Source organism: Phalacrocorax aristotelis, chromosome 5, assembly GCF_949628215.1.
Source record: "Phalacrocorax aristotelis chromosome 5, bGulAri2.1, whole genome shotgun sequence".
NCBI classification, from domain to species: Eukaryota; Metazoa; Chordata; class Aves; order Suliformes; family Phalacrocoracidae; genus Phalacrocorax; species Phalacrocorax aristotelis.
In genome coordinates this window covers 49030806-49319163 of record NC_134280.1, presented here as the reverse complement: position 1 = coordinate 49319163, position 288358 = coordinate 49030806, and the positions used below count along the sequence as shown (strand labels likewise).

Sequence of the window (288358 nt, the reverse complement as noted above, 5' to 3'; positions counted from 1 at the left end):
TAGACAATAAGAAGAAAGCAGTTCTAGCAGGCACAGCATGAGGCTAAGGGTAGATGCTCTGCATCACAGGAAAAATTCTTCCTGGCCAAGTCAGAGGTGCACTATTGGGGGAGTGCAAGCATGGTTGCTGAGCCTCTGAAATTAATCATTTGGAGACTTCACCTTTTTTCCTCCCCTCCTTTCTCATTGTCCATTTCTAATTCATTTCACAGTATCTGTGTGTGCATCATAGTCTCATCCCAAGACCTTGCTATCCAGCTGTTGTCTGTCTTTGTGAGGGGATGGTAAGATTGTGTGTGTGCTCAAATGAGTGCTTCCACATGCCCCGTTTGGGCTGTGGCAGCTTATAATGAGGTAGATCTTAGTCATCCATCTGTCTCTCATAGAGGATCTTGCATATCTATTCTCTTCTTTTCCAAAAGAAACCGCAGGCAATTAAAATCATCCCAAAGTCCCCCTGGCATCCTGCTTCTAATCTACATTCTCAAGAATGAATCAAAACTGTGAGAGGAAATTGTGTTTCGTCCTATACTTTTTAGAGGCCTGTGGAAGAACATGGAAGAAAAGAAACGAGATATATTTATAAACCAAAAACTCGGAGTACATTCACCTGCTATTCAAGGTCTTGCTTGAGCAGACACACTGATTTAAAGAATAGGAGTGTGCGCGTGTCATGTCCCTTATTCCTCTTTCCTTAATAGAGGCTACAATGCTGTAGCTGCTACTCCAAGTGACTTTAATGTGTTTTTCCTATTTTATCTTACACTTTTGCTGCAGTGTTTTTGTATGCAGTTGTTTTTTGTGTTCAAGCATATATTTTTGTAATTCCTTGCTGGATTAAAAGAGGGAAAATGCAATGAAATAGGTTGCTACTTTAGGCTAATGCAGGTGGGTTTGAAAGGCACTCACCATCCCTGCTGTTGTCGCTGAGTAGGCTCTTACCTCTGCAGGCAACTGAATGTTAACAAAACCTGGCACAGGACTGTCCACCACTTGAGATTGTCCCTCTGAACAAAAAGAAGCTCTGGAAGTTAATTTACCTAGGATCTTTTGCATTGTTGAATAGCCAATGATAGCAGAAAAAGCTAAGGAGGGGTGTTCAGTGACAGGGGCTTTGGACTAGGAGTCCCCTCTCTGGACCCCAGCTAACAATCGCAGACTGTTTTAGCTGCAGAGGCTGAAATGCTGCTGCTTTAGCCCAACTCCTGCCAGAGTTTCATGCTAAAACAACTGCTGAATGGGGCACATTTCTAGTCCACAGCTCTCTGTTTCAGAACAGATAGAAAGGAAACTGCACAAGCCAAAAATAAGCTGCAGTGGCCAACGAGCACATATATGTCCGTCTCAGCCATCCCTGCTCTGCTGACAGTAAAGCCGCAGAGAGCGTGAGACAGCAGCTGAAATTAGAAACCACTTTAGCCAAAAGACAACTCTGCCTTTGGCCTCAAATGCTGTGAAAAGGAAATGTCCCTTTTGTTTATTCCCCTTTCAGGCTTCTTCTCCAGGCTGTTTGGTAGGAGTCAGGTCTCTGAGTGAGGGTCTGTGTGCAATGCTTTAACACAGCAGAGTCCTGATCTCCATCAGGGCCCTTCTGCACAACTGTTGAACCAGCTGTCCTATTTAAAAATACTTGCAGCAGGCTCTTGGGTGAAAAAATAGCATTTCTGTACTTTTATGTAAAGTGACCTTTTGTTTGCAGGGAGTGTGCTTATGTGTGTATTATACATATATACACAGAGGTGTGTAAGTGATGCATGTAATCAAGATTGCATCTCCTCTACCAAGTGAGAAGAAACTTAGCTATTTGTGGGTTTTGAGGTTTTTCCTGATATTGATTGGACAACAAAGCAAGAAGGAATACAGAAGAAACTCAGCTGGCTTCCTTGGTAAATCATGCCTGACGTTGTGATCAGGGAAGGTGACAGAATCCTGAATTTTCCCAAGCAAGTCTGAAACCTCTGGCAAATGAGGAGGCAGATAATAGTACCAATTCTGGGAGTGGAAGAAAGTGATTTTGTTATTGGCTTGTCCTTGAAGATACCTCTCCCAGCAACAGCCCGATGAGTGGCACATGTGTGTTCATTCCAGCCACTTTCCCACTTGTGTGCAAGGTGTAGGATGGCTTTGAGAGCCCCTTGAAGTGTGAATGCGCTGCTTGAACAGCTCTTCGCCTGCTTTCAGACATCCATGTTTTTGCTGCCTCCAACAGGATCGCACTGAAAATGTCCCAGGTTGTTTAATAGAAACAGGGAGCTACTGAACCTCAGACTTCCCTCTTTCCTACAGGGCCACTGGTGCTGCTTGGTTTCGTTGCAAGATAAATAATATATTCTCTTTTTTGAATATTTCTGGTCGTCTTTTTGCTGGTTTTATTTGGTCTGTAGTCATAGTGTGCCAAACATCATGGTGTTTGAACAAAAGCTAGGAAATTAAATGTGTTCAGCAGTGCTACATAAGTATAAAACTGACCCAGCACATAGGGCAGATTTCTGTTAACCCTAATGTCTCCAGTCAAAGGCTTTTATCTGAATGGGTGAGAGGCAGTCTTTTCTCGGACTGCCAGGTGGAAAGCAAACGTTTGTACTGTTGGAAGAAATTGCTCGAGCTTCTTCCTTGCCTCTATGCATGCATCCGTCTGAGAAAGGGCAGCGTGTCTGACAGAATTGAAAAGATTAGTCCTGGATGAGATTTAGCACAAAGCAGTTGGGTAGATTTATTAGGCATAGTCTCTAATGTAAAACTGTCATGTGAGCTTTGGAAGTGTGTGGCTGCTGTGGGAGATTTTGGTATTGTCTGTTACTTCTGCTTTGGGGTTGCCCATCAATTAAGACTGCACACAAGCTGATTGAAATAAGGCTTGCCACTAAACAAATGGGGGGAATTTCCACTCCAGCTGCCTTGGAGGTGATGGCTCCTGAGATGTTTTTCCCAGACTCAAGCTCTTAAGACAAAGGCTTCATTCACAAATGACCAAGTTGGCCTCCTTTTTCCCCAGCTGTGTCCTCCCCCATCAGCATTGCCCTATTCCCTTCTCCCTTCCACCCTGAACCCCTGCCCGCTGGAGGAGCTTGCTGCAGCTCTGTCGCTGCATCCCTGCCCTCACTCCCTTGTATGACACATAAAATGTGGGTTGAGCATTTGTGTTTGTTTTCTTGCTCTCCTCTCCGTCCCCCCTCCCCCACCTCTCAGATGATGGATGGGCTGCAAAATCACAGACACTGTGGGAGATAAATATGCCAAGGAAATTTCATCATGTGCTGCTAGGTGGAGATGACTTGCTGAGATTCCCCGGCAGACCAGTGAGCTGCTCTGCTGCCACTCACCACAACTGCTTGGGACGGGCCTCGGAGATTTCCCACATGACTGCCCATGACCCCGCTTTAGACTCACGTTCTGTCTTGGCGTTCATTATTGCTGCAGTCATGCCTGCAGTAATTGTATGTGCGGAGCACCTGAGTGCCCTGTTTGCAGCACTACCACCACCATCAAAAGATATGGCCGACAATAAAAATCTCCATATTAAAGGAGTGGGAAATGCAATTGAAACAGCAGCATTGTTATAAAACAGAGGATCTCACATATATCCAGATGGTAATTAAAATGCAGGAGGTTTCTGGAAGCAGCTCTGTTTTCTAAACATTAATTTGCTTTGTGTTGAGTGTACTTTCTGCAGCAGTAACAACTATAACTGGTGAATGGAAACACAATTAGCACCCTCTCTGTGCACACATTTAATAGATATGCAATGGTATTGAATACAGTGGGCAGTTTTTTGCAGCAGAAGCATGCTACACAGATACTGGTCTGAACATACATACATGCATGCAATCAATATTTTCTGTGCACCATATGACTGTCCCTTACCCAGAACATAGCGTGGTGTAGCTTCACACGTTCACCCACAGTGGACGAAGTCATCTCTCAGATCTTGAGCTTTTTCGAGCTCCGTGGCTTACTGAGGAGGGGTGAACCACTCACCAGGAGGGCAGAGTCTGAGCTGTGCCACTGACGTGGTTCATGTTGATTGATCTCCTGCCACTTTAGTCCCTTTTGCTGCAAAGTGGAAATGAGGGTACTTGCCCTGTCTGTAGTGCTGTAGTGGAACTTTGCAAACGTGCTTGCAAATCTGCCAAAAGGTGCAGCAAAACTGCAAAGGCAGAGCTGTCTTTGTCCCCCCAGACACCCTGGAGACAGAGCTGACAGGAGAGGCTGTGAAAACTTGGAGGGCACGATAGCAGGATGCCTCAGTCTCTCACCTGGTGTTGTTTGTAGTTCTGAACGGGCTTTACTGACAAGACCAATGTGCCAAGAGAAACTGCCTTGAAGGTTTTCATCGTCACACAGGGACCTAGCTTGTCTTACCTGTAGCTTGCATGACTAAAAGATGGACAAAGTAAGGTGTGTTTTGCAGAACTTGTGATATTTACCATCAAAGTCCCATGTGGATTATTAGGTGCATAGTCATCATACCAGCACTCTGGGTGGCCTTCATCAGCTCTTGGTAGCTGCCCCACGACACACTAAGGGCTGAAAGGTCCCAGACACCTGATCCAGCTCTCACCAACAGGACTTTCTGCAGGGTGGGAGGTGATGCCTGTTCTGAGGCTTAATGGGACATCAGCCTCCAGGGCTGTGTCAGCAGCATGTTTCAATGGCTCTGAAGTCAGGCATCTAAAGAAGCAAATGAACTTGTCATTGCAAATTAGGAATTGATTTCAAGGGTGCAAATTAGGAATTGATTTCAAGGGTACAAACTGCAACTAGACATGTAGCACAAAACGTGTGGGCCAGTTCTCTCTTCAGTAGTTAATTGGTACTCTGTCCTTACTAGCACCTTTCTTGCTTCTGTTAGTTTCCATTTCCTGTCCCCTGCATGTCTTAATTAGGCATGTGTATGCATGTAGATGTGCATGTGTGTTTGCAGCTGAAGAGGAGCCAGGGTGGTATGTGGATTCATACTGGCTGCTGAGGCTAGGACGTGCTTTCTGGGAGGTTCCTGTTGATGCACAGGGTGCCTACAAGTACCTACTTCTCTCCTTTTTTCTTAGTGCTGAATTTTTCCTAGCAGTAATGCAGTATTCTTTATTATCAGCCCATTACCCGCTTTTATTGCTAGTCCTGCTTGTTTATGAGAACAGACTTCTGTCTAATATCATTCTAATATCTGAAGGTCCAGTTGTTCTTTATTTCAGCACATGATGTGTTACTGACTATCGTGATTTGATAGTCCTTGTTCAATGCCCTAGTCTTAAGGGTGTTTTTAAGAAACAGGGGAGAGAAAGAGGAAACTAAGTTCTCATTTTACCTGTATCTTGGAGAAATCACTGGACAGCCAAGGCTATGTGTTTGAAAGCAAAGGGGCTGCTCAGGTTATGAAATTCTCAAACATTAGCTCAGCATGGCTGAACCAGGGCATAGGGAGATGTGTGAACCCATTAATCATCACAGGGCAGCTTCCAGCTCCCTGGCTGTAATTGGTACCTTCTAATATTTACACTGTTTGGAGGGGGTATTGGTAGCTCTGATAAAGGATTTCATTCCCCTCTCACGAGGCCTTGCAGAGACAGCAGAGGTGTGAACTTAATTCAAGGTTGCTGAATGACTTGCAGCTACTGGGGGAAATTATGTTACTCGTCATTGTTTTCCTACTGAACTTGCTGCCTTGGCAGCATCTCGGAGATTTGCATGTGTCTCTTTAAATTTCCTGTTCCTCAAACCACTCTATCTTCACAATTTCCAGTCTTTGCATTTTTATCAAAGATCTCCATGGAAGTAAACAGTCTCGGAGGGCGCATCCTTCCAATATCCCTGTTCTGAGAGGAGGAAGCAGGAGTGGAAGCCTTTCTTAATAAGGGGAGGAGAGGGAGATTGGAAAGTATGCTATTGCCTGTGTAATAGATTGAAAAATCATTCATCTGAACTCAGGTTATGTCTCAAATGATAGACTTTAAAATACGATTATGCTCAAAAGAGCTCCTTTTACTCGCCATGATGTGTCTGTCTAGGGACATGCTTCGGCGCTCACTTGCAAGCAAGCCACACACAGAACTGTGAATTTTCATGCTCCTATTTGCCTCTTTTACCACTTCCCAGATGTCACTCACTGCCTTCTTCCCAGCAGGAAAAAGCAGGGATGTTTGTAGGAGGAGAAGGAGCAAAACAGACTCATCTTCCACTACTTGCAAGGTGACAGTGGCCTACTTAAGCTGTGCCTTCCTGTGGGGTGGCAGGTGAACTGGATTTTCCAGAGGGAGCTTTCTTCCAGCTTCAGCTATCTGCATAACTGCAAATACAATGAAAGAAATTTTCTGGAAACTACCTTCTCCTTTTGTATTTAAAGTGTTGCAAACTCTGTTACCAAGCATATGCAAGACAGTAGAGCAGAATCTGGGCGTTCATGCCAATATATCTGCTTTGATTTATGTAGCATTGATCATCTCTTTATAATAGAGTTAATGTGAGGGTAATCTACCCCCTTCAACAGGGCTTGGTGTTGCATTGCTTTTATATCCAGCTACTTTATCAGTTCAATGTGCAGCCCTTTGTCTACACTGAATATCCTTTGTAGGTCAGCTGCCATGCAGGGAGCCTACATGTGTGCAGTGCTTAATTGGTCTCTCAGCTCTTTCCCATTCTCTACTTTGTTTTGCTTACAGAGCTCATCCTTTCTCTCCCATTTCTCCTTCCCAGAAGAAAGGCAAGACAATGATGACAATGCATTCTCTGCTAATGGACCCTGCTGAGGCAGTGATTTTGGCTGCAAAGGAGACTTTATAGGTATCTTGCACTTCACCTACCAACTTTCCTCAGTGAAAAAAGGAAAAGGATCACGCACTTCTAGTGATTTGACCTTTTTCCTGGGACCTTTACTGAAGCTCTTCCTGCCCTGGCAATCTCTGTAAAACGGTCTGGGCTTGGTTTATACCCTGTGACCCCACAGCATCTCCCACAATGCATAAGACAGTGTGATCAGTTTATGTTGACTTCTCAGAGCAAAGAAAGTAAACATGAAGGTGGTTGGCTGGGGCTTTTGTAAGGTGTTACATTAGCCAGGTTTCCAAACCCTCCTGAGTTGGAAGGGATTTTTGGAAGGGGCTTAATTTCTTCTAAAGATATCATAAATAGAATAGTACAGACTTGATATGACTTCATATGATGAATGAGCAGGGTGTTATTGTTAGAGTCTAGGGATAATTTCCTCACTGTGGTTTAAGCACCTTACCCCCTCTTACTTTCTGTGGTGTTCTTGCCATAATAAATCTAATAGATTTTTTTAAATGATAATAAAGATGATTCATATCCTGGGAAAAGTGCAGCTCAGACCTAGTTGATTAGTCAGATATTTTTAAATCTGTTTGGATTTTCAGTAGTAAAAGGAAAGGCAAACAATAAGATTTCACTTTAGGTTTAATAACAGTGGAAGCTGTGGATGTAGTTCAAACTCTGTAAGGCTTCTGGTGGGAATGTTTCACACAAGACACTTTGTCTCCTTTGAAACGAATGCCACCGAGTAGTAGAATTTATTTTTTAATTATTTTTCCAGGGTCCCTCTGTTTCCAGCATGCTCACAAACACTTCACATAGAGATTTGCTTCTTTGGAATGGCATGAGGGAGGACCAGCAGTGGGGATTTGCTTTCTATGCATGGCATGGTTTGCCTCGTCTGCATGAGCTCTTTCTTGTTCCTAGGATACACTTGCTTGACTTAATTTATGGGCTTGCTTTATTATTTTTTCCCTTTGGCTGAGATCTGTTTTGACTTTCCCACTAAGCTCCTTTCTGAGCAGGGGCAAAACCAACAACACTGAATTTATTTAAGTGGAATTAAAGGGCAGTCCTTGTGCTGAGGCTGGGGCTGAGCTGCTAAAGCATGCTCAGCCTCCTGAGGTGCTAAGGAACCTCATGTTTCATTCAAAAGCCAACTGCACTGAATAGCAGAGAGCCATTTCTAAGGACTGCAGTGGGGCTCTAACACCAGCAGCACAGGATGAAAAATGGGGCTTTATGAGGTGATGAGATATAAATTAAAAAGAGAAAAGGATTGACCAACCACATTACATTAAGGGCCCAGATAGTTTTGTTGCCCCAGAAGCAAGGTCTGGAAGATGATGTAGTCCCTCTGCTCCTGTGGTGTAATAATGACTATTAAAAATGGGTTGAATATTTAATACATATATAAACATTAAGAGCCATTTTCGTTAATAAAAATTAAATTCACCTTGTTCACTAGCATTATGAATTGCAAAGAGGGATCTTACTGTATTGAATCATCAACTGATGGTTCTGGAAAATTCAGCCCTACTTTGTCTCACAGATATTTTTCTTATTCATATGCATGCTGTGTTTTGATTTTCCTTGCTCACTTTTAAAACGAGAAGCAAACTGAAGCATTCATCAGAACTATATTGAAATGCAGAGACTGGACAAGAGAGCACAGAATAAAAATGCATGGCTTTTGTGAGCGTGCCGAGGACGCTAGGCATGTAAGAGGCACATCCACCTCAGCAAAAGAAGGTGTTTCTGACCATATTCAGAGCATCTCTGGTAGCTAGTTCCTCAGTGTGACCCTGATACCAACCCTCATGCAGTAGATTGAAAGCAGTTAGCTGGAGGACAGTCTTTCGGTGTAGTGCCCATTGTTTTGCTGGGTGGAGGGAACTCTCCGTGTATGTGGGACAAGGTCTATTTCTTTTCTCCATGTTTGTTTCCCTAGAAGAGACGAGACAGTGGTAGAGTTTCAAGAAGCTATGTTTTTTTCCACTCTTAACTGGTAGGCTAGACTTACTCTCAAACACAGTTTGAGGAAATTTAATTTTTTATCAAAATTCAGTCTCTCTGCCTGACGCTAAATAAACAAGGCAACAGGTAAGGTGAAACTTCCAGCCCTACCCTTGAAGGACACAGATGGCTGAGGAGATCCAGTAACTCCAGAGAGGCAAAGGTTTAAGATCCCTTCTCATGCCTGTAGGAGGTGGCTGCTAGATCAAAACTGAAGCAGGTTGACTGGGAGTGGCACAAGAGAAAGGTTGTATTTCCCATCCCGTACTATTCCTCCTCTGCAGATTGCAGCAGTTGTTCAGCCCCAGGGGTGGTCCTGCATTTCCAGATGGCACAAGGTTAGCTTAAAAAACTAACAGGGCCTTTATATAAATCATCTCCAGAGTATCCTACTGGTGGTAGAGGTCCCAGAAAACTACTTTCCATAGTGCCTTTACTACAACCATATATGTGGTGGGTTAAAAGTTTCTGACCCTGTCAGATGTTGGCTATGTGCAGCTTGTCTCTTCTTACTAAAAAGGTTAGAAGGGGAATGAGAGGTATAATGTAATACATTATTTGTCTTGTAAGAAAAAAAAATCCAGTGAGGTCTCTAGATTCTTCCCTGCATTCTCTACTTTATGTCTATTTGCTGAAGTCACTGTTGGTCCCAGGATTTTTACAAGTAGTGAGATTGAAAGCACACAAATAAGAAATAAACTAGGTGGAAAAAGAATTACTCTTGTTGTAGTAGGTGGAGGTGATTTAAAAAGATGATGGCTGGATACATTGCTGCTCCCTAAGGAAGACAGCCCATTACTGCATTTGATTTTAGGATACTGAGGATGTAGTGCTGGGCATTTTACTGCCTCCTCATGTGTGCTCCAACTTGAATGCTGGGGGTAATTATTCTTGATCATTAGCTGAAAGGAATTACATTAGAGAACCTAAAGCCAGCTTTCCTGCAAGGCAGTGCCCATACTATAAACCTAGGAGGTATCACAGCTGGCGTGCAGGTATGTCCACACAACAAGGCAGAGTGTGCCTATGACTTTGACATAGGCAGCTGGCCTGGGCAGCAAAAATGAAAATGTAGCATGAGAGGCATTGGCATGGGCTAACAACCAAGGTAAGGACATCGGTTTCCACACACCAGTATTTTGCTGGACCCTTCATCAGTGTGTGCTGTCTTTTTTTAAATTCTCCTCTAGTTAGAGAAAAGCTAGCACAGCTGGTGACATCATGCCACAACCAATCCTTTGCTTTCCTAAAGAGACCTTTCTAGTTGCCCTGACCAGCTGGCAGCTCAGTGAGGTGCTCAGAAATGGGTTGGGCCACACAGATGACACTCTCTTATCATTCCTGAGTTAGTTATCATTCCTGCATACTAGTGCAGAGGAGTTTGTATGGTGGGCCTCTACCAGCTAGACCGTGGACAGACCTTGAGGATGGGATTTTCATGACAAAGCATCTGCTCTTTGAATCAGAAAAGGTAATGGTAATCAGAGGACCGTAGTAGTTCTTTGTTAGGAGCTATTGGCCAGATGAGGCTTAGTTTGGGCTGGGGCTGTTGTCTGGGCATCTTTTGTCATTTTGATTAAAACAATCTTGATTTCTTAATTTAGGAATTTTAGCTGAGGAGCCCTTGTTCTTTCAGTCACAAACTTACTCTTTCCTACAAAAGATTTCTTTTCCCTTCACAGAAAAATTTCTACTCAGTCTCCTTCTGGTAATGAACACCAGAAAAGTGTCTTGAGTGACACATACCTGTGGCAGGAGAAGCAGCTGATGTTTCCTCCCGTTACTGCACTTCGACATATCTTTGGTTTGCCTAGATAATGTGATTTTAAAATTTTTTTCCACATACTTCTCCTTCAAGAATTCACTGCTTGTCACACCTAATGATTTATTCACTCGTCAACCTTTTTTTTAGGTTGACAAATATCCTGCAAAGATAAGGCACTGGCCTTTGAAAATATGGTGCCAGTAATTAAAATGAAGATTGCATTAGAGTAAAAAGTAGAAATATGGGTCTAAAAGCCACACTGGTATTTTTAGTTATGGGAGTAATTGAGGATTTCGGTTTAATAATTCAGTGCAGCTGAGATTAATAAATGCTGTGAGGTAGTAATGGTCTTTCAAGAAGAATGATTTCAGTGGTATAGTTAACAGTTTAATATATTTTTAAAGATGCTGCAGGAATTACTGTCTAATAACTCAGCAGAGTCCTACAATTTCTGAGCCTGTTTTCTAAAAGGAGGAACATGCATCCTGAGTGAGGATTATACAAAGTGAGGGGACCCATCTGAGAAGAAGCCAAAAAGCCTGGAAATTCCAGCCCTAGTGCTTGTTCCCACCATAGTCCGCAGTGAGTCACTTGGCATCGCTATTGGTTTCTGCACAGGCTGTAGGGAGGACCAAAGACCTGCCCAACCATGAGCTCCCACAGAGAAGTGCCTGTTCATGGCACAAGCCCTTCAGGATGGGCCAGAAGGAAATCCTCTGCTTGTTTCTCAAGAGTAAGTTGGTACAAAATGAGGGAGGAAATCATCCATGTATGAAATATCATCGATCGGGTGAAATATGGCAGGCCAGGGAGCAGTCCCACCTACTGTCTCCCACAGCAGGGAGTTGCTAGAGGGAGCTCTCTCCAGGTGCAAAGCTCTGGGGAGGTGCAGTGGTCATGATCACTTTTATCTTCTTTGCTCCATCTCCCAAAAGCTTCAGGATGTTCCAGGCCAGCTTCTCCCCTTATTGAACAGGTTTCAGGGCATCAGAACAGCTTCAGAATTAAAGGGTCACGTGTACCATTAGAGTCCAGTCCTGCAAATCATACTTGCAAACACTGTAAACAGGTGGCTTCCTGCATGTGGCCCCATGGGGTTCATGACCTTGCTGTATCTGCAAGTGCTGTGCCAGAGAGCGTTTTCAGGTTGGACCCCTTAGTTGTCATCTGGTCACACAGGAACTCTCCTAGTGTGGAAGCTGTGAGCTTCATCTGTTTGTTTCTTTGCTTAGTAAAATTATTTGAAAGAAATAGCTCTGCGTAGCTAGGAGAGCCACTTGTCAGCCACTTTGTTGGGTGCCCCTTTAAGCATTACAGATACATTTGATGAGAATTTTTCTCTTTATTATGAAAAGACTAAACCTGATAAATGGTTGTGCCTGCCATTTAAAGTGTGAGGCCAAGCAGTACTGAGTTGTGGCTAGCAGGCAGATTTATAATCTTCTGTTCAGCTACAGAATAGCTCTGCTTTGGTGTTGTCCTCTGAAAACAGGAAAGATGCTACTACCACCCTGCTCCCCTGCAAGGATGCATTCATTCAGGCTTATAAAGCAAACTGGAAATTCAAAGTGCTTGCCAAGGGACACGGACTTGGGAAATTTCCATCAACTGGGTTTTTTCATGGCCTCCAGGAATGTGGTGTGTCATGTTGCCAGATTTAAGGCCTGTGGCATCCCCTTAGTGTCCTTCCGTACTGAGATTTGTTTCTATGTATGTGAAACCAGGCTGTGGTTTCCGGCTCCCCTTGGCTGTTTAGGTGCCTGTATGGTCTGAGCTGCCTCCCTCTTCATGCCAAAATGTCAGTGACTCTCCTCAGGCACAGACCTGAGGGTTCTTGTGTTTCTGTCCTCTGGGCTCAATTTTTCTGCTACTTCTAACTAAATAGCCCTGAATAGCTGTTTGTGGTGTGCAGAAGCAGAACTGAGCAGCCCAGGCAGCTCCTCCATGCCCCGAGCAGGCTGCAGGTGGGGAGTCCACTCACAGCTCTGTGTGGGCTGGTCCTGAGATACTCTCTGCTTCCATGTTCATGTCTCCCCACAAGAGCTGCCTTCCCTGGTAACAGTGAGGCTGTCATCCTGTGTGAAGAGACTCTGAGGATAATAACCATGCCATGCCCAGAAGCTGGCCCTGGACCAGCCATTTTATTCCCCTGAGGAAAGGCAAAACATCTGTCAGCTAGATTCAGTTCAGATCCAGATTCAGCAAGATGCCTTAAGCGTGTGAACAGTCCTCTTGGCTACTTCCCGCTCTAGTGCTGGTGTTGATAGGGTTAAACTCAGCTGCTTTATCTTGTTACACTCAGACACTGGAAAAACCTTATTTCCTGTCTATATGTTAGGTGGGTGAGTTACACTACAGACGTATATTACAGCTGGAATGCATGTGTTGTGTGAAATGTACTGCCCTGACTTTGCAGTGATGATTATACATATGGAAATTATTCAGGCTTTTTCCCATTTGCTTTGCAAGGTTGACTGTATATCTTGCTTATACCTCTAACTTTCTGTTGATAGTGATGGATGAGTGGAGCCAAGCTCTCTGGCCACCCTTTGAAGTCACAGAGTGATCCTACACAAGTGGTCGATTGCTTTGTATATAATATAGAGTTTAACAACTTTCTATACTTCTGTTTCTCATTTCATTTTCTAGGATAGCCTGAAATTATATGGGAAGGTTGGGGGGAGATGGTTATAGTCACTCAGATAGTAAGATCAGTAAACCAGTGATGGGGCAGGAAGGAGAAAAACTGGGTCCTGAATCTTTTAGGGAGACTCTTCCCCTCTCCCCTTGTAGTACCATATTCAGTCACAGGCTGTTGGGTGTACTGTAGCATTTAGTGGCTTTGGTTGTTTTTTAATCATCTGCCTGATTGTAAATTTTTTTTCTCATTAGCTTTAGCTTTGTGATATCATGATGAATTTCAAAGAAAATAATGTTTTCAATCCAGGATCAAACATCTCAGCTTCCTCTAAATGAAAATTTGCCTAACGCTGAAGACTACAATCTAGAAACTCTCTGTAAAACTCAGTAATCAGTAAAGAGGCACCACAGTATTCTTAAGGGGAGTTTCTGGTCTTTTTTACAGTTTAATACTGTCTAGGACACCTGATAAACTGGAAGCAGCAAGTACATTAAATACAGCACAATGGTTTATACAGAACAGGCCAGGGTTTCTGGTTTACTCATTTATCAGTTTAAATCCCATGATATTTCCCGATTGCTACAGCAGGTACCCACAGGCTGCACAGTGCCATCTTAGCCCTTGAGCATTAAGATCACACTGTTTCCATTTTGTTTCTAGACCATGCTGCTTAGGCGTTGGTGCATTAATCAGATTTGGACAGAGTTGTTTTGATTTGACCTGGCCTGCGTGGCACTGCTTGCTGAAATACGGAATAAGCCTGTAGCAGGGAGGCAGGTAACAGCCTCAAGTGAGCACACCCTCCTGTTCTCAGGATCAATGACCGGGTTTTATTGTTAAGGTTATTGCCATTATCACAGGAGCATGGAAACCTCATTAACCCCAACTCAGGTGTGCTGGAGCTATGCAAGCACAGGACAGAGCTGACCACTGCCCATAGGAGTCCTCAGCCTGAGATTCATGCAACAGGGCGCTCTCAGCAGAGCAGCCACAGAACTCCTCTCCAGACTTCTTTGCTGCTGCCTTAGGCTCACAGTATAGACAATACCAGAGGCAAGAGTCTGAAAGAAAAATGGTGATGCCACTTTTAAAATGAAACTCTCTACACCCTCTGATTCACACTTGGCAAAAGTGAACGTGGCCACTGTTCGTGTGCAGTACTTCTGGCCCACAGGTGATACCATACAACTTTGTTTAGGCATACAGATGTTAACCATCCCGCTATACCATTGCAGCCTTCCACATAGGTACATGTGTTTTTCTCTCTCTACCAAAAGGAGTATTTCTCCTAAATATTGCCACTAAAAAAAAAAATCCACCTTAAACTTGCAAACATGCATGGAACAGAAAACACTGCCATGGAGATTTTTACCTCCTCTGTGCGGATATTACAAGCCTCTCTGCTCATTTAGCTTCTGAGACTGTTGATTTGAACTCAAATTCATTTCTGTAAAGACCACAAATCAAGTCCTGCCATAACTAGAGAACATGGTGTGATACCATTATTGCTTACCTCTGAATGAACCTTGAAAAGCAAGGTTATTAATCCAGACATAATTGCCAGTGTCACCAATTAATTGCTCATGAGCAACTGAGGGCCTCTTCCGCTGGCAGCCTGTCAGTCTCAGAAACAGAAATGCAATGTGGCAACCCCCAGGTGGGATGAAAACAGCCTTTCGAGCAAATGTCAATTATTAGCAGTAGGCTGTTCTTTCAAAGTTTTGCTGCATGTCTCTAATTTCACCATGACCAGATGGAGATGCCCTGTGCAGTCTACCTTCCTGGGTACGGCCAGGATCAACCAGTCTTGGCTAAGCTCTACTTCAGCCATATGCTTAAGCAGGTACTTGGAGTAAGGTCTGAGCTTAAGTCCAACTGAATCCAAATTTAGTCAGATACTTAAAGGCTTTATTAAAACTAAAACCAACCCACAATAAATCCCGTCCTTGCTCACTTCTTAATCACACAAGTTGCATGGGAAAGCAATCACATCAAAGCAGCCTCTGGGCTGCTAGAAAATTAATACATGAAGAACACAGTATATTTGTATATTTGTAGAAGGTTTTAAAATATTTTTGCCACTTTTTAGAATGAGGGCTGGCCTTCCTAACCATGAAGTTAATTCCAGCTAATTGGAGTTAATTCCAGCATTGATCTTTATAAGCCCCCATGTCTCCATCTGTACAATGGAACCAAGATCATAAGGGACTTTTTAGGAAAGTGGTTTTACAGTAACCTGTGTTACTCTATCCCAGCTAAAACCATGACACTCTCTGTAAGCTTTCTGGGTTGATTTTGCAGTTAACCTTTTTCCATCCCTCCATCTGTCTAACGCAAATCATTGGTGCCCAAGGCTTACAGAGCGAAGGCCACTTTTGCATAACATGGCAGTTTAGAAACCCTCAGTATGTCGGGTGGCTTCAGTTTAAATGTAGTCCCCAGCTAATTAGTCTGGTAAAGTATCTATATTTGCAAACAAAGAATAACTGTAGTGTTGTCCCTGTGGAGATGAGCAAAGGAATTTGGGGAATGCAAATGTTGATAATTGTAGTTCCCGGGCTATAGTTAGCTGGAGCAGACAGACAGCTGCCCTTAAGCAGACCTTTTTTGGTGCCAAGAGTGTTACACATGGGACAAAAGGCAGTAGATCCAATTGCAGGATGAAAAGCCAGATTCTGATGTCCCACCTAACCTTAACTGAGGAAGGACTGAATAAAATTTACACAGGGCACTTCCCAAAGAAAAACCAGGCAGATTCCCAGGATTCTTAAGTAGATGGAGACCAGGATATTTAATTTCTCTTCTGAGAGGGGGCTGTAATTCTTTCCTTTTTTTCTTCCTCTTTTTTTTTTTTTTTCTTTTTTTAACCTGTCCCTGAGTTGCTATCTAACCAATATCAGTAAGGTAATTCTGTCTGACTGTACAGGTACTCCTGTGTGTGTATTTATGTGTTTTTGGTATCTTGAAGAACTATGTGTTTTTAACCCTTGCCATTCCTCTGGTTTGGAAAGTAAAGATAACCTTGTTTCTCTTTAAAAACAAACACACATCACTATGATCACCACCTCAACCCTGATGATAACTACTGTTCTGGCTTTGGTTTCATTGAACTTTTACTTTATAACATAGATTTTACAAAGCATAGGATGATCTGCATGCCCCAGATGATGAACAGTACTGTGCCACTTCAGTTAGACTGTGTTTTCAGAAGGATATAAAGGACTGAAGTATTAGCAACATCAGCATTATCTTTACTGGACTTACAGATTCTTGAGGGTAAAACAAGCTTTCTCATAGAAATGTCTTTTAAAAAAACTGTGAATCCTGGGGCTCAGTTTTTTGGTTGGCTTTTTTTTTGTGATTTGGTTTTTATTGTAGGGTGTGGTTTGGGGTTTGTTTTTTTTTTTTTTTCTTCATTTTCTGGCTCTGTGTTGAGAACCTGTGTGCTGCTGGTGGCTGCAGGCTGGTCATCCAGAGGTGCCAGCTTTCAGGGTGCTTTGCTCTTTGAACTCACCAGGCATTTTCTCTGACACTAGGGCACTCATCTGCATAGGGAGGCAATGAATGAAGCACACTAGTGGTCAGTCTTAATGACAGAGGTAGAAATGGAGAAATACTGCTTTAATAGACCCAGTAACAAGCTTTCAGTGTGGCTTAAATGCTGCTGCCTCCATCACAGTCAGTCTCACCTGACTTTTGCCCTTGCAGTCTGAGCATAGACAGGGGCCTCTGCAAGAGCAAGAGGTTCATCTCAACCTGATGCTCCCTAATCATCTATTCTATTGGAATACCAAAAAAAAGTATGTTGTACATTGACTTTATACTATCTTTCCTATAGCAGAGGAGGAGGGGATATTGCTCGCACTCCAATGCAGCTGGAGCAACCCCACTGGTATTGATAACATATGAGGAGTTTGCCATGAGCTCAGTGCCCTTGTGAGAAGCTCTGGAGCCTGAACTTGTAGCACTGCAGCATGCACTTGGGCCTCTACTTGTGCTCCCAGGTGCTTGTCTGCCTCCCCTCCTCTCCTTATCCTCCTCACCAAGCTTTGGGTATAACCGCAATAAGAACTGACACTCTCCTGATGGCCCCATCAAATCTCTTGAAGGAACTGGAAGCTGAACGCTGGCCGAGAGGGCTCCCCTGGCTGAGAGCCTTCGCCCACTTCTTTCACTAAGCATTAAATAATGAAATCTTCCAGCAAAACAAAGCAGTTTAAGGATGTATGGCATTCTTTATTTCCTCTTTCCTTAGACGGTATTTCATCAGGCAACTTTCTGGGGAAGTTGATTTAATTGTACAAATGTAAGGTGCTACTCATCACTTGATACATCTCTAGCCTTTATCCATAAAGATGGACTCAAATCAGGGAAATGATAGGAGCAGATGCATGCATGTGGAGTATCCCATTTACCACTACTAGTCAGTGAGCACTGCAATATGGTGGTGCTTCACACACCGGTTCCTGTAGGATTAGCAGGCAGGAGGGTGGCACAGGTGAAGGATGCTGTTGCTCCTTCCTCTGCGTGGTTGCAATTTCAGGTGACTTACTGTGCATTTGCAGTGAACATGAGGATAGTTGTGTTTCTAAGGCTGTGAAATACTTTGCACTGAGAGGCGCAAACATGGCTTGATGAAGAAACATAGTGCTGTGAAAAGATGCCAAAAGCAACCAAGACAACTCTTTACTCAAAAGCAGGGCAGCTGAGCCCTGTTTGTACCCTGGTGTGCCAGAGAGGGAGAGAAGATGAGGCTCAGGCACCAGCTCAGCAGACACCTTCCCACAGTGCCTAGCCTGCCACAGAGAGCAGTATAGGGAGATCACAGACTTCCTGGGGACTCACCTTGCCCTGATGTCAACCCCTGCTGTATATCAGGAGGCAGGGATGGTTTTGCTTCCCAGCTCATCGCAGCACGACGACTTCTGTCCCAAGCAGACCAATGGGTCAGCTGGGGCAGCACCCTGCCAGCAGCACCCGCAGCTCCGGTTGCTTTGAAGGAAGACGCAGCTTCCTAAACGGGACGTTTCTCTCGGTGCTGGCTTGTGGTCAGCTTGAAGCCCTGAAGCCTGAGAGCTGATGAACCTTGTAATCTTGTCCCAGCTGGCAGAGCTGCAGATAACTGTTCTGAATCACCTCAATGCCGGATCTTTGTTTAAAACTTGCCTGCATGCTTTACCTCCCTAATAGCTGATGGCTCTCACAGGTCACAGAAATCATCTGCTGCAGCAATACACAACCTGCGTCTCTAGTGCCTCTCATGCAGCCTGGCAGTAGCTCCTCTCACATCTGCTTTTTGCGAGGCAGGAGGAGAGCTGATTGCAGGAGGCTGCGGGGGAGAAGACTGCCAGGCAGAGGAGTCACACTTGCCTCTGCTTCTGTTACAGCCAAGTAGGAAGAGAAACATGCTCCTTCCCATCAGGCAGCTGGAGAAAAAAAGAAACCACAGGGGGCCACAAAACCATCACAGGACATCTGCAAATGCCGTGTGCCGCCTCCCGCAGGCCAGGACACAAGCACGTGAGGATAACCCTGTGTGGCAATTTTGCATCGGTTGTTCCGTGGTTTGCTTTCACATGAGAGGAATTAAATGGGAGCTGACACAAGATCAGAGCCAACAGAATTATGTTTTCAAAGGCAAAAAAAAGCCCCGCAGAACATCTCACGGACATGTCCCTTCTCACACAGCTGTCACCCCATGTAGTGCTTTCCCTCCATCAGGCAAGCAAGAGTGCCTGAAAGCAACATTTATGCACCTGAGGCAGCTAGTTTCATTAAGCAAAGCTTTCTTAGACAGTGAGGACCCAGCTGGGGAAAGCTTTTCTTAGGCTAGGATTTTTCAGGTCCTTTATTTCTCTTTAAAGTTTTATTTAAAAAAAAAAATCAGAGTTTTTATTTCTCTTTAGAGCCTTTTCAGTTTAAAATAAGCCTTTCAGCATGAAGCAAGAAGCAGACCAGACCAATAGCTGATCAAGAAAACCAGAGGAATGTGCTCTCCCAGCATATACCCATTACAGGTATGTGACTGTTTCTTTTGGAGAGATCTGTAAACCAAGCCCTGGACAGGGTTTTCTAAGGGCTGGGGATCATTTACTTCTACAGCTTACAAAACTGGCAAAGATAAAAGTGGGGATTATCCATTGCTCTGAAGGATTGATATAGAAAAAGTAAAAACAAATACACTCTCTCAGAAGGAATTTTTGCTTTCTGTAGCCTTAACTGCTTATCAGGGTAAGAAATAAAAAGTAATAGAGAAAGCTGACCACTCCTCTCCCAGCATCCATATTTCTACAAGCCAACATCAAGAAAACTGGTATAAACACCTGCCTTTAATAGTTGGCTCACAAGTACCTTAATTAGTCCTCCAGGCATGTGCTCTTCTGCCTGAATTTGTGGCCGAGGGAAGAGGATGCACCTCTTTACCTGACCTTTCAGTTCCAGTCACCTAATGCATAAGCACTTCTGTGCTACAGGTGTTTAGTTTTGAACATAATGCTCCCTTGCATCTGTAGCATTGTGCCTGTGTTAGAGCAGCCTCTCATCACATCTCTCAAAGTCTTTACTAAATGTAACTTTATCTGCTGTTGAGGGGTTAAACTGTAATATAGTCTAGTGACTGTACAACCAGTGGTGAGAGAAGAAGTAGAGCCTGACTGGGCTGCTGCTTTTGCTCAGTATCTGCCTTCCAGGGCACATTCAAACTGCACCTAAAGGATGCCAGGCACCTCTGGAAGCTCTCCAAAGGCAGACAGCAGCCTGTGTCACAACTGCAATTCAGCAAAAGCCAGGGTGCACAGCATGAACGTCTCCTTGGTGAATAAATTCACAATGTTTCAGCTTTTCCCAAGACTAAATAAAAGTTTAATAATTGCTTCTCTAAGGCTAAGAAAGAGGAGGGCCTGAGAGGGGAGCAGGTTAAGGCAATATTAAATAGCAGGTCCTTGGAAAGTTGAAATGAGATTTGGAGCCACAACAAAAAAGACATGGTGATGCTACAGGTGTCTGAAGGAAAAACTTTAGTCTTCAACATCAGCACTTAGTTGCTACCATGCTCCTGGGTTACCTAACACAGGCTTTTACATTTCAGCTGGGAGACTTTCTAAGAGGCCAGTTGTTTGCAGATGGACGTACTCCAAGCATTAATGTCCTGAGCTGCTGCAAGCTGAGCTCTTGTGTGAGGCCCATGGTGCTGTGGGTAGGTCTGCAGGGCAAACGTTTGGCGGGGCTGTCTGCAAAACAGAGGAGCTGTGCTGGTGGTGCTATTCCTCTTTTCTGTCTAATGCTGCTGTTATAGTCCCTTTCCTGGGCAGGACTGAATTGAGATGAGCTTCCTCCGCCACTTCAGGAGGTCTGACCTGCCCACCTGTAAGATGAATGCTGCAAACAGCAAATTGTGGGACATTTCAGTGCAGTTGCTGAAGCTTTGTGTACAGCTTTGTGCTCTCTGTTTTGGGTCACGCTGTGCATTTCTGGACATACCAAGATGTTATGTTCAAAGCTGCTACCATTATTTTTGAGGTTGTAGTCCAAAACGTGGTTTTGGGGTTGGTTTTGTTTCATTGTTTGTTTTCTCCCTACAAAGCGGTCTATCCATGAATATTTATCTCCAATGGACCCACAGAGAAAGAGATCCTCATTTCAGGCAGGCAGCCCATGTGGATGGGGTAATGTGTTTCAGCTCCAGGACAGGAATTCGGGGTCTTAGCAGCTGGTTGAGTGCCTAAACCAGTGTAAACCACCTGCTGAAGCTGGGGGGAGCAGGACTGCGATCCTGCTTGGGATCACACACATGCCCAGATCCTGCTGTTCCCAGAGTTGCCAAGTATTTAATCCTCTGTGGGCTGACACTTGAAAAGATTGTATTTGACCTCCTCTGAATCAGAAATGCTCCCGGCGGGGTACAACGGAAAGAAATTCAAGTTCAAAGAAACACAGGAATGTGGTTTGCTGGACTTGGGATTGGACTGCATGGATTTATAAGGATGTATCCCACCCTGCTATTTGATCATTACCACATTGCAATGAGTGGTGAGAAGTCACCTCTTCCTTCTGCAGCATTGTGGGGCTCCCAGCAGAGCGTCAGGAGGTTCTACAGACAACAGCAAAAGAGATCTCGGCCTTTTCAGCCTGGACCCAAAAGGGCTTAAATGCAAATATTGCTGCTTTAAAACTTTAAATTCCCTTACACTTTGGGAAAGTCCAAATTTGAATGTTTTTCTTCAAGCCCTTGATGGTGCTCCAGTGGTCTGAGTAAGCTTAAAGAAAAAAAGTCAGGATTAAAAAAGCAGCGGTACTGAGCAGACCTTGTACGCAGTAGGTGGCTTCGTCTTCTCTGTACAGCCAAATGTCAGAACTGCAGGCAAAAATATTTATCTCTGTACAGTACATGAAAAGGACATGAGGAGTCACAGCTTCTCCTTGCTGCTTCTCTATTCAGCAGCTCTGGGGAGGGTAAACTCCCTCTATGAACAGATACCCCAGCTCGGGCCATTGAGAGAGAGTCTCCCCTCAGAATATTATCTCCCTGCTGCAAAATTGCGTTGTTAACTAATACCAGCTGAGATCTTTCCATGGGGAAGTAAATAAATAAAGGCCTTCCCCCGACCCCCCCGACCCCCAACTTGTTGCAGAAAAACCACCCACGATGTGTTTGAGGGGAAAAAAAAAGAAATAAGCTCCCTGATGTGCAAATCCAAAGAAACTGAAAATTATTAATTCCTCTCTGTTGAGGTATATTGCAAACAAGGGCTTTGTCTTCCAGCTTTAGAAAAGGCAGTGTCTTTCTTTAGAGCAGGTCTAGCTCCTTGTGGCAGAGGGGTTATAGCAAGGAACAAGGGGGTGAAAGTGAAGCAGCCTGGCTGTGGGGGGCCCCCCTAGCCTGTCCCCTTCTGCATCAGAGGAAGAGGCGGGGGATGCTGCTGCGGTTCAGGCAGGGCTGAGGGGCTGCCAGAGCCACCTGCTCACATGCCCAAGGAGTGCCACGGCTGGGAGGGCAAGGGTGAACAACCGGCACCACCGCAGCTCTGTCCACTGCGCGCAGCCTTGCCCTGGTACTAATGTGAATTTATAGTCTAAACCAGCTCTAAAGCCCTGTTTAATATTAGCAGCTGAGTCCTGCAGGGCACCACTGTGTGTGGCCCTGGAGAGATACACCAGCAGATGGTTCCTGTCCCCGAGAGCCATGTGGCAAAGAGGCAAAGCATCCCAGAGGATGCAAAAAATTCCTCTGTATTTCTACATGAAGCATGAAGCAGCAGCTTCTGCATGAAACAGCAGCCACTGCAAACATGTCAGAAATAAATCCTCTGCCTCCACCAGCAAGGAGACGGGGAGCACAGCCATGTGCAGGGGCATGCTGTGAGGAAGCAGCCGCGCTGTTGCCCTGTGCCTGGGTCTTGCTGCGGTCAGTTTGGGTACACAGCAGCTGGGAAGCATTCGGGTTTAGTGCTCGTGCCTCAGGCCTGGATGTGGTCCTGGTGGTTTCCCAGACTCCACTGTGACCTCTTTGCTGGTGACTGTGGAGAGGCTGGGTTCCCACCACGTGTAGGGAACTGGCAAGGGAGCCAAGACATGGTGCTTGAGCTTTGAGAGCCCACACCACATGTGAACCACAGAGGACATTCTTCCCCACATTGCTGCCTGCCATCACAATGGCATCTCCTCCATCAGTCTTGCTGGCATGACTCTGAGAAAAGGGCAAGGCAGAAAGTGTAGCTGAGCACTTACCCTACCCAGTAAAAAAAACAAGCAATTCTTTGGACCCCTCCAGGGCTGAAGAAACAACTGATATGTGAGGTGTGCTAATTCATCCTGATGGACCTTTAGTGGGAGGCAAGAAAAGTATCAAGGCCCTTCACAGCAAGGAGAGCTGGCTGCCTGCTTGGCTGAAAGCAGGGAAGAGAAGTGATGGATGCTGCTGTTCCTGCTGAGGGAGGTATGGCCATGCAGGAGTGCTAAAAGCACTGGGAGAGCAGGGAGGTGGAACTGGCCAGGGTCAGGCGAGGGTAGCTGTACCGATGCTCAGCTCCCTCTGGTACGGTGGGACTCCTTTAATTTCTAAAGTTGCAGCCATTAGTCGCCAAACCTGAGGGCATCTCACCTCTGATACCGATTTCCTACTGTGGCCACTGATCCAGGCCATAATCACTTTGTTTTTTCCCGGGGCCAGGCAAGAAGTAGACTGGAAATGAGTCAAGAGCTGGGGTCAAATGAGGAAAAAGTATGATCCCCCAAGGTAAAACATTTCTCAGTTAATGAAGTGTGAACCCAAATGGCATGGAGGGGATGAGGACCAGCAAGCCACCGACCAGTAAATTAAACCTCCAAGTACTCTGAAATATAACGAGGCCACAGCCGTCCTGGCTGGGAGCCACAGTGTAGGGCAGAGGGGCCAGCTCGGTGCGGTTAGATAATCGGAGGCATCAGGGTTGCACATCAGCCCGTTTCTTGTGTTCCCATGCTCCTGTTAATTTCGCTCCCATTTTAAGAAGAGGTGAGGCAGGAGACAAGGTGGCACAGATGTTTTTTCCTGCTGGGAATCACAGTGCCACTCTAGTTTGTCATAAGTAGTGTCACAGGGCTGGGGGGGACGAGTTCCCAAATTTGCAAAAGGTGATGAACAAGCCTGAGGAGGGGAGTCAGAAAGCTATTTCCTTGGGCTTTTTTTTAATGTGACTTGGCCCCTGGAGAGCTGGGGACCAATGCCTAACAGTTGATTTTTTGCTGTGTCCTGAGAAAGAGGCAGGAAGACTGTCTGAATCGCCAGGGTGGACTTGGGTGACAATTTTGTTGTTGCCACAAGTGTCACCTTGGGTTAGACCCATGTCTGTATTTGGACTTCCCCACTAACGTGGTTAATCCACTGAGATACTGGCCTGCTCCCACCTCCTGTCTAGGCTTTGTACTGCTCCAGTGGCTTTCCCAGCATTTCTGGGGGAGTGAGGTTCAGTGTGCCCTGGGGTAATACTGCCTGTGACTTCTGCTGCCCCTGGGGTGGGGAGAGCCATGGTACTACTCACAGCTTAAGGGGATTATGTGGTTCAGCAAAATGAGGGTGAGCAATGGGGAGTAATGAGGTTACCAAGGAGCTACCAAGGCATATGTACAGCAAAAACCATGTTCCTGCTGGCTGGGAGCAAAGCAGGGGTGAAAGGAAGGCCCTGCCAAGCTAAACCCTGCCTCCTGCAGGCAGAAGGGCTGTGCAGTACAAGCCATCATACAGGCCGCTGTCAGTTTATGAGAGGGCAGGAGAAGTCATTGGCAACCCTAAAGGATGCAAACTCTTCCCATGCCCCGCTGTTCTGGATCTTGTGGGAACATCAGCAGAGAGGGAAATAATACATAAGGCAACTGACAGCTCCCACAGAAAAGACAATAAATAAATTTCCAAGTAAAAAGTATATGTCCATGGTTTCTTCCCATCTGCAGAGCAGAAACGACAAGACAAATAGGGCCTAGTTTTCACAGGTGCTGGGCACCTATGAATCCCACTAGCTTTAGCAGGTGCTCGGTTCCTCTGGAAAACAGAAACCAGGTCATAAATCTCTCTCCCTCTACCTGTGTCATCTTCAAACTTTTTAATAAAAACTCTGCCTTCTATTGTTTCTGTGGTCTGGAAATTAATTTTCATTAGTACAGTTTAAGGCTCTGATGTTCACATCCTTTTGTCCTCCAGGTACGTGGTGTGATCAGAAATCTGGAGCAGACCATATCCCTGCTACCTTAAGGGAAAAAAAAAAAAAGCCATTTCTGGAATTCACTTTGCAAGAGTTGTGAGCCTCGTTAAGCTCAGCACTGCTGCAGCTTCCCTGTGGTGGCTAGTGGTATTTCTGGCAAGATGGCTATGTAATTGTATGATTGTATTAGATCCATGCCACTACAACTGCTAAAGCACAGCCCTGTGAATAAATTAGTAGAGGGAAGAGGGCAAGTGACATGAGATTGGTTTTCAGTTTGTGAACCTGGACGGATATTTTCCCAACATTTTATATCCATAGCCATCTCTTTCTCTGTCTCTTTTTCCTCTTGTTCTTTCTGTATATGCGTGTATGTAATCACCAGCTCTTTTGCGTTTCTTGGCTCCTTCATCTTCTCCTTTGCCTGTCAACACCTACCAGACAGAGGGCTCTCCTCTCACTTCTTTCTCTCCACTGCTAAGTAACCATGAGTAACCACTGCCATGGATCGCGCTCTGCCCAGTGTGCTGTTCCCTGAGCCGTGTGTGGTCCATTTGGTATGTAGCCCTTAGTCTCTTGCATCTGCTCAAAAGCAGTTGGTGAGCAAAGAGCCCATCAGCACACACTGGGCTGCTGTGGCTGCATCTGTTTCTTGCCTGCTTTTCTGTGTATCATGGGAGGTTTTCTTATTTGCATGTTCTCTACTTCCAGGCATGCTACCTGTGCACAGACACACACATTCAAATGAAAGACAGTCATGTTTAATGCATTTGCTACATCTTCATCTGAAATCCAGAAAAAAAAATAATCTTGAGAGTAAACACTCCCTTGGTGTATATTGCAGCTTGTCTAGATACAGCTTTCTTCAACAGCTTTTCCCTGTCACTTTGTGCTGCCATCTTACATCACTACTGCGCTGCTCTGTGCCCTTGTAAAAGGGCACCACGTCAGGGATGGAGCTACTGTTATTCATTAACATCTAATATTTTTTGTCATTGGTCACATCCGCAGTGTGGCAGGGAAAAATACACAAGACTTCAGCATGGAGAGGAAAAAGAGATTTTCCCCATTATTTTTCTGGTCTGCTTCACTGCCTGGGAAGCAGAAAAGAATGGGCAAGACTGCTTCTTCCAAGGCAAGGTCTGAACCACACAAATGTTGGATGGATCAGATTCACAGAGGATGCATTAGTATTTTCACCACCTTCCAGGATCAAGTCCACATGTTGCACTAAACCATATGGACTCATGCATGGCGGTCTGATATGTACAATCACATGCTTCTTTCAGTCCCTCTGTCAAATGCAGTCTGACCTGTGCTCATGTGGACAGCATTGCTTGGACCATGGATGTCTCCATCCACCAGGCACAGACTCTGACAGCTAACAAGGGCGAAAGTGGAACTGAAGGTACATAGCTCTGTTAGTTTCTGTCTGACAAGGCTGTTGAAAAATACCTAGATTTGAGCAATAGCTTAAGGTGTCACCTGTTCATGTAAATTTTCTAAAATGCTTACAGGATAACAAGCACCTTACCCCGTGGTTTATAGGTAACAGTACATAACCCCCCAGAGAGAATACCATCGTTTTCAAAAGCTACATGTTAATAAGTTTACATGGGAAGTGTATGAAGGAGGATTTTAAAATGCACTTATCCATAGTTGTGGGAAACTGGCTTTGGTGGTCCATCAAGCCCATTCTGTAATACTCCTACTAATCTTCAAGATACTTACCTTGTAGCCAGTAAATGTCCCAGCAGCCTGTGAAAGATGGAGAAGCAGAATGTTATGGTTGCCTGTGCCTGTACCCAGTGGGTAGGTGGCTCTTATGGGGACTTCGAGTAAGGCTCCGGGCTATGTTTTCCTGTTAGGCTTTACTGCAAATTAAATAACCACACAGACAGAAATTGTTAAAAATACCTCTAAAGCAGACTACATTTTTTTCTTTTTCTTAATAACTAAAATGACTGAAAATGAGCAAAATGCAATCCTTGAGCTAGGGACACAACCCAAGTGAATTCAGCCAAGTCATTAATTGGCAGCAGTATGAAATGAAGTCAACAGCTGATCAAATCATCAAACAAGCACAGACAAGATTTGAGTAATGAAGCCACACAACATATGGCGAATTTTATGAAACAATGAGCACTGCCCCTCCTTACTCATTATGCTTGTCACTTGCCCACACATACTTTCTTTCCTTTTGCCTTCCTTAAAATCTTTGTCTTTTTTGCTAGGAAATAAGTGGAGAAGTAAAGATAACTTTGTTTATTCTGATCCAGCAAAGATCACCCGTTGATGGTGGATCTGTACGGTGTGAAACCAGCTGAGGAAATACTGAGAGCATGCAAAATGAGAATGGTTGCAGTTTATTCTTGTTATTATAAACAACCTGATAGCTTTACTGATAAAGTATGATAAGCCTATTTCACAAGACAGAGGGTCAGAGCTTTTTGGAGAAGCACGAGAGGAAATCAAGGGAAACTCTATGTCTCCTTTCCTTGAGAGCTTAGGGAAGGTCCTGACCACAACTGGCTGTTTGACTTTTGCCTTGGCCTAGCTGCAGCCCCTGAGCTGCCCTGATGCAGCCAGGGCTATGTGGGCTCTGTTAGGTGGTGAAGGAGAGGCAGCAAAAGTCAAGCTGAAACCCAAAAAAGAATATGGAAAAGGGAGCTGAAGCCCTGAAAATCTGATTGCTGTACCTGTTGCAGTTTGACTTGAGGTGTTCGGTGTGGGAATATAACGACACATCTCAGTTATTAAGCTAAATAAAGTAGGTGTCTGTGTAGAGGTAGAGAACAGCTGGATGCATACAACATTTATCCGATATGTCCTCAGTCACTCTCAAATTCTTATTGGCCTAACAACAACTTGCTACCATAAGATCTACTTTTTCCACTGAAAACTATTAACTGTCTACACATAATCTTTCTTCCCTCATTCAGATGATCAGATCTGCTCTCTGTTTGTGTGTGTGTGTGAGAGAAAGCACACTCAAGGATTTAAGATTGATGGGGAAATCCAGAAACATAACATTTTAGATGCCATATATTCACTATTGTACTACCTGTGTAGTTTGCAGACTCTTGCTGTCACAATGAAGAACAGGCTCGCAAAGGCCCCTTGGCAGTCCTAGTGCCACAGAGGTTCTTTACTCCTTCCAATTTGCATGTCCTATTTGCTCAACGTGTCTTATTTATTACCAGTTTCAGTCTTGCATGGTCAACCTACCTTATGGACTGTGCAGTGCAAAGCAGGAGAGAAAACTTAATGAAGGCAAGTCAGATGGCACAGGATATTCCTCCAGGCTTGTTCTGGGTGAGGGAGAGATGTTAGGTGCAATTTTGCATCCTCTGCAGATAGGCTAACAACGCACCAACTGGTATTGCTTGCTGAAGAACTGGGCTGACGGCACTTTACCCAAAGAGGCAGCTTTTATTTATAGTAGGAGAAGATTGCCCAGATACTGAGACTTTAGCGGCTTCAAGTGCCTCGTGCAGCAACAGGATAAAGCAATGAAATTCAGATGAGAAGACAGCTCATGGAAGCTTCATGGGGAAGCAGCATTGCTGCACTGAGCCAGGATTGGCATCAGTGAAAGCTCTTGCTGTTAGTTCCCCGCTCCGCAGCGTGCAGTGAACTCACAGCTCTAGACTGCTTACGGTGACCATATGTCAGTGCAGAAAGCATTTCACCACCGTGCTTGCTGTTAATTAGGTTCAGTGATGCAAAGAAGCCAGCAACTAAGTGGCAGCAGACTCTTCAGCCTGCAGGGACACTCACATGCCCCAGGGCAGTTGGCCACCTACCTCGAGGCTGCTCCCTCCCAGGCTCTTAACACCGTTTCCTGAGGTGGCCCTGGCAGATCTCTCCACCGTCAAAGGAGTTCAAGATAACTAACATGGAGCTGCAGTTTGCTTCCTAGTTGTGCAAATGAGAATTCTCCTTTCCAGAAAACCTTGTTTTCTATTTTCTGATTCAAAGGAGGTTTGATTCCTTTCCAACAGGTACCAGATTCCTCAATATGTATATTGGCAGTTATTGGGCATACTGGGGAGGTGGAGCTTCAGGACAGAAAGGAAAGCATCTTCCCAAGAAAGTCTGCAGCAGCAATGTAATGGAGAAAATTTTGGTCCAGAAGCAGAAATTAAAAATGCCCCTAGTGGAAATGTGTCTTGGGAACATTAATTCCCAATGGCTGTGGCCCCAATGAACTCAGTAGTGACCAGGTGACCTTGATGAGGCAAAATGGGAAGCCTCTAGCCTGAGTGCTGCCAATAAACAGAGTACAGCTGCATGGTGCGGTGTTTCAGGCAGTTTGGACACAGGATCAACCAGCACTTGAGCTGAAAAGTGTTTTGGCATTGAGCCTGTCAGATCAACAGACAAGTACGGTGAGCACACCTCCTCCCTGACTTGCCTGTATGGCTCTGGCCCCTCACTTTTGCACTGTATGGGGTCTGGGCTGCCATCAGGCATCTCAAAACCCACCTCTGTGGGTGTGTGTGTATGTGTGTGTGCGTAAACCCCTGGGAGCACAAGGGCTTGAGCTGGGGAAAGACAGATGCACCAGAGGAAGTCAGGAAGGTTTTAGTGTGCAAGCATGGAGCTTCTCGAGTCTGGATGAATAGGGTGGCTTTTGTGGAGAGAACGTTACCTCTGCCTCCTTGCTGCCACTTCTTGGCAATACTGGTTTTGCTAATACAGTGAAGGACACAGCTGGCCAAACATACAACTAATCCTGTGCTACTTTGTGGGGATCCTGAGCACTTTGCCCTGTGCTGCTGTATATCCCCCTTGTGCCCTGCGGTGCTGCCCTGGCTGCCAGCGCTCTCTTGGGGCTTCCCAAAGTTCAGTCTCTGGGCAGTGAAAGGGTGGGTTGATCCATCACTTATTTCCAGTGTTTGTCATTGCTGAGTCACTGTGCTGTGAAAATATGAAAAAGCCAGGTCCCCGCTGACCACAGGGCAGCAAACTCAAGGGTCAAAGGCATAGCAACAAAACTAAATAAAACAAATGAACAAAAAAGGTAATACTGCACCAGAGGCAATGCAACAAGACATTTTCAGGAAATTGCTGGTTTGAAGAAGTTTCAAAACATGCTGGAGACTTCATCTCTTAGGTCACTGACTCAAAGACAACTGAAAACTTGTAGAGATCCAAAGCCATTGCTACTGCACAACAGTCTGTTATAGACAGTAAATCAGCTATAATCCCACTTCCCATTGTTTGGGTACCCCTTGCCACCGACTGTGCCCATGTTGAAGACAGTGACTTTCTGGCACAGTGGGTGAGTGCTGCTGTCTCCCCAGCTGTGGCTGCCCTGGGGCACAGCTCAGGCTTTCCATGGGTGAACAGTCACTTTTGGGGGCCCTGTGTCTCTAGGTGTGCTGTACCCATGGTACTCAGTGGCTTTAAATAGCGTTCTGGTTGTTTGGTACCACTCAAAATTAACACCTGAAGGCGAGTTAAAGAAAGGCTGTGCTGAAATCTGCAGGGCTCATATGGTGCAGCTCACAACTTCACATGGCTGTCGAGGCTCGCAGAAGGCAGAGAAGCCATAGTGCAAGTGAGCAACCCAGCACAGCATACCATCTGGCCCTACCTTTCCTGACTTTGGGCTGGATTCTCATCTCCAGTGACATGGTAGCAGTTCCCTTTTCCTTATAGAAGTCCCTTAGTGTTTCCATTTGTCTTCACTAAAATCACAGTCTGGCTCTAGGTTTTTATTCTGTTTTGACACCTTTGCTTCCAAATAGAAGGACCATAAATTTCTCCTCACCATTTTTGCAGAGGGCACATAACAAGAGCACCACGGCCTTTGGAGGTTCTCCTGTTAAAAAGAAAAGTGAGGTCATGGTGTGTTAAAAAAGATCCCCAGGGAAGCCTTTGCCACTATCAGCATTTGAAAGATGATCAGCTGCTAGATAAATCTCCCATAAAATATCACTTTGTCCTCTTAGGCCAAAGTAGGTTGGTCAAAGGTGGTCATAAGGGTTTGCAAAATGTCCCTTCAGGTTTACAGGCTAACCATTCAAGAATATGAGGTAGAAAGTAGTGGCAGTGGTGATTTTAAAAGTTGTGCTGGCCCAAAAGCTCAGCCACATCGATGTGCCCACCCAGCATTTGCTGAGGATGCACTGTGCAACAAAAGGGATCAACATGTCCCCAGCTGCCCTCAGTGACTGCATGCCCAGTGTGTCACATCCTTGGGGCAGGGGCAGCAGTGCTGGTAGAAGCTTGCCAGAGACAAGGAACATCTCCAGCCAAAGGAACTTCAAAAATGAAGTTAATGATTTGGTTTAGGTGCATCTCACGTCCTTGCCCAACTGCCAATCCCTGCCCTACTGCCTGAAGTAATGCTATTTTCCTTAGTGTCTTTTTCCACCTGAAGAAGAGGCTGTGCTTGTGGGGATGAAATGTGTAAAAGTGATTTGGTTAATCAGTGCGGCTGAGGCATCATGCTTAGATCAGAGAGGGAATAAGCAGGTAACAGGAAGAAACAATCATCAAGCGCTGCTTCTTATAATTGGGCATCAGGGCTAATGCAGTATCTTTCTCTACCCGTGTATGATCATTGCATTTACATTTGTTGCCTGAAGATACAACCAATTTCAGGACACATTTATAAGCTGATGACGCCTGCCCCCTCGGGTGGGTACAGGGCATTTCCTCTGCTGCGAGAAGGCAGCCAGCTTTTTCCAGCAGCATGTACACTGCACGCCGGGCAGGGGCTTAGCCAGGCTCTGGCTGTCTGCAGGGGCAGGTACCAAGGGGCAGGTGGGGTGAGGAAGGTCCTCAGCCTGATGGGCAGGTGGGCAGCACCAGGAGGGTAACCCTCTCATCTTCCTGGGGTTTATTTCCAACATGTGTTTAAGGCAGGATTAAAGGCACAGTTGCATTACTGAGTACAACATGTGCTCAAGTCCATCTGCTGTGGGGGAAGCCCACTATGATGGCCCCTCTGTGCAGGTGCTGCTGCTGTTTCTGTGGTGTGGAAAGAAAACAGCTGGAGTACCTGCCTGCCTGCCTGGGGTTTATTTGAGCAAAATCATCTTTCAGACTCGGCCACAGCCTTTCTGTGTGACCCTGGAAGCTTGCTTGGCCCCTTGAACGCTACCCAGATATTGATGGATAGGATGCTCATGTGAGGTGAGCTGAGCAGCACTGCCAATGGATGAGCTCTTGCGAGGCCAAGTAATCCCCTCACCAAGAAAAGGGCTTTTCTTCTGTTCTGTAGAAAATCAGCTAGAAAACATCTTGCAAGAAAATTGTTTCCTTGATATATGTGGGACAGACTCTTGCCATTTTTGAGTCTGCTAGGATCTGGTGAGAAGTGGCTCAGGAAAAAAGCAGAGCATCTCTTATTTGTGTCGGCCCAGTACTAACTGTTCTTTGTTCTTCCCCCTCTGCTCCTTACCCCACTGCACAGGTGTCCTGTGCTTGGGCTGCAAAGGAGAAAAACATTTGTTTTTCTTCTTGCTGTAATTGTGCTTTCCAAGTGTTTGTGTATAGCTGAAGGGCAACATGCACCTGCTTGTACAAACTTTAAATAGGCCCATTTGCTCTCACTGTTTAAGTGAGAGATCCAAGCAATGTCAAATGTGGGCATCTGTTGCTCAAAGGAAATAGTGGTGTCAACTTGTCATACTTTGCTCCTGCTCCTGCATCATGTGAGTGAAGCGGCAACCCGTGCACAGCTGGAATTCTTGCCAACAGAAGAGCAACATCCAGCAGGTGAAATCCACACAGTGACTCATTTGGGTTTTGAAATTGGACTCTTACAGGACTCCAGTGTTGTGTGACCTTTTGCTAGGCTGCCAGACAGAGGTGTATTTTTCTTTTGTATGAAAACAAACAAAAAAATCATCTGACTTCAAAGGATTCATTGTCAAAATGCTTTCCATCTGTGCCATATTCTTTTTGTTATTTGCTTTTGTCTTCTGTTCCCAAGTGGTTAATAAAGACATGTATCCTTCTTGGACTATTTCTTTACTGTAGAGAGGCTGAAAATGCAGATTTGTTTTTATCTATTTTGTCTATCTATGTTATCTATCTATTTTATTGTCCTATGTCCTGAATCGCTGCTGTCAGAGCTGGAAGCAGCTTACAAGAGCAGCCAATAGATATCCCATCTGATGCTAAGTTCCTCCTCTAAGGGCAGTCCTTGTGTTTTAATCAATATGATATATAGGAGCTTCCATTCCTTCCCTTGCTACTGCTCATTTCTGTGTTATTCACAAATCCTAGAGTTATCTGGAAACCCTGAAGATTTTGATTGTGTGAATAGTTTTGGCAATCCAAGGAGGTCTAATTCTAGTTGCAATTAATGTGTATTAAGACACATACATACAGATTTGTTTCATGGTTTGCTTTTGGACTGTGGACAGGCTGGGCTGCTCTGCCACTGCATGGCTGCTGATGAATGGTTTATATCCTTTGAGTGTTATCTCAAACAGTGAAGTTCAACATTTCCTGATTCCATAGAAACCAGTAGGTTATCTTGCAGTTTATGGAGATGCTGGGTGAGCATCTAAATATCCTTGCCTCAAGGCTCTTGTTAGTTCAAGGGCTTGTGCAATGTGTTGTATTAGCTTAGAGCCTCTCTCTTTAAAGAAACAGAAGTAAGAACAACAAAAACAGAAGTAAGGGGCAGGGTGAAAGGGAGAAATCAAAAATCTCCAGAAAGGCCTGTGGGTCAGAAAGAGGCATGTGAACTTATAGGTCTGGTCCAGAAGACCAGAAAATTCAGTGGGCTTTGGCTCAAGTGCTGCAGGTAGGGCAAGCTGTATGGCCTGTGCTCCAGTGAGGGAAACAAGGCTTTTGTCTCCAGGCTAATTGGGCTGCCATCATTAGCAACACAAATACCACTTTTGTGACAGCAAATCCAAAGTATGAGGGCCCTCCAAATGATGCTGCATACAAGACCATGGAAGAGACCAGAGCCATATTTGCTGCCAGATGGCTCCTAGTCTGGAGATCTTCCAGTGGGCTGCCATGGGTGGCAGGTTGTTACAGTCCTACTTGCCAATGGCCTCTTCCTTGCTGGGCCAAGAGAGGTTTCTTAATTCAAGAGAAGGGGCTGTACCAGGACTACCCATGGGTATGTTTCTTAAAAAATAACAAAGGTGGACTGTCATCAAAGAGAGCCCAGTCCATACTGAAATCTTAAAAGCCAGCAGAAGGACAATGTCAGTGTAAGGATTTCTGCAGCTTCATATCCAGACCATAGGCCCTACTTTCTAGCTCAATGAGCAACATGGAAGATAAGGGTGTTATATCTCCATTGAAAAGATTGATGTCAAGTGTGAGGATTAGTTCTCTGCAGTGCAAGAGATTAAGTTTGGATTTTGCAAGCTTTCCCATTATCAGCTTTCTCCCTAGACAATCCCCAGGGGCATGTACCACCCTCCCTGGCCAACATTGAATCTTAGGGAGTGTCTCTCATTCAGCTGTATTTCCTTTTGCTCCAACTCCATATTAAAGCAACTATTGCACTGAGACTGTGCTTCACTGCAGATTTACTGGGCCTCTCCCACACACCTCCAGGGATAAAACCTACCTTCTGTATAAGAAAGGGAAAAGAAACTAGTTTTCTCCTGCTAGGCAGAGGGCATGGCCACAAGTCCTATCCCTAATCCAGCTGTACCAGCCGGAGCTGGTACCTCCTCCTCCACCTATAGCCACCACCATTCACCAGCTCTCCTGGTAAAACCACTTCATGTGAGCACTCCCAGCCCTGCTCCAGGCAAAACCAACCAGAATAACTCACAGCAGCTACTTACATTGTTAAAACTAATCCAGGACATTTTGCCTGAAGTGGATTAATGGGTGCTCTGACTGGGAAGTCAGGGGAGAAATCAGTTTGTCATCCTCTCTGAGCCTGCTGAAGGAAAGGCTTCTTCTGTATTCAAGCATCTGTACTGCCAAGAGCAAGACACAGGTGTATGCCAGATGGATAGCTGAGGGGAGGTGACAGTGAAGGATGTGCTGACAACCCCAAAATGCAAAGTGCCTATGGCCTGACTTCACCCAGAAGCGTACGCTCCAGCAGCTGCAGCAGTTTTAAATAAGCCTGGGTTCAGGAGGTTCCTCAGTTCTTCTGCTCTTAAGGTAATTTCTGGCAGTGTTTTTTGCCTCATCAGTTCAATAGCCCCACCTTGGGCAAGGCTGAGAGCAAACCTGCCTCTGGCTGGCCAGGGTGCAGGGTGCAAAGCCCACACTGCCAGCATCTCCAAGCATTTCGGCATTGTGCTTAGCTTGGCTCTCCCCTTTGTTCTGGGTTTGTGTTCCGCTGGCCAAGCAAAGTGCATAGAGGAATACTTCTTCCTATTTGTATTAAATCCTTTGATTTCATGAGGCATAGACCCTGAACTGGAGAAGCTCTACATGTTGGCAAAGCTGCACTTGAAGGAAAACCAGGGCTTTGTTCAGGAATCTCGAGTTGCTTTGATTGTTTGCCTAGCAAGGCTTTGTATCATAATAGGATCAAATACACTTTACAGACAGTCAAACTGAGTCACAGAAGAGAAACAAATGTCTGTCTATACACAAGAATGCACGCCAAGCCAGAGAACATGAATCTCAATGTAGAAAAGGTCAGGCTCCCAAAACAATAAAACAATTTAATTATCTGACACCTTTTCAATAATTATATATTTCTGTGCAAAGTCGGAACCATTTTTACTGTCCTTTAAATTAATGTTTTGGCAAGAGGGAAGCACTTCATGATGTAAGGGCTAGCTCTGATTCTCATTCCTCTCTGTTTCATCCATGTAAGAAATAGCAAGGGAGGAGCACAGTGGCTGCTCCAACTGCTGCCAGGAGGCAGGTCGTGAGAGGGGCACCGCCACAATGGGTCCCTCCTGCCACCCTCACCCCAATGTCTTCAGCAAAGTCCTGTGGCTTTCCCCCTAAAACCTGAAGGGAGGGAGGGTGATGAGGAAAGTTTGCATCTTTATTTATCACACAGGTTTTAAAACACTGATATTTTTTTAATCTCTGTATTTCCTGCATTGTTATTTCCCATGGCAACTCTACATCAAGTCCAGGCAGTTAGGCTGATGCCAGGCAGCTGGGGGCATTAGTCTCGCTGACCTGTGTCACTTTGCAAATGATGTCACTCTCTTTGCATACTTAGACTGTAGGGCCCCACAGACTTGTAACCTGACCTGGAGCTGCACTGAGACTGTACAGTTCATGCTCTGTCCCCACTGAGTTGGTGATGCAGCAATGAAATCTGAGAGCTGTGAAAAATGCATTTCAAGTTGAATAATCAAGAAAGTGTCAAAGGAAAGGTCCTGTTTTATTATGACCTGTAAAGTACTAGGAAAAGGCCCCATTCATTTTCCCCAGTTTTATTTTTAATAGATTTCTTAATGGGTTGCTGCTGCAGTAAATATATGTGTGTACAAACAGAGTTTAAAAATGATTGTGCCTATACTAATGGCCCCTCACAATACTAAAAAAACAGAGTATGTGCAAATGCAAATATGTCTATATCTTTCTTGTCAGATTTTATTTTGCATTTAAGCCCCATTTAATCTCTAGCAATAACTAACTTCCCCTGGGTTCCTAGCCTTGTCCTTGCTGCCTCTAATACCAGATTGTCAACCCAGTCACAAATAGTTAAAAGCAATATTGCAGGGTGAATATAATCATGGCCAGTAACTGGGCAACTGCCCGCTTAATCTGATTATTGTCCTGTGACGCACTGTAGCCCGTTAACCTTGTTTTGACCAGTATTCTGACACTTGTGGCACAAATGAAGTGTGACATGATTAAATGAGACTGATCAGTTTTGCTCACCAAGACAATACCCAGCAGCTGCTGTGCTCGGGATTTACAATGCAGTGAAAGCTTTGAAGTCCCATAATTTAGCAGTTACGATTGCTTTCCTCTGGCTGGAGGGATTACTGACCTCTCCAAACATGTGTAGTTTGGTGTGGATGCAACAATTTTTCTGTGGTTGTGCCATTTTTCTCTGCAAGGGCCCCAGCCCATCCCCCAGAAGTATGTCCGCAGGGCAGGGGTGGCTTCGATACACACCTGATGCAACCAGCAGATGATAAACTTACCATATGATAGAAAAGCAGAACAGTGTGATGAGAGAGAGAAAAAGAAAACACAGCTCTATAAATGTATTTGATATTCTAACTATATTTTAACATGGGGTTTTGGAGTAGGTTTGGGCCAGATTTTTTAAAAATGGAAGTATTAGTCATGAAATAATCCAAGTACTCTGTGTTAGGTCTGGTGAGGCCACACCTTGAATATTATGTGCAGTATTGGGCCCCTCAGTGCAAGAAGGACATTGAGTTGCTGGACCATGTCCAGAGAAGGGCAACAAAGGTGGTGAAGGGACTGAAGCACAAGTCTTATGAGGAGAGGCTGAGGGAACTGGGGTTGTTTAGGCTGGAGAAAAGGAGGCTGAGGGGAGACCTTATCGCTCTCTACAACTATCTGAAAGGAGGTTGTAGCGAGGTGGGTGTTGGTCTCTTCTCCCAGGTTACTAGCAATAGAATGAGAGGAAATGGCTTCAAGCTGCATCAGGGGAAGTTTAGGTTGGATATTAGGAAAAATGTCTTCACTGAAAGGGTGGTCAGGCATTGGAACAGGCTGCCCAGAGAGGTGGTGGAGTCACCATCCCTGGAAGTGTTTAAAAGCCATGTAGACGAGGCACTTCAAGGCATGGTTTAGGATTCATGGTAGTGTTGGGTTGATGGTTGGACTTGATGATCCTAGAGGTCTTCCCCAACCTTAATGATTCTATGATACTATGATTCTAGGTTTCTTTCTAATGGTGTGAGCTGCATTAGGTGATGATAGCCTTTCTGCTACAAAAGGATCATTTCCCTTACTTGAAGCTTTGTGTATTTTAAGGCCAGAAAGACTGTTGCAATCATCCTAATCTTCTGCATAATGTTTTGGAGCATTTCCCCTGGCCACTGCAGGGCAGTGCCTTTGCTGGAAAGCACGCTGGGTTGCCTGCTGTTGGTGTGGTGTTCTGAGCAGATACAGATACATATATGTCTGGTATGTTAATGTGCTGATGTGCCATTCATAAAGTAAAAAAAAAATAAATCTCTGCTAACCTTGCAAGTCCTCTGTTGTTTACTGGAAAAGGCTAATAGGAAAAAAAGGAAGGAGATACAAAGAAACCATGAAAATAATTACATTGGATGGGATATGAAATCATGGACAATATTTTTCCTCCCTGCTATGGGCATTTATTTTTATTAGTAGAGTACTGCGATAAGGAGACATTGTTCTCCTAATGTAGTCAAAACAAATGTAAAATCCTCAGTCTGGCACTGAGAATGACTGACGCTTGTGCAAGAGGCTGGGCTTGGGCAATCCAGATTACTACTGCCCTGTCTTCTCATGTATAACTTTGCATGTTTCAGTCCACGTAAACAAATCCTAAATTCCCACTCAAGGATGAGGCCTGTCAGATAAACATTCATCTATGAGTCAAAGCCAAATGCATTCAGACTAAAAATGCCTGAAATTAGCAGCATAATATAAGTTTTTCTCATTGACTAGATGAATTAGTAGAGCTTTAGGAGCTACACAAAAGGCTGCATGTGTTCAGGCATAGGATGGCATGGGAGAGGACTGAGACACTGGGCTTGCGTTCGCAGGCTGGGGGAAACACTCTGCTGGAAGGGAGTAGTGCAACTTTCAGCTTCTGGTAATTTTGGGAAACATTTCATGGCCAAACACTCATACGTTCAGGATTACCTAGCAGAAAATTATATGACTGTCAGCAAACTAAATCATTTTGAATGAAGATGAACAAGGCACATAAGCCGAGTCAGAGAACTACTGTTAACTAATCTCTTGTCTGACCTTAACTGCTCTCTAATTACAGTGTCTAGGTCCTGGGTGCCTTAGATAAATGCTTATAATAATATAATGCCTGTTACAGGAGGACTGGCAGTGCTTTTTATGTAGACATGTCAAGTGGAGAAGGGTATTAATTCCTGTGAGACGAAGTGCAGGCAGGTCTCGTGCCTGCCACTGGCTTCTCCTCCCTGCCCACTGCCTGGGGTGATGCTGCCACAGGGCCCAGCAGAACATGGGGGGCCACCCCGGTCCCTGCTTCCCCTCCATCCACCCTTCCCCTCTCCCCATGGTATGGCCACTTTATAAAATGAAGCCTCAGATGGCCCAGGTGTGGAGGGGAGCACTTCATTGCTCCCATGACACGTTATTAGCGAGCACCAGCAGTGCCAGGGGCAGGCAGCGGGCCACAAGTCTGTTTTGCTTGGAAGAAGCCATCCCACATTACGGCATTTTTAATGTATAAGCACAGTACTGCATCCAGCTAACGTGTGCCAGGCTGCTCTGCACTGCCAGCTGCAGGGTGAATGGGGCAGCCTGGGGGACTGGGATCGAGCCTCTAATCTGGGAAATCCAGGTCAAAGCAGTACAAGTCCAATCTTATGGCCCCCCACTGTGACATGAAGCGTTGGCAAGCTACCACCAGACACAAGCTCAGGTTTCTCTGCTGGAAACCCCTTTGGCTGTCCAGCTCTAGGGGAGGAAGCCCTGAACAGGTACTAGAGGCAGGTACTTAGCCTGGGCTAGCAGAATTAGAGCCTGGGGGCCTCCCAGAGCCTGTGCCTGGTGGTCCCTTTCCTTCCCTGGGGAGGGACCGGTCTCTGCCATGTTTGTAGGCTTTGACACTGGGCATCACCTGGCTGCAGCAGGAAGGCAGCTGTCTGCTTCCCCAGAAGCGGAGAGGTCGTCTCATCAGTTAAGGCAAATAGCCAGATGCTGCACCACACCTGCAAACAGATTTGTTATAGCAGCATTGTACAGAGGTCAGAGTTGTGGGTGAGGTCTTCCTCAAGCTGAGCACAGGGCTAGCACATTGGGAAACTCTCATCCAAACAGGTGAAGAATAGAGGGGAAACGATCACAAAGAAGTGCTAAGATTAACTGTTGGCTCACAAAAGGGAGAATGAATGGAATAGGATATCCCCTTGGTCAACTAATGTAACTCATGCTGGGAATGGTTGCCAGCACACCAGTACTCTGCCAGGTCCAAGACTTTCTGTCCTACAGTGTGAAATTATTTTCCCATTTCTGGTGTAAGTCCTTGTTCTCTCTTCTGGATGCAGGTTAAATTGAAAGATGTGTTTTTTATTTTTAATAGCCTTCTTGGTTTTTTTCCAGGTGCCTGCTTTAGTATTTCTCTGATGTTTCCAGTAGGGATAGTCCTCAGTGGTTCCCTGCAACAACACTCATGAAGACAGACTGTTAAATATCAATCACAGATGCAATGAAGAATTCCCTGATATCGCTACCAAAAGGGAGGTGCAGGATGTAAGAGTTAAAGGTGAAAAGCAGTATCAGAGCAGAAGTTTATTCAATCCTACATGCTGCAGGAAAGAATTTTGTTAATGTAGTGTTGCAACCTTTTGAGAGTATCCCTCTTCTGGAAGGATTTCTGGGAAGATTTAAGTGCCTTTGGTAAGTGTTTGCATTTAGGCCATACGTCTCTGGTACGGATGATTTGGAAACTCTAGCTCCTGCTTCAGAACAGTAAGGCAGACCCTCTAAGCATTGGTTTAACTCTTTATCTTTTATTTGGGACAGGACTGATGCAAGTTAACAGTCTGTAATAATATGCTGGACAGAAATTGTCTTGACCTGGTAATTTTAGATTGCCTGATGTTCATAGCTGCTTCTTAGCATTCCTGTTGCCTAGCTTCCTGTTTACTTACCATTTGCTTTAAAGTATCTTAATAGACCTGATGTTGTATCAATTCACTAACCCTTTCTTCCTCTGTACAGAACACAAAAAATTGTGTCCTCTGCCTTAGTGATGAAGACAGGAAATTTGTCATGATGGACTAATGCCTGGCTGACATGGGGCGGGCAGTGGACATTGTCTACCTGGACTTCTCCAAGGCCTTTGATACAGTCCCCCACAGTCTCCTCCTGGAGAAATTAATGCGTTATGGCCTAGACAAGTGGTCTCTGCAGTGGGTGGGGAATTGGCTGACAGGCCACACCCAAAGGGTGGTGGTAAATAGCTCCTTCTCCAAGTGGCAACCTGTCACTAGTGGGGGTCCCCAGGGATTGCTATTGGGCCCAATGTTATTCAATATCTTTATAAGTGATCTGGATAACGGGGTCAAGTGTAACCTGATCAAGTTTGCTGATGACACCAAGTTGAGTGGGGAAGTAGACACTCCAGAAGGGAGAGCTGGTCTGCAGGGAGATCTGGATAGGCTGGAAGAGTGGGCCAACAAGAACCTTATGAAGCTCAACAAGGAAAAGTGTAAGGTCTTGCATCTGGGAAAACATAATCTGGGAGTGCAGCACAGACTGGGATCCACCTGGCTGGAGAGCAGCTCTGTGGAAAGGGACCTGGGGGTCCTGGTGGACAGAAAGCTCAACATGAGCAAACAGTGTGCTGCTGCAGCCAAGAAGGCCAACAGGATGCTGGGCTGCATCAAGAAGGGCATCGCCAGCAGGGATAAAGAAGTCATCATCCTGCTCTACTCAGCACTTGTCAGGCCACACCTGGAGTACTGTGTACAGTTCTGGTCCCCGCTGTACAAAAAGGATGGGGACAGGCTGGAAGGGGTCCAGAGAAGGGCCACCAAGATGATCAAAGGATTGGGAAGCTGCCATACGAGGATAGGCTGGGAGAACTGGGTTTGTTCAGCCTGGAGAACAGGAGGCTCAGAGGGGAGCTCATTACCGTGTACCAGTACTTAAGGGGCAGCTACAAAGAAGATGGAGACTCCCTTTTTACATGGAGTCCCATGGAGAGGACAAGGGGGAATGGACACAAGTTGCTCTTGGGGAGATTCCGATTGGACACGAGAGGGAAATTTTTCACATTGAGGACAGTCAGCTGTTGGAATAATCTCCCAGGGAAGTGGTTGGCTCAGCCACATTGGACACTTTTAAGATACGTCTGGACAGGGTGCTGGGCCATCTTGTCTAGACTGCGCTCTTCCTAGAAAGGTTGGACTAGATGATCCCTGAGGTCCTTTCCAACCTGTGATTCTGTGATTCTGTGATTCTATTGCTAGGATCCCTCTCACTCTTGGGAAAAATACTTTTACAACTTGTTTTGCTCTTTTAGAGTCTCCAACTCTGCTTGCCATAAGATTCTCTTGATTTTGTTTTCCTTCAGTCATCCATTCTCTACACTTTACAATCTTGACTGACTGTATAGGATAGAAACTGACACTCAAATGTGTTCCTAAGCTGGAACTTTTGTCTCATGGAGAAATTAGAGTACAGAGAGCTATCTTTTAAATTACACCTCTCAGCTGGCTTCAGGGCAGCTTAATTTGACTTGCTACATCTCAGTGCTAGTCTCAAGTTAGCCATTAATAAGGTCAAACTTGGAAAAAATTGACTGACTCAGAAATAAAGCTTTGAAATGAGGTTTAATAAAGATAAATTCCATTTTCATGCCATCCCAGCGAGTTCAGCCTCACGGATTTTCAAACAGCTTCACTAGGGCCTGACTTCTGCTGATGTATGCAAGCTCAGGGGAGTACTCCCTGTTTATATCACTATATTTTTACAAGCTAACCCAAAAGAATGCCTATACAGTGCTGCAGTCAACCTTAAGAAGCTTCTAACAATAAACTGGATAAGTAAACACTCAGCCATTATGAAATAACCCAAATCAATCAACCTGGTGGCCATGTAAGTGCAGAATGAGCCCATGCTAAGTATTTGGGCACCATCTCATGCAAAACTGTAAGTGTAATACAAACAGTAATGAAGCTATTTTGTGGGCAATAGCACCAGCTTCTAAAAAATTAACCCATTGGACTTCGGGGATATTTTGTTTTCAGATCCAAATTTGCACTAGTTTTGTATGAAATTCCAGGCCAGTGAAAACTATCTTTTGTTTTCAGTTCAGCTCTGACTCACACCTGGGAGACACTTGTCTCAGAACCAGAACTCATTCAGATCCACATGAGTTCAAGCAGGGCAGTCCTCAGGGATCTGAGTACATGCTGCTCAGTGGGGAAACCCAAACCTTCCTAGTGCAGGATCTTCACTTTCTGCACAACCCTTGTTGTTATGCAGCCACCTGCAAAGAAACAGGGACCACTCCGACTTTCTTCTAGATCTTCTCCTACACCTACTGTTAAACTGGTACCTTTCATCCGGACTTACCTTTTGCTGAGATTTGATTGTAAGCCTACATGATAGACATAGCCTCTCTAGTAGTGATTCTGTGGTGTTTCCCTACATACATGAAGGCTGTAATTTGTCTCTTGAAGTCAGCTGCATAGTTCTTTACCTGATACCTTGCCATCCCCTTGTGTAAATTGAGCTTCATCTTGGTGTCCCACCATGTGTGGACATATGGCTTTGCACAATGCTCTGTTAACTCCGGCTGGAGTATGAGCAAAGATGGCTTCTCCCCTAGTCCGTGAGATGGGAAAGAATATGTCACAAACAAAAGCTGTCCTGTGCTATAACGCAAACCTGCTCCTTTTTTGGACAGACAAAGAGAAGAGTTTTTTCCTGAGGGAGACATGCTGGCCAGTGCTGGTCCAGAGGTATCTGCTGGCTGGAGCATTTCAGGTGCTAGTGGAGCTGCTGGGATTCAAATTCCTATTCTGGTTTGTGGCACTGTTGTTCATTTTGCTGTTGGCCCTGCTGATGCTCCCAGCACTCTCTGGACCTGAAAAGACTTTTGTGCTTCTGGCAGGTGGAACAAATGCCAATGCATGTGTAAGAGAGGTCACGCTGGATTTCCATACAGACAGATTTTCCTTTTTTTTTTTTTTTTAAATGAGATTTCAGGAAAGGGTGGGGAAAGGTGGCTGATAGACCATTGTTATGGAGCTTGTAATTGCTTATACAGCTTTCTGGCCTACCTATTTAACAAAAGTGTGATTAAAGAGAGGCAAAGGGCTGGCTGCTCTCTGCAGCATGGTAGGGAAGGGCAGGGATGCACACAGGGGTGGAGAAGGGCTCTTCTGACATTGCATGCATAATCTCAACTAGGCCATAATAATTTCCTACAGGCTCAGCATCAGTCACATTGTTAGCCTAACAATGAAATTAGATCTTGCCTGTCAGTGACATTTGCTTTCCTATCTGGACCGTCTCTGTACTGCAGTACTTCCTGGATCAATTCATGTGGGACCAACAATGCCAGTTATGTCGATCCAGACGTAGCAGAAAGCTTTTACTGAGCACTCCCTGCAGACCAGGGAAACCATCAAAGTGAGTGTTTCAATATGCCATTGCTCTCTTGTGTAAAATAAGAACAACTCGCTGTTACAACTTGGAGTCTTATTCCCTTCCAACTCACTGGACTGATCACAAACAAACAGTACATACTAAAAAGCTATATGATGCATACCCTTATCTAAAGTCATACTATGTCTGTGTCTATACTGTGTGCAGTCCAGCTGAGACAACTGAGCTGGTGGGCTGATTCGTTCAGCTGTTACTCCTCTTCCTCTCTTAAGCACTAGGAAATAGAGACGCAGTATTTCTGGCCCCTGCATCAGACCTCTGGTCATGCAACCTTGTGCTGTGATCTTATATATTAAGCATGGTTGAGCCAGTGCATTTCCTTGTTAGAAAGCCTCAAGGTGTTCAGAAGTTGTGGCAAGGAAACGAGAGATGCACTTTCCTCAAATCACTGCTGCCAGAGACACTGCACTAACAATGCTGCAAATGCTGATGTTTTCCCTCTTCCCCATGCACCCAAAATGATGTGTCATTAAGGGGTCCTTGCAATAACCAGTAAGTTCTTCGCACTTCTGAAAACTAGAGAAACCTGGACAAGTTCCTGTATGGGTCATAAATTTCTGCTGAGCCTCTTGTGCTTCCTAGGGTGCAAACTTCTTGCTGTACACACTACTGTTGGCTGCACCTCAGGGGTGGGAGAAGTGATTGAGCCCCGGTTTGAGTACCCCCTCTTGCCCCAGGAGGGCTGTAGCTCACAGGGTTCTGGCTCTGGATCCATAAAGAGGATACGCTTCACTCCAGGCACAGCCAGTCTGATGTCTGACTGTAAATGTATGAGCTGTCACACACAGGGGGGGATTCATCTCCTCTTAGCTCCAGGCATTTCCAGTGCAGTTGTTTCCACTGGAGCCAGACATTGTGGGCTTCCCTCACAGTTGATGGAGAGAAATAGGCATTTCTGGGGATGTAGCTCGTCCTGAGGCAGATGTTTAAAAAGTCAGATGAACCCTAGAAAGAAGTGCTGTCTAGGAGGACTTTATCCTTGGACAGCTTGAGGAGCATTAGTCATTGAAAAGACTGAATTTTGGACAAATGCCAAATTCCCGATTACCATTTTGAAACATAACATTTTAAACACACATTTTAATGTAAGCAAACATTCAATTTACCCTTGATAGCAAACACAAAATTACTTAATTCACAGTTTTTCAGATACCAGCCAGGTTCCCAGTTAGGAACTACAACCACCATATAGATGATCTTCTCCTGCCATCTTTTTGCCTTGGATTTCAGGAGGGCTTAGAAGAGATAAGATGGGTTCCTTTCTTCACCTCTTACCTAATCACAAAGTGATTTTGTCGTCAAGACCATTTTAAAGGTCTGATTAAGGACCTCAGGGTTCAATTCCAAAAGAATTAATTTAAGATCTGACACTCAGAAAATTCAGTTTTAGCTTAGGTCTTATTTTCCTATGAAGGTTTTAGGATCCTGGCTAGTCCATTCCCTCCCATCTTGTATTGTTAACGACTTCCTGCTTTTTGTTACGTTTCCTTATATCACAGAATCACAGAATTACAGAATCCCAGGTTGGAAGGGACCTTAGGGATCATCTATTTCAACCTATCTAGGAAGATAGGTTCCTCTACACTGTGTACAGAGGCATCAGTGTGAGATAGCACCAAATATTTTGTGCAAATATAAAAAAAATTAATTCCCACATATGCACATATGTTTCCATGATGTGGATTTTTGTGACCTGGAGCAAAAGAGAGGCACTCTAGTTTTAAAATAGATGTTAAACCAGAGGCATGAGTTAAAGTCTCAGACCTTCAGGTAGCATAGACACTATAGGTGGTTTAACATTTTACTTTAGCTGGGGATTTACACGCATAATGTAGTTTTATGGCATTTTCCCGCAAATTACAGCAAATTTTCATCATCAAGACATATTAGTTTGACTTTTATTATTTATTCGTTAGAACCCCTTTAAGAGACAGCTGGAGCTAAAGTGCTGTGGTCCTGCTAGGAGATATGTATTGATCAGGCCATTCATTTATTGATTATCTACTTCACTGCCAAATAATCCTCTCTGTTTGCTTGTTTTCGTCTACTTTAGATTCTGGAAGCAGCCTGGAAACTTCACACACTGCCCATTACATTAATGGAAATTATTGATATGCTAATTGTCCAGGAGGTGATTAGAAGTCCTGGGGACAACATAAGCCTCTTGCTGTTCTACATGCTGCCTGTGATTACTTATTTTGAAATCATTAGCTGAAAATATATTGACATGTTAGGTAATTAATAAAACTCACATCAAAGAAACAAAATCACTTTTTGAATTAAAAAAAACCTGCAAATGCAATTGATTTCTGTGTCCCTCCAGAAAACACAAGTACTCAGAAGGTAAAGTATAATAAAACTGTGACCTGAGTGGGTGAGGGGTGGGGGGTAAGGAGCTTGTGAACAAGAACTCTGCCTGGCTTTGTAGCTAGAGAACTGTAACTATAGAACTGCCTAATTTATATGTGCATTTATAAATACCTAAAATGGAGGGGATGTAGTATTTTTGAAAGTGCTTTTATTTTGCAATTAAATCTGGTAGTGTGGCCCCTTGCCCCTCCACAGAGTAGGCTTAAAGGGTAAAACAGGCATCAGAACTTTCCAGCATTTCTGATATTGAACTTTGTCCTTTGTATCTGAGTAGTTGGAATTGGGAATTTCCTTGGCTTGGGCAAGGGATGTGGGGATGTGGAATTGTCTAGACAGACTGGGGCAACCACATACATTGGGGGAGGGCTGGGAGTGGGAAAACTGCTCTGAAAATGCTCCAGCTGAAATGTAACATAGCTCAGAGTAAAATGGGGAGAAAGAAAAACCGTTGTGTGCCACCTGAGCAATACAACTCAGGGATGGGATCCTGCACCTTTTGTGTTATCAGGGAAAATGTAGACATCACCTGGTAATACCTGCAATTTTCTGTCATGGTGGGCAGACCAATGAGCTAAGCCCCTTGCCCTGCTGACAGGCTATGCTCTAGGACATGCTGCTAATGCTGTGGCATTACAGCCTCCCTCCATGGCTTTGGCAGTAAGTAGGTAGTAGCTCAAAACCAAGTGCATCCCATTGCTCTAACAGTAGAGCAATCATGCACCACCACTGATACAATTTGTGGTAAGGAAGGGCAGGACAGGATTGAAATTGTGAAACCCAAGGTTTTGCCTGTGGCACAAAAAAGAGGAGAAGAAGGTTTTTTGCCCCCCACATTCCCCCATCCCAAAATCACAACTGAAGGGTAGATAGGAGGCAGATGGAGGAAGTCAAGCAGTGATGAGCCAGAAAGAGTGGACAAGGGTCTAAACACATTCTTAGAGTGTGGGATAATCTCCTGTCCCTGTGGGTCTGTAAGAGGGACCTAGGCAAGGGACATAGAGATTTACTGTGCAATGGAGAAGAGTCTCACATTGCCCAGGGTATGGACAAATTGATCTTGCAAGCCTTTTCCATCTCTGGTTTCCGAGTCCCAGACAAAGAATGCCTTTACAGATGCAGCTCAGGCCAAATGGGAGCTGTGCAGCAGGGAGCTTTTTGCAGATTGTGTGAATTAAAAAATGCAAATGAATAAGCCAGATCTTCAGGGCCTTCCCTTTCCATAGTACTAGGACAGAAAAGCCAGTGGCTATTGTAGAGCAAGGAGTTTCCGCGCATTTTCTAACATGCTGAGCCCACAGACTGGCAGGAGAGGAGAAAGAGGATTTAACACTTAAGCTAGCTTAATTTGTACTAGCAGAACATCCCAGATTGGGTCTGTCATAACATTCTCCTCTGGATACTGATTAAAACCCTTTTTGCACACAGAATATAGAGTAGCTCGAATCTGCAGAGACCAGTCCTAGTATTAACTGTTCGTGTGCCTCAGGCAGCTGTGAGGATTGAGTTCCTGGGAGCACAGAGGCAGGCCGCGGCAGCTGAGCGGATGCCTGAATCCAAGCCTGGTTCTTCTGAAGCTCAAGGAAAGGTGTGTAAGTTTGCCTAGGTGCTTCCTGTTGCTGCAGGCTCTGGAGCCCATGGTATGCAGAGGACAGGGGAGGCTTGTCTCATTCACTCTTTGAGCTCCATCACGGTTCAATTTGCTTTTTTTGAGAAGGCTGCCAATGTAATTGCACATGTCTGAGAACTGTTCCTTACTTTTGATTTGATCGTTGTGTTTTCAGCTGGCATAGGATGAGGACCACATCAGTGCATACAGTTAATAACCCTTTACCCATTAAGATGCTATGAGAGACACATATGTGTGATATGAGGGAATCTGAATGCCTATTATGACTCCTCCTTTGAAAACTGATCTCCAACTCAGTTTTCTAAAGAGAATAGTGTTGCAACAGTCAGGGGAGCTTCAAGCTCGAAGCAGAGCTAAAGATCAAAACATTGCAAAGCCATAACAGAGATCAGTTCTAATGGATAGATGGATACAGGGTGATATGCTAATATACATGTTTAACTTGAGAGATGTTAATGATGATGACAAATTTGTAAATGTATTTGGATCTACATTTATCATTTTGCTGCAATATATTAAAAATGGAATTATTATTATTTTGAATCCAGCTGCTAAGCACAGCTCCAAACTCCCAGGCTTGCTTAGTGACAGTTCAGTCATATAGAAAATATTGTAATATATTATTACAAATTTTTATCCTTAAGTAACACAGACCTGATTTTTCATCCTTATCAATCCTGTCACTGGGCGTGACACATATAAATGACTAGAATTAATATTTTTGAGAGCACCATTTCCAGATTGAAGCCAGCAAACTTAGACTGCATCTAGAGACACTATTGCGTTTTACTCTTTCACTCAAATGAGTGTGAATTCCCTAAAAAAATCAACCTCTAGCTTATAAGAATGATTGTGAAATTAAATATGAGTTGTATACAGAGCTGGTTAGAAACGAGAAATGAAACATCTGAGCTTCAGCTTACAACATGCTGGGCACTGGTACCTCCTAGAGAGGTCAGGTCCTCTTGGAGATGCAAATCCTCTGCAATGTATTTACAAATAACCCTTTGTCCCGCAGAGTAAGAACCAGCAGGTCTGCCAATATGAGATGAAGACACTCCTGTCATCTACAATAGCCTAAAAAGAGCACCCCTTAGGGTAGTAATTGGCAGAGATTAGTTTCAATAAACATCTGGATAATTTTTTTTGCATAGGAAACCTTTTATGTTATTGGTTATCTTTCATCTGGGCATCTCAAAAGTATATGTAACCAAAATAGGGTTAAATCCCACAATCCTGGGGGCAGGTTTGCACTACAAAGATTAAAGACCTGCCCCTTGGCAGCACATTAACCTGGAGAGAGAACTGTGCACCAAAGCCAGATATCCCCACACCTTTTCTTCTACTGTCATCAGACACCCAAACTTTTAATTTTGAAGGCAGTTGCTGAAAGAGCACCTGATTTATGAACAGATTTGCCACAAAGACATTTCTAAGCAGGACAGAATGGATGGAGACAGAAATAGTGTCTCTTTCACACTTAATTCGGCACCCACACAAGACAGTACTCAGGCAGGGCATCCTCAACCTCCTTAGTACTTCCATTACATCTGTCCCTACTTCAGCTTCCCTGAAGCCACCTGCAACCTTCCTGTGGAAGAGTGCAACTACAAGAGCCATGTGGAAGAGTTCAACTACGAGAGCCATGTGGATGCTGCCATCACATGCAGTTTTACTAAATGCTATTTGATGTCAGGAGATTGGGATGCTTAAAAATTAGGGGATTAATGGTTTCATTTCAAGATAGGGCAGGAGGTGAAGCTGCATTTGGAAATTAATATCCCACATCTTTTTAGAGTAGCAAAGGAAGTGCCAGAAACTTTGACTAGAAGCAATTGTGCTGATATAAATGAGCCTTCTCTGACAAGCTTGGCTCTGAAGAAAATTTCCCTTTCTAGCCCTTAGCCATAGTGCACAAAGCTACAATAAGTGGCTTTCTCGTAATGGATCCTGCCAAGACCACGGGCCAATCACAGCTCTTCATCACTCCAGCATAATTTACTATCAAGCTGATAGAAGCAATAAGATAATCTTTTTTCCAGAGTATATTCCTTGTTTGTTCTGATCACTGGCTGGTACCCTGCATTACTGGTAGCCATTCAGAATCTAGCCACATTCTGAGCAACCTGAAATTATTTATTTATCCTTGCAATAGCTTTGTAGTGTAGATGGCCTGTAGCTTCATCAAGAGTCAAAGCATGGGTTGGCAAGAGCGACTTATTTAAGGCCACACTAAACCTGCAACAGAGCTGGGATCACTTCTTGCTTCCAGGTACAAAACCAGAAATCCACTCTGGTGATACAAAGGCAGTTCACACGAGGGTAAAGTGAATCAGAGTGCATATTGTTGACCTGGGGTATGTGGTCCCACTCAGTTATTCATACTTAGACCTCGTTTGCCGGCTAATCTAGTTTGAAGTTAGCTAGTGTTCACACATGCCCACTCAGAATCGACAGTATGCTTACACATAAGATAGCTAGAAAGAGGATTTAATTAGAATACAGGATAGGCTGTGGTGATCAAACACAGGGCTCAGCTATACTTGGTCAGCCCCTTTTTGCTTCATTTTCCCATGTTTTTTCCTCCTTGACTGACCTCAAATCTTCCCTTTCCCCTCCGCTGGTCTTTGCCTTACATATTGTACAGTAAGTCTTGCACGTTCCCAAAATTGCGTCCTTTAATGTGTCATACACCATAAGCAATAAACACCTTTAGTTTGCAAGGCATCTGGGAGACGGTTTCTTGGTTGACTAATCTTGGCAGGCTTCACACAAGGTAACAAGGTCTAATCAGTCTTCTCTGATGTGTTGTGGAGCAGCCAATGCTGTGTGCTCCATTTTCCTTGATGAGGTTACTGAGGTTTCTCTGCCTGCCTTTGTTCTCCCTGCATCTTTGTGTTTACAGGGATTATGCTTTTAATCACATAACCCAACACCCACAAGGTAACGAGGAATCACACTGGACCCTTTATCCTCTGGTGACTAAGAAACTGAGGTGAATAAAATACTTTTACAGCCTGAAATCTTCCCACTTAATCTTTCTGTGAACTAGAAGATCTTGCTTTTTGGTAACTGCCAATGAGGCATCCATCCACCTTGCTTCTCCTCTTAACCCCTACTGCTGCATGTTTGGGGGAGTTGGCTGGAGCCTCTGAGTGGTGAGATGGGTCATGCTGGGTCCTCACACTGGAGGCCCAGGCAGAAAGGGCAGCAGCTGGGGATCAGCTGGAGATCCTGGCAGGTGGAGGAAATTCCCACAACCACATCCCTCAGGGGTGAGAAACCGCTCCTCCATCTCCAATCCCCTTCTGGAAACTAGTTCCCAAGCTGACTTCCACATAGGAATTAGCTATCAGAGGTTAAAATACCATTAGAGAACTAAGAGAAGCTAAATCTAGATGCTCAAATAAAAATCATAATTTAAGCAAAAAATTAAATTCATCCTTCCAAATGGTGTGAAAACCTTATCAATAAATCTCCTCAAGCTCCTCTGACTATATTAAACATGAATTGTAAGAATTCTGCTTGAAACAGTATTTTTGTGCAGATTAGCTGAGCACAGACTTAGAAATCATTTGGCAGCTTTCTACTGTTATAAACTGGCTTTAATTCTCAGCTAAAATACCTTCTGCACTAAGCCTTCCTTTTCAGCTCTTAAATAGATGCTGCAGCTTTTTAGAGAGTTAAACTTTATTCTATACACATGCAGATCTACTTACGTACTTGACACACACACAGGGGAATACTTTACAACCAAAAGGTACCGCTTAATGAACAGGCAGCGATTTTCCCATAAAAGCAGAATGGCTCATGTGCTAACATGGGTTTCTTCACTCCTGGTATACTGAAATACATAGATATATTGGTACCCATTCAGTATAATCGTGTACTGAAAAATAATGTTCCTTAAAACAATCATAGAATCATTAGGGTTGGAAAAGACCTCTAAGATCATCAAGTCAACCATACGAGGAGCAGTTAAAGTCACTTCGTTTGTTCAGCCTAAAGAAGAGGAGGCTGAGGGCAGACCTCATCGCTGTCTACAGCTTTCTCACAAGGTGGGGAAAAGGGGCAGGCACTGATCTCTCCTCTCTGGTGACCAGTGACAGGACCCGAGGGAATGGCAGGAAGATGTGCCAGGGGAGGTTTAGGCTGGATATTCGGAAAAGGTTCTTCACCCAGAGGGTGGTGAAGCACAGGAACAGGCTCCCCAGGGAGGCAGTCAAGGTGCCAAGCCTGATGATATTCAACAAGCACTTGGACAACGCCCTCAGAGACATGGTGTGAATTTGGGGTTGTCCTTGTGCAGGGACAGGAGTCGGACTTGATGATCCTTGTGGTTCCCTTCCAGCTCAGGACATTTTGTGATTCTGTAATTCTAAGTCCAACTGCCAACCCAACATCACCATGCCTCCTAAACCACGTCCCTAAGTGCCACATCTACATGTTTTTTGAACACGAAGGTCTTTGAAAACAAGGCCCCCTCCTCCTCCTGCTGAAGCCAAGTGGGGATTGGGGCCTTGGACTGAAAACGCAGTTTATATTTCCTAAATGCTGGGTTTCAGAGCTTTACAAGGGTATTAAATCCCACGGGCCAGCTCCGACTGACTGCCTTAATGACAATGTCTCATCTTCCAGTTGGGGAAGGTAGATGAGAAGTGCATGCATCAGAAGATGGAAAGGGAGGCTTTTTGAAAGCAGCATACCCCTTCCTCCTTGCAGAGGGGGCAGGGTGAGCATTTCTGTGCCTCATGAAGGTATGGCCCGTCTGCAGGGGCACAGCTCTACCCCAAACCCTTCCAGGCATGGCTGAAGGGCTCCCGCCTGCTGCCGCACGTCCCGCAGAGGGTTTGTGGCACGGCAGGCTGATGCCACCACAGCCCTCCACGCCGGTTATCGGTGCGCGATGAGCAACAGCCCGGCCTCAGCGGCGGCCCCAGGCCTGCCTGGCCGGGGGTGCGGTGGGGTGAGCCGCCGGCGGGGCGGGGCGGTGGCGGGCACCGCCTTCGGGCCCTCCCTCTTGCCCTCCCTTTCCTCCGCCCCGCCACCCCCGGCCGCAGGCTCCGTCGGGACCGGACTGGCGGAGCGGCCCCGAAGTTTGTGGAGCGGCCGGCGCCGGGGCCATGTGGGTGCTGTGGCTGCTGCTGGGCTCGGCGGGTGAGTGCGGGTGGCGGCGGCGGCAGCGGCAGCGGCGGCGTCCCGGGGCGCTGCCCGGGGCGAGGGGGCGTGCTCCGCTCGGCGGAGGAGGGCGCCGGGGCCTCCCTGCCTGCCTCCGCCTCCCCTCGGCGGCTCGCTGCGGGCCGGCCCGGGCGGGGATGCCCACGGCGGGGGCGGGCGTGCCTCTCCCTCCCCTCCCGCCCTCCGTCCCCTCAGGGTGGTCCCGGCGTGCGGGGCCGGCCTCAGGCCGGGGCGCCTGGAGGGGTTCGTGGGGCCGGGGCGGGCGGGAAGGGTCCATGGAGAGCCTTGGTGGTGGTCGGGCGCCCAGCGGCTGAGGAGGGCGTCGAGGGGGCCGCCGGGCCGAAGGGGCCGCCGCCCGCTGGTGCAGCCCAGGCCGGGCCCCCGGCTTCCCCCCGCGGCCTTGGGGCGGAGGAGGCTGCCGCGGGCCCTGGCCGGCCTCCCCGCACCCAGGTGAAGCCCTCGAGTCCCGCCCGGCGCCGCTTGGGGTGCGGAAGGGGGATTTCCTACTTATTATTAATCTTTGTAGAAAGTCTCTCACACCCCCACACACACACCTTCCCGCCCCCCCCAGGTATATGTCTGTCAAAATCGGCGAGTCGATGATGTTTCGTGCAGCTTTGCCGCAGGTGTGAATTATTTCTGCAACATGATCTTAGCGGGCGCTTTTCCAGACAGTGTAAGCAGCCTGGCGGTACGCTGCTGTGTCTGTTTCCAAATCGCGCCCTGGCGATGAAGTGATGACACACAGTGGGTAAAACTCAGATTATCGAGTTCAATTTCTTTTTCTTTTTTTAAGAATATCTGTTGTCATGAAGAACTGATAAGTTTCACAGCTTCCATGATAAAAGCTTGTTTCAAGTTTGGTGCAGGTGGGTAGGAAGGAGGAGAAGCGTAGCGGGAGTTCCACTGTTTTGAAGTTACATCACCACAAACTTCAGCTGTGACATTCCTGCGATGTCTTGTGTAGGTTTGGGTGTCTTTGCAAAACTATTTTGGCAGGTCATTTTTTTGGAAAGCTTGAGGCAAAGCTCAGGTTTGTTTATCGAGATTGCATTGCCTTCTGCCTTATTAATTTCCATTTTACTATAGTATTGTTACTAAAATTTCACCTAATTTTTCATAGCAAGGTAAATACCTTTCTATGTGTCCAATACATTTGTTTGTAATATCACTATTAGATTAGCAGGGAGGGTTCCATGCTACAAGATACTGATCTTTACATATGAAGATCTCCCAGCCACCCCCACCCCATGTTCTTGTTCCACCTTGGCCTGGGGGTAGTGACCGGCAAGACCTATTTCTCATACGGAAGTCAGTATTTCAACTTTTTGACTGCAAACTGCCATTCTTGCATGACAGTTACCCTGCAGTTATTTAGCCAGAGGCTCTGGCTTACTTTGGGGCAGGTTCAGTCAGCTTTCTGAAACCTTTTCTTTTAGTGTGTTCTGTTTTTATTTTGAAGAAAGAAGTATGGAGTCTTTGGGGATTCGCTTTTCAAATGTTGCTTCCCCTGTATATTTTGGCACCCTTGCCAGCTTCCCACAGGGAGAATTAGTTTGTCTCTGCCTGGCCTTCACTTTGTTTTGAATTTTAGTTTTGATAATTCCCGAAAATATTTATTTTCCTATTAAGTCTTTTGAGCACAGATGGGAAACATTGAAACTCTGGGGATCAATTTCAGTTACCAGAAAGTAAGCACTGTATAGTGTCTCTGTCTAAACAGTTGTTCCGTTAGTGTGCAGAAGTAACTGTTGACTTGGATTGTGCCAATGAAGATTTGCAAGGCAAGGTTTGATCTTTTATTTGCATATTTTATTTGCATCTTTATTTTTAATATTTTAGTTGGATCAAATAGTGCTTTTGATCCTGAAAGACCTTATCTGCATGGGAAAGGTTTTATCTTGTTATGATATATAGTGTGAACTTATACCAGGCTGGTTTAATTTTAGTTTGTAACTGCAACTGATAACTGATCAGGAGGAGACTATTGCTCTGAAGCTTTAACCTCTGTTCCACGCACAGGAGCTCCCCAATTCCCTTTCTTTCCTTTTCCAGTCCCTGCCTCATTTCAAGTCTCATCAAGCTCTCGGGTGCATGCACACACATGCACACCCAGTCTCTTTCATCTCTCTGTGCTCTTGCCAGTATAAACAGGTCATGCTCAGCTCTGATCCCCTCCTACTGCCCTGCATGTGCCATGGTCTGACCCAGTTCCCAGCGTATTGCTTTGGCTTAGTGTCAGCCCAGGAGTTCCTGGATGTGGGTTAGGCCCTGCAAGGATTCCATTTACCAGCCTAGACTGTAACAATGGTCTCGGGTTAAGTACGTGTGTCAGTTAGAAAACAGAAGTCTGTTTATCATCTTCCACAGTTTGTATTACTTAAGTTATATAAGCTGAGCTACACAAAGTTACAGTGAGTTTAGGAAAGGATTGCTTCAGAGAATTGCAAGTACATTATAGCTGAATAAACCAATAACGTGTAAACAGTCCCTAAAAGAAAAACTAACTCTTTGTAATCCTGATTACCACTGTGCTGTATCTTCAAGACAAAACTTCTTTTTATTCAGAAAAACCTCAGTCTACTGAATACATTTTGAACATAGATTTATGTAATTTTAATTTCAACCTGTATATGATCCATTAAGGAGAGAAATGATAGCAGGAGTCACAAATATTTAGCTAAATGATTTAGCTTTTAAAAAGTATGGTTACAAGGTGAGTGGAAAAGGAAGAATACTTTTTTTCTGACAACTACAAACCTTCCTGTTTTAGCTGTGAAGTAGGTCTTAAATATGTCAGTCTTCAACTGGCTGGAGAGTCGGAATGCAGTGCACAGCTGGAATTCCTGAGTATGGTCCCCAGGATGTCACAGTTCAGCATAAGGACCTTTCTGATGCATAAGCTGAATGTATAATGTGGATATTATCTCTTAAAACATACTCAGCTTGATCTGTATCAAGGGGAGGCTTCTGAATCTTGTCTCCAGTCTTTTGGTCTAATACTGTTGGAGTTGGGACCATGTTCCACAGACAGCCTAAGCATGCAGGGCCACATGTGTGCTTTCATTGCAATTTGCAACTACATGTCAGAAGCTTGGAAAAAACCAGAACATCCTCCAAATCAAGCAGGGGTAGGAGCTGCTTGAACAGTAATGTTACCACATTAATCTGCATTGTGTAATGTCTGATATCTTAAAACTTCTATGTGCTACTAAGGAAATACTATTTCCTTATATGGGTTTTCATTTGTACAGACATTCAGAGGTATTGCTTTTAGTAGAATTTCTTTGCTGAAAACCTCTATGTACTGTGTGGGAAGAGCACTGCTGAATACCGTTCTGCTCTACTACTGTGTAAGTAGAGAGAGCAAGAAAACCACTTTCTACTTGGAGACTCATGTCTATCCTGTGTATACAGTGCATCTATTTCATATCTGTGGTGCAATCCTTTTAAAACCTCTTAAACTGGGTCTAGTGCTCCATAACCAGTGTTCGTCTCTCTCAGTACACAAGCCAGCTGCAGGCTTGTGTGGCATGTCAGCATGTTAGAGACGGACAAGGATTCTTGCAGTAGCATTGGCAAGTCAAGAAACTTCCAACTTGGCAAAATAATAGGAGAAATAGGTGGCACACAACAAGCATTGGATATTTGCTGAAGATGTAAGTCTGCCAGCAGTTGTGATGAGAACAGCTGGGAACTACTAACCTTAGTGCAAAACTCCACATCCACGCTGGGGAGAATGTTTGGGGTTTCTTGCAGGAGCCAGCACCCACAGAGAGGTTCTCTCAGATCAATTTCTGGTTATTGGGTGTTTGAGGCTGTTGTCAGACTTGACTCTCCAAGTACATTTTTGATGCAGGGACTGAAGTAAGCATATGATGATTTTGTGGGTTTCATGTAAACTTCAGGGATTTTGAATAGCGTCAGGGAAAGGGATGTGTCCTTGGCTAGACTTCTGTGGGTCCCTGTTGCTCCTTGAGTGTGGGGAGTTGCAGAGCCCAGGAGCTTCCAGCCATCCCATCCCACTTGGGGTAACTTTGCCTCAACAGTACCCTGCAGTTGCCAAGGGCTGTGAGGGTGAAAGCACAATTGCAATGCTGCAGTCACATGTTGTGATAGGAAGTAGAGATTGTTAACTATAAAATAGGTAGTAAAAATACACTTTTCATACAAATGTGAAATAAAATGTTACAAGCTTACAATTAGTCAGCAGTGCCTGATACACTGGGAGACTGGCAAGTTCCATACTTCTTTGGAGGATACTATGGTATCCTATGGTGATACTATGTTTATTGTGACAACAGTAACCTGCATCCCACTGCTATTTGTATGCTGATTATCTACCAGATGAGGATTGAAATTGCTCCCTTTGCACTAGATCTGGCAGGTTGTAACAGGTGATGGTTTGTTAGGCAGCAATGATGACAAGAGCTGAGGTTCAATCATCCCTCTGTTTCAGGGCAGTAGTGTAGAAGGCCTGATAGAAAATTAATTTATCACCTGAGGACAGACTTTGTTTTTTTTAAATTTTTCCAACAGGTAGATCTTACCAGAATAGTTTCTGTGATGTATCCTGTCCTGTGGTTGCTTTCTCTGTGTAAGCAGAAATGCACTTGTAGACCAGGCCTGAAAAAATCTGTAGTGTGAGATCTGCTGTGATGATAGCAGTGCCTCTCTGTTTCAGTCTCCAGTCTGTTGTGGAAGCTAATGATGAGTTTTATGAATTGGTAGGAAGCCTTGCAGGCTGTCAGTGTTCAGTTGTCCTACCAGCTGCAGGCTGAAGCTGTGGTTGTCCCACAGTTGGTAGAAGGTACTCTGTGGTAAGTACTTAAACTGGCATTTTCAGGGTTTGAAATTGAAAACATTTTTTTTTATCAGCAGAAAGCTTTTGAAGATGAGGAGGCAGAAGGATCTTATGTCTCAATAGTTGTTCTTGGTTTGGGCGTATTTGTCTTTTCAAGTGTTAAAGCAAAACTCCTCTGCTCTGGCAAGATCTCATAACAGGATATGCTAAGATGCACAATGTAATATTTCAAGTGAAACCAGTTTTAATGATGTATATTAAGGCATCTCTAAAGTGAAACATTGAGAGACTGCCCTTTGCCTGAAATGTAAGTAGATCGTGGCTGGAGGTAATTGTATAGTCAGCCATTAGTATAATCGGTTTATCGTAAATTTACTGACTGCTGAAGAATTTTTGAAGGGGACCTCATGTGTGTGGGGAAAAAAAAAAAAACACCAAACAAACAAAAACACCAAACCATCCCACCCTAATACCAACCAACCACAAAACAACCAACAAAAAACCCAACAACAAAGATGAAAATAAGTAGCTTAAGCAAAGTTAACAAAAAAATAAAACCCAAACTTGATTAGTATCTCTGATAATGAAACTTTGAGTTTCTATGATCAATGGAGGTTTGCATTTGCTGCCGACAGAGTGTGTATCCAGATGCTTGCTTGACACGTAGAAACTTGTTAAACTGCAGTAACTTGAAAATGTGATTGAATGGATTTTTTTTTTTTAATGCAGCCTGTTGTGCTAGTAAAACTGTCAGATTAAAATGCAGTTTAAGCCAAGCCTACGTTGCATGCAGTGTTGGCTATCGGGACAGAAAAGCCCTTTTAAGGGAGAAGATGGTGTAATGCTAATTGGCTTTGGTGTATGTTTTTGCGTTAATTTGCACATGGGAAATGTTGAGGCAGTGAGAAGGTTTCTAAATGGAGCCATTGGTCTCTCTGCTTGTTCTTGGCTGCTCACACAGATATCCACATCCTGACTGCAAAGGAGCTTGTGGAATCAGATACCTAATTTAGATGCATGTTATATAAATATGTCCTCTTTGAAAGTTTGAGAGAAATAATAGGTAGTTCCTATAGTGTGAGAAGTGTGTTGATGGACTAGGGGATCGTGTGGGTGGATAATCAAAGAGGCCCAGGTGAACAAAATCAAAATGGAAGCATCTGCAGGGGGGTGGCTGGTGGTAACTTTCTCTTCTGTGATCCTTAAGCCGCCTTCTTTGCATGGCCTGGACAGCTGTGGACTTGCACACAATTAAAACATATCAAGCAAAGCTGCTTTTTGTGCAGGAGTACATGGTCGTGCAAGTTGCTCTGTCAGTGTGTGACATGTCATGGTGAACGAGGAGCTGAGGTAATTAGTGAAAGGTGATGTGGCCATGAAACTCAGCTAAAATGATCTCTGCACTGTAAGAATGAGCTTTTTAACCCACTGTGTGGATCGTTTAGGATTAGGGGCTGATGAACTCATAGCAGATCAGCAGAGGTCCTTTTACTGTGTCCTCTTACCCAGGAGGTTTCAGTTTTAAAATTGGTTTAATATCTCAGGCTGCCTGTGAGGCTTAATTTATTAAAGGTTGGGAAGTGTGTAAGTTGATTATGGTTGAAGGGTGCTGCTTTTCTATGAAACAGTTTGTTTCAATGGGGCCAAAATTACATTTTTTCCAGTTTTTAGTTCTATATTTTGTATTGGTCTCTTTTTTCTTTAGTAGGGATCCTCATTTGTTCTTTTCTTTTAAATTGAAGGAAAATTCCCAAGTGCCAACACCTTGCTAGGAGTCTCTGGGGTCGGGATGTTACCTTTCATCTGCTTAGACAGAGTATTATTCCAGATGCCTCAAAGGGAATGTGATGGGAGAGATTCCTGGTTCAGGGTTCTTTTATTGAAGATTTTTAGATGGAAACTAATTACATCAGATGAGGTAGCCTATGTCGATCTATTTTAAAACAGCTGGGTTTATTGGATGAAAAATTCAATTTTAAGTAACACTTCCCTGTAAGGATTTATCTGTTTTTGATAAAAGGCAGTAATTTTACTACAGCAAGTAGGTTGTGGTCACATTAAACATTAAGATGTGATTTCTGGCTACTAAGTATCATTCTGTACTCAGATTCCTTCGTTTCTTGGAGTCCTTTCTCTTGCTTTATATATTTTCCACAAATTTATCACTTCAGTTGTTAACAAGCCAGACGATGCTTATAGCTCCGGACAGAGCACAGTTGCCAGGCATATCTGTGTCAGCTGAAGACTTGTACTCTGCTGGGCAAAGCTGTTCAGGGTCTTAGTGCTGCCGGTTCTACTCCAGGTTGTATTGCTGATCAGCAGAATGACTTTGGGCAAGATCTATTTCTTTCCTCACTGTACTCACTTCCCTTTTACCTGTTCAATCAGGTTTTTTTAGACACCCAACTCTCTTTCCATCTATCTTTTATGCTGTTAGTGCTACCCTAATTTTAGTCAAGAGCTATATGCTACAAATAACAGGCATATCCTTCTACAGTTCAAAATAGCTCTGCCTTGAAGTGTCTTGTCTTGCTGGTAGGAGTTGGACGCAAGAGAGTAGATTTTTCCTTTCTCTTCTTTTTGTTGTTATAGTAAAATCATGAAGATGCTTCGAACAGAGGAGTTTCAGGTTTATAAAACTGTGAAACATGATATAGACAGAAAAATTTATATAATTATGAAAATCCATGTATGTGGCAAGTTGCACTTTTGTAAGGCAGGGCAAGAGTTGGCCAGCTTATAATACTGTTGGGTGTCCAGGGTGCTCTTCACAGGTAACCCAATGTGCAGTATTGTATTGAACAAGCTACTAGTGGCTGCTTCACAGGAAACGTGGTCATTGCCTACACATGGCTACAGAAGATAACACTTCACTTGTGTTTTTGAGTTTGGAAGCTGCAAATATAGTGTCGGGACTGGTATTCTGCTGCAAGCATAAGTTATGTCAAGGGCTGTTAAATGTTTCTGCTGGTCTTTCTATAAGTTTATCTAAAATTCTGCAGCTAAAAATAGCCATTATTTCTCAGATTGTGAATCCCTTTCTTGTCAAATTCAGACTTCTTTCGCTTTATTTCTTTGCCCGTATCCTTGTTCTCTTGCTCTGAAGCTGCATACTGAGGACGGAGTCTTACTTGCTTCTTTCCGTACCTGATTTGTCTTTCCTCCCTCATCCTTGCATCTCAGTACCCTTTCCTATTTTTTCCTTTGTGCCTCATGACCTCACCTGAAATTTTACCCATTGGTGCATAGTTCTATCCATGGATTTTCCTCATAATGCCTTTGAATCTGTACTTACGTGCCAGCTTCTTTCTTTTGTATGCTTCTTATACCTGTACGTACATGGTAGGACTGCATGCTTCTGTAGCCAAACCTGCAGCTAGGAATTCTTTCCCTTGCCTCTGTCTATTGCAAGTGCTCTGCACCCTGCTGCTGCCTTTCTTTGGCCGCAGCCTAGTGTCCCAGTTTGTATCGCTATTCTGTAGTGAGAGTGCCTGTACTGTACTTTGTGGTCCACTTCATCTTCCTTCTTGATTTGGATCTTATATTTAATAGAGTATGAAATCACTGGTACAGGCAACTTTGATGCACAGAATGATCTTATGCTGCTGGACTTGTTCTTTTTCTACCTGCCTTTCCCCCTGTCCATTGCCTAGCTGTGTGGTGTGTTAAGGCTAAGGTTCGGGCTATGTGAAACTTCTGCTGTAGCTGAGTTGGGAAGGTGATGTTTGGTTAGAGCAGACTGCTTGAGACTTGGTCTCCCTATGTTCTTGACACGGTTTTACAAGTGAATTGTGCATCTTGACCAAATTACTCAATTTCTTAGGGATCACTTATGAAGTACAGTTAATATTTACTTGATGCACAATGCAAGGTGTGCATTTATAAATGGCTAAAGAATTTGTGAATGTGGGCACTGTTAGACTGATATAAAATATGCTGGAGCAGTTCCTCGTGTTGTTACATATGCAGAGTAGCTCTACTTTGCTTCACCTGCCAAACAAAGCACATCAGTTCTTCATGAATAGATAAATTGATAGAGCCAGCATGTATGACCCTCACAGGAAACACATTGCAGCCAATGAACTTCAAAGGCAAAATAACTCCTACCTTGCTAACCAGTCTCCTGTCAAAGCCACAAGTTGCTCTTGTGGCTAGGGCCAAAACTATGCAATCTTAAGAGCTGGGTGGAACTGTACACTACTAAAAAGAATATATGGTCTAACTGGAACCCGACCTGAAGCACATATATATTTTATCTTGGTGAGAATGGCTGTCTGCCAGAAGAGTCTGGGGCTCTGATGCTGGTCTTGGATGGGTGATCTTGAGGATGGGGGACTAAATCTTCCATGATCTGAATAACAATAAGAAACATGTCTTATCAAGGACTTAGCATCATGTAAAACAGTCTACTGCTTTGCTTGTTCAGGTAACTGGAAAGACACAGATGCTGAGATCAAGATCAGCTCAGGCTGGCAGAACACAAACTGCACTTGTGAAATCCTGGAGTCTGGAAGAACTGTACTTACTGCTCCATCAGTTTTAAAAGATTAAGTCATTAAACTAATTAGGCATAATTCAAAATTGGCTAACAACAACAGTGTGTTTGTGGTGATTGCTGTCTATTCAAACTCAAAAAAGGCTTTTTTTTTTCTTTTAAGACAACCTTTTGAAAGGTGGAAAGAAGGTGGAGAAGGACAAAAAAAATCCATGTGGCTGATGTTAGTCAGATTTCTTAATAAAGTGCTGGCTGAATTTCAAATACCTGATTGTGAGTGAAATAAAAACCTGTCCGGAGTTACAGGTAGAACTGTAAAAAAAAAAAAATAAAATCAAAAGTATTGTGAACTTTCAAATGAAGAGATTTTTCATTTTACCATGTAACCAAGGATCTGCATGTTAAACTTGCCCTTTATTAAATCAAGTCCTGCTGGAAATCTGATTTACATTCTCTAAGAAACTTTTGTTTGCTAGCCCTTTCTTAAAAGGTAAGATCTACCTCCACTTGTTAGGAATTTTCAATCTTGTGAATATACTGGCTTTGAATATCAGCAAGTGTGAAGGTAAGAGAAAAGTGAAGCCCTGTAATATTTTGGCCTATGAGCTCTAAAACCGCAAGCATTTATCCTTTTACAGTCAGATGGAGGGCTTCCTCCTAGATCTGCAAGCAGTACGTAAGTTTCAGGAACCACTTTTTTGCTTCTCTGAAAAAGGAGCCACAATGTGCTATAAACAAATCAGGAGTGTACTTCTGACCAAAGTGATCTAACCTAGAGCATTAACATAGTACCTGGAAGACAAAAAGAACATTAATAGAGTTCCTAAGAATATTTATAAACAATACAAATTGGCAGAACCAGTTATACCCTACCATGTGGAATGGTAGCTTCTAGATTGCAAGTTTGAGGTAGAGTGTTGTCAGCTGGTTTGGGTTTTTTCCCCTATAAGGATTGGTGACAGCATGACACTTTCTTGAAACATTTTTCATTGCAATCTTTCTCTTCCAAAAAAGTCCAAAATAGTTTTAGTGACCTTATTTCATACTTGAATTGTATGTCCATTAAGGGTAAAAGCACAGTAGTCATTTTCCTTCCTCGTTCCAGTTTTTATGAAAATGTAGAAACAAAACATCTTACAGCATAATTTCCTATTTGTACTGTAACTTCAAGTGATTTTCTTTTGAAATACCTGTCCTTTTCAACAATTGAAATATTAGTTGACATTTCATGGAGAACTGATTCAGAGTTCCTGGATGTAGGCTCTTTGGAGGTAACATCTAAAAGTGTTTGCCTCTTAGTTACATCAACAAAGTCCGCCCAAAAGTTGCAGGTACTTGACAACATTGGTTTGCACAGCTGTATCTCTTCCTCAGTCTCACTTTTTAATATAGCATAGAAAGCTTTTGCCAATCTTGTGCAAAACTATGCATTGGAGTTACAGTGGAAAATGCTCAGTGTCTCTTCCTGCAGCAGCTTTGATAACTTTCAAGCTTTCAAAGTTAAAGTCTCTCTAGTTATTAATGACTTCTACATGACTTAGACTTTGGTGTCTAATCAGATTGGGTATCCTTAAAATTTCTAATGGGATGCTTGAAAATCTGCCAATGGACTCTATAGGTTCTCTGATTACTTACTTTAACGGAGCTCTGCCTTGCTATTTGGTTAAGTCTTCAGGGTAGCCTCAGGCTGCTTATTTTCCACTTTCCTTGTGTTATCTTTAGATAAATGTCCACCTTATTGGAGCTTAATGGCTAATTATCTGAGTCAAACGAAATCTGAAAATACAAAAAGTATTCTGATAACTGGCAGGATATTCTTGTCCTAACTGCGGTTGAATCCAGAGTTGCTGGCCTGCTGACTGTCACTGTTCCTTGTAAGTAGTCTCATGGGGAACCGTGTTCAGCCTGTAAAGCACAGTTTAGCTCATTTTTCCCTGCAGTGTTGGTGCTGCTTCATGTGTTTGCTCATCAACAGTTGCAAAATCAGGGAGCCTAGTTTTCTGAATGGATTTTTCCATTTAAGAAGCAATCAATGTAACTTACTTTGGGTCTATATCAAAGAGACCTGTGTAGGCCCGTCAGATCCTGTTTAAGTTAAACCCACATGACTTAACCACCAAGTATTTTAGAAGTCTATCTGTTTTGGACAGGAAACATGTCTGATATGGGATATCTCAAAGGGGCAGTAACTTTTGAGAAATGGGGTACTCTTTCCACCTTTGCCAGTCTGGCCCTTGAAGGTGGGATGAGTTGGGTGTTTGCAGACATGAGCCTTCCAAGCTATTTTGCGCAACCCTATAAGAAAACTAACTTGGCATAGATTTAGTAAACATTCCAGTGTTTACTTCAGTTTGGAAGGACTGTGTTGGCCTCTTGCTTTGGAAAAAATGTGTTGTTGAAATGCTGTAGTAAATATTTTAGTTAGAGAACAGTTTGAGAGAGCTCAACTGTCAAAATTAAACCCTAGGTGTAAGCAGCTGTGCCAGGAGCTAGTCATTGCATGTTTCCAGGGCAAAGTCATTCTGGATACCTTGAAATGTACAGATTCATAATCTGTTTTTAAACAAACTTCCCAAGTTGTTCCCTTCTCCTCCCACAAATCATGTCCCGGCATTAAAGAAAAGTAGGGGGTGGGTATGTATGTGTGCAAGAGGAAAACAAAAATTGACACTGTACCAGGGGTTCTTATTGAGCCCCCATGAGTGTCAATAAGAGGGCAGTTAATGTCTGAATACAAAATTACTTGAATTTTCTAGGTCCAGGCAATCACTTAACTCTATAGAGTCACTGTGTGGACTGAGTGTAGTTGGTAGCTGAGCAGACAGGAGTTTGGGAAGCTGGAGTTTCATCTGTTACAGGGTTGGCCTACCTATATTTTGATCAGAATCCCTGGAATGGGTATTAGCTGCGTACCTGCTCAAAGGTTTTTTGGTTATGACTTTGCCTGTTTACTACTGTGGAATAGATTATTCAAGATACACCCGTGGGCTTTAATATTAATAATTTGCATTTTTTATGATGCTTCTTAAGAAAGCTTATATATTTGGAAAACTACTGATCAGTATATATCTTCAGGTACCCATCTCCTCAGCATCTGAGCAGGACAGAAACATAAATTATGGATGCTTGCAGCATTCCCATGGGATAAGAGAGCATTAATAATCATTAACAGATAAGGAAAATTGAAGCTGAGGAAAGCAGAGTAATATGATCCTATAAGACATCTGTGGCAGGGCTGAACACTGTCTCCGGTCTTCTCAAATTCCACCCAGAAAGCTGCCCTTTCCTGAAAGGGATCCTATCTGCAAGGCTGGACTATGTTGCAAGTACTGATATTAATCTTCCTCCTCCTGAAGCTTACGTTGCCAACATTCCTGTCGGGGACCAGACTAGGAGCTGGCACACTAGCATTAAACCATTGTGTTGTTTAATGCGACATCGTGGTGTTTAACACCAGTTGGATGACATATGGCTGCCAGTTTGCAAAGCTGAATCTGTGTCTGCCTCAACTCTGGCAACTGCTGTTGAGGGTGAAAGCTCTAGGTGTGTGAGCGACTTATGTTTAAGTGCATGGGGACAGTATGTAGGGCTGTCCGGTTGGTAAGCTTGATGAAGAATTGGGAAGGGGTTGGGTAGATAACACAATGTGCAGTGAAAGCACATGTCCTTCTGTTTCTATTTAGCTCTTCATAGTACAAATAGATAATGGCATCAGTGGAAAGCTCAGGTGTGAAGTATGGTAGGATTAGACTGAGTCCTCTTTTCTATATCACTTTTATGCATTAGTGATAGGAGATGTGCTTGTGTGGTGTTACTGACAGCTCTGAGTGGCTGGCAAGAGTGTTGTAAATCCAAGACTGAATTCCTTGGCTTTCTACTGAGCTTCTAGTTGAATTTATTTGCATTGGCAAATAACTTGGCTGACTTGAAGACATGCTATGCACAGACTTAAAGTATCTTGAAATAGTAAGGCTTCAAGACCTTCTTTACTTTCTCAGGGGAAAGTTCTGCCACTGAACATATGTTGTAGATAACATTTTAGAGTGGTCTTACCCTGTCACCCATTTTGCTGCCCTTTACTTTGAGCACAGCCTTCTTTCTTCAACCCCCACCCCCCCCACCTCCACACCCACACCCCACACCCCCCGGAAAAGGTGGTAAGGTGTGGTTACTGAAATGATTGAATTTTGTACATGAACCTCTCATTGTGCCTCTCTGAAGTGGGATTATTTTTACACATGGTAGAGTGGGACACAAATCAAGGTGATGTGTGATCATGTACAAATAGAACTAAGATAACATCTTAGAGATAACAGTGAACCTTTGCAGTGCATAACTTCAGGCAAATTGTTTGCTGTCTGCCTTGTGCCTTACTTAAAATGGAGATACCACTTACCCACCTCAGTATCCTTAGTTTCATAAATGCTGGTAAGTGCTCAGTTCCCCAAAGTGAATGTTATCAATAATTCATTATCACTTAACTGCTGGAGCTGATCTCTGATTGATTTGGTAAGTAGGACACTAGGAAATAGTATGTTTCCCCTGTCAGTTCCACTTCACTGCTTTCTTCAATGTTTCATGGGGGAGTTGTCCACATGCCTTTTCACTCCTCTTTCATGGATGCTTTGCCCTATGGCCACAATAAAACTGGAGCAGCTTACAAAAAGAATGGGGCAAGCAGCATCAGATGGGGTCGTGGATTTCTTTTGGCATCAGCAGCATGTCCAGGGAAGGCTGAACCGCAGACAGGCTTGAGTTGGAGGGCTGAGCCCTGCATGTATGATGCACTGGCACTGCGTGTCACTTATGTTTCCCTTACTCGTTCAGACAGAGAGGCTTCTCCTGGACTGCTGTCTTTTCTTCCTGCTGGTGCTCAAAGTGCTTAAGGGTCTGCTACTTTTGTTTGATGCTGTTGTCTATAAGCTTGGCTGAGAAGGCTGTCTCAGTTGTCCCTTTTATATCCTTACTTTGAATCACGTGTGAGCTATTTCTGATGGTTTTCCATCATAATGGGAATACATAGTTTTGGAGTGGATGACAGTTGTAGTTATATTTTGCTTTCTTTATGTGAGGAATGTACTTTAAATCATATCATCAGAGGTGAGTGTAATTATGCAGGTTCTCCTTCCGGTGTTTCCAGACTGCAAAAGGGTGAGTCCTTCCAGTGTCCCGAGGTGGAGTATGGCAGACTCCTTTTCTGGCAGCAGTTTGGACACTAGAGAGGGAAACTTTAAAATAGATGTCCTGGAAAATATATGGTGCTTGTTTTTATTAGCATAGGATGAACTAAAATACAAATGAGGAAGCAGAGCAGTATCACAGTCTTAGGTACCTAGAAATGAGGGATGGGGAAGGACTGTTGGTTTATCTATACAGTATGTCTAGGGGATAAACTATAAGCATCTTCTACCCACTTTGTTGGATGAAGGTCCAAAGGTAAGTTACTATAACAGGACTTCAATCATAGTATCTTCTGATCACTTTTTTTATAGTTTGGGACATTGTCTTTACCTTGCAGAATCTGAACCATTTTAACACCCCCGCAAGGTTTGGCAGTGCAAAACATTCTCAAAGGCAGTGCTACATCCTAATAAACAGCACACAGTCTGTTGGAGCTTGTCCTTCATCTGAGTCTGGTTTGCCGAGGAGGCATTAGAAGGGGATGTGTTGTAATTTTTTTTGTATTTTTTTTTAAATATAAACATACATAGTTTCCAAATGGAGTCAGTTCTATCTTAAACACATATCAGGAATTATTTTGTTACTATTTTTATAAATTTCTGAGGCTGTGTGTCTGGATTATTTTCCTCTTTCAATGAACTTACATGGATATGTTTCAGTGCATTGACTCTGTTTTAAATTGCTATAGATATCAAAATGAATTGACAACCCTATTCTCAGAAATAAGTCTTTTTGTTCTGAGGTGTTCTGATGTCTTTAAACTTCATTGAAATGACAGGCCTAGAAAGAACGTCACTGTCAATAAGTTGCTTTGTGGGATTCTCTAAATTCTGCTTCATTCTTGTTTCAATATCCAGTTAGCAAACTTCCTTTAAAAAGTGTTGGTTTACAAAAACAATACTGAAAGAAGTTAATCTTTTCAGCCATCTGTACCTTGTTCTGTTCAGTGTCACTCTTAGCTCTCTTCGGAGGAAGAGGAAGAAAATAACTGGATATAAAAGATGCTGTTACTTTGAATAGTTTCCCAGTTTTAATAACTCCTACGTGGAAGTTTTGATGGCTAGGAGATCTTCAGTGGTAATGTACCTGCACAGTACGTTCCTGAATCTGTTCTTTAATCTCTTACGGGAAAACTTATTGTAGACTTCTCTAGGCAGCAAATTGAGAACGGGAAAAAGGTGATTTTAAGGTTTGAGTACAATGGCTTAAACCGTCACTTTCTACAAACAAAATGCTTGATTCTGTGCTCCTTTTCAGCAGTGAGATTCTAACAGCTTCACAGGAGCAACTCCAATGTAAAACTGGTGCAACACAAGGAGGAATCGAGTCTTGGGCTGGTCTATAGCGAATGAGTAATTGGATTTTGGTTTCCAGTAGTACACTGAATTTTGTGCTCTGGTTGGGGGATATATGGAGGGAAGGAAGCTTATTCTGTCTATACAGTTAAAGTTTTACTGTGGCTTTCATCTTGCTGTACAAAATTTTTTGTTCTAACATGATCAAACACTATCACAAAGCATCTGTTGGCATGTGCTTCTTGCTGACAAGGTGTTTCTGAAACACAGAAGGTATGTTGACATACTGGAAAAGTTGTGGTGTCACCAGTCTGTGGCAGTTGCTGTGAATGACATGACAATCTGCTGTGTCTGAGCCTGATGAGAAATGCCATCCAGGTACCCAAGTCTATTGTGTTGGTATCATCTGGCCCTTCCTGAAATGTGTTGTTTACAGGGTTATCTGAAATACACCAAGAAACTCTTAATGGGCACTCAAATGATGACAGTGATGAAGCTGCAAAGTTACCTTGCTGGTAGCAGTCTCTGAAAAAGTATTCCTGCCTTTGGGATGAACTTCTGTAACTGCTGAAGGATACGCTGTTCCATTGGCAGTAGATTTTTAGAGGAAATAAATTAATTTTCCCTAGAGAGCTCACTTCTTTTGCATTGGATTTCTGATTGTATCTTTACAGCTTCAGCTAGTGGAGAGGACTTGTGTTGCCTTTGCCACTTGTTCCTCTTGTGTTGCCCCCTCCTTCTCTTCGGAGTCAGCATATGGCATGTTTTTCATATGATCAGCATCTCCTCTATAACCTTAGTGACTGTGTAAATGGAAAGGAAGCAAGAACTTTCATTGTTAGCTTAAGGATATCTGTGTTTGGGATATTGTATCATAGACGTGCTCACATGTCCTTTGAGTTCACACATGGAATGAACTACTGTTATTTGGTGAGGATTACGTGTAAGTTCAGTTAAGTTTGTGCAGTCATCAGCCATAATGCAGTCAATACTTAAAGTATTCCTGTTAAATTTATTTCTTTGGAAATCTGGAGAATATACAACCATAGTGCGAAAAGAGAGTGGATAACCTAAGTGCTGCTAGCTGAGCTGTATCATCTGCTTTGTGAATGAAACACATGAATATGGTGTTAGGACACTTAGAGCCAGTGTTGTGTTTACCAAGAATGAAGTTGTTTGGTGCTCAAGTCCTGGACAAGCTTTAGCATTGCATTATCTTCTGTATCTTAGTTTTCCCTTTATACTTTCAGCTAGTTCACGTAATATGTGCCAGTGTAAATGGTCAAAAGTAATATTTTTGTGTTAACTTCCTGAATCAGAAATATCCATATACATAACTTGCAGTGAGTAAAGCAACAAATACATAAATCTTTCCCTTCTATGTTATGGACTATATAATGTTTGAATATGTGAAAATTGTGTGGGAGGTTAGGATAACGGGAAATTACCTACAGTAATAACATTCAGTCTTTTTTGAGTGCGTAAACTTTTTAAGTAAAGTGAATTGTATTATTAATTGAGCTTCACACCCTTTTCCTTGTTAAAAGGGACTAAGCCTTGAACAAAAGAGAAGCCCTGTTGCTTAAGTAGAAAGCAAAGACAGTTGAAGTGCTTTCAATATAATGGACAATGACATAGTTCATGTCTCCTGCAACCGCTCCAGTTACATGGCCGTTAACGGTTAAATTATTAATGAAGTATTGCTGAGGTAAGCCACTCCTGACTGTTGGCTATCGTCTTTCCTCTGTGCTAGTTGCCGGGGTCAGAGGAGTCTCGTTCCACATGAAGCAGTGTGATATGCAGGCAGGCTTTCTTCCAGACTTGAAGTGGAGAACATGGCTGAGTTGTTGATGTCTTTCACAAAACTCAGTTTTTCTAGTTCCTGAACGCAAGGAACTTACTTATCCCCTTACGTACTGGCAAAGGAAGGCCTGTCTGGGTGGCACTTGCATGGGGGTCTCTTAAAACAGAACAGCATGTTGTATTGTGTAATGTATGAGGTCACAGGTTATCCAGTGACATTACCTGTCTCTCATGATGGTGCTTATCCTGCGTCCTAGACAGTATGGCTTATTGTCTTCTGCTAATGTGTAATGTCTCCTGCAAACAGGACGGTTGAGGTGTCCTGTTAAATTGCTGTGACAGGGTGTCACTAAGCATTAGTGTTTGTAAAAAGGAAGGAGCCTTTTTTTGGAAGCAAATTGAAGGATAGCAACATTTGTTTATAATAAAAACAAATTTTAAAAAGGTCCCAAATTCATGGTCTGTATGATCTAAGCAGAGGATTCATAATCTTGGCCAAATATTTTTGCCTTTGTAAGAGTGATTTTTATGCTAAAGTACTGATCTTCATTGGGAAGTAGAAAAGAAGGGAAAATTTAGGGAAGAGAATTGTTAAATGAAAGCCCCCTCTTCTTTTGTAGGAGGAAAGACTGCTTTTTTTAATTTCTCTTTTCCATTTACTTTGCATATTGTCTGAAGTATGTGATCTTTTTCTGAAGTGTTTAACTTGGTTTTCCAAAGTTATAGCAGGGTCTGTTACCTGACAGAGCTTTGCACCTCTCCTGTGAGGCCCATTTCTCTGATCCTAATGAACTGGGCTCAGAGAAGAGAGAAAACCTCAGCGTATGGATGATTGCAGTTTACCGGGCTTTCTGTCTGTGAAGGTGGGAGCTGTGACTCTGCAACAATTTGACAGAAGACGATCTGAACAGAATGTGTCAGCTTGTCTTTCAAGAAAAGTTGAAATTATTGCAGTAGCTGGGAATCAAAATTAAAGAAATAAGTCTATGAAGAATCTCAGGTGCCTTTTTAAGGATCTTTATTGTTCCCAAGTGTGTTCAATTCAGATTTCCACAGGAGAAAAATGAGTTTTGAATGTTCAGCAAGATTCCCATTCTCTTAAATACAGGCCTGTGTGCTTGAAGTGAGAGGAAGTGTGGCAGTGGCTCTGGTGCTGAGACACTAAAAATCTTAGTAAGCCTGGAGCAAGTCTGCTTAGGTACTTCGTTAGAAAATCTAAACCCAAATAAGTAGCAGCAAGTATGGGCTGCAAGTAAGAATTAGTCATCCTAACAGCAGTGATGCACAGACATGATTGACTCATGGAAATGCAAAGGCTGGAGACTGCTTTGCTGCTGTTGCACGCTTGTGTTGCGCAGAGCAGGAAAAACCTTGACTAGTGCCTGTATATGTTACACTAGTGGTCTATTTTGATGGCCAGTGTAGCACTATATATACTTACCAGAGCATCCTTTAAAATATCTATTATGTACAGTTTTCATTGCCTTCTGAACTTCTTGTAGTGTGTAGGAAGGACAGAAAAGAAGGTGCAATTGTGTATGTGAGTGGTAGTGGAGAGCCACAGTTAGAGCTAGCCAGTTGCTGATTTCTTGTCAAAGAAATTTGAACATGGTTGTTACAGAGAGAATATGTCCAGGTTGTCCATGTATTCCAAAGATGTCTCTTCCTGCTTGCCTTATCTTACCCAGATTTGATAGCTGCTTGGCAGAAGTCTTGGCATTGCTTGGCACTAGCAATTCTTTGCTCATCGACCTGAAAGAAATGACTGTTGAAACTCGGAAACATGTGGTTTTGAGCTGTACTGCCTTTGTCATTATCCAGTCAATACAGTCCGATTTTTCTTATCTCTCTTTCCAGAGATTGGAGGGAAAAAATAGGCAAGCTTTCATAAAGTGTGATATCTTTCTTTTAATTCTGATTAATCAAATACAGTCTCTCCCAGTAAAAAAGCACGATGTGCGAGACCCGCTATGCTAAATTTACACCCTGCAATTTTCAGACTTCAGTTGCTGCTAAATTGGCAGAGTGACTGGAGCCAAATACACCTGCTTTGCAATTATATCTGCTGGGTTGGTATTTATGGGAATGGCCAACTAGGCCAATGAAATTCAAAATTAACCCTTAATGGCAACATGTTGAAACTGCTGTTTCATTAGTGTATGCGTCAAGGCTCTTGAGGATGTCTGTTATGGCCAGTCTCAGGTGCTACTGCAGGTGATAATGCTTGCTTCCCTAGAACCTTGAAAAAGACTGGCACATCTATGAACTTACTGCATCCTAATTTTCAGTTTGGCTTTTTTGTGAGAACAAATGTGTTCTGCCTTGGAACCAAATAGATATGCACTTTGAGAGTAAAAACATGATTATTGAATATGTAGAAGCCATGTCTTTTGCCTGGGCATCTTGAGTTCTCTGGGTTACTGAGATATTATGGACTACTTGTTTCTGTTGAAAATTTTAATGACATTTCTGAGACCCTCTCTGTTCCTTCTAGTCCTCATCTGTGTAACTCTGTAGGTGGTTCCCCAGCTCATCGGTTTGCTCTGCAGCCCTCCTAGCATTTGCCAGTTTGGCGTGCTCTGTCTGGATGTGTCTTTGCCCTGGCTTCTTCAGAAAGTACACTTTAAGCATACATAAATATGATGGATGCCAGGAGGAGTGTGGTGCTTCAGGAATTTGTTTAACCAGCAAAATGATGCATGGGGTTATAGCAAGGTTTTAGAGATCCCCTGAGTTTTGATTTGGCTCAGTGGAAGAATGCCTAATGCAAAAAATGTTGAATGAAGGCTTAAGAGGCAAGAATGGCTTTGTAATTAACCAGAAGCTTATTTTTGTTAACTCAGAGTTTGTCTAGGGATTAACCCATCTGAGTAAAACGCATCCAGGTTTGGAAACTGCAAGTGGCTCAAGTGAGACACCCAAAACACTTGGATTAGGGGCTAACGTATATAAATGCTTATTCTTTCATAACTAGAGTGTACTGGGAAGCTTATCTTTGAGTCTTTTTGTCTAATGGGCACTGAGTAGGGTGGCATAATTTTTTGTTTTCTTTCGAGGCCAGGAGAAAGTTCTAAAAAGCAGGTGCTACTTCTCTGTGTTGAAAACTGTTCAAGGACTTTAGGAAGTGAAGGAAACAGAATTGGCAGGAATCAAAAGAAACAGCAAAAAATGGGAAAAGGAAGGAAGCTGGTACACCACGTAGGCTAAATCGTGGACCCTTTCTTGTATGGCCCTTTCCACAGACATTGACCACGGTTGCCTCCACTGCTCCTGAGCAAACGTTCATTTTTCTCATGCATGCATCAGAAGTTTTTCTGCTTTTTGCTAAATTTTTCTGTCTTCATTTCAGTATTCTTCAGCCTTCCCTGTGCTGTTACACAAAGCAACTGCTGAAAGAGCCAAAATCCAAGATTGTCTGTATTGCAAACAACCCCCTGATTTTACAGCTAGCTCGAAAGCGGTTTGTAATATATGGTGCGTATGGATGGTATCTTGCTGTGGCAGTATTTGCTGGAAAGAATTGGTGACCAGTCCCCTGCAGAAAGATTGCACAGCCACACTACGCAGCCGCATTAACGTCCCATCTGCACTGTACATGTTTCTCTACAATGGAAAAACATTATTGCTCTCGGCTAGGGCTTCTGTTACAATGAATAATTGAAATAGATAAGGTGAAACTAAACTCCTGTGAAAAGAAAGCCTCTCACTTCCAATATAATCCCTGCCATGTATCTTTCCAACAGCATGTTTCCCATTGACAAAATGTAAATACCATTTATTTTTGTTATTGATTTGCTTACAGAAAGCAGCAGAAATCTAATCTGTGCATCAAATACTGAGTCACTCTGTATAAATTTTTATTACTGTATAAAGCACATCAAAGAGTTCAGTTTGAATGGGAAAAAATCATGCTTTAGGTAGGTGGTTATAAAAGCTGTTATTTTTCGCTTGAAGTGATGATTATCTAGGTCTCTGGTAGTGATTATGGGAAATTCCCAACTTCAAGTAAATAACCGATTGTTGTATACGTCTCTCATTCCTGAGACCCATCTTCTGCCCCACTTAACTCTCTTTTTGAGGCTTGCCTAGTGGAAGACATGTGACCAGAACTACGGGAAAAGGGCAAATGCACAGAGTCTTTTATAAAATAAACCTCTCAAGTTAAAACAATGGCAAAATCTCTTCAAACAGACCTAGGGCTTGACATTTGAAGGGACTTGTGTCCTGTAATGTCTCGCTGTTGGATTAGACCAGTATATTAGCAGTGATCTCCAAAATATTATGAGTGGTATGAGGTCCTATGAGTGGTATGAGGTCCTGGATGGTCTAAAGGGTGTCATTGTGGCTGTGCCATGGCTTGTCATGTTTTCAAGATGGGTTTGGTTATAATCAGCCAATTTTTATCCACCCTGATCATCCTCTGAAATCAAGGCTCTAGTCTGGCTTATGTTGAAATTGTTTTTTCTAAACGTGTATATATCCATTTCTGCATTCTTGCTGCAGCTGGAGAGGAATGAGTTGCCTTTCCCTTTAAAGATTCGGGGATGTTCTATGTTCATTTTGCACCATGTTTTGTCACCTAGCTCACATAGTCTTCATGTATGCCCTCTTTTCAGTCTTTTTTCTTTGTTGGACTTGCATTAATATTTGAAGAGGTTATCATCTATATCCAGCTGATGCTTCCGTTTAGGAACAGTACCCCATCTTCACTGGCCTTGTGCTGTCACTAGAACCTAGTATAGTCACTCTCTTCTTAAACTGTTTATTGTCTTCTGCTAATTTTTCTCCTAATTTTAACTGTTGCTTCAATATGTTGTCTGGAAAAACATCCTTGTTCCTCTTCCAGATTTTTTTAGGAGTCTCAGAAGAGACTTCTGGTCTCCTTGTTTTCTATTCTTAGGGCAAGACTTCAAAGCAGGAGCTGAGTTGCCTTCCCAGGGTAGGGAATTCTGCAGATCTGTCTCTGTCTAGATTAAAATGGTGGTTATGTCATCAATCTCGTCATACTTGGAAATTAGATCAGTGTTGAGTGAGACGTTATGAGGTTTTTTCCTTTCTTGTTAAGGATGTTGTTGATGTTTTGTTTTGTTACTCTGGCCTGCATCCTGGCCTTTCTTGGACTTGGCCCCTCTGCGGAGCCTCACATCCCAGCTGTGTCTTGCAGGCTCTTTCCAAGATGTGGCCTTTTCATGTAGTTGCGCAGCCTGAGTTCTTTCCTTGTTACCAATAGCGCAGCTTACTTCCCCTCCTGATGTGCTGTACTGATGTGCAGTCAGATCCTAAATGCATAAATACTCTCCTGGTATCATCAGGAGGATATTGTTATCATAACTTCACTTTGTTTGCTTTCTCCACCATGCTTACATAGTCAGTTTGCTTTCAGAGCCCTGCATGTTCTGGCTCTGGCACACCTGTCAAATGGTCATTTACCAGTAAGATGTCAGTGTGGGATACCAGCCTTTACCACCTATTTGCCTGCTGGGACATAGCATGGCATGTCTGGTTCTGACATGCAGCTTTCCTTGCTGGCGAAGACTTTGATATGCAGCTGCCAAGACAATTATTGCTCTTGAAAACTTTCCTTCGCTGCTTAAAGAAGGAATTGTGGCATAGTTATTAAGGACAAGCAACTTTATTAGACTAAGTGGTGTCTGTTGGAGTTGAAAATGGCAGGGGTGTTTTGGTTTTAGGTTATCTGGTTTAGCCTCAGAAAAGGCTGCAGTCCTCATCTTGCTCTTAACCTAAGAGTGCATTTCCAGTTTGGGCTGTCCCTTCTTCCAGGGCATGTGTGTTCTTCTCCCTCTCTTCAGTGATGGCAGATGTTCTTGAAACTTGATTGTGGGTTGATTCAGACAGTGCTGAGAACTAAAGGCTTTTAGGGTAACTTTTTTTAAAGCTTGATGCCCACCTGTGGTGGAGTTTATGCAACTGGATAGTAAGAGGAAATCCAGGAATTTATAGCTGGGGTTGGAGAAAGGTGGGGCTATTAGCTCTGATTTAGATCAGCTTAAGCTGTTGAGGAGGTGCACCTTTAGCTAATCACAGCTATGTACAAAAAGCTGTGGTTGATTTGATGTAGTGCTTCTGCCACTGACCGATAATAACATTGCGTATTATTGTCGTCTTATGTATTTGGGCTCTAAGGTCTCTGGAGGTGCAGTGGTTGGTTTTGGTTTTGTGGTTCGGTCCTGTCCCGCCCCCACCCCCCCGGGTGAAACATTTCTTCTGCCTACCAGTTAACAATTTCTGTTTATAGGGTTTTTTTCTGCAATGCTTAAACTGCATTCATTTGCAGAGGTTGATTCTGTGTGTGATCTGTGTGGTGGGACGGAAGACTGCAAAAATACTAAATACTATTTTAAGGGCTGAGTGACTAGTCATTGGAGAAGAGGCAAGGTGATACCCCCTTAGCATCCTGCTGAGGGAAAAGATTGGTTTTCTGCTTCGTAGTTACCCCTCTTCTCCTCCCCTTCCACGTTTTTGTATTGCTGCATATTTGGGCATTGTTTTTTGTATGCTGGGATGTAGAGGGGGTAATGTGTCCAGTATCAGCTACCAACTCCAAAGGATTTAAGTGCTTTTTATGCCTATAAGTTATGGTATACTTTAACCACTGCCATAGTGAAATGCTCCTAGAGCAACTGACACTACAGATTTTTTTTTTTCCAAAGAATTAACACTGACATTTACAGCCTCACAGTTAACTGCTGCCACTCCTAGTGATTACTTCTCATTGGAGCACCCTTTAAGTCATCATTGTACAGCACCACAGAACAGCTTGAAGGAGCGCTTGTATGTGGGGAAATAAACTAATAGTGAATTCAGTTGTTTTCTCCAGCCAAATCAACTGTAGGATTTTTCTTACATCAGGTATAAGACCTAAAAGAATCTGCCTAGCTCGTAAGGCTGAACATCCCAGAGTTTGCACAACCAACTGTCATCTCTGAAGGGGCCTAAGTACAGGTAATTCAGTAGATGTTTTTAAGCAAGAAAATGTGGTAAACAGCAGTCTTATGTGACCTCTTGCATCTGCACAGTGCAAAAAAAAGTCCTTGCAGAAACAAGTTTCAGCGCAATTAAAAACTTCTGATCTTTAAAAATGAATGTTCAGATTCTGTGATTGGGAAACTTAAACTTAATTGTGCTGGGTAGGTTTTTATTGCCATAGAGTATTGTGTGAGGAAATGTAAACCTAGCCCCTTCTAATTGGGGGATTTTTTTAGTTTATTTTTCTAACAAAGTGCTCACTGTTAAATGGAATTTCTGTTCATCACTTTTGTTGTAGGTTATTCCTTTAAATTTGATTAATTGTGCATGTTGAATTTACTTTTGTTATGGACCTGCAGCTTGCTAGGTATTGGCTGGACAATTGTTTCTTTACCAGCTCGTCTCAAATCCATGTACCTGAGCCGAACTTACGGGATTTCTTACGGTTTTGCAGCCACACCACAAAACCCCAAATACTTCAGTTCAAGCCTTGTTGTTCTTTATTCCTTTTCTTGCCCTTCCTATCATCTAATTGAATGATACAGTCCACTTTGTACAAGATTTACTGTCCAGTTCTGCCATTGGTCCCTACCGGTTTACACAAGCTTATGATTTATACTGGCTGATGCTGTTGGCAGTATCCAGTTGCCAAGGAAAATGTTAGACAAAGAGGGCTGTGTTTGCTGAGAGAACAAGTAGCTAAAACCTGGGCATAATAGCAGAAAGTAGCTATATACAGATCTGTATGTAGCAGTTTCATTTCATCTCACATGAACATTTAAAGCCTGGATTTATGGGTGACTGATTTTAAAATTTCAAGTTCTGTTGTGTTTTGCAGACAGAATGTAATTGTCTCAACAGCTTGTGAAATAAAGGCAAAATTGTACTGAATCCCAAGGAAAGATCTTTGAATAAACTAAAACTTATTAGTAATACTCCTCCCACCTTCATGGTGTTTATCTGTCAATACAAGACTCTGTTTCTTTTCTTTTCCTCCCTATCAATAGGCTATTCAAGATGAGTGCTCAGACTTCTTCCTGTTGAAGAAAGAAGATAAGATTCAGCTTGGAAATCTTATCATTAGGTGGATGTTTGCCATAAGTACATTTCTTTTACCCTGTCTTATCAGCAGAATAAGCAGTGAGATGAGACTGGTGGAGGAAGAGTTTCAGCATTAAGAGTTGTTGTAGATGAAGGAATGTAAACAACTCCCTGGCTGTCATTGGTATAATTTAACTTTCCAGTCAGCTTCCCCTGTACGCCTGAATAAAAGATGGATTTGATTCTTGCAGTGGGTTGGACCAGCAGCCAGAGCTGATGTTGCAACCTGCAACAGTACTGTTTTTTCAGAAAGTATTTCAGCTATCTTTGTTTTAAGTAAGCTGACATTTAAAAGCTGTGAAAAACCAAGTGTGTTTTACCTTCCAAATTTATGGTGGGTAGCAATTTGAGCATGAGGTCTACAAATCCAAGATTTTCTGCAATAATATACGGCAGGAAGTTTGATATAAGGACTTGATATTGATGGTAGTTTGGGAGATGAGAAACAAGACTGAGGTTACTTACTCTCTATTTACTGTCCTCTGTAGGTGTCAGTAGTTTGTAACGTGATTTGTTCAGTGCCCTTTGTAGGGTAGCCGGTCTATAGTGCTGAATGTATTCTAGATACATGGTTCATGAAGAAGTTGGAATATTTTCTGTATGCACAGGTACTGTCTTCTAAGTGTGTTGAAAGTTACTGACTATGGAGGGTATAAAATCAATAGGATTTGCTTTGCTTTTAGCACGTTTGAAGGTAGAAATTACATCTTTAGGTTTTTTTATTCTTGCTGTTTTTGCTGCTACCCCCATCAAGATGCTCAGCTGCATTTTTTGATGTGTATTTATATTACTTTTTGCCACCAGTACTCTCCTGCTCTTCCATCAAATTAAAGCTTGAAGTTAAATTCAAAAAGTAGGCATTTCTAGCCAGGGAATATCTGGAAAAGGATAATGTCAGACACTAACCTGGTGGCAGTCAAAGGAAAGTTTCATGCAACAGCATCTCTCTTGGGAAACAGCACTGTGATACTCTACAGGGGTCTAAGTCAAACTGTTGGCACTAATGGGGACAGGAGAGTCAAAGCTGTTTCAGAAATGGGCAGGTCTGTCATACAGCCTGTGGAAATGGCTATTGTTTTCTGATGCTGGAGCTGAACTTCCAAATAATCTGTCTGAAGGTAGGACTGTGCCTGCAGAAGCAGTGCCTTCTAAGAAGTGGAAAGGCAAGTGGTCCTGTTAATGCGCTGGTGTTTGGAGTAGAGCTGATAAATTGCTAGGAGTGATTTCAAGGAAGGAATGCCACCGCCCTGTGACTCAAAGCACTGTGCTAGAGGAGGTATGTCCTGAAGACTGAAAGCCACAAGTCAGCGGTCATCACTGACTGCTGTCTGAAAGCCTTAATTGTCTATAACTAACTGCTCACTGCCATACCGAAATCTGAAACGTGAGCTTCTCCTGGGGCAGCAGAAACTAAAAGGATCCCCCAAAGTCTGCTGGTCTTACCTTTTCACTTTTCTTTGCTAACGATGCACATTACTTCAAAAAATTTAAGATCCCCTAGCAACTGTGCAGCAACCTCTTTTGTTTGTCCTCATTCTGCTTACCAAGATGTACAAATGTGCACCTGGCTTTAAGCTGCATGGAAGTTAAAGTGATTAAGAACCTGACTGTGGAGCTGATGTGGAGACAGTAACTGGGCAGCTTTTCTCTGTCAAAGACTTGGTTCCCTCTCGAGCTGGTTTTTCCAGGGGCTTAGTGTGGTGGGCAGGGCTGCCTGCTTTTGTTCAATTGCACTGCAGTGGAATATTTTTTTATGACAGTGTCTTCTGCTTTCTTGGAAGATCAGAGAGAATGTAACAACCTGTGGGTAAGATGAAATGATGAGAAGGGCATCACTGTTCAATATCCTGCAGATAACAATTGATTATGTTCTTTGTATTTCAGATTTTTATTCTGAGCTCTGTTAACTTTCTGTTTAAGTACCTGGAGATAATAGCTAAGCTCTTCTAAGAGCGTGAGGAACACATAATTAGGGAAAATGTTTCCATTCAAGATGGTGTTAATTATTAGAGGGTTCTGTGTAAGTGTATGCTCTAATTCATTGTACAGTGATGGCTTTCATAGTTTGCTTAAAATCACTGGTGGGGGAGGAACTGGAGAAGAGTCTGGGATAAACAAAATGATCCTATATTTGGAGTATTGATCTTGCTGTAGGGATTGGGTGGATGAGACAGTCTGAGTTGGTCTTCCACTCTAAGCTATCTTGGGGGATTGAGGGCAAGCAGGGTGGGGAAATTGTTCAGTAAAGATAACCATTTACTCATGTGGCTATTATAGTCAAAAGAAAGAAGTTGGGGGCCATGTACTGACTGACCCCTTTTGCCATGAGTATCCAAGAGTCTCCACTAACCAAAATTCGGGAGAAAGATAGCCATGCAAAGGATCGTAAATGTTATTCACCAGGGGATAAAAAGGGCTCAACTCTGTAATTTTTGTTCTTGTCTGGAGCAGTGTATGGGGAGTTAAATGCTTAAATTTACAAGTGAATTAATCAGGTTCAGTCTCTCTGCTCTCACAGTTCAGGCATGGTCTCCTGTATTTTCCAGAGAGAATGTCAGCTTGGCCTGGTTGACAGGAGACCAGAGTAGTGTGTTGGGACACATGAGCTTGTTATCTCTTCCTTCAACCCTACCCCCCATTTAATTTCTCTTGGGTACAGCTGTTTGATACAAATGCTCCTGCTGGCAAGCAATTACAAGTATATTGCTAAAGCAGAGAATGGGATCATGAAATCTAAATTCTGTCCGAAGATATGTTGTAGGTCTTCTGCGCTATTGTGCATAAATCCTGTAGTGTTTTCTTTTTGTGAAGACAAAAATAATGTCCCCAGGGTAGTGTTATAGCCATACATTCCTCAAAGGTATTGAGAATAAGATTTATTTACCTCTGCTGCTTCTGTAAGGAAGTGATGTGGTTGGGTAGCTTTAGTTTGGATAAGAACAGCATATAATCTCCATTTGACCTTCTTGCTGGGGAATGCTTCTCTTTCGAGCTGCACCCAGTTTAGTAATCTAAACAAGTATTTCTTTCTCCTCTCTTCCTCCTCCTTTTTCTGTTTCAACTTGTACTAGTTTGGAGCTGTGTTCACTCTGTACTGTTAACGGCCCATAGCCTGTTTCTCTTCTACCACGCTGACTGTGCTGAGAGCCGGCAGACCTAGGAGATGTATATATTTTTGGTGTGTACTCAAGCAGCTGCTGGAGACTAGCAAATGTGGGGGCTCTAGTGAAATGCTCAGTCCCCCAAATATAGAATCCAGCCACGAAGGCTTTAGGATTAAAGTAAGTCTGTTCACCTCGGCTCACTTCCTGCACATGGTGTTGCAAGGAAAAAGCAAATGGTTGTTTATTAGGGAATGATCTATATAATATTGTATTATTTTCTAAAAGATTTCAGGTGCTTGTATAGCTAAGTGATGAAATGTAGCCACCTACTATTGAGAATGTGCCAATTGCTTAAACTAACACTAGGATATTGCGAAAAAGATGTTCTCTTCTATGTATATTGTATTATTTATGGTGGAGAACACAATGTGCTAATTGCTTTCCAGTTCAATAAAGGCAGCTTTTGCTGTGATGAATTAATGGGTGAAGGATGGGCACCCGGTAGTAGTCTGTGTTCCCTGCCATTGTAGTTTTTCTGTCTAAATTGAAAGCAGCTATCCTTTTTACTGCTCTAAAAGGGTTTTCCCATTGACTTTGACTTGCCTCAGTAATATTTAGTGTTTAATTGGAAGTAACCATAGGAGTTTCTACTCCTTTGACTAGCCCTGATCCATTTTAAATCTTGAAAATGCTAGATGTAGAATACATCACATCTCATGGATCACAGTTGGAAAGCTGAAGGAAAGTTGAACTTGAACAGTGAGCAGTTCCTTGAATAATGACTAATCTACCTGCTGCTTCAGTGAAGAAACATTTTTGAACACTCGTATTGCAGCGAGGCTGTCAATCTGCCTTTACGAATAACCCTCATAACTTCTAATGTTGCATAAGCAATGTAATCATCAGGCAGTTTAAATGAGGATAGGGGAGGATAGGGTTTAAAGCTGTTCAAGGGGATTTAAGTTGTCAGATAATCACTGGCAGGTGTCCTTTACTTGTGACAGATGGCTTAGGTGTTGTCAGAGGCTTCACGGCAGAGCAAGAGTTTGTCTTATTCTTTGGTTCCCAAAGCCAGCCTAAATGTGCACTGGGACACTTCTGTTCTGGCAAGGCACCTTTGCAGTAGTGGATAGGAAAGCAAAGCAAGCTGAAGACTAGAATTTGTTGGGATTTACATGATATACTTACGAACATGCAGATGCAAACAACCTTTTTGGGTGATATCAAAGGTGTTTATGTAAGAGGTGTAAAATAAACTTAGTCCTCATTAGTGTACTTTCCTTACCTGTTTGGTGCTGTTAATGGGCAATCTTTTTATGCCCTATATACTTGAATTCAGTATGGGACCTTCCTCTTACAAACTAGTGCCCTGTTTTCATCTTAACAATGGGTAAAGTGTAGTAAAGTGGTTTAAGTTTGTTGCCACAGGCTCTTTGGGTGGCTGCAGGAATCCTGACTTTGATATTCTCTCAGAAGCACAAATGGGCTCTACCTTCCATTTCAGTGCAGTAAGCGTTAAGCCAAGTCTACCTTAATTCCACTGGTGTTGTCTTGCTGACAACATACTTCTGTTGCCGGTGAAGTTTACACATGCACAAGTTGAACTGAAGTTTATAGGCAAAGCATAACATTTGGAGTTTCTTCATGCTCAGCTTTTGAACTCTTCTTCTGAAAGCATAATCTGCATTAGTAGATACCTGTAAAGTAGATGTGGAGTGAGTCTGCTTCATGTCAGTATAAAGTAGTATGATAAGATGCATCCATCCTTAGCAGCTAAATTTACAGAAGCAACTGAATGTAAGCAAGCATTTGTAAATAGTTTCACAGTCTCTGAGAAATCAAATCTTTTAATATCCTACCAGGCACTTAGCACCACTTATTTTGATGTCTTTTAAGATGACGAAGGAAGATCAAAAAGAGTTTGTTCAAGTCTGCCATTACTGCTCACTTTTCTTTAGTTGTGATGTGTTTTGTTGGTGAGCAAATATTGGCAGGTATTGAAGGTATGTTTTTTTGATGCCATCTTGCTGCAAATTCCAGCCACTGACTTGTTCTAGCCTCTCACCTTTTGTTTTCATAACACATTGCAGATTTCAGTAGAGTGAGAACAGATTTCTGATGTGCTGAAATCAAACCTGATGTGGATTTACACCCAGGAAGGGGATAAGTAGAAAGGAAGAATGAATTCATTCATGTATGGAGCACGTTATGTGCATCATGTGATAGGAAGGTATCATAAGTACCCCTTTTGTCTCACAGCTACATACCAGCCTGGATCAAAATAATTCTCTTCACATTTGAAGCAGTGATCCATTAAAAGTATCCAGTGAAGATCCCAGGATTCCCACAGAAGACATGCCAAAGGTTGGCAGTGAAGTGTTCATGCTTCATCCTTGGCGATAGAGCCTCTTTGCAAAGAGGCTGAAGTTACTGGCATTGTTCATGAGGGTGTCAAACACAGAAGTGTCTTGTATTTCTTCCTCAAAACCCCCTTGACCAGGGTGACTGCCTACTCTTAATGATTATGCTTTCTGATACAGAAGCAGCAGTATTATTGGTAGTGATCTGTTTTGTAATGTGCAGTTCTCTGGAGTGCTTTCAGGCAAAGGGTTTTTTTGTGACAGACATCCTTGACTTGCTTTCTTAATACAGTGTGAAATGGTCAGTATGACTTGTCCTTGTATTTATTTTTCCCTGATTCTTTTTCAGCAAGTATTAAATATTTAGATACTAACATTTTTGGAAGTGGCTGATAAAACAGATTGATTTTCCTTACTCAGTCCCCTTCAAAGTGAAACACAAGTCCCTTTTTTTATTCAGCCCAGATGGTGTGCTTCTTAAAGTGAGCAATGTGTTGCAGTGAAAATGGACTACTTATTTCCCCTTCTTCCCTTCTTCCTTTACTTAACTGTACGCATCCATCTAGCTCATATCTGTGTTGAATTAAAAGTAAGTCAAAGAGACTGCAGGGTAAATATGTCAACTATTGGAAAGCCAGCTCTGCCGGATTGAAGGAATTTCTGCCCCTGCCAATGGCCAGTATAGCAAGCTGGCTGCACAAAACCTGACATCTGTATGGACCTTATTAGAAAAATGGACCAGGTGATCTAGTTTGGTCCTTTTAATGTCTGTCTTGTGTGTGTCTGTAACACTGCTCCTCCTCACCTGTGTGCACAAAGCCCCAAGTCACACAGCAGGCTGTGCACTGGGTGGGCAGGAACATCCCATTCTTGAGGGTTGAGAGGTGATAACCATGCTGAAGATTTGTTTGTGGGTTTTTATATCTGATAGAGGAGGCTTGCAAAGTGAAGGAAGCAAAAGGTTTCTGTTCCTGGAATGTTGCTTCAATTTAGTAGCATAGAAGTATAACATTAATTTAAAGGAATTATTAAAAGTAACAGGCACTCAATAGCTTTTTTTTGGGGGGGGGGGAGGGGGTGTTTGGTTTGTGTGTTTTGACTTTTTGAAACTCTAAAAATTTCTTCAATTATTTGTCTTGGTCTAAAGTTTTTCATTAAAGTGTGGAGATCATGGCCAAAACTTTTCATGCAAGATAACCGCAGTAGATCTGACAGAAGCTGAACTTTGGCTATTCTGTACAGGAGGTGTTAATAGTGCTTGAAATGCATCCAGTTATCATGTTTTCTCAGGAACACCGTGATACTTAGGGGGGAGAAGACAGTTCTGTAAATAGGGCAGGTAGCTGTGAGACCTGATGTTGGTTCTTAGTTAGCAACTTGCCCAAGTCTAGAAGATGTCTCACTTAAGTGTTGACAGCAGGATTTTTCATTTTGAATAGATGCAGCTTCCCCGTGGATGTGGAGCAGGTTGGATGAGAGATGTAGGTGTGAGATTAGACAAGAAGGTGGTGCAGAACAACAGAGAGAGATGCCATGAGGATGGTATCTTTTTGATGTTGCTACCTAAATGTACCACGTAGGTGCTTAGGTTCTGAGACAGCAAAAGCCTCAGTAATTCCTAATTCTCTTGCTAAGCTTGAAATAACTGTTTTACATCAGAGATGTATCCTTAGCCAGGACATTTCAGTTTTATAATATTTAAGAATTTTTATACTCTCTAATAAAAGTTATGAAAACTACCAGGAGAGTCTTCCAGTGGTACCATACTGACATGAAAGCTATTTTTGGGGGGAGCGTGGAGAAAGAATCTAGGTTCTGCTGTTGAAGCTCTTGGATGCTTTATAACAAACTTGAACATGGCATGTTGGCTGTACCCTTACATTGTAAAGAATACCTGAATATCTCTTTCATATCCTGATCTGGTGACAGCATGTCATAATTTTATAACATTGCAGCAGGTTTCCTGCAGTTGCAGACAGAGGTGTTATTAGTGCACTGGGAGTTATTTGCTAGTTAGGAGGTTGTGTAATGCTGACAGTTTTCATCCTCTGTAGCTGTTTGAGTGGTGACTTTGGTTTCATGATTACTTACCAGCTACAACAGGTCAACGATATGAAGGCTCATGTGAATATGTTCAATCAGTGGTATAAGGAAAAAACTAAAAGAAAATTAACAAAAAAAAAAACACCCTGAACACAGAACTGCATAACTTAGTGAACAGTTCTAAGGCTGCACTAGCCCAGGGGTGTTTATTGACAGCGCCCTATCTGTTCAGTGTTTCATGGCAGGACTAGCCAAGGACAAACCATTCCTGTTGCTGATTTATATTTTTAGGACTCGGGCATGAAGTAGAGTTAGGTGCAGCATTTCACAGAATCACAGAATGGTAGGGGTTGGAAGGGACCTCTAGAGATTGTCGTCCAACCCCCTGCTTAAGCAGGCACACCTAGAGCAGGGGGCACAGGAACACATCCAGGTGGGTTTTGAATGTCTCCAGGGAAGGAGACTCCACAGCCTCCCTGGGCAGCCTGTGCCAATGCTGTCACCCTCACAGGAAAGAACTTTTTACTCATATTGAGGTGGAGCTTCCTGTGTTCCAACTTGCGCCCATTGCCCCTTGTCCTGTCACTGGGCACTGTTGAAAAGAGCCTAGTCCCATTGTCCTGACACCCACCCTTTAGATATTCATAAATACCTATAAAATCCCCCCTCACTCTTCTCCAGGCTAAACAAACCCAAGTCTCTCAGCCTTTCCCCATAAGGGAGATGCTCCAGCCCCCTGATCATCTTGGTAGCTCTCCGCTGGACTTGCTCAAGCAGTTTCCTGTCCTTCTTAAACTGGGGGGCCCAAAACTGGACACAGTACTCCAAATGTGGCCTCACTAGGGCAGAGTAGAGGGGGAGGATAACCTCTTTCAATCTGATGGCCACACTCCTTTTAATGCACCCCAGGATACTGTTGGCCTTCTAGGCCACAAGGGCACATTGCTGACTCAGGGTCAGCTTGTTGTCCACCAGCAATCCCAGGTCCTTCTCAGAGCCGATTTCCAGTAGCTCAGCCCCCAGCCTGTACCAGTGCACGGGGTTGTTCCTCCACAGGTGCAGGACCTTGCACTTGCTCTGGTTGAATTTTGTCAGGTTTCCCTCGGCCCAGCTCTCCAGCCTGTCCAGGTCTCGTTGGATGGCAGCACAGCCTTCTGGTGTATCATCCACTCCCCCCAGCTTGGTATCATCAGCAAACTTGTTGAGGTTACACTCTGTCCCTTCATGCAGGTCATTGATGAATGTGTTGAACAGGACTGGACCCAGCAGAAACCCTGGGGAACACCGCTAGTGACAGGCCTCCATCCAGACTCTGCCCCATTGATCATGACCTTCTGAGTTCTGTTGTTGAGCCAGTTCTCTGTCCATCTCGGTGTCCGCTCATCCAACCCATACTTCCTTAGCTTGCCTATGAGGATGCTATGGGAGACAGTGTCAAATGTCTTACTGAAGTCAAGATCAACAACATCCACTGCCCTCCCTCCATCGACCCAGCCAGTCACACCATCACAGAAGGCTATCAGGTTGGTCAAGCATGATCTTCCCTTGGTGAATCCATGTTGACTACTTCTGATAACCTTCTTTTCCTCTACATGCCTGGAGGTGACCTCCAGGGTGAACTGCGCCATCACCTTTCCGGGGATGGAGGTGAGGCTGACTGGCTGTAGTTCCCCAGGTCCTCCTCCTTGCCCCTTTTGAAGACTGGAGTGACGTTTGCTGTTGTCCAGTCCTCGGGCACCTCTCCTGTCCTCCATGACCTTTCAAAGATGATGGAGAGTGGCTCAGGAAGAACATGCACCAGCTCCCTCAGCATTCCCGGGTGCATCCTATCAGGCCCCACGGATTTGCGAGGATCCGGTTTGCATAGGTGATCTCTGACCCAATCCTTTTCAACAAAGGGGAAGTCTTCCTTTCTCCAGATTTTCTCTCTCTCCTCTGGGGGCTGAGATACCTGAGGGCCAGCCTTAGCAGTAAAGGCTGAGGCAAAGAAGGCATTCAGTAACTCTGCCTTCTCTGCATCCTGTGTCACCAGGGCCCCCACCTCATTCAGCTGTGGGCCCACAGATTCCCCAGTCTTTCTTTTACTACTAATGTATTTGCAAAAGCCCTTATTGTTGTCCTTGACATGCTTTGCCAGATTTAATTCCAAGTGGGCCTTGGCCTTCCTCATCACATCTCTGTATACTCTGACTGTGTTCCTATATTCCTCCCAAGTGGCCAGTCCCTTTTTCCACATGCTGTAAGCCCCCCCCCCCCCCCCCCCCCTTCTTTCATTTGAGTTTTTCTGGAAGCTCTTTGCTTATCCATGTGGGGCTCTGGCTCTTCTGCCTGATTTCTTCCTCCTTGGGCTGCACCATTCTTGAGCTTGGAGGAAGTGGTCATTTCCATGGGAGATGCTCAGAGCAGTGAAGGCCCTGCCTAAGTGGTCTGAAACTGAGCTTCTTCCAGTGTGCCCCAGGTTGTAGCCTTTTCCCATTGCAGAGTAGAGAGGAGACCTGTTCTTTCTAGATCGGAAGAGCAGTGATGCAGGGAATGAAACTGAAGTTTGAATGAAACTGCTAAAAGCAAAAAGACATCAAATTTACAGCTGCATAGCCTGGGCTTGCTTTTTGTTGGCTGTTGCCTTCTTTAAGGTGCTACAGCAGGAGAGTTACAGGTGGCTCTGGGTATGTGGCCAGTGGCTGAGATTGCCCCATCTGTCTCAGAAGACCTTATTTCCACCTTTTTCTGAACTCCCTTGTCTTTTAACAGCTCAGGACAAACTTCCATTAAGGTATCTGCTCTGTGCTGGCAGATTCTTAAAACATCCCCAGGAGAGTCTGCCATTTGCAGGAAATATGTTGTTTGGGGCAGACATAACCATTAAAAAAATGCCTCCCTGAAGCATTACTATCATGTGTCTTTTGAAACAGTCTTTTGAAACTTAGTAGTTTTGCCTGTGTCAGGGATGGAGCATTTTGCTGTGTTGTGGGGGAGGAAGGGAACCATTTGCATTTGGCTGATTCAGGAGTTTGTGGAAAGCCTTATGCTTAAAGGCTCATTTATTTGGCAGCTGAGTCCTCAAAAAATGCTTGTATGGAGCAGGTTCTTCCCTGGGACTGCAGGAATGAGCTAGGAAAGGATCCTTCCTGAAACTGCTGATCCTGTCAGCTGTGATCTGCTCTGTGCCCTGTGCAGCACTGAAGAGCAGGGTACTTGCCATGCTGTGTTTATGGTGCTTCTCCTTGCCTGTGGAGCTCAGTCCTTCTTGGGAAGAGGAAGGAGTTGGGACTCCCAACAGGAGCAGGAAGCAAGCTGGTGTAGGGTGGGCAATGCAGGGAACTGCCTGCAGCTCTGCTGCTCCCCCAGGGTTTCAAAAATCATGCAATATCCTCAAAATAGGTAAATGAATAGGTAAATGATTAAGCTGCACATCAGCTTAATTTGTTCTTCCTGGTTTTGAACCATGCAGGCAGGCGGGAGGGCATATTTTTGTGACACCTCCACCCTTATGTGGGAAGGCTTGTATTTGTGGGTTTTGCCTGGGACTAGTCTGGAACCTGACAGAGGATATTCTTTCTGTCATCGTCTGCCCTGTCATGCAGTTTCCCCCTAGCTTGACAACATGACATGCCATTTTGGTGCTTATTAAAACCATTGAGTGTTTCCTTCACTGAAGCTTGTGTCTGTGATATCTGTGCTCCAGAAACAATGCATAAAGTGGGAAACATGGTAGACTGAAATGACTGACTAGAGCGGTCTGTAACCTTGAAGGCAAATCTCTAGGCTTCCCTCTTGCACTGTTGATCTCCAGTATTCTGCTGCTAAACCCCCTCCACTTGGCAGACTCTTAGTGTGCCAACTGCCTTACTAGCCTGTGGACGGATGTGTGCCAGGGATTATATTAACATGAAGTAGCTCAATTCTAAGTTTGATCAGCAGCACTGTGTTTAAAACAAACTGAAATTGAAAGTATGAATTAGTCAATGCATTACCTAGTTCGTAGCCCTTGGGTAACAACAAAATATTCTGCAAGCTGAGACCGATCTGACAAGAGCATGGGAGTACAGAGCTGAGTACTTGTAGCCTTGTCTGTTTTACTTGTGTTTAGACTGACCCTGTGAAGGCGATTTTTTTTTTTGAACAAACTTTGCTTTGACCTGAGGACACACAGAAGGCTGCATGTATGTTCCTAGAAACAAAATAGCAACAAAGAAATCTGAAATGGGGAGTGTGAACGGAGAACAGGTAAAACGATAATTTAGGAAAAAGAAAGTGCTGCCAAGTACCATACTCAAGATACTAATAGGAGAATGACAAAATAACCAGGGTCAAGATCCATTCAGCTCATCTTCATTGAACCACTGACAAACAGCTTAGCGACTGCTTTTGATGCCTTTTTTTAAAACCTCTGTAAACTTTCCTCTTTTTTTTTGTCACAGAGAGCCAACTGTTGCCTGGGAATAATTTCACAAATGAATGCAACATTCCTGGAAACTTCATGTGCAGTAATGGGCGCTGTATCCCAGGGGCCTGGCAGTGTGATGGGCTGCCGGACTGCTTTGATGACAGTGATGAGAAGGAATGCCGTAAGTGACCATTGCTATGACCTTAACATGCATAATATCACAAGGCTTGCCTAGGTAGTGTTACCGGTGTGTTCTGTAGCGTATACTAGGTAAGTAACAAAGCTACTGCCAGTTTCTTAATTTAGCTAATGTTAGAAAAAAATGACAGGCTTTATTATTTGATCTTAAGGTTCTTCAAATTGTCCAGTTTTAATACAGTACTTGGTGGCAGGTACTTAAATCCCTATTCACAGATGGGTAAACTGAGACAGACTTGACTTACGACTCTTCCAGTGGAAGAGTGATGCTCTGATTTTTAGGGATCCTGTGTATACTACTTCAGCACACTGGCCTAGTGCTGTAAGTTGACTTCCACTACCATCAAGGCTAGTTGCTTTCATTTCAAAATTGTTGACTGTACCCTGTTGTTTTTGTTCTCTCCAGTCAAAATGTAATTCTTAACCCCCTGAAATGTAACACTAACTTTCTGGAAAATAGACAAAATGAGCTGGCTAATAATGTTTACATGTTTCAGTACTCCTTAGAGAACTCCCAGTTGTAGAGAGCTAAAAAAAGCCTGATCTGGTTCTCCTCTGTGATTTAACCTTTTCCTTAGCATTAATTAATCTTTAGTTAATGTTATCCAACCACTAGTTAGCATGAAACTTTCTAACCTACACATTTGTCATGGTTTAACCCCAGCCAGCAACTAAGCTCCACACAGCCACTGGCTCACTCCTCGCTGGTAGGATGAGAATCGGAAGAGTAAAAGTGAGAAAACTCATGGGTTGAGATAAAGACAGTTTAATAGGTAAGGCAAAAGCCACACACGCAAACAAAGCAAACAGGGAATTCATTCACTCCTTCCTGTTGTCAGGCAGGTGTTCAGATGCCTCCAGGAAAGCAGGGCTCCATCACGTGTAACAGTGACTTCGGAAGACAAACGCCAGATGTTCCCTCCCTTCCTTCTTTCCCCAGCTCTATATGCCGAACACGACGTCATCCGGTGTAGCATATCCCTTGGGTCAGTTGGGGTCAGCTGTCCCAGCTGTGTCCCTTCCCAGCTTCTTGTGCACCCCCAGCCCACTCGCTGGTAGGGTGGGGTGAGAGGCAGAAAAGGCCTTGACTCTGTAAGCCCTGCTTAGCAGGAACTAAAACATCCTTGTATTATCAGCACTGTTTCCAGCACAAATCCAAAACACAGCCCCATACTAGCTACTATGAGGAAAATTAACTTGATCCTAGCCAAAATGAGCACGTTTTACCCAGACAATGAGATTATGCTGCAGCATAGCACATAACTGAATGCATAATGCAGTCAAAATAACTGGATTTGAAATCCAGTTGGGAGTGAAAAAAAAAACAACCTCAAATTTCATGTTATTCTAGAGGGACTGAGAAATTTCTGAGAAGTTACTGCTTTTCAGCTAACAAATGTTCCTCCTTTACATATAAACTTCATGGAGGTTTTCATTAAACTTAAACCAAAATACAAGCAGCTTACCTTTCCGAAGACACTTTCAAGGTATCATTAGCTTTGCTTATGGAGCAGAAAGAATATCTTCTTCCAAATTAACTGACTATAAATACCATGTTTTGTTAAATACTCTTGCTTTTTTAACTTGATGCCTCTTCTTTAACCCCAGTTTTCCATCCCTTTTAAAACAAAGGGGCTTTAATAACTGTGCTGTGGAAGCCTCCATACATAGTTCTGCTTTAAAGCAGTGAGCTCTTCTCCCTTTCAAAGGCATTAAAAGTATCTGTATAAAGTATCTGATGCTTTGCAGGTAAAGCATCAGGCTTGTTGCAACATTGAAGACAGGTTAGTATATTTTTTTTCTTAGACTTTAACATCTTAAGAAAGGGTGGAACTGTTGTAAGGATTGATCATTGTCATGCATGTCTCTTTAAAGCCCAGCAGAATTTATATTAGTGAGAGCTTTGGCAAGAATAAAGAAATGTCTAAAGTTCAACCCTGCCTTTCAGTGAGATGTTCGTGATGACATCATCTGTGTGACTCTCAGGTTCCTCATTACCTGGCTCCTGAATATGTTGCTAATATGACTTTTGGTGCGCTCTTTGTACTTAAAACAAGCTGAATGTTGACACTTATTTGGATTTATAGGATACAAACCAGGAGGTTTTCTGTCTTCAAGAATGTTACCCTCTGCCTTGTATGAATTTTGTTTCCCTTTGTACAATTACAAAATCTTAATGAGGATTTTCATTAACCTTAACTAAGATTTTCTTAATGAAGGCTGGGCTGGGTATTTACTCATGAATCAGTAACAGAAAAATATACCTTGACTGTCTCTTCAAAAATTTCCTTACCAAAATCAGTTGCATCTGGTGAATTGTAGACAGTAACGAACATAAAAACTGACAAGAAAATATAAATAGCTGCAAAATGTCAATAAAAGTTGTTCTTGTCATGACAGACTCAACCTTACTGAGCTGGGCTATGCTGCAACTATGAATTTAAGTTTCCGCAGAATTGTCGTTTTCTGGGTTTTTTATTTAAATACTTCCAGCTCACTTCATTGGCTAACAGTTTTCTAGATGAGCATCCTTTTGATCCTGCCCAAATTAACAGAGATAATTAGACTGTTCTTTCCTCTTCTCATACATCTATCTGCTACCTGATCACCTTCATCAATGTAAAATTAGCATGGGAAAGAGACAACAGGGAGAGCAAGGGATTCATATCTTGTGAGCAAGAGATTCATATCCTGTGCTGGTCTGATATTAACAGGTTAGATAAGCCAAAACAGGATGGACATAGTGCTCATTTGAATCTCCGGACAAAAATTAATATTCATGCAAGCAAGGTTCTGTAATTCATACAGAGAACTTCAAGCTGCCTGTTCTGCATCTCCATCATCTCCATTTTAGTAGGCAGCTTTTAACTCTGTGTATGCTGCCATGAGACACAAGTCTAATGAACCAGCCACTGTGTGTGGGGGATGCTGAATATGCCTGTGTAGCTACAGTCTATGCACCATAGTAGAGACAAAGGGTGTGAGAGGAGTCACAGAATCACAGAATAGCAGGGGTTGGAAGGGACCGTTGGAGATCATCTTGCCCAACCCCCCCTGCTTGAGCAAGCACACCTAGAGCAGGGAGCAGAGGAACACATCCAGGCATGTTTTGAATGTCTCCAGGGAAGGAGGCTCCACACCCTCTCTGGGCAGCCTGTTCTACTGCTCTGTTACCCTCACAGTAAAGAAGTCTTTTCTCATGTTTAGGTGGAACTTCCTGTGTTCATATTTGTGCCCATTGCTCCTCATCCTGCCATTGGGCACCACTGAAGACAGTCCCACCCCATCTTTTTGACACCTACCCTTTAGATACTTCTAAGCATTGGTAAGATCCCCGCTCAGTCTTCCCCAGGCTAAACAAACCCAAGTGTCTCAGCCTTTCCTCATAAGAATCACACAGAATCCCAGGTTGGAAAGGACCTCAGGGATCATCTAGACCAACCTCTCTAGGAAGAGCGCAGTCTAGACAAATGGCCCAGAACCCTGTCCAGATGACTCTTGAAGGTATCCAACCACCTCCCTGGGGAGGTTATTCCAATGGTTGACTGTCCTCAATGTGAAAAATTTCCCTCTCATGTCCAATCGGAATCTCCCCGAGAGCAACTTGTGTCCATTCCCCCTTGTCCTCTCCATGGGACTCCTTGTAAAAAGGGAGTCTCCATCTTCTTTGTAGCTGCCCCTTAAGTACTGGTACACGGTAATGAGCTCCCCTCTGAGCCTCCTGTTCTCCAGGCTAAACAAACCCAGTCCTCCCAGCCTATCCTCATATGGCAGCTTCCCATTCCTTTGATCATCTTGGTGGCCCTTCTCTGGACCCCTTCCAGCCTGTCCCCATCCTTTTTGTACAGCGGGGACCAGAACTGTACGCAGTACTCCAGGTGTGGCCTGACAGGCACTGAGTAGAGCAGGATGATGACTTCTTTCTCTCTGCTGGCGATGCCCTTTTTGATGCAACCCAGCATCCTGTTGGCCTTCTTGGCCGCAGCAGCACACTGTTCACTCATGTTGAGCTTGCTTTCAACCAGGACCCCCAGGTCCCTTTCCACAGAGCTGCTCTCCAGCCAGGTGGATCCCAGTCTGTGCTGCACTCCTGGATTATGTTTTCCCAGATGCAAGACCCTACACTTGTCCTTGTTGAACTTCATACGTTTCTTGCTGGCCCACTCTTCCAGCCTATCCAGATCTCCCTGCAGACCAGCTCTCCCTTCTGGAATGTCTACTTCCCCACTCAACTTGGTGTCATCCACACACTTCATCAGGCTACACTTGATGCTGTTATCCAGATCACTTATAAAGGTGTTGAATAACATTGGGCCCAATAGCGATCCCTGGGGGACCCCACTAGTGACAGGTTGCCACTTGGAGAAGGAGCTATTTACCACCACCCTTTGGGTGTGGCCTGTCAGCCAATTCCCCACCCACTGCAGAGACCACTTGTCTAGGCCATAACGCATTAATTTCTCCAGGAGGAGGCTGGGGGGGACCGTATCAAAGGCCTTGGAGAAGTCCAGGTAGACAATGTCCACCGCCTGCCCCATGTCAGCCAGGCAAGTCACTTTGTCAGAGAAGGCCACCAGGTTTGTCAAGCATGATCTGCCCTTAATGAAGCCATGTTGGCTTTTCCCGATCACGTGCTTCATTTGACTTGTGATGGCCCCCAGGAGGATTCCTTCCATAACTTTCCCAGGGATTGAAATAAGGCCGATGGGCCTATAGTTACCCGGATCCTTCCTCGAGTCTTTCTTGTAGATAAGGGTAACATTTGCCTTCCTCCAGTCCTCTGGGACATCCCCTGTTCTCCATGACTTCTCGAAGATTATGGAGAGTGGCTTTGCAATGATGTCAGCCAGCTCTCTCAACACCCTCGGAATGATGGCGTCAGGGCCCATTGATTTGTACGGGTCAAGCTCCTGTAAGAATTCATGTACTAACTCTTCCTTCACTGATGGTGGGTCGGTGTTTGGATCAATCAGCTAGTTTGTTCCCAAAGCCTGGGACCCAACAGTGTTGGTAAAGACAGAGGTGAGAAAGTGTGGAGGACCTCTGCCTTTTCAGCATTGTTGGTGATTGACTCTCCTTTTCTGTTTAACAGTGGGCCCATGTTTTCCTTCTTTTTCTGCTTATGGGTGACGTGTCTGAAAGAACCCTTTCTTGTTATTTTTGACATCTATGGCCAATTCCAATTCGAGCTGGGCGTTTGCTGTTCTGCCTGGATCTCTGCATGCTCTGGCAATGCCCTTGTTGCTCTCAGCAGATAATCCTCCACTTCTCCATTTCTGGTGTGCCCTTTTGGATTTGAGTAGACCCAGGAGGTCATGGTTGAGCCAAGGGGGCCTCTTGCTCCGCTTACTTCCCTTTCCTTTGTAGGGGATAAATTAGCTTTGTGCTTCCAACAGAGTTCTTGAAGAACTCCCATCACTCACTAGCTCCTTTGTCTTCCATGGAAGCTTCCCATGGAATCCCTCCCAACTGAGCCCTGAGTAAACTGAAGTTTGCTCTTCTAAAATCTAGAACCCTTGTCTTAGAGCTGACCTTTAGCATGCTCAGCAGGATCCTGAACTCCACAATTTTGTGAGCACTGCAGCCAAGGCTATCACTAACCAAGATATTACAATGCAGGTTTTCTTGTTTTGTGAATAGCAAGTCCAGAAGTGCCTCCTTCCTGATCGGCGCATTTAACATTTGTATCAGGAACCAGGCCTCTACGCATTCCAGGAACTTGGTGGATGACACATGAGCTGCCGTATTGTTCTTCCAGCAGATGTCTGGGTAGTTGAATTCACCCATAAGGACCAGGTTCTGTTGGCCAGAAGCTTGCTTTAGTGCCCGAAATATTGCTTCATCAGCTTCGTCATCGTGGTTAGGAGGTCGATAGCAGATGCCCGCTGTGAGGTCCTGCTTGGAGATGACCCCTTTGACTTTAACCCAGAGGCATTCAACAGAACAGTCACAATCACCAGAGTTGACTGATACATTCGAGGTTTTCCTTAATGTAGAGTGCAACTCCACCTCTTCTACCCTGCCTGTCTTTATGAAAGACCTTATAACTGTCCAGTGCAATCCCCCAGTCATGAGAGGTGCTCCAGTACCCTGATCATCTTCGTAGCTCTCCACTGGACTCTCTATCCATCTCAGTGTCCGCTCATCCAACCCATACTTCCTTAGCTTGCCTATGAGGATGCTATGGGAGACAGTGTCAAATGTCTTACTGAAGTCAAGATCAACAACATCCACTGCCCTCCCTCCATCGACCCAGCCAGTCACACCATCACAGAAGGCTATCAGGTTGGTCAAGCATGATCTTCCCTTGGTGAATCCATGTTGACTACTTCTGATAACCTTCTTTTCCTCTACATGCCTGGAGGTGACCTCCAGGGTGAACTGCGCCATCACCTTTCCGGGGATGGAGGTGAGGCTGACTGGCTGTAGTTCCCCAGGTCCTCCTCCTTGCCCCTTTTGAAGACTGGAGTGACGTTTGCTGTTGTCCAGTCCTCGGGCACCTCTCCTGTCCTCCATGACCTTTCAAAGATGATGGAGAGTGGCTCAGGAAGAACATGCACCAGCTCCCTCAGCATTCCCGGGTGCATCCTATCAGGCCCCACGGATTTGCGAGGATCCGGTTTGCATAGGTGATCTCTGACCCAATCCTTTTCAACAAAGGGGAAGTCTTCCTTTCTCCAGATTTTCTCTCTCTCCTCTGGGGGCTGAGATACCTGAGGGCCAGCCTTAGCAGTAAAGGCTGAGGCAAAGAAGGCATTCAGTAACTCTGCCTTCTCTGCATCCTGTGTCACCAGAGCCCCCACCTCATTCAGCTGTGGGCCCACAGATTCCCCAGTCTTTCTTTTACTACTAATGTATTTGCAAAAGCCCTTATTGTTGTCCTTGACATGCTTTGCCAGATTTAATTCCAAGTGGGCCTTGGCCTTCCTCATCACATCTCTGTATACCCTGACTGTGTTCCTATATTCCTCCCAAGTGGCCAGTCCCTTTTTCCACATGCTGTAAGCCCCCTCCCCCCACCCTTCTTCCATTTGAGTTTTTCTGGAAGCTCTTTGCTTATCCATGTGGGTCTCCTGGCTCTTCTGCTTGACTTCTTCCACATAGGGATATACTGATCTTGAGCTTGGAGGAAGTGGTCCTTGAATACTGTCCAGCTCTATTGGACCCTCCTACCTTCTACAGCCCTAGCCTATGGGATTCCTCCAAGCAGGTCTTTGAAGAGGCCAAAGTTTAGCTCTCCTGAAGTCCAGGGATGTAATCCTACTTGTTGCCCATCTTCTGCCATGCAGAAGTGACCACCATCTGTTGGTCACTGTAGCCAACTCTACTCCCTACCCTCACATCCTTAATCAGACCTTCTTTTTTTGTTAATATAGGGTCAAGCAGCACATCTTGCCTCATTGGCTCCTCCGACACCTGTGTTAACAAGTTATCCTTGATGTTCTGCAAGAACCTCCTGGATTGCATGTGCCTTGCCATGTTGCTTTTCCAGCAAATATCAGGGTTGTCGAAGTCCCCCATGAGAACCAGGGCCTGCAATTGAGAGGCTACTTCCAGCTGTGTGCAGAAGGCCTTTTCAGCTTCCTCTACCTGATCAGGTGGCCTGTAGCAAATGCCCTCAACAGTGTCACCTATGTTTGCCTGCCCCCTAATTTTTACCCATAAGCTCTCAACTCATTCTTCCTCCACTCCTAAGCAGAGCTTGACACATTCCAGTTGCTCCTTCGCATAAAGAGCAACTTCCCCACCTATCCTTGTTGGCCCGTCTTTCCTAAAAAGTACATAGCCAGCCATGACAGCATTCCAGTCATGTGAGCTATCCCACCATGTTTCTGTAATTGCAATGAGATCATGGCCCTGCAACCACACACAGGTCTCTAGGAACTAGAGTTGCTGGGAGAAAGAATTACAGCATTATTAAGAAGGCTGGGAGGGTTTTGTGTTGTTAGTTGTTGGCTTACATCTGAATTGAGGATGCTGGCTTACTGTCTCAAGGATGGATGATTCTTCCAACCCAGGAGACACCCCCTCTTGAATCCTGCTAAGCACCTACCCTTGCTAATATCTTCAGAGGGACAATTCGGTCACATATGCATGCGAGTATATACATACAGTGTGTGTAGCTAAGAAGGTTTGGTTTGCTCTTTTGATGAATTTTGAAAATGGTCCCATTCTTAGTGTACTGTTATACTGGTACCAACCACTCTTTACAACAGGAAGGAATCAAAATTTGGATGAGTTATACAGCCCGAATCAGGTGTTAGAGGAGTTCCTCACTCAGAGTTAAGGCATTGAAAGGCAGCCCTAGCATCTTGTCTGAGAAGGGCAAAGGAAGAAGAATTGCTTGTCTCTTCTCCCTGCTCCAGCTTGCATCAGTCTGTAAAGATAGGCTCCTAGATTACTGGAAAGGACTCTGGAGGTCATTTGGTCCAGCTGCCTGTGCGGAGCAGGCCTAACTTGGATCAGGGTTGCTCAGGGCCTTGTCTGGTCGAGTTTTGCACATTTCCAAGGATGGAGAGTCCACAGTCCTTTTGGGCACCTGTTCCAGGGTTTGAATATGCCCACTTGGAAATTTTTTTTCCCTAGTACATGATCAGTTTCCAGTGATGGGACAGAAGCTGAACCAATTTTAAAGATGTGCAGTGTGACTAACATTCAGATCCTTTGGCCTTAATGAGAGGGGAATGTAGGAGCCCAGGGATTGTTGTTCTTGACAGCAGAAACAGCAGCTGAAAAGTAAGAACAGTTGACATTCAAAATGTGTAAATGTGTGCGTTACATCTGGTTGTGCCATTGTACCAACATGTGTTGTGTTACTTGTGTCAGGCAACCCCAGGGAGGACAGCCATGCTTTAAAGTAGCATGCTAGCATCACAAGGCTTAGAGCGTGTGTGCGCCTAGGTATAAAAATTTTTAATTTTTAAAATCATTTTAGGCTAGGCTTTGTTACCTTCCTCCTATCAAAATAAAGCTCTACTTACTAGAACTTACCTTGCAGCAAAAGTGGAGTCCTTTTTTTCTGCTGTGATGTTGCTTTGCATTAGCTGAGCTTTTGATAGTGAAGACAAAGCCGTAGGAGTCGCATTAGCAGCATGAGATGGCTGAGTTCCCAGTGTGTTACTACTCTGAGCTGTGCTTTAAGCTGCTCTGTCTGTGATTCCTCATTGACTAACTAGTTCACATTGAAAGGCTTTAACCTTGTTTTAAAGTGTTTATGAGTAGGAGTTTGGTTACAGGATTCATCTGGTACTGTGCACTGGTATTTCTGTGAAGACAATTTTGGCATGCCCACTGAGGAAGTGGTTATGTGCAAAGTCTTTCTCTTTTGGATCGCTTTATGGTTGAACGTAGATGTCCAGCAATGTTTTATCAATTCCATTGCTGTAGAATCTCATCCTGTCTGTCCCCCTTCAAACAGGAAAACTTAAAACTTGCGGTCTGGGTCTCATTTTCTGCAGCCAGCGAGTGAAACGTACTGGTCTGGGTGTGAGGAGGAAATAAGATGCAAAGCAGAATTACCTGCACCTTGTCCATTCATGCCTTACCTGTTCCCTCCCTTCTGTCCCTTTCCTTGCTCCTGCTTTGCAGGACTCTCTCTGTTAACCACATTACTTTGTGGGCTTTTTCTTCATCTCCCACACTTGCCAGAATCCATACCATCTGTCATCTTCCTTGCTTCCTCTGTGCCCTGATCCGTGATCAGTTTAACGCTTCCCATGCCAGCTGTCTGTATGCTGTTCAGTGCACAGAACACTTCTTATACTCTTGCCTTCTGTCGTGGTGATGTGATGACAGAAAAATTTTACCCGGTTTTATCTGGGGAGGCAGGTTGAGGCAAAGGCAAAAGAGGGATGTAATAAGGTGAGACAGTGACTTCTCACTTGTAAATAAGAACTGCTTCTCCTTGAAACAGAGTATCTCTTTGGCTTTTCCTCCAAGCCACTAATTGACCTTGGAAAAACAACTGATTGACCAGTGACTGGACAAGGAGCAATGAGCACAAGTTGGAACACAGGAAGCTTCACTTAGGAGAAAAAAGTTCTTTCCTGTGAGGGTGCCAGAGCAGTGGCACAGGCTGCCCAGGAGGCTGTGGAGTCTCCTTCCCTGGAGACATTCAAAACCCACCTGGATGCGTTCCTGTGCCCCCTGCTCTAGGTGTCCCTGCTCAAGCAGCATGGCTGGATGAGGTGATCTCCAGAGGTCCCTTCCAACCCCTACCATTCTGTGATAGCAGTGTAAATGTTTTGAGAGTATTGCCAGTTATCTATATTTTGAGTAACCTGCTATCATCAGTGCATCTCCCAAAACTGAGAACCCTTTTGTAGTTCATTCTCCCTGTCTCTGCTGGTTCTTGTTTGTTGGATTGCTCATCAGCCTGTGTAGTCCAATAACTGTCATGCAGGTTTCTTTTAAATATTAGTGGGATTTTAACTACTACTGCTTTTTAGCTATGCAGATGACTTATAAAGGAAGCTGAGGTTCCTCTTTGCAAATGCGGACTCTTTACCAACAGGACTTTCCTATGGAGCTTATAAGTCTTGATTGTATAGCTCCTAAATCATGCTCTGGTTCCATACCAGGCACGTATATATATACCTGGGGTTAGTGCTTGCACTAGTCAAGGTGGGAGCTGCATGTTGTCAGTCACTCTGTTCTCTGATATCAAATGTGGAAGATCCAAAATGGCACAGAATAGAGAACCTGAGTGGAGAGAGCCTAGAGATGTGTGTTTGCATGTCTCAAAACGTTTTGAAGTGGATGATCTTTAGTGCTGACCTTTATACCTACCTGCTGACATATTCCTATGGGGCCGAGACCTGCATCCCGCTGTTGGAAGGATTGTCTCCCTGAGATTTAAGAGTACACTAATGTTCTTAGTTAAGCTTGTAATTTACTCTGTCATCTTTTGTTTCCTCTTTTCTTTGCTCTCTGTACATCTTTGTATTAGATTATTACAGAAAGAACAATATGAACACTGAAAATGGCTTTTGTCAGCTAATGAGTAACAGCTAGTGGAGAGATGGCATGTTGCTGCCTTTGTCAGCTAACGAGCAGCAGATGGTGCAGATTCAGAGCATGGTACATCATCTGTGCTAAGTGCCTGCCATGACAGCAGCCAGAATTAGACATATACCAAATACCCAGAAGTCTAGATTTTCCTTCTTCGCTCTTCTGAGAGCCATTTCCTACATGCCAAAGTTTGTGTGTTCAGTTATGAGCAAAGAGTGGCATGCAGTGAATACAGTGAGTACCTGTGTTAATCTGAGGGCTAAAGAGCGTAGGCTGTGGGCTAGAAAAAAAAATACTGCGCAAGGATAGCCTTGAGGTGGTGTGTTCTCGTGTTAGGAACTTCTGTCTCTCACATGTTTGTTTCCAGTTGCCACTGTTGTTCGTTCAACACAAACATAAATCTAAAGCGGGTTTTTGAGTCAATGCTAAAGGCTGTGTGATTGGAGTGTGTAGATGTCTGAGCAGCAGGGCATCAGCTGTGCTTGTAGGAATGTGCTGCCAAAATACCTTTGCACTGGCCAGCAAGAGCTGGCCTCCGTAGGAACATCTGGAACTGTGGTAGTAGAAAGCTCATTTCATCAACAGGCCTTGCTCTGTTTGTCCTTCAGACAGAGTTTTTATGAGCAAGTCTCCATGGAGGAGAATGTCTTCATTAAATGAAGCGCTGCATGAAAATGGTAAATTTTAACTACTGTTCCCCAGGCAGGTATTGAAGCCACCTGCCAAGCAGGCTTCAACTAAAGGTCAGCTTCGTCTCTTTCCTGAGACACACGTGCTTGCAAGGGACCCCTTGCAGTCAGAACTGAAGGGTTTATGATGTCTGCAATCCTGGATTGCACTCAGCATGGTGTGGTGAACCAAGGTTTTCTGGAGTCCCACAGCAGCAGGCTGTCATAGCTCTGAAACACTGTCACTCATATTTGGGCAATCTGAGAAACCAGTTTAATCTAGGTGTCTACCAGATCTGGTAAGAGCCTTTCTGTTTCTGCATCAGGGAATTGAAGCCCTTGGAATCCACACTGAAATCAGGGTCCTGGTGACAAATACCCTAGGAACTCCTAGATCTGGTAGGCTGCATGCTGTAGTGCAAAGGTGAAGGCCTGAGAAAATTTGTTTTCTTTTTATGTTTAGTTCCTTAAAAAAGTGTTTTGGGGGCTTTTATTAATGTGTGGTGGGAGTGTTTTCTGATCTGTGTTTTTATGGTTGTAACCATGCTTCAATTGTTTTTGCATACATTTTTAACTGTCTTTGGCAGGTTAGTAGAATAATATTTGAGACAGTGCTGTAATTACTTGTTTGCTGATATGTTGGCATATCTTCTCTTATGTGTCTCCTAACCATGTTCTTGGTTTTACCCTGTAGAGTTTGTACTGTGTGCTTATATATAATAAATATGCCCTGTTTTTTCACATTCTATTCCACAGTCTCTCTCTTCTATGTTGGGTATATTTTCAGTTCCATGTAATCTATCTAAATACTCAGCGTTTTGTATAAATGCCTTATAGTCTCAGAAGACTATAAATCTGGAGTCATCAGGAGGTGGAGTGAGAGTATAGGAGATGTTGCACAACTAAGTTTGCATCATTCAAAGTGTTTGTGTCTGCACACTTGCTCCTAGTCTTCATTGACCCTGCACTGGTGGGAAACTAGACTGGATTAGCAGTATATCATAGTTTGAAAAATGGTTATCACAGCCTGTATTTTAAGTTTCCCCAAGGTTTCCTGTACCTTATTGTTCCATCTCCAATTTAAAAACTACCTACCATACAAATGTTTACTGCTCCCTCTGGCGTTCAACTTGCAACAGATTTTACTGCTCAACACGATCAGGGAACGGAGAGTCTGCAGGAAAGCGTTCGTAACAATTGCATGCAGTTGTGGATGATGATGCCATGAAAAGCCAATATCGGGACTCAATAGTCTGAATGACTATTAAGCAGGTATTCTTTATTGCATCGCTGGATGAACAGGGGATCACTCCTCTTAATGTGCATCCCACAAGTCATGATGGACAAAGCTTATATTGCTCAGTTATATACATAGCATTAGATTTCCTGGAACTAATTATAATACTTGCATCTTAATTATGCATGCGTTTTAAGTCCCTTCTTCCACATATGGTCATGAGTTGGCCCATCGAGTAATCTTGTCACAGTGTATTGCAAGGTGTGTTGATTTCAACTGGTGTTCTGAGTCTTATCTAGATGGAGATGTCCTTAGTTCCTTTTGTCTTGGTTTCGACTGGACTAGCGTCTGCTGCTGCTAGGTTGTTTGCCATCCCTCCAGGACATTCCCCATCAGGCTTGCGAAGAGGACATCCTTGAATGCATTGTTGCCTGAGGCCTCTTACAACAGTGGCAGTCATGAGGCTGTTGTGTGTTTGTCCTGGGTGCTTCTGAGTGGAACCTCAGGGATCATGAGGTGGTTTCCAGACAGGAGTTCGGTAGTTCTGCAGTGTCCTGATCTTGATGGTTCTGTACATCTGCGTTGTAAATTTTGCTTAGGCACTTCTTGTCTTGAAGCCTTTCTGACTCCCCCAGAGCAACAAGTTTTAGTCACAACAGCTCTTGGTCTAGCAATGAGATATAAAGAGTCTTTTCACAAGAATGCTAAATGAAATCCACATGCTGCAATTAGCAGCCTGGGTTTCCTAGATTATGTGAAGAATCTTCTCCTGTGCTCTAAAACTTTGCAATTGGGAAACAAACTCTCACAGAACAAAGGCAGGTTGGTTAGGTTTTCATCTTCAGACTGGTACTTCAGGTGCATTTTGACTGACTTAATTACATCAAGTTTCTGCAAAAGCAGTAGTTTTTAAAGAACCATGTATATGAAAAGCTTCACAGCATCAAAAGGGTGGAGATTACTTAAAAAAGAAAAAAGCCCACTGAAACTGAAGTCATGTCTGAGGAAGTTGCTCTGTCATTGGAGAAGCTCTTGAGTGCAAGAACTCCTACACTGCCTGGTGCAGCCTGCAGTAGGAAGGAGGATCGATCAGGTGGGGACTGCAGCAGCTTCAAACCCATGTCATATGCCTGGAAGCCTCAGATGAGGACTGTCAGACTGCCGTGTCCTGCCCTCTTTGATGTGGGGTAGATTTCAGAAGACAACCTTTAGATTTGGTGCTGGTCACTGCTTTAAAAATAAAATTCATGGAGTTTGCCCTCAATCAGGAGCGTGCTTTGAGTCTGCTCTACAGAGAGATCACAAGCTGGAATCATACTCAGGCACTTTACGTACCCATGCTTTTCCCTTTGTAAGTCCTAAAACTAAAATAGAGGCACAGACGAAATTTACCAATAAAAGTTCATTACTATCAACACAAATCATTCTGGTGACAGTCTGAATTTAGATGTTTGCCTTCATCTTTCCTTCCACTTTGCTGTGAGAACAGTCAAATTCATGACTTCCACACTAAGAATAAGTAACTAGATCTAGTAGCCACTTTAAAAGGCAGAAAGAAAAGGTCTCATACAGACAATGAGTTCTGCAATCTCTATAAGCTGTTTAATGACTGCTTATTATGATAGTACAATTATTACAGCTGAAGATATTTTGCTTGGGTTTAGCCACTCAGCAGAGTCAGTCTAATGAATGGCTTTCATGTAGAGGAACAAAGGGCACAAAATAACTCCAGCTGCTATCCTTTTAAATGCTAGGCTTTAGGCTCAACAAGCAGAGCTCAGTGCACTGAAGAATGAGATGCAGCATTTTCTTAATAAGAAATGTCTACCCAATTCAGAATTAACATTAGTAAGCTCTAGGGATTGTCTAAACCAGCTGAGATCTCCTAGAAATATAGCAGTGGGCCAAGACCCCAGGTAGGTCTGATCCTACCCATCTGTAAAGATTACCGACTTTGAATTGTTTAATATATCAGTGGCCCTAAAAAAATGGTTCTTAAATGATCAGTTAAAGCCTGGTGTTAACTAAGAGTAATGCTATAGAAGATGTGGGACAGGGTGATATTTTTCAAGAGATGCATTGAGATTCCTGGGATTAAGTTCTAGCGTTGCCTACCTGCAACAACTTTTTTGGACTGCCCCATCATGTGTAAAGGTGAAGTCATCTCATCTGCTGCAGTCTGTTGCTGCTAGCCAGGTGCACTTTCGCTTTGAGAAGTTTCAGGTGCTGGTTTCTGATAAGTTTGGATTCTCTCTTACTAGGTAAAGCTTATAGTGGTATGAGCTAAATAGCTGTGAAGTGTGTGTTATATCAAAGCTCACCACATTTTGGAAAAGATAACTAAGCAAGTAATGAATACTTGCAAAAGTGATTTAGCAACCTGTCACTTAAAAAACAAACAATAAAGGGAACTCCAGCATCAAAATAATTTTCTCACATTTGAGGATTTTTATCTTATGATTCTAACACCATTCAAAAGTATTAGAGCTGACCCTGTACTCTGTAGTTCCTCAAATCTGTGTCTGCTACTTTGGGAAGTGTGGAGTGGCTGCGACATTGCTCATGGTACTTGCCAGAGGCTGAGGTGGCTGTGAACTTTGGTCATTGTCTGTGTGCAGTTTTGGAGATGGTGACAAGCCTTCGCTGCAAATGGATGTGTCCAAAAACAGTTGAATGGCCGATACAAAAAACTGAGCTAGCTGTCATATACTGAGTGATTTGATGTGTTCTGTGATCCCCATGAGCATGAAGGTAGACAATACAGGCACAAGGAACAAGATAAAGGCATAGAGATAAATATAAAAGCAGTACATTAAAATAGCTAATATAATTACAGAAACTTGAATACTTTAAAACTCTACATTCCTGCTAAAACCTATGTGAAATGGTGAAAGCGTGGGGCCTGTGGGGTTTGAGGTGTGATCTGGGAATTTAGCTTTCCCTATAAACAAGACTAACAATCTACCTTTGTGGTGCCCTACCTTACACTATATCCATCTAGTGCATTTTAAATGTCTGGAGAAAGCACATGTCTGAAAGAAAACCTATAAGTAGGTGATAATTTTTTTTTTTAATTGACTATTTATGGCAGGGAGCGGGGGTAATATATGGAAGGAGAAGATCTAACAGCAGGGCCATAACTAAGGAAGAGAGAAGTATTCTACCAGGGCTTGTACTTTGGAAGGATCATGACAATGAAAAGCTGCAGTCAGAGTAGATTTTGTGTATTTATCTTAATAGATTAAGCATTGTTGTGTGTTAGGATTCCAGGCTGCCAGGTGTTGTGCAAAGAACCATCTTACAAAACTGTACAAAACCAGTCTTTAGTGGTCCAGTAATAATTTGTGTAAAAGGCTAACGAAATTAACATGTAGTTTCTTTTTTTGAATAATCTGAATATATAGTAGAAAGCTAGTAATTCCTCTATAAAAGTAGTTGTATGCATTGTTGTAGTTGTACTTATACCCATGGAAGGCCTCTAGACTTCTATCTACAACTTATGATTACTGATAGCTTTTAAGTCTTCTTTTGTTTTTCTTGCTGCTTCCTGTTATCTCCTGGTTGACCTGGAATATTTGTTGCAGGTAGGTGGCAAACATCAGAATCCTTAAGCCAAGCTGAATATTAAACAATGCATGAAATTAACATATGCGTTAATTGGGAAGATGCTGTAAGCCACCTGCTGATCTTTCTGTCACTGACTTGGATGGCTCTCAAACTTGGAATATCAAACTGGAATTTATTCTTGTTTTCACTCACAGTTAGGCAACCAAATACCTAGTAGTTATAATAAGATTATAATAAAGTGACCGTGGTGTATATTTCATTTGAAGATCAACTACAGAAATTTTCATATGAGTAAGGGCAAGTGCAATAGCTGGTTATACTTGATAGCTTTTCATGTGGGGAGATCAAGAGGGTTTGTGGTACTAATTATTTAATCCTCTCGATGGTCTTCGTTAGATGGGGGTGAGTAAATAGCGCAACTGGAGATCTTGGAATCAGACAAGTTTAATAGTTGGATGAAATCAGTGGCACAACTGAAATAAAACAATGAGGTAGCTAGTAGCCCAGGATGGGGTAAGGGATCGTAGCTCTTCAGGCGCACTGATGTCCTCTGAGGAGGGTTGCCCCACTGCTGAAGTCCCTTAAGGGTGGCATTCTCTTCTGTCCATATGCATCCTGAGTAACTTAACAACTTTGAAGTTGTGCTTAATCTATATGGTGTAACAGCTGATTTAGAGTTTGTCCCCTTGTATGATATTATTTTTCATACAATAATTGTTTAATTGTTTAATGAGTAGTAACTTCTACAATATTTCTTTTAGTGAGAAATTGCTTTACTGAATGTCTAAAAAGCAAGCTTTTGTCTGTGCTCCCTTCTGCTCTCACCTGCTTTGCGATGACTTTGAAGGACTGAAACGTAGACTTCTAGACCATGAAAGATTACTTTAAGGCCTTACTGTCTGGCAAGATGTAAAGGTCACTGACCCATCATAGTCCAACTCTGAAGCGCTTTCTCGTTCCCCTTTTCAAAGGAAGCAGTTTACTCTTCAGGGCAGCAGACTCCATTGGCTTTTCTACTTTAGCTTTGTCCTTTCTCTCCTACTGTAAACTATAGTGTAAATATTGCCCATGTAAGTGGGTGATAGTTTATTATGTTGGAGGCAACCTCTGATGTTTTCTGTGGGGCTAATTTTACTACTTAAAAAAAAAAAAGCCTTTAAAATAAAGTACTTTTTAGGCTCACTTTCTATGAGTTTACATTAGCAGCTTATGAGGAGCAACACTTTCCCCTGAGTGGTTAAACAGGGAGCAAAGGTAAGAGTGACCCAAGGGCTGTTTGTAGGTGCCATGAATGCTCTGCAGTTGGCTGTGTGTTGGATCAAAACTCATTAAATAGTTGTTTTGTCTTGAATTGGAGAAATTCTGGCATAGTAGACTGCTGGGTGGGTTTTTTTACTGAGAATAGTACTCAAATGCTAGCTTTTTTCTAGATACAAAAAAAGCAAGCAGAGGAAGCTAAACTTCTCCATGTCATTCTGCAAGACAGCCCTGTTGAAGACCTCTGTGAGCCAACAAATGATACATTTGCCTTCTGTGCTGAGGCAGCTGAATGACTGCAGGTAGTGGTAGCATACTGGGGACTAAACTGAAAATACTGTAGGGTCCAAATAGCAATTAACTAACCCAAAATAACTGTTAGTGTTAACTGGGTTAGGGTTTATATCAGTTCTTGGAGTGAAAAGGATTGTATCCTGGTGCCATCCGGCTTGTGTTATGTAGTTCTGTAAAATCAATCCTTCTCTTTGTAAATTGAACTTAAAACCTGTTTTTCAAAGAGCAGGCATAAGTTGAAAAGATGGCTACCTTTAACTCATTTGTGTAGAGTCTTTACTGAAATGCTGCGCCTCACCACACATGCATCAAGAGACTGGATTTACAGTGCTGTCTGATGTGGCTGTGGCATCTCTCAACATAAATTAACAATAGCAGAGAAGTTTAAGGTGGTTCATTATCAAAGTCAGGGAAATACCTGTGGCTCTGTAATAATGCAGCATCTGCACAAAACAGTTTCTGTCTGGAGAGTTGGTCTTGTTGCATGCAAGTAATCAAGTTTTAGCTGGATAAATCATCATCTGTTGTTGGACTGAGAAGTGTGGGTGTGAAGCAGCATAAAGTTATTTTGCCTGATTGCTACCTGGAGGGGTCCTAAGGCAACAATTTGAGTTCAAAGATGCTGATGCTGAAATACTGTGCAGTTTACTTCTAGCTGCAAGCTCTTACAAAATGTCTGCTGTTGGATCTACTGCATCCCATTTCCCTCACTCCAGACTGCAAAATAACTGAGGAATATTTCAAAATAGAAATGTTTGTAGAGGTAAAAGAAGGAAATGTGCTTGTCCTAGTGGCTGCATCATGTGGGTGCCTGTTGTGTGATAACTTTGCATCTGTTGCATGCAATAAGCAGTGCCTAGTTCACTGTAACTACATGTGGAATATTGGAGGTGTGGACTAGCTGGCTCAACAGTAATGATTCAGTCAAAGTTTCTTCCCTAAAGTTTCCTTAGCAAGACTGTGTACTGGCTTCTGTAAGAGAAACTCAACCTGTTGTGTGTAATGTCTTCTCTTTAAGCATTGAGTCATTATAGTGGGTCACAGCTCTAAAATTTTATTGTGATATCTAAACAGCATGTTAGTACCTACTTGTAGTTTCATATGACGAAATTTTTTTAAAGAAGTTGGGCCATGCCATCTTGTCCTGGCTATATTCTTCAAATCTGTAGTCCGCAACTGCGCTTCACTTGCTGATAATTATAGATGATGTTTGATGTCATTGCTGCTCTATCTCTGGAATGAAAAATCACCTGCCCATCATAGAAGATCTATTGTAACCTTCTAGCTGGATTTTAAAACCTTGTAGCCAAGTAAGAGTGTCAGAATCGCTTTTATACAAGGGGGTGTCTATATACAGTATAAGGTTTTACACAGTATATGCCAAATCTGATGTTTTACCCTTGCTGTTGTTCATCTCTGAGAAATAATAAAATTGATTACACTTTTTGAAAAATAGTGCTGTTTCACACTTGGTACCCTAAAGATAGCAGACTGTCTTTCTGTTAATGCTATAGAGCCGTGCCTGCAAACTGTCACATCTTCAGTAGAATGTACAACTGATCCTGATGGGAAGATTTTTTAGTGCCTTAAAAGAAGGGGGTGGCAGGATTGGTTTCTGCGTAGCATAAGGAGCAACTTCACACACTCATATGTACAACTGCCAAAAGAATTTTCTTGAACTTGAGCAAACCAACCTGGGGGGAACATTTGGCAAGCTTATACTATGGCCAGCAGTTCTCTGCTACCATCTTTACCACTTGCTTCATGTTAGAATTTCAAGAGATGAGAAGAATATTTTAGTGAAAAGCAATTTCTTCCCATGGCTAATGGAGTCAGAGGAGGCTCCTCCAGTGCATGGCAATTCACTGGCACCTCTTTCTAAACACCGTTGCAATTCCATTTGTGTAATGTAAATGCAGATTCATGTTAATGTTTCAGTCCTGGATTGCTTCTGCCATGACTAGGTAACAAACGAAGAGTGGAACTAGAGTGAATTGATCCTTTTCTGCCATAGGTTCACAAATTAGTTGAATGTATTTGGGTGTGTTTTGTACTTGCCGTATTTCTGCAATTAGATCCAGACTGGATCTGCTATTTGAGTAGCCTTTTTCTGGACATAGTTTTGTAAGTTGCTGTGTGATTTCTAGCTGTATTTCAAGTGCGCCCATCAGCCCTTACTCCTTCCCCTTCAATATGTGGTCTGTCAGTTTCTTAAGTTCTGGAGACCTGGACTCAGGAGGACTTGCCATCCCTTTAAAAACAATCAACTTATCCCTTCCCTTTCCTTTAGCTGCTTATAACACTAAGGCTAAATAAGGTCAGGTGATCCACATGCATCTGTGTCCTTTTTCACTTCTCTTTTGTCATTTCCTGATATCCCGGTAATTTTTGATTACCATCAGCCCATTTAGCCAAGTGTAACAGAAGGGTATAGATTGCAAAAATAATGCTGTCCTTGAAAGCTTATCAAGGCTGAAGTCATTGAAGGATCCAAATAGGTAGCTGTTGCGAAATAAACGTAAAGCTTTTCATGTACAGGTCTGCCTGAAAACTTGAGGCCTGTGCAGTAGAAGACACAATGATGAGCCAAGGAGAAGACAAAGTTTTTTCATAAGTCATGTAATGGAAGTAGGAATTGCAGAGGAGTGCTGTGAATAGTGCAGTATGTGACTTGAATCTGCTACAAGCATTTGCCATCCTGGTATGCATATCTGCTACTTGTGAGGGTGCCGAAGACCTGAGGAAGATGGATAGCTCCTTCATGTTACAGGTATCTCCAGAGATCATTGCAGAATGGGAAGGTGCGTTTCTGCTCAGAAAGAAGTGATTGTGCTTTCCATAGGAACTTTATGAGCAATGACCGAGCAACACTTGCTTAAAAACCTCAGAAAAACTGTGCCAGAGGGCAAGAAGGGTGTAAAATCAAAAACAGAGCAGAGATTCCCCAGTGGAGTTCTCCAAAGTCGGGGGATGTGGCTTGGACTAAGCCATTACTGGTTTCTGTTTTGGTTTTCCTGCATTTAAGCACAGCATATGAGAAATACATTTTTGTATCTGGAATTGGGACTTGGAAAACTGAGTTCTGTTTAGGAGTGAGACTTGTGTCTAGTAAATGGCTAGCTGTGTGACTGGTGAATCACTATGGCATTTGAAATGCTCTTTTTTCTTTTTGGGGTGTCTAATGTAAAATGTGACTTTGAATTGGGATTGGTTTGTATATATATCATGCTTGTTGCAAATATGGAGAATTGCACTTGGGTTTTGTTGTATTTTCCTTCCCTCGAGTGAAAAAAAAATCAGTGGACTATGTAAAAGGGCAACTTAGAGACAATTTGAAAATGTTTAGTTTCTTGTTAGGTTTTGGTCTGTTGTTGTTACTAGTATGTGGTCTTTTGATAAACAGTTATTCTAAAACAGAATTTTCTTGTTCTCAGGTTGCTGTTTCAGGAGGACAAGGAGATAGGAAAAGGTCTGGGAAGAAAATACTAAACCAAAAATTATATAGTTATCTAGGGCCAGTCTCGTTTAATTATTACTAGGGCCAGTTTTGCTTAATATCTTTATCAGTGATCTGGACTAGGAGACCAAGTACACCTTCAGTAAGTTTGCAGATGACACCAAGTTGGGCAGGAGTGTTGATCTGCTTGAGGGTTGAAAGGCTCTGCAGAGGGATCTGGACAGGCTGGATCAATGGGCCGAGGCCAATTGTAGGAGGTTTTAACAAAGCCAAGTGCCAGGTCCTGCACTTGGGTCACAACAACCCTGTGCAATGCTACAATGAATACTGTGTTTAGTTTTGGGCCCCTCATTACAAGGACACTGAGGTGCTGGACCGTGTCCAGAGAAGGGCAATGAAGCTGGTGGAAGGTCTGGAGAGCAGGTCTTATGGGGAGCAGCTGAGGGAGCTGGGGTTGTTTAGCCTGGAGAAGAGGAGGCTGAGGGGAGACCTTATTGCTCTTTACAGTTACCTGAAGGGAGGTTGTAGCGAGGTGGGTGTTGGTCTCTCCTCCCAAGTAACAAGCGATAGGAGAAGAGGAAATGACCTCAAGTTGCGTCAGGGGAGGTTGAGATTGGATATTAGGAAAAATGTCTTTACTGAAAGAGTGGTCAGGCATTGGAACAGGCTGCCCAGAGCGGTGGTGGAGTCTCCATCCCTGGAGGTACTAAAAAAACATGTAGATGTGGCACTTCAGGACATGGTGATGTTGGGTTGACAGGCTTGATCATAAGGGTCTTTTCCAACCTAAATGATTCTATGATCTAAGTAATACTTCCATTAAATCATTGTCATGAATGGTTTCTTCCTCGTATCAGGATGCTTTGGACAGAAGAGAGAGTATATTTTCCAGGTGCTTGACTTGGTGCTTGAATGACCAGGAACATTTTTCCTCCAGATGTGGTCAAACACTAAATACTGCTTCTAGCTTTACTGTGGCAGCTCAGGGTAGCGCACCAGATGTGCTTTGGGCCTTGCCTGCCTTAGGGGCCAGGACAGCTGAGGTTGCTGTTACATGTGTCGGTGGTACCTGAAATGGAGATCCTGCAGCGTTCACCACTGCTTGTAGCTCTGGTCAGGAAAGCACAGGCACGTCACTGCTGCTCTTCAGAGGGTCAGAAGCTCAGGTTTCAGTGATTCTCAGTCTGAAGTTTGTCTGCAAGAGTAAGGCTTTAAGAGTGAGAGATGGTCCATATTAGAAATTTTAGAAATAAATAATTTTGAAGCCTTAATTTGGCATGATTTTCAGAGATGGCAAAGGGCATCTCTGACTATAATTTGCCAGAAAGTTGATAGCCTCTAAATTCAGACCCCAAATGACTGAAGTAAAACTGCTTGAAGAAATGGGATCCAGCAAATATTAACAGTGGCAAAACCACAGTTGCTTCCCCCTTTTCTTATTTCTTCTCCCTCTCCTCTTCTTGGAACTGTTCTGGCTTTAAAAAAAGAAGCTGTCTAGAGGCAGTGATTTGATCTGGGGAATGTAAATGCACTGCATGGTTTAGAAAGATATTAGCTTTTAGAAAAAGAACAACAACAAAAACATAACATGTGAAGCACTGAGCAGCTCTTCACATATGTGTGTTACTGCCACACGCTTCCAGCAGCAGCTTGGCTGGCTGGTTAGTGTCCTGAATATTGGTCAAATGTTCATACAGGCTCCTTGCTTCGGTGATGGTCTGGGATCTGTTGCTGAGGTGTTTGTTTTGCTGCATTTGTTTAAAGACTGGGGATATGGTACTGCCTCAAACCTTGTGGTTACTGAATTATTTAGCTGAGATCAGTCTTCCTCAAAACTCTGACGCAGAAGTTGCTCTCTGAAGTTGTGTGAAGAATTACAGGGGCTCAGATGTCTTGGCTGAGGGTTTTCCATTGCTGGTGGCATTAAGCTCGGCAGCTACTTCAGGGTAATTCATCACCTGGTTTTCTACAAAGTAATGGTTCACTTTTTTTTCCCCAAGTGGACCTTGGATACTCTTCAGAAAAAGTGGTAGTCGAATATGTGAAATTCAGCGATACATCCTATTTTACAGTTCATAACTCTAACTGAAAACTACTGGTATAATAAAGAAAAACATGTAACAGAGGAACTGCAGGAATTTGCTTTTCAAGGACACTAAATCAAGCAAGAGTTACTATAGCTGTGGTTTAAAACTGTTTATACGCACTCTGCTGAGTGATGGAAGAAGGCTTTGCTACAGCTGCACCTAGTTTTTAACTCTGGAAGAGAGAGGATTCCTTCCAAATTAATGGTGAAGCTGTTTGTCCCTATTGGATATACTTTTTTTTACTGTACTGCGGTTGTCCCTGACCTTGTCCTGGCCTTTATAAAACTCTGTGGGTTGGTGTATTGATGTGCTGTATGGCTACATAAAAAGACTGCCTGTTGCTGTCATCTCGAGGTCTGTCACATCTCAAAACCTGGGAGTTGTAAATGCATCTTGTAGATTTGGTGTAGGACTAGGAAACATTTTATCAAAAAGCCCACAAGTTATGGAGCTGGCTTCTTTTCTGGTGTTCGCCCATCAATGGGCTGTGCATGGTATTTACCACCTGTTCGCACTGCGCCATACACACCTTCCTGCTCTTCCCACAGTGACTGGCTCTGCTTCAGAGTGGACTTTCTGAAGAGTTCAGCATCCTGTGATGTAGTCTATCGTGTCATGTGCTAATTTGAAAAAGCAAAAGGGAGAAAAAATCTAGCCACATTTAGGAGTTGCTTTGTTCTAAGACGGTGATACCACAAGACTTAACTGGTGCTTGTCTTGAGCATCGTGGTAGAAGCATCTGCATCACTGGTTGAGGGCAGTGTACTCTTCTTGCCGTGAAAAGTTGCTGTGCCGTGAAGTAAAAATGTGAGGTACTTGAGATCATAATGAGATTCTGTAATCATTTGTTAAACACATTTTGATGCCGTTGTTAGTCTTTAGTCTTATATGAATAGCTGTGCTGATACTATGAAATAGATGTAGATTCTGTCCTGAAGAACTGTATAATGGATGATGGAGAGAAGTACAGCAAGAGATGCCTACCATTCATATACGCGTTCCTTTTGCCCAATTTTATATAAATCGTGCTGAATAAAGGCAGTGGTAATTATAGCATTTTCTTTTTTGAGTTTGATTTTTGAGCCTGAAAAATACTTTAATAAGGGTCTCTTGTGTTTCTTATTCTCATAAAGACACTAACTAGCTTGATATGAGCGTATTCCTCATTTCCTTCTCTAGATGTTTCCTTACTCTTTGTACACCTGTCTTTGCCCCTGTTTGCCTCTAGATCCCAAATTCTCTGAACTTGCTGCCATGTTTATTATCTCTGTCTACCTCAAGCTCTTCAGTTTTGGCTTCTCTGAGCAAGCAAGAAAAGGTTGGTGGTGTACAAAATCTAGACTTCTGCTATTTAGTGTTTGCAGACTCAGCATGACATATAGCTACAGGTTGGGAGGGGGGCTATGGCTAGTCAAGCTAGACCTTTGCCTCTGAGGGTTGTTGTCTGCCACCTGAGGACCTGCTTAGATGTCTGTCTCCTGGATTTATGCCTGGGGCAGTGACGTTTACAACAGAATTCCATGCAAAGAGGAGATAGTTGCACTTGTTTTTTGTGAAATTCTACTTCAATACTTTCCCTCCAGTGCTTCTAGGTTGGTCAAATTGACGTGGGTCTTTAAGTGACAGTAAGGAGTACCTGCTTGCCAAATTTACAAAGTTGTACTCCAAAGCGTTGAGCAATTTAAATTTGTTTTGAGAGGTCATTTGACTTGTTTTAAGTTTGAATGTTTCAGTCAGTCTGGAAATCGTACAAATTGGAAAAAGTTCAGCCCAAAAAACTGAAATCTTACCAAAAAACTTAAAGCAGTTGAAAGCAGGCCATAGAGAGCTTGGAAGGCACCGAACATTGGTGTTACCAGTGCTGCCTAGAGTACCCTAACCTGCACTGCTACAAAAGTAGCTTTTGCAAATTGTTCCCCTCATCTTTTGCCCTCTTCTGTCTGTATCTTCTCCCAGCTAAAGCCAAATCCAAATGTGGTGCCACGTTCTTCCCCTGCGCTAGTGGGATCCACTGCATCATCGGCCGCTTCCGGTGCAACGGCTTTGAGGACTGTCCCGACGGCAGCGATGAGGAAAACTGCAGTAAGTGTGAGCCTGCTTGCAAGTGAGGCTCCTTCTTTTTCTTTCAGCTAATTAATACTGCTTAGAAAGGAAGCATTTGTTAGCCTTTAGTTTCTGAATCAAATATTCTCCCTGTCATTTATGACCCAGATGATCCTCGTGCTTTTTTTTTAAGGTCCAGCTCAGTTGTTGACTGATAAGATACTATACTAGCCTATACGATAACTTCAAGCCCCTTTGTAACTTTGACATGAGATTTAAGCTGCATGTTTGCTTTGAACAGGTTCTCTGTACTCAGATGTAACTCAAATTGGGCAAATATTAAATATGACTTAAAATTGTTTAATTTTTATTTGCCTGTTTCTTGTCACTGAAGAATGACTTATTTGTTCATCAGTACATTTATGTTTCTCTGTTTATACATGTTCTCAAACATCAAAAAAAGCAAATAAAGGGTTATTTAGTGAAACAGGTTCTTGGAAGGAGGAGGTTCTCAAAGTCAGACATGCTTGCCAGTGCACAAGCTTGAGTTTCTGTTCAGCAGTTTGCAGGAAAGTCGCAGCAGAGAGATCATCTGAAGTACTATGTAACTTGGGCTAAACAGCCTGTGTGTAGCTGCACAGGTCCATTTATATGTGTAAGACTAGCAGGGATATATCATAGCAGTAAGGAAGGGTTGTGTTCAATCCAGCAGCTCTGTTTCTAGTATCAGGAGGTGGTAAAAGCATGGGTCTGTAGGCCAAAGCTTGCAGCAAATAGTTGTTCATTCTCTTGTTGGAGCATGCCAAGTTTTTCTTTTTAATGACATTTAAAGGTCAGGAGGAAGACAACAGATGCCAGCTTTCAAAGATAACAGAAGGGGCAATCTTTTACAGCGATCTGTCACTGTCTGCTTCTTGGAGGACTTGCCTTTCTTGTTTGTGTGCTTTCTCCCACAGCATGAACAACTCTTAAGGTGCCATCTGTTGTTGGCCTAGTGAGTGTGCTCTGGACCCTGGAAGGACTGTGGTAGGGAGACAGCACCTCTGCGGAGCAAGTGATACTAGAGAAAGAAGATTGAAGTCTCAGCATTACTTTGGGTTATGCTTAAACAAGTGGACTAGAAAGAAGTTTTGGCAAAAGTGCTTTGAATATCTTTGAGGTGGTGGACTGACAAGCAGCAGGTCTCAACTGAAAATGCACCAGCTCATGGAGCTGCCTATGAATCACATAATTTCCCGTGAGCTTGTAGTGTGTAGCTCCAACGGGACCTTACAGCTAATAACAATATACCTCTGATCTCCCTGTTTCTCTGTGCCATTTAAGCACACACTTGGTATTTTCTACCATATTCAAGTGTCTAGTCACTGCTTTGCTTATGTAGAGGAACAACAGCCCTAAAGTGACCTGGAAAATCAACATGCTATGCAAGTGTACAGCAGTTTCAGACCAAAGGAGATTTAGTATGTTCATGATAAACGTACATGCTTTTGGGGAGCTGGAGAAGTCGGGAGTGTTTGTTATATATACTGCAGCTTATACACACGGCAGACTTTAAAGTTGTTGGGTTTTTTTTTTAAAGACTTTAAAGGCAGCTCTTACTTTAAAGAATAAAAAATAGGAAGCCAGTTAGTATTTGGGAACTGTAATCCCTTTGTTATTGTGGCAGAGAAGCACTTTGAAGCAGACAAGGCATCTGAACCGCTTTTTTAAGGTTTTCAATTGGAAAGTTGCATTCCGTTTCAGTCACCTCGTTACCAGAAACTGGCGGGAGTTCATAGGAGAGTGCCAAAAGTGATTAAGGAGCAGAGAGGTTGATATATGAAGAGATATTAAAAACTGCTAAATTATGCCTATGTCAGCTAAGCGATGACTGTGTTGCAAGAAAAGGTTATGTAGGCTGTATATGGAGGGGGCAAACACTGTTCAAGGAGGGATTATGTAGTTATGTGTGCTGGGCTATAGCTAAGAGTAGAGGGATGAAGTTAGAAAAAGAAAACTAAGATGAATGTCAAGGATACCACCTTGAGGGTGAGATGCACGGAAGCTGTGATATAATCTGGTAGGAGAAGTGGTGAAAACTGCACTGCTTGGAGCCTTAAATGAAACTAGACGTAGCATCTTACAGCATATTTACTGCTGGGTTTGGCACGGGTGAGAAGACTGCTCTACCTAAATGAGTCTGCTTAAATACTATTCTGGTTTTGCTCTCTGTGAAACGCTAGGCCTTATGTGAAAGAATTTTCTGTGTGCTACTGTGATGTGCATATTATCCTTAAAAAGGAGTTGAAATTCAAACACTGAGAAAAGTTCAGAAAATGTCAACATTGCCATTGTATCAGTTCAAAATAGTGAGGAGCATGGGGAAGGTGGAACAAGATGGAAGCAGAGGTAAATAAACCACTGCCTGGCAGTTCTCAGACAGGGTTGTTGGCTTGTAATACGAAACTTGAGCTAAACTGACTCTGACGTAATGGGAAGCAACAGGCAGTGTTTATGGTAGGCAATGCTACCCTCCATATGGCTTCTGTGTGAGCAAATGCTGAGCGCCGAACAGTGATTGTGATAGGGGCTCTCATGAAAGTGAACAGAAGGTTTATCACAACTGTGGTGCTAATTGTAATGAATCTTGCATGAATTAGAAATTTCAGCTCTCTGTTTAGAGAGAGACAAGATTGGTTTGATTGCCAAGTTACTCCCACATATTCAGCGAATTGACCAACTGTTGAGTTGTGGCCTGTTATCATTGATTGCTTAACGGCTATTTCACTGCCTGGGTAAGAGAATTTCTAATGAAAGATCTCACTTTCTCTTTTTGCAGCAGCAAATCCCTTGCTTTGCTCTACTGCCCGATTCCACTGTAAAAATGGTCTTTGCATTGATAAAAGCTTTGTATGCGACAGTCAGAATAACTGTCAAGACAACAGTGACGAAGAAAGCTGCGAAAGCCCTCAAGGTAGGCACAGGGTTTTTATTCTATTCTGCAACATTATACCAACTCCAATTAATGTGGAACAGACTCTGTAGAAAATATTATTTTGTTGGCTTGCTCTGTGTTAGCTAGAGCTGTGGTTTCCAAATACTGCAAATAATGAGAATGAAACGCGTAGAGAGTGTGTGTGCGCGCGCATGCATACATTTCATTCTCAGTGCTTAGAAGACTGGTATCTTTTACAGATCAGTAAAAATGCACTTTTTCAGGAAGTGCTTATAATCCGTGATCCAGTGCTTACTGAAGTTGCTGTGAATCCATTTAGTGACTTCTGTGAGAGATGGACTGGGCCCAGAGGGATCAATAATAAAACTTCAGTTTGAGGTAGTTCAGTGGCCTGTCTATTTACCAGATAAGTAAACCTGTGTAGGCTTAAAGCTTTAGATTCTCATTGCTCACTTTCAGAAAGGCACGTTTCACTGCAGGACAAGGCGACAGTGAAATAATTTATTGCTACCCTCCCTTGATTCAGTATTTAGAGAAAAGAATGAGGAGGTGGAAGAAAATTTTTGTTTGAAAATTGTTGTGTCTTGAGTCTTGTGAGTTTCTCAAAACACAGTCTCTGGAATTTGAATGATTTTTTTTTTTTAAATTATTTTTAACTTATGCTATAAGTCTACATCTAGTGCTCCTCAGTTTTGTTTTCTGTAACTTAATACCATAGTATTTTATAAAATGTGAAGTATATACAAACGACTTAAAGTTAACAAGTTATGTGTATTGGGCACCAGCTGCCACACATTTTCACGTCTGAGTTACTACTGAGAGATCAGAGTAGGCAAAAAATGGGAAATGGTGGATATTTGCAGGGGAGATGCGATGTGCTTGGGCCTATAGAAAGCAGGACACATGAAGAAAGATAAAGCAGGGTATGAAGGAAGAAGTAGTTAGGGAAATTGAAGGAGAATTACTTCAATATCTAGCTGCACTGATGTTTTAGACGTTTGTGGAAGAGAAAATAATTCTGAGCTTAACATGGTGATAAATATTCTTGACAGCTCACAGGGGAAGGGGGAAAGCGTGCAACAGCAATGCCAACAAAACAGGGTTTATAGCAATGGTATATGACCATCTCTTCTGTGCCATTCTTCTGCCTAACAGATGAGCTCTTTCCATTGGCCCCATATGTAAGGGCTGAAGGGGTCATCCAGGTAACTCACCTGCTTGCTGGACTACATCACAGCCTGGGAACATAGCTCTGCTCAGATCAGAGCCTGGGAGGGGGGGGTCTGGCCTGCCCCTACCCTCTGTCTCGGTGGGGAGGAAAGGGCTGGTGAGGGACGAGCGCGTGTGTATTGCTGCTGCAGCAGCGCTGCTGCCCCTGTGCCAAGGGCTAAATTGTTTTTCACCAGAGGCGAAGGCAGCCTAATAAGATTAATGCGGGTGGTAAGGTTTCTTGTTGTTGGGTTTCTTTTTGATTTGTTTTGTTTTGTTTTTTTCTGTTTTGTGGCTTCTGATGCTTAAAGCAGCAGTGTTCTTTTCCAAGGTTGGGATGACTGCTTCCTCTGCAGATTAATTGGCTGGATTGCCTCCAGGTTGTTTGTTGTCATGACAATATGCTTTTGGAAGTGACTGTCAGGCTCAGGAGAAGAAAGGAGCTGTATTTCATGAAGCCGTTACTTTTGTCTTTGTCTTTGGTCCTTCTGGAAAAGTCAGATTAGCAAGAGGGTAAAGAAAAGCAATTGTCTGATTCTGTGCATGAAAAAGCCCCAGACAAGGAAGAAGAAACTCTCATTAGGACGACAGCACTGATGGTTTGTGGGCTTTTTTATTAAAAAAATGAGTCCAAGTGCAGGTTTGGGAATGAGGAGTTCCCAAAGTGAAATGCTAATAGTGGGGAGTGTGTGATTGCCTTCGCACTTTGATAGCTCAGAGCCTCCCTGAATTGCCATTTTGCAATCTGTAAGTGGATGGTGCTCGTGTACCTGTCTTTCAAAGCAAGGATTAAACAGTATAATGTGCTCAACTTTCCATCTGAATGTAAATGACGATTCCCTCTGGAGTTTGCAGCTATGGGTATGTCTGTCCTGGCTTCCAAACATACCAACTACTTTGTGTTAATTGAGAATTAGAGGCTATGTGGACAGTCTTTCATTTCTCACAATTCTTTCTACAGCAGACTTAACTGCTGTAATTACAATGAGTTTCGTGTTAACACAGTACCCAAGAATCCTTGTCATTAACTAGAACTCAAGTGCTCTGGGTACTTAGGGACAGAGCAAAGCAAATCTGTAGGGTATTATAGAATCAAGATAGAGGGTTTCCTTCCCACTAGGTATGTTATCATATCGAATGTGGTAGCTTTAGGTCAGTGTAATTGAGTGTAGTTTGACATATGAGATTTGCCCTTGCATGCGCTATTTTTCTATCAAAAGATGTGTTGATTTAGAAATCACTAAGCTTCAGAACCACTGTATGATAGTGTCATTATTGCCATTTAACAGATGGGGAAGAGGAGGCATAGTTCAGCTAAATTAAATGCTCCCAGAGTGACATCCTGGCTGGTAGGACTAGAGCTTTAACCATGCTTGTCTGCTTCAGGGGGATGTCATGAGAGTTAATCAATGTTTGCAAACTGTTTTGAGATACTATGATAACATGTGGAATGGAAGTGTGAATTATTAATTGGTATTTTGCTTTCCTGCTCTTGGGCATACTGACAAGCTTTTTAAATTAACACCTCTTCGTACTCATCCGTGAACTTCAAAGGCCTCCTTTATCCTACTGTCATTACTGGAAATCTCCAGTAGCATATCGGTTTGGCTTGTGTCGGATACTCCTCCATGCATAAACATCCTTTCAATCAAAAAGGGTCGCTCTGCAGGCTAGGAAAACAGAATGTGACCCCCTACTGAAAAATGTATTGACCTGGCTTTGACATGGAACACTTCAAAATGTGCCATCCTTGACAAATAATAGCTTTGCTAGCATCCTGCAATTTGAGATGATCCTGAAGCTGTGGGTTTATAAAGATTAATTTTAGTCATAAGTAGGGGTGGATTTGTTTGAGGGGAGGGAGACAGAGTACCCAAGACTTAGCTGTGAAAATGGGAGGAAGGTAAAATTTTTGAGAACGAATTCCCACCCTCCTTTCTCCTTACCACTTGCAACTGAGTGTTGCACATCTTACAAAGATTTGTATGTTGTGGGGAAGGTGTCAGTATAAAAACTTAAACTGTGACAATTTAGCAACAAGTCAAATAATTTTGCTCTTAATTCCTGACAGTATTATTTGTAGCTCTTGTAGCTGCCACAGTAAACTTCAGTGCTCTTTGCTTAATCCCACCCCAGCTATATTTCGGTCATCTCTCGCTTCCAGCATTGAAGTAGTATGGCCAGACATTTCCCTTAGTCTGGAATGTGAGGTATTCATCCAAGTACGTCCCTGAGTTTTGGGATTGGGTGGAGGATATAATTACTTGGATTATCCTCACGAGTCGCATATATGAATTGCTCTTTCTAGGGCATTATTCCAGTTTTAACAACATTTGCAGCAATTGGAAGTTTCTGTTCTTTTTCTATACTTAATGGATCTTAAACCACAAAAGTTCCTCTCCCCAGTACACTTTTTTTCTCTTTTTACTATAAGGTCTCTCCCTATGCCTTGAATTAGCTGACAGCGCTAATCATTCACATCAGCTGCTCTGGGTGTACTCCTCAGGCCTGCCTGTCACTGGGGGGATTTCCTGCTCTGTGACAGGCATCCACTCACTTGGAAGGCAATTCCTCCTTCTTAACATTTTTCAACAACCATGAAATTTGTTCAGCTCTAGGACTGTATTTAATTTATTCATTTAATTGCTTTTTATCTAAATGTGTCTTCATAATGCTTCTTCCTTTACTTTCTCCTCCATTTTGTACTTTTAGTCTAGAAAGCTTTAACACCACCAAAAGCATACTGGATATTTTAATTCAAACTCCTTTTCCTTTCATGGCCTTTCTTTTCTTTCCTTGTAACTTTACTAAATACATTTATTAGCTTTAACCTCGTTGCCTAGGAAAGAGGGTTTTATTGCTCCAAGCCTGTAGTCACTTTGACTGGTGCTGTAGAGAGAGGCTCTTGGCTTCAGTAATGTTCCTACAATTCTAGCGCTGCAGTTGTTAGTGAACAGTGCCATTGTGATCAGGTTATAAACTGAATGTTTTGTAAGTGTCCTGAAGTTGATTGCTGCCCTGTGTTTCTACAGTGTATTTGCTGATGCCCAGGGTTGTACATGTGGATACCTCCTTTTTTGTTTTTGCATATTTTTTCATTGAACTTGTATTAGGATTTTGATATACCCCAATGTTCTAAAACAGATTTAGAAGCATACATAGTTCCAGAAGCCTCTTTCCTCTGAGGCATGTTTAAATTGCTTGCATAAAAATTGGCAGCATATTAAAAAATTAAGAATCTGACACAGTGTCAGAGAGGTGGAAAACAGTTCAAAAGGTTGACTTATTAAAACTAATTTTTAAGTGATAATATAAGTTCTGTAATGGTAATTTCTGTGGATTTAGGTATAGGTGAGACGAGGTTGGAAGGGGACTTGCTGAAATGATAAACACTATGGCCCACTGCTGGTGTTTGCACGATTTGAGTTGCAGTGCAAAGTGGGTTTTAGAACTGACAGCTAAGTGGAACAGACATACTCTAAATTTCAGTGCAATACCACAAAACCTGATTTAGAAAACATAGAGAGCTCCCAGAACATCCCACTCCATACAGAGCTTGTAACCAGCCCTTTGTACATGGCAAATTGAAATTCTGAAATTCCCAAATGCTGTGGTATCACTTGGATATCCCAAAGGTTTGTAGTCTGATCCTGGCTGCATATGTTTCCTTTTATTGAGTTTCTCTTTGACTCATTATTGACACAGTCTGTAAACTGAAGCTCAACTTGCAATTATTGTGCATCAGCTTAGCCCAGATTCAGCCTACAGCAGGAATTTAATACTCAGAGGCAGACTAAATAGAAGCAGGAACTTAAGGAAGGATACAAATAAAATGTCACTGAATATTTTATGCTCAGGCAAAGCCTTCATTTAATATTTAGCTCTCTAATATCCCTGTTTTATAACACTTGCTAGACGGAAATGTTTTTGTCAGTTGTGAATTCCTTCTCTCCTCGGCTCCTCTATTCCCTGATTAAATCCAGGCTTCCTACTCTTTCACTTTTTCTCTCCTCCTAAGATTGATTATTTGAGAGGGTTCTTGTCAAGAACACAATTGATCCATCTGCATGGAGACTAAAAGGTAAGGTGAGATACAGCAGGCAGATATTCATATTAGTTGGTACAGGTATTTCAGATGACCGGTAGGTTCATCTGCGCACTTATTTCAACAGCACATGGACTCCATGGTCCCTGCTGCCTCCCAGGCCAGTCTGTCATTTGTAAAATTGCCTATTTATCACTTCATTTGAACAGCAGATTATAACACAGGTGTTATTGTAGATGGTCCCAGACTCATTCAGAAGCATGTTAACTTCTGAGTGGGACGGAGAGAGGAATCCTTACTTCACTGTGGATGGAGGTTTTACAATTAAAGTAGTGTAAAATAGATGTGGGGATCTCAGGGTGAAGTCCAGGCAGCTGGTACAAGTAGGTTTGAGTTGCTACGTCTCGCAGCTCCCTCAGCCTGTGAAGATGCCAGGTATTTGTTGCAGAACAGGCATGTGTACTTGAGGAGGAGTCAGAGGATCAGCATGTTGCTCCTGCAGACACTTTGGCCTAGCATTCTGGCAGAATAATAATAGGCATGCTAGCAAAATGTTAGGCTACCACTGTTTGGAGAGCAGCTATCCTATTAAGAGCAACTATAACGTGGTAATAGACAAGCAATGACTTCAGGTCTTCAAATTGACAACAAACTTACTTAAAAGGGTGTCTGTAGATCTGGGAGGTGTCCAGCCTCTTCACCTGATCTTCTGTTCAGCCCTACTCGAAGCTCAAAGCAGTTATCAGCAGATGATGATTAGCAAGGCCTGTTGTGACAGGACAAGGGGTAATGGTTTTAAACTAAAGGAGGGTAGATCTAGACTGGATATAAGGAAAAAAGTTTTTACAGTGGCAGTGGTAAAACACTGGAAGAGGTTGCCCAGAGAGGCGGTAGATGACTCATCCGTAGAAACATTCAAGGTCATGTTGGACAGAGCTCTGAGCAACCTGATCTAGTTGAAGATGTCCCTGCTCAGTGCAGGGAGGTTGGACTAGATGACCTCTGAAGGGCCCTTCCAACCCAAAACACTATCATTATATGATGACTTGACTAGTATAAAAATCAGTTTTATGACCTAAGGCAAATCTTAGACAAGGTGTTGTATCACAGGGGGCTCACCATGTTTGTCAACAGCTCTAGCAGGGCGGAAAAGGGAAGAAAAAGAGGATCTGGCAACAATCACCTTGCCCTGAAAGTAATTCCTTGAAGATAGTAAGGACGGGGAACTGACTTTGTCTCCCCAGCTCATTTTATGCCTGTTCTTTAGACAGATGTACTTCTGGATGCTCATGGTAGCCTTCCCTCAAGGCACAGCTTACTCCCATGATGGAACTGTTGTTCTTATGGGACTGCCTTATTGGACTTTTGTTGTAATCCCATGATTATTTTTTTTTCTTGGTTGCTGGGGCTGAAATTGCAGTTTTCAAGCTAGTTACAAAAACAGTAGGTGTAGGTAGTAACCATATATCAGCTACTTTGCTTTCAGCTAGTGGCTGATGAAGGCATCTGGGAATTGAGACTGCCTGGCTTTTTTTCCTCATCTGTGCAGAGATGAAATATGAACTCTTAACAATTGTGTCCAGATATTTTTACTTTCACTTTGTGGCATTTACGCCTACTTAACAGTTCCAGAAAAAAGGAATGAATATCTAGTTTCTCTGCTTGTGCTTCAAAACTTCAAAAACAGGTGATAAAATGTCATGCTAGAGAAGACAAGTTTAAAATAAAGGACATTCTTTTTCCTCATTGTTCTTGAGGCTAATTAAATTCTCTCTTGAGCTTTCATTAGTAAAAAAATCAATTCCTTTCAAATACATTTTCCATGAGTTTTTAACAGCACATAGGTGTTTGAAATATAGCATATGTATTGGCATGTCACGCCATGTCCTGGCTGCTGAATTGCATTAACTTTTCATAGATGTCAGTGTCATTTAATTGTGCAGAAGGCTGCTGTTTCTGGACCAGCCCCCAGTCTTTTTGCTGTCAATGGAGGAAATCCAAATAAAAGGCACAGATGTTAATCCTGACTGGCTGTAAACCAAAATCTATTCCAGCTAAGGTGATCAAATGCTTTTTCTACAGTTATTTCAGAAAATGATTATAACGTTTGTATGTAAAATGACTCTTTAATTTTTGTTAGTACACTTTCAGTACTGGGACAACCTGGTTTTTGTTGGAAGCTGGTAGTTCTCATAGCACATGCGTTTCAGGAAGAGCCACAGCAAATGTTTCCTGGGTTAAGTACTGAAGAGAAGCTCTCGCTAGCAGAGCAGGACTTAGCTTGGCTGTCTCTTCTGTTTCTAGTCCTAACCCTCATCCATCAGACCAGCCTGCCCCAACCTATAATTCTGCTTCCAAGCCTAGCAGGGAGTGGTCTGCATGGCTGTCCCACCAGGTCTGGCCCATCAGCCCTGCAGTTTCGGTCAAATGGCAAACCTCGTTCTTTAGCCTGATTATTAACATTAATCTTAGCTAAGTGATAATGCTTCAGCCCAGATCTAGCTGTGAGACCTGCCTGCATTAACCAGGGCAGCAAAAAGTCTGAGGTTAATTTATGCTTTATTGTCTTCGCAAATCTTGGTCTGGCATTGTCATATCTGTAACCACTAGTTAAAAATTATTTCCCAAGGTGAACTATTGAGGAAGCTCGCTATGTTCAGCAGTTTGCATAGGGACTTGGGCAGAGAGCACAAGAGTTTTTCTGTCTTGCTCTTTAGGAGTTGGGCTGTTCTATTTGTGCAGCAGTGGAATTGAGTAGAAGACCAGTCCTGCAGATCAGACCTGTGTGAGCAGGAGAAACAGACCCCAGCATCCTGTGTGTCAGACTTTGGGGAAGCTTTTCTGTTTTGTTTTGTTTTCTGCCTGCAGCTGCCAGCAGTAAAGTTGGAAAATGTGGCTCCTAAAATGTCAGGCTTCAACTCTGTCCCCAGCTGAAACTAGTTTTGCACGTGGTTAAAATCTGTACCTTTTCACAACTTTGGTTATATCTGGGAATAATTTGTGACGTGAGCTCTGTCAAAGCTTGTCTGTGTGATCTTACTCAAAGGTGAAGCCACAAGCAAAACCAACGTGTCCAGGTAAAGTGTCTCTATTCAGATGTTGTAGCAGTTTAATATATAATCAATTATGTAATTGACCTAAAGCAGCATGTTTTCAGGGTAGACAGTCCCCTGGAGCAGGGTTACCAAGGTCTGTTGAAAAGTTTAGCTGACATCTGCTCAACAAGAATAAATGCAGCAACTCCAGGTCAGCCAGATGTCTCTCTAGCTAGAAACTGTGCTGGTGCAATGCACTTGACTTGTAGAAAGGAGAGCAGCTAGAAACGCAGAATTGCCTTCAGAAATGTAGGTGACCCACGTGTGCAGGACCTCAGTAGGTCTGGGCAGTTTGCAGTTTGTGCCTGTTATTGTGAGGAATCCTTGCTTAGAGTAAATCTGTTTTTTGTCCAAGTGGTTTCACTGTGCTGACGTATCTACAATTATACTCTGCCTTACAGAAAATATGACTTTTGTATTAGCTTGTAAGAGAAATAAAGGTATGGAAAAGTGAAGTTGGGGGGATACCTCACAACTGTGGTGGTATTAACACCAAAGTGTGTCTACCTGTCCCCACTATGTCTTAATGCCCACTCCTTCTGAATGCTGGTCCCAGCCAGGTTGCTTAACTGAGAGAGAGAGGTAGAGTTAAATTTCTTCAGCTGAAGCAAATGGCATTTGCTTCTTTATTGCAGGTCACACTTAAGTCGCTTTACCAGTGTGCTCTATTCACTGTGGAGCATAAGTTGCTCCAGGGTGATTTTTAAAACCCGAGCAAGTTGCCAGCCAGGGTTCCAGAGAAAGGTATTTCATACTACCTGATCTAAAATTAACAAGTGAAACTTGATAAGCAAGTGGATTTCCACAAAAAAGAAAGTTTCTTGCCAGGCTTTAGATTAAGCCGAGATTCATCCTCAGCCAAGCATTTCAGTACCTGTAAATCTGTGAAGGATGAGGCTGTTGAATTCTAGCTTTCCCTTCTTTGCTGCTCTTGCATTAAAACTTGTGTCCCAGAGTCTGATCAAGCTTCCTTGGAAAGCTGGGCACTGCAGCACATTTTCTTCTGCCTGCTGAAAATTGTGAAGGGGTGAGAGACAGCGTGCCAGTCTTTAGTTTGTGTGCCATTCCCTGAGCTTGCTGAACTAATGCATGCTCCCATCTCACATTACCAGATATTCTGTGCTAATTTGCTATACAGGATTGTGTTAAAAATCCATATTTATGAGGGATGTTAAAAACATAAAGCAATTATATGGTTTTCAAATACATAAACATCAACATGCAATGGGAATTAGAGGCTGAATAATTAATTTTCTGTTTGTTTGTAATATAGAGCCTATGCAAACAGTAAAACCTGGAGAACAAGCGGGGGAGGAGTGCAGAGGGTTCAGTGCCATAAAGTGCTTTTAGTACCTCTGTTCAAATTCAGTTCAGATGACAATGTAGGTGTTAGCAGTTAAGGGAGGTAGCAACCTGGTGAGTGGGAAGCATTGGGTGCAAAAGTTTGTACCTATGCCCTATTAGCTAAGTAGTGTTTCCCCTAACATGGCTCTAGGTTGGGACAATGAGTGTGTGCATTCACGTGTCCTGAGCACAGAGGTGACAGCAGCTAGAGCCACCTGATGCTTCCTGCTATTGGTGTGGTAACTGACCTTGGGCATTTTGGGTTAATGTCGGTCATATGCCTGATCTCTATTCTACAGATGAAGAATACCAAACTTCTAACTTCTGAAAGTTTTATGAAAGATTATAAAGTCATTTGAAGAAAATAAATACCATGAGTAACTTCTGAATATTATCTGTCACCTGAGGTGTACCAACCAGTCACCGTGGGGTCTGGGCGAAGGTGCCAAATTACATTCTCTCTCTGAGGCTTCAAAGCAGAAGCTTTCAAGGCTTTGTTTATTTGAATAGCGTTATTGCACCACAGTAAATTCAGTGGTTACCAACTAGTTCTTAAGTGGAAGTAATTTTGTGGACTTGATGTTTTTATTAAGAGGTTAGGAAATGTATTACACTGCACTAGAACCTGTGGGAATTGAAAACCAGCTTGTTCCATTTGTTCAATTGTTTGTTCTTAGATTGTCATTTCCCTTTGCCTCCTACACGCTGAATAGCTAGCAAACATCAACCTTGTTTTAGTGGTGGCTGTCCAGGAAAACACTTTTAGACTTTTTAAGACAGGTTTTTCCATGGCAAATGGTGCTCATGATTTACCCTCTACAGGAGAACGCTTAGGACTGTCCTTCTACAGAGCAAGTTCTAGAGCTGAGTTTTCTTCAAGAAAGTTTTTCTGAACTAAAACTTGAACCATTGTGTCAGTTAGCTTTTAAGTCCATGGTGGCTTTAGCCTTTGACTGGTTTGCAAGGAGGTGGTTTGGACTTGACTTGAGCGAAAAGGGATCATTAAGTGCAATTAAATGGAAGCTCTGCAAGATGCTTGTAAGAACCCATAGCTGTAGGAATATTGTGTGGGAAGGAGAGTGTCCTTATGGTGACTAACTTGCTGTCAAATTTAATTTTCTTTTTTCATACTCTAGAAGCAGAAAACAATAAGCATGTGACTTAAGAAAAGCAATGCTGTGGGGGAAGCTATATCGTTGTTTAATAACTGGATGACTGTGATCAGCCCCGAAAAGGTGGATGAGAAGACCATATGTTCTATTCAAAAGCTAACAAATTCCAGGCTGAATTTTTTCTGTTGTTTTTGCTTGATATTAAAGCCAAATTTGTCTGACCAGATTGGAACAGGTATGTTGGTGATTGGTTAGATAGAGAAGTTCTTCAGACATGGGCTCAGACAGCAGGGTGGCTACAGCAGGTATGAGAGGACTGAAGCAGCTGTTGCGATAAAAATGAGACATGGTGGCAGTGAGCAGAGCCTGGCTTCAGATACAGGGTGGAGGTCACAGGTAGGGGCTTAAGCTGTGCTCTTACTTTTTTGTTTTTAAATTTTGTTTTATGAAAGGAACACTTGGTCATAGACTTGTCACTTACTGTTGTGTGGGAGCCAGTTCATAAAATTAAGACTGAGATGGTGGTAACCTTCTGCTCTTACTCACACATGATCGGTTTTGTGATGAATCAGCTGCCAAGGTTTACATTCCCGAGCCCAAATTCTTGCTCTTTCCATTGAGCTTGCAGCACAAGTGTGATTGAATCACTGTTTGCAGAAGCCACTGCTGCTCTCTCCCATGTTTTCCAGACTGCCTTTTCCACCACTTCTTGATATATAAATCCTAGAGAGTTGATGATTAGTTGGCAGCCATATGAGATGAGATTCTAGTCATGACTGATAATTGCAAGAAAATATCCAGAGAGTACCTTCCTGGCCAAGCTGGGTGTAATTCAAGACTCCATAGTCAAAGGAGCGCTGGCAGGAGGTGCCTGAGGAAATGTGCAGAAGTGGTATTGTGAGCTTGCATATAGGAGAGAGATCGCAGCGCGATGGCTTTGCAAGCTATACAGGCTGTCTGAGGTGGAAACCAAGCAACATGGAAAAACACTGTGAAATGAGTTAACCTTAGAATGATGAATTTGCCAGGAAGGTATGGGAATGCTTTTGGTCTGTGCCTTTCTTATCTGTGCATCGGTAATGTGGTCAGCCTATCGAGAAAGCCTAGTGTAAATACAGAGTAGAGAAAGCATATTGAACCTGTTCGTGTGCTCTTTCATTCATCATTTCACCCTCACTGTATTCTCTACTTTCTCTTGTTGGAAAAACTCTTGTAGCAGTTTATTAAGATTTTGTTTGCAAAGAAATTAAGTAAAATTTGTGATTCCCCCGGGGTTTTTTTGTTGTTGTTTGTCTGTTTGTTTTTTTAGTTGCCTTCTGGCCTGTAAGCCATCAGGGGCCTTTCCTCACTTGTTTGTTTTTTACATTCTGGTTTCTTTTTCTCTCCTCAGTTTTTGTATCATGCTCTTTCTTGACATGTTTGGTTTTGTCTTTTCTGGAAGTATCAAACAAGAACTACTACACATTAAGCCATATTCAGACTTCAGTCCACTACCTACAGTTAAAATAAAATAAAAGTTTTGTTGCCCTATTCAGGTAAATCTTTCCTACTCAATCATTGTTCTCATATTTTAGTCTCATCCTGGAGGGGCAGGGAGTGGTCTAGCCTTAAAACACACAAACATAGTAAAAAAAAAAAAAAAATCCAAACCCACTTGCGGGAGAAATCATACATCTCCCTGAGATGACTGAGTACGCATCCCTCTCTGTTCAGTCTAGCTCTCCGAGATAGACCACATCTCTCCTCTATATGAGAACGCTGCCAGTTTTCATTGCAGCATTCATAGCAAATGTGTGTTTCTTGATCATAATTTCAGCAGAGGTTTAATATTACAAGCTTAATGGTGTCTGCAAGTCACAATCAGGTGAGAAAAGAGTCAATTTCTGCTCCGTTTGTGCTAAAGCTGTTAGAGCAGGAATTTCCTTTCCTCCTATTTTACCACATGATTTGTACAGCTTATATTTTATGGCCATGATTTATAGCATATGTCACGAATTTCTCTGAAGCTGCTAGCAGTTCCCTGCCTGTGGTTTGCTAGGTGGGAGTGGTCTCCTGATGCTTTCGACATGAGGTGTGCATGAGGTGTGCGCGTTGGCCGCACCGCATTCCTGTCAGTCACCGGAACCAAGCCCTTGCAGTGAAAGGGTGGAGTGGGGGGGTGTCTTGAAAGAAGTTACTGCATTAAACATCTGCTAGAGGAGGAAGTTTCCACAGGAACAGGGTTAATAGTCCACTGCTGGAGTGTAAGCTGGGAGCAACCATTTGGTCAGCCCCCTGCCACATGCAGCACATGGCAGCAAATGCAGTGTTGCAGCAGTTGGTGTGCTGGGCATTAACTGTACTAAAGTTGTCTACTCATATTAAAGGGGAGGAGGGAGAGGAAGATTTTGCAGCTGTGTTGAGGGCAGGCTGCCCCCAGCAGTTGTCTCGAAGCATTCCTTACTGCGTGAGATCTGTGAATGGTGCTTCGAACAAAAACCTTTTTTTTTTTTTTTTTTTGATGCTTTTCAACCACAGGTCTTCGCCATTTGCAATGGGGTGGAGTTCTCTGCAGTGCTCTTCCCCAAGCTTTTCAGCTATGGGACCTGACTGAAAAGACAGAGGAAAGGGGAAAAGATAATCAGACTTTTTCAATTCCTGCTTTCCAGGGGCTAAAGGACTGCCTCTCCAAAAGTGTTGTATTACTCTTATGGCAGTTGCCTCTGGAATTGCAATTGCAACATACGCTGTTTCTTTTCCTGGTATTGAGAAAAGGCTTCTTTAGCTTTTTCCTTTTTCTCTCTCTTATTTTCCGTACCTTTTTCCTTTCTAGTTTTACTACGTATTGAGAGCACCAGGGAAATGGAGAGGGTGCTGAGCACCTCTGCCCTTTTCACATTGAGAAGGGTATGTCTCTCTCGTGTGTGCTATGGCTATATCTTCACAAGAAAGCCGAAAATCATAAATCATAAAATCATTTAGGTTGGAAAAGACCCTTAAGATCATCAAGTCCAACCATTAACCTAACACTGCCATGTCCACCTCTAAACCATGTCCCTAAGCACCATGTCTACACATCTTTTAAATACCTCCAGGGCTGGTGACTCAACCATTTCCCTGGGCAGCCTGTTCCAATGCTTGACAGCCCTTTTGGTGAAGAAATTTTTTCAACTATCCAGTCTAAACCTCCCCTGGTATATACAACTTGAGGCCATTTCCTCTTGTCAGCTATGATGGTGGATTTTTTTCCCAAAATGTCTGTTTAGATGCACAAATAAGGTCAACTTTTATTAGGTTCTATGATCTTAGGCATATTTGAGAAGATCACCCTCTTTATGTAAAATCAATGGGGTTTTTTTAAAGGAGGTAAATAATGAAGCACCAAAGAAAACTTAATGCAAGCATAACTTCTCCCTGCTTGCAAGAATGCTGAGTTGAGCAGATATCACACAGACTTTCTTTTCATTACCCTCCTTCTTAGAGGCTTCAAAGAGGATCTCCGTTGCTTGACAATTCAGTTTGCCTTGTGTACCACCACTCTGTTGTGCTTTGTTCAGTGTTTCAAGGCCTCAGGTAGTGAGGATTTCCTTACCATTCTTGGGTGATTATTGTACCTGCTGTTCTTACAAGAAGTTTTCCTGTTCTAACTTAACCTCTGCTCTAAAGCCAAGTAAAACTCATGAGGTGTTACATTCCCTACCTGATTTTTGGGTTTCTACAAGCCTATAGTGCAGGTCACTTATGGCAGGTACAGAATGACTCTAACCTTTACTTTTGCTTTCTGTTTTGCATGCAGAACAAACTGTCTAGTTCTTTGACTTCCCAAATAGGGGAGTAGATTAGTCTCAGCTGTTGTGGTTGAAGACTGATGTTGAGATTAAAGAGCTCTGCCCTACACTGGGCTGCTTCCACTCTTCCTGTGAATGTGTGCCCTGCATTTAATGAACACTCCATCCAGTCTGCATTTTTTAATTAATATCTCGTTGTTGGATAAGTCTTGCTAAATAACTCTCTTGCAAGAAGATTCCACTTGTGCTGAGGTAGGATCATGTAGTGCTGAGCTTGTCTTCTGGCTTGTTACTTTTCCAATGGTTAGATCAAGCTGAATTCAGGCCCTTTCTGTCATTAGGAATTTCTTAAACTACTGCTCGATGGCTTCATCTTTAAACATCAACCTTTCCGTTAACCTTTTGTGTGTGGTTCAGCTTGCCCTGATCTCCTGTCCTTTGTGTTTTATCTGTTGCAGGTTCCCCCCCCACCGCCCAAGTCTCGTGTGCTTCATTTCAGAGAGTGCAGGAGGGATGCAGATGTTATGGCTTCATTTTTTTATTTTATTTTATTACACTGTTTGGGCTTTTTTGATCTCTGGAACTCAAAACAACAATCAAATAAGGATTCTCTTTGATCTTTTTCTTGGTGCTGGTTTCTCTCTCCATGGATGGAAGTGACTGAGGTTGGTTCTAACAGTCAGTGACTGGTAACTCACATGAATCCATCCTCAGTCCAGCTGAATTTATTACCTATTTCTGGTTTTGCTGGATCTCAATTTCTAAACCCTTCTTCTGGCCTATGTTTAGTTTACATTTAGTGTTTCAGACTGAAAGTGTATCTTGTGAGCCTGGTGGGAAAAGCTTGGGGGTTTCCCCCTTCCCATTTTTGGCCTGTCCCTTGGGCAAGATCTGGCTCCCAGTGGCCAGCATGGAGATGCCCAGGGGAGCAGGGTCCAGGCCCTTGTCCCCAGCCTGGCCCAGGGAGCAGCCAGGCCCATCTGCAGGGGGAGACTGTGCCTGGTGTGTGCCTGCTGTGGGTGAAAGGCAGCTCTGCTGCAGCCTCAGCAAGTGCTTGACAGCATCTGTTTTCTTAGGCACTTTCAAGCTGCGTGAAAATGATTTCAGGAAGTGGAAACACGTTTTACTTGCCAAGTATTGCGTGAAATGTCCAGAGAACAGATCTGGTTGGGAGGACACCTTCCTCGGGAGGGTAGAAGGAGGTAACAGTTGTGTGGTTTTTACTGCTTTGAAACAGCGCGTCTCGCAGTTTACCATGTACTTAAATCTGTCTGCTTACTGACTTGTTTGTTTCCATTTCAAACCTGGGTATAATTAATGTAATTTTATAAACATGAATGTATAGAAAAAGGGTAATACAACTTGAGGCACCTTGTTCTTCAGGGCTTTATATATACTGCTCTTTCTGGCAGTTCCTTTTGCAGAGCAGTTTATGTGCAACTTCAAAGTATTTGTCCTGCTTAAGAACAATGTTAAGTACCTTAATTAGCTTGGAAAATGTTCTTGGCTTTTTTGTTCTTTAATATATTTTAAAGATATTTCCCATGGTGAGACTTCAAAGTGTCATTTCTACAATTCCTTTGACTGTGCAAGCGGGCTGTCATATTCTCCAGAACTGTGTAAGCTGCCTGCTGACAGTTTTTTTGCTTTCAGGACATCTCATCAGATGAGATGAGTTTTTTGCAGGTAGGTCCACAAGCTAAGTTTCAAAGTGTTGAGAAGTGTTGGTGCTACATCGCTAAGCCTTTTATAGGAAGAGGGAGAGGAGGCTTGAGGGAAGATGTATATGCTTTACTGGTGTGGAAAAGATTTACGTGCTGCATATATCCCCCTTGTACATGGCCCAAAGAAAAAGCATAACCTGCCCAGAGGCTGGGGTGGGCACAGGCAGTACAAGCCCCATCCAGAGCTCAGCTGCAGGTGCCGTGCCTGCCCCCTTCAGCCCTCAGCTCTCTGCACGACTTTGTTTCATCGCTACGCAGCTTGCGTGTTTCTTTTCATTAAAATCCATTGCTGGAAGAATCTGCTGGAATGTCAGGCAGAAAATTCTACATCTGTAAGTGTGTAAGCATGTGAAGCTGTCAGAGGGAGTTCAGCGAGATGGAAGGGGGAATCTCTTTGACCAAAATAGTGAAGACCATGAGACTCCCCCTTTTTCTTTCTCCCTCCACCCCAGTATCTCTTAAAACTTCCAAATGTTGCTGCTGCTTGTTAAGGTATTTTCATTCTGTCATTCATTGCTCCATCTCACATTTGTTCACTGGTAGCACTGCGCCAGTCCCATCTCACCACTGTTGGTGAAAAGCCCTTCCTTTGCCCTTCAAGCAGAAGTGCAGGCAGTTGTTAAGTGGCCTTCGTTTGCTGAATCAGGGGTGCTCTGCTGAAATGAGAGTACAATAGCTATTGTACAGCACGAAAAGGAGAGGTTATTGCTTGTATTGGTAATTCTGAAGGTAGTCTGTTCTCTCTTTAATTGCGGAAAATGCTCTGGTGTCCTCACACCAGCTCATTTGGCAGTTTTTGGTGAATCTGAAAGGGATACTGCCTGTTCAACTCTGTGTCTCAGTGACATAAGAAGCTCTGGGCTTTTCTGCTGGGCCCTGTGAGCTTGGTGATTCAGTGTCACCCTTACCCGGGGTGGTCTTCCACCTCTGGTGGTAAATGGCCTGTGGGTAAAACCACTGTTTGGTTTGGTTGATGGAGAAGCAAGAGCGGGAAAAGTGGAAAAGTAGATGTGTGGGGGAGATGTGGCCCTTTGCCACTGCACAGTCTAGGGGAGGGAGGGAGCTGTTCTGTGACAGGAAAATGCGAGTGAGGAACGTCTGCAAGCTGTGAGTGAATGCATTTTCAGAAGAGAGTGTTGACCTGTCTTTTCCCACTTTATTTCATGCTACATCTTAGCCATATGTTCTGTGAGCCCTGGAGAAAGCTGCTGCTTTTTCTTGTTTCATGTACTTAGCTAAGGTTAAGAATGTTCGTTCCTCACAAGGATGAAACTTCTGTTGTCATTTAAAAGCATTTACTATTACAAGTTATGATGCCACCTTTGCTCTGCCCAAGTGTGCTTTAAACAAAGCACAGGTTTGGTTCATTGAGGGAGAGCTGTCACTGCAGCAGGAGTCCTTAGCGTTAACGTAGTGCTCATTCCTACAGGATAGAGTGAACTTCCCACTCTACAGGCTCATCGTCAATTCATACAACCTATCACTGCATCTTTTGCCATGCTGCATATAAATATACGTTTTAAAAATGTGTCATGTAGGCTTCCAGAGCTCGGGTCGTTCAGTCTGTGTTCTGTTAGGTACATCCTACTTTCAGTTTTTCCTTGCAAACTGGTGAAAGCTAAATTAATTACAACAACTTGCTCAGAAGAGATGTGTTCAGAGAAGCCCAGAAGACAAAGTGGGAGTCTTAAGAGCTCGCACAGAGAATTGGCTTTGCTCTCCATGAACACTTAGTGATGTAGTGATGGTGAATAGTGGTGGTGGTTCTGGTTTTAGGTACCTTTCCAGAGGAATTGCATTGAGGGCGGTGGGGCACAGACTAAGTAAGTTGTCAGTTTAGTTTAGTCCTGTGAAAAATGCCAAGTAAACTGCAGGTCAGGTATTGAAACTTGAAATACAGGTCTGTATTTCAGTCAGGACCTTATGTTTTCATCTGAGATGAAGCCTTGAACGTTATAGAATCTTCTAGCACAGTGGTGCGGCAGTGTTTCTGATAAAAGTGGGCACTTAACTTGCATAATTCCTATTTCTACTGTTTGCAGTGCCTTTTTTTACTTCCCTTTCTTCCTCTCTTTACACTGTCACGGGCATATCAGGAAACTCATTTACCCTAATCCTGTGTTTGACTCATAAGACCCAATGAGCTAATAGCTTCAGAATAAATTGCTGTAGCAATTGCATTTATAAATATGAACAGCATCCTTACAATGATGATTGATTACTTGAGACAAAGCTTTCAAAACATTAAAACAGCTTAAAAAGAATTACTTGGCCAAAGCAATAAATTTCTGTGGACACATTTCATTTTTCATAATCCTCCATTTTTTCCCTTTTCAGAAAATGGACAAGACGCCTGTATTAAAAAAGTAATTAAATCTGCAACCCAAGCAAGACACAGAAATTCGAAATGTAATACTAATGCAGTTCTTTCATTTTGCAGATGATAGTTACCCACTCACATGCAGACAAGTATGCACATCATTAGCATTGACAAAGAGCTGACTGTTAGCTTTGAAATTCTTGGTTTCCAGGAGTTTATCTCACATTCTCATTATGTAAATATGTTGGGGTTTTTTTTTTTAAACTTGAGCAGTTTCCATGAGGATAAGTGTCTGTCTGGAGAACTGCATGGGATGCATCCTGCAAAAGTTAGGCAGAAGTATTTGTTCTGTTGAGAGAGTCATGTTGCTTTGGTTTGTAATTAATCTTTAAGAACCTAAAGCATCTTGACAGTATAAAACAAACAAATCTGACTCTCTGACAGTGGTGTTTGCCAGATGAGACAGTGTCCCACATTGCATTGTATACATCACACTGAGGCTTGCTCAATTACTGCTGTGTAATGACTGGCTTTCCTGAAGAAAAGGTGTGTTGTGTGAGTCCATGCTCCTGTTGAAAACCTGTAGAAGGGAATACACTCTATAGAAGGGAATACACTCTAAGAAGAAGCACTTCTGGCTATCTGGTAAGAGGGAAAAAATTAGTATTGGATCCTAATTTTGTCTAGTACAATGCAGGATGTGTTTGTTGGCGGGGTGATAATTGACAAAACCTTATTCCTGTTGCTGCTGGAGTCCTGATGTATTTGTTGTTGATTACCAGTCTTATCCAACATGATGGGAAGGAGAAGATTCTGTGAAGCACCCCACTGCCCAAAGCTCTCCTGGCTGGAGGACAGCTCTGGGAGTTCCCACATCAGGCAGTTCACCTACCAAAAAAAGTAGACGAGAAGCCTTGTTAAAGTCTACTTTGTGGGTGGTAGTCATGTACAGGCAGGAGCTGGTGAGGACAGGTGATAGACATGGGAGGATTTATTTGCCCTGGGAGAACAATGTACTTCTGTGAAGCCACAATGTATGGTACATGGTGCCAAAATTGCTTTTTGTGAACACTGTTAAATGCTTTTGGAAATAATGTACAAAAACTTGTCCCATCCTTCTCTGAAAATAAATTCCTTCTGGCTTTTCGTGGTGAGGAAGGGGATTGAATAGGAAGATCATAGAATTATAGAATGTTTTGGGTTAGAAGGGACCTTTAGAGGTCATCTAGTCCAACCCCCCTGCACTGAGCAGGGACATCTTCAACTCGATTAGGCTGCTCAGAGCTCTGTCCAACCTGACCTGGAATGTTTCCAGGGATGGGGCATCTACCACCTCTCTGGGCAACCTCTTCCACCGTTTTACCACTGTCACTGTAAAAACTTTTTTCCTCATATCCAGTCTAGATCTACCCTCTTAGTTTAAAACCATTACCCCTTGTCCTGTCACTACAGGCCTTGCTAAAGAGATTGACCCCATCTTTCCTATAGTTCCCCTTTAAGTACTGGAAGGCTGCAATAATGTCTCCCTGGAACCCTCTCTTCTCCAGGCTGAACCACCCCAACTCTCTCAGCCTGTCCTCGTAGAAGAGGTGCTCCAGCCCTCAGATCATTTTCATGGCCTTCCTCTGGACCCGCTCCAACAGTCCTGTGTCTGTCCTGTGCTGAGGGCTCCAGAGCTGGATGCAGTTCTCCAGGTGGGGTCTGACAAAAGCGGAGTAGAGGGGCAGAATCACCTCCTTTGACCAGCTGGCCATGCTTCTTCTGATGCAGCCCAGGAAATGGTTGGCCTTCTGGGCTGTGAGCGCATATTGCTGGCTCATGTCCAGCTTTTCATCCACCAGTACCCCCAAGTCCTTCTCCTCAGGGCTGCTCTCAATCCCTTCATCCCCCAGCCTGTAGGTGGATGAAGGTGACATTTTACCAATCTTGCCCTTTTTAAAACAAAACAACATACCCTTAGGTGAGAATGCTGCTCAGGACAGGAGGTGAGGTTCACCTGTGAAACAGAATTTTGTTTGGCAAAGAACTTTCCTCTGCAGGTGTTTGTTATACCAAGAACATGGAGAATGGGGTTGCTTTGTTCTGCCTGACTTGTAGTTTGATTGTCACAGAATATTTAGTAAGCGATATATATAGCTAGAGGTGTCAATTATTTTTTTTTAATATGGAAATCTGTTTACTTTCATGTGGCTTTAAGCTTAGAATTAAATGCAATAACGTGATGTTGTGGTTTAGCGGCAGCTCAGCCCCACACAGTCGCTCGCTCACTCCCCCACCGGTAGATGGGGGAGAGAATCAGAAGGGTAACGCTCGTGGGTTGGGATAAGAACAGTTTAATAATTAAAATTAAAAGAAACAACAGTAGAAATGCAATGTAAAGGAGAACAACGAGAGGTGCAAAGCCCCGGGGGAGGAGGGAAGGGAGGGGAGAGGGGGAACGAACCGCCGGAACAAACCGCACGCGCCGCAGCCGCCCGCCAACCCGCCGCCGCGCCGCCCCCGCGCTGCCACTGCCCGCCCTCCATATATTGGCCATGGTGTCACATGGTATGGAATGAACCTGCCATTGGCCAGTCGGGGTCAGCCGTCCCCACCATGGCCCCGCCCCTCCCAGCCCCCCCTGCCACGCCACGCGGCAGAGCGCGGGAAGCTGGAAAGGTAGCCGACCCCCACAGTGAGGAGAATTAACCCCTTCTCAGCCAAAACCAGCACACTTGATTACTCAATATAAACTCTGCAGTGTCTTTATGGCACAGTCTGGTTTGAACACTACTCTGCTAGTACAAGTCTTAGAGTGGATCCTTCCGCTAATGCTTCATCTTCCTTCATCTTCACACCAGCAAGGTAAATAGGTGGCATTTTGTTGTCCTGGCCTTTGCAGCCAGATACTGATGAAGATAATGCTTTATTCTGAAGTGAACCATCACAAGCTGCCATCTCACTGTCAGGAGGGGCTTGCTAGCTACAGTGTGCATGTTCAGTGATAACACACCCCATCTTCTGCAAAGAGCGCAACCTTACGTTCCAGGGATCAGCAGATCCAGAGCATCTCTGCTGGTGGTGGTTTCATTTTCCATGATCTGTTTCATCCATATGCAACTCACCACTGTGGGTTTTAACATTCGAAACATTTTTTTTCCTCCTGGTCCAATATTGAAATTGCTTGAAAGCCAAACTAATGTTTGGAATACTTCCTGTATTTTGCCCCAGAGCTGCAGATATGCCTGTTTCATCATATTTTTATGACTTGAAAATGGGCCACTTCAGACTCTTCCCTGTATGAAAATTGAGCTAGATCTTTCTCAGGATGAATCTTTAAAATTAGAAACTTCACACTTGAACGCCAAAGTTGTGTATAATTTGCTGTGATGACAACCACATGGCCTCTGTCACAAAGAGTGTAATGTCTTGAGGCGTTAAGTAAGTTTGTGCCTGTTTCAACAGCTTCTGTGCTCCCATAGTACAGACAAAAAAGTCAGCTCTGGGTTGTGTTGTGGCTGAGCTTTTCTGGTGTGTTACAGTCATTCTGTGGGGAATTACCAGCCTATATTTGTGTCATGCCAGGGTTATGCTAGTTATATTTGTAGTTTCAGTTTTGCTGTTAAAGGTTCCACGTAAATGCCAAGTTTGGTTTGTGTTTAAAATTATTAGAGCAAAGGGAAGACAATTCTTCCCTGGGCTACATATAGAAAGCTCTGGAATAATAGGTTTGATTTCCTATCAGAATAACTTGCCATTGCCTCTGTCACTCCAGAAGATAATGTTTTCCCTTCTGGTTCACATTACTGTAATTAGATGAATTCAGAGCATTCTGTGTCTGTCTATTAACATGCAATCATGTGATTGATTCTTGCATCCCAAGTAGATTTTTTTCCAAAGGAAATACATATTTTACATGAGTTTTCAGGCCAGCTATGTAAATCAAGTGCTTATGAGAGGCGCTGTGACATGCAGCTTGAATGCCTAGTCTTTCAAACTTCTGTCCTCTGCACTTCCCTCTCGTGTACCTCCATAGCTTTCTGCTACTTTAATTTTTGGTTCCCCTACTATGATGCTTAGTCAGATGTTCAAAGTACTGGCTATTTAACTTGCCAAGAGAAGATGTTTCTGCATCCTGTGGATTTTTTTTATTGATCAGGTTTTAGTGGGAGGCTGACTTGCCTTTCTGAATGGATCACTTATGTCAAGGAAAGATGCTGACCAAGGGCATATTTTTAGGCATTGTTAATGATCCAGAGAATGTACTGTCAAATATTTTCTTTTCAGTCTTTTTTCTTTTTTTGGCATCACATCAGGTTAACATGCAGCTTGTTGTGTCTGCATCCTTTGGCACTATGTGTTCTTTGCATACTTTGGGATAACTGTCCATGCAAACTCTGTGGCTCTGATTATTTCTCTACCCCGTTTCTTTTGTTCCCTGATGGAAGGGGATAATATTGCCTCTGAATGATAGTAGAATTTCTAAAAGTAGCCAGTAGCTGGAAAAATAAACCCAGAACACCCATACAAACCAACCCCCTGCTTTTCAGCCCCAAAGAATGAGAACAAAGCTGTATGCCCGTGGATAAGGCATGGTTGATCAATACTGTCTTCCTTCAGACTGCCTTGTGCTAGAGTATAGGATCAGTCTGGGACTGTGATTCCAGAATCATTAATTCTGGGGATATGTCCTGTTGTATCAGCTAGTTGTACAGATTTGGCCAATATTTTTGTTGTTAGCCATGACACTGGGTTTAGGTCAGCTGAAGGAGGACAGATGGTACCTGTCCAGCACAAAATCTTCAGGCACGGTTGCTTGTTTTTAGTAAATTTCTTATCCCAAACTAGCACCTTGCATAATGTGGCCCAGGTATTTTTGATTTCAGTTTAACAGTCTGTGGCCCCTCTGTCTTAGATAATGAGAGTCATAAAAGTGAAAAAAAAAAAATTAACGTTATGCTAAGACACTGAAAAGAGTGTGTCCTGGGATTGACTCATGCTTGCTTGGTGTTTTTTCTCTATTTGCTGAAGGAAGGATACTCTAGGTACACCAGATTTAATAGTGTCTCTTAGTCTTTGTGGCGCTGTGCTTGTTCAGTATTCACCCAGTGATGGAATTCAGCAGAAGCAAAGGACAGCCTTTGCTCTGTCCATCGGACAGATACAAGCAAAGCACAGACCTGCCCAACCCACCAATGCCTTTTCTAAGAAAAGTGTAAAAAAAGGCAAAGGGGGGTTGTGTTTCTGAAAGTGTGCATTCATGGCTCACAAACAAGTAGGTGAGGAAGCATGCAAGTACCGTGACACAGACTGCAGCCTGTAGCAATGCTCAGGTGTGGGCAGCTGCAGGAAGCTGTTGGAAGGTAGGCGCTGCTGGTTTATACCACTGCAAAATTCAGCCATTATCACTGCAGCATTCTAGTGTTTGATCTTTCTTTCTTTAGGAGGAGCGCTTCACTCTCAAAGTTGATAGATTTTATGTAACACCTGTCTTCAGCAGACTTTCACTTGATGTTTGGAAGACTGTGGCTGTGGTGGTGTTTTACATGTACGTAACATCTGCATGTTCTAAAGAAGTGGGGCTGAATTTTGGGGTTTAACATAGCTATTTTCACTACTGTCCAAATTATCAGAGAAGAATGATAGGTGATAAATGCACACTGTAATCATCTGATCATGGGCACTTAACAGATGCATGATTTGATTTACGGTGTTTTCTAAAGGCTGCATAAATCATTTTTAATTGTCAACTTGATACATTAGTAGAAAACAGTTTTGTTCTTTGCAGTCCTGAGCTTTTCTTATACGGAATATCTCTTAATGCTTATTACCATCATGACTTATTTATTTTTGACAGCATACATACTAAAATAAGTTCATCTATCTTCTTAAGGGCTCTTATAAGTTTTAAGGGAGGAGGGGAATAATTTGTGTAATTTTAAGCTTGACAGAGTATCTGTAATTTCTGGTAATTAAAAAAGGAAAAAAAAAAAACAAACAAAAACAACAGTAAAAAAACAAAGCTCTGTTGTAACTGGTCAGTCAGTTGTATGTTGACAGAGGAAAAATCCTCCAAGTCATGGTGTCTGGGTAATGTTGTTTGCACCTTAATGTGATATCCAGAACTTGCAGTAAGTTCTGGATACTGAATACTCTATTTGCTGAAAGATTGTATCTCTGTCAGCCTTTAGCAGGGTGGTTTGTATTATCTACACAAGCTGCAAAGCACGAAATTACTATCTAAACAGAGCAAGATCTCTAGGAAATTGGAAAAATAATTTTTTTTTTTAAGTGAATGGGATAATATCTTGCATTGAGATACAAATGGGTTTGTGCCAGTGGTCTTAAATACAGCCTTCAGGTGAATTTTAGTGGACTAACCATCTGAGCGTTAGTATCTTGTCTTTTAGTATCCAGCAGGGCAGATACTGTCACAAGTTCACTTGAAAACACTGTTGAAGAAGTTGGGAATCCACTTCTCCTTTGGATGTACCTGTGGAAAGGCTAAGAGTTCATGCAGCTCACCAGGGCACCTATAACAAGGTGTTTGGGAACAGAGCAATCTTGATTGGATCCTGCTGTATGTTTTGTGGTTCAGTTCAAATTCTGGTTCTCCTAGTAGATTATTTCACTAGGAATGTGTGAGGCTTGTGCATGTGGAGTTCCCAAAAGAAATCAAAACTTCGTTACCCAAAATCCTAGCAGAACTGCTGTCTGACCTCTGCATGGGTAAAACAGGCATCTTTCTGTATGTGGAAAATACTTGTATGACTCTGCAGTTTGAAATGCAACAAAAACACGTAGTTATCCTTCTGATCAATACAGTCTGATTCTAGCCTTTTTATCTTTGTTTTTTAGCATGACTCTTTTATCCCTTGTTAATCCTCTTGAGCAGCAAGAAGACAGTTTAATACAGAAGACCCATTTCACCTCTGAATTCCTGGAAGCTAACACTTTAGAGTTTTGTGAAAAAAACAATACAAGGACAAAAGGATATTTGCAAAATGAGCATTTACATTCTGATCTCAAAATACTCACTTTGACCTCTGAATCTCTCTATCAAATATTTTTTTATTCTTGTCTAATAAAATATGAGAACACACACTCACTTATCCCCTTTCATATGTATACATTTTTCATTTGAAATCAGTCCCACAGTTGGTAAATATAAGATATCAGAATATCAGAACATGATGAAGTCATTCTTGCTTCTGCTGTGCAAGTAAATAATGATGAAGGGAAGTTTATCAGTCGTCTCTTATTCTTTGTAATTTTTTTTTTGCTTACATGGTTAAGAAATTTATCAGTTTGTGTCTCTTGAGAGGATGAAGGGTTTAGGTAGCCTTTTCCTAGTCTTGGCATATACTTCTAATGAGTCTAGGTATGTTATCCTCTGCTTCCAATGAAGTGTCTTTGATTATGGTTTCGGTTTTTTTGTTTATTTTTAATTAAGCTTGGCATGTTAGTTCTTTGAAAGATTGCCTTTATTAATCAATCCATTACTCACCAGGAAGAGAAAAATACCTGTTAGCTAAAACAACGCAATTAGGAGTGTTTTCACAGGGGTGTTCTTCAAGAGCTGAATTTATGCTCATTCAGGGCAGCTGCTCTTGGAAGTCAATGATATAGAAAGAGCGGAATTTTAGCTGTAAATCAGTGATGAAGGCCAGACAATGACGTAAACATGAGGCAGAAAGCAGATCCTTCTGATCACTGAGGTTTTTCATTTGGTAAAATGGTTTTTCTTTCATTATAGGGGTGGGGGAGGACTTTCACTGTTATTAACACAGGAAGAAGCATCTGGTGTTCTACAGAGGGCTTTTTCTTGGAAAGTAATTTCTTCGCTAGTGTCTTCATAATGATCATGTTCACACAGTTTGTGTACATGCCAGCCTCTGCTCCCCTGCAGTTACAACATACAAGCCCCTTGGAGTTTGGGTGATGACACAAATGCTGTGGAGGTACTAGGCATAAGAGACTCATTGCTTAATTTTGTGATGATCCAAAGCCTGTACATGTATGAATGAATGTGCTCCTGTCCCCCACCTCAACTTGACAAAGAACAGCTCTTGTCTGTGAATTGTTTCTAATGTGTATGTGAGAAGACACTGTTTCATTTTGGCATCTCCAAAAGTTGTTTGAGGCTGAAAGGATACTTCTAAACAATTACGATTAAAAGCTGTTTTCTGTTCTGAAGACAAGTCTGGATTCTATCTATTTCTGTACAGACTGAAAAGAATTAATATTAAAAAAACACATCATATAAAACGTTAAGTGGGATATACAGTTTTTTGATGTGAATTCTGTATTCAGTGCTGCTCACTAAGCTGCTTCTGTTCAATTTCTTTGTATAACTAAGTGAAACAGTCCTCAAGTTACCCACATTAAAAGATATCAATAATTCTTTCATGGATAAATGTGGTGGAAATACAGTCTCTACCACTTTAAATCATCAGTTCAAAGAAGAGACCAGTCAAGCTGAAAATCCAGCACATGGGGTCAGGATGTTATGTGAGGTGAAAAGACCATTACATTAAAGAATGTGATTTTCTAAATAGAAAGGCCAAGTGAGAAGAACATAGGCTGGAACAATTATTACAATTCGTAGTAGTATATGAACAATAAAGCAGTTATCTATTATTGCATTTCCTCATGGTGGACACACTTTCAAATGAATATCGTTTACCACAGAGCTTCAATACGTAGCTCCGTAATACTAAGCTTAGCAAAAACTGGAGCAATGCAGTAATCAGCTCCAAGGAAAAGATCGGATACTTGTGGAGACAGCAGTTTTTCACTTACCTGGTTGGGTGGTGGTGCATGCCATCATGAGCTCTACTGTGTCCTGTGGTCTTAGAATTGAAAAATAGTATATTATTAAAAGTTTTGTACCAAGAGAAATTTCTGGGGGGCTTGCATAAGTTAGATTTGTTTCATGTCTGGGGGGGCAGGGGCAAGAAGGAGGAGAAACAGTGCAAAAGAAAGTTAATTTATTTAAAATGTTGTGAATGCCAGATCTTGAGTCATTTTCTTTATAAGTAGATCTGCATTACATGTCATTACCCACTGATTTTCATTTCCTTTTAACCCAATTAGAAAAAATGCATACACTAGCAGTCCCTGTGTTTTGAGGGGAAGTGTGCTGAGAGGAAGGATCTCGATGTTACCCCGCTTGAAATCACTCCTCTCATGGACAAGGTGAATTTTATGTATAGTGTAGAGAAGAACAGGTTGTATCTTTTCCTTATTATTCCAACATTAAGTATTGATCATCTTAAGATAGGAACCAGTATTGGACATTGCAAAATGGAGCCCATAGGTGAAGGAAAATAGAGCTGTGCAGGCCAATGTGTGAGCAGACATGCCCAATAATGTGTTGCTACTGGCATGATAAGTTAAACTCAGCCCAACATACATATACCTCAACTTAAGTATTCAGTTGACAGCTCTTGGGTCATTTGATCTCAGCAGGAGGGGAAGAGACTGCTTCCTTTTTGTTATCTAGATTGATTTCTGCCAAAGGATGTCTGTTCTCCACCCCATGTCCTAACTGGAAACTATTAGCTAACCTGTAGTCTAGAAGATCTGTATCACATTCAGATGGAGGTTGTCTTATTTCAACAGCATGGTATGTTAATAAATGTATATTTGCATCAGTCTGAAAAATGAAATATGTCTGCCATTTCAAGCTTCAGCAAGTGCTTGAAGTTCAGTGCTAATATTGGAGCATGAAACTGCTACCAAGTACCGATCAGTGTGACAGTATTTGTTGTGAGAACTTTTCAACCAGTCTTGAGAGTTTGTTGTTTTTTAAAAGAAAAAAAAAGGAATGCCTAAGTAGTTTAAATTGCTTTGTAGATGCTACTGAGATGAATTCTTCAAGACTAGTTGCCTTAGGGGAATCAGATTTAGGATTGTCAAAATGTGAAGGACCTGATCTCAATATAACATACTCCATTTTAAATGGGTAGTAAGTCATTGACATTGTAGTAATTAATCTGGTGTAAATGAGATTAAAATCAATATCAGATTAGTGGCTAATTGGAGGCCTCTGCTGGTGTGGATATGTCTTCAGGGCCTGGGGAGAATTTCCCATGGCCAATTCTGCTGTGCAAACTCTGTTCCTTCACACATTTGCTACCATACTTTTCTTCCATAGCTGAATTTGCAAGATCCCATAATCTAGAGGGCACTGTATAGTACAACTGAAGAGCTCTCCTTGGGAGAGCGTATTTCAAAATTGTCTGCTAATCTCTGCTAGGAAAGATAAACCTGAAACCAGAGCAGATGGTGCAAATTTATATATATTAAGAAGTAGCTGTTACAAAACTGAAATCTTCCCGCTGATTGGTGCAGTTGGCTTATATTCTTACTGTTCTTTGTCAAGTCCCAATTCTGTCCGATTTTCTCACAGGCTTGCTTTATTGTTCTATGTTCCTTGCATTCAAGCTGCGGTACAGCTGGCTGACAGATGAGGGGGAATTGCATTTGTTTTTCTTTGAACAAACTGTATTAATTAAAATGCCTCCCACTGGGCTTGCAGCTTGCTGTAAGTAGCACATATCATTAGCTTTTAAAAACCAACAGGATCATAAGCTTAAATGCTCTATGATTTAAGATGCACAGTATAACCCTGAGGCAGAAGTGCAAACCTGGACACACAACTCTGGGTGTCCCACAGAAGAATGTATTTTTTTTTGTTGGTGGAAATGAGTCTGTATTAACTAGAAGGCAGAGGAAGTTACTTTTTTTTTAATCAGCAAAGCAGGTTTGACCAGAGCAATCAAACATGAAAATTAATAGAGTCTTGGCAGATACTTTGGGGTTTTTTATATACATGTGCATATATTACTGGAGAATAGGGTGTCTGGCATGTTTTCTTCCTGCCAAAATGCTTTCGGTAATGAACAGCAGGCTTTGTCCATGGACAAGTTATGGCTTGAAAAGTGTAGGTCTGTATCTTCTGTTTCCTGCTTTTCAAGGCAGATTGGAATATTCTTCTAGACAGGTGAAAGCATTTGCTTGCATCTTTTTAGGGCATTTTAATGACCAGGAAGGAGTTTGTTGGAGTTATGCTTAGAGCGTGAGAAACTTTGGATCCGGTAGGAAGAAACAAATTGATTTCTCTGTGAAGCGGGAAGGGGGGAAAAGAGAATTCCAAGGCACCTGGTTTGCTCTAAGATATCAAGAACAATAGTAAGGAATATGTACTTTGTTTTAGGAGAAAGCATTATTAGCTACAGCAGAAAGTCAGAGCCTTGGACTATTTGTGTACGGTTCAGTCTGGGTTAGGGTTTATTGAATCGACCCCTTGAACTGTTAAAAATGCACAGCACACAATGGATGAATGAATAGGAGCTTTCCTCTGCTGGAAAAGAAGGAATTTGCATATAGTATTTAAAATGTTTATCGCACACCAAAAGCCCTAGTACTGAATGTATTGCCATGGTAAATGCTTATGCTCTGTGGCATGCTTTCACTGAGTACAAATAGATAGAACAGATGAAGTTGGTCTGTTGGGCTTCAGATTAAGGGAAATTTCCCTTATTTAGGAAAGTGTTGGCCCTGGGTGATGTAATGCAGGTTTTGAGGTTTTTTCGCTACTCAGCCCATTATTAAAAATGCAGTGCAGTATAAAGGATTGTTAAATAAGGATGTGCAGTTCATTAAATGAAACGCTTTATATCCAGTTAGCAGTGAAAGAGCAAACAACTACTAAGAAAATGAATAATTATATTTAGAGTTTCAGCAAAGAAACTATGCTAAAGACAAAGTCAGAGTAAGTTTGTTGCTAATTTGTCCCCCATAATTTAGAACTATACTGATGATAATGGTGGAGACAACAGAATGAAAAGGATGCGTGTTTGAAAGATCTGTGCCATTGAGGTGCGGCAAGTATTTGGTCAAAAAAAAAGGCCTAGAGTTAATGCAGTTGAAGTGTTCTGCCTCTGCTCCCATTTGGGCAGGGCAAAGCATTTTGGCTTTGGTGTTTCACACCTGTATCTGATTGGGATGCTCTGACTAGGAGTTCATTTACCAAAGACTCTCAGGGTGGAGGACTCACATGCACAAACAGGATTAAGTTCCACCAGAAATGTAGCATTTGCATCCACTTAGCTCAAAGACCCATAATAAGCTGCTTTTCCTTTTCATCCACAACCATAGTTAAATCTATGTCCAAGGGTATGGAGAACCTTGCTGCCCTCATCCTAAAGAACAAAACATCTTAAGAGAGAGCCTTTAACTGCACAGCTTCAGGCTATTTGGGTGTAAACACCCTTTTCCTTCGTGGGTTGTTTTTTTGTTTGTTTTTGTGGTTTTTTTTTTTCCTTTGCAGGGCAGAATTTCAGATTCATTGGGTTGGTAAGGGAGAGAAAGAGGAAGGATGCAGCAAAAGAGGCATGAGAGGAGGCAGCTCTGTATTCCATTCTCCTTCTTAAGTATGGCTTATGTATTTGTACGTTGCACTGTATAGAAAAGCATAAGCAGTCCTTGGACAAGAGATCAGAATTGCTATCTCCTGTTTCCAAGGTGAACTTTCTAATTGCTAAGTCATGACCTACAGCCTAGGTAGATTCAGTGATTTTGGGGAGATAAAAGAACATGGATTTGAACTCCCTTGACCAGGCAAGATCATACAACCCCAGTTTCGTATGCCAGCAGATGCTAGTGAAGGGGGAGAACAGAAGAATACTGCTTTTGTATTAAATGTCAGAATGCTGCAGTTCTCTAATGGAATTAGCATGCAATGAAGAACATGCATAATAATTGTTCTGTACAGTAAGTGTCAAGTTTGGAGTCTTCGTGTAAGATGCAGCACTGAAAAGAGGGTGTGCAGCACAGAAATTGTCACGGTTTTATCCTTCATCTCTACAGATTCTGTTACTTCTATACTGGTTTAATTATTTTCCTGGGTATGGTCTCGTGGTTTTATTCCCAAGGACAGAAAACCTTTCCTTTACTGACATTTGGCAAGTCACTTTCAAAAGGATGCAATTTTTCTGTGTCTGCAAACCTGATTTATTGGTTAATCCACACAGAGGATGTAGAAAGTGTCATATGTTATACATTCTATGAGTTTTTTGTCTAGACAGAGTATTAGAGAAGGGTTATAAAGATACTCAGGAACATCTGCAATTTTTAAATGCAAGAGGACAGCATTACTAAGTACCTTCTCAGCTGCCGGTTGCTTTTCACTGAATACTTACGTTTTTTTGAATAAATCCAAATGCCTGCAGTTCCTTCCTACTAAACAGTTTTGGCTTGTGTACAGCTTGTGTACAGCTAGTTCATTAAGCAAGTAATTGCTGTCATTGCTTGGGTTTTGCCCAGAACCAGAATCACTGTCACCATCTGACACATAGCCTTTTGAGATCCTTGGTCCAAAATCTTAGTACAGAAAAAGAACGAAGGTGTACACAGGGGACTGGAAATGGGTGAGGTGGGTTTCAGACTGCCAACAGCTAGCCTAAAAGTCCCTTTTGGACATACCTCAGGAGAGAACAGAACTATTTACCGTCATCATGTTGGGCGTGATCTTGGTCTCTTCCAAACCCTTGATTTGAACAGGAGGCTTTGCAAAGACTCTGCTCAAGGTGACAATCCTCATTCTCAGTGTTTGGTGGGAAACACTTTGTACTGATGCTGTGTGGCCTATAAGACTCTTCCGTTCCTCAGTCACCTCCATTCTCACTTCTGCTCAAAGTTGTTTCCTAGGTTTCCTCTTTTCTTTCCCCTTTCCTATTCCACCTGTCATCCACTATGAGAGCTCTGTTTCACTGGAAGTGACCTGACCCCTGGCTCCTGTACCAAGGTGGCTAAATGAAATGGTCAGTGAGAATAATGAGTCAGAGGAGAAAAATATCCATCAAACCTGAAGATATTTAGTGACTTCTGACATCAGGCCCTCTCTTACTGAACTGACAAAATTAAGGATGAATAGCCCATAACGGTCCAGTTCATTTATTTCCATCAAATGTTCAGCTGCCATAGACCTTAGCTACGTTTGGATTAAACTTGTTAAACCAGTAATTCTTTGTAAGCATTGTATTACTGAGACTGGTATTTAAACTATGTCATAAGGGACAAATTCCTGTGTCCGGTGTCTTGCCAAACTGAGGATTTTCCATTAGACTAAGGTCATCCTGCTAACCTTCACGGTTTCAAGGGGAAACAAGCTCATTTTAAACTGCAGCAGTAACTAAATCTGCATGCCTACTTGACCGATTTGATATTTAATTAAAGCAGAAGTATTATGGTGAAGTAGTTGAGATAAATGACAGTCAACATTTGCAAGACTGACATAATCTGATTTTTCTTCTTCTTTCCTTAAGTTTTAAAAATGTTTCTTAGTGTAGTACGTAGGTATGCATGGAGAAATCCTTAGGAAATATGCATTAGCCTGGAACGTTCCTAGTGGGTAGAAAGTTTTGAATAAGAGCATAGAAGACTTCCATCAGAGGAAAGACGCAGAGTACATAAAAACTTGAAGAATTCTACACCAAACCATTCACTGTATTTTTGTGTATATATCTGTGTAATACTATTGCTAGCCATTAGCAGAATGAAGAAAAAAAAAAATGTATTTGGCTGAGAATTTTAGACTTGTTTACAAAAAGCTTTGCAATTTTATGTGATTAGAAGTATTTAACTATAGTCAGTCTATGAAAGTATGCAACTGAATTTATGGTTTCCTTCTCTTTCTAAATTGGACATGGTAAACAAGTAGGGATTTTTTGCCAATGAATTGCAAATTATCTTTGAAACGGAAATCATTGCTTTGTGACATTGTACCAGTCTAGTTTGTTCAGAACCTCCTAGTTAATAATACACATGTGGCTCACAGGTTCAACAGCTCTTAGACTACTGAGAGAGAACAAATACTGTATTAATTCGCTTTACTGGTAAGGGATCACTAATCATAGGTCTTTACAACACTTACTGGAAATGCTTTTTTGGCATTCTTGGGCTCTTAACTTTCAATGCTTTTTCTTTTTAATTACCTTTTTAATTACTGCCTATCCACCCTGGGAACTCACTATTGGCTCTTCACTCAGGAGTTTTGAAATGAGGAATTCCTCTTGGCTATTGAGTTTCCACCTTCCTTGTAATAGCTACTCCGGTGATTATGATGTACACCTCCTCCTGACTTGCTGAAAGTCTTTTTCTGTCTCTCACTGTAGATGTGGTCCAAGATAGCTTTAACCCTGTGCTTTGTTTTACAGCTTTGGATTGCTCAAGCCTTTACCGCTATTGTCACATGCTCTAATAAGCGGTTGCCAACACAGGTGATGGGATTGTCTGGGATCTGATTTTTGTTGCAACAAAATTTTGAAACGGTCTGGTCTTATTGCAGACGTAGTTGCTTTTACCAGTCTTTTGGAAGCTCTCATTTATTGACGTTGTACCATATCTGAGGTGTTCCTCTTCAGCCTTTTGCTTTTTGAGGACACCAGTTTTTGCTCTAGGTAACTGGAAGAAAAGTGAGCGGCAACGATTCACTTCCTGGCAGGATAGCCTGCGCTGTGGATCTTTGTGACAACTATGTTGTGGACAGATCTTTTGCCCTGTTGGAGCAACGGGAATTTTTGCAGAATTGCAGAATTTATAAACTTGGTTTATTCTCTTTGTGTATTGATGTCTTGTTCATGGGGCAGTTGCTAAGTAAAAGCCACACTTTTGAGAAGAACTTGCTTTCTGAAGGATTCAGCCTATAAACTGTCCACCATGCATTGTTGCAGCTCGCTCTCTCTGGTTCTTGTAGTGAAGCCTTGAAAGATTTCAAGAGAAAATTTGTGCATTGAGTTAGGTAAGTAGCTTATAGAGGCTGTGGAGGAGTAAGGAACAAGTGCTCTGTTTGCAAACTTGTCTTGTCTTTCTGAAAATCTACTAGCTGATTAGGCATTTGCAGGATTTCTTGTCAGATGGAAAAACTGAAATTTGATTAAACCCAGCAAGACTGAAGCTTCAGAGTTAAGCTAGAAAAGGTGCTTGAAATAGAGATGAGTTGACTTCGTTGTTGTTGTTTTGGTTTAAGCAGTAATGAATGTTTTCAATGCATGAAAAACTAATATTGGCATTATTATAAGATACTAAGAACATTGGTTTAAATGAAAATAACATTAATAGTTGATTGATTTACATGGGGCTATGTGGCGCGGGACTCTGAAATGTCCTCTGGTTTGCTGAGGCATCTTACTGGTCCTGTTTGAGTACCAGTTGCATTCTGGAAATTGCTGGAGCCCCCATCCAGAGCTTCTGCGTCTTGCATCTGCTGTCACAGCATGGAATTCAGATGCTTTTTAGTAGACAGGAATATTTTACATTGTACAATGCCCTTCATAAAAGGCATATCTCAAATCAATAAAACACCGCGTGTACAACTGGACTACCCTAGCAAATGAGGAGACCCTGTTAAATGCTTGCTTAAGAGCTTTGAAAGACTTTGACCTGTTGATTTAAAAGTTTGCCATTCACAGCATGTACTCCTGGGCAATTATTTTTCCAGACTAAGTCAAAATTTTTCAGACAATTATTTTTCTAGGCCAAGTGAAAATTTCGCTTTCCTATTTGATTCTTCTTCTTCCCCCACCTCTCAAGGGAAGAAGTGTTTGTGACTTTTTTCAAAATCCATTGTAGACTTGGACATCCAAAATCATTAGTCACTCTTGAAATGTTAGGCACAATGTTAGAATTGCAGTCAAAGACAATTCCAGGTTTGAGCTTGATCTAAGCTAACTGTGGCACTGATGGAGTAGCCTGTCTCTCAGGGGATGACATGCTAATGTACTGCATGAGATGCCAAGTGGCAGTGGGCAGGTTGAATATTCTCTGAAGACTGTACAACTAGCAAGCATATAGTAAATATGTATTAGGGCAACTCTCTTATTTTAAATGATAAAATCTACGGTACTCCTATACTACATTTCTAGTACTCTATGCTACGTTACTGGAAGCAATTAAAAGAACGTTTTGGTGTATTGCACCAGATGAGGTAAAAGCACCATGCTTACAAGAATGCCTTGGTTTGAAAAATTTTAATTTTCAATTAAGCTTGAAAGGACAAAGTGCAAAATTAACTAACTTACAATTAATTTCAGTAGTAATTATGTAAAAAATTCCAGGCATACAGAAGATGAGAAGCATGGCATAATTAGTTGTGGAGTTTTTTACTGCTGTAATTACTGTGATGAATATGCATGAGGCTGTTTGGGGAAGGGAAGCACAGCAAGCAATTGTATTTAATTAAACTTTTAGCTGGCTTACTTATAGAGGCTGTTCTTTGTTTTAATCCCTTCAACACTGCTGTGAAACTCCTGAGGCCAGGGTAGTTACACCCCAGAGCGTGAAAATTACTTTTTAGGATCTATTTTTCTATGTAGAGGTCTCCCAGGTCACCTGTCACTTCATGAGTCATAGGTAACAGTTATGTACCAATTTTCCAGCTCTTGAAACTTCCTTGAAAAGCCTGATGAAAGCAAATGACACCTTTTGTTGTCGGTGTATTTAAAATGTTCAAAGAGAAAGATGTAGAGTTCCACAGGTGAGCATGAGGTGGAGGAACCATCCTGGTCTTCAATAGCACGAGGCAAAAGTGACTGTTGTACACAGTGATGCTAAGATCATAGTCAAGCCCTTAGCTTCCAGAGGTCTCTTTTATGGGATCCTTAACTATAGAAACAGAACTTAGCTGAAAAATTAAAGAAAAATATTTTGTAAAGGGAGCAAGGACTCTTGAAGAGTTGAGTGTAAGTCACTTTTTGCGGGGTTTTATTCAATATTTTCTAGATATTTGGTATGTTCCACTTAGTCTAGAACCTAGTGTGATTTTGTTCTTTTTAAAATTTTCTTTCCTAATTTGTGTTCAGTCAAGTTTTTAAGCTGTTACGTAGGCATGTTAAATCAATTTCTGTCTTGAATGTATGGACACTGTAGATGACTCGTTAAAATACCACAGAGTGCTGAGGACAGTACTGAGTTGCTGGAGGATAATTAAGTGCACTTTAAGAGTAGAGCAATAAAGCTACCTCCTTTGTGTTAGTAAAGAAAAAGTAAATAATCCGTTAAAGTGTGTGTGGAGAGCAGGGTATGGCTGATGAAAGCTGGGAACTCCCATTTCTGATCCTGGCTGACAATTTTTAGCCCTGCAACTTTAGGTAAATAATTTTTTTAATTTAAGCCTTGCTTTTTAGGTAAGGAATATGTTTACCTATCTTGTTGGATTACTGTAACACTTCTGTAATTTGTCTGTAAATACTTGAAGAAAGAGTACAATAAAAGAAATAGCATAGTTAGATATTTGCATCTGTACTATAAGGAGTTCTAGTAAATGTTTTTGTTTCTTCCTGTTTGAAATTAGGTAAACTCTTAACCTTTTTTGTTCTAAGAATTATTTTTAAAATTGCTGCAGATTCTCGTGTGTGTGTGTGTGTGTATGGAAACATGTCTTAGCTATTCAAAAGATGCTCTGTAGAAGCTTTTCCCACATGATGTGGTTATTCCCCAGTACGTATTCTATACGGTCACCCAGCTTTTGTTTAAATATTGTCACAAACATCATTTCACCTATTTTCTCTTCTTTCTGTGAAGCATATCATTAAATTTGTCCTGCATCTATTCCGTGTTGCTCTTGTCGCCTTTAGTTCTGGTCTGCCCAGCAATCTAAAAATGAGTCACTAAGCTTAATTTATATAACCCATGGCTATTATAAATATTTCAATCATGTCTCTTCTTAATCATCTTTCCTCAAGACTAAATAAATCCTACTTTTTTCTCTATATATACTTAAGCCCCATTTCCCCATTCATCATCTTTGTTTCTCATGCTGTACTTTCACCAACCTAGTTCTGTCTGTCTTCAAATAAGCTGGCCAAAATAGGATGCTGTCCAATAGGACGTTTGAACGTGGTTTCATTGGGGTTTTGTAGAATCGTGCAACAATATGTTTAATATCCTTTGCTGTGATAAGCCAGTTTTCTGTTAATCTTCTTTACCACTGCTATGCATTAGACCAAGATTCTGTCAGTAAAGGTGCCTTTTTCATGTGACACATTAGCTAATTCAATGCCTCTTAAACTACGCTTAGGCGTACTAATCATTATTATTTGCCTTCAGTCTTTCCATGCAGAATGTGAACTGTAAGTATGCTGCTAAAATAGCTGTATTTGTCCTTGCATACAGTAATTATCTTGACATAGTGATTAATAATTATGATTCTTGCCTCTTAATACAAATTTTAAGATACATTTTTCTTTCTTGCATTGTACACATGCTTTTCATATCAAGAATTGCACAATTCAGTATGACTAGTTCAGTCAGTCAGCCAGGGTCAAAGGGAAGATAAATGTTTCCACAGTCTCTGTGGAAACAAAAAGCAAGACTACATGTTCAGTGAGAATAAAATCTGGCACTCGTACATTCATTAGGCTGCGTTTGTCAGTGCTGAATAAACAACCTTTCAAGTGCAGCAATTTTGTTCATTCTGTAATTAAAGGTATTTTTTGCTTAATTTATTTATATGAAAACTTGCTGAAGTGAGACTAAAATTTTTATAATGCATATTTCAAAAAGAGGAATGAAGGTTCTGGATAAAGTCCCAGAAATTGTAATACCTTGATTTACTGTCTGAAATGTTACTCTGAGTCCATTCACAGAGGAAAGTCATCCAAGTTTCCTCTACACATTAAAAGAGATTAGCTCCTTCTTCCTTTATGAATGCATTGTTGGCTTCTAAGGCTTGTAGAATTTATAGATTTGTCAATGAAGTATGAACTTCTGTGGAACTTGGCTGTAGGATGGGATTATGCAACAAGTGAGATAAAATTCTTTTAAATGACGCAATCCATCCTCGTTGTTAGAGGGTGGTTTTGGTATTTTTTTCTGTTTGTCTGAAGACAGGCTTGGTGAAACTAATGCAGGTTTGTCAGCTCACTTGGAGAAATAACCCAAATTTGGGTTTTATGTGGTGCTTTGGGTTATTTGGCTGTGGTGGAGGTTGGATTTGTTTGGGCTTTTTGGGGTGGATTTGTTGTTTGTTTCTTTCTTTGTTTTTACTATAGACCAGCATATACATTCAGGACTATCAGAGGTCTCCAGATACCTCCAAAGAGGTGTCTAGGCCGTTGTTAGACTGAGGTGATCTAATCCGGTGCTTTATTATCCTTGCCACTTTGCAAGCTGCATCTGACACCAGAGTTACACACCTGGCTTGGGAAGTTGATATAAGTTGCTGTGGAGCTTTACCTTTGCGGGTAAGTGGGTCGGACCCAAACTGGCTTGTGGTTACTTAAAATTTGTAGGCTTGTTGATATTCTGCAGAAAAACTCTGGGAAACTCTCCTGAGGACATAAAGGGATAATAGTCCCTACAGTAAAACCATCAGAGCAGTCAGGTAACTGGAAATCTAAAGGTGTGGAGGCATGTGGTGCTACTACTGTTCACTCGCAGACAAATGCGGCAGCTCTAATCATTTAGATGTATGAAATAAAGCTGTGATCTCTCATGTTAGTAATCTGGAACACTTTCCTGCAGCTTTTGAAAGCACTGAGTTTATATTATTAGGCAGAGCAGGCATATTTTTGATTCTCTCTCATTTTAAACTTCTGTATTTGAAAATAGGAAAAGCTTCCTTGCAATGTTTTCTTCAGCCTAAACAACCCTGATTCGTATGACCTTTCTGGGTAGTTAGTGTCTTACAGACATCTGATAATTCTTGTTGTTGTCCGAGTTCTGATTTATATTTATATTTGCTCTTTAAGTGTGGTGTCCTGAGCTGAATAAATACCCCAACAGACACCTTGCTGGGGATGGGTACAGTTGGAGTTACTTTCTTCACTGCCAGTTAACACCCTATTCTCTGCTGACACCTGACAACATGTGATCCTGACTGTCTCTGCTATTTACTGATCATTTCGAATTTTAATCTTGCCTAGCAGGGTACTTGTGTTGCCTAACAGCAACCTGAATAAGCATGTTCTCCCTACTTTGTCATTCAGGTAGCTATTGAATAGTATCAGATTCAGAGCAGAGCCCTTGGGCCCTCCTGAAAAACTTTCCATTTTGTAATGAACCACTGGCAGCCACATCCTTTGAATGGTTCCTTTGTATTCCCTGTTTTCAGTGTTGTATTTTCTGATCAAGTGAGATTTTTAGCAAGAGGATGAAAAGCACAAGTTTATCTTCTTACTGGTGTTAATGTCTTCAGGATGCTCACTGGTGTCCCATTTGTGTGCACTAGCTTTCAAATGCAGCTTTTTTCCTTTTTTCCCCTTTACTTCACTTGCTTCTTTTTTTGTTTGTTTTCTCCTCTTTGCTTGCTTCCCTGTTTTTCCTTCCCTCTCTCTTTCTCTGGCACTAGATAGCCTGTCTCTTGTGAAAAGGAAGGCAAAACAGGGCTATGAAATAGCTACTTTCACAACCAATTGTTGTCATCTTTGCTGTTCTGTTTTATGCTTTATTTCTTTCCTTTTTATAATATTAAAGATTTAGAGTTTGATTTACCACCAAGTATGATGTTTCTTAAGACCTTCCTGAAAGTGTAACCTGAACATAGTGAAGCTACTGAGGCCACTGTTTGGCAAGGCTTTCTTGCTCTTTACACTGAGTTTACAGAGCTTGTAGCTGGAAGGAAACATTAGTTTGTACGCCAGACAACTGTAAGGCAAAGTCAGGATAATTTAAGAAGCAAAGCATCTCCTGATGTAACTTCACACAGGTGCTTTCTCTGATGGAACCAAGCACTGCGCATCTACCCAAATTCGCTCAGTCACAATGGTCTTGCTTTCCTCTCCTGTCTGCTTTTGCTTCCTAGAGGAAGCCAGGCAGCCTGCAGGGCTCTTACTGGAATGGATTTGCCACCTGTTTCCTCTGTTGCATCCTAGAAGCAGTCAGTGAAGGGGCATTGGGTAGATATGGATGGATAATGTAAAATGTGATCCTAGGAAAGGGATTAGGTCATCTAGCAGGTCTTGTCTCTGCTTTGTTTTGATTCTTTTTTTGCTCAAGAACACAACCTGCTAATGGTTTCTAAATCATTAGGACACTATCTTGAATGAGTGAAGCTATGTGGATTGTGTATCTGACAAGATCTCTTCCTCATCACAATTCTAAGAATAAATAGGATTGATAATAGTAATGTATAAGACAGGGCATGGACTTTGTACTAGCACTTTTAAAAAGCACAGCCATTAAAATACAGTCCTTAAATGACTAAACTTAAAAGCTGATTAAAAACTTACTTTTCAGTATGTCTAAATCACACTTAAGCAGTATTTCTTGCCAAGTAGAGCTGACTCTGCAGGCTCCATAAAACCTGCACTGTATCTCTTCAAGCCTTATTGTCCTTCTTACGCACCAGCTGTCCGTACCACTATGCGGCATCTAGGAAAAACTTAATGTGCACATTCTAGCTGAACAGTATGTGTCTCTTCTTACCAACCTCCAGAATAAACACTGTAAAAATGCAACTCATCTGTGCGTCCTGTACAGCATCCCACATTCAGCTTTTTCCAGACATGCTATAGAAATAACACGCATTTTTTGCAGGCATGTAGATCCCTCAAGATAAACTGGTAACAGTTTTTGCAACATGGTGTAATTTAGTTTCAGGGTTGATAGATGATAAAACCACAAGCATTTCATCCACTGATTTTCATTCTAATTAATTTACTTTTTGGTTTGAGTTGGTTTTTTTTCTTCCTAGATATTTAAATGATTCCAAGGAATGTTGGCGGAGCATGTCATGGAACCCTGGATTCTAAACTCTTAGAGTCAGACTGGAATAGGAAAGGCAAAGCCACCCATGGCTTTTGACAAATCTATTGTCCTTCATACTTTTGACTTGAAACTGCTGAAGAACTTTCAACATTAATTAAGGTAGAACATGCTTCTGCACTGGCAGGGAGCTGATGCAACATCCAGGCTCTTACCTACCTCAGAGCTCTGTTATTCCAATTAACCTTTGCAGAAGACAGGACAGTGCACTTGCACATTAGATTTGCCAGTGTTCCCAAGGGTATGCTATGGTAGAAAATACACTTGTTAAGCCATTAGTTAAAGAACTGAAGATAAAGCTGATGTTGGAGACTAACTGTGAGTCTGCTTGGGTCTCGCTGGTTGAATTTCACAGTTCTGTTAACTTTTCCATTAAAAGATTATTTTGTTATAACTTTCAAGACTGTACAATACTACTACTTAATTGTAAACAATGGATTACACAGCAACCAGAGACCTAAAATCTGGACTTTTTCTGCAGTTGGGAAATACTGTTAGTGATACGAACAAGGTGGACAGGGATATCTCTTGGGAGATTAGGGGGAAGGAGCAAGCTGTGGTACAAGATCAATGAAGCTTGGCCCACCGAAGAGCCTTTTAGTGATGCTGCTATTTGAGATTTTAATTCTGCAGAACAGGTTTAATTTGGTGACTGGGAGGAGGATGATAGTAATAGAATCCCCATGAGCTTTCAGTGCATCAGGCTCTTGCTGAGTGGTATCTTCCTGTCATAAAATATTATGAGAATGGTTAATATGGTAAGTTCTGCCAGTCTCCTTGATGGTGACACCCTCCATTTTCAAAGACGACAAGCAGAAGTAACTGAACGCCTCTGTATAGAGAAGAGGACTTTATTAAGAGAAAGTTCATCCTTTTTATGTTTTGCCCCTGCTTCTGGGCATAGTTTCTGTACTGACTGTGAATTAATGAAATTACACTACTAGCCTTTTGGGCTATCGTGTTCAGGAAATGCTGCTTACATCAATGTCAGAGCGATCCTGAATTGCATTTGAGTAACACTTTAATTTCCTCCTTGGCCTCCATCCAGCTGCCAAGTCTGGACCTTTTGTTTCCATGCTTGATGGCAGATTTTGGCTTTGCAGGTTTTTACATTGCTGCCAAGTTAATTTTAGAACTTTAGTTGCCATGGCTACTGCTAAGTATTTCTTAGTTCTCTACTTATTTGCTCAGTTTGCTGCTTTCCTTTTTTTCTTTTTTTTTTTTTTCCTCCTATGTTTAAACTGTGATGTGTGAAGTGCATGGAATAATTATCCTACCCTGCAGAGGATAAAAAGGAGGGCAGCATGTGAGAGGTGAGGCTTTTATCTTCAGTCTGATGACTCAGCTGCTCTCTCAGCAGCTGCAAAGACTTGAAGGCACTGCTCTTGTAATGCGTGGTCAGGATATGAGGGGTTTAAGTCTGGGGAGGAAGGCACAGGTAACTCACCCATTCTGAGGCACCGAATGAGACATGCTGAGCCTGCTGCAAATTCTGCTGACTAACACTATCTTGAGGTTTATATGTGTCTTGCTGGCTACTTGTAAAGACTTACAACAATGTATAGTTCCAACTCTTACGCTTAGCTTTAAATTCTTTGGAACAATGGCCATCATCTTGCTCAGAGCCTCTAGAGTACATTATACAGTGAAATCCTATTTCATTACTAGAACTCCAAGGTCCTACACTTAATACCAATAATTATTTTAAAAAATTGTATGGATAGATAACAAGTTCTCCATACTGAGATGTCCTACTCTGTTTATGCAGGCAAGGTCATGAACTTCTTTTCAGTCGTCTGAAAGAATAGGCAAAGACAGAGCATCCAGTGGTATTTAGACTTCTGATTAATATTTGAAACACTTATGCTTTTGAGGAAAATAGAGTTCTTGTCAGTACAGAAGAGCTTGGGAGAATGTCCAGAGAGCCCAAGAACATCATTATCTAGTTTTCAGGTGGGGATAGCAGGGTAGGGAGACAGGCAGAGGTGGAGAAAATTACCTGATGGGCAACTTCAGGAGCTGGGAATAGAGCCACCCTCTGCTCCAGCTTCTTAGCTCAAGGGGTGTACTGGCTGCTGTGGTTCTGGTCTGCGGGTATTAGAGACACTTGTGATCAGCAGAGGCTGAAACATGGGATAACTTGGTGCCATTTCAAGCCAGGACATCTGTGCAGATCACTGTGGTCTGGATGTGAAGCCATTGCTGTTGTGGACGTACCTGAAAGGAGCTTGGTAAGAAATCTGATCCATTTACCAAGTACCTGGTAAGCAAAGATGTGATCATATCTTATTACTTTGGCCAATTCCCGTGGATAAGGTCTGTTGAGTGTGTGTAACACCTCTATTAACAAATGTATCTTCTGTGCCTGAACTGGAGGCAGCCAAAGCAGGGCAGAAACACATTTTGAATGCAGTTGAAAACAGATCCTTGTCTTGAGTGTCTATGGGGAATATGAAGCTGCCTGGGGAGGGGAACAAATGGTAACTGAGATGAAACTCCATGAAGTCAAGGTGCTGTGCTGTCTGGGCTAGGTTGTGTTTGCAGCTTGGAAAAGGGCAGTAGGGAAAAAAGCTAAGTGGTTTAGAAAAGACATCTCTAGAGTAAAGACTATACTGAAAGTCCAGTGCAAAAAATCTACATAAGACTTGTTTTAGTGGGGCATAAAATGCTCAAGGATGAGAAATTTAAGAGCTTTTTGAGACTTAGCTAGATGCCACAGGAGCTTCTATCACAAAAAGTAAATAGTGTGCAGATGCTCTGCCTGTCTGTATTTGATTTTTGTCGTCTTTAACCTTCCAAGCTGCAGCTCTGCTCTTTAACCAGCTGGAATTTAAATGTGTTGTTACAGTAGCGTCTTTGTTGGAGATGGACCGTGACTCGTGCTCATTAAGGCTACAGATGTCTGCTCAGATTATGTATTTCAAAAGCTTTTCTCTGATGAACTATGAAAAGCCAGGCTTGAGCAGAGGATTGTGAAAGATAAAATAATAGCCCCTCATCCCTGTGTCTGGCTGACTTAATGCAGTTACTCTCAGATCTTTTTTAAAACCTTTGAGACAGCAAATTTGTTCATAGTCAATAAGATAGCCCTCTGAGCACAACCCGTTATGTTTCCTTTATCAGTATTTTCCTAAATTATTCACAAAGCTCTTTACACTCCAAAAATCTCTAATCTGCGAATTCAGCATTTCCCAGATAATAAGGTTTAATAGGCGTAAGTGGCATTGATAAACTGTTTATATGTGGCATGATTAAAACACATAGATCTTCTTAAAGGGGAAAAAAAAAGGCACAAAAGAATAAATACTCCATGAATTTAAGCTAAATTAGCTTGCCCACTCACCTTTCTTGTGAATTTGCATTTAACAGAGCAGACAGAACTTATTAAACCTGCCTGGATAATATCTACTAATTCTGGGAGAAAATGTCAGAATTATCAAGAAATTCAGTTCAATGACGTCTGTGATGTATAAACATTTTCTGAAAGTTGCTAGAGCAGAATGGAAGAGTCGTGGCTTTTTCTTTCTAAAGTAGTTGTGCATGTCCAGCTAAGATTTTTAAGGTGTTCTTATATTTCACCTTCTCCCTATTACAATGTGTACAAAATGGATAGGGATTCATCAGGCAGTCCCAGCTAGGTACCTGTCATTCCCTTCCACAGCTCTGTATACTCACCTGGCTCTACAAAAAAACCCAGAATGTTGCCAAGGAATCACTAAGATGTTATTAATTTCAACATGATCAGATACATGGTAAGACAAAGAAAAAGCTCGATATAAAAGCCTCTCATATGCAAAACTGTCTTATAATTCTGCTACTTTTGTTTTAGCTGTGCTATAGAGCAGTTTCCTTGCCAGAGCATTCTTTGGAGGACCATAAAGGGCAGTTCACTTCTTTTCCTTGAATGGAAAGTGCTCTCTCTGTGGCTACAAGCCAAGCAGTGCTGATAGGCTCAGCAAAGGCTTTCATCTTTTGCAGGTTTGGATTTACTGACTTTGCTGGAAAAGAGAGGTTAGATGCAGGTTGGGCTTTCGTGGTTTAAGCTACACCGCAGCAGAAGCAAAATACCACTGGACTTCTCATGTGTGTTTTGCAAAAGGACCTTAAGATAGTGTCACCTTGGCCCAGAAAATCCACCTATAAGGCAAGAATAAGGTTGTTATGGTGGTGGAAGAAGACTTTGTTTTGATGATAGCTGAATCTTCCTGGCCAGAACTCCGCCTCAGAGATTGGTGCACTCTGTCTGTTCCTGCAAAGGTATAAAGACTGTGTGTGTTTAGGGAGCTGGAGTCTTTGCATGGGGAGTGAGAGTGTCTCCATGCAAACTACTCAGCACTACCCAGGGCACAAGAAAGTGCACTTAACAGGTAAACCAGAGTCTTCCCTCTTCACAGGATATATCTGTACTCCTCAGCGCAGCTCCATTTTAGAGACATGCAGGCTAGAACTAGCCAAACTGATGGAGATGCTAATTCAGATCCCAAAAGCAATATTGCCAAGTTGGCTGGTTCGAAGGCTGTACCAGATAGCACTGTTCAAAACAGTGCCTTCACAGCTATACTTCTGGTTCAGAGATGTCTACCTGGACCCGTAGTCCCTAGTGTAAGCATAACCTTAGATTGCTCTTGTTCTCAGAGTTATGGTGAACGAAATTGGAATACAAGCAATAGATCTAAACACCTGAAAAGGAGTAGAGAGTTACTGGTAAACAATGTTTCATTAGCCACAGTAATCCCAGAGCTCCAAAACAGCATGTTAACTGCAAATTTACCCAAACTCTCTGGAAGATATGTGGTGGCTGTTTTGTGAAAAGGATCATAAAACCTGATAAAATAGATTATTTGTTTCAGACTGTCCTAGAGCTGGTCATCAGATCCCATCTGACTTTTGACAAAGTATTATTTTTTTTTAGCAATCTGGTTAATCGGTTTGGATTTATGGAGGCTTTTCATGCAGGACTTAGAAGATGCTGTCCTAAACAGATGGATAACCTTAGAAGTTTTGAAAAGAAGTTCACATATAATTGACTTCTCTTATTTTTCTTCCCTTTTAATAAGATGGAGATTATAAAGAGAAAGGACTGTGCTGCTGCAGAACAATCCCATGGTAACTAATTAGGACTCATTAGGTCTGCAAAGGCATTCTGTTCTCAGTCTTATGTCGGTGCTCTGTAACCAGTGAGCCAAGTTGAATGAAAGTCTTTGGTATTTTACTTGGATGTCATAATATATTTACCTTCCTTGCACTGAAGAATTGCAGGTGGTGGTATTCATCCATGCATCATTCATTGCAAATAAACTTGTTGATGTTTGCATAAAAATGATCTGCTTGTCACTATACTCCTAATGCTGGCCCTTGTCTGTGATATGTGACATGAATTAATTTCTCAACTGGTGAATTTAGGGAGTGTATTCAAGAAGCCACAGCAATATATTATGGCTGTAATTAAAATTACTAATGCATGTAAATTCCTTTCCTCCCTTCTGCTTTGGGTTACATTCTTCATGCAGACTTTGTTCACTTTGAGTGAGCCAGAGACCTAGTGTCGAGTGTAACAGTGATTTCTACTTTCTCTCCAGCACAGTTGCACAGGGAAATAAATTTAGTAAGGTTCCTCACTGAGGTGTGACACTAGGTGTCAATAAATTTGTGTGGCTTGCAGCTGGCCTGCAAAGCTCTGGTCTGCAGTTGTAGTGGCATCATCAGTAAAATGGATCTATTTAAGAGTCATAGTTTTCTTAGTTGGTAGCAGGACCAATAATCATGTTCTCTCAGTTGTGGTACAGTCTTTCTCTCCCATCCCTTCTTTCTAAAATATCTATGATTGAAAATGGAGATGTTTAAGAGATTAGTCATTTTATGTTGTATTATCTTACATAACTAATGCATAAGTTACTTTCAGTGGTGCTGAAAAGTGTGATTTAATGTTTAACCATGGAAGTGAACTACCAAAATCACATTTTGAGGGAAATACCCAAAGCGTCTTGGTGCAGAACAATGGGTGCTTGAGGAAAGCTCTTCTATTATGCCAGACACAGTTGGTATATATTTCATTATTTTGTTGCTAGAGAAATGTGTAAGTGGCTCAGTTGTAATTTTGAGTGACCAAAAAGCAGTTTTAGTTGATAGGCAAAAGAAAGGAAAATGGCATGTTAAGATTTACTGTCTCAGCCTTCTGCAGTAAGAAATGAAGAATTTGGATGGATAGTCCTCTTGTAATTGTGGGGATGTTGGAGGTCAAGGAGTTCAGTTTGTTTTGTTTGTTTTTTACTCAGCCTCTTATTTTTTCTTGAGGCAGATTAATGTCTTTTTCTTGTTGAGGTTATAAGGAGTTACAGCATGCACAGAAATAGAAGTTTTCCCCCAAAAAAAGAGAATAGTACTCAAAGGCTGTATGAACTTGTGAAGAGGGGGCTGAAATGGAATTGGGGGAACGCAGTTCTGTGGTGCTGGCGCTGGCCTCAAGTGTGGCAGTCACACCAGCGTGTTTATGCCATTTTGCTTCCTGAACCTCTTTCCTCCTTTGTGTTGTGTTGCCTCTTATAGTGTTTTCTCATAAGATTTGCATGCAGTTCAAGATCTATTCAGATGTTGTCCAAAGTCATTATTCTGTTACCTTTTTGCTTCTCTGGGCCCAGAGCCCAGGCAGCAATTCCTGCTCTGTCATGACTCTGAACAAATCCAGCTGTAACTTCTCTTGCAAGTCTTGGTAACTTTGTAAATTCCTCAGTGCCTCCTGCAAATAAAAGACATAGTATATGCTATGTGAAGTACTTCTTATGATCAAGTCTTCTCGTCCCTTCTTCTCATCTCTCTAATACTGCTGTTTAGAGTTGTGCTTCTGCTCCTGCTCCCTGCCACTCAGTTACTGTTTCCAACCATTCCCTTCACCTTTTCCATCTCAAACTGAAGCTCACTTGTGTGATCTTTCATGGCCTCAGCGCAGCCGATGTTTTTCTTTTCCTCATCTTGTTCTTTCCTAACCTGGGTTTTTCATCTGGTTTGTGGGTTTTGTTTTTGTTTTACCAATCAATTCTTTCACTACACTCTTCTTTCACGTCTCTTACTGGTATCACATCTACCAGGCTTACATTGCTGGTTTTTCTGTTCCAACACCCTTTCTTCTTTAGAATTTTTTTCAGCAGGTCGTCTTCTGATCGCAAACATCCCAATAACCGCCCTTAACTGAGCAGCTGTCTGTATTTTCTCCCATACTTATTTTGGACTGTTATATCTGTGGAGCACAGGACGTACTTGCTGTCTTTTTTTGGTAAACTTTGCACTGCCAGTTATTGTTAAAAGTAAAGATCAAGCCTTTTACATCTCTGATTCTAGTGTGCTTTGCCAAGTACAGCTGAGGTGCTGTGCTTATACCTCAGAATTGGGTATCTCACCTCTGGAAACAAAAAGTTATGACAGATAGGTAGGGATGGGGGAGTTACTCCCGTGACAGTGTACGTGCTTCCTACTATGGTGTGTAATTTACTCTTTCTCAGTTTGTGTCTCCGTAGTAGTTTATCTGCTGGCAATTTTTGTGGGTGAGGATGGACTGAGTCATAGTCAGCCAATCTCTGATTTGTATGCATATGCTTTTAATAAGCTAATTTTCCACAACTCAGAGAAAAAGGGAAACCCTGCTTTTGTCACACAGTGAGTTAGCAGAAAAGACAGCATAGGTTAAGAGCAGTTTTATGCTGAAAGAAATCTCAGGCTTCCTTTTCCTTTTGTCTTGCAGAGGCAGGCAGCGGCCAAGATTATGTGACCTCAGAAAATCAGCTACTTTACTACCCTAGTATTACCTATGCTATCATTGGTAGCTCTGTCATTTTTGTGCTTGTGGTGGCCTTTCTTGCCTTAGTCCTGCATCACCAACGGAAACGCAACAATCTCATGACCCTGCCAGTGCATCGACTGCAGCACCCTGTCTTGCTGTCCCGGCTGGTGGTCCTTGATCACCCGCACCACTGCAGCGTCACCTACAACGTCAACAATGGGATCCAGTACATGTCTAACCAGGCATACCACAGGCCAGTGGACATGGACTCTCCACCATCCTATTCAGAGGCTGTGCTCGACCAAAGGTATGTACAGCAGCTAATGCTGTGCTCACCATAGTTTCACATTATTGTTTGCAGCCCTGTTAATCTATGCTTCTGCTTCCCATTTACCCTGATTACTGCTTTTGACAGAAGCACAGCATTGCAATTGTCACACACATAGGGCCAAATTTTGTCAAATTTGAGCTTCTCCTGCATATGAAAAATTCCACAGTTCCCCTTACTGTTACTGGTATTAAAGGGTTTTAAGGTAAACTTAAGTCATGCCCTCTTAGCATGTGCGGTTGATAGTAAAGATTTTGAGGATAGCAAGAGAATGCAAAGAAAAGTATCACTTGTCTAGTAGTGATATCCTGTGCCAGTATGGAATCAAAACATGAAAACTGAATTTGAAGTTTTACCAAAAAACAGCTAGGCTATAGGTCATACTATGTATAAAAAAAAAAAAAAAAATTTACTCTGGTCATATGTGGTAAGTATATAAAGGTAAGAGGTCTTCAATTCTTGCATAAAGAAATTGTACAGTTCCTCTGCTCTGCACAACTTGCCCTTTACCAACAGAAGAAAAGGACAGGACTCTGAAATGGAGAGCACTGTTCTCATTTTAAATAGCTGAAAGTGCTTTGAAGTTTTGTGGGTGGGTCTGGTTTGGGTTATGATGTTTTTGTAGTTATGACACTGGTTTTATTTGTAGATAATTAACCTTCGTTTTAACCTCTGTCTGTAAAGTCTTTCCAAACAAAACCCCTAGACTGCATCCTCTGTACGTGAAAAGGCATGGTATGAACTTTAGTGATCCCAATTGTTCAGTGTCATCCTGTTGGTATTTTTTATTACAAACTCTGGGAACTAAGAATGATAGTATAATCATTTACATTCCTGTTCTCTGCTGCATTTGGCAGTAGGTCCCTTGTCTTAATGTTAACATTCATAATAATGATATCTTTTCATTAGTAAGGATAACAAAATGAGCAGCTGTCCAGGTTGTAATCACTTCTCACCTGTGCTGATACAAACCATCAGCAATTTCAGAGCTAATTGCTCCCAAGACCTATATCAATCTGCTAAACCCTTCAGTCCCTTTACTTGTTTACTCTCAGAATGAAAAAGCAGTTTTCCTGAATCCAGTACTCATCTTGTCTCTGCCTACTTAGCAGTTGCTCTGCATGTGATATCACGACACCAAAAGCAGTTTGTCATGTGAAAAATTCAGTTTGTTTTTTATTTGTGGGCTATAAGCCATTAATCTCTGTCACTTGATGGATGTTTCCTCGGAGCTTTCTTGTGTTCACATCATTATCTATAGGCGTAAATCCACTACTTACCTTATTTCTCGTAAAGCACTTTCTCAGGTTGTGTAAATGTTATACAGGAAAAATGGCTGTCTGAGGGCAAGCTGAGATTTGTTGGAAGTGCATACCCATGAAAATCAGAATGTAGAGTGTTAAGCAGTATGTAATTAGCTATGTTGCACCTTGATCAGAAACCTTGGTACCTAGTGGTGGTGTGGGTGTTTTGGAATGACCTGAATAATGTAGGCAGGTCGGTCTGAGATCTCCTAATAGGTGTCATCCTGGAAAAGTTACTAATAAAGTAAATTTTTAAAAAAAGTAAAATAACAAAAAAAGCTACTAATAAAGTAAAATACTGCTTGTTATTTTTATAATTGGGAAACCACGTGCTTTCTTCTGTACTACCGTTTTTGGTAACCTCTTACTATGTTGTGTACCTTACAGCAGACCACCTTGGTTTGACCTTCCTCCACCACCTTATTGTTCTGAATCGGAATCCCCTAATCAGCCAGATCTTCCTCCTTACCGATCTCGGACAGGAAGCTTGGTGAGCACAGACACCCCCATGGCAGGAAGCCGTCTGGGCACACCCAGCAGTTGGACAAGAGACATCCGTGACAGCATGGATGGCCACAGAACTCTTCTTGAGAGGACAGCAGATCAAAGCGATTCTCTGGTCAACCACACTGCTGAAAGAGAAGTGTAACTGCTCCAGTATTTGGGATGGGCAGGAAGGCGTTTACTTTTTCAAGTCTGTATGGGTTAATCTGCTGTGGCTAATAGGTTTCACGGGGACATGTGCCTGAATGATAACTTGATTTGAATACACACTAAGTTAATATTTGGGCTTATCAAAGACAGAGCTGAGAGCGCTAAACCTAGAGTTGCATCAGCTCTCCACAATATATCTGCAAGCAAGTTCCGGTTCAGACTAGTAAGAGAAACATCAGTGCTGTGTCAAAGAACTGATGTGATGTATTTCTTGGACTATTTACTGTATATTAATGTGTATATATATTAATGTATATATTTACAAATGTTGCACACAAACCGTGCCAGACGGACTCTTGTTTTCAAAGTGCCTCCTGTCCTGTTGACATGTGAGCTGTTTCTTCTTACTGCCTGGTGCCAGCTGGTGGTCACTGAAGCACATGAGAGGCACTTTCTCTGCTTAGAGGTCTGGTGCCCAAGGCTAGCCCACTGGCAGAGCTCAAATTGCAGAAAATGTCCTACTTGACCCTTTTCTTCATGGCCTGGAACATTCTCACTGTGAATGTAATTTTCAAAGTCTAAGCTTGTGAGGATGCAACAACTTTCTAACTGAGCAAACAAGGTTTTTTTCCCCAGATGCTAATATCTAGGCCAAATTTGCATGGGTTTTCTCAGGAACACCACAAAGGCTGGCTTATCTGTCAAACTTCAAGGCTGAGCACAGAGGCAATGAAGCTTCTCAGCAAACCAGTGCAAGACTTCTTTTCAAACGTGACAAAGCAACATTACTCCATGCATTCTTTCTTGGGGAAAAAAACCAACCAAACAAACAAACAAAAAAAACCCAAAACACAACAAAACAACAAAACAACAAAAAAAAACCCAAACTGTTTCAGCTAAACCTTGAACATCAAAACCAGCCTGAGGCAAACACCCAGCACGGAAAGCTTTAGTGTGAATAACTAGTTTGTTATATTTGTAGAATAACTGAAAGCAGGTCATGTAGTCAAAGGTGTTGGGCTTATCGGCCCTGTCTACTGTGTGTATATGTACATGTGTGGATACACATTTAATACTATGTGTATCTCTGTTAGTAGTATATTGTATAGGTTTAGTTCTACTGCACCAGTAGAACTCTAAAATGTCAAAGTTTCACTTATAATATTGTCATTGGTTTTTTTATGGAGCTTGCCGTTATTTGTGTTCATTTGGTTGAAATTCTAGCTTCTAAGAAAAACAGAATTATATGTGTCTGTTTTGTCCTAACTCTTGGAATGGTGTCCTGTGAAGAGTGCTCACTCTTTCAGTGCACAGTGTTGAATCGCATCTCAGAGGTAGAGGTATTTAGAGTGGCTAAAGGGAAGGTAATATGTGAATTTAAATGACACTGTAGTGCTGCACTTGTGCTCAGTATACAGAAAACAGTGCAGTGTCTTCCTCTTGTCCAGAGGGAAATTAACCTTGAAAAATTATTTATATTTGTCTATCAGGCACATTTCCCATTCCTTCTGTGTAATGAACAGTGACATTGCACAGTCTTTGCTGTTTAATGGAAATAAAGGAAGCTGACTGCCCACACCTTCTGCTTTCTTCCTCCCCATCTTTCTAAGGTAACTTCTTTTGTCCAAAGGTTATATGCTCAGAACCCAAGAATTTTTGAGTTTATGTAGGTAGGGGAACGAGTCAGGTTCAGTCTCAGTTCCCACACATCCACCTGAATTCTTTTTTGCTTTTGGTTGGTTGGTTTTTGTTTGTTTGTTTGGGTGGTGGTGGTTTTTTTTGTTTGTTTTTGTTTTTTCATTTCCAGCTCTGGAGACTACTGCCATAGTATGTAAGAGGCAGGGCCCTGATGGATTTACAAGCACAGGTCATTCCAGGACTGAGATGACACAGTGGGGAGCACTGGAGAATTCTAATGCTGATGGGCTTGGCTGACTTCGCAAGCAGATTAATGGCCACCTTTCATTACAGGCTTAGGCAGCTTGTCTTAAGCGTGTTGGTGAAGACGCTTCTAGGTCCTTGTAAAGCAATGTACAAGATTGGGTCAGATTTCATCCTTGCTTGGAGCTCAAGCAATGTAATTACACTGTCCTTCACAAAGCAGGACTTGGCTGATTAATGTTTCCATCCAACTTGATAGGCAGAATGTTGTCATTGTCATATAGCAGACAGTTATTCTTTATTTTACAGGTAGGTTAAACTCAGGTACATAGCTGAGTTAACAGTAAAGGAGGGTGCAGGGATGTCTCCTGTGAGCACTGGGTCCTGCTGTCCCTCTTGCCTTTCGTTAGGTTCTGCTCAGCCTCTGTAAGAGAGCTACATAATGCTGTTTCAGAATTAGCCTTGACATTTTTCTGTTGCAGTTTTTAAAACATTATATTGGACTTTAAAACATACTGTTGAAGAGTTTGCAGTATTTTCATTAGAATTAAACATCTTCTTAATTTAGAAGTTGCCTAACTCATTGTGTCCAGTGTAATTTCCATGGCATGTATCCCTCATTCAAGCCTTCCATGGGCGACTGCATTTCACCATGTATATTCTAAGACACCAGCGTGTGTGCAAACCAAATATTGTTTGCCTATGGCATCTGGAAAAACATTGCCTTGCGTTGTTAAGAAGTAGGAAAAGAGTGGACATAGCCTGCTGCTTCTGCCTTCTGTGTCAGTCGCTGTCATATGTGTGTGTATATATATATATATTAAAAAAATACTCTTTCAGGTTGTATATATTCATGTAACTTTTGCATTAATATAATCCATTTGGACTTGACAAAAAGAAGAAAGAACAAACATTCTAAATGGTGTGGCATTTTCCCTTCCAGCTAAGGGTGAATTTATCTTTGTATAGGAATCTTTTAGTTTTTGAGAACACAAGTTACAAAAGGAGATTGTGCCTTTCTGATTGATTGTTGATATGGGAGGCTGTTAACTACATTTCTGGGTGTTGTTTCTCTTTTTGGATCTCTAGACAATGATATCTAACAAGTCTTGTCTTCCTCTTGTTGTTACTTACGGGGACCACTGAACTTTGAGGAGTACAGCAGTTCAGTATCTTGTTCCGAAAAGGCATGCTAAAACTTTAAGGGAGGGTTTCATCTTACTCGAGCTTTTTGGTTTGTAGAACAGATTTGCTAGCTGGTTTTTTTGGAAATTGCTGTAGTATCACACAAAAATTGTTTATAATGTGTCACTTCTAGTAGTGTTAATACAGCGGTACGCTGCATTATTCAGTGGAATCTTTGGGAAAGCATGGTAGCAACAACTGCGCTGATGAAATTAAATATTTCATTGAAAATCCTGCAGCTTGTGAGGCTGAAGTTAAGTGTTCATGAAATACTATGTGGTAGGATTTCTTTTCAGTAGCCAGTAAAATTGGTATTCTATTGTTTGTAATTGCTCTTAACCTTTTAGATTGAAGTTAGTCCTCCAGGAAGCTTTCCTTTATACTTAATATTTAAACAAATGGATGTTGTTTGAAAGACCAATGCTTACAAAAGTAAAACCGATAAAAGTTTTCTTCCAGAGCCAAATTCTGAGTCTACATCTGAATTGAATGGTGACCACTGTAACGAGTAGTTCTCCTCAGTGTATTAATATATTTGATTCCAACAAAACAATTTGAAGAAGTGACTACTTGAAGTAAATGAAGGAATGTGGATTAGCCTGTTGGAAATTAGTTTTGGGTTATTTTAAAATGAACAAATAAATACATTTCAGGAGTTCTGAGTGTCTGTAACCTCTGCTGAAGTCATAGTGCAGTGTATTTAAAATTAGGCCATTAGTGAATCCTTTTGATACAATAATCTAAAGTTCCTTGTAAGGCAAATTACAATTCACCTCTCTGGTATTGTGCTAATGGAAAACTGGCAGAAATGTTTTTAAAAGAAAGCCTGTGAATAATTTTCTTGTCTCTTGTCTACAGTGACATACATGACAACACTGACTGCATTGCGATTTTTAAGTAACTGCATTCATTCTTCCTCTCCTTTTAAGTCAAATCAGTTTTATTTACACCACTTCACTTTGATACAGCTAATAGGGCCCCTGTGATAGATTTAGAAGCTGGGTGGAGGAAAGAGATGATGACTCTCATTTTAATTAATGATGCAGCTTGTTAATCTTATGAGCTTTACTTTTAGACATCTTAGAAAAGACAAATGGTTTTAGTAGATAAGAAAAACTATTAACGATGAAAAGGATAGAGGGGTTCTGAATTTAATTTTTAATGAATATTTAAAATTGTATAAACAAAGGAAGAATTTAATGCTGTATTTTTAATGTGGTGGTCAGATGGCAAGTACTGTTTTTAACTGTTTCTCATCAGAAGCTACTTTGCATATAGTGCCTGGAACTAAAATGGTAAGACAAGTGCTCTTCTTGCAGCTCGTACGAGTTCTGAAATATTTTTTTTTATTAATGCAAGTCTGTATTGCACCTGTGGCCTAAAATATGTGACTGCAGAAAGAATTTCAATTCTGTGCTGGGTTCTGCCTGAATGTATCCCAGTACAGGACTGTGGCCTTCATGTGTCTTTTTTTCTTCTTTTTTCTGATTTGAAGGGTTTTGTCAACTTGAAACGGAAATGTTACATAAGAGCTTTAAGGGAGATTGTATGTTGAAACACAATCCTGTCTTAAACTTTTGTAAACTGGAAATCTTCAAAAATGTATTCTGTATTCCTGAATAAAGTTGGTGTTTTAATAATGTTCACAAGTGAAGATGTCCCGTCTCATAAAGTCTCAGTTGCTTTCGATTTATAGCCTCCTGCATGAGGCTTCTTCCAACTTCTTTTGGATCCAATGTTAAGTTTTGTTAAATCTTTGTGGGTTTTAAATGTATTTTTAAAAGGAAGTGATATTGGAAACCCACGTGTACATGTGTGTATAAAAACATACTGATACATATGTCTTCATGTTTATACAAATGAAAGCTGCTTAATTTCATAATTTCTTGTTCTCATTTTGCCATTCTGTTTGTAGTATCAAAGATGAGGCATCTGAAGCAGTCATGTTTCATTCTTGTCTGCTTTGTAGCAAAGCTCTAGAGGCTTCAGCAGAGATTGGTGCTCTGTGCTAGTTGCTGCACAGATTTACTAGCAGAGCTAAGAGGCCTGTAGCATTAGCTTCTACTTCCCCCTTCCTGCCTGCCGCTTTCCTACCACTTACGTTGCCAGCAAAATGTCCCTGTTTATCTCCAGGTCTGTGATCCATTTGCCAGATGCATGAGCCAGATTCAAGTTAAGATGCTCTGTGGAGGCTGCGTGTCTGGCTGAAGTCTCACGTCAAGGCTCTTTCCCCCGCAGATGCCCTGTGCAGGCACCACCGCTATCATGGGAACCATCCAGCCCCACGAAGTCCAGACCCACTTGACATCTGTTAGCCACTCTTCTGGTCAAGGTGCTTCACTAGAGACAGTCCTGTCACGCAAAGGACTAGAAGTACCCCTTATTTTATGAAGTTATTTCACAGACTAAGGAGAACGGGTTCGAATGGTATGTCTAAAATATTTCAATCTATATAAGTATATAGAGGTTGACATATTTCACTTCCATGACTCATCTCCCCTTGCTACCTTCGCAAAGGCATGTCATTTTTATCATTATCTTAGTTAAGCCGCATAGCCTCACCGAAATTCTCAGATGGTAATCTTTGTTCGACACTGGCAAACTGCCCCAGAATAAATAGCTGTGGATGCAGAATTCACAGCAGTGGCACGAGGGAGTCGGAGCTGTTGAGGCTGCCACAATGGGCGCTCCGCAGGGGAGGGAACACTGGGGTCTTGGATCTGGCTCATTCAGTCATGTCCCAGCAAGAGCTGTGCTTGAGAAATGTTGATTCAGGAGGCAGCTGCTTATGCAAATAAATAGAATACTCTCCAGCTAAGCTCCCTGGTTAGTCATTTTTATTCTCTCTGCTTCAATTTGTTTAAAGATCTTAATTTTTACACCTTAAAAATTACATACACAGTTTATTTCAGCAGTGATTTCTGAGTGCAGGATCTTTTCTCCCTGATTTGCAAGCGGTCTCCTAATTATTCGGCCTCAGTTATCTATTAGTGAGAGAGCTGAGCAACTTTTCACTTTTGGGGGACCTGTAGTCCAAAACGATGTGCTGTTAATTGAAGTAAAGGCATCTTCATGTGGAAATTCACAGCTGCTCTTTGCCTTTCAAAGCATGTTGAGGGGATGCATATTGCATAAAGCACTTTGGAAAAGTACTGGATTGATCTCTCTAGGGAATTAACTTTTCTGTTTATCTGCCAAACATACTATGAATAGATAAACCGAAATATGATTCTCCGATTCCCAAAATCCGAACAGTATTCCTGACAGCCTTATTGAGGGGACCACTGCAGATGCAAAAAGTAGAGCAGTTTTGCAGCTGGTCTGGTCCTTAGCATTTCTGTGGGAATGGGCGCAAAGTGGTTCAGTAGTGCAGTTGCTTTGGTGCTGGATACCATGCGGAAGGTCCCTTTTCACCGAGAACTGATCTGGTACCATCATTTCCTATACACTTCCCAACAGCCGCTGTCCAGGTAACTACTTTTTTTTTTTTAGTAGCTCTCACCTAAGGTTAATTCCTACCAGTTACCCTGAGGGAGAAAATTTAATATCTCATTACTTGATACCACAGATTGTAACTCCTTCAAATTTAAACCATGGTCATTTCTCGGCACAAAAGTACAAGAGCCTTCATCTGTGTAAGAACAATCAGAGTAATAGCTCAGCTTGACCGAAACCAGCTCGCTTCTAGAGGAGTGCCCTGGCAGCATCAATGTGATTGAATGAATGAATGGTCTATTGCCTTTATTTGGAATACTTGCTATTTCTTTGACAAATGAGAGTCATGTTGCAGCACGGTGAAGTATGATGTTTTATTTGACAGAGTAGATTTTTCTTCTCATTTGTTTGTGACAGAGTTGTCTTAGGAAATGCTCTTCAGCCAACACTCTATCTGAAGTCGTACTAGCTTGCAGCAGTGCAGGGTAAGGGGAGGACAGTAACGTTGGCTGTTTGATACAGATATAACCCCTTTGGAGGTTTCTTAAGTGTTCCAGCTGTTATACCTGAATAAGAAGTATTTAAATGCTGCACAGTAAGTTCATTTGCAGACTGAGGAAACATGGTTGATATTTGGCTGCTCTTTTGCTACTTTCTGTTTACTCAAATACGATGCAAAGTCAAGAGCAAAAACTCTCCATGCATCTGTTGCTGTATTTATTGTTCTCCCTTGGCAGTATGGCAGAGCAGAGGAGTTAGCAGAACCAGTGAATTATCCAAGTGGATCTGGAGAGTGCTCTGCTTCAGAAATAATGGAGCTGGCTTAAATATCCACTTTCAAGGTGTCGCATTAGATATGCTGCTTAAGACGTGGATTACACAAGATAAAACCACGCTTGAGCTTCTACAGGAAAAACGCGCAACATCCCTGTACATCAGAGAGATGCAGCAGATCTTCGTTAGCAAAGCCACTCTCCAGGAGCTGGCTGCAGGTCAGGATTAGACGTTCCTATGCCGTGATCCCGTGTGGAGCTGATGTAGATGCAGCACTGACAGTTGAAAGCGCAATAGCTGTTACAGTTTTGGTAGCACAAGTTGGTCTATCTGGTATCTGATATCTGAAATACATGAAAATCGTTCTAGACCAATTGTCGCCTTCCTTTAGAAAGCTAGATAGAAATCCTCTGGCTGCTTTGTGGAAGTCATGTTTTCAAGCAACTAGCCACTCTAGTTACTCTCTCTCTTCCTTTTTATCAGTTGCAGGGATGGGAGGAAGATTTGCACTCTTTTAAACGGGGACACCTGAGGCAGGGAGACACATCAAGACGAGTTTCAGGAACAACAGAACCTGCACCTTCCAAGATCCAGCCTGCTGACCACTGGGTAGTGCTGTCTTATCCATCCATTTGTAATCTCTTAAATCCATTCGATTTAACAGAAGATTTGAGGAAATTAAAAAAAAAAAGAGGAGGTAAGTTTGGACCTGCAGGTAGCTGCTTCAGGTTCTCTTCCTTTTTTGCAAAACTATGGGCAGTGATTAAAAAACAGAAACAAATATTTGAATTCCCTATTTTCTTCCAACCTCTAGGTACTTGTATGCCTTATTTATATTTGCAGACTTACTGAAACAGTTATTCTGTATAGCTCTGTGTGGAGGAGGATTCTGCTCTAGAATAAGTTTCAAGTCTGGGACTTAACCTAAGGTAGGTATTTCTGGGTTTCCACAGGCTAACAGATATGTGGACTATGAATGTCTCTCAGAAGGGAGCTAGGGTGTATTGGAAGTGGTTTGTCATAGATAATGCTGGTTTAAAGATGCAAACTGCAGATGCAGTGTGTGGAGGGCAGGGGCACAGGTTACTACAGGGGCTGTAGGAAGGCTGTGTCAGATGGCTGTCGCCAACATATTTTGCTCTGTGCAACTGGGAAAGGAGGGGGGAGGAAGTGGGAGGGAGAAATGTCATTTTGACCCTGAGCAGCGTATAGGTAGCCCAAAGTGATACAGGGAACTACAGAGAGAAGCCTGGCTGCCTTTTTTGCTGGCATTTGAAAAATGAGCTCAAGATAGTGCTTTGAAGGGTGGCTTGGTAATATTATTAAAAAAAAAAGTTCTCTCTTTTCTTGATATCAGTATGAAGAATGAGATGACAAACGTGTGGGGGAGAGCGTGGCTTGAAATGATTTTTGGATGGGTTTTTTTTTCTTTCTTTAAAAATTTAGGTGAAGTTAATTATGGAATGGCAGCAGCGTCTGATCTGAAGCAGGCACTTTCATCTCACCTCCTGCTTTTAAAATAGCTGTGCTCTTATCTCTGCTTCGAGGAAGGGGGTGCGGGGGGGAGAGCACCCCAGCGCTCTCGCAGCCTGGCGGTCGACAGATGAATGAAATGCCTTGTGAGATCCGAGGCCATTAAACACTGCCAGCAAAGAATTAGTAAGACTTTAGGAGCTAATTTCCCATGGTGATGATGACCGGAGGAAGGAAAAAAAAAAAACAAAAACCATGATCTGCAAAAGACAAATGAAAAACATAAAAAATTGATGAGCCCAATTACTTTAATAATGTCCAAAATATTTTCTGTTTAAAAGGAAGTGGAAGCAGACAAGAACTTGGAGATATGATGGGTGTTTCCCTTAATCCTCACTGACAGCCTCAGTCACACAAGCGCTGACATTAACCCTTCCCTTCATTAATCACGCCGAAGTTGCAACTATTAATCACTATTAAGAGCCTGCCACTATGCTGATAGCATTTTTTTTTTTCTAATATGATAAAGTAAGCAGAGGAGCTGTTTTCAGCATAGGCTAGGTGCAGCGTAGAAAGCACTTGCTGTGCACAGCAAGATGGGCTTTGAGTGTATGCTTTGGTCTGTAAGGGAAAGGTGTGATGTGACACCAAGACAGAAGACTGAATGCAAAATCCCAGGAGGACAAGGCCCTGGTTGGGGAGGAAGAGCGAGGCAGGGAGCTGAAGAGCTAGTAGCTTTGTTGCTGGCTAATTGCATCAAGACAGAAATTGCCTTCCCTCTTGTTTTTTTTCCTCAGGGGGTGCATACACCACATGCGTGGTGAGATCCCAGCTAGTGTGGGAGCTGAAATCAATACGGTTGTGTCAGAGTGTGCCTCTATTAAGCTGCTGGGTAACGAGGCTCATAACCCCCGTGCAGAGGTTAGTACTGCTGCACGGTGTGCTGGGTAGCACCAGTGGCTTCCAGGGTCATCCGTCATTTCTCAGTGACACAGAACTTGCACAGGCACACCTGAGGGTTTCACGTTCTTTTGAAGAAACAGGTGTTTACTTCAGTGGAAGCAGTCTCTCATCTGAGCTTCTACAATCACATGTAGCCCTTGGTTCACCTCTTGTCCTGCTGAGCTATGCTGAGTGGACTGAGTGGCTGCCCAGGGAGGCTGTGGAGCCTCCTTCCCTGAAGACATTCAAAACCCACCCGGACGCGTTCCTGTGCCCCCTGCTCTGGGTGTCCCTGTTCAAGCAGGGGGGTTGGACAAGATGATCTCCAGAGGTCCCTTCCAACCCCTACCATTCTGTGATTCTGTGACTTTTGATGGTGGCTCTCCTACTTCTGAAGTAAGAGAGCCTTTAAGGAATTAATAATTCCTAGGATTTTTGTTCTTCATGTCACTGAGGCTAGATCCCATGTAAGGGGAGATCTTGGATTTCTAGATATCCTCAAGATGAGGGCTTTGGGCTTCAGCCTTCTTCCAGTGACTGAAGATGGTAGCTGAGCCTGCACAGCAGCCCAGGAGTAAGTTTGTCTGAAAGCCCTTAAACCATATTATGGGATCCAAGCATCCCCTTAAACTGAAGCAACACAGTTCGTCTTTACCAAATAGACTGTGACAGGTCCAAAGGCAAAGGGGGGAAACAAAGGGGAGGGAAGGATAAGAACATGAAATGTCATCTGGAAATGAGCTGCTTCTGTGCTCTTTGGAGAGTGTCTGACTTGACGCCGTCAGCCAAGCAGGGGCCTATGAAGGATCCCTGAGGCTTTGGGGTGGGGGGGGGAGGTTCCCCCACCACACTCAGATGATAAGAAAGCACCACTGGGTCTGTCTGTCTGCGCTCATCTCTGTTCATTCTGAGAGTTTATTAAGATGCCCTGAAGAATTTGTTGTTTTATCTGTGCCTGTAGTTAGATCTCCTCTGTCAGCTTCATGTTATATGTCCCTTTGGTGAAGGTCTGATGCTTCTGTGCATGCTCAGTCTGAGGACTGTCTTCTGCCCTTGATTTCTCTGCATCTTACATGACTGCTTTATGGTGCCCTGCTGATGGAAAGTAATTCAAGCAATTAAAGGTCATCTCTGAACTCTTCTGGGATACATTTACAGCCCAACATCTGCCAATGGTTCCTATCGCAATTTGGGATGAAGCCATCTCGTATGGGCATGTACCCTCTTGTATGAAGGGTTTTAGAATCACAGAATCATTTAGGTTGGAAAAGACCCTTAAGATCATCAAGTCCAACCGTTAAGCCAACACTGCCAAGTCCACCACTAAACCATGTCCCTAAGTGCCACATCTACATGTGTTTTAAATACCTCCAGGCACGGTGACTCCACCACCTCTCTGGGCAGCCTGTTCCAATACTTGACAACTCTTTCAGAAAGAAATTTTTCCTAACACCCAATCTAAACCTCCTCTGGCACAACTTGAGGCTGTTTCCCCTCATCCTATCGCTTGTCACTTGGGAGAAGAGACCAACCCCCACCTCACTACAACCTCCTTTCAGGTAGTTGTAGAGAGCAATAAGGTCTCCCCTCAGCCTCCTCTTCTCCAGCCTAAACACTCCCAGCTCCCTCAACCTCTTCTCAGAAGACCTGCCCTTCAGACCCTTCACCACCTTCATTGCCCTTCTCTGGACTCACTCCAGTAACTTCATGTCCTTGTAGTGAGGGGCCCAAAACTGCACATAATATTCAAGGTGTGGCCTCACCAATGCTGAGTACAGGGGCACGATCACTTCCCTGCTCCTGCTGGCCACACTATTTCTGATACTATTTCTGATAGTTTTATCCCAACACTTGCCAGCACAGACCAGGTCTGGCTGCACTGCTGTGGCTTGACCAACTGCTTGGATCTCCACTTTAGGCAGCCTGTGGGAAGATGCGAGTAAGTGTCCCTCTTCTGAGGCAGCAGGTTGGAGTCATTCCCTAGCAGTACACCAGTAATGGCTTGATAGCACCAGACATCCCTGGCATCCGAGGCACCACTTATCCTTTTCTAATGCAGACATATTTTCAGTCAGCAGCCGGTACAGTTAGAAGTGGTAGCACACTTCTCTGTAAGCAGGACCCCAGATTCAGGCAGGTTAGCAGTACATTTGTTATGATGTGTTTGTGTTTTTTCAAGTGTCTTGGTTTTTTTCTAGTCAGAAATTATAGCTTCAGCTGTAGTTTTGTGAGTCTAGGAGTCACAACTTAAGGAAGAACCTTTCAAATCTAGGATCTAAACCAGTAAAACATCTGGGATGGTTACTGCTGAGTTAACGGCCCAGTGAAGAAACAAATCACCGTGTGACCCTTCATGCTTCTAGTCTGCCTGATCTCCATATTCCCCCTGCAGCCAAGCTACCCTCATCACATAAAAAACAAATGCAATGCACTATAATCAATGCCATGCAACAGTCTCCTTTTCCTTCTCCAGCTGGGCTTATTTTTCATCCCGTGCTACAGAACAAGGAGGGCATGCAGACATGACGCTGAATTCATTGCTCCCCCTCTGGTTCAGCAAGAAATTACTCAGATTTTTTCCTAGATCAATGAGTTCTCATTGTGTCCCAACCACCTTGCACTCCCTGGTAGAGACATGAAAAATGATCCTTTGTCTTCCATGTGGCACTGGCACTGAGGGTGACAAACGCTCCCCTTTTTATGCCTGCTTGTTTTATGGCGTTGTGCATTTTTCTAGATAAGCTGTGTGGCAGTCCTCTCATTAATCAGATGTGTTGCTGGCCTGTGAACTACTAGCCTAGAGCAATCTGTGTTAGATTTGACCCACTGAAGGCTGGGTAGAAGGTTCTGGGGGGACTGGAGTTGTGTCCAGTAACATCACGTTTCTTTGCTGAGAGCCATGTACTCAGATAAATGAGGGAACCCATCAAGTGTTAGCCTGGTTATTTAACAACCTGTCTTTGAAATGCATGAAGCATTTAGTCCCCTTTAGCCTGCAAGTAAACCAGTGATTCTCAGTTAAAGGCAAAAACGAAGGGGAAAGTATCAAGAAATTGGCACTGGGCTACTTTTAGACGAGCTTCTGAAAAATGCTAAAGAGCCGCACTTCATCATTTTCCAATGGAATAATGTTAGTTCCAAGACTTTTAATTTTTGAATGTCGAATGCCCTCCTAAATACACCCTGTCCCTCAAGTGAGACTGCTAACAAAACAAACAGGTGGTGATTTGAATAGAGTAAAAGGACGTCATAAAGGTGTGCTTTGAAATAGCCACACAGGAGACTGGGGAAAAGTGGTGGAAAACTGAGAACAAACCACCGCAGTATTCATGCTACTCACCAAATGACCCAGTGTGTGAGTGTAAAGGTGTTTAATTATCTTCCATAATCTGATATTAAAAACCAACCAAACAAAACCCCCCACATTTTCTATCCTGAGAATACTGGGGATGATAGGGAGTTGTAGCCTTGATCAAGCACAGGGGCCAGTCGCGTGCATCTGCCTGTGTCTGTGCATCTCACTGCTGTCTCTGGGGCTGCATGTGTCAGCAATGACATTTGTTTGCTTTCTATTTTAAGCAATGCCTGGGAAAAAAAATATAACTTTTTTTGTTTGCCTCTTTCCCAAACTAATGCAATTTGAAGTGCTGTGCCAGAGAGCCTGGAAGGCCTGAGGCAAAAGTTGAAACTGTGACCTTCTCAATATTAGACTGTATTGTGGCAAGCTGAGTATCTTCTCCCTCAGTCAGGAAAGGGGCTGGGGAAGGATGGCCCTTGGGCTGGCTGCCTCATCACTCCCCTCTTTCTGCTTCCTCTGCACCGTCTCTGGGCTGTCTTGTGCTCCATGGCAGCCATCTGGCTGATGCTGCTAGTTGGCCTTTCAGCAGTACTTTCTCTCTTTACAAACACTGTGACTTAAGATTTATAAGCTGCTGTGAGGAGAGAGAATGACAAAACCAAATAATTTTATTATTTCAAGTCCAAAGTAAAATAGGTACTGGAATCTGCCCCAAGACTGGCAGGCTGAGAAAACACCCTAAACTGATTTATTGCGGTTCTTCCCAAGGCTTCTGCTGCCAGAGCAATGGAGCGTCTTTTGTTTACACCCTTTCCCTGTTCTAATTTGTTGCAGCCCGCTTTGCTGGCCTCTGCCATGGCACTGAAAGCAGTTACCCAGGCGTTGAGCACTTTGTGAAGTTACAAGTGATTCACTTAAACAAAGAAGTCATCCATCAAGGTGGGAAAAGGGGAGGTGACACCTTTGTTCAGGCCCCACTACCAAAGCTGGGAGGAAAGGAGTGTACTATAGCTAAGTACACTTAGCTATAGAGTAACCACCCCCCCCATCTGCACTTGAGTACACGGAGGTAACAAGCGAATCAATATCGAAGACACACGCATCTCCAAAGCTTTGGGATTTCAGTGACTGACATTCACAGAATCACACAGAATCACAGAATGACAGGTTGGAAGGGACCTCAGGGATCATCTAGTCCAACCTTTCTGGGAAGAGCACAGTCTAGACAAGATGGCCCAGCACCCTGTCCAGACGACTTTTGAAGGTGTCCAACGCGGCCGAGTCAACCACCTCCCTGGGGAGACTATTCCAATGGCTGACTGTCCTTCCAGTAAAAATTAATTGTACTCTTCCATCCGCCAAAGTCTCCACAGCAGCCTCATTAACACACAGCCAAATGTTTCTCTTCTCCAACTTGCTGAACTAGAAATCAGTTTTGTTTGCTGTGAACAAAATACTTCCTTGTTTCTGCTGTGCCTGTGATTGCACCCTGAAAGGAGGTGGAAGGCAAAGCAGCCTTCAGTCTCTCCATAATCATCAAATGACAGTTTTGCAGCCTATAGGCATCATCTTGTACCTCCCCTTGCTGTATGGCAAGTTCCCTGGTTCCCTCCTGCACCCTTCTCTCCGATCATTAAAATTGTTAACATTAAATTGTTAACATTAACATTAAAATTGTTATGATCAGCAGAAACAAGTAGGAGTCGTAGGCGCCCTGATGGCCCAGCTCACTGCTGCTCAGTTTTGTGCCAAAACAACCGTGACAGCTGCTCGATCTGAGAGAGTTTTTAGCATCACTTTGTGCCCTTTTACGAGGTTTAATGAATAATAAATATGTAACTTATGCAAGAGCAGATTCCTCTCATGGAGACACGCATCAGTTCTGTGTGCACGCACCCGCTGCTGTCTCTCTGGAGAGAACTGAAACTACCATCACCCAGTCCTGGCTCAAAAGCCTTACGCAGGCTATTACACAGACCCTTACAGAGAACTAAAGCTCTTCAGCTTCTGTGTGTAACCTAGGAAGAAATTGTGATCTGGCCTTTATGCTGGTGTACCTTGCGGGCAGAAAGAGGTGAAACAGCCTGAGCACAAGGCTTGCTGTGTGAGTTAGGACGGGACCCCTGGATCCCGGCTTGCTCTTCCAACAACTGAGTTGTATGAACTGGCTTCAGCAAAAAGGGATGACAATGGGGAGATCTTTGAAAGCACCTGAGGGATTTGGTAGTGCAACATGTTTTCCAAAATGTATCGCCTCGTGCATGTTGAATACACCGCTGGCACAGCTCTGTGGTGCTACAGGGTGTGTAAAAGCATACATTGCCCACAACAGTTTTGGGGGCAAAGGGTGGATTATAAAGCACCAGGCATAAGTAAGTGTCTATTCAAAAACCTGATTAACACGTGGTTGTTTTTTATTACATGGAATCATCTTTTTGCTGGTCTGTGCATCGTAAGCTCAATCCTGGTGACAGTGGCCAGAGAGCTGCTTTTAGCAAAGGAAACGTTTCTGTGTCTTACCCCTGCTCTCCCAGCCTGGCACATGCCGTGACAGCTGAGGCATCCCGGTAACCATTCATTAGTTCCAGCAATATGTGTTGCTATGTTTTTGCAAGAAGTAGGGAGTCATCACAGCGATGTATAAAAGTGAATTTTGCCTTACTTTGGAAGACTGTTGGGTCAGCAGCTCTGGGAGAGGTCAAAAACCTCAGGCTAATGTGATTTGAGGCTGGTTTTATGACTTAGGTTTTCCTAGAGGTTTGTGTGTAATGCAACAGACTTTGAACCTCATTTCAGCACGCCTTGCTTAGGCAAACTTTTCTGTGGTCTTCCTGAAGGGCCAGGACAGCTCCAGGATGGCTAGGACCTGCTCAGTTTTTAGGAATGGTTCTTCACAGTCTGCAATGGTATATGACCTCCTGTCCTGGATTGCGAGTGAGGAGCAGCGCCTGCAGCACCAAGGAGGAGTGGGGAACAGACACAAACCTCTGCCGCCAAGATCACAGATCCACAGGGAAACACAGGTTTGCTTATCAAAGGTAGAAATGGTGTACTGGAGTATAGTAGCTGGCTTAACTGGCAGAGTTGGTTTCTGTCCACAATGGGACTGGGATGGTGGATGGGGTATCTACCAAGCCTCATCAGCCAGTGTTGTCTTGTTCAAGCTGAGCTTTGAGGGGAGAAAGGGAAGAAGGGAAGGACCCCTACCTACTTTTGGGGCTCCCCAGTGTTTCTGCCTGTAGAAATGGCTCCTTTCACAGAGGTAGTACGTGTGCACGGGATTTTAGTGGGGCAGGAGGCAGGATGGGATGAAGCTGGGCAGGGCGGCAGCAGCTAAAATGGGCCTTTTGCGAGGGGCAGGGGGAAGGCAGATGGCTCTGAGCCTCCAGAAGGGTGTAGAAGTGTCAGGGCCTCAGGGTGAGGGTTGCTCCCCAGGGTAACCTTGGGTAAATCACTGTTAGGAGCTGCATGAGGGGATGTGAAAGAAGACTTCAATGGCAGCGGGGTGGGGGAAGAGGGTCCTTCTGTCTCCCACCACCTGGGTGTAACGAGAAGCAGTCAACTGAAAATTCACATCCAGGCCGGGGACTGGGACAAATATGTTTCTTAAAAAGGCAGCAGGGAAACTTGGTTTCCAAGGAACAAGGAAAGGTGCTGCAGGAAAGGTCTTGTGCTAGCTGAGGGAAAGAGTCATCAGAAGTAGTGGTGCACCTGTCTCCTGCCTGAGTCACTCAGTAGCACCCTCCTGCCTCACCTTCTGCAAGTCACGGTATGGGGGAATCTTGCTCAATCACTAACCCTGTCCTGGTGTTGCCTTTGCTGTGGTGTCTTCTCCAGGCATTAGACTTAGGTTGTTATCTTGCTGTCCTTTCCATACTGCGTCTTACTTTGTGGCATTCAGCTTGTGGTGTGGAAGACACAGATGCTCTCTAAAGAAACTTATCATAGTTTTCAGTGGTTTCTAGCCTGGCCTGGTAACATGCCAGTTTGTGTAAGACAGAAGTAATGCAGACGTGGTGAGGAGTTAGCCGTTGACCCTTGCAAAGTGTTGTAATAAACTGGTGATGGAGGAAGGGTAGGAGAAAAAAAAAATCAAAGGGTCTTTACATCAAAGGCAGAGAAAGAAGCTGCAATTAACATGGTCACATGTGGGAAGTTCAGCAGGGGAGGGGACTGGTACCGGAATTTGCACTGATGTCCTCCTGTCCAGACCCTATCAATCTTTCCAGGGAATTTGACAGGTGAGAAAAGTCAAAGAGCAGCCAAGGGATTCTGAAATCAAAGGGGTTTGAAAGCTGGATCAGAGAATGGGGCACAGTTTTTCCATCTGCTTTGAATTTATTGTTGCTAATGAGGAAGCAGCCTCTGGTCTGAGTGAATGTGCTGGACCACAGGGGTCACTTGACATTTCCATCATGTTCAGAAGAGGATATTGAGGAATTCTCTCCAAGTTAACCCTTTCACTGTCAAGCACATACAAATGAGCAATTCAGAGTGAGATGGAACAAGGAGGGAAACATTGGCCCCTTTCAGGCTGACAGAACATGCTGTTTGGATTACTAGATGACAGGGTCCTGTTTGTCTGTCTGACTGGTGGGAGCTCCTGCAGGCAGAGCTGAAAATCCCAGCATCGGTGAGTCCCTCCTGCTGATCTCTTCATAAGCATGTGTTTCTTCTGCTTTGTTGCTAAAGTTGACTGTGCTCAGCCTTTTTCTGCAGGGCTGTGAATCCAAGATCTGCAAGTGCAGTAACATATAATTTATATACAAAGCTGGAAGTGGTTGGTTTGAACACTTATTTACAGCTAGGCCCCATGTCCCCTTCAGCTTGGATGCTCTCCCTGTCAGTAAAAGTTGTGTGAGGGGAACAGACCTCCCTCCTCCAGCCTTCCCACTGGGGTTCCTAAGCATTCGGGTGAAGGAGCAGGCAAGAAAAAAAGCTGATGAGACCGAGAGGAGTGTTGGAATTAATTTGAGGCCTTTTGCAACCTGTGAGAGTTTATCTTGAAATTGGTAGCCTCATTATTTAAATACCAAACCTTATTATTTAAATACGAAACAGTGACATCCCCAAACCAGATTCCCCAAAACTTTTCTGTGTTCCCTGCCCTTTCCTGCCCACTGCCCTAAATGCTTATGCCATCATGTTTGATTTTCTCTGACTCCTTCTGATAATGCTAGAGGTGCAACAGCCAGAGACAGAAGCCAGAGGGGTCTGCTCGCTGACCCCCAGTTATCCTGCCTGCCTGCGAGGCAAGAGCCATAGCAGAGACTCGCAGAGCTGCAAATCTTCAGAGGGGGGCAGAGTGTGCAAGGTGAAATGTTGGCATGAGAGCTGCGCCCCGACTCATTGTCAAAGAGCTTGTCTGTGCAAGCCAAGGAGTCTCTGTTGCAACAGGGCCTGGGTGGCTCACACTGAAAAATTACACTCCATCTCTTCCCTTGAGCACTGCAGAGCTCTGAGCCAAGTTGGCCATTGGTGTAGACACCTGTCGCAAAAATTGGTTCAGGGGTTGAGTTCAGAAAACTTGCAGAGCAGGTGAATGGATGCTTGAGGGGGTTCATCTCCTGTGAATCCTTTGCTAGCAAACCACATTTAAACCTAGCACACGATGAGACAGACTAGCCCCAACCATTCAGAAGGGGATACAATATGGCCTTAACTTGGCATTTCCAACCTGACCATGTCCTGCCTGAACGAGGTAAGTGTAAGGTGAAAGGTGTGAACCTGCCTCTTGCTGCAGTTGAAGTTAGTGCAGTTGTGTGTGCGCTCTCAGGCACTGGAAGCAGAAGGCACTAGTGAGTTAGCATGGCCCAGCTGACATGCAATGTCTCTTCAATGGCGGTAGGCTGATTGTGTGGCTGAACCCTGATATTTGCGAGTTTAAAACCGTAAAATGAAATTACTCTCTAAGGATTCATTCACAATCAGATGAAGGTGTGTGACAATGACTTTACTGTGCCCTGTCCATCTTTCTGCTACTCTGAAAGGCTTTGCCTTTCGTGAGCTATTTCTTCTTCAGTTGTCTCCTTGAATGTCAGGATATGTAGTTTTAGGGCGATCTGCCATCTGACTTCAGCGGTGTTGCACTAGGTCTCTTAACAGCACTTCTGAGGCTACTTCAGTGGATTGTGTAGATATCAAATAGAAAAGAGTCCCAGAGAGATGAAAGATGCTGTGGTCATTGGTTAATGTGGTATTTAAGATTATGTTTTCAAGTAAAGTGTTGGGAATTAAAGAGACACTGAGTTTTCAAGGACATTTTATCTACTGGGAGTGTTTAAACCTGGAAATATACAGTGTCGATAACAGCAGGATTAAAGCTTGCTGCATCAGAATCAGCAAAAATTTTGTTGCCAGCTAGTAGCTAGAGCACAAAGCCCTTATGTAGCAGTCAGTTCTCTTATTTGGAGGCTTTCCTGCTTGCTTCCCACTAAATTGCAAATAGTGACTGACAATTGGCTGTTTAAAGCACTGCCTATTTTCAGATCTCCCTTCCGAACCGCTACCTGGATCCCTACTGCTGTACCCACCAGGCTCACTGAACAACTGGACTTGGCACTGCAATCTGCAGGACCAGGTGCACCCGCTACATGCTCTAAACTGCATGTTTTGTGGGGAATCTAGCCTTTCTGGGTCAGGCCAGAATTAGTAGATATATTTTTAATACAAGCTGTTTTTTCAGGTGAATTTAGGTATTGATCTTCTAAATCAAAGGTTTTGCTAAGTTTAATCTTTAGTAAGCAATCAGTTAATATGTGTTAAAACTAAAATTCTGCCTCTCTTCCTCGCCTCGCGCCCCTCGGGAGCCCTCCACCAGGAGCCCTCCATGGTGTAGGTCAATCTCAGCCTGTCATTTCTCATCAACTAGGCTGACTGGTGAACATTTTCATTCTTGTTTCTCGCAAAGAGCATAGTAAAATTGATCCTTCCCTCCCTGCTTCAGTCCCTCTCTTTTTTTTCTGCTATGCTCCTAGTGCCAAATAAAAAAGGCAAGCTGTAGTCATTGGAGTGGTATTGATGCTGTCATTGCCTTCCTAAGAGCTCCCGGCTGGTTAGAGAGCCCTGTGCTGCCTGCAGTCATGTCACAGACGTGCAAAGCCAGGATTAACACCAGAGAGAGCCCCAGTCCTGGGTCCTAGCAGCAGACCTGCCCTTCAGTCTGTGCTCCAAACTGAACACAAAGGTGCTAACACGGCATTAAAAAGAGCTGGGAGGTAAGGGGATGGGGGGGAAATCTGTGGAGATGGCTTGCGTTAACTTCCGTTTTATTTTCAGAAGCGCAGTAGGACTGCATGATAACGTGATAGCTGCGTGTAATGACCGGCACTCTAGAGACGAGGGATCTTTTCGGTGGTGCATTCTGAGGGCTCCTGAGGGGTGTGAGGGGAGGAAGAGAGGCAGAAACACTGGCTGAGGGGCTGTTTTACAATTATAAAATAGCTTATGACATTTTTTTCATCAGTCAGCATACTGTAAATCTCAAGGGAATAGTAATAGACCCATAAACCTCTTTGTGGGCCAGCCTTAATAAAGGACAGCACCTGACCATAACTAGTTCATTGCAGGCATTTCTCTGTCAGGTGTGGGATGTCCAAACATCATAAATGCTATAATGAAAGTGGGTTAATAAGGCAATAAATAGCAATGAAGAAGTCCCTGGTTGATTTCAGCTAAAAAAACCCCAAAACCTGTATTTATATTGCACTTAGGCTAGCTGAAGCCTTATTAGGCCCCTTCCCTGTCCCCTGCATTTGCTTCATCTCAGGTTTATTTGAGCGATACATCACTCCACCCATGAGACATTGCTGGTATCTGTAAGCTTTGCAGACCCTCCTAAAGGCCTGCAGAGGCTACACTGCCCTCCAGGATACATTTATTCTGTAGCAAATCCTACAGCAAATGACCAGAAACCAGGCAACTCTGACAAAACCAAAACACCCTAGGCAACAGGGAGCTAGCTGTGAAAATGAAATTCATGTCAGTGAGTCGATCAGAATCATCCAGGCTTGATTCATTTGGAAGTGCCACACTCCCTTCCTTGCTCTGCACGTGCATTGCACAGACAGCAGGGAATTTAAATACATGGAATTTCTTTCCTGTGCCCAGCAAATTAATCTCCCCAGTCACAGCTATACGAAAGGTGAGGCAAGGCTGAAGAACAAGATGCTGCTGGAGAGGGGGAGAAGAGAGGGGGATGTGTGCAGGGGAATCGTCTCAATAGTTGCCGGTTTACACAGAAGGTCTAAAATTGAGACAAAGCAAAGGGGGTTCTTCCGAAACAGATGAGCTGCTTTTTCATTGTGGCCTCCATTCACAGTTTCCTTCTGAAGCCTTTCATATGAATGAGGTAGAAGGACAAACTTTTAAAGTGGGTCAGGGAGAGGTGAAGACTTGCTCTCAGCTATAAAGCCCAGCAGGATGCAGTCCCTTTGAAGAGCATTGTCATAGTGAATCAGGTTTTAGTTCAAGAGTTGAACCCTGTTGTATTTTCAAAGCTGTGTGGTACTGTGCTCCTGAGGAACTGGAGGGAGTGATAAATTCTGCAAAACACTTTCCTTTGTAGGCAGCAGAAAATAATTTCAGCCTGTGCTGTCATAGGGAACACAATACTCTGGCATTGACATCTTTTAGTTGCCAATACGCTCAGTACACTTTTAAGTTCCTTTGCCTACACACTTCAGGAGGCTAAATACAAAGTGGATGGGTTAATTATCCTATCTCCCCCAAAACAGGTGTAACCTAGCTTTCCACCTGCTAGGCAGAAGGCAGAGGCAAAGTGAGACGCACAGGAATCACAGCAGAGGCAAGGATGGAGCTCAGAAGTCTGCGTTTCCAGGCCTCACTCTCACCCCCACCCCGGCAACCAGCTTCAGTTTTACTGGGGTCCCAGAGATGACATCAAAGCCTCCAGTTCTGCTATGAAGGACAAACCCCATCCCACTGCCCGGTATCAGACATCACTGATGAGCCTGGAGAACTGCAGGTGCTCTCCTGGGCCCTCTCTTTTTTTCTGCAATGAAGGTGGTGTGAGAGGTTTGATTTCTTGTAGGGCATGCAGAGGTCTAAGGAAAACCAGGCTGTGGTCCAGAGTTGCACCAGTGCGTACTCTTAGGCACCCCTTCCCCAGAGCCTGCTAATGAGAATAAGCTCCCCGTTCTTAAGAATAAATATAATTAGTGACCAGGATATTTATTGTGTATGCGTGATCATCCCTAAAGCTTTTTCCCCCTCTCTAGAGAATTACCAGTGAATTGAATTTCATCACCTGTAAGTCGAGTTAATTTTCAGTTACTAGCAGAATACATAGCTCTCTTCGTTGTTTCAACAGAGGCAGACCATCTGTGTAAATTTTTAAAAAATTTGTTACTTTTCATTTGTTATTATTCTTGAAATAGGACAGTGTCCTTTCACTGCCAGAGTGCAGTCTGCTCTGGAGTGGAGGATGACTGCATGTGTGATACAGAATGATTTCTGTAAAAAGGGAAGTAGAGGAAGAAGAAATTTTAACCAAAAATGCCACAGAAATAATTTCTCTTGGGAAAAATTGTACTGGGATCTCTTCTGGTACTGCAGATTGGATGGGCCAAAGGGAAGGTTATCAGAAGTGTCTGAAATTCCAAAGAAACTACTCCACACCTCTGAAAATTGGACCGTTTCTCTGTGAGCTGTCACTGGGGACACAATCCTCCCATTAAACTGCATAGGTCAGCCTTACTTACTGAGGAAAAGAGAAGACCACTGCTCTGTCAAGCAACCAGAAAGCCTGAAGTTGGATCCCGAACTAACTAAACTACCTTGGTGATGCATTACAACCAAGGGACAGGATCTGTGTTGTTATTGATGAGAGTACCGGTGGCAGCATCGGCCCCTACATGAGGCTATGAGGACAAGGTCCCTGCCTCAGAGAACATGCAGTCTAGAGAGGTGGTACACAAACTAGGACAGAAGAGGGAACTACAGGTGCACCTTGGTTAGATTTTTTTCGCTTAGCCATTTTATTTTATTTTTTTGAAAGCATAGGAAAAGTTTTTAATTTGTTTCTTGCCTGAGGACAGGGCAAAAATGTGTCCAGCTTTTGTTTCATTTAAAGGGTCTTTGTTTTATTGAGAACTACGTTACCACACCCACAAGGGTTGCTTTGAACATGTCTATTTTAGTGCCTTTAATATTAGCCAGAACTTTTAAGACAGCACCAAAGGGAGAAATGAGGTCACTGGAAAGCAATGGGTAGAAATTGTAAATAAGCTTGCTTACGGGGCTGGTGTGGTAGATGAGAGTGATAAGGGTGTTTGAAGTTTACCACCTGCGCTCAGGAAAACATCCTGAGACACAGAGGGCCAAGTACACTTTCATGCTGTCCTTTTCCGAGTGGGGGAAAAAAAAGTTTTCTGTAAATGCACTTCTCATAACTTTCAGTTATGCAGAGCACTCAGTCGTGCTTTTGTGTTCCTTTGATTTCATTCTGATCTTCAGATTGTCACTAGACAAGTCTTTACAAAAGCATATCAGCTGTCTGTCGACATCCAGTTCAAATTTTCTAGATTATCCGTGACTTTCTGCCATTCTGATTTGATAAAGCATGGAGTAATACAGACTGTTATTACTGTATTTAAAAAAAAAAAAAAAAAGTAATAAAAAAGGTCATGTGTCTCTGTGGGCATATAAATAAGATAAATGTAGAAACAGGCTGGGGAATAAGGCACCAGTGCCACAAAGCACTAAGGAACCAAAATACTTCGGACTGTGTGTAACTTACTGATTCTGGTCATGAACCTCCGGTGAACTCTACGTGGGGCTAAGCCCTGCTGCTACTTGGAGCAGAGAGACAGCTCAGGGAGCCTTGCTGACTTGTATAGTGCTTTGTTTGGAAGTGACGGTGACATTTGCCTCAAGACTTGCTGATACAGAACAGGGGTTTGGACACCCCTGGACCTACAGTCACTGACACAGTTGTAAAGATGTCAGCGTTTCCAATTAGCCCAGTTCCCTGTCAGTGCAAAGGCCAGGCATTCGTATACTGCAGTCCTCTCATCTAGGTTTCTCTCTTCCGTGCAGCATGGTCCAGAGTGTCAAACCAAACTTGACATTTACTTTTTTGTAAGAAACTAAAAAGCCTACTGCCAGGTCCAGATATTCAATGTAAAGTTTCTCCTGCATCTTCTTTGCATGGCTGAGTTATAACCCTCTAAATTACTAACAGAAGCACTGGCAGGCTCTAGCTAACAGCTCTAATGGATGCTATTATATTTCTGCTGTTAGTTGGCACTCAACCTTCACCATCTCATCAGCATAAAGGGATGCTGTCAACTTGAAAAATGCTGTCTTCCTTAGAGGGGAAAAATCAAAAAAAGCCATACCTGCTATTGTTCCAAACCAGCCTTTTACAACAGCAGTAACTAGAAGAGACTAAGGATGCAAATGGGATGCTATTTAACTGTCTCTGTTCAGTGTGTTTGCTTTGCGTATTTGACAGCACTTTGTGGCATGTCAGTGTTGCTGGTGTGCATCAGCACTTCTCTCAGACGGGCCAGACGATGCCTCCTGGGAGGTGCGGGTGCAGAAGGGTCAGTGAGGAGAGGGGATGCTTTTATCTGGGGCCTTATATAAACAGCAGCAGCAAAGCGAGCAAAAAAGCAAGAGAAGTTGTATATACAAAGTCAGAGATCAAATATATAGGATGCCGTTGTGCTTAGTGCACTGTTTAAAATTGGCTTGTAACATGCTTGGGAGAGAAGGAACTCTCTCTCCCTACATCTTTCTTCCTTCTCCAGAGATTATTTTTATACTGCTCACCACTATTTAAAGACAAATCTATGCAAAACTTGCATTGTCTGAGATGGGCCACTTTGGAAGCGTTCCCAGTTGTCTGGCATCCCTTTAAATACAATGCTGTTCTTTCCCTTGCAGGTGCCAAGGCTGCCCCCGGAGGAATTTGCATCTAACCTGGCAAAACAAAAGGAAGGGTTCCTACTTCTTTGTGATGAAAATGACTGGCACACTGCAGAGAACCCGCTACCACCATCTCTGCCAGCTTCCCCTAAAATGTGCTCAGCTGCCTCAACCCACAAATGTGTTGGCAGATGAGAGACCTTTTGCTAACCAGTGAATAACGTCCCCCTTTCCCTTTTGCTGCTAAAGTGACCGGTCCTGTTTGGGCTGTTGCAGGCGCTCGATTCCTCCCAGCTTCTGCTAAGGTCAGCCCAGACTGCTGCTTCCTGCCGAGGAACTTCTGAGGAAATAGGAGACCAAGCTCGCCATCTCCTGGGGAAAAGGCATTTATGCTTCCAGGGAAGTTTATTTCATTCCTTTCTTCTCACTCTTCTTTCTTTGTGAAAGACCAAGGTCGTAGGAAAAGGCTCAGGAGGCTCACCAGCTTGCAGTGCCAGCTCTGACCCTACCGTGGTCCCTCTTCTTTCTGCGAGCGTCAGTAAAATATGGCAGTGATTGTGTGTGACAGGGTGAGTATGCTGATGGTATTTTTGTTATGTACTTCGTAAGTCCTTCAGCAGCAGCCGTGTCAGTGGCAAGACAGGTGTGCATTAATAACCCTAAAGAAGAGGTTTACAGAGTGTTGAGCAGATGCAGGAACAGTCAGGTTCTTACCTATTTAAAATGGCAAGGACTCTTTCACGATGCCATGTATGCCCTGTGGAGGGTAGGGACACCACGAAAGCTGTAGCACGTGATCTAGTTACTGACTAGTCACAGCATAAACGTTAGTTTTCATAGATAGTTATATGTCACTTCAAAAACTGATGCCTCCAGTGAGGCTGCTACGGACACCTATGGATTTTTTAATGCAACTAAACAATTCAGGATCTTTTGCACTTTCTCATCAGGCTTGCTACAGAAGTCCGCCTGTTGTAGTTTGTGGGGTTTAATTCACCGGCGTTTGTAACACAGCTGTAGTGCTTTCAAGCAGGGGCCAGATGAATGCGAACCGTGAGAGCTGTCTGAAAATGCTGGGCAGGATTACCGGATCCTGATGGTGAGTAAGCCAGCGTTGCACGTAATGCTACAGCGCTGTGCTAGTGCAGTCGTATTCCCGACACGGTTATTGGAAAGCGGTAAACCGACCGGAGACTAAGTTACATGATGTTAATCAAGTTACACCCTCGAGGTAACAGTTATTCAGTAAGCAAGGCCCGAATGTCCCAAGCATTATTAACCCCTTATATTAAAACTAGAGTGAAAAAAACAGCAACTACCTGCACAGCGTCCGTGTAGTTGGGGAAAAAGTATATGACAGTGTAATTACTGAGTCATGGAATAGTTTCTGACCAAAGGGTCTGGGCAGGTGGGATTCCTCAACTCCCAGTGCTGCCACTGATCTATTACAACAGTGAGCACCTACTTTACCTCCCTACAGCTTAGTGAGATGCCTCTTTTACAGGGTATGTGAGAAAGATCGGTGAATTCATTAAATTGGTTACTTCTATAGGGGTCATTACGACTCAGAATAACTACAGTTACAAAGCATCTGAGGAAATTACACTGATAGGTATGTTGTTCCTAGTACCGAGAACTGAGATTAAGCCGGGCTGTTGTGATCTTTGAGAGACGTGTTGTTCAGTTAAAAAGAGATCTATCACAGATTTGTTACTGAAAAAAGCCTTTTTCAGTCCTAATCTGGGGGGTCCCATATATATTGTTAAATATAAACTCTCTTATCTCCAGTGAAAATTAGATACCAAACAGATTGAAACTAACATTTTTTACTTAGATCAAAACAGTTCTAAACCAGATTACTCCTAATGAAATAACTTGAAGGGAAATAATAACACCTCAGTTATAAACAAAGCAGAATCTTTGTATAGTTTATAGTTTTGGACAAGCTTGAATATGTAAATTTCACACATCAAACCTAAAACTTAACATAGAGTAACTATTATACCTTTACCAAACCACTGCATGTCTTGTGAAGTCTTCTACTGTTTTAAACCAATGTTTAAAGATCATTAATTGAAGTGGAAGCTAAGAAGCATAAAGGCATTTTCTTCCTGAGTTGTTCTTGCTCTCAATCAAATCTACACAACATTTAGCATGAACATCCCACAGTATGTATTGTCTTGCAGTAAGAGGAAGCAAAATTTTGTTTTGAATAATACAAAGTAGGATTTAATGTTTTAAATGTTTTTTCAACACTTTGACGCGGTCAGATCCAATGCAATGTCTGAATTGTGACATTACAATTTGAATTTAACTTGCATGCTTGCATGCTTTTACAACTAAATGTAGCACTGTTTTGCTTGGTGTAATTGAGTTATCACTTGCTAAACAGTATACATGTAGGATGTGCATTTTCTATTTCTCAAATACTGGAATGGAATTTTTGAGTTCTACTTCACAATGAAGGCTTGTGGGAGGGGGAGTTCAGTCAGGTGATTCACATACTATGACAGCTCTATTCTTTATTAATGTCCTTGGACTGTTGTTCTCCAGAAATGAATGATTGTGGTGACCTTATTCAAGGGAGATGCAAACTGTGAATGAAGAACGGTGACTACGATGCTGAAAAGCACGGAATATAGAGCTTGGTAGGCTTAGCTGTGAAAAGTGGAGGGGGATTTCACTGGTTCTGAAATATGAGGGGGAAAATGGAAAGGAAGGAGAAAAGTAAGCTAAAGAGGACAGTGTTGGTACAGGAATAAGCTGATAATAAAGTAGTGCTGAATACATTTAGGCTAGCCTACCAAACAGCAGCAATATGTGGAGGAAGGATAAAAATCTAACTGATTTTAAGAGAGTAATCATTTTATTTAAAAAAATCACATATGATTGCCTGCAATAGCAGGCATATTAGTCTCCCTCTGTGTAGCAGTCTCTGTAAGCAGTACTTTAATGTAGAGTACTCTCGCTGGTCGGGTAATGACAGCCCTACTCTGCCTCTCTTGCTTTATATACCTTTTTCTAAGCAGTCTCGGCTTTTCTGTCAAAGGTGATAAGAGCCAATAAGAAAACACCACATTTAGGCAAAGATTTGAAGGCAAAAGCTCTCATAGCCTCCTAAATCGTGGGCTAGAAAATACCAGTATCTTCTTGCAGAATGACTTGCGAGTCATCAGATATTTGTCACACCTCTGAACCAGTGGACAGCCCCCTTTATTAAGTCCTCATGAACAACTTTTAACTACCTGCAGATAGTGCCACTCTGACACTGGGAAAGCATTTTCAGTTTTAAGTCCTCCTTTTCTTTCTGACTATTCTGTGGTTGCTGAATGGTTTTGTATGAGAACGCCATGCAAATGTCAGTTCATCATTTCATTAGGCCCTACAACATTTTGACTAAACTCCAGTATTTACCTCAAGGATTTCCTCTGTGTATTGACTTCCTCAGCTCCGCTAACACTTCACCGTACATTATTTACTTCCTCAGTGATTCTTACCTTCTAAAATAAACAGTACAATATAAACTATTTGAGATTTTTGTTTAAGGCTAGGCTGCAAAGGCAACAAAACTTCCTCAAACTGAAGTCATCCACTACTAATGTCACAGCTTGAATCTTATAGAACGTTCTTGAATATCCATCTTCTCCTTTGATTTCCCTATTATATATGAAATTTATCAGTTTACCTTGATATGTTCTAGCATTACAATCTTTGCTCAAAGTAGACAAGATAACAAGTGACTTGTCATACATCTCATCTTGATGCAGAAGCTTTGTTACACCAGTACCTTTTAAGGGCACGGGCTTCATTTACACGTACACTCTAGCCTGCGCTCTGTGGGGATATATAAAATTAATTGACAAAGCTCTGTGGTTTACGCACACTTCTTGAATGATTTTGTGTTTCCAAACACAAGAGACAATATTTTGTATCTTGAAGGAGAGCCAAATGTTTTATGAAAGGTGGGACTTTATCATAAACAAAGCATTTGAATCCAGTCTTCCAATTTGGAGCATTATTGAAGCTCATTGGAAAGAAGAGTCTGAATTTTGTTCATTTTCTGCACTTACTCCTCCACACTGTCAACGCACGTATATTTATAAACTTTTAGGTCAGGGTCATCAGTTTCTCTGCAATGTTACAGGTGGTGCCCATGGAAGAAGGTGCCCTGAAACCATATTATAATGAAGAGAAGACAATTTACAAGATTAATTTACTTGAACAGGAACCAAAAGATCCCTCTTCAGCAGCAAACATGAACAGCCATTAAACCAGCCTAGAAACAAGGCAGCATCACAAAGAAGCTGAGGTAACTCAGGACAACATCTCTTCTAGGCTGAAAAGGATTCACAAAAAAAATCAATTAGCAGTTCAATTTTTAATTATGTGAAGATTTATACAAAGAAACAACAGAACACTCTGGGGATGTGTAGGCACATATTGCCACAGAAGGGTTTCCTACAGTACAGGCAATGGCCATCAATTCTTTCACAGTCTGTTTCTAGTGCAGCAAAGGCAAAGCTGAGTCCAATAAACCCAAACATGAACTACCTGAACTCGTTTTTTCTTCTCAAACAGGAGGAGCAAATTACTTGCTGCTAAAGATGGTCAGTCTAGTAATTTTGCAAACGGTGCTATGAAGCTGATCAGAAAGGAACGTGTTGTAGCATAATTGCCCCATTTCAAATCATCACTCTGTAATAATAATCTGCAGCATGGCTGTGCTTCATCGAGAGGGAGTGAGTGCTGCATCCAGCATGCACCTCAGTACATGCACATTCCCAAAAGCAGCACCTTCCTTGTCTGCTAATGCTGGAAGGCAGCCTGTTAACCAACTTGAGTCTTTTAGATCCTAATTTCAGGGCAGAGAGACAGCACTTGCTTCATTGGCCACAGCTATTTGCCATTTCCGGTTATGACCCTTGTGATTAAGCCAACCTATGAGCCCTCACATCCTTTTCTGAAATAGAGGCCAGCTTTTGTTCAACAACGTATTAGGAATACACTTTTTGGCATCAGACCAAAGGAATGTTTAAGTGTTAGCTTTTGAAAAGCTGTCTTATTAACTCAATAAAGAAATCTCTTTAAGTTTGTTTTGTTAAAACAGAAAACATGTTACACTAGGCTGCAACTTCTGAGAGCTGTAGGTAGAGTACTTCCCTTCCTCGCTGCTGGAATCCATGCCCTTGAGTATTCATTTGTTTGCAATGGCAGAAAGTTGGTCCCGGATCCTTCCTAGACCTTCTAACATAGTGTCCAGGGTTTCTTTGCTCAGTTCCACAGTCAGCGCAGAAACAACAGGACTGTGTCCACATAAGGCAACATCTTCCTGAATCTGAAAACAGGAATGCAGACGTTAGCTGTATGAATAACTCAGTTGCGTGTTTTTCAACTGCCACTATGGAAGTCAGTGTTTAACATACAGGTTAAGAAAAATGCTTTAAATTTCATATGCAGCTCCATCCTGAAGAACCATGACACATTTTCTAAGCCATGTGCCTCAATAGTGAAGTATGCTGCCATTGACAAAGCGCAAGCAAGCATATACTGCCGTGAGTACAGGGAAATTCTGAAGAGACTTGTGGCAGGAAGCCACATCCATATCAAAAGCACCTTAGCAGATACCGCACAGGATACTTAACCCCATCCCACAAACAGAAATTAGATTTTTCTCCTGCTCTGAAACCAACCCATCCCATCCCATTTCTACTGGTTGGGGAGGATCCAAAACTCTGCAGAATATAAGCAGTAAGTTTAGCTATACTCCCCAAATGATAGATGTGGCCAGTGAAGGAAGTTATTAGTCATCAAAAGTCATTTCCCAACTAATGCAGTCAGCTAGACAGGCTGATGAGTGGCTTAGAATTAAAGGGTGATCACTTCATATTTTATTTTCTTTCTGCAGAGAGCAATGGTGACCAGGAACAAATATGCTCCCTCCTCACATCTGCATGCGAAGAAAACTCTCCTTTGCAAGAAAAGGAGGGCTTTCATCAGAGACATTATTCCCAGGCTCTGTGGTATTTCAAAGACAATCTCTGAGAAAGTGTTAACTGCCCACGAGGCCAAAGGCAAGCACCAGATGCTTATGTGAACTGTTTTGCACTACCACTTGATTATTTTGACTTTTACAGCCACGTTACCTTTAACTGAAGCAGGCAAGTAGGGACGGCCATTCTGCTGATGCTGTCTGAAGATGTCTTGATGTCCACTCTCCAGTCCATGTCGACCAGCCGAGGCAGGGAGACTGAAGGGTTAAAAAAATGGGTCTGTTAGGCCCAGCAGGACATCATGACACCAGACTCTGGAACCTGGGACTACCACCCCACATGTGCTTCTCCACTTCTGGCCCTGGGAAGTGTACAACTTTAGTGCTACTACACAGTTACACATCAGTTTTACTCTACAATAAGCCAGTCTCTGAAGGCCTCCTCATGACACTGGAAGGACAAACAGGGTTCTCCCATCATCACATGCAAGACAAGCAGAGATAAATTCACAAAGCAGTTGGGAGAAGGGGAGCAGTAAGATTTCTTCTTCACCTCTTCATCCCCTGCCTTGCTGCCTGCAACACTCAACTAGTATTTCATCATGAGTTGCTCTGGGACCTATACGCTTATTGCTGTTGTAACCAGTAAGAAAGCACACAGCAATGCTCTTAAAATCCAGCAGTATAAAATGAGTTATTTCAAGCTCCCCAACCTGTGATCCAAAGCATCCTGCAGTGCAGCATATATATCTTGGTAAACTGCAACCTCCATGCATCCTGCCAATTTGCTGAAAATATTGAAGAAATCCTAATTAGACGTAGCCTAACAGAACTGATTCAACAGCCTAGTCTGGTGCAATTCTGACATCAGTAGTTCAGGGCTGGAGACCCCATGAGTCTTCCAAGGAGAGGAGGACAGGTCTGACTTGGCTGCCCTGCCAAGAAATTTGTGCAGCTATCTCTGGCAGAGAGGAGATGGGGATGTTATCTCATGATGGTGTGTACTTAATGGAGCTCGCTGCACTATGAACCCCAAAGAGTCCCTAAGCACCACACAAACTGGCATAAAAGCTGAGATTAAGGTTCTTCTAAAAAGACTCTGGCACCAACAGGTTTGCTGCGAGTGGTCTTTGACAGTTCCTGGGAGCATAATGTTTTTCAACAGCATCTTTCAGCTGCCAGTAATAAATATAAGGAACGTTTGAAGAATATATTCAAGCAAAACTGAAGCAGATATTTAGACGAGCGGCATGCAGATATCTTTCCCCATTGTTTGAACAAAACAAAGTTTCCTATTTTTATTAAACAAAATACATTTTAGCCCAGAAAAAGAAAGAGTATTGACGTTTTCATCTCAGATTTACAAGTGTTTTCTCACACAAACTGCAAACCAGAGGAAAGCATAATTATTTATCCAATCAGGAACAACAGCAAGTGTTAAAAGGAGTAGTTTGAACCCTTGACTGCCCAGTGGTAAAGTGCAATTTTCCACCAGAATCCAGAAATTTGGAAAATGTCTGTACGGTAAATTCCTTGTCTAAAATATATTTAAAGAAATCAAGTTGTAAGGTGCAGTTTTACAGGGCATACTTAAAGTCATTTCCACTTTGGTACTGCCACATTTATAAGACTCAGACCACCACTTGCGCCTTTTTCAACTCCATTTTCTGGTAAGAGCTGAGCTGTACTTACTATGTTCAAAAGTGCACCACCGTTTCCTGGGAAAAACAGTAAGTTCTCACTAGAAGCAAGTCCACACCAAGTACATGGAAACAAAGACAAACCCTTTCAGTTTGAACAGAACATTTGCAGCTAAGAGGCTTAACTGCTGTATCTATGTCAGAATAAATGGCTACAAGGTGCCTGGAGAAACATTGTTCCTGTTTATGACTAGGGATTTTCAAAGATGTCCAAATAAAACATAGGACCAACCCTGTAAAAGACCTGCAGGGAGGTGACCATTTATTCTCAAACTCAATTTAAAATCTCAGCTGTGGTGCTTGGTAGGTTTGAGTGTCCTTGTGAAGCCTCATCAGACCTGGTGGTCACCAGTTATTTGACATCCATTGAAGGGTACCAGAGAAGGATGAAGAGGCAAAGAACTGAATCTCTGTTGAGTGCTAAGGAAAGAGCCTTCTCAATAGGCAATTGCAGCCTGTCTGGATTCTGCCTATCATAAGATGCCTAGTTTCCTCCCCAATGGTTGATCGCTAGCCTTCCTCCTGACTCCAGATGCTCAAGTTGCTTCCTAACAGTGGTTACAGAAATTTCTATTTCTCTCTGGTGAAAGGCTCTCCCTCGTCCTCCTGCTCCCCTGAGCAGAGCTCCAGGGGGCAGTGCAGAGCTGGCTGCCTTGCTCCGGCTTTTGGGACAAATTCCAGTTCACTGTATGGCAGGGCCAGCACTTGGCAGCACTTGCAACAACATGCATCTGTTTAGCCTTGTATGTTAATTTGCAAAGATTGATTGCTGGTGGCTTGGGAGGGGCAGGAAACCATCCACGTTTTTATGTTAACATAGATCAATCAGTTGGAATGTCTGTTCTTTAAATCAATGCCTTGGTCCTTATATAATATATGCCAGACATTTCATTAATATGATACGAAAATAATTCACCATTTCCTAAAAGACAATCTTCTTCCAACAGGATAAAATATTCTTGTAATGAATACAAGGACACAAGCATCAGAGCACAGCTCCTGGGTGGTGCTCCAAGAGCCACGGGCCCAGCCTTGCTTCTGCATTATGAAGACCTAGCTAGCATGTCATGCTGGTGTGTCATGCCTGATCTCATTTCCTCTAATGTATGATAGTGTTATGGATACAGGAAAAAGCGTTATGTTTCTTGGTAACACTAGAACATTGTTTAGTGTAAGCAACTGCTGCATTTAATGTATTAGCATTACGCAACAGTTTCTTCCCTCTCCCTATTTATACTCCATTAGAACTTAGAGGGACAGTGTATTTCCAGGTCTTGCCATACCATTTAACTGTTGGACGTTATCTCCTTTGGAGGCAAAGAAAAGGGTAAAGAGGATCCATGCAGACCTCAAAGTACTCATGTATCAGTTCTCATTTGTGAGCCTCTAAGTGCTAAGTGTAAAGAAAACCTCTTGGAGAGAAAACAAAGTGTTGTACCTGCATGGAACACGTAACTGGGACGTAACTCATTCTACATGATGAATGTTTGTATATTAAAGTTTGCGTTCCTTAATTACAGCGCTGTTTCACAAGGTGAAGAAAAAGCAAAGTTATGAATATATGCAGTGTACTTCCTTATGTGTGGAAAAGAAATAATGCATAGAATTGACTAGACTTGCAACGATGAGGTATTCCCCAGTATAGACATATCCTTTACAGTGCACAGTTATTGAATACAGACATCGCTTAATGATCTGAATGGGGAGATCACACCACTTTACTTTGAAAAGTTTTGCAAATACTTGCCATAGACCGCACTGTGCAAGCAGAAACAGACTGAGCGTTAAATGGAATTGCTTGAGGACTGGAACCAATTTAGCACAGCAGCGCAGATCTGAATACAAGCTTGTTGGCCTCTGCTAAGCTCTGTGATGCCACAATCATACAGCTTCATCTAAGGTAAACGGAGGAATCCCTGTGCTACATTACAAAAACACTTTGCAATGCACTGTTCTAAACTCCAAGCTCCAGTGAGCTCAGGAAACATTAACTGCATCAAGATGTGAACTACCACTTACTCTGATTTGCTTGTGCTTCATTCCTCCAAGCAGGGCTGTAAAAAAGTAGAGAAGAAAATACAATATCAGCAGTGCTTTGGGGAAAAAAAAAAAACCAACACCACCAAAAAAACACAAGGGAAAAAGAAAAAAGGTAGGGAAAGCATTCACAGTGGCTTATCCCTTACAGAAGGGTCAGCAGGGCTGCAGCAGTAAGCAGGGGAGAGAGGCTGCTTATGCTGCTGAGTGCAGAGGAAAGGCTGTCACAGCTGGGCAATGGTACACAAACTGGTCACCAGCTACTGGTTCTTCTATAGGTGTGGCTCACTTTGGCATGTACCTTTCTCCCTGGTTTTATCAAAGCAACAGGCTACTAAGCAGTGAGATGTACAAGCACGTGGAACTGCCATCCCCTGCCACCACCTCGTGCATCCTCTACTGCATACAGTGCCTCTACACCTAAGCCAAGGTGGTAGTTGCCAGGCATCTAGATGCTTCCCAATCGGATTTTGAAGTGCTGAAATCTAGCCCTCTAAGTTTTATCATCATCTGTAGCACTTTTCCACCACACAGGTGAGTTGTTGGGACAAAAGGGACTTTGCGTAATGTGAATAAGGCCAATACCCATTCCAAAAATCTTGGGAGAACGCCCCATGCCTATGGCTGTGTTTTGTTTGCCATTACACTCATGACATATTTCATTCAACTCTGCTCATCCCAGCCTGTGTGATTATGTTGAAGTCATGCACAAAATTCATTGAAACAAGGCTTTGCATGCTGACAGCTATCCACATATCAAACCAGATACATAGCCTTTAACTTCAGGCGAAGAGGAGGGGCAGGCACAGGCACTGATCTCTCCTCTCTGGTGACCAGTGACAGGACCCGAGGGAATGGCAGGAAGATGTGCCAGGGGAGGTTTAGGCTGGATATTAGGAAAAGGTGCTTCACCCAGAGGGTGGTGAAGCACTGGAACAGGCTCCCCAGGGAGGCAGTCAAGGTGCCAAGCCCGATGATATCCAACAAGCACTTGGACAACGCCCTCAGAGACATGGTGTGAATTTGGGGTTGTCCTTGTGTAGGGACAGGAGTTGGACTTGATGATCCTTGTGGTTCCCTTCCAACTCAAGACATTCTATGATTCTAACTTTAAAGCTGAAAGTAAATGGCAGGTGGGCAGCACTCACATATTCTCCAAGATTATCTTAGTCAAAAGGTTTTTCAGATTTTGGTGGAAGTTTTCTGGAAAGAGAGAGAGGATATCTTCTGCCCTTGTCAGGCTGTGGTATACGACGTGCCGGGTGAGGTTGTGCAAAGCAGATACCAGCTGTAGGAAGAGGAGAAAGAACTCTGCTGGGTCGAAAAGCATTATATACAGTATGGGACAGGCCTTCAGCAGCCAGTGGAGACACGGCTTCTGCAGTGAGACCAACACCACCTTGGACATCCAAGTACTGCCATAACAGGTCAGGAGCTGAGGTCCTCACTGTCCCCTAGCACGCCTCCCGCCCTTCCCTTTTGCCTCCCCGTGAGGCCCCTTCGGGGCGTGCCTCCGGGAGCGGATCGCTTTTATTGAGGCCGGGTCCCGTCCTCCCGCAGGCTCCGCGCCGCGCCGGTGGCTCTCCCGTCCGGCCCTACCTGCTCTGCTTCCTCGGGGCTGGCGGCAAGGCCGGGGCAGGCGCGCTGCGCCAGCGGGCCCAGGCCGGCGGGCGAGCTGGAGAAACACTCCTGGCACAGCTGCCGCACGGCGTCCCTCGACGGCGCCTGGCGGGGAGGAAAGCGGGGCGCTCAGCCGCTGCCCGGGAGAGGCAGCCGCCTCCGCCGCGCCGGGCCGGGCCGGGCGCCCCGTCCCCCAGCACCGCTTACCTTCAGCAGGCTCTGCAGGGCGGCGAACTCGCCCTCCTGCACCGCCGCCATCTTGGCGCTGTCAGCTGAGTCGGGCGCCCGGCTTCCCCTGCGGCGCCGCCGCCATCTTGGCGCTGTCAGCTGAGGCGGGCGGGGAAGGGGCGGAGGGCGGCGCGGCCGGGCGCTGCAGTCGCGCCGCGGCGGGGGATTTTCTGGCGTTATTGCCGTGCCAGACCCCGGCGCCACCTTGGGGGCTCGTGCTCCGCGCGAGCGGGGCCTGCGGCTGGAGCCCGTGAGGGCTGTGGCAGTATCCCCATCCTCATTTCTATGTGCATTGTTCTGTAAGCGGAATAACACTCCGTAAGAAATGCAAATATGTAAATACTGTATGCATTAGGCTTCAGAAGCTTGGCAGGGGAAAGGTCCTCCTCTTGCAAAGGAACTGGTTTACTTCTCTCATGCTGGGAGACCTTCAAAGGACAGAGAATCCAAAGGGAGAAGGGAGAGATTTTATTTTCCACCATTTTTCATGAGCAACAGGAAACAAGGCTCTGGGGGAACTATTTTGTGGTATGAGTTTACCATCTGTGGCCTCCTGAAATTAGTATGATTGATCAGTTTGGAGAGCTGCCATGTATTTGTGCTGCTTTATCTGGCACTGTCTTACCAACAAATCTAACCTGGTACAGGCACCACGTTAAATAAAGCTGAGGGTCTGCCATGTGGAGTCATCTTCATGGTAGGCCCTTCCTGGGAGAGCTGGCGTGCTGCTGAGTTTAGGTGGCAGGACTGATCTTGCAGACAGCAATTGTTTATCCAGGTGACTGTACTAGACAACTCAATACTATGATCAGAAAAGGAAAATGAGCTACACAGACAACATTGGGGCCAGTCTTGTTTAATACCTTTACCAATGATAAATGGATGAGGGGACTTAGACCACCCTCAGTAAGTTTGCAGATGACACCAAGTCGGGCGGGAGTGTTGATCTGCTCGAGGGTAGGAAGGCTCTGCAGAGGGATCTGGACAGGCTGGATCAATGGGCCGAGGTCAACTATATAAGGCTTAACAAGGCCAAGTGCTGGGTCCTGCTCTTGGGTCAAACAAACCCATGCAATGCTACAGACTTGGGGAACAGGGCTGGAAAGCTGCCTAGCAGAGAAGGATCTGTGGGTGTCGGTCAATAGCCAGCTGAACATGAGGCACCCGTATGCCCAGGTGGCCAAGGCCAACAGCATCCGGGCTTGTATCAGGAATAGCGTGGCCAGCAGGGGTAGGGAAGTGATCATGTCCCTGTACTCGGCACTGGTGAGGCCACAGCTCCATTACTGTGTTCAGTTTTGGGCCCCTCAGTACAGAAAGGACATTGAGGTGCTGGAGTGTGTCCAGAGAAGGGCAATGAAGCTGGGCAAGGGTCTAAAGCACAAGTCTTATGAGGAGCAGCTGAGGGAGCTGGGGTTGTTTAATCTGGAGAAGAGGAGGCTGAGGGGAGTCCTTATTGCTCTTTACAACTACCTTACAGGAGGTTGTAGTGAGGTGGGGGTTGGTCTTTTCTCCCAAGTGACAAGCAATAAGAGAAGAGGAAACAGCCTCAAGTTGTGCCAGGGGATGTTTAGGTTGGAGATTATGATATTTCTTTCTGAAAGAGTTGTCAAGTATTGGAACAGGCTGCCCAGAGAGGTGGTGGAGTCACCATCCCTGGAGGTGTTCAGAAAACATGTAGGCATGGTACTTAGGGACATGGTTTAGGAGGCATGGTGGTGTTGGGTTGGCGGTTGGGCTTGATGATCTTAGAGGTCTTTTCCAACCTTAATGGATTCTATGATTCTGTGATTGTCTATTCCTTCCTGAGAGGAAGTATCTGAAAGATTCGGTATGGTCTCTTTTCTACTGGTGCCACAGCGATCATTCTCCACCTACACAAATATGGCAGTATCTTTAAACTACCTGCTGGAATAGACCAGAAGGTAAAGGGAAGGAAAGTGGGATCCTAATTTTTGTTTGCAAAATGAAAGGTTTGCAAAGTTAGTGGGGTAAACAATAGCATCCCAGAGGAAAAATATAAAATGGGGAGTAGCGGTTAGAGGTCAGGGTTTAATAGCTATGAGACTGGAATCCTGTGGGCATTCATTAACATCAGCAGTAAGCTTAGAGGTTGTTAAAGGATAAACAGAATAAAGGCAGTATGACAAAACAACACGGTGTTACAATCTGGACAAGTAAGCCTAAAGGAAGCGTAGGGCTTGTTCACAGGATATCACTTAATATTGTAATTGTATCATTGATCTCATAAGCTGCCTGCTTGTCTTATTCCCAAACCAATAAAACTAGCACTTTCTACAGTCAGAGGTAAGTAGAATTTTTCTAAGCAGTAAAACTCCTGAAATGCCATATCCAACTGGGGAAGAGGGTCACTTTTTTCTCAGGGCTTTTCTAAAGCAATGTCTTTACAAGGCATGTGCAAAATCAGATTGATCCATGCCTGGGTTAAGGACTTAATTGTACAGAATAACTTTGTCAGACATGTGGGTGGAGAGATGCAAAGGGCGGGGGAGAGGTAGATAACTGTCATTGCTATCACAGGAGTATGTGGCAAGAGAGAATATTTACCTGAGTCACATACTCAAAACAAAGATGCTGTCTGCCAGTAAGCACAACTGGCATCATACTGAATTTGCTCTCCAGTCCACCTACTATTGTTGCTGTTTCCTCACTCTGGGAGCCTTCTAATTATGAGGAAATAATGACAGCTTTGATTTAATATCAAAATTGAAATGCAGTTTGTAGCTCATGGTCAGATGCCAAGAGAAGTGCTTAGTAAAATGCTTTATCTGAGGGTGAATAGATTCTTTTTCTTTCCTTCTCTTTGGTACTGTCTGTAGCTGTCTTCAAGTCCAGACCTCCAAAATCAGATTATAAGGGGTGAATGGTGAGACTGCATGGTGTGAGGAAGGCTGGCCCTGTGATCAGTGTGGTTATCATGAAGTTTTGAGAAACACCAGTTCAATTATCTGCTGTGCCAGAGGCAATTCTCTCCTGAATGTCTTTTATGAAAAAAAATCACTTAGGAGGAATGAGATGGATTGGATGACTTCCTTAGGTCTTCTCACAGCCCTTTTTTTCTATGGTTTCATGTCTGTATCACCCAATGGGACTCGGCTGTGAGGTCTGAGCCTGCAGATGGACCTGCACAGCACTATGTGCAGGAATTGGCTTGGATCTCAAGAGCTAAACTGCTGTTAGTCCAGTAGTTCAGTCTGAAGACTGAACTCTGCTTCCTAGTTGGGCAAATTTGCCCGCACCCAGGCCTGGGTAAAACAGCTATAGTACTGACTGATTTGGCTCTCTCTCTTGGTTGAGCCAGCCTGGGGTATCCACAAATTGTCCTTCCCGAAGTAGTGCAGGTATGTCTATGTAAAAAGCATGTGGGCAATAGCACGTGCTATTACCCAGTAAGGAGCTGGGTAAGCTCTTCGGACTCTGGGTAAGTTTTCAGACTATGAGGCTCTTAAATACTATTCATAACTTCCTAAATTCAGGATCTCCTGGACATGGGGACGTGTGTGTACGGGTATGTATACTTACCTGCCGTCTGTTGTTCTCATCTGTGGCCTCTACTCCCAGCCATATGAAAAAGCCTCCAGAATTGGTATTTCATGCAGGGAGAGAGGATCAGGGACCCTGGCTGGGAATCACTTGAATGAGAAGAGAGGTGAGGTAAGAAGGGCTGACTTCTGAGGGCTAGGTGGGAGGTTTCTCCTGGGAGTTGGGGACCTCCTGTGGCCTGCAGTAGGAGAACAGATCTTCATTTGCCTTTTCACTTAAAATAGCAAGTAGTCCTAGTTTTCTGTATCTACTGGTACTTGGCAAGGAATAGCCACGTTGAATTCCCATGTTGTCAGGTATATATACAGCTCACTCTGCTGGCCTCTGAGTGATTTAAACTTTTTCCTACTGGAAAATACCAGGAGGTTGCCTGTGTGCCCCTTGCCTTTTTTGACGGAGAGCGACAGCCAACGCTTTATTTTTTAACAAAACAAAAAAAGGGGGAAAAAAAAGGAGAGGGAGGCAAGTGGAAGAACTGTGTCTACTTCATATATGAGGCACTGAAAGAACTGTGTGCATTTCACATACAAAGTATTTATCTTCAACAGAAGTCGGCTATCATGACAGGCTGTGATACCGCAAAGCAAAAATCAAGAGATGAAAAGCTGAATGGAAGAATTTCAGTAAGTCAGTGTAAAATACACTCTGTGTTTTTATACATAGCTATATAACTCCAGTGACAGAAAAACACTTTGCAAAAATGTCATCTTTGTTATACTACATGAACTAAAGTGAAAGCACAAAATAAATGTATCTGAGAGGGACTGTGTTGTGCGGAAAAGTCAGTCTTGCTGTTCCTAATATATTCAAGGTTAAAAAAATAAGCATAAAAAGCAAGTAAATGACTTGACAAAACCCATTCCAGGCAGTCCTTTTTTTTTTCTTTCTTTTTTTTTTCTGTTGAGAAGGAAAGGAATAAATGTAGCTTCGCTACAATTTTTGGCTGGAGAACTGTAACATTTTACACTCCAGGGAAAGAAGCGCACAGTTCTGGCTCACTTTGGTTGTTCGAGAATCCCTGGGAGAGAAATCCTTGGGATTTTAAGGATTTGATGGGAAGAACTATTAAGTTTTTCCCTGAATTGTAGCCTGTATTCACTGGAGCATGTGTTGCAAAGCAGTGGTCTCTTCCTGACGGGCTTTCTGCTGTGAGGCAGGGCTGCACTCTGTTTGTGCAATTACTCTGCTGCAAGGAAAGTGAAGCTGTTCTTTTGCCCCGAAGAAAAGAACTCCATACTAGGTGATCCTGGTTTAGAGATCAAGCAAGATAAAGTATGAGAGACATCTTTTCTTCAGTTACTTTTGCATTATTTGTTTTCTAATGGTGTTTCTGTAGCAACAAAGAGCAAATAATAGGAAAGAAATCTTCACAGAGCAGGCAGGCAAGGCTGGGTTTACTAGTACTAGCTGTGTACTTGGAGTCATATTCTCCAACCAGGACTTTCCTGAAATGTCTCCAGCTTTCTAAAGTCCCATTTATACTGTCTTGTGTTTCAATGGATAAGTCAGTCTTTCCATGCCAGGGCTAGGGCAGAAGTTTCTTCTTGTTGTTGCCAGGAATCATGCTTAGGTATTTTACCAGGAGGGCAAATTTCCCCCTAGATGTCCGGCTGCATCGGCACTAGTAAACTAAACAGTGACAGAGAACATTCCTGAGGCCTTTACTGTTAAATTGACAGTGCTGTTCTTGGCATGGTTTCCACTCATACTGACTTACTCTCCCAAGAAGCTCCAGGGTACGGGTCAGGAGTTGGCATGGACTAGGAAGCAACCCCAACAAGCAGTGTGCATGTGCCCACCCTGGCCAAGAGGCCAAGAGCTGAGCAGCTCTTGCAAACCGTCTGATGTACTGTGTCCAGTTCTGGGCCCCCCAGTTTAAGAAGGACAGGAAACTGCTTGAGCAGGTCCAGCGGAGAGCTACCGAGATGATCAGGGGGCTGGAGCATCTCCCTTATAAGGAAAGGCTGAGAGACCTGGGTTTGTTCAGCCTGGAGAAGAGAAGACTAAAGGGGGATCTCATCAATACTTATAAATATCTGAAGGGCAGGTGTCAGGAGGATGGGGCTGGACTCTTTTCAGTGGTGCCCAGCGACAGGACAAGGGGCACTGGCACAAGTTGGAAGACAGTAGGTTCCACCTCAATATGAGAAAAAAGTTCTTTCCTGTGAGGGTGACAGAGCAGTGGCACAGGCTGCCCAGGGAGGCTGTGGAGTCTCCTTCCATGGAGACATTCAAAACCCACCTGGATGCATTCCTGTGCCCCCTGCTCTAGGTGTCCCTGCTCAAGCAGCATGGCTGGATGAGGTGATCTCCAGAGGTCCCTTCCAACCCCTACCTTTCTATGATTCTGCAATTCTATGCACATTGGTTTCTGGGCTGGAAAACACTTCAGAGCATGTTTAATTTACTAGCGTGAATCTAACTTCCACATTCTTGTCCTCAATCCTTTCACTCCAGTTAAAATGAGCTTTCCAGCAGCCGTGGTCTCTCTGCTCCACCTAACCTACATAGACATCAGTCACTAGAGGTTACCACAGTCCTCCTCAGCTTTTGTGCCTAAGGGCAGAGAGAGACTGCTGTTCATGAGCAAGCATAAAAGCTTAAAATCCAGGATTTTACTCCTCAGGCTACAAAACATGGGTTCTTTTAGGTATGTTGGCAGAACTCTGTAGGGGAGGTGCAGAGTACCCAGGCCAGAGGTGTTTTTCCTGCCCACGGGTTACCTGCCTGCGGGCTGCCTGCATCACTCAGATGGGGGCAGACTCTCATCCATGCTGGAGGTGCTTCCAGTAGAGCTATGATTTTTTTTTCTTCTTATTTCTAGCTAGCATCACTGTGTTGACAAAACTTTGTAGACAATTCTGACGCTTCCCATATCTAGTAAGGGAGCGGCCTTCAATTTTAAATATGATTAAAAACTGCCCAGGAGCATAAGACAATAGCAATTTTCTTGGCACCTTGACTCAAAAAGCGAGAAGCAAGCATGTCCTGATTGGCCTTGAGGTGATGACCAATGTAGAAACTAAGCAGCAAACAAGATGGATTTGCTTTCCATTCAAAGTGTGGGTGAAAAATGCTTGTGAAATGGATGGAGTAAAAAATGAACAATGAGTAAAATGCAGGCTGCTTCAACTGCCAGTTCATCCTTTATTAGGATGCAAAAAGCCTCTGACTTCAATAGGAAATGTAGATTCCTATCAACTTATTAGTCATAAAAGTACTGATGATCTTTGAGAAACCATAATAGTCTTAACCAGGAAGATTGAACTGGCTTGAAATGTGAAACGTTGCCAGCATAAAAATGTTGGCTATATAAGCAGACACAATGCTCTCTAACCAGTTTAGCTTTACTGGCAAAACTCTTGAAGTAGAGCCAGCTGCATAAAAAGAAAAGTGTTTTGCTGGTTAAGATGCTCAGAAACATGAGTGATTAATGGAAGTTGAAAAAATTACTAGATGCTGTGAGAAAGCCTTTGTGCTAATTTAGCTGCTTTAACACAATCTCAAAAGTATAGAGTCTTTTAGACCATAAAGCTCTGTTTCTAAACGGTATCTGTTTCAGATGCTTCTGATGCCTCCTTTGGCGCTTTCGTGCTTATTAAATGCAGGTGCCAGACATGAGGTATCTGTGGTTAGATACCAGCACTGTAAGCCAGGAGTCATGTGGACTTATAACTCAAACATCCCACATGCAAATGTCCTGAAGAAGGGCTGTGGGGACAAATCTTCTCAATATTGTCCAGCTATAACAACTGGACAGAAGGAAAAAGCACTGTGTTGCTGTAGTGTTTTCCAGGTATGAGTGGTTATTTTCAGGGTTGCTAGTGAAGGCAATACAAGTGAAATACCCCAAATGTAAAATAATACATTGGTTCTCATTATTTATGTTATGGGTACAGCCAAGGTTTTCACAGTTCATACCAGAATGGAAAAAATTACTAGTGGGTAGTCTATGTGCTTTGAGACTTGCTTATAAAAGATTACCAGTTAGAAGTTAGGAACTTCGTGTTCTCTCTCTTTTTGTTTCTTATTAGGTAAGGTAAGAAAAATGCATACAAAACTTATAAGATAGCATTGCACAACCAGCAGCAGAAATCCTTGTGCCAGAAGTTCTCCTGCTGTATGCTGAAAGAGCTCATCCATTACAATGTTTGGTGTTAAACCACTGGGGGGACAGAGATGGAAAATGTCTGGCAATTCTGGAAACAAACAAACAAACAAAAAGGCAAGGAAACGCCTCTATGTTTTTCATTTTTCCTTTTGGTTTTTTTTTTTCATACCAGAAAACTTCTGGAAATTCTGTCAAAAATCAAAGTTTTTGTTTTAAATATATACATACAGGAACAAAACTATTTACTACTTTAGGAATGAGATATGTATAGTTACCAACACAGCTTGCACGCAGAGATTTCTGCTGAGAATATTTACGGCATAGCACAGTACCAATTCTTCACTTCTAAGTAGCTATTCACATACCTATTTACTAGAGGTGGAATCCTACTACCATGGGGCTATTTATTGTCTCTTTTTCCTGTTGATACCTCTAAAATGGAGGGATATCTTTCACAATGCAAAACATTAATATTGTGGACTTGTAAATAGAATGGGAAGTCATAGCCGTAGGGCCGAGAAATAATATATAAATTAAAACTGATATTATAATGCAGATAGAGAAGGAACTCATTTTTAGAGAGCTTGGAGAATAACCATGACATTCCTATGTGTTTTCATTGCACTGTGATTGAATACACTATAGCATTATGGTATATTTAATTTAGACTGGAAATAAATCTGGCATCCACTATGTGAGAACTGTAATTGCCCAGTACCAGCAATTTTACAATGTGCTGTCTTTATTTGGAATAGCTACTAGGAAGAATTCTAAATGCCTGTAGTGTAACAATAATAATGTAATTTTAAAATTCACTCTAAAATTTCTCCACATTGTGAGTGAAAACATTTAATATCAAAGCAGATTTTTTTCCGTTTTCAAAAAAAGAAATAGTAATTTGTCCTTGTCTTGCATTTAAAAAAATAATAAACAGGAAGCTTTGCTTGTACCTCTTTCCTTTACTTCCATATGTTCATGCCACAAGGTGAGAAGCTGATACAATTTCAACAGTATCCTAAGGCTCATAAGAAAAAGCAAATTCCTAGCAATAAATTTGCTGATAGTTTTCCAAATTAGAAGATGCAGAACTTAGCTCCTAAATTAATGCAGCAGAGATACGACATCAAGTATACGTTGATCGAGCTGGATGTAGACTGTGTAGTGACCAAAAGCTCTCTGCCCCAGCCAGGCTGTGGGTAAGACCTGTGGAGTTTCAGGGTACGAGATTCCCAAATGGTCACCAATCTGCCTGCCAGCACTTACCGACGCCACAGGAGAGTCAGCAGGAGAAAAGCCTGCTTGTGCAGCATCCACTGTGGTGCAGGCTGATGCATTAGCTTCAAAGCATCTTTTTCTTCAGCCAGTTAGTCAGGAGACATGACACTGGCATGTTAAAGCATCAGGCATACCTTCCCTTCTAGCAATCCTGCTGCGGAGACAGCTGTATCCTGTAGAGGGAGGGAGAATTGGAGTTATAATTTGTCTGGACGCTAAAGCAAGGTTTGTTACAGCTTGCCCATCAAAGCCCTTAGATTTCTCCTAGATAAAAGATGGGCAAGGTTACTTACATCTACTTCTGTGAAGAAGTTTGAGATGTACAGACAGAAAGCATTAGACAAGCACTGTGTTTGTCTTTTTGAAATAAAGCACCAAACAGTTAAAAACTATTGAAAAGCTATACAAATGTGACTACTTGACAGCAATCTTTGAATGTGCATTGATTTAGACACCTTTGCAGGCATGAAAACAAGCCTCTTGCTTTTAGCATTTTGACACATACTTCTTTTCACAGCAGTTCAGACCAATTGATTGGTCTGCACGGCTAGGGCAAGTTTGTGTATCAATCACGGGACATGACAGGTAATCCTTGGCTTAAGGACTTGTCTGTGTTAGACTCTTTTAGGCTTAAAATTTCCACCATTTATTTCTCTTGGTGAAACCCATTAATTTTGTGAGAATGAGAGTAGGGTAAGACCATCTGGGGTACATCATGGGCATGATCAGCAATGTTGGCCTGACTACATGGCTGTGCACCCTGTGCATTGTCAGTCTGTTGTCTGTTGCACTGGCTAAATAAGATGCAGGTAATGTAGAATCAAGATTTTTCCTGTTTGCACTTATGTGGCATTTGGCCCCATCCCTACTCACTAAACAGCTGTCATCCTGGCAGGTTTTTATTGTTATGATTTTTTAAAGAATGAAGCAAAACCTTGTGGTTAATACTCAGGTTTGTACTCTTCAGTGCCTGTTCTCAATCATCTTTCAGATAACAGTATTCCTTCCTCCCTGGCCTCTCAGCTGAAGCAGCTAGCACCTTTTCAGTTTGAATTGCTGATACCTGAGACTCTTCAAATGGGACTGCAAATCAGAGGGTGAGACCACTGCTGACAGATGTGATCTGTAAGGCTTTGCACTAACAGATATTGTGCGCTGTGTAAGTCTGTGGATGCTTGTCGGTGTTAAAACTGGGAAGTGAGCAGCCTAACACTGTTGTGAAGAAGGCAGCACACATTAACAGTTCATGTAAGGTAATTTTCTTCCCCTCTGCTGCAAGACAGTCCCTATAAAATTTGATAGACAGGTCAGACTGCCCCAGTTCATGAGATTATGAATGTGTGCAATCTGCAAAATGTCATTGGGACAAAAAGAAGCTAGGTATTCTCCAGCAGAAAGCATTTAGCCTAAGCATAATACCAATACGACTTTCTTTATCCAAGGTCTCATCCAGAGGTAACAACCATTCACTGGTGCTCACAAAAATCCTGTGAGAAAATTCTGTGTAACATATCTCAATTCAATGGAACTGTATCCACTTTTTTTAAAGCAAATTAGAGCATGCTTTGAAACATTTTCCTTGAAGTATTTGCAACCCTGACACCATAGCAGAGATAGTTCTGGCAAGACAGAAGGAGCAAGCCACCAGGGACAAAAGCAAGACATTTAATCTCTCTTATAAAAGCAAAAAAGTAAACAAGCTGTAGAGTTGGCAAAGGATAAATATAAAGTTTAAAACTCATTCAGGGGGACATTTTTTTCCTCCCCTCTCTCCTTTGAATGTCAGTGTCCCTCAGCATGACTCAGCCATGCTGAGGCTAGACAATGAAGCAGAGACAACGCCAGCAGGGTCTCCCAGCTCTCCCTTTCAGCCACCAAAGACAACTGCCACACTAAGCAAGCAACAGTATGGAGGCGAAGGCAGCAAGGGAAAGCTTAAACATGCTGAAGTTCTTTGGTTAACTGCGGTTGGCAACAGCTGCCAGAAAGGGCTCCTTCAAGACACAGTATGTAAAACAGCAAGCCTCAAGCATGCACGTTTCAGTTGCATGGTTTCTTTATTCCAACAGAGGAACTTTTCTTCAGCAGCAAATAATCAGGTCTATTACTGGGAACCATTACTGGCAGGAGAGCAGTTTCTGCATGTTGGTGGGGCCCCAGGCCATCTTGGTGACCTCTGGCCAGTTTAGGCTTTAGAACTGAGTGAAACATCAAGGACCAGTTCTGAGAGTGCAGTGATGCCAGTATCAACAAACCAGCTGTAGAAACATTTCATCAGTTTAATATTCTGTATTCATTACAAAGTCTTGCTACACCACAGCCCATTGTAGTCAGCTGCAGACACAATCCAAGGTCACTGTGACACAACCTATAATCTCTGCTTAACCGTTTTTAGTCTGCTGAAGTTTCTCGCTTCTCTTCCACTTTTCCAGAGCCTAAACCCCGCTTGATCACTAAAACCCTCTGCACTGCCTGGCTTTAACCACTGGGTGCCAGGGGCCTCCCAGCAGGAAGCCACTCATGCACCGGCTCATCCTCCTGTGATGGGAATGCTGCCTGCAGACATGCAAAGGCTTGTGAATAAACCAGTGTGATGTTCTCCAAAGCAAGGCGTAGGGTGTGAGTGTAGAGCACACAGATCTGCTGGCTTCTGTAACGTGAATCGCTTGTAGATTTGCAGGGCATCACACAAAATGTGTCAAGAGGCCAGTGTTCAACCACTTCACCTAGCTGTGCTTGTGCTCATTTTGCATTTGTGATAAGGGCAGATGTGTGAAATATGCTGGGCTGTGAGGTGCACCCTGGGCAGTGGTAGATCAAGCTGGCCTCAGGTGCTTATGTACTTCAAGAAATTGCATGTCCACATCCATATCCTGTCGCTGGTCCTGCAGCTCAGGCTGCCCACAGAGTTGGGACGTGATGAGAGCTGTAAAGTTATGACCGTGGCCCAGAACTGCAACAAGAACCCCATCAGCTCATTTTGTATGAGAACAGGTGAGAGAACAGTCACCATTAGTTTAAATTACGTCTCAGTAAGCAAAAGGATTCATATCCTGTTATCAAGTAAAAGCTGCCGACATTCAGGGCCCTTTTGTTACAGTTGCTGCCTTTTATGGGTTTGAAATTACAATTATGAAGGGCTTATTTCTGCCTTACTAGCTAGGATTGTCTCTTCATTCTGTGTTAATATGCTGGCTAGTTTAAAGAAGTCTGGGTTTAAGTGCTAGGAAATAGTAATAAAATCACAAAGCCTCAATTTATTTCAACAATGCCTTGATCATGCAAATAATTGCAGCAGAAAACAATCAAAAAGTAGCTTCTTTCTCTGATTGTTTTGGGTGGCTTAAAACTCAGAAAAGATGAAGTATACCCCATACACTCAGAAAAGCCTCTAGTAGTGCCTCAAAACAGAAGAGCAGAATTGTAAAAACTAAGAAACTGGAATATAAATTATACCCCTCTTTCTTCTGCTAAAGCTTTGCCTCATCACAACCACATGCTCATCATAAGGGTAAATGTCAAGAAAAATGCTTTTAAAATGTCCTTCCTGTATTATTTACATCACCATGAGCTACTAAAATTAAAGGGCTCTTTAAAACAAGATTGATTTTTCATTATTTATCTTCTGTTGCCACTGTTCACTTCCTCGGGTGTAAGTAGTAAATCCCCAGAGGGGTGTTTCATATCTATATAAATGTATATTAGATGCTTTGCTTCTGGCTTTTTAGAAATAGTGCAAATGCAGGTGTATTTGTGGCTCTATAATTCCAGGACATGAGCCAGCCTCTCAAAGAACCTTCCTGTTGGCAGCCTCTACTTTACTGTCTTCTGCAGAGTTTTGTAACATATCCAATATCAGTGACCGGGCTGTGTGAGGTGACAATTGCTGTAGACTACTGATTTGCTCTGTTGTGGAAATTCCTATCTCAAATTATTTGGAGTCAAGAGGTGTCATTCAGTGTCTTGAACCTGCCGTGGCCAGCCAGTTGTGTCTACAGCCTCTGTGTGTGTGCGTGTGTGCGTGCGTGTGTGTTTGCATGCACATGCAGAGAATAAGGGCTTTGATGAGTACTCCTATGACTGTGTCAGTACAAAACAAGCTGGCCTGAGACAGCCATCACTTTCACATAGATTTAGTCCTTTCTAAAGTGGGATTAATGCAATTTCCTTACTTGATGTCTATCATAAACTAAGAACGCATTGTCTGCTGTGAGAGCTGCTTAATTTTATGCTTGCATTTCTGTTCACCTCAGAACAGCAGAAATTATCTAATTATGTTAAGACTTCAGATTATGTTTATGTGAAACATTATGCCACAAATTGAATCCACCTAGCTCTCTTTGGCCTCTTACCAATAGGATAAGAATGAAATATGAAATAGTACAAATTAATTGCCTTTCTATTAAGGAAATCTCTTTGAGCAGATTATGCAAGATATATGGAAGGAGTCTTCATCCCCAATGCATGTCATCTATTACATAGTAAATGCAGCATGTTTAACAGAAATTAATACCAACTTGCTCTAGAAGAAATACCTGTAATCATTGTGTGTGCATTTATTGTATCTCTCAGTTCTCATTCCCAAAGGTGTGGTTTGGATGGAAACATAATGAACTTCATTTGAAAGCAGTGGAGCCCTGAAACTTGCATTTCTTTTGCCAGCATTGGGACTATTTCAGTCAGAAACAGGCTGGGATTTACGGGAAGCCCTCTTGCAGCAGGAAGCACCGAACAGAAAAACCTGCCAGCAGCATTCATACATATATATGAATATATATATACAGGGTGAGTATGCCCAGGTGCCAGCTGGTCCGTGATCTCTGCCCAGGTGAGCACAGCATGAGGAAGGAGCATGAACTGGCTTTTGCAGTGCAGGACAGGGGTGTGGGACCACGGTCAGGGTGCCCAAGGCAGAAATACCTCTGTTGACTTGCCCTGGGCTGTACAGGACCCTAGTAGCAGGCAGAAAAATCATAGAATAGTTTGGGTTGGAAGGGACGTTAAAGACCATCTAATTCCAACTCCCCTGCCATGGGCAGGGACAGACCAGGTTGCTCAAAGCACCATCCAACCTGTCCTTGAACACTTCCAGGGAGGGGACATCCACAGCTTCTCTGGGCAACCTGCTCCAGTGTCTCACCACCTTCACAGTAAAGAATTTCTTCCTAATAGCTAATTTAAATCTACCCTTTTTCAGTTTAAAACCGTTACTCCTCATTGTATCACAACACTCCCTGATAAAGAGCTCCTCCGCATCTTCCCTCTAGGCCCCCTATAAGTACTGGAAGGCTGCTATAAGGTCTCCCTGGAACCTTCTCTTCTCCAGGCTAAGCAATTCCGACTCTCTCAACCTGTCATAGGAGAGGTGCTCCAGCCCCTAGTCGTCTTCATGGTCCTTTTCTGGACCCATTCCAACAGGTCTGTGTCTTACGCTGGGGGACCCATGCTCAACGCAGCACTCCGGTTGGGGTATGACAAGAGTGGAGTAGAGTAGAGGGGCAGAATCACCTCCTTCAACCTGCTGGCCACTCTTCTAATGCAGCCCAGGATGCAGTTGGCTTTCTGGGTTGGAAGTGCACATTGCTGGTCACGCCTGTACTGATATTGGGGATTTCCCCGACCCGGGTGCAGGCCTTGCACTTGGCCATGTCGCATTTTATGGGGTTCACACAGGCCCACCTCTCTGGCAACTTCATCTGCCAGTTCCCTCAGGACCCTTGGATGCATCTCATCAGGCCCCATGGACTTGTGCACCTTCGGGTTCCTTAGATGGTGTCAAACCTGATCATCTCCTATGGTGGGCAGTACTTCATCCTCCCAGTCCCTGCCTTTGGATTCTGTGAGGTGAGCAGTGTGGCTTAAGCACTTGCTGGTGAATACCAAGGCAAAAAAATTTGTTGAGTACCTCAACCTTCTCCATGTTGGTTGTAGCCAGGTCTCCCATTTTGCTCATTGGGGAGGTACACTTTCTTTCATCGTCCTTTGTTGAAGAAATCCTTATTTTTTATGTCCCTAGCCAAGGTCCTGCACTCCCGGGCCATATCCCCGTAACCTCTCCAGGATGTGTATCCCTGTCTCTACTGCCTAAGCATTTTGGTTTTGTATGGATATGATAGCCAAGGTTTCTTTTTCCTGAGCCTACAAGGCTCAGGGGAACTATGCTTTCACTAAGAAAGCCCAAAGCCAGATTTAGCCAAAACTTAAATATTTAATTTCAATTCAGGCTCTGACAGCCTTTGATGTCCGTGTTGTTATTCTTCTGCAGGAGTCAGCACAAGTTCCCTCCTGATTAAGAAATGGAACAGCCCAGGAACAACGAAGTACACCAAGATAAAATCATAAAATTATTTCCGGAGCTGTGGGGCACCTAACTCTGTAGTGGCGACAGGCACGGAGCAGTTGAGAGGTGGTGTTGGGGGTTGAAAACAAACAAAACATTTTGCATGTGTCCTTTCATGGTGCTGCAGGCAGCACTGTCCTGAGACACACAGCCATGGTGTGCTGTGCCCAGCAGCTCTGCTTCTGCAAGGGATGCAGAGCAGCAGCTGTGACGCCATGAGCATGCGAGGTGCGAACCGAGCTGTGGTGTTGCAGGAGGGGGCTGGCAGTGGTCTGACTCTCATGTGCAGCACATGAGGAGGGCATGGTGACATCAGGCAGGGGCGCTGCAGGCAAGGGGTGGCAGGCCACCTCCCTGGGCAAGGGGGACAGGGGCAGCCAGCAGAGACAGGAACTGTCGTCTGCATCAGTTGCTTGCTTCTGAAAGCATAACATTCTTGTGTTTTATATACTAAGCACCCCATTGGTTCTTAGTAATTTAATTTAATTGATTTTTTTTTTAAATTCAGAACATTTTATGGCTATGGTGATTTACGATCTTTTCCTCTCAGTAAACTGCAGAATGGAGCTTGCAAAAACCCCAGCCACCTAGGACATGCTGTATTTAATTCTGGCACCCAAGGTATGTAGTTTGATGTGTTATCTGAACCTTTTGCTGTGCTGAGAAGAGCACCTAAGCATTGGTGTGCTTGTTGTTTTGTTTCCTGCTCACTGGTACATCCGGCAAACAATCCGACTTCATTACTTGTCCCCACAATCACAGCATTATACAATGCCACAGATCAGCATCAACTGATGCATGGCACCTCGTGGTACGAGAGACTGAATCAAAGGGCTACTGAGGAGTGTCACAGCCTTAAAAAAATGATGTGGCCGAACCTAGAATTTGTTTTGTTTTGTCTCATTTTGTTTTGATATCTGTTGTTTAAACCAGGCTCCCCAGTATTTCTCTGTTAAAAATATCTTTGACAGGGTTATAAAGTTACCTTAGTTGAAGGGCGCCTAACCAATGACCACGAGTCTAACATCAACCCCAGGAAATCATTCCTTGGCTTACAGCTACTGCTGTTGCCCTGTCACTGGAGTACTTGGGTGCTTTCCCCCAGGCTGTGCATTTTCACTGTGACAGATTGTATCTGAGGAAGAGCCACAACCTGGGGAACAGGAGCTCAAGGAAGACAATTGCAGACATGGTTTTATTGTTAGAGTGTTCCTCTGGCAACCATATGTTTGCTGAGGATTTGTGTCAGCTCAGGAAGAGAATTTATGTGTGGAACAAAGGCTGGACATTGGTGGCTGACTTTATCGTTTCAGTGTATCCACATACTGTACAACCCTGTGATTACAAAAGGCAATGAAAATACAGTGGCGTAAACCATGCCTTAAAGGATTCTCCGCTTTCACCTGTAACTCTTCATGCCAATGCTACATGGGAGTGTTGCTGCCTGAGTCCTCATGTTGTGATGTCTTGCCAATATACAGTGATGTAACGTTATGCAGCTTCATTATGCAGTGACACAAATACCATGGAGATGAAGCACTCCTTCCAAGAAAAATTGCTTTCAGTAGTAAAAAAAATGCTTGAATCAACACAAACACAGGTTTTTGGTAGTAAGGGGGCCTTGTGTCACCAATTATTGGGAATCAGCATGTCTGGAAATGAAGCAGAATGAATTCTCATATCTTCAGATACAAAGTTATTGTTTGGACAAGTATAGTTAGTTTATACCTCAGGAGATGTATCTAAAAGTAGGACCTCCTATACCAATCTGGAAACAGCTGAACCATGTGTCAGTTTGTTATGCCTTTTCTCTGCATTGTGATTGTAATATGCGGTGAAGTAAGGTGAATGTGGGACAGAATATAACCACTACAGCAGTCCGGCCAGCAATACTTACAATGTGTCTCCGCTAGTGTTTTAGTTCAGATAAGTGTATTTTTGATGCAAATCTCCCAGTCATCTCTATAGCCTGTGTTTAATTTAGCATCGGGGGCTGATTTTGGAGTACAGGGACTAGATTCTGTTGAATGAAATTAAACTGGAAAGTGTTCTCCAGAAGTGCACCTAACGTGCTCAGACCTCAACAGGCATTCAGTCTAGGGGACCCAACTGAAGGTGGTTTGAATTGAAAATAACTGGAACATGCATAGTGTGCATGTCAGATTCTCAGCATCAGCTGTGTGTGTAGAACATCTCCTCTACAGATGCTTGGCCTACTTGACATTACCATGCAGATGTAACCCTACCTGATTTTTAAGAGGAGTTGAGAAGACCTACAGAAAATCAGGCTTCTAAGGTTTTCTTTCCCCTTCCCCATATATTAAATGGGCCGAGTGAAACTTCTGCTCCTCCATAGACTATGATCATTAGTGAATTAGTGCTTACACAGTATCACCGCAAGTGACATGTCATTGCTGTAAATGTACTGATAATGGTGAGGAAACTATGTTATTTTATTCTATAGCTTCTAAAATATTTCACAATTTATATAACCGGCAAATACTTCAGTTGTTGCTGAAAATGCAGCCACTTCTAGAGTGTAATGTGTCAGCTGAGTCAGCACACAGAATTACAATATAACTACAGGAAGAGGGGAAAAATGGGGGGAATTGCATAAAGAAACCCATGCTCTAGGTAAAAAAAAGCAGCATATTGCAACCTTAATTGGATTTGGACTAACATTTGCCTCTGCTTTTATGATAAGATCCAATGTGATTTTTAAGCACTCAGCATCCTCTCAGCTATATTTCATTGAGAAATATAGTCTGGAAATGCTCTAACTCAGTAAACTGAGGCAGGGGCAGAAGTTCTAGGGAAAAATTGTTTCTATAGTAGAGTAAAGAGAGTACTCAGAGCATCCTTGATATTTTCCTGACTGCATTTCTAAAAGGAAAGGCATCTGAGATACTGTTTAATGTAAGGACTTACATTGATAAGTAAATCTTAAACAGTGTTTGGAGAAAGTGGGATGTTAGTTAGTTACAGAAAAATATGCTGTATTTCCAACAGTTCATACTAGAGCTTTTTTTCTTAAGCAGAAGCAAACAGGAAACAACTCTCTCAGTATTGCCACTGATTCAGATTTGATTCAACTAGGAAAGAAAAGTCTGTAGTTAAAAAAATAATTAAAAAACCTCTTTCCTTCCTGGAACAGGAAATGTAAAAATAGGAATAGTCTACTTCCAAATCCTGCTAAAAGAGGTGAAAATACCTAATTTCTTTGCCAAAAAAAAAAAAAAGGGCTTTACCTTGGTTTTGAAAAGGCAAGTATAATGACCTAACCAGTTTCAGATATGAATATGCAGCATATTAAAAAAAGCTCTTTCTGAAGTGACATTCAGAACACTAAAGCACACAGAAATCCTAACTTCCTTGTTTTTCAAGACCACTGTCACAAGCTCCAAAACAGTGTCAATCAATTTAAGCAATATGTGAACTATGAACCACCATTGATCTATAAAATTTAAGAGTACAGGCAACAGAACACTTGCTGACTTCTGACTGTTGGAAGCCAGTAAGCAGTATCAGTACTCCAGTTAAACTCTCCAGTTAAAATGGCTGTGATTATAACATGTAATTTGATTTTTTCTGAAATCACAGCATTGTATCAACTAGATGTCAGGTGCTATATTTATTAAGCTCTAATTGACGAACTCTAGTAGAATATAAAATGTTCCAGAGACTCCCCAGTTTTTCTTTTTTCCTTTTCCCCAGAAGACTATTTGGCTTGTTAATTACAAAAGGTTGAGAACCACTTTTCTTACAGCCCAGGTTTGGGTTTGTATATTGATTCTAAGTTAGAAAATTCCTGTCCCAACTCTCTCTTTTTCTTGGTCAGCTTAAAGCCACAGTTTGAAAAATGAATGCCTTGGTTTTTCATATGTTGAAGAGAGGCTTCATGTTCAGAAGACTCACTAGTCTATATAGGTAAGCCTCAAATACTGTGCAGTTCAAAGCCTAGGCATCTTGAAGTGGGAGTGTCGGAGTCTAAAAATCTCGTCTGCAGGAGTCATGAGAATTGCTGTGTTTGAACAACTATTCCCATTTCTCAAGATAAGGAGGCAGCAGAGGAGGCTTGAGTTTTTCAGCTCTGATGCGTGGCCTGCAACTTGACTAAAGAAGCAGTCACGTTTGGAGAGACTTGAATAGATGAGCCTCTCTCAAAATGCTGAGGCCAACTCTCCTCCCATCTAGAGCGGAGAGGTTTCTTTCAGAATACTTTCTTGGTTGCATCCAGCAACCTGCGCTCACCTCCTTCTGCAAATACAATCTACATGATTAGCTGGAACTGAGTCAACACCCCCAGACTAGAGCACAGGATACAGGAGGATTTTATTACAAGTTGGGTTTCCTGGAGGGAAGTCCAGCTAAAGAGGAGGCTTGCATTCTCCCCAGTCTATTGTTCAGTCAGACTTGGCCCCTGGCCTTTTCTGTTTATTTATTCAGACAGCCCATCTCCTTGCATACCAATCTGTACATGTACAGTAAACACTGGAAGCTCATCATAGTGGTGATAATGCATTGCAGCTACAAGAATCCACATCTTCCTGGGTCAGCTGCTAATCTTGAATCTTTCTACCCTCTTTTCCCTGCTGCCAGGCTCATGCAAGAAGGTAGGTGCAGGTACTCTGTATCCTGTGCACACAGACTGTCATTCCCCTGAGCACTGCTGCATACTGCAACTTTCATCCAAAGAAAAAAAATATGTTTGTGTCAGCAAAATGTCTTTTTCAAGGGTAATGGAGGTGACAAAAGATTTCATTGCTTAAATTCACATGTTTATAACATAGAAAGACTTTTTTTTGGTTAATGTTATGACCACTGTGAATAGAGAAGGGGACAATACGGAATCAGATTATGGCTTCATTGACTTTGAAGTTCAGGCTGTGGCTACATATTTGGCAGCAACATAGTTTCACTCATGTTAACCCAGTTATTTCTCTTTCCCTCCTCCCAGGAACGTGTGCCATCCTTGTGCCATGGAGTTTTCCCCAGCAGGACATCTGCCCTTATTAGATGTTGGAAGACATAGAAATGAAAATAAATTCAAACACGTCTGCAGTTGTAGAGAAGAAGTGGTTGAAGTGCAGGGAGCACCTCTTGCTAGCTTTAACTTAGCTAATACAGGTGAAAATAGTGGTGGAGATGACTGAGAGAAGTCATCTTTCCATATGCTTTTCCTGTTCCAATGGTCCGTCCAAGGCATCTACTTTTGGCTACTGTTGGAGGCAGAAAACTGAGCTAAAGCACCCATTCTGGCCATTAATATGTTACACAGCCTAACCAAAAGCAAGCTGGCTGGGATCCCTGCTAACCTGCCTAAGCTACCTCTGCAGTCAGACAGTTTCCCTACTTCCAGTTGCTGTAACAGTTGTACAATTAGACTAAGCAAATGTCTTTCAGTGGTAGAACTACTAATTTTTAAACAGGTTGATCATTAGTGGTGAAAATGGATCTGTCAGAGAACATGTAGCTGCACTTGCTTTTGCTTCTCACTTCCAAAATCCCCTGCATAAGACTGAGCATCACCTCTCCCTCACTGAGCAACCCCATGCACTAGGTGCAGCCTAATACAGAGTCCCTTCATAAGGTGCGTTCCCTAGCTGCAGGTGAGCACCAGAGGAGTCTCTTGCTCTTTGCATATGTGCCTCATTTGGTTAATCTCCCAGTCCATGTTGTAATGCAGTGCTAGCCCAGGCATTGCTTTACTGAGGTCTCATTAAAGCTATTTTTTCCCACAGTTCAGGACTGTGCCGTTCCTTAGCCATGACCTAGGATGTGAGAGAGGATGCCGGCCCAGGGCATAGTGTGTGTGGATCCAGTGAGTAATAATCCAGAGTAAATTACTGTTTACTTGGAATGTTTTTGCTGGTTTGAGTTCACATGTTTCAGCAAGGTGTGAAAATGGTGGGGGAGGGAGGGAAGGAAAAGAGGTAGGCTGGTTTATTTGTTGAATTTTTTTGGTTGGAAAGCCGAAGTGTTGGCCCTGTGTCTGTTCTAGTGAGTTGGCACTACACACACACACACAGAATCTCGGATTTCCTTTATGAATGGCTGGAATTCCACTCTTGCCTAGCAGAAGGGTAAGTTCCACACAAAGAACAGTCTCTGTGGAGAGTTTTTGAAAATAAATCAAAAAGCTGGGAGACTGAGAAAAAATCTGAGAACTGGAGATGTGTCAAACCGATTTGTCCAGCTTCATATTGGCACAGTCAGGATATGACTCTTCCATGCAAACATAGAGCCCTAGACACAGATTCCACAGCTGGTGTGCAAACACCCATGTTAGGACTCTGGAGGAGAGTATGTCTGTACACACAGCATTTGGCCACCATACAGTATTGCTCGTAAGCAATATGAACACATCCATACGGGATTCTCCAGTTAAATATATTTATTCTGGCAATCACAAGCTGAATCCCCCAAGTGCACGGGCCCTACTGGCTTGCAAAGGCTCACCCTTTGCAGACGATTGATACACGGTCTGCACCTTCATTTAAGCATCACTTTTAGCATCTTACATCCTTCCACTTTATGGTGCCTTTGTGGTACAAAGGCTCTATCTGATAACAATAGAAAATTTAGGATCAGATAACATGAAGGAATACTCCATGAAGCTGTCCTTCACTTTACCATCCACATAACTACCAGAAGCTGTGCATATTGTGGGTATCTGCATCTTACTCTTACTCTGAATATTCAAATGCCCCTATTTGTCCACCAAGCCTTCTCAGCCTCTCTAGTTTAACCCTATCCTAACACCTAAAGGTATCTTCCAGTTTGGCTCAACCTCAGCACTGCTACATCTGGAAGAAATGACCTGCCAATTATAGCAGGAGTCAAGAGCAGATGAGTAAATAAGCACTGAGGTGTAAACCCGTAACTTCAGACTATGGCACCTGGCTGCATTCTGTTGTTCCTCCCTTTAACAAGGAAGGCAGGGTCACCTCTGGGAGGTGAGGCTATGTTGTCATCGACTGAGCCAAATCAGTGGCATATGCCATACAACAACAAATGAGAAACCTGCTCCAAGGGGAGGAGGCATGTCTGCTCATCATCCCACCAAATGTGGGACGGCTGGGAGGGTTCAAGTCTCTCCCGCATTCTTTCTGAATATAAATATAGGCAGAGGCATTGTGATCTCTTCTGGTGTGACACATGATTTCTTCTTGGCCCCTGACTAAACTGTTTCTTGTGCCAGTCAGCTCAGGAGGTGAACGTGTCCTGCTGCGTCCACACAGAGTTGTTGACTTCATCTGGCTCAGAGAGCTACATCAAAGTGACAATGCTGAATGCATTTAGGTGTTTTAAGGAGAAAAACCTGTTTTCTCTCACTAAAGAGCTCTACCCCCAGTAGTGGCTTTCACCACATAGAAGTGCTTCTGTCCCGCAGAGCATAGCATGGTCAGCAAGTGAGGTGTAGGAAGTGAAAAAAAGACAGACTGAAAACCAACAGATGAACCACAGCAAGTCAGGGATGAATAAAGGAAGGCACCTTAGAAACCTCCTGTGATTAGAACAGCATGATTTGGCATCCATTCACCAGTAACAGTCATCTAACACCTAGTGATTCACTTGTTTTGCCGTAAGAAAGATGTCTTATACCACGTGCATACTCTTTTGGATGTGCAGCTTTGAAAGACAATATTACCCAAAGCTTTTGCCAGCAGACAGCTGATACATGAAATATCAGACCTCTCCATGGCTGGTAACTGAGCTGTTGATCACCTTGCCAAAATTACCTACTGCAGTGACCTCTTTACTAGCACAGCCTGCAGATCCTAAATCTGAAAGTGATGGAACAGGCTCACAGCAAGGCAGCGCACATGGCAGAAAAGACTGCAGTGGTGATTTCAGGGCTTTCCTCACCCTAAGTGCACACACTGAGGTTCTCCTGGGCTCTTAGGCTGGTATCACTGTGTGACTCACACAGCAAAGGGTCCAATTGCCTTTTTCCAATGCCACCAACAGAACAGAGTCAGGTCAAGCTCTCTGTGGGGAGCGAGGGCAGTGTCATTTTTGTAACCCAGTTCATCTTCCTGATCCAATGTGCAGTCAAATAGATACTTGGTGGTATGAGGGAGGGACAGTGCTGGGCAGAGCTAATGGCCAAAGCCAGTGTGAGTGCAGGATGGCCTTTTTCAGTGGTAATCACAGCTAATTTCAGTGAAACGGTGATGTGAGAAACTGCAGTAACAGAACGACAAGCTGAGAGCTGTAGTGATACATAGAGAAGGATGGGCCAAGAAAGGGATAGAAGCTAAAAGGTATTGCTTTAAATGTGAGAAGCGAGGTCAATGACATTTGTAGCACTGTTCTGCATAGATATGAGTGAAGATTATATTTTTGAAAGCTGGAGGAAAAGATATCACAGTAATTTTCATATGAAGTGACTAAAGTCAGGCTGAGATATATTGCTCGCTGAATAAATATAGACATTATTTGGAAGAAGACACACAGAAAGTTATCTGCAAAATGTAGACATTGCCGGAATATGAGAACCTAGAGAAAGAAAGGTCTCAGTTAAAAACAACGCCCAAATAAATGTGTATAGGCTGGAAAAGGAAGAGACAGGACTGGAGTAGGGAGTACAACCATGCACTGGTAGTGAAACCGTTTTTGTGTATGTAAAATTACCTGGAGACAAGATGATGGAGAAGAAAAGTGACCAAAAGAAAAAGCCCTCCATTTGGAAGCTGAAGGAGGATACAATGATGAAGAAATTAAGGAGGTAGAAGAAACCACAAGAGGTCCATCAGGGAAAACAAAAGGCCAAAGGACAGTATTGTGTTTCAGAAATGACTGACAGGTCAGAGAAGATGATAACTGCTCTAAGAATTGACTGAAATGTGGTACTTAGAAAATGTGACATACCATTCTGATGCCTAAGGTATAGAAACTAGGTTGGATGTCTAGGATTCCAAGAAATGAATTTAAACATTCAGTTTACTGACCTTGTGAATGAAAGGTGAGAGGGAAATGGAGTGGATCGAGATGCTGGAAAGACAAATGAAGTCAGGAGTGGGATGAGAAATATTAAAGCAGGAGGTTGGAAACAGAGGTCTTTTCTGATTGCTTGTGTCTTTTGGAAATGTGTATTATGGTTTCTAGCAGAGGTCAATATAAAGAAGACTGGTTGCCACTGCCTTTGCCTGGCTACGATCTGTGGTGTGACTGTAAAGTATAACACACAAACATGCCTTAATTCTTTTCTTCATTTAGATCATCCCTCCCTGTGGGCTAGTTTGTCTTCTCCTCAGAGGTTTGCCACTGACATGACAAACAGTGCTCTCTACAGAGGAGGAAGCTTTAGAAACACAGAAATTAGAGACGGAAAATTCCTCTGTAAAAGATCAGCTAGCCCACTGTGCTTGGTAGGCCAAGGGATGAACACTGGTGTTGTGCTTATTTAAAATACCACAAGAAGTCTACCAGAGCAACTGCTCCACCAGACAGTGGATCTGACAGCCAAGCCATTGTAACACCACTCATCCTAACCTTTTTGCCTTATTTCACCCTAGTTTCTCCTTCCTCACAATAAAAATGCTCTCACTTCTGCAAACCTAAATCGTTGTTCTCCCATGGTACCTACTTTTTGTAGCTTTGTGTCCTACACCCTGTGCACAGCTGTATTTAGCTCTTTCGACTCATATGACAGCATCTTTAAATCAATCCTCATCACTTCTACTTTTTAAAAAAATTACTTCCTTTATGTTTGCTGGCGTCTTTTTGGTTGGAAGATGTTCAGGACTGAATGCAGTATTCCAGGGGGTTTACACTACAATACCACTAACAGAGGCCTTTGTTACAGTTTCTGTTTATGAATGCTACTATCCCATTGTTTTTTTCTGTTTTTTTTTTTCCTCCTCCCGTCATCTCAAATTACAGGCATGTCCAATTTACTGTCTGCTCTCCTGCTATTTTAGGTCTCTTTCAGCGTTACAGCTTCTGAGAATCCTTCTTCCCAATGAATAGCTGTGATATGAGTTATTTTCTGCCAGATGTAGTATAGCTGTATTTTCCCGTTTTTTAGGGACTTACGTTTTGTGTCCTGAACATCATTTGTGCCAGAGCTTTGTCTTGTAAAATTAACAGAATAAAAGTATCCTCAACCCCACAGCTTGGAGGTGTTTCCCGCCCTTCCTGTCCCTAAGCTTGAAACCATAAATATTAATATTAAAAGAAACTAAAGAAAAAATTAATGGTTTTTTTTTGTTCTCTTTGCAGGAGTTGTTTAAGCTTCATGGCGTCACTGACGTGGATTTTTCTCACTACAGCCCCAAAAGAAAGGCGGATTGCATTGCTAAATAATTTGCACAATGTCATTGAGGACTGCCAGACGTCTTGCCCTCACTGCCTGAGCTGGGATGGGAGGTTGCTGCTCCCAGCTTATCCCCAGCTCTCTGCCCCACGCTCCTTGCTAGCATCTGCAAGGTAACTTCAAGCATAGCTACTGCCTAATCCTTTACTGTCAAAATCATTCACCCTAGTTGAAAATATTTTCTTATTTGCTTGTGTGCCCTCTCTCTCTCTCACTAGACAGCTAGAGCAAATACATGCTATCCCAGCAGAGGGAACAGGAAAGAGATCTTTGGTGGGTAGGATAGGAATAAACCGAAGGACAGTGATCTCTTAACCTGGTTCAGCTGCAACCCTCAACTCTTTGAAAATTAGTGCCAGCATTAGGAATGCTCTTCAGAAATGATGACTCTCCTCATTGCCCTCCTCGTAGATCACACTGTGGGTCTTTTCCCAGAACTCCTTTCTGGGAAGCATATGATGCTGAAAACCTCTTGGATCACACAGCTAAAGCAAAGGCGATGTGTTGTGGGTTCATCCCATCATCAACTGCATTGTAAAGCAAACCAATAAAAGGTCACATCTCTTAGTCACAACTCTTGTGGTTTGGCTTTTATTGAACACCGGGCTGCATGAGAGCAGGACGTGTGCATGCTCAGGGCTGCCTCGCTATAGAGCGAGCTGCAGAGAGGATGTGTGGTGTTGAGGCAAAGTGTCAAAAACAAAATTAAGGCTGTAGCTATTTTTCACATATCCGTTCATCATACAAATATCTGTAGCAACGTTGCTGATGTCAATTTGCTTGCTTTTTAGTTCTCTGAGACGATGCTGTAGACTTGGACAAGGCCACAGAAGAGTTGCTTCCTCTCACACAAAGCACAGAGCAGTCCATTTGCACCGTGTATTGGCTTCGGTGCTGAGAGCAGATGTCTGTAAATTATCACTTGTCTGTGCAAGGCAAGGAGCTTTCTTTGGAAACCATATTCTTCTCTTTTTTTTTTTTCTCTAACCAAAGCTAAAAGGGAAAAAGGAGCTATTAAAGATTGTTTTTCTCATCTGTCAATCTAAACATAACTCTTTTCAGATCCCTTTCACTGCAACCCTATTCCACTCAGTTAAGCTTTAGGGCAGGATTTACCTTACCTAAGAAAGCTAGGTGTGTTTTGCATAATTTCAGATAGGTGAATTTAGGTAAAATGAATCCCACCTAAGTCTTTTATCTCTCTCTGCTGGGCTAATGTTTGTAATTGTCTTTCTCCTCTGCCTTTGCTTTATACTAAAGTCTTCCCAGTACCTATGCTCCCGCATAAGATAACTGGGGGCCCTCACTCCCATTGGCAAGGACTCCTTCCTCTCCACAGAAGCCTCACTTCTTCCTAATGAGGAAATCAAAGAGCACCTCCCCCCTTCCTCCCAGTGTAGTGGCGGGGATCTTTTCAGCTCTTTCCTCCCTCTTCTCCCACAAGCAGGAGTCCAGCCACACATCGGGATGGTCGTGGTAAGTCTGTGTTGTGGCAGTGATGTCCCTTGGTGGTAGTCCTGAAGCTAGAACCACACGGGTGTGGTGAACATCTTTCCCCTCATAAACCCGGAGTTCACAACCCTGCATGTGTCTGAAGTATATTGCCAAGTTTTGATTCGTAACCACGTGAGTTAAAATTCAGGGAAAGACGCCAGCTATGTGCTGGGTTTTTTTTAGAAAACCTGAGAATTTCTTTCAGATGGAACACGCCACCTGACCAGGTCTGTCAGGTCACCATTTTCTTCACCTGCAAATTCCTTATGATCTTTGCCGGCCCATGGAGAACAGTTCAACTATGCTAAATCACATCCTTGCTTCTGCAGTCAATCCACCCATAGTGGTGGTCACTTCCCGGGTATGTAACGAGCCACAGATTGAAACCACCACTCCAACTCCACTCCAGCAACACCGCCTCTGAAAAACTGGCAACTGTTGGCTTGAAAAGCAGGCGCAGAGTGAATGACAATATGCGATTTTAATTGTTAGTAGATTAACAGATGGACTAAAATGTATGTGCTGGATAGGTATCAACTCTCATTGTACGCCACATCAGTCTGGGATAGGAAACGTGCTTTTGTATGTGTTTATATGGCTGGCAGTAAAGTCCCGTCTGCAAGTCCCAGGTACCAATTTCATGTTAATAATAGTGAATCCTGTTTGTATAGCCAGCAGTGGCAGTGGGCGGCAGGTAAGGTTCACAGTACCTCAGTGAACCTTTGTTTAACACATCTAGAGATAGAAAAGGAGGAAGAGAGACACGAGAATATCTCTCCTACGAACACATAGGGCAACTCTTCTCATCTAAGCTCGCTATGGCTATCTACAGGACAACTTAAAAGTGTCAGAGGATCCCGGCTGGGCTGAGGGTTTACATGCTGGTTCTAGAGCAGCATCAGCTCTTCTCATTTTAGGACCAGATGCCATTTTCGATTTGAATTCTCTTCACAAGCAGTGCATTGGATTACCAAGCATCAGCAGCACCGTGCATAAAGTCAGGCACTAAAGCCTCTTAGGCTGTTAGAGAAAAAAACCGACACTATTTTACAAATTCGGTCCAACTCCTTTAAACACTTAAGAATCTCAGCGCTTTATAATTTAACGAGCAGCTCTCCAAAAGTCGCCGTCACTGTTTGAGTTACAGGTTCCACGCGATCTCCCGCCGATTACAACTAGTTGCGGCATTTTCATCTCCTTAAGGACCCCGAATTACACGTGATTTGTGTTTCAGCAGTTTCCTGTCTCGTACCCGCCGCGGACCGTGCCACAGAGCAAACTGCAGGGGCTGCAGCTGCCGGGGGGCCTTGAACCGTGAGAACAAAATAAAACAAGCCCTATCTTTACACGGCACATCCCCTTCTCCCGTGGTGCGCCTTTTATTGGCCTTAACGACCCGTTTCTTTATCTGGAGCTCGGTGTGGAGGCAAATTCCGCCTTCCCCCCGCAGCAAGGCCTGCCAGGAGCCGGCGGCACCTCCGAGACCCCCGCGGGGAACCCGGCCTCGGAGCGAGGGGAGCGTCCCGGGCCCGCCGCCCTGCCCCGGGAAGGGCCCCGCACCTCCTCCATCCTTTCCCTTCTTTTGCTTTTGCTAAAGGTCAGAGGAATTTAAACTTCCTGACTTTGCCGGGGCGGGTCGGGCTTCCCCCACCCCGCGGTGGGGTGGGAGGGCCTGGGGGGCTGCCCCTCTCCGCCCGGCCCGGCCGCCTTTTGTCTTTACTGGGAGGAGCCAGCAAGAGGCAGACTTTTTTTTAAAACCAAAAAAAAAAAAAAAAAAAAAAAAAAGGCGAAAGAAAAAAAAAAAAAAAGGCTGGCCGGCAGCCAGGAAGTTGTAAAATCCTGGCCGGCTGGTGGCAAATTTCGCCGGATCGGGGCGAAGAGGGAGCACGTCCGTCCGTCCGTCCGTCCGTCCGTCGACGGGGCGCGGAGGAGGAGGGCTGCAGCTCGGCGGGGGTGAGTGCGAGAGGCGCCGGCCTCCCCTCGGTACCCCCCGCTCGGCCTCCCCCGCCCGGCGGGGGCTCCGCGGGGGGGGTGGTGGGTGCGGTACCGGTAAGGGGGGGGATGCCGCCCCCGAAAGGGCGCCCTTTGGGGTGCGAGGGGGGTCTTTACCGGCGGGCGGCTGGCTCCCGGGAGGGAGCGGCTTGAGCCGGCTCCCCTTGCCCGTCGCTGCCTCTGAAGCCAAGCGCAGGGATTAAAAACCTGGCTAAATTCTCAATTTAGAAAAGAAAAATATTAAAAATAGACCTTCCAGCTCCACAGCGCTGCAAGTGAGTCATTTCCAAACCGAATATCTTGGTCTAACCCAACGCCCCTCACCCCAGGAGACACAATAATTCTGAAACTGGGGTGAAGAGAAAGAGATTTTTCTCCCCTCTTTCTCTAAATAAATTGAATTAGCACGTCGCTGCTGCAAGAGGAGCCAGAAGCCGTGCATAGCGGGCCGCCTCCTTGAAAAAGTAGTTCAGCTGCATCCCTTGCTACCTTCCCTCGGGCCTCTCCCGCATGGTGATGCCACCTGTGTTTCCCTGACAAGCCCCCAAAGCCTCTCTGCCCTAGGAATATCTACATTTTGTGGACATAATCTACTTTTCTGTTCCTTCAACTGCCAAACCCGTTCTCCTGCCACCTTCTTCTCTGCGGGACATCGGCCACAGCCGCCTGTCATGCCAGCAGCAACCCCAGTCAATGCAGATCCTGGCTGTCTGTGCTGAAAAGGATAGTTCAAAGCACAGCTATTTTTCTTCTGCCTTTTCCAGTCATATGATGATTTGTTCACCTAAGTGGGCTGTCTCGACTAGAGGGATTTCTTGTTTGTCAGCAACAAGTGCTGAGTGTATTTATAGGCAATGCTGCAATTTTGTAGTATGAAAGGTTTCAGTTATGCAGAAGTCCTGGAACCGTGCAACAGTTGCAGTTATGCAGAACTCCTGGATCAGCGTGCAAGAGCTGTTTACGTCTTGCATGTAGTGCTGTATGTGCATGCATATTTAGTGTATATTCCCCTAGATCTTATTTCACGGTGGAGCAGCATGCAGAAGGCACAGAAGCTGGTGTGTAGGCTACGTAGGTTTTTTCTAAAACGGATGCCGCAGTCCAACTGTGCAGTAGTCCCCGATGGTATAGATAGATCAGCGGAGACTAGGCTTTCCTGAAACTGGGAAACCAACTAGCTAGGGGTAAAATCCTGTCCTCTGACCCCTGCGAAGAACTTTGTTAGCATTTTGGCAATAATGACCTGTAGCCAAAAATATCTGCAGTAAGTTATGCCAGCTATTTTACAGCCACGCGAAGGATGTTAGGTTTGAGAACACGATCTGTGGTAGCAACTCAAATCAAATGGCATTTCTAGGTAGGTAAGTGGAGAATCGCGTTGTAAAAGCACTTGGCTGGTTGACCTGTCACACCAGCACAGGGTGCCGAGAGACTCCCACAGGAGTTTTGTGACTTTTCTTTTAGCTGTAACATGTAAGAGATTAATGAACATAAAAGTGCTACCGAAGTACTGAAGTGAAAAAAAGAAAATATGATTCTCTTGTGTTCTGAAACACAAGAAAAAGCAGACTTCACAAATGAACGCAAATTTCACAGTAATCTAAGACAATGTACGGTCTTGATACGCATTTCATAGACTGCATATGGCATTCTTGCTAAGATTTTAGTGCCATGGACTTCTATAACATATCGGAGGGAGGAAAATTCTTGGACTTGGGTCAAAAAATAGCTGCTTTTTGGTGAAGCTAGAAAGACACTTTTCCAGAGGTAGGTTATTCCATATTTGCCCTTGATGGGGTTGTCCTGAATCTCTGGTTGAAATAGCTGTCAAGTCACATACGGTGTATTGCACTGGGTTCTGGGTGGATGGTACCTGCAAGTTGGCAGTGCCAAGGGTGGGCAGGGAAGTTCAAGTGCACTCAAGCCCATATGGGAGTCTTCTTTCCTATGTCAGTTTAATAGCAATATTTCCTTTTGGGGGTTTTACAGCAGAGTTAAGGTGACGGTTTCGCATTTGCCTTCAGCCTTCAAGATAAAATTCTTTGTAATTATTTTCATGCAGTGTGTTTATGGGCTGTCTGATGTCAGCTGAGACTCTGATAAGACTTCCAACGTTCACTTTCAAAGTTCAGCTGGAACGCAGGTAGTGTTTACTGACTCCTCGATTCCTTTGGAAGAGTTTAAATTCCTTAAATTTCCAGCAACCAAAGGCACAGAATAGGTGAGATATTTAACCTTTTACTTTAGAAATAAGTATATGTAGTTTCCATTCTTATGGAACGGGTAGAGGAATGGGACTTGAATCCATCATCAAGGGCTTAGAAGTCACAGGCAAATAAGTACTAGAATTGTATCCTCTTTGTAACTAATTTTCAATGAGTTCAGATTTCATATGTTATTTTTCTAGGCGCCTTGAGTATTTGTGGTTTTTTTCCCTATAATATATGGCCTTTTGTACTCATTGTTTCTGCTGATGTGAATTCAAGCATAAATATGCACTAAGTACGTGCTGGGTTCCAGGGCTTATTCAGTAGGGCATAACAGCCCGTTCTTACTACATGAGATGGGGCTATGTGCACCTTAGAGGATGGAAGATTGTGCTGAGTATTTTAGCAAACACCTGGTTATGCTAGAGCTGACTGAGGATGGGCTGTGATGCATAAGCAGGCTACATAACTGCTGTGTTTTGTAGCCCTAGGGTTAAAAATGTGGGCTATACTTACGTTTTTAATAACAACAACAGAAATATGAAAACAAAAACCCAAAAATAAATAAGTATGAAGTACAAGAAAGTGCAAGGATGATAGATTGTCATTCTAGTTGCCGCAGAGGTAGTTTCTAAAATAATTGCAGTTGCTGACTTTTTATTTGATTTTGATGAGATGTACCCTGCATGCTTTCTGATTAACATTCCTAGAAAATTAAGCACGCCATTACATTTAGACTGATGTAACTTTTTTGCTTCTGAAACTGTGGTTCCTCCCCCCCCACCCCCCCGCTTCTGCCTGGCATCTTTAAGAAAACATCCCTGTGGCTTTTCTGTTCCCCTCGTTATGATTAGTTTCTGAATTTCACCATATTTGACCAAGTAAGGAAAGGTCTAAAAGGATAAAGTTTCTCTGAGCTTTGTGAAAATGTTTTTAGAGCCCATGCAGAAGGAAGGGCTCTTGGTGGGGGTTATCCCCTCCTGCACGTGTGGAATTCAGAAGGGAGTATGACGTGGGAGAGCAGGGCTGCTTTAGATCTGCTGCTCATGTAAATACCGAATATGAACAGTTTACTTGTTAAGCAGCTTTGGCTTTTATTCCCTTTAAATACAAGGCAGTAGCTTCTCCGTATGCTAAGCAAAACTGCCGTGATCTCTACAGACTGTTCAATGCGCTTTGTTTTGAATGAGTTAATACATGTATTTCCTGAATTTTGCGGCAGATGCTGCTTGGGAGTTATTGGAAACAGGTTGCAGCTGCTAGGTTAGTTCCTGGGTTTGAAAACACATTCGTCAATTCAATCCAAAGGCCTTTTCTACAGCAAAAAGTTTGATAGCTTGCTCATATTTGTGTCATTCAAGTGATACATTCCTGGCCTGTTTTGCTCCTGTAGGGATGCACTTACTAGTGCATCTATTAAGTGCTGTTCCCAACAGTGGAAGGAAATAACTATTTATGTGCATGCCATCTTTTTTTCTTGTTTTCATGCTATGGCTTGTTCCCATATAGCTGTACTGATTGCAAGTCATTCTGGTAATCAGCGGAGTTTAAGACTGGTAGGCCTGGGAATAACAGGCCACTGAACTGGGGTGTGAGCTCCTTGGAGTACTACTTTGCTATGAAATCAGTTGTGTATTTTAGAGTGTAACAGCTTGAGTAAAGCCTTGCTATAGAGCTAGAGACAAAGCAATGGTGATTTTAACTCTGCTGTCTGAAGCGAGCTACGTCTTGGTGGGTGAAACACAAAAGAGGGATGCAGATAAACTTGGTGCTTAAAAATTCTGTGCTAGCTGCCCTGGATTAGGACAGCACTGCAGAGAGATCATTTTGAAAGGATGGCTGCTGTAGCTGTCATGGATACAACTTTGTGGAATGCCTAAAAAACCCTGACACTATCAGTTAATCAGAATGGTGATATATCTCCACTGTTTCCCTCTTACCCCTTCCTCCTCTCTCTTGGACAGGGCTCTTATTTAACCAAAGAGGTAAGTGTGGTTTTTTCTTTTCAGTTCCAATCCAGTCCATCAGTTTTATGGTTCTGAAACTCTGCCAAATTTTTGCTTCTTGCCTTTTATAGCTAGGTTTTTGGTGTAGTAGTTGCTTGTACAGGGAATACAATTTGTTTCAACCAGATTAAATCAGTCCCTTATTCAAATTTGTCTCTAGCTTCATACTGATCAGCTAAGTGATTCCAATGAGGTGTTCTCTTCTGTTCTCTTCCAAAGCATTTCAGAGTGTTTTGCAAACCTGTGGTACCTTTTAATAGCTATAACAATTTTCTCCATTTTTGAATGATAAGAGTCCAAAAAATTAAGTAATGTTTTGAAATAACAGAAAACCTGTGGTAGAGAACAAAATAAATAACTTTGTTGTCTCAGATGTTACTCCTGTATTACAAAATATTTATTTTTCCGTATGTTCTTTAGTATGACCCAATCTCTTTATTTCACATTGAACTGGCTTGCTTTGTGCTGTTACTGATTTCTTACTCTTTTTTTTTTTTTTTTTTTTAAATGAGGAATTGTACTATCATGTACATAGATGTGAAGTAGCAGTCTTACTTCTAACCAGCCATCAACTCCAAAGGGGTTGAAGTGGTCTCTGAATTACAGAGAAGATTCTCAGACCATGGTGGGATATAAGCAAAGGTTTTTTCTGCCTCCTCTTCTCCTATATTTCCTCTTGCTCTAAGCAGAGTTTCACTTTGAGTTTCAGGTTTGCTTTAACCTCAGGAACTCAAAGCATAACTAAGTGGAAACCACTGAATTTCTTTTCAAATGTTACATGGGTCTGCTATCAAAGCCAAGTTAGATCTGTTTGTGAATTTGTTTGAGATGTATTATGTGTAAATGCACAATGTGGGTTCAATTTGAAGAGGGAATATGCAAAAGATGGGGGGAGGTGGGGTGCTGGGGTCTCATTTGTGGAGATGGGTGTGTACTAGGCAGGTAGGGAAGGTGAAATCTTGTTTTGGGTAGTCAAAGAGTAGCAGTAAAACTGTTGGATATGTAGGTGCATACCAGAGTGTCAACGTTTTGTATTGAGAGGGCTGTTTTCCTGTATTCTGTTGATGTCACTTCTTTTACATACTTCATCTCGATAGTTAAAATCTATCAAGTTTAATTAAGGATAGGTGAGGCCAGTAGAACACCTCCAGACTATTTATGGGGCACCAAGTTGCTACCTTCATAGTGAGGTAGCCCAGCAAAAGAATAATAATTTAAAAAAATTTACACCTTTTGGTATTGAGTCAGGTTTGGAAAGGAGCAGTAGAGCAGAAGAGTCCTCCTTCTCTCCAAGTCTGTGGAATAATGTGAAAAGCCTCATTAAAGGAGCTTAGGGGGATATTTTTGTCTGGTGAATAGGGTCCTGGCTTGGAAGGTAGAAGACTTGGGTAAGTCACTTCACTGGCTTTGCAACTTAATTTCCTCAGCCAGAAAATGGTGATAATTATTTTTACCCTTATTAGTAATCCTCCTTGATGAAGGGAGCATTTTGCAGGACTGAGTTGCTCATCCACCTGCGGCTGAGCCTGCCTGGGATGCCTCAGGGATTTCCCATGGTGCAGGCCAGAGGTGTGGGGCGGGCAGGCAGGCAACCCCGGCAGTGCTTGGGCACTGCACACGCTGGGGCCGGCCAGGGTCTGGCAGGAGGTGTGTGACGGGACTGCAGGTAATGCGCTTTGGCTGGCTAGATTCCTGCATTTGCCAGCTGGCATGTAACCTGCACAGAAAGCTTGAGGAATGACCTTGTGTTCCTCTGTGGGACAGCATCTGGGGCACAGCCGAATGAGGTGCTGGTGCGGCACTGTCCTTCTTCCCACCCGGATCCTGGCCCTGAGCGTGCCTGTGGCCTGCAGTCCCTGATCACAGCTTCACTGGAGTTTCCCCTGGTAAAATTTCTGAGCTGGTTTTGTCTGAGCTGGGATTTCAGAAACAAGTGGCGTAATATATGGGCGGAAGAAGCTGTCGTTTAAATTCTGCAACTTGAATCAATCCTACGTACAAGATTGTCAGACCTGAAGGCCAGTCTTGCACTCTTCCATTTACCTTCATGAACTGGGAATGTCTCTTAGCAGGGGCTGTGTTCCTGGTGTTAGCATGAGCACACCTGAAGATTTACTGTTCCTTATGTGAGGGGCTGCTCACAAAGGAAAGTATCTGCACTTTTCCTTGCTGTTTCAGGGCTTGACTCAAACCATATTAAGACCAATATTTAGATTCCTATTGTTTTTGATGGGCTGTGGTTTAAGTGCTAAAATTTTCATGAGCCAGACTTCAAAGGTGTGAAGGCATGAAAGGATAAGGATATAGGAAGGACTGTGCCTTGAGTCTGGGCCCCAGACTGCCTCCAAAATTTTTTACACTCTTGCTTTCAGTAACTTCTGACATACATCTAAGACACAGCTTCTGATCAGTGTTAACTGGAAAGGACCTATGTTAATTATTGAATAAATCTCAATTTGATCATCTTTTCTCCTTCTGAAAAGCAGACCTTGTCTGTTTTTAAGAAACTGAGCAACTGGGGCCTATAAGAGGAACTGAATGTATTCTAAACTTAACGGTGGTAAATGCTGTCTGTGTTTTCCTAGAATATAAACTAAGTTTGTGCATTCACCTGTCATTGTGATGACATAAAAGACTTGGAGTTACAGATTCTGGGCTGCTTTTCTGCTTCTCAGTATGGCTGCAAGGCAAAATGAGGGTTTTTTTATCAGAAATAGTGTCTTCAGATCTTGTCAGTTGAACTCAAATCAAGAGTTTGTCAGTCACATACTTTGTTAAGGATTTACTGGGCTGGAAGGAGAATCAGCTAACAAGAACCTGGATGGTTTTCTGCGTATTTTTTGTGACTGAGGTGGGATGAAACAGCTCATTATGGGTCTGTGTAGGCCTAGTATGGTGGGGAATTTTTCTTAAGATTATGCTTCTTCCACACCCAAAATCATCACAAAAAATTCTGGTGCATGTTGCAGTTTACAGTTTGAGCATTTTATGGTCATAGATCATCAACATCACAATTGCACAAAGCATATAAAGGAGAGAAGATGGGCAAGTTGATATCGTTCTCATGAAGGAGCTGGTTTTTTACCACTAAAAAAATTTAAATGGCAAAACATTGCTTATATCTGGGTAACCCCTCATTCTCTGTTGCTCTGTTTCAGACCTGGGAAATGCTTGTTTGGATGAATTGAGATCCTGTGATTTCTCCACTCCACCCCCCCACCCCCCACCCCCCCCAATCTGGTTTAAACTGACTTTTTGACTTGTGGCTTTTTGGTGTGAATTTGGTGTAAAGTAGTGCTGGTGCAAGTTTTCCTCTAAGAAGCAAAACCAGTTATAGTTTTCTGCTGTCCCATTGCTTGCATTAGTGGTTGTTGCTCTAAGTCTTCCAGAGAAGGCATCAGAGGAACTTAAAATGGTCTGTTCTTTTGTTAAATGTCAGTTACTGTGGCCTTTTTGTTTGGCCCAAGATGAAGATTCATAATTTGGAGGAATTGCTGCCAACTTTTTCTTTGGGTTATTCTTTCTTTAGTAGAGGGAGAGATCTAGGTATATTGCCTGATCTTGCTTTTCCTCCAGACAGTCAGATATATTATGGTCTGTTGGGAGGGAAGGTCTTCTCATTAAATAATTTTATAATGATTTCTCTTTTGGTTTTCATAGCTAACAGAAAACAAACGATTAAAAATTCCTAGCTCGGTGACTGTAATGTTTTTACAAATGCCTGTATCTATGTGTGTTGGAAAAGGATTTGTCTCTATGCTTGATTCTTCTCTTTAAAGACTCAGATTAACCCAAAAAGTGTTTACTCAGATGTGATGAATTACAAGTCAATGAAATTACATTTTTGTCAGATTGACTCATCGTCCTGCTTTGCTCCCCCAGTTGAGAACACTGACTTCCAGCACTGAAGTTTCCTCGCTCAAAGACCTGGGTTTTACACAGATAACATATCTCTGTTGTTAGAGATCTAGAGAGTTTTGGTAGCTGGGTTTTGAGATGAAAATCAAGGATAAGAGGGGAAAAAAAAAAAAAAAACAAAACCGGGGTAGGATGACTGGAAGGGAAGGAAGAGCAATACCTATCTCTCTGACTGACTTATGACAACCTTCTAGTCAAAAAAGACGTGCAGGGTCATTAAGCGAGATGAGGAGAGTGGGGAATGTTTTAGGATATATCAGCTGGCAAGCAGTTTGAAATGCTCTGATGCCATGTAAAGCATTGCCCCAGCAGCTGGAGCACATGGCAGTGAGAGGTTAGCTTGGTGTAGCTGTATCTCTTATGCAGTCACTGCGCTTCAGTCTCCATGCCTTCGTGCCTTCTGTAATCAATGGTGAGAGTGTTGCTTGGTGGCTAGGACAAGGTGCACCCTGGTGTCTCCCTTCACTCTGTATAAAAGTGGAAAAATAATAATTGCGTCTCTGTAAAACTTTTTCTAGTTCTGTGGTCAATAAATAATAGGACTATGATTATGAGAAGTAGGTTTTATTTTGTAGTCTTCTAAAACACTTTAATCGTAGGCAGAGGAGAGTATAGATACCGAGGGTGTTTGAACTGAAGGCCTCTAGGAGGACAATATCTGTTTCTGAATATTTCTGTATAATTCTATGAGAGTTTTCACAGCAAACTGAAGAGGAAATTTGTTCCTTGCTGTACTCAGCATTTTTTTAAACGCTGTTCATTCCCCATAGCTAAAATAGCCTGAATACCATGAGGGCTTCTTACTAACCTATAACTAAGTTAATGCCTTTCTTGCCACAAGGGTAGTTTGTCTCAGTAAAAAGCCAAAAAATAGAAAACTGCAGAATGCACAGCATGGGCATTGCCAACAAACCACTAATGCAACTTCCCTGTGAAAATGAAGCAGTATTTACAAGGCTGCCTTGCTCTGGGGAAAACTTTCAGTGGAAACTAGTTGCTGTGAAAGGAAAATCTGGTCTGATGGAAGTGATGGTTGGGTTTGGGTGCTTCGTTGTACCTTCAGATCCTGCACAGGATTTGTAAACTACTTGTGCCAAAAGTCTGCTTTCTAATAAATGGTCCATTACTTTGAGCTTTATTAAACTCTGAAAATAGTTTAAATAGCCTGTGGGAATGGGGAGAGGGTGGTCTTGCTCACAGACTTTGGTATTTTCAGTTCTGATAACATGAGGGTCAGTTATGTTTGGATACCGTTTGGTGGCTAGCCTGCCTTCAGAGTAACAGTTTGCTGTGTCTGCCATTTCACAGTTACTGGTTTAGACAAGATAGGAGAGATTTGTATCTTTGAATACTGAAGAAATGAAAATAAGAGACTGAATCTGGTCCTAAAGCTGAAGATCTTGCCTTAAACTCCTCATGAGAACCTAAAGTAAAGTTGACTTAACATTAACGTGGGATTGCTGGCTGGGATTGGGGGAAGAGGGGTATCTTACCTGCTCTTTACAGACAAGAGCTTTTTATTATCTGTCTGGGTGACTTTAACAGAGATTAAGGAAGACAACATGTATGTTTCTGTGAGCACGTTCCCTTGGCAAGAAATGTTCAGGAAATTTGTTGTGGGGCCCTCTATAATGCCACGGTCCTGCTGCTGTGGAATCAGTCTTAAAAAGCCCAAGCTCAGGAGAGACCTTCCTGATTGTGGTGTTTTATTGCTTACACAGAATGGGCCAAAGAATTTCCTACACAAACTTTAAATATATGTATATTAAGGCACAGAGGTTGTTCTCCCGATTTACATTTCTGAATTTAAGCTTTCCGCTTGCAACTTAGACTAACTCCAATTAAAATAAATGCAGCTTTATACAATGATTTCATTGCAGGGGAGAAAGATACTTGTATGCACTTACGGCACCTGGCATAGGAGGAGGCTTGTGGGCTAGCACAGGCATCTTAACCACTGCTTTCTAGCCCTGTTAAATGCCTACAACTCATCTAAAGTAACATTTACATTGCATTTTATAGCTCTGAAAAATATATGCTGTTTTCCCTGTGTAAAATTTTATTCCACTGCTGGGAGAAGGGAGCTGTCACTCATTCAGTTCCTCACGCTGTCAGCTTTGGAACTTGGAGATGACAAACATTGGCACAAGCACTTGTTTTGCAACAGAAACATCCGTTATGCTTTGCCTCCCAGACACCTTTTGGTATATTGTAAGAACCCTTGGCTCTCCAAGATGCTGTAGCTTTTTCCCTCTGATTTCTGATGTGGTTACAATTGCCAATAGAGAAATTGCTGGCAGATTGAAAATGTGTGGCCAATGTCAAATGAACTGTTATTTCAAAAAGCACAGAGAAGACCTTGTTGATTTGGTTGTATTAGTTTACATTTACTTTTAATGTGTAAAAGTTATGACTTGATTTTTTTTTTTTTTTTTAATATTAGAACAGAGCAGCCACAGTATCAACAGATTGCTGCCTTTTCAAGCAAAGACAGTCAAGGCTAAGCTCATGGCATGAAAGACTGGCTCGGCTTTGTCATCTCTAAAGACAGCCAGGAGTTGTCTAAAGACAGGAAAAAATTACACTTGTAGCCATGTTCCAATTCCACAAAGATCTGGCAAACTGGCATGTGGGGGAATCTGGCATATGGAGGAATAACAACTGTTTATTTCATGAATAGCACCAAGAATGATAGTACCACACATTTCAGTGCCTAAAAAATTAGGTGTCTTCTCAGTGTTTTCTCCTTCAGCTTCCTCGGTGGCCTGGCATGTGGTGTCCGTGGCACAGCAAGGGCTTGCAAGGGCTTCATGGTGGTTGATCAGAATCTGAGAGGGCCATGTGGAGGCAGGGCAGCAAAGTCAGTGAGCGTGAAACGGGGCTGGCCGGGTGGGAAGAAATCTGTTCTTTTATATGTAAAAGATTTAATTATGGTTTGGGGAGTGGAAAGAGTTTCCTGAAGCTGAGCACTAGTCAAATTAGAAGCACTGTGCAGATACACAACATTTCTTTAGCTCATCATCTCTCTTGCCACCTCATGCTGAAGATATAGTGGAAAGAGAAGATTTTGCTTTACATTGTTCGTGTGCGGTTCAGTCACACGAATTTGTTGTTTGTTTTTTTCCCCCCCTTCTCTCTCCTTTCTCCCACATCTTCGTTCTCCAAACTGCCAACTACATCTACTGCTTCTATTTGTTTGAAGTGGGCAGATTTCGAATTACAGAAGCTTTTCCAAAGTTGTTTTGTGTTTTTTATCCAAGCTAACTTCTATCTCTGTGGTATACTTGGGGCTACATATTCATCTATATGGAGATGATGATCAGATTGGAAAATACAGGTGGTTTGTATTTGACCTAGCAATTACTTCTCATTCTGTAGAAAACAAAACAAACATTAAAGTCCTGCTTACTCTCAAAATATCTGGTTGTCAGACCTCTTTTGCAGAAGTTCCCTATTGTATCCTTTTTGTAATGGACTGATAACAAGCAGGTTTATTCCCTTGCACAACACTTCTCAACAAAAATAGCATTGTGTTTGTTCATCTTTTCTTCCATTGTTCATCTTCTGTTCCTTTCTGGTGCAATTGTTTTCCTCCTGCTTTCTCTAGTCTCTAATATTTTATATAGGCTGAATGGCTTACTGTATTTAAAGATATTTGTAAAGTGCCTCTGGTAGAAGAGTTTAGGCACCTCTGTTCTTGCATCTCTGCTAACTGAAATGGAAAGAGAGACCATGCTTATGTTTCTGGCTGGCTGTGTTGGGTCATTATTTAAGGGGCAAGATGGGAAAGAAGGCGGCTGTTGAAGAACTCTGGAAGATTTGCCCAAATTTGCTGTTAATGGGATAGGAGATTTTTACCCCTCCCTTCTGTCTTGCTCTTTTCCTTTCTCTTCTCTGCAGGACTGCTTCAATTCCTTCATCATCTTGCAGTGCATGTCCCTGTCACAACCTGACGCTGTGGGGAACTGCTAGTCCAAGGCTGACTCTTTGCTTCTGCTGCAGGCTGAGTCCTTAGGTTTGAAGACTCGTTGACATCACCGAGATTGATGCTTAGACCTTGAAGAGAAGACACTTTCTGACAGCCCTGCTCCACTCCTTTTGACCCTATGACCGGAGGGTTCACTGTAGCTCCATCCTTTGCTCTCCAGTTGTACAAGATGGGTTCGTTCAGAAGGCCTCGACCTCGCTTCATGAGCTCTCCAGTCCTCAGTGACCTGCCACGGTTCCAGGCAGCCCGGCAGGCTCTGCATCTCAGCTCCAACTCTGCCTGGAACAGGTGAGCAGGACCCACCCAACCTGAGGTCTCGCCCTGCAGCAGCCCCATGATAAGGGCCATGTGTGTCTGATCTTTGTGCTTCAGATAATTTATGGCTAAGCTTGTCTTTTTATAAGCATGCATGAATTTTTGGCATGTACAAGCTTTGCTGGCATTGAAAGCCTCTGTGGAGGTGAAAAAATTAGACCTAATAGTGTTCAGTCTTGGTTTTGGCCAACATTGTTCAGATGTACTGTCTTGAAGTAAAACAAAATTACTCTTTGTAAACAGTTGCATGTTTTAAGTACCATTTAGGAAAACACGTTCCTAGTACTGTAATAAAGTCCAGTTTCTTAATGTACAACAGGCATTTATTTGCATATTATGAAGCTTTGACCGCAGCCAAGTTCCTCTGACAAGTACTAAGCTCGTGGCTTCTACCAGCATTTCCTATTGACAGCCAAATCCTGCCTGTAGTACGTGTCATGCAGCAATGGCAACTGGAAAAACGATGTGTAGGGTGAAGAGTGAGATGTCCTGATCTGATCTAATGGTCTGCTGCTACCAAAAGCAGGTGTTCCCACCTTCCCTTCTGCCACCTTATGCCAGCTCTGCACTCGGCAGGACCCTCTCTCTTTCTGACTTAGCTTAGCTTACTAATGTCGCACAAAAGTAGCCCAGCAAAAACATTGCAGTTTTATGCCAGGTTAGTGAGCCGAGGTCTGTGAAGTGTGCAAATGCTGTAACTGGCCCACAGAAGGGAAAGACACCTCCTCTTGTTAGCCAGAGCAAGCTGTTAGACCTGCTAAACCATCTTGTATGCTGTCACTTTATGACTTCCTCTGTGCTGGTGAGAAAAGTATGAGTTAGAAGATCCTCCAACAGCATCTTACAAGTATTATCAGGGCTTAAAGTTGGGTCTGAGGTGATGCTGGCTGCAGAACGTCTCCAAGCGCAGCCAGGGTCCTGCCAGATGCTGCAGGTTGGGTGGTTCCTGCTAACGTCACTGGATAATGGGATACTATGTGTTTGGCAGATATTGCCCAAAATCTATGTCTCCTCATAGCAACTAGCCTGCAGCACACAACAGAGATCCCCTAAACAGTCATGTTAAAGATATATCTGGTATGAAATTGTTTTTTGTGAATAGTGTAACAACTGTAACAACTGTCCCTTGCTTACTCTAGGCACAACTTGAGGTAGGTTCTGCTCTGTTTCCCATGAGAGATATAGACAAATTAAAGTGATGATTTCCAGGGGAGAAAGAGTGGAAGTATCTAAGTGCAGTTAACCTTCCCCCACCCCATTCTAACCACTCAGCTTTTGGTGGCTAGCTGACATTGCACTGTGTTAAATCATACCGGTGGCTGTTGTTTATGGATGTTGTACTGTCTCATTTCTTTTTTGGCAGTGTTCAAACAGCAGTGATAAATGTGTTCAAAGGGGGAGGCTTGCAGAACAATGAACTTTACACCCTCAATGAAAATATCAGGTAGGTCGCTGAAATGCATGAAAAGTGATTTTTGTTGCTGCTTGTTTGGTGGTTGCTTGGTTTTGAGGATATTGGTGGGAGGAGCAGGGATCGAAGCGAACTTTAGCACAGCTTTGGGGTTTCAGGCTAAATTCTATTTTGCTGTTGGGTGGAGTGAATAGCATGGGGCACTTGCACAATGTTTCTCTGACTTGTGTGGATGTGTAGCTTTGACAAGGATGGGATGCGTATTGGCTTGGATTACAAGAATTCTGTCCCCTCCTAGGGAGTTTACCTCTTCTGGCTGTTTTTTTACACTTTATCACCAGGGCATTAATGATGGTAGTAATATATCTTTTTTTAAACTCAAGCTTCTCAGAACCATGGAGTGTTTAAAATGAAAGCAAAACACAGCATTTCATTTAAAAGCTTAATCTTCACATGATAATTGCAGAGCAAGACCTGAAAATACAAACCCTAAAGATAAAAACATCTAGAAGCCTAACAAACATTTTCTAACACTGATGCTAGTGATGATTAAAAATATAATTACTCTGGTTTTTTTTAAGCAGGTTTCATGATTATCTGTGGTTTCACTCTGATTATTTGGAAAGTTTGGTTGGCAATGGATGGGACTGTAGAGTAAACAAAGAACAATTTATTCTTGCCTTGCTTCCAAGTGCTGCTAAGAGGACTATTGTCAGAGCTCATGGATGTAGTTCCTCCTCCCTTTCTCTTTCCCATTACATCCATATTAATTCATCGTGAATGCTGTCATATAGGTCTCTGCTTCTCCTTTTTTATGTGCTCCCCACCCCCCTCCCATTGCATTTTTCCTGAGCGCCAAGGTTCAAATGGCAATTTGGTCTAAGCACGTACTAAGTAACAACCTAAACTACCCCTTCCCCTACTTTCAAAATAAATGCAGCTTGCAGGGCATGAGACTCTGTCCTACTTGATCTGGTCCCAAAGGTGAAAGTTTAACATAATTCCTTTTGAGAGCTGAGTGAGGGCAGTGTTGCATGCTTTAATGGGATTTTAGTATGCTCATGTCGGAAGTCCTCAAGTTATGTTAAAGTACTTGGAGCAGTCTTAACTCTCCATGGGTTGAGTATTTCTGTACATGAAAAGAAAAACAAAAGTCATAAGACTTTGGAAATACCCTAACCCACAGCCTGGTGGCCGACTTGGGGACCAGCTTTCTGTTTTGTGACTTGTCTGCCGTGGTGGCTGTAGCCTGCTTTCTCTCCCCAGTGCAAGCAGGTCCTCCTTCCTACCCTTGCAGGGAGGCACTACACCAGGCAGGATAGCTGTGTTGCCTGGGCTTGGCCCCAGAGGCTTCTGGAGTTTCTGAAGTGGATCTAGACTGTCAAGAGCTGGGTGCAGAACAGGAAATTCTTTGTGAACTGTGTATGCTTTGTAAGCAGTGCTGATGGTAGGAGGGGAAATGCCCTCTTCCATGGACGCGCACTCCCAGACAGCACTTGGAAGCAATCACCTTGAAATACGTGATTAATGTTCCTGCAGGTGCCCTGAGCATTGGTTACATCTCCAAATGTCATTCCCTAAATAGGCTGTTTCAACATTCAAGTAGCTCATTAACGTCCATCTGAGGAGCAAAGGACATGCATCCGCATGTATGTTTGTATGCACACCTGCAGCCTGACACCTGTGACTTTTGATGTAGCTCCCCACACAATGTTAGCTCTGTGTGCACGAGGTGAATATCTAGCTTGACACTGGGCAAAAAGCCAGACCTGTTGGACAGCCAACTCTTGTGTGCCATTAGGCTGAGCTGGTGTGTTTTCCGTGTTTGTAGTTCTCCATTCAGCTCCTTGGTGGAAGTTAGCAAATGCAGTGCTTTAGAAGACTCACAGATTCTGCCGCAGCACTTAGTTATTTGACAGGAATGGGAAACGCAGGAGAGTTTTAAACTAGGACAGTAATGACAGGACCAGGAAATGAGCCAGTGGCAACATTTTGCTCTGGATTGCTGCCACCAAATTTTTATCTTGCTGTGATTTGATATCATCTCACTGGAAACTTTTTTTTTTAACTGCTCTGCCAGTCAGTTGTCACAGTAAGAGGAAATGTAAAAAATGCCACTGCGAGATGGGATTTCAGGAAGGAGGAGGTGACCTGGCCATGATTCAGAGGAGACCCCCAGCTTGGGTTCTCTCTCAGGTGCAAGCCTCTGGTTGCTGGTCTACCTGCATGAGGTGAAGTCCTGCCATGGGCCTGTCAGTCAGCTGGTGGAGAGCCCCCTGGGTTCTGCTGAAGCTGGTGGAAAAGCTTCTGGCAAATGGGCCCCCAAAGACTTATCTGGTTTATCCATCTCATAGAAATGTGCTTTGAGATGGGCAGGATGAATATAACCACTCTAAGAGAGAAAGAGTAAAGGCATGTTGGCATGCGAATAAACGTAGAAGTGTTACAAAACAGTCAGGGAGGAACGTTGCTTTCAAAATCAACTTTCATGAAAGATTAGGGAAAAATGGTGTACTTCGTTAGTAAGAACCCAGCCTGAGAACTGGATGGTCCCTGATTCAAATGCCATTTCTGAGCACTCTTGATTATACTTCATATTGGTGAAAAGCAAAACTCTTAAAACAGCATAAAAATGCAGTGTTTTGCAGTAGAAAGTGTTGGGTGCTTTTTAAATTTTAGGCAGAATTTACTGCTGCAGAATTTACTGCTACAGGATTTATGCTCACAGCCACTGAAAGTGCAAATGCTCTGAACTTTTAGTGGTGGTTTGGTTTTTTTTTTTTGTTCCCCTGGTGCTTTTCCTGATGTAAAACAATCCTGATTTTTATACTGGTGCTTTGAAATACAGATATGTATTAGAGTGTTAAACTTTTATCACATCCTGATTTAAAATCCCACAGACTTAATCAGAAATATTTGTTTAGAGTAGCTTCTGTCTGCATGTATTTAAAACGCCTCTTGTTAAATTTCTAGAATTTATTTCTTGAAAAATATGCCTTTTTTTTTTTTTTTTCCTTTAAATGCAGTAGTCATGGGGAAGCCACAGCTTCTGCTTCTGTGTTTACTTCGTTGCTCCTCTCCTTATCCTCCCACCTTCTACTTCCAAGAAAAAAGGAAGTACAGCATTAGGGAGATATGCTATTTTCAGTTAAATGAAAGGCATCTTTGTTTAAACAAAAGGCAGAAAAAATGATGAATTTAAAACTAAATAACTTTAAATCATCTTCCCAACTTTCTGACTTTCTGGGCATTCAGTGGGGTAAATGGTTTGTGGGTTTTTTGTTTTTTTTTCCTTTGCTTGTTCTAGGTGTATGGCTTATAAATAGAAGACTTCAGGAAAACTGTTTCATTCCTTCATAATTTGAGAATACTCTTTGTGGGCATTTGTAGAATATATATTTAAATGTAAAAGAAATCTAATAACTGCAGCCAAAATGACACATTCACGTATACTCATGTATGTTTGGTATGACTGGTAGTGAAGTGCAGATATATGTGTAAGAAATGACCAGCAATGGCTGTTACTTCATGGCTGCATTCCTTCTGTCTACAGACGGCTGCTGAAGAGTGAACTTGGATCCTTCATCACAGATTACTTTCAGGTATTACATGATTTGCTTGCTTTCTTTTGAGGTTTGCTCTCTTCAGCTCTTTAGCCTATAAAAAAATTAGGATCCCCTTTTACATGCACATAGCCTACAAATTTCATTTTTGTTTTGCTACGGAAGATGATGGAGGTTCTGGACTTTTTTAAGTTGGACCATATAGCCTTGGGAGTAATTATATTTATGGGTGTATGTACTAAATTAAGGATAATCTTCCTTTGTGCTTAAGGAAGGCTGCTAACAGCCTGCCAAGGTCAAGAAGGAATTCACTTGAAGAGTTTAATCATTTTTTTCACTCTAATTCTCTAGTATAGAGAATTCAGGAGTAGATTTTCTGCAACAGGGGCCAGCAAAGGGGAAGAAAAAAGATAACGGCTGACTGGTATGGGGACGGGGGGGCAGAGAAGGAAGTCCCTATCAGCAGGAAATCAACCTGGGTACTGTTTGCCTTTTAGTCCCACAAATATAAATGCAACCTGAGAAAAAGCGAAAGATGAAGGATGAGGGAAGACCTGACCAATCACAACTGTGGATAAGTGTTATTGCCTTTCACTGATACTGTCCGGATAGACAGAGGTTCAAATGTAACCACATGAAAGTGTGTTGGATGGTTTTGAGAGAGCGCTGATGGCTTTCAGTGTTGTAAGTTGTTCAGTGTAGTGTTGATTAAAAAAAGGAGAGTGCTGAAAACAAAAGTGTTTTCTTCCCTTGGAGTAAGAGAGGGAGAGAGAAAATTTCAGTACTTTCTAAAGTGGGTGATGCTGCTGCGTACTGTGCTTAGAAAGGGGAAAAAGACTAGTATTGTTTCCTATCAGTATTAGATTACATGACTTAAAAAAATCCCCCCCGCTGTGCTATAAAGTGAAAAGCAAACTCCTGCCCCTAGGGCAGTTATGTTTCACTTCTTTTAGACCCTATCTGCACAAGTCATTTACTGGAAAGAGGTGGCTGCTGGCGTCGAATGACAGAACGTTTCCTGGACTGTGAGCAGGGGTCTGGTGGCAGCCTGGTGGAGAGGCTGTGAACCTGTACTGCAAAATGCCTGCCTTAAGTGGAAATCTGCTACTGCTTCTGCCATTTAAAAACAGGCAAATGAAAGTTTGTGACTAAATATATGTGGTGAATTGAATTTTGAAAGGTCTTGATCAGGTACCCAGGCACTACAGCGTTAGGCATGGTGTGCAAGGCTGGAATAAACAGAAGGTGTCCAGAGGCAACTTCATGCACCCGTAAGCCTGAATTGAGCATGGTCTCAAGGGATGTGAGGTGCTGATGTATGACTGTTATCTGGTTTTGAAAATTCAGAGGGTACTGAAAGAGGCCTCGGTGGGTTCCAGCGCTGAGTAAGACACAGCTGCATCGTGTCGCTGTGCAAGAGGAGCCATGGGGACCCAGGCTCCTAGCAGCAATTAGAGCAACTAACTGGATGGCTCCCAGCGCTGGGGTTTGGATGTGTTGTTCTCTTCCTCCAGACTGTAAACCTCAAGCCTGTCATAGTCGTGCCGGGGCTAGTGGCATTAGCTGAGACTCCTTAGATCTCTTAGAAGTAGAGCTGACAACGGAAGAGACTGTTTAGATTATAGCCTGCTCACTGCTGGAGGCTGGATAACTGTGTTGCATCCCTCTTAGCAGGCTGAGGGCATCTGATCTTGTCCTGGAGGAGGATCTGATCACCAGCAATGTTTTCTGCAAAAGCAGGAGCAAAAACTGCTCCTTCACCCTAATGGCAGGTCTTCAGCCACAGGCCACGGTCGCGATGCAGGTACTTAGCGCTGCAGTCCTGCTGACAGAGTTGTGGCCTTTGCCTCGGGGAGAGCGCAGTGCAAGGGCTTGGCTGCGCGCACCTCTGAGTGTGTTTTTGCTGTCAGTCTGTTCACACTTGTGCAAATACCTCAGCCTATATATGGTTAACCTGCAGCTGCTGTACTCCCGCTGAAACCACTGGGACTCAAATTTAATTTCTGGGATGGTTTTATTTTTGCTGAGTGTTGAGAGGAGTGACTTGGCATCTGTCAGACTTAGCCTGAAGTAAAACTCTTGGTGGCTTCATTGGCAAGCCATGAGACAAACTGTGAGATAAAGGCTATTCTAGGAAATGAGCTTTTTCCCCCGCTGTGAGCAAAGATGCAGACTTATTTCAGATTCTAGGCTGACAGCATGTGGCAGTGATAAGTTACCACTCCCTCCTGAATGTCTTTACTCAAAAAACCTCGGGCCGTGGAGCGGGGAAGGACTATTCATGTGCCAAAGAAGGGCTGACAACATTATTTAATCCGTCTGTGGGTTCAGTTTCACTGCTGATGCCAGCTGATTTACAGCAATACTGCTGCCACCAAAATGAGCAGAGTTGAATCAGGCTGCTGGTTTGGCTGAAAAATAACCTTGAAAGAAAAAATAAAGTTACCTACTTCCTTTGACTTGTTGTGCTCATCACCTCTGACATGGCGGGGGGGGAGTGATGGGAGTGGGTCACCACGATGAGGAGTGGAATTGCATCGTTTGGCAGTGACTTCTGCCTCCACCTGTTAAAGCCCACTAAAAAGCTGTCCTGAGAACTAAGTTTGCTGTTCTCTTAGATTGAAATGGACCATGAAGGATCTGCTCTCATGTGTAACCAGGCAGTTTTAAATATCCTAGCAGCAATTAGAGCAACTAACTGGATTATGTAATATTTAGATGTGACAAATTGACTTAAATATGCCACAGCACTTGTAATATGAGCCATAAGATAATTTTTAAAATCACATTTTCCATTGTTTTAAAAGTTCTAGCTCTTACATTATGTATATTTTGCATACACACACAGAGGTTTTTCTAACCACTTTCTAACCACTTTTACAGTGAGACAAATCTACCTTTGTGATCAACTTGACTTGATTACTTGCAAGTCCTTTTCACCCACACTCATGCAAATTACAATTTTCTAGCTCCTGAAGTTGCTAAAAGAATGTTTAGGAAACAGATAGCGTTTAGGAAATGGATAGGGTTTAGGCCGTCCTTCTCTGCTACCAAACCATCATCATACCAGAGTTACTGAGTCTGTTCTGTGTTTGAAAGAGAAATTTAATTCCTGTAAGGGTTTCAATGGGAACTCAGATGTTTCATTCTGAAGGAGATTTGTGTTTATAAATCTGCCTTTTTAGCAACCCTATTATGTATACAAGCCAGCTTCTTGGATCAGAGTCGGGGTGTAAATGCCAGGTTAGTCGGGACTCTCATATCTGCTGCAGATCTGCTTTAAAGTAACGCTTCATGCTCCAGGTTTTCCAGTACTGGCTTTGCCCGTGAACTGATCCAATAATTTCCTGCTGCTGAAAAGAGGCACTTTGTACCCACCCCTCTGCTTGGTAACCCAGCAGGGCACCATCTCCTCTCAGTGTTGGGTTAGTTCTCTGGTGGTCAGCTGAACTTCAACAGGGAGGAATCCTATGACCATGGAAGGTAAGAGGCTGGGACTTGGAGGAACAGGGTGTATCGCCATTTGGGATTTCTCTGGGGCAGCTGTAAGATTTTTCGGGTAAGCTCCCTTCGTTTTCATGCTGTCTGACCCTCATGGTTGTGGAGAAAATTTTTGAAATATAAAGCTAGCGCGTGTTCATAAATTGATGCATCGTCTTCCTGATTCTGCAAACAGCCTGAAACAAAACCTTTGGAAAGGATGAACTGTTTCTTTTCACTCTCTGGGGGCTTGTTAATCTTGAAACTCATGGGGGAAAATGGAAATACCAGTTATTTCACAGCTAACCACTTTAGCAGAACTGCCCGGTTTATGCATATTAACTCCAAACCGTCTCCCCCCGAGGGTGGAGAGACTTGATCCCTTCCCAGGCACTGTAACCTCTCCCAGCACCCACGGGCTGCAAATGAATGAAAGTCAGATGCCCAGAGATGATGCCTCTCCAGCCTGACATCCACTGCCTGCACTGGCAGAGCTGGAGGATGACAGATGGCAAGTGGACTGTATTTCCTCGTTTAATCCAATGAAAGTTTTGATGTCTTAAAACCAGAAGTGAAGCTGTTACATAATTTCCAGCCTGCTGCAGTGGAGAGCCGTGGGAGGTGACAAGTCCTGACTCAAAATTAGGCCCAGCTTTCTGTTTGTATGCAAAACCATAGAAACCGCAACGTGCAAGCACCCATGTTGTTGGGGTGTCAAGCAAAGTCAAAATAACAAGGTGGTAATGGATAGCTGCGAAAGTAAGCAGCAGCAACGAGGCAACCCAGATCCAAGCCAAAACTGAGTTTTGTCCTCTCTCTTCAGAGCAGTCTGAAGTGGGACTGGTGAACCTTCCTGTGGTGTAGGTGAGCTGGCTGTGCAAGGCGGCTGCAGTGGTAGGGGGAAACATGCACTCCTTCCTCTACTGTAGCACCATAAAGCTTTTGCTTAAGTCTCTGCTGCATGTCTTTCTGGGACTCCAGCCTATCCAGCACCTCTTGTGATGCTTGCTCTCCTTTGAAAGACTGCTTTGTAAAGCTGTGCTAACAGCTGAAAGTGCCATGTTTCCCTCTCTCCTGCTTAGTCAAAAAGAAAAACCTGGTGTGTGTGACATTTCTTTCCTTGGTGCCAGGTTTCTACTTTTACATGTTTCACAGTAAGGCAAGGAAATAGTTGTGTAGGTTATTGGAGTGATGGTTATTGCTGGATAAAGGCAGTGCTAGCTCTTCTCTGGCCAAGTGCTGTCTGCTGCCAGGGGCTGCAGCAACTTGGCCACTGCACAAGGGGAGAGAATTCACACTTGTGTGATTTGCAGAGCTCAGCCATATGTCTGCAATCCTCTTTTGGGTCAAACTGATCTTTATTATTGTATTTCTCTCCTTCCTAGCTAGGAACCTCCGTTCATGCAGGTCTGATAATTATTTCTGCTTCATTTGGCACTTTCTAGGACTGAGCTTTCACGGAGCAGCTCCAGAGACTCCATAGCAACAGCCTAGCTTTGTTATCATGGACGGGGTCAGCCGGCATCAGCCCCATTACTGTGAGCGAGCAGAGGACCAAGTCCTGTGTGGCAGCGGCAGCAGGGACGCCTGCTTTCAGGCCCCGTGTGCATCAGCTCCGTACATGCGCATGATTCACTTGCAATGGTGCCTGGTTGCTACCGCTGAAAGCGTAGTGTGGGATGGCGTGCCATGCCCCGGCTGAGCAGAGCTCCCGCCTGGAGCGGTGACTTGCCGGTGCAGAGCTGGGGGGCCCAGCCACGGGATTTTCCCATAGCTGCAGCCTTGCTGGCGCGTTGTGGTCTAGGTCATAGCAGTGCTGCCTACTCAGTCTGCCTGGTCTGCTCTCCTTCTTACTTTCCCAGCCTTACTGTCTCTCTTGAAGTGGACTATCTTTTTAATCGGTTTGGAACAAAGCTGCCTCTAGAAGAGTCATTTTAGGATGTTATTTCATATTTATCTTGCAGTTTGTTTTCTATGTAGGAATGAAATGTTCTCTGTGCTTCTGTTGCTATTTCCTCTCTTTCTAAGGAGGAAAAAAAAAAAAGGATGGGGGGATGCTCCAGGCATGAGATGCTGCAGCTCACACATTTGCGTCTTGCACTACACTGCCTAGAAGTATGTAGGTATTTGTGTGCAACTGGCAATAACTTTGTAAAAATTACTTGCCAAGTAAGTTTGGGTGATGCTTTTTTCCTCAAATTAACATCAGATTATCCAAGAAGCAGTGGTTATGCACTCGTAGAGCCTGTAAAATGTGGTTTAACACTAGAACACAAAACCTCAGTTGGCTAGAAGAGGGGGCTGTATTTAAGAAATACTGTAATATGTAGAAGAAAAATTGATTTTTTTTTTCACCCAGCAAAATAGGGTCAATTATTTTGAGTTTGCTCTGAATCAGTTTACTCCTGTTCGCAGCTTATGTTTCTGTCTCATGAACTAGTATTAATTTCTCAATTTTAACATGGCTTTTTAAAGGCATACTGGCCATGTTTGGCTTGGAGACATGAAAGGAAAACAAAATTTGTCCATAATTAAATGGATGTTCATATAAATGTTTTTTACCCCCCAAGAGTAGTGGCTTATTGGGAAATAGTAATATTTTTTGATTAGCAGGAGAATTTTTTTGTGCCTCGCTGCTCTGCAGAGACGTGGCTTTCAGACAAGGTGTGAAGTCACCTGTGATGGCTTGAGCCTCCTTGATGTTTTCTGTGGAACTGCTGCCAAAACTACTTAGCTGCTGTTTGCCACCCTTCTGCTTGAATCTACCACCCACAGTAGAGCAAGGCGTGCTAGTGGCAGGGCTATTGCCCCAAAATCCTTCCTGTTGGTTCTGCCTGGAGTCTGTCACCGTGGCCAGGCTGCTGGCAGAGTGCTCCTGACAGGCAACATAATTTGCCTTTGGCAAAGTCAGATGGGTACTGTTTTGCCTGGAGCGTAGCGGGACCCCGCACAGGAAGGGCCTCCATGGCCCCAGTTGGGGATGACCAGCTCCTGGCAAGGTGGAGGGAGGGAGAATGTGCCCGTCGCTGCTGGCACTGCTGATTTGAAAGAGAAGCCCCAGCTGTTACGGCTGGGACAGCCTCCATCTTCAGTTACTGTGATCGGGGAAGTGGAATTGCTCCTCTGGGTACGGATGGAGAAACGCACCTCAATTTCTCTAATAGGTGGGGGGAAGGGGAAAATATCTGTACCAGGAAAAAGAAGGAATTGCCTGGAAAGTGTCTACATTTTACAGCATGGTGTGTGACTGCTTCCTGATTTTTATTTTTTCTTTTAAATTCCCAATTATTTCAGTGCAGCTTACTTCACAAGAGTAGTGAGCACAGGCACGTTGTGGGAGGGTCTTCGCTGAAAAGTGATTTTTCTGGAGCTTTGGGTCCTGTCTTCCAAAACTCAGGGCATTTGAAAACTTACTTGAAGCCTTTCTCTTAGCTGCACTTCTTGGTGCTATACCTGAAACAGCTATTGTGGTTTTCTGCACTGAGAAAAGTAGTGGGGTTTCAAGCTGCGAGATTTCACAAGCTCACTTGTATCTGCTGCAAAACATCTCTCTCCAAATTTCTTGACTGCACGTACATGTCGGGGGTTAACCTGGGGCTTTGTTTCTCTGCAGTGCATGCTTCACCGTAGTGAGAGTAAGGGCAGGCTTGCAGCACCCTCAGTGAGCATATAGCAGCCTGTGGTGTCCCAGCAGCAAGGTGAGGGCTACACCCAGGTGATTTGGGAAGGGGAGGGAATAACTACCTCCCCAAGCACACAGTTCAGCTGTAGTAGCAAGGAGGCAGAAGGTGGCAGTTAAACTTTTTCAAATAAATGCACCCTGCAAGCTCACTTGGTGTGAGTCTTCCTTTGGTCTTGCTTGCAAATGAGAGATTTATTTTTCCTCTTCTCTCTGTCCCTCTGTCTTGGCTCTGGCATCCAGGGATAAATCAGTAAAATGAGACTTGTAATCTAGACAAGGTCTGATATAGACCCCTGCTGTGGCTGCATTTATTAGATTGTATTGATTTTTCAGCAAACTCTGTAGGGTTTTTAAACAAAAATTTACCTGTCTGGCTTGATATGAGGGGCCAATGTTCAGACTGAATCCATTTCTAAGCCTGTGACTTTAGCAGAAAAGAGATAAGTAAAATTCTTTAACGTTTTTAAGATGGGGAGAAATGAAATGAAGGGGTTTGTTGTTTTGGTTTTTTTTTTTGGGGGGTGTTGTTAGGTTTTGTTTTGTTTTTAAAACAAAAAGGGAAAATTTGAGAGGATAATTGAAACATCTGCAGTAACTATATGGAGCTAAGCTTTTGCTTTTTGCTTTTGCTTTTTTTTAAAGAATGTTATGATGCAATCTATTTAGCACATGGAATTACTGATAATACATTAATAAGAACATTATAAATTCTTTAGTACAGAGTAATGATTAATATATCTCTTTTTAATAGATATAACTGTGCCTCCCATAAAGGTGTACAAATGCATATTTTTGGGGGCTGACATAGCTGTAAAATAAAAAAAAAATCTCTGAAAGTAGAAAGCTTCAATAATACTAACTTACAAGCAAAGTAGCTGGAAAACTGTATCCATAGTACTAGGAAATGTGTGTAAATTGAAACCTAATGTTCTAGCGCAGATAGAGAAGGAATTCATATTTCTTGAGAAACACAAGAAAATGAGTGACCCTTGTGTGTGTGTGTATGCTTTTTTTAATTATATAGTAGTTTAAAATGACACAGTATTAAAGACCAGCTGTAAATTTTCCTTGCAATATGAGAGAGGTAATTACCTTGAGCTGAGGTAAAAAAATAAGGGATTGAAGTACTTTATTAATAAACTGAAAGTATTTGGACATATTAAAGAGCAATAACACTCCAAACTTCATCTTATTGTTCAGGCAGTAAAATATTTACAGTGTAAGTGCATTTCACTTTTTTCCCCCTCATAATTTTTTCCATTCCAGATTTCTTCCTCCCTCCTTTTTCACAGTTTGCCTTTTCCTGGAAAGTGGTTTTTTTGTTCTTGTCCAGAGCCTGCCATGTGTAGTCATTTATTTCTGCTGAACAAATCTAAAATTTGCATGGAGATCCCAACAACTTAATATTTCCATCCAATGCCTATATTACTGCTGGAGAATTGTTGCAAAAGAGTTGCCTTCCATTAGGTGATAACAGCACTTGGAAACATCGTGGCTTTTTTACATCATGTGAACATACTTATCCAACTTGCTTATTGCTGCTGTTGTTGCCCAGGTGAAAAGTGTCTCCCAGGCACATTCTCTTTGCAGCTTACCCATCCTTTGGCAACCCTGTTCCTCCTGCACTCTGCTGGGAACTCTGGCTTTCTCTTTCTCTCAACCTTAACACTCACCCTAACTGAGGAGTGAGCCCTAGACAAAGCCCCCCAGCCATTAAAAATTTCTCACTGACAAGTTCCCTTTGCTCCCTGCAGCTTCTTTTGGCAGTCCTTTGTCATGTTGGTGATGATGAATAAATCACAAAATAGGCTTCTGCAGGAAAAAATATTAAATTGTTTTATTGGGGGGAATTCCAGAGTCCAAAAAACTGCAGAAAGTGCACCCTTTTTCAGAATAAATGTGTGACTTTTTGGCTAAAACTGAGTAAGCTGTTGTAAGCAATGTGAGATACCACAGGTAATGGAAGTGGCATGAGTCACCAGGCCTTTGGCAGTGCATGTCCTGCTGGAGGTTCCTCCACCCCTGCTAACCCAGGTGGGCACCAGTGTCATGGAAGGAGTCAGCAAGGACCAAAGCATACCCTCCTAAACTGGGCAGCTGTGCACTGTGTGTGGCCTGGAAGCAGCTGCTTTGCTGACTGCAGTATTGTCAGAGCTCAGCTTTTTACCTGTTGGCATCCACAGCTTTTCAACTGCAGTTAATGGGAGTTATTTGAACACTGAGTGGGTTCAGAAGGTCACATGCAAAAATGCTTTGGGTTCCTGTCTCCGCAGAGTAACCTGTGTGCAGAATAGCAATTTTAGCATGTTCCTTTGGCAAACAGGACTCTTGAAGTCAGCTCTGATTCCTGTACTGAAATTCCTAGGATGGGTTAATAGCAGTGTGTTGAAATTTGTTTATAGCTTGACTGTACTGTATGGATAGGATTGCTTTTGCACCCTGCTAGAACTAGTAAAGGTCAAAGCCTTGTCACTTGGATGGGTGGTTCAAATAATACAGCGTCATCCCATGTGTCGCTCCTAAAATGCTCTGGTTTTGTTGTGTAAATAATTTAAAAGGAACATAAATGCTACATTATTCTGTGAATAAGACCATACTAAATATTTTTTGGGTTGTATTCTGAAAAAAAGCCACCTGCTAGCAGGGCCAGGTTACCTTAATTACAAGCATGACCATTAATTATTTTTCCCTTGTATGCACTATACAATATTTAACTGTTATTGCCACTAACAGAGCTTACCACTGGTGAATTGCGTGGCCATTCCTCCTTATGTCATGACTGAACTCTGGATACACATTAGGGGATGCAGGTTTTGGGTTTCTTTTTGTTGGTTTGTTTGTTTTTTCATTTTGGGGTTTTTGGTTTTGTTTTTTTAAAGCAGTGTCTCAAAAGTACTTACATCTGGCTCACTTAAGACAAGTAAGCCATTGTAGCAAAACATGAGTTAATGTTTTAATGTGGGTGAAGCATCCACGAGATGGGACAATAGCCAGGCAAAGGTACCCATTTCCTCTCTGTTGTACACCACCACACTTCTTTCACACCATGAAGAAGACAATGCCCATACAGTCTCATCTTGACTTAAGATGAAGCTTTTTCATGGAAGTTCCTCCTACTACCCATAGCATGGGAGGTGACTGGTGAGCTTGTATGGCTTGTTCTTTCTTCCAGGCCCTTTTGCTGAAATCTTGACAAAGATGCCAATGGAAAAATTTCTCTCTGGTATTGCAGTGCCTCCCAGCCCCAAAGGGTCTCAGAGCTTACCTTGCATAAAGTGAGATTCCAAAGCAAAAGGAGTTTCTTGAATTCAGACCCTGATTTTATTAATTTCAGTATTTTCCTACCTGACGTCTTTTGGAATATAAATTCTCCACCAGGACAATGCATCCAGAGATGTTTCCTTATTGATAGGATATATGGTGGTCTCTTCAGTCCCTCAGCCTCAACCTACTTGCAAAAGACTTATGGAGTCTGTTTGATTAGATACTACTTAAGGAAGAGTCCTTCCTTTTCTACACGTTTCAATGATGTCTGATGCTAACAAGTAGGACTCTCGAGTGGCAAGTTTTTCTTTTGTTCTGGAAAACGAAGTTCAAGTATAAGCGAAGAATGTCAGAGCAATATTTCCTTCTTTTTATTCCCTTCAACAGTACCCCAGATTAGTACTGCTTCCTGTTGTAGGGAGGATGCAGAGGTGTGCTGCTTTCTTTGCTTGGGGTAGCTTACATGGTTACCTGCTTGTGTGTGTCATGAACGAGCCAGCCTGGTATATGGTTACAGGAGGCAGGGCTATCGTCCGGAGCAGCAGCGCAAGGGCAGGTGTGTGGTATGGTAGCTCTTCAGGGGGCCATGGTGGCGTCCAGGCAGCAGTGTACCGGCAGTGTCCATTGGGAGTGAAAAAAGATGCTTTTTTTGGTCAGATTCAGATGAGCCACTTCAGATGAGGTGCCTTCCTCCTCAGCTGATGGAAGCTTGAAAGGTGCAACTTTGACCCAGTTACCTGTTAAAAACAAAAGCTGGAGATGACCTTGAGAGAGAGAAGTCTCTGAATATTGTGCACTACCCTGATATTGAATCCTTTCAGTGGGACAGAAGGCTTTATTCCCTATCAACATGATCTCTGTGGTAGGACTGAACCTTTTAGGGTGCAGTAATAGCGTGTTATGTGGTGATAGCTGCTCCTTTATCTGGGATTCTCAAAGCTTTTCAGAATAACTGGTTTTCCTAGTGCTGTTGGGAGAACAAAAAGGTAGGTGGTGTTTTTGCACCATTTTTATGTTTGGGGAAATGGGAACAAAAAACTTACCAGATATTTAGGTGTCCTGAATTGCAAACAGGCACATCAATGTCTTGATCTGCCTGGCCCATAATAGTTAATTTTATCTAGAAAGACTAGGTCCTGCCGCTTCTTCTGCAGCTTGAGACTGCATATTGAGATGATCCAACTGCTCAATATAGCAAAAAAGATAGCCTCATAGAAGAAGGACAGGTGGGCACAGAGAAGTAAGGGTTAGTGATCTGAACTGGCTTACTGTGCAGTCAGGCAAGCACTGAGCTAGTGCAAAGGAAGAAGGGAGTGGAATGTTTTGGTAGCATTTGGCCCTTTGATTACCTCCACCATATGGCTAAGGTATAGCTTATGTGGCTGCGCTCTTATGTTAAGAACCGTTTTATTTTCTTCACTTTTTCCCTGTGACCTGGGACAGGTCCTTCCTTCCCACTTCTGGCAAGTGTCTCGACTCTCTGCTGTGTCTGTTGTGTTCTTATATCTGGCTGAAGAAGATAGGGTTAATGAATGTTCAGCACTCACAGTGACACCAGGTCTGGTGGCAGTGCCGGGAGAAAGTACCATGATATGACTAATCTTTAGATAACTGCATGCAAAGTGGATAACATCTAAAAAAAATATTATTCTTCCATGTTTATTTTAAATCTCCGAAAAGGCAAATGCATGTGTCTCTCTTTTCTCTCTTGGCAGAACCAGCTCCTTGCGAAAGGATTGCTGTTTATAGAGGAGAAGGTTAAGCTCTGTGAAGGCAAGTATAGCAAGAAACCCCTTTTGGAAGGGAGTTGGGCTTTGATGTTAGGTCACACAAGATGATTTGCATTCCTGGAAAGCGTACAGCCCTTGCTGGTACTGTCTTAGGGTTAGGGTGTCACACAACCTCTCGGGAGCCAGGTTGCATCGGCGAGGCTTAAGGGATGGCGGGCTGTTTGAATAGCCATGTAGCTGCAGCACTCCCACCAGCCACTTCTTCATTGGGAGAGCAGGAGTCTGGGTCTTGTGTAGCAGTTGAACCTGGGCTCAAAGCTGTTCTGGGCTGGACATGGATCCTGTTGCAAAACTGCTGAGAGCTGCCTTCTGCCTTTTATTTCCCCATGTGATTTGCAGCTCCACTTAAGCAAGATTTTGGTTACTGTATCATGCTTTTGAGAGCTAAACTAATAGGCTTTGTGTAAATTTAAAGAAAAGGTTTGTGTAAATTTAAAGTAAAAGCAGTCACTTGGGTGGGAATGAAATCCTTCAGGAAAGAAGTTGATCACACATGAAGTTCTGCTCAAACCATGGGGTACAGACGCTTGCTACCACAGAGCCTGTGGACGAAGGCCAGCGTGACGCAGCGACTCAGTGTTGGATGTGTGGGGAGTTAGTCACATTTATTAACAGCTTGCTCAAGCAGAGCGAGCTATCTAGAGCACACGTCTTTATTCAAAACTAGGCTGCTGTTTGATTTGACCCAGTTTTGTAGCTTGTAGAGAAGATCCCTTGCTAGTCACCAACCTGCTGTATCTGGGTCGTTAAATGCCAATAGACACAATCTCGCATCATTGTTGGTGTTGGATTCCTCTGCACTGTTTTTCACCAAGTCACTTTTCCACCCAGTCAGCAGGCTGTAGGAATAGGACCCTGAAGGAGCTGTGCAGTTGCCAGCCTCCTGCTTGGTGCCTGCTTTTTCAGCGCTGGCCCTGTAAGGGAGGAAAAAAGGCAGACTCATGCATTTTCCCAAATGTGAGTACCTGCCCTGCTGCTGCCAGCTCTTCAGAACGAGTGCTGTGCAGCTTATCATTGGTTTTGTTTCCTGTATTCATACAAAACTATTCCAATATGTGTTTCAGCATTATGAAAATTGAGTTCCAGTCTGTAATAAGCTGAGAGCTGCCCAGCTGTGACACTGGAGCCACTTTGCCTGTGCAGGCTGGCATCTCTGCAGAAAGTGACTTATGGGCACCTTTCTTTCATAATGTGTAGACTTGTTGCAGGTCTTGTGGTCACAGCAACAAGAACTTCTTGTACACGTTTCTCAGTTAGCTCTATCTTCCTGGAAAATTTCTACTGTCCCAGTATTCCAGAGATGGAATAATGTTCCTGCTGCAGGGCATGGCAGTGTTTTACTATGTCTGTTTTTCAAATCACAGCCTCTTATTTTAATGTGATTTTTCTTCGCACAGTCTGTCAGAATATCTTTCAATGCCTTTTTGAAGAAACAAACCATTCCCCCTTCCCCTTCAGAAGGAGAATTGATCTATGACATTTCATTCTGGCTCCACACACTGAAGCGTTGCAGTCCTGGGGAGGAGGCAGAGGAGGGAAAATTTTAAACATTCAATTAGTCTGTTTCTTCTTGTCTTTTTCAGTTACAGTTAGGAGTTTCTGGTAATGGGTAGCTGTTATGAGGGTGTTAGGTAGGTGCTCGTCTGCCTGCAGTTCCAGTTTTGAAGCCGGTGTCATACCAGACACGATAAAGCCTCTCTCTAAACCCTCCTACAGTTGTTGGTGGGCTCTCTGCTCAAAAGGAAGCATCTGCAGGGTCTGGTCCTGCTGGCTTTCTGCTCTCTGGCCTTGTCCTAAGCAGCACAGCCTATGGGCAAAAAACACAGTGAAAGCCCATGTGGAAGTCTCCAGATGGGGAAAGCCCTTCAGTACACAGTGATAAAGCTCCTTTGAGTTGCAATTTTACATGTGTTCCAGTTCCTCGTGTAGGGCCTTTAGTCACATTGAGGCTAAGCCTTCAAAACTGTCTCAAGCAGCTGCCTTCCATTACTGTTCCTTGAGTCTTGACTGCTTGTGAGCTCCAGCTGAGGCTCCGTGGAAGGTATCCTGGAAAACACTTTTGTCAGAAACTTGTGTTACTAAAACTGGGTCTGTATTTGCACCTGAAATTTCTGAGGAATATATCTAAAACTTGAAAAAACATTGCAAACCTTTGACCTTTGGGATGGGAAAAATCTTCTAAAAAACTTAGAGGCTTTGGGCCCAAATGCTGAGGAACACACAGGTCTGTAAGTCAAGTCTATGAGCATAATTTAGAATGTCTATTCAAATGATTATGTTCAGTAAAGCATTTTTTTGTTAATAACAGGCTTTTGACCACAGTTGTATTCCTGTTATGGGAATCACAAATTGCATAACTTAGTCTGCCTTCATTTTAAATACTCACTTACATTTGGGGATATTTGTTTGAGTCCGAGTCATATGAGGGGTGGCCACAAGTGGATTTCATTTAGGAACTTTCCCAAGTGCCACATTTGAGAAGAGCTCTAGCTTTGTGGCTTCTCAGGGTCCAGACTGTGTCTGTGCTTGGGAGTGGGGGGTTGCTGGAGAGGGCTCAGCTCTTTTACATGCTCTCCCTGCCTGAGCTGCTGCAGAACAGCTGATGTTGGCTGGGACCTGCTGGTTTTCGGATTCGGCTGCTCATGTGCGGCTGTGCTCCCACACTAGTCGAGCATGCTAACTGTGAACTGTGAGACTGCACAATCCTTTGCTGTGGAGTTAAAGCCTCTGGTTGAAAAGGGGCTTCACTCTTTTGTTGGAATTGGTCTCGCGTTTTGCACAGAGCTGTCGTCTTTGCAGTAAGTGACAGAGCAATCTATGGTCACAGCCTTGTGTCTCTGTCAGTTAAGGTGAAGCTTAGCTGAGTTATGTCCAGCTTTGGATGGAAAATGAATGTGAAGGGTGGGTTTGTATCTCTTATTTGGGGAATTGGAGAGTAGTGGGAAAATCCAACTTCATTTAGTGTCCCTGTCTCTAAAACTCTTGCTCCCAATCTCTGTTTTCATAGGTGAGGATCGCATTGATGTCCTGTCTGAAATCTGGGATCACTATTTTACAGAGACTCTTCCTACACTCCAGGCAATATTTTACCCGGTCCAGGTAATCCTCATTACAATTCATTCTTCAGTCAGGGGAGGCAATACAACGGCAATATCTGCTAACGGCACACGGAAACTTCTCTTCTGTTTCCGCAGCACTGTTTGGCCAGTGGCTAAACAGGTCTCAAAACCTTTAAACTAAATCTGGGAGGACGTAGAGTTTGCCCCAGTCAGCATGAACTGTGTAAGAGGGATTGCTAAAATCTACTGGGCAAGCACAGTGTTTTGGGCTGAATTTATTCCCATTTGTCTACCCTCTGTCTGCTCTTAGCTAAGCTTGAACACTGAAACTATGGACCACACCTTGTGTAGACTGAAGCTCTGGGCCATTTGTATTTCTAATTCTTCCATTTCTAAATACCTGGGACTCTGTTGGTGCAGATGACAACACTGATAACTTGTCTTCAGAGGGACAAACCTGAAGACTAGATCAGGACCAAATGCCTTCAACTTGCCCTAACTACTTTTGGAGGGCTTATGTCCCAGTTGAGCCTTTGGAAAATCTTCTGTTGGGTTTTTTTAAGCTTTGATAAGGGGATAAGTAAATCTATGGATAGAGGATGAATGAACAACTCTATACAAGGCCTGTTTACACCGGGTATGTTGAAAGCTGAGTACCCCATCAGAATTGTTGAGCTGTATCATTTTTTTAATGTAGTTATGCAGGGTTTCCATATGAGCAGTCTAATTACCTCCCCAGCCTATTTTGATCTTCTCTTCCATCATAGGAAAAGAAGACTGTACTTCATGAGGAAACTGATGTTCTTGGAAATGCTAGCCTCCTCCTCTTGACTTTTGCCCCTTCCACAAGGCATACTTTCCAGAGCCTTTTAAAATTATTTTTCCCTTGTATTGTTTGAAAGGCAGCAGGTAAATCTCAAAGGTTGCCCTTTTCCTCTAATCCTATTAAAGCTGGCATTTCCTAAAAGAGAAAGGACTTCTGTAAAGACAGACACTAACCTTTCTACTGTGTTTATTTTTATTCTTTCCTTGCTACAGATGCTTAAAGGTAGGTGTTTGGCAGGTAAAACTGCAATTTTAATATCCTCCCTTTCTCTCCTTTTGCAACTAATTCTCAGTCAGGGAGTGACCTAATGTATGTAAGCAGGGGTTTGTCTGGACTGCAGCTCTCTGTGCACTGTAGAGCAACTGAGCTAACTGTGTGTCATACCCACTGATGCTAATAATTCTGCCACTTATCAGAAAAATCTACTCCCCTGCTATTAAATGTCTCTAATGAGAAACTGAACAAAAGTTACTGCACAGTGGGCGCAGCTTTTGGAAGTAACTTGGTGGTAGTGGTGAAAGCATGACTATGGGATGTTGAGATTCTTTGAAAGCCTAACTTTCTTACTGTATTTGTCACAATATCTGAGCCACTGAAAAATATTTCATAGAAGCTGTGAAGTTAGGGAAGTATTCCCATTTTATGGATGAGGAACTGAAAGGTAACAGACAGCATATTTAAAGCTTTGTAGGTACCTGAGACCTACACAAATGTATGGATTTAAACCGCCTAAGTACATACAAGAATATTACTCTGAGTAAGCTGCCCTAGGCTACAACAGAAAGAGTTGCCGGTGCAGCAAGAAATAAGAAATTGCTCTAATCCCAGGCCAGTGCCCTAATAACAAGACTGGGCTCTTCCCACAGTCAGGGAACTGTATGTACCTATTTATATGGTGTGCACCACACCACATGGGAAGAGAGTTCGTCCAGCAAATCTCTTTCCCCAAGTCACAGTTCTTCATGTGCTACTCTGGTAGATGGGAAAGTCAATTTGTTGTTGGTTCCCCATCCTTTGCTGCAAATGTCACCATGATTATTTAGTTGTGCTCTCCTCTGGTCCCAGCAACTGCCCATTCAGTCAGAATGAAAGTCAGCCAGCCAAATGTGTGAGCGTATGTTTCTGAAGGTAGTAACTAGAAGTAACTTCCTATCTCAGCTCAGTTTAAACCCGAGGCTAATAGCTGTTGCAGAAATATGACCTTTAAGCAGCCAAGTTGGTTAAATTGCTGTACAGAGGGAAACTATGTAAACAGGTCACTGGCTTTTGTATAGTTGCAGCTGTTGATGTAACTACTTGGTGTGGAAAAAGAATAGCAAATCTTGTTTTGTTTGGCACGCCAAATATTTGCATTTTGAAATGGGGTATGAAGTTAATGGGACTAAACTGCATGATATATATAAAAAATGTGCAACTGCTGAAATACAGTTCAGAGATATGTACTGGTCTTTTTTACACCTCCATGTTTCTAAACACGCAGCGATGGTTTAAAACAGCAAAGTGTTTTCATTATGGCCAAGCTGCCCTCCAGCCTACTGGCTTTAATTTGTATTTACATATTGATGATGCTGTGAATTATGACATTAAACCTATTATTAATTAATGATTAACTGCTGTTAATTCCTTCCAGCTAAATATTTGCCATGTTGAGCGTGTTATGGAGACCATAAAATGGTTCCCAAACAGACCCTGGGGCAGAGATTAACGTGCTGGGAAGAACAAGGGAAACTCTTCAGGCTGGAATGTGCTGGGCAGGGCTGGGAGGAAGATTTTTGCTGTTAAGCTGCAGTGGGGCAAGAGAAACTCGTGTGGACGTTAACTATAGCAGAGGGAAAGGCAGCAACACCAGGATTCCAAATGGAGTCCAACTGTATTTACATGTGCTGAGAAATATTACAACATCTTCATCTGTTAAGTCTGCTCACTTGTGCTGTTGATGTAAAAAAGTAACTGGGCGGACATGGAGCGCCTTGTGGTGGAAATCAAGCTGTTGCTTTTTAAAATGGCGTTTGGTACTAGCAGCCTCACTAGCTTTGCTCTAGTTTAAATCCTAAAATCTGTAATGGACTGAATTGTGGATTATTGTCATATCAGCAAGGCCTAAAGTGCAGATGTTGAGCAAAAAGAGGATCCAACACAGACCAGAGGTAGGCTTAGTTAAGGAATATTCTGTACCAACCTCTTTCCCTACCAAACTTTCTTTGGCTTCTCAGCTATGAGTGGCAAAAGCACAAGCTGCGTCTATCCTGGGCTTTGGATGTTTGTGACCAAATTTTATGGCAGTTGATTTTCATGAATGCATAGTCTTTTGGTGAAATATAGGCCCAGTTTTGGCTTCACTCTAAAGCTAGTGGCACCTCAGATGAGGTGTTACTCATGTCATCATTTTTGTGGGACAGAAACCAACAGGGAAGTGACCAAAGAGTACCATGAATCCTCAACCTGAGCAGCTGGGGGTGCTTTGCCACAGCAGCAACGGGCAGGATAGACCTTTCTGTCACTGTGCGTACATGTGTCGTTGTGATGCTCACATGTCCCTTTACCAACTTTTGGATTTTGCCTTCTGTGGTTTTTAGGGTCAGGAGTTGACTATCCGTCAGATTGCTCTTCTTGGCTTCAGAGACTTGGTCTTGCTAAAAGTAAAGTTGGAAGAAATTCTTCCTCTGGTCCAGACAAAGCTCCCAGCTTCCATTATCCAGATGCTGTTAATTCTGCAGGTGGGGAGCCTCTGCTCTTCTTCGTCTGACTCCACTTGGCTATCTCAACCTCATTGAACAAACCCTGGAAAGGAGAGTGAGGAGGGAAGAGGGTATGATGAAGGGGAAGTGATGTGTGCTTATTTGGGAGTGGTAAACGTAGAAATGGGAGCTGAATTTGAATGTCCTGAGCTTTCCCAGGAACAGGTAAGGATGTTGCCGTGAAAGGGCCAGGTTCTGCTCTTTGGTGTTTGTATTTTTCTTGTTACCTCTCATCCCCAGCTAGGAACGAGTCTCAGGACTCTTTTCACGTAAATTTTAATCTCCCAGCTTCTCTGAATGCCTCTTTGCGCTCTAGTTCTCCTGGTTTCTCAGCTTTGCAATGACAGGTTGCGTATCCATCACAGCAGATTGTGGAATATGAACGAGCTGTAGCTGTTGGCTGGGATGCTGAGTAGCGCCCATGAGAGGAGGAATGCCTCTTATATTTGAAGTATTTACTTTGAATACTGCTTTTTCAGGCAAAATGCTATATATCTTGCAAAGGCCTTTCCCAAGAAACCCAGATCTTCTGTGAGGACTATTCTGTTTATCCAGACCTCAAGAGAATATTTTCCAAGCATGCCAAATACAGCCAATTATACCAGCTGTTTTATCTTTTTATATTGCCCAACCTGACAGTCCTGCAAAATACCACATCACAGGTGGTTGTTTGGGTTCCCCTCACTTTTATTTCTTCATCAATATACCTTATAATAGTGAGTGGCATGGAATGAAACTTTCAGAAGTACAATCAAAATTCCTAAGTAGCTAAGTTGGTAAGAGTTCCAACGATATACGAGTTCTATACGAGTTCTCACTGTTCTGATGTTCCCAGTGACCCAGACTGTAATAGTAGGAGATACTAAAGTGCTAGTTTGATCTCCCTGAAATATTTTAATAAAGAATCTTGAGGGCCTCGAAGTGATGCGCTTCAGAAAAAAAAAGTTTATTGAGGCTTTGCAAGAAGTTAAGTCTGTGAACGGTTTCTGAAATTACTTTAAATTGGTTAGTGTTATCTACCATCTTTACAGCTGTGAGCTGAACTACAGAGGGTGCTTTTCCTGCAGTCCTACCTAGGAAAAGCGCAGTGCTTTGCCCAAGGTGTATTAAGGGTTTTCTACAAAGAGGCGCTTCCTGGTTAAACTGCCCTGGTATAATTACATTGCTGTAGTTACACTGTGCAAATCCTCAGTGTGAGTGTACCTTGTACCTTCCTATCCCTTGATCAGAAAAAAGGACAGCTGGCTGCTCAGTGTCTGTAGGGTTATGGCTATGACTTGAACAAGGGGGTTGACCTGAGCAGCACCCAAACCTCCATTTGGGCTTATCAGCTGTGCTTCTCCAAATGGTCTACTGGTATATGGTTGGGATATTCCAATTCAGAGATATTTGACAGACCCAGGCTTTACTCAAAAATCTTACTCAAAACTATGTAAGGGTAACGTTGACTTTTTATGTTTGAATTTCAGAGTGTCCATGAGCCTACTGGCCCCAGTGAGGGCTACCTGCAGCTGGAAGAACTGGTGAAGCAGGTGATATCGCCATACTTGGGTTTGTGTGAGGATCACAGCTTCTCTGGCAGCACCTGCTTGCTTGGTAAGACATGTGCATTGTATAGAAACTCCTGTTGGGTTACACAGGTTGGTTAACATGAAGCAGTGCACGTCTGTGCTAGAAAAGGAGACAGTGCATAACTCCATGAGACAGAAGGCAAAGGCTAAAACACCCTTGAGAAGGTCCTGATTAATATGTTCATGAATGTAGTTTTTTTTGTGACAGGCTTTTTATTTTCCATGACTGAGTGAATTATTACTGCCCACCACTGCATGCACACACACTCACACAGATATCCCCCCTCTCTCTGGAGATGGGCTGTTTTTTAAAACTCTATGGTCCATGCCTGACATACTGCTCTCAGCCCGGTGAGAGACTGCACCTGGTCCTTTCTGCCTGCTCTCGGTCCCTTCTTGCTAGCCTGCTTCTGCTGCCTGGATTCCCACACTCACTGATGCATCAGCCAGCCTTTGCAAACAGCAAAACCGTCAGATGCTCATTCTGAGGGATTACAGAGTTTTTTTGCATGGAGTCTTCCCTCTGAGGGCTCTGTTTAAAAAAAAAAAAATTGAAAAAAAAAATCTGTATTTAAATTGTGGATAAATGGTCTAGGTGAGAGAACTGGCATTGCACTTCAGGAAGAGGATGCTTATAGAGGAAAACTTCTTCACACATAATCCAGGAGCTCTGCTTATACACATGGCCAGACAGAAAAGATTGGCTGGCTAAGAAACGGCATAGGGATACTGATTTGATAGTCAAGAAGATTTAAATAGAACAAGTGAAGCAAGCTCCCGTATCCCTCTGTTTTTATAAGCTTTAGCCTTTGCTTTAATGCAAATTGTAGCAAGCTGGAGACATACAACCTGTCTTGTACTACACCTTAGCAGCACAGGGAAAAAAATGGTCTTGCCGTAGAAGGACTTGTTGGGACTTAGACAATTGCGCCTGTAACAAAGTCACGGCATCACTTCAGGCAAACTATGGCTCAGGGTTTTTGTTCCTGTGGTTATTGGGCAGTTAAATGCCTTTTATGCAAGTGAACATGGTTATACAGTTCAGCATTGATTTGCAGACCTGATCCTGAGGCTAAATGTAGACCACATTCCCCCATAAAAGCTGAGTTTTGACGAACTTGATTGTTTTGCATGCTGCTGGGATACTTTGAAAGGTAGCTGCCTGACCCATAGTGAAGTTTCTAGCCATCCTGGATTTCAGCCAGTTGAACAAGGGAGTGTCGTTTAAAAAATTTTTCACACAAACTGGCCTTGTAAAGTTTACATGCTTTAAAATCATAGTATTACTTTGATTTCAGCTGTCATTTATTTGTGTGTATTTCCAGGGTGGCCTTTTGCCCCTGCTCCACCCTGTGCTGAGTGGGAGGGAAGAAGGGACTTGAGTTTGCATTATGCAACATTGACAGCACAGCAGTGCTTTTCTGCAGATAATCTTGGTGTTTGCAAAGTGCTGCTGTGGTGGTGGCTTCTTTTCCTTAACTCCCACTTCTAATCAATCTTTCTTTTCCTCTGTCCCTCTTTCTGTCACCTTTTTGCTTTCTCAGAACCAGTTTCTTCTCTCACTGGGCAGCCCGTAATGATGATGAAGCCCAGTAGGTTTCCTGTAGTAGCTTTTTGGAAATGAATTGTTGGGCTTTGGGTACGCTTGCATTCTCAGCAGATGCTGTGGAGGCCAAACTGCGCTCTGGACTGGAGCCTTCAAGACGAACGATTGTTGAGAAATGCAACTGAAGGTGTCTGATCACAGCTGTGAATACACATAAGGCTTCAGCCTGCCAGGCTGCTGTGTCTTAAAATTGTTTTAAAGTGAGAGAGAAGTGCAACAGGGACACGTGTGAAAGGGGACAGGACAGCTCACAGAGGGGTTTTGTAGAGGGCAGCGTCCCCACCTGCTCTTCTGTTACCACCCTTCTTATTTTGCCCATGTAAATCAGCCATCACCTGCATTGTAAGGATGGAGTATGCTGGAGGGATCCAGTTGTCTAAGAAACCATTTTTAAATTTTTTCCCTAAAATAGGGAAGAAGATAAACCACTCGCCCTATTCCCACTGTGTATTTAACCCAACATCACTGCTGATTTGAGTTTGCTTGCAAAAAATCCCTTAGAAACTCCTCCCAGTTTATGTTCCTGGCCATAACACACCAAAACAGAAATAAAATAAAATTTCTAGTTAAACTATGCAGTTAAGAGACTGCCTTTTGTGGCCAAGAAAATAAAGGGAGAAAAGTAAAGCAATGAATGAATGTTCAGAGTTTAATCTAATTTTTACCTTATTCTTATCATAAAAGACTTTAGTTTTGTTGCACAAAAATAATCTGTGGATATTTTTTCTTCGAAAGGCTCAGGTCATCCCTCCCTTGAAAGAGAATAAACATTAAGAAATTCCTCACTGTCCATCTGTCTTGTTCACTACCTGGTCAGTCATATGCAAGCCATTTCTTTAAAACTTCCATGGAGGGAAGCACCTCAGCTCGTCTGTGCAGTTTCTTGCAGCCTTCCCCCTTGGCATTAGAAAGCATTGTCTTAACGTCTTTAGAATGTCTTCGCTACTGTTGTGGGGAGAAAATAAGAGCAGAGACTATGAAGTCTTAACAGCATTAGCAAATTCAGAAGTCAAAAGCCAGGCCTGTTTCCTCAGTCAAGCTGAAGACTGAGTAGCCTTAATAGGTGGCAACCAAACTGCCTTTCCTCTTCTTGTGTTAGTTTCACAACACCTGGCCTCCTGTAACTGCCCACGCAAGCCTCTCCAGTCCTAGTGCTTAGAGCTACAACTTCAGGAGAAATGCTTGCTGGTGGGGAGGATGAAGAATTCTATCGTCTTCCACTGAGTGCCACCAGCTCTGTTACATGTGCTTCCAACACACATTTCACTGGACTCCTACCCGTTTTGCTGTGACAGCAGGATACTGGACTATTCCTGTGCTCCCGTGAAGCTGGTTAATTTCTATGGCAAATCAGATAAAATCTGAGCACTTTGTTCTTTAATCTCTTCAGTTTATTTTGCACCACCACCACCTTCATCCTCCCTGCTCTGTAGCAAATTCTCTGAAATTTTATGGTCGGGGATTCACACACATGAAGGTCTAGGTTATAAAAGGCACTCGGATTCTTAAACAGTTAGGTCTCTAAGTCCACCAGTAAAGTGCTAGCGTTGTCCTGGTTGGTGGGTAAGACTGCTGCAAGAGGAGTTGCAGCAGAGTTTCGGTAATTTTTAAAACTGGCCTTTTCTGTCGCTTGGTTAATTCTTCTGCTGTCTATTACAGTGTTTCACATTCAGCTGTATCTGAAGCACAGTGTCTGTTTTAGCATCAAGCAAATCATCTCAGAAGATCATGGTGGCAAGAAGAGTATAGTAAAGTGCTGCTGTTTCTGGGACAGAAAGTAGCAGCTTAACTATAACAGAATAGACGGGAGGAGAAGAGTTAAAGTCTGGTTTCACCAAACTAAAATATACGCTGGGGATAAACTGCTATCGATTATTTGCCTACTTACAAAACATGCCATGTGAATGCTGACTAAATGTGGGTCTAATTTTAGTATAAATATGCTCGAGCTGGTAACCAGCTGCGTGGTTTAGACGAACAGCAGCTGTGCTTTGGCAGACCAAGTCCCAGCGCACAGTGCCTGCACATCTGTCCAAATTCTGGGGTGGGCTTGCAACCTCTGCTCAGTTCTGGGCTCAACTCACTGCAGGGTGCCTGGGTTACAGCAATTACTTCAGTATAGTCAAACTTGGGCCCTTTGCTTTGTTTTTGCGTGCTGCAGGTGGTGCAATGCTCCTGTTTCCATGCTGATATAGGTCTGAGGGTGGTCTTCTGAATTACTGTTTCCTTTGATACCAGCAGGTTTTACAATCTCAACTCTTACAATTTTCCATCCATGCAAAAATATACCCAAGTACATATATCGTGTATAAGTCTGTGGAATGATGAACACAGACTGGCTAGACTGCAAACTACCATGGTAGTTGATGTAACTACCAACTACTAGTGGATCATTTTACCACAGCAGCCAAGGATGTGATAGAAAAGGATCTCTTTGCAACTTCATGTGAAAGCAGGGTCACCAGACTGGGCAGGAATAATTTTATATTATTGCTTCCTATATTATGCTTGATCTTAGTGGACTTTAATCTCTCAGGTCATCAGGCTTGGCTCTTTCAGCAGCACTAAAAGTTTGCACAGGAAACTGTCACTTTTTTCTCATGGGAATATTTTTATTTATCTATTAAGTGTCCATGGCCATGATTTTTCTTTTTCCTGTGTATCCTGGCTTTTTGGGAAGGGCTGCAAGCTGTCCCTGTTTAAATGAAACATGTTTTAATTTTAAATGTGTTGTATAGGAACAGGGAAGAACAAAGACTCAGCCCTTGCCTACAAAACCTGCAGCTGTGGAATCTGAAAAATTGACAGTGTTTTGCACAGCTCAGCTCAGTTTAGTCTCTTCAGACCTCTCTAATTAGCTAAGACACCTCTGCATAGCTGAAGCCACTGCAAGTTAGACATCATGTAAATATTAAATCATAGGATGGGGGAGTGCAATGAACCATTACCTCAAGAGGCTACTGAGCTCTCTTTCTCCTCTCAGTCCAAGGGCTGAACAGCTCTTGAAGGTGTCTGACTTCCTAATGTAGGCAGGAGATGGGCACCTAAATGCGTTTCAAGATCCCACCCTGGGTTGGTCACATTGCAAGTATATAACTGCCCCTACCATTGGCTTCTCTCTTTTGGTATCAATACTTTACTTTGTTCACAAAGGTCAGAAATGACGAAGCCCTGGTCAAGGTGGAGAAGCAGCTACTGCTAGTGACACCAGTGTTATGTTGGTCTTGTCTATGCCAGGATAACTTGCCAAGACCCAGGCACGGGCAGCAGCAGAATGTTAACACAGTGCTCGGGGTTCAGTGATGCCAGTGTTGTGCGAGGATGCTTGCCTGCTGCTGCCCTGCCTGCTGCTGCTGCTGCTGGAGCTGCAAGGAGGGGTGCAGGGCAGAAGGATGCTTGTGTAGCTCCCCCCTTAAATTACTTTTTCCCAATGCCCTCCAACACTACAGCTTCCTCTGGCTTGAGTTGCAGATAACACCTAAACAGTGTATTTAACGTAACCAGCCACAAAAATCACTTACACACACTCTTAAGCATGAAAGGAACTGTTTGGAATGAATGTATTACTGGCAGCAGCGGGGTGAAGTGCTGTCATAGCTCGGCTGCTGCCAGCAGTGGAGTTTTGGCTGCTCACCCGTTCCTCCCTGCAACAATATAGTATTTGTTTTCTGCTTCCCTTCCTGATGCAAGCTTCCAAAACTTTTTTATAACCTTTGGTGACAAGTACTTTGCTTTGCATTTTGTTACTCTATCTCTTATGCTCTGTAGTCTTGGTGGCAGTATTTATATGGTTTAAAGGCTTCCAACTCTATGAAATGAGACCCTGCACTTCAAGGAAGTTGGTGAGAGACAGAGAGATGGGTAGGGAACAGCTTTATCAGCTTCGGGGACAGACCGCATGAGGTGTTTAACACGACATGACAGTGCTGCACGGCGGTGGAAAACAGCAGGTGAAAAGTAATACTGTCTGATTCAACCTGCTAGGGGAGTGAATCACAGTAAGCCAAGGCACAAACTCAGACCTCTGCTTTTCTTAAAGCTTTTAGTGTCAGAATGAAAATGGTGCTTCATGATATGGGACTGGGGACTGTGCCTTGGATTTGAGTTCTAAACCAGGCTTTTTTTCCCCCTTAATGTTTTTGCTGAGCAGATTGTAGACCCTGCACCCATCAATTCTGTGTCACTGCCTTCACCTGTGCTCTGCAAGTACTCTTCCTCTTCTGCGCCTTTCCCCTTGAGCTATTGTGGGCTGTTGGTGTGCAGCGTTAGGTGTTTTCAGTGTCTAGCCCCAAAACCAGATATATTTTAAAGTGGATCAAATGGTATTTTTCTTGTATAATCTGTAAAGAATACAGTGGGATAATGCTAGCAGAACCACCTTTCCCTAAGTAGCTGGAGAGGCAGTGCAATGTAGCGTCAGGACTTTCATGTTGACACCAACTACTGGCATCTCCTGAGAGAAATTTTCCAGAGAAAGGGATGGCAACTCAAGTCCTCACTGAATGTTTCTTTGGGGACTTGTGCCACTGTCACTGATTTTAGTGAACCTGCATGTGAGAGCTCCTACTCAATCCTCACCCTGCTGGCTAAGAGAAGAGACCATCAGGATGCTGAGGAAAATCCCTTTGCTGCTTTTACTCATTACTTTTTGGCTCACTTCTTTCGCAGGCATCAGTACTGTTGCCTCACTGCAGGATGGGAGATGTCTCCTTATCGGGGGTTAGGCAGACGTCCTTTCCAGTATGAACTAATGAGCACCCGACTGTTCCCTGGTGGTAACGAGTTGGGACACTGTGGCTGCGCGCTGAGTCCTCTCTGTTTCCTGAGGCCAGCCTAACAGTTCAGGTGATGCTTTTCTATGCCCTAATGACTGTTCCTGCTTCCTTTTTCTCTTCCAGAGAGACGGTACTCCAGATCCCACCCTAAGACTGGTGTACTGAATTATTCATCTCATGTGGTGACGAGCCGGCAGCCCAGCGAGATGGCCCTGACCCCACTGACAGAGCAGGAGGGTGAAGCTTACCTGGAGAAATGTGGTAGCATCCGTCGGCACACCATTGCCAATGCTCACTCAGATATTCAAATCCTGGCAATGGCCTCCATGATGCACACAGGAATGGTGATTGAGGAGTCAGACGGTACTGACAAATGCCTCCGCCTGCAGCCCAGTTTTAGCCACAGGCAGTGCTCCAGTGAGCCCAGTATTGCTGATGGGCCAGAAGGAGTCATGGCAGAAGGTAGGCAGGACCCTGCAGAGCTGAACTGCACATCGGTCAGCTAGACAAAGTCTTGCTGAGGAAAGGAGAACTGTAATGCACTAAGATGGACAAAGTGTCATGTCATCCCTGCTGGGAAAAAAAGAAAAATTCAAGTTTTGCTCATGTCATTGAGACGGCCTTGAGGGGTCTTATGTCTCTTTGGGAATGCGCCCTAGGTTTTTTTTTTTTTTTGCCTGTTCATTGTTGATGGAGGTACCAGGCTGCTCCCAAATGAGACTGAGGGCTGCAAAGGTTTTGCTGTTGAACAGCACAGTCTACCTTCTGTAAGCTTTCTTCCTTTACTAGTCCAAACCCTTTCGCCTTAGGTTTCCTTCTGTTTCTTTGGTATGATGCAAATTAGCCTCTTAATGCTTTTCTCCGTCTTTCTTAGCTTTGTGCTGGTTGCCTGCTTTTTGTTCCTGCAGCAGAGAGCTATGTGCTAAATGTTCTCTTAGCTTCTGGCACTAGGGTGGTGATGGCTGAGGACTGCATTTTTCTCTTTTGAAGTTGAACTCAGGGATTTACATCCTGCAGAAGGATCTGCTCAGGTGGCTTGTAAGAGAAGAAGATCCTTCACTTTGCCTCCCATGGGCATGGATGAAAAGTCCAAATCCAAACAAATCAGACTTTTTTTTTTCCCCCCGCAGACCTGAAGAGAACTGAGTATACATGGAGTCCCAGCTGAGTACTTCATATGTACTTTATTTGGTTCCAGTCATATCTTTGGGGGTGGTGGTGTAAACTGGGTGCAAAGGTGGGGTGGGTGTGTAAACTGGGGGCAAAACACAGTCCCGAGCATCCTGGCATTTGGCATCAATTTGCTCCCGAAATTTTGGAAGTGGCAGGGCTACAGTGAAAGCGAAAATCTAAATGGATTCCTTTGGGAAGGAGATGCTGGGCAGAGTCTGCACTTTTGTGGGAGATTTAAAGGTGCTTCTCAGCACTGGGCTATCCTGATGCCAGACCAGGAGGTGACAAACAGGATTTCATCCTTGGGCTGTTCTGGTAGTTTTAGTACTTGCAGATTTCATGACACCAAAGATAACCAGTGGGGTGTAGAAAGGAGTCCTGTCTTGGTAGTGTACTTATGAAGTGCTCCTGACCTCCAGTGGTATCTGACTCAGCACAGTGTTGCTTTTAAGGCAAAGCGAGGGCTTTTTGCAGTCTTTATTTTTGTTTTTATTTTGAAGATTAGGAGTGGGTCCAGTTTGCAAGCGTCTGTGTCAAGGCACTGCAGTCTGCGGTGTCTGCTTTGTAGCATCACTTGGTACTCAAATGCTGCTCCTATGGGAACAGAACCAATCTGTTCAAGCAGTCCCCTAGGATACTCTGCTGATGTCTTGCTAAGCAGATTTGCAAGTGTAATTACAGGCTTAGAGGTAAACTGAAATGCTGCCTTAAATGTCAAATCCCATTAAAAATGTGGATATAACACTACTGCCACTCAAATCTAGTCCCTGTGGTACTGACTGTAAATAAATCTTCCTTGACAAGGAAACAGAAGGTTGGGATGAGCCTTCAGGATGGTTTTTGCATGCTATGAAATTAACAGCGGAATTTGCCCTGCTTCTGTTGGGCATTAGGCATCTTCTGCTGCACTGGCTGCACTGAAAGTATAGCTCTGAGCTGTCAGGGTTTGGCCTTAGTAGCATGTGCAGCAAAAAGAAAGCAGAGTATTATTTTGTAACAAAGCGTCAGAAATACCAGCGATGAGCACAAGTCACACTGCCTTTGTAAATGAGGGTGTTGCTTTGTCTCCTGTGGTTTGCAAATGTTGAAGGAGATACTTGAAAGGGCCTGCTTTTTCTTGCAGTCACCTAAGGCACCCTAGCTATTGGCCTTTGTGGAACTGCCAAGTGTTTTGATCGCCAGCTGTGCTTACATGTTGAAGAACAGAGATTTAGTTGTGCCAGCTGCCGCCTCCTCAGAGCACGCACAGTCCGGCGGAGGCCAGGAAGATGTGGATTTAAGCAGTCTTCCCTTCAGGTGGATTCTAGGATAAATTGCCCTCCTATTCATAAATTGGACTGACCAAGCCAACTTATTTGTTGTCATCTGCCCCAGCGTGGCCATGGATTGTGGTGGAGCTTCAGAATCTCTGTGGTGACAGCCAAACCAAGCAGACCATGCTGGTGTTACCTTGGCACGGTCCCCCCCAGCATGGGGCAGATTGATCCTGCTCAAAAGGAATTTCTTTGGCCCCTTGCAGTGATTTAAAGCCTTCTCTTAGTTACAGTGGGGCATGTGCAGAAGCGGATACCCTGCTGCATTTCAGTTCACTCTTATGAATGCTTCTCTTCTCTTTCTCCTCTCACCCATTTGCCTTCTGTAAATACCTAAACCATTTGGATTAGTGAGCAGTGCCCTCTTTTATGGTGAAAATTAGAATGTTTTATTTATTTCCTGACATATTCTTGGATCATCTCTAGGGCTAATAGGAATCCAGTCCTGGTTTTAACTTGAATTTCTTGTTTTACATGTCTGTATAATTGGAACTATTTTGATTTTGTGTCTGTTACTTTGCAAAACTTTGCACCAAGCCACTCTAAATCATGAACTTCCCAGTTGTTTTTGTTTTTAGGGAGAATTAAAGCTGGTGGCTTCACTTTGTAAACTGAAGTAAACAAAACTTGTTCTGTAAACCACACTGAGGGTCTGGTCATGAGCACCACTTTTACAGCTGTGTGAGATGCACAAGCCTCTGCAAGCCCATCCCTTTTACAGGCAGAGTGGGTGAACCTGGAAGTGGTTGGAAAGCTGCACCCCGAGGCTGTCATGATGGCAGCATGGAGCTGGCACCAAAGGGCGATGGGGGGCAGACCTGGGGAGTGGTGCTGAGTGGCCGCTCTCTGCTGCTGATGCTTTCAGCCTGCAGAGGCTCAGTCCCCTGGAAGCAAAGAGCAAAGACTTCGTACCTGGGCCAGAGCTGTGGTGTAAGAAACACTTGCATTTTGGATACAGGGTTCTGGTCTGGGGTTACACTTCTTCACTGCGCACCGTGTCACACACCCATTACAGGGTCACAGGGCAGGTCTTTTCTACCCTCATGGTGATCCACTTGAGAAGACTTTCTGGAAGGGCTGTCAGAATGGAAAGAAGGGATTTCTCCCACAACATCCCAAAGTCTGTTACCTTCTAACCGGATAATTACCTTGATTTGAGTCACTTCCCATCTCACCGAATCAGTCTTCTTTCACTCTGTCTCTTCTTCTTAAGGTAAAAGTGATTTATTCTCTGTGTCTGTACAATTCTGTCATAAACTTACTGAGGGGCGCCTCAGCAGAAAGTTATTCTTAGTACAACTGGCCTTTTTCCTGACATCCCCCATAGGCAAGCAGCATGTTTTTATTGCCAGCAAGCAGAGCTTCTTCAGTCCCCAGCTGGGTGGGCAGCAGCCTGGTTTGGTTTTTTTTCCTATCTGAAGTAAATCTTGGTGCTGGCACTGGTGGCAGCAGGGGAGCGCTGCAGGGTTTGACGCTGAGATAGGGTATTGCCCTTTCTTTTTAGGTCCAAATGGCAATGGATTCCCCTGGAAGGAATGGTCCTGACATCCCTGAGTCAACAGACTGAGAATGCTTGGCTCTTACAGGCAGTCTTGTGTCCCAGAGAGCAGAAACTGAGTGCCTAGTGAGGGACAAATTGTGGCATTTATGGTGCACTTATATAAACTTCTTAATTCTGCTGTAGACCCAGTAGCCAGTTTTCCTAACTGGATTCCTTCCCAACCTGGCTCCTTCCCCATGCCAGTAGCAGGGCTCCTGGGCCAGGCACACACCTCGTATTGTGTGTGGGCATTTCCAGCAAGAAAAAGGGGAGCTGAGCAGTGTAGAAACTCAGCCAAAGTTGATGACACTGACTTGCATCGAGTTGCCAGAGCCAGAATTGCAAGTTCTGTGCTAAGAGCAAAAGATGCTGCCTGTGCAGAGGGCTGCAGGCAGGGCCCTGCCGTGACGCGCGCTCTCTGTGGGTCTTTCTCATATTGAGGAAAGGCTGAAGAAGGGTGATTTTTATGTATTGGTGCTATACAAGTGAAAGTGAGCTCTTCTCCTCATTCACAGCTGAAGTTTAGAGACAGATAAAGATCTATTCAGTTGTGGAAACTGCAGCCAGCAGAAGTGAGTGAGTGTGTTTTTATCCAGTGATTTTAGTGCAGCAGGTACCTACCCATAGCATGAGGCCGGGGCCCCTCCTCACTGAGCCAGAGTCAGGCCCTTTCCACAGCCCTGTGAATCTGCTGTGCGGTCTTCAGCGGGCTGTGGAGGAGGCTGGGAGACCACATCCTCCTGTTAGTCTGCCCACTGGGGTAAACCGCCCACTCCTGAAGGAAATGTGTGCGCTATATCGAGCCATGAATCAGGCATCTAAACTCCCAAAAGAGGTGGGGGGCCAGCCTGGCAGCATTTGCCGGCTGCCCCCTTCCCTGTGCAGGATGGGTCTCTGCAGAGCCAGCACCACTTCCCATTTGGGGCTGTCTGGCGGCAGAGCTCAGGAAAGCAGGTGAGAAAGCAAGACTTACTTACATGGATGCCCAACAGTGCCCAAGTTTCCCATGGGGATGTGAGCTGCAAATTCAGCCCACAGTCAGCTTGTTTCTTGCTCACAAACACTCCAGCTCTGTAAGAACATCACAGCAAATTTTCCTCTTAATTCAAAGTGGGAAGAGCATGGCTAGTATTTGGTATCTCCGTGAGCAAAGATAAGATAATTAGCTGTCCTATTCATTTTTCAGATGTGGAAGGCAGATTTGGCAGCAGGACAACAGCTTAAATGGGATTTTGTTACTTATCCACCCATTTGGAGAGTGCTTACTGTCCCCTTTGCTACCCCAACAGCTTGCAGTGAGGGCACCAAGCACTTAACTAAACAAAAGCTTCCAAACAGAAATGCCAGTTTTTAAAGCAGCTTAGCAGCAAAGGAACAGCATGTTCTCATTAATACAGTGCTCAAAATTGCATGCAGTAAAATAGCTGCCACTTTCTACCTGATAATTGGCTGCCCTTCATTCGTTACTTGTACCTGAAGATACCTCGAGTACCTGTGTTAGTTATATCCAACCATTATTCCCACCAAGGAGAGCAAGTGCTGTATAATTGTGCCAGTTCATGTCTCCCTAATGTGTTAAGTTTATCCCTTCCAGTGGACGAATCCTGCCTCAAGCACTTCTCCAGGTCTAGTGAAAGCTGTCCTAAGTAGACAAGCGGTGGCAGCTTGGGGTGTATTAGTAGTTTGGGCTGCATTTCTCCAGCCCAAATGATAAAAAGAAAGAGCAATTCCAGTGAGAAAATAAGTGAACTGAAAAATGTCATTATTAGTCAGTAGTTGCTAGTTGTATACGGCCAACACACTCTGTGGGTCACAGATATGTGTGTGCATGTAGGAGACACATCTGTAAGGGAGAACATATGGGAGAGGGCAACAAAGAAGAAATGTATGCAGGTAAAGGAAATAGCTGACTAGATTAATCTTTTCCTAGATAATTGGTATAACAGAAGGTGAGGTAGAGGCTTAATTATAGCTTAGTCATCAGACTTTTCAGTAAGTACAAGGGAATCAAACTCTGTAAAAAAAAAAAAAAAAAAAAAAAAACAACAAAAAAACCCAACCCAAAACCCCAAAACAAAAAAACCCACCAAACCAAAAATACAATGGCTTGAAGGGTCTCACGTGCCCTAAACTCTACCCTAGCACAGAGCAGCTTTGCAGTAGCTATAAATTCCAGCAATATTCAGGGAGTCGCTGTTTGAAGCGTCTGTCATTAGGCTTCAGAGCTAACTCCCACTTATACCAAGAGCTAGCTCAACGTTCTTGTGGCATAATTATTATAGACTGTGCAGTAACAACCTCTGTTACACTGGAAAATAGATTGGAGTCACAGAATCATTCTTGCTGATCTTGAAATTTATGAAGACAGCTGCATTGGCTCACACCCAGGAGTTTTCTGCAGTGGCTATCATCACTGAAAATTATTTTATTTTCCTTTTTTTTTTTTTTTTTAACCTTTTTTTTTAAGCATGAAAGAATTACTTGGGCTCCTCAAAGACCAGACAGGCTGGTTATGAGACGCTCAGGGTTCAAGTACTGCACCAGGACTATCTGGAAAATAACAGTATTTATAAACATTAAATATCAGTGAGAAATTACAGAATTTGTGCCATACATCACCTACCGTGTAGGTCTCAGAATGATTTACGCATGTTATTGGTAAGCAAGTCTTTTCCACTGTGGATTTTTAATCCACTTCACACTAAACACTTATTGACTAACATTTATCAATGGTTCTTGGAGCAGAAACAAGACCTCCCTTGTCTCTTGTCTCCTGCATATCTGTCTCTAAGGGGCAGCTTCCCTATTACAACTGCTAAACCTGCTGTCTTTCTTTGGGCTCATCTAGGGTCAATGAATAATCATTTATTTGCTGTGTGGTTGCAGATAAGAGGTGAGAGGGTGAGAGAGGCTGTTCTGAAGGAGGGGACTGATGGTATGTGTGAAAAGTCCCTGCTAGGTGATATACACACTATATTTACAAGAAACACCCTGCTTTAATTTTTTTTTTCCCTTTGGTGGGGATGGGAGGGGAGCTCCAATGTGCATTTGGGACTTTGAATCTCAGGGATTCAGAATGACTCTCCTTTACAAGTTTGAGTGAGTGTTGGGGAGGGAAGAGAGGAGGGGATTTCTTGTGAATTTTTCCCCCCATCCTAATTTTTTTTTTCAGAATACAGCAGTGGGCAGCTATTAAACGCTGAGCATCACTGCATCTGGTAGTGCAGATGGAGCTCCTCCGTTCAGCCTGGCACTGGAGATCATCAGTCTCTTTTCTGGCTTTTAGATGTTAGACTTTTTTCTTCCCTGAAAGCCCTGCGACAGACTGGAGGTGTGCTGCCCACTGCACCCATAGTCCTCATTGAAAGCAGTGGCTCATCCTTAACAGCACTGCAGGAAAAAGTGGCTGCCACTGTCTAGTCATTCCCTCATCAAAGTGTGTCCCCTATCTCTTTGAAATGAAAATAAATGCCAGACTAAATGAGTCCTGACAGCATTTGCCATGGGCCCCCTCCTAGCTTATTAAAATGTACAAGCTGGTTGAACAAGG

The 288358-nt window shown here is 43.0% G+C and overlaps 3 protein-coding genes and 1 long non-coding RNA gene across 10 annotated transcripts; 3 read left to right on the top strand and 1 right to left on the bottom strand.

Moving 5' to 3' along the window:
• The first annotated feature begins 53149 nt into the window (after positions 1-53149).
• LDLRAD3 (low density lipoprotein receptor class A domain containing 3) lies at positions 53150-172609 on the top strand. 2 transcript variants are annotated; one of them, XM_075094343.1, is made up of 6 exons: positions 53150-53273; positions 90889-91035; positions 116586-116711; positions 119494-119625; positions 168708-169053; positions 170766-172609. In XM_075094343.1, exons 1-6 carry the CDS (start codon positions 53240-53242, stop codon positions 171025-171027), a joined length of 1047 nt encoding a protein of 348 aa, XP_074950444.1. In that variant the 5' UTR covers positions 53150-53239; the 3' UTR covers positions 171028-172609. The 2 variants fall into 2 exon arrangements, with proteins under 2 accessions (XP_074950444.1, XP_074950442.1); XM_075094341.1 differs by having other exon boundaries at positions 119491-119625.
• A 27666-nt stretch (positions 172610-200275) lies between these two features.
• COMMD9 (COMM domain containing 9) lies at positions 200276-207595 on the bottom strand. The gene is made up of 6 exons (XM_075094340.1): positions 207466-207595; positions 207238-207363; positions 206787-206926; positions 205621-205655; positions 202056-202159; positions 200276-201247 (listed from the first exon to the last, which is right to left on the bottom strand). Exons 1-6 carry the CDS (start codon positions 207514-207516, stop codon positions 201107-201109), a joined length of 597 nt encoding a protein of 198 aa, XP_074950441.1. The 5' UTR covers positions 207517-207595; the 3' UTR covers positions 200276-201106.
• LOC142057742 (uncharacterized) lies at positions 206923-233689 on the top strand. 3 transcript variants are annotated; one of them, XR_012660729.1, is made up of 4 exons: positions 223147-223397; positions 227734-227903; positions 228518-228597; positions 233004-233689. It is a non-coding gene; the product is annotated as an uncharacterized LOC142057742 (long non-coding RNA). The 3 variants fall into 3 exon arrangements; XR_012660730.1 differs by lacking the exon at positions 223147-223397 and adding an exon at positions 225637-226703; XR_012660731.1 differs by lacking the exons at positions 223147-223397; positions 227734-227903 and adding an exon at positions 206923-207065.
• A 2748-nt stretch (positions 233690-236437) lies between these two features.
• Positions 236438-287270, top strand: PRR5L (proline rich 5 like). Of its 4 annotated transcripts, none has more exons than XM_075094336.1 (9): positions 236438-236544; positions 248717-248990; positions 250381-250461; positions 253982-254030; positions 266133-266190; positions 269215-269306; positions 272669-272809; positions 274300-274426; positions 280906-287270. In XM_075094336.1, exons 2-9 carry the CDS (start codon positions 248821-248823, stop codon positions 281286-281288), a joined length of 1101 nt encoding a protein of 366 aa, XP_074950437.1. In that variant the 5' UTR covers positions 236438-236544; positions 248717-248820; the 3' UTR covers positions 281289-287270. The 4 variants fall into 4 exon arrangements, with proteins under 4 accessions (XP_074950437.1, XP_074950439.1, XP_074950440.1 ...); XM_075094337.1 differs by having other exon boundaries at positions 236455-236544; positions 248615-248990; XM_075094338.1 differs by lacking the exon at positions 272669-272809.
• The last annotated feature ends 1088 nt before the right edge of the window (positions 287271-288358 follow it).

Bases quoted from the DNA above. Each gene is read 5' to 3' on its own strand.
- LDLRAD3 (XM_075094341.1), top strand. From the start codon at position 53,240: ATGTGGGTGCTGTGGCTGCTGCTGGGCTCGGCGG. The intron at 53,274-90,888 runs GTGAGTGCGGGT...TTTTTGTCACAG, and splicing joins GCTGCTGCTGGGCTCGGCGG to AGAGCCAACTGTTGCCTGGG. The intron at 169,054-170,765 runs GTATGTACAGCA...TGTACCTTACAG, and splicing joins GAGGCTGTGCTCGACCAAAG to CAGACCACCTTGGTTTGACC.
- PRR5L (XM_075094336.1), top strand. From the start codon at position 248,821: ATGACCGGAGGGTTCACTGTAGCTCCATCCTTTGCTCTCCAGTTGTAC. The intron at 254,031-266,132 runs GTATTACATGAT...CTCTCTTGGCAG, and splicing joins TCATCACAGATTACTTTCAG to AACCAGCTCCTTGCGAAAGG. The intron at 269,307-272,668 runs GTAATCCTCATT...TGTGGTTTTTAG, and splicing joins CAATATTTTACCCGGTCCAG to GGTCAGGAGTTGACTATCCG.
- COMMD9 (XM_075094340.1), bottom strand. From the start codon at position 207,516: ATGGCGGCGGTGCAGGAGGGCGAGTTCGCCGCCCTGCAGAGCCTGCTG. The intron at 205,656-206,786 runs GTGAGTGCTGCC...ACTTTTTTACAG, and splicing joins AAGATAATCTTGGAGAATAT to CCCTGCTTGGAGGAATGAAG. The intron at 201,248-202,055 runs GTAACGTGGCTG...TCCTGTTTTCAG, and splicing joins CTTGCCTGCTTCAGTTAAAG to ATTCAGGAAGATGTTGCCTT.